A 288,358-nucleotide genomic window follows, 5' to 3' on the forward strand; every position below is an offset into this window, starting at 1 on the left:
ATCTTCTTCTTTTTCTTTTTTCTTAACATATGTTGCGTTATTTGTTTCAGAAGTACAGATCTGTGATTCAACAGTCTTACACAATTCACAGCGCTCACCGTAGCACATATCTTCCCCAATGTCCATCACCCAGCCACCCCATCCCTCCCACCCCCGACCACTCCAGCAACCCTCAGTTTGTTCCTGAGATTAAGAATTCCTCATATCAGTGAGGTCATATGATACATGTCTTTCTCTGGTTGACTTATTTCACTCAGCATAACACCCTCCAGTTCCATCCACGTCGTTGCAAATGGCAAGATCTCATTCCTTTTGATGGCTGCATAATATTCCATTGTGTATATATACCACCTCTTCTTTATCCATTCATCTGTCGATGGACATCTTGGCTCTTTCCACAGTTTGGCTATTGTGGACATTGCTGCTATAAACATTGGGGTGCACGTACCCCTTCGGATCCCTACATTTGTATCTTTGGGGTAAATACCCAGTAGTGCAATTGCTGGATCGAATGGTAGCTCTAATTTCAACTGTTTGTGAGGAACCTCCATACTGTTTTCCAGAGGGGTTGCACCAGCTTGCATTCCCACCAACAGTGTAGGAGGGTTCCCCTTTCTCCACATCCCCGCCAGCATCTGTCGTTCCCTGACTTGTTAATTTTAGCCATTCTGACGGGTGTGAGGTGGTATCTCATTGAGGTTTTGATTTGGATTTCCCTGATGCCGAGCGATGTTGAGCACTTTTTCATGGGTCTGTTGGCCATTTGGATATCTTCTTTGGAAAAATGTCTGTTCATGTCTTCTGCCCATTTCTTGATTGGATTATTTGTTCTTTGGGTGTTGAGTTTGATAAGTTCTTTATAGATTTTGGATACTAGCTCTTTATCTGATATGTCATTTGCAAATATTTTCTCCCATTCCGTCGGTTGTCTTTTGGTTTTGTGGACTGTTTCTTTTGCTCTGCAAAAGCTTTTTATCTTGATGAAATCCCAATAGTTCATTTTTGCCCTGGCTTCTTGTGCCTTTGGTGATGTTTCTAGGAAGAAGTTGCTGCGGCTGAGGTCGAAGAGGTTGCTACCTGTGTTCTCCTTTAGGATTTGGATGGACTCCTGTCTCACGTTTAGGTCTTTCAACCATTTGGAGTCTATTTTTGTGTGTGGTGTAAGGAAATGGTCCAGTTTCATTCTTCTGCATGTGGCTGTCCAATTTTCCCAACACCATTTGTTGAAAGATTTCATTGTTTTTATGTACTACCGTTTACTTATCCATTCATCCATTGATAGACTTATGGGCTGTTTCTACCTTTTGTCTATCGCAGATAGTTCTGCTATTATGAACATGTGTGTATTGCTTGAGGACCTGTTTTCAGTTCTTTTGTGTATATATCTACGAGTGGAATTTCATGGTCCTATGATAATTCTGTAGGTAACTTTTTTGAAGTCTAGTTGCATTTCTGTAGATTCCACAAAATTTTTGCATGGGTGATCATTTGGTCTTTGAATAAGTACGATTTTATTTTTCTTTCTAATCTAAATGCTTTTTTTCTTTCTTTCTTGTGTGATTGTTTTGGGTAGAGCTTCCAGTGCAGTGTTAAATGGAAAGAATAAGAGTGGACATCTTTGTTCTGTTACTGAAATTAGAAGGGAAATACAGTCTTTGCACATTAAGGACAGTGCTCACAGAAGGTGTTTGTAGATGCCCCTTATTATGTTGAGGAAGTTCCCTTTTATTCCTAGTTTGCTGAGAGTGTTAACTTTTAATTAGGAGTGTTTGTTGGGTTTTATCACATGCTTTGTCTGCATCTGTTGGGGTAATCATACGGATTTTTCTTTTTTAGTTTTTCCACTATTGTCAGTTATATTGGTTGATCTTGAAACATGAATCCAACTCTGTGTTCCTGGGGTAACCCCTTGGTCATGATGTGTCATCCTTTTAATATAGTTAGATTCTGTTTGCTAAAGTGTTGTTTAGAATTTTTGTATCTAATGTTTATGAGGGACAGTTTATAGTTCTCTTGTAATTATCGCCTAATTTTGGTATCAGGTTAATTAATGCTGGCTTCATAGAATGGATTGAGAATTATTCCCTCTTCAGTTTTTTGTTTGTTTGGGTCTTTTTGGAAGAGTTTCTGTAGAATTGATATTACTTCTCCCTTAAATGTTGAATAGAATTGACCGGTGAAACCATCTGGGCCTGGAATTTTCTTGATGGAAAGGTTTTTAAGTGCAAATTGAGTTTAACTGATAGAGGGCCTGTTTTGGTTATATATTTCATCCTGCTTTGAACATCTTTTTTGAGCTAAAATCCAAATACCATAATATTTACCCACTTAAAATGTATAATTCAAAGGCTTTTCATATCCTCCAAGTTGTGCAACCATCAATACAATTTTTGAGCATTTTCATTAACCCCCAAAAGAAGACCAGTGCCCATTAAGCAGTCACTCCTCACTCTCCCCTCCTCTTCCCCCTGCCCCTGGAACCACAGACCTCCTCTGGACATTTAATATAAATGATTTATAAAATATGTGGTCTTTTTTCTTAACATATGTTGCATTATTTGTTTCAGAAGTACAGATCTGTGATTCAACAGTCTTGCACAATTCACAGCGCTCACCATAGCACATACCCTCCCCAATGTCTATCACCCAGCCACCCCATCCCTCCCACCCCCCCACCACTCCAGCAACCCTCACTTTGTTTCCTGAGATTAAGAATTCCTCATATCAGTGAGGTCATATGATACATGTCTTTCTCTGATGGACTTATTTCACTCAGCATAACACCCTCCAGTTCCATCCACGTCATTGCAAATGGCAAGATCTCATTCCTTTTGATGGCTGCATAATATTCCATTGTGTATATATACCACCTCTTCTTTATCCATTCATCTGTCGATGGACATCTTGGCTCTTTCCACACTTTGGCTATTGTGGACATTGCTGCTATAAACATTGGGGTGCACGTACCCCTTCGGATCCCTACATTTGTATCTTTGTGGTAAATACGCAGTAGTGCAATTGTTGGATCGTATGGTAGCTCTATTTTCAACTGTTTGAGGAACCTCCATACTGTTTTCCAGAGGGGTTGCACCAGCTTGCATTCCCACCAACAGTGTAGGAGGGTTCCCCTTTCTCCACATCCCCACCAACATCTTTCGTTCCCTGACTTATTAATTTTAGCCATTCTGACTGGTGTGAGGTGGTATCTCATTGAGGTTTTGATTTGGATTTCCCTGATGCCGAGCGATGTTGAGCACTTTTTCATGGGTCTGTTGGCCATTTGGATGTCTTCTTTGGAAAAATGTCTGTTCATGTCTTCTGCCCATTTCTTGATTGGATCATTTGTTCTTTGGGTGTTGAGTTTGATAAGTTCTTTATAGATTTTGGATACTAGCCCTTTATCTGATATGTCATTTGCAAATATTTTCTCCCATTCTGTCGGTTGTCTTTTGGTTTTGTGGACTGTTTCTTTTGCTCTGCAAAAGCTTTTTATCTTGATGAAATCCCAATAGTTCATTTTTGCCCTTGCTTCCCTTGCCTTTGGCGATGTTTCTAGGAAGAAGTTGCTGTGGCTGAGGTCGAAGAGGTTGCTACCTGTGTTCTCCTTTAGGATTTGGATGGACTCCTGTCTCACGTTTAGGTCTTTCAACCATTTGGAGTCTATTTTTGTGTGTGGTGTAAGGAAATGGTCCAGTTTCATTCTTCTGCATGTGGCTGTCCAATTTTCCCATCACCATTTGTTGAAGAGACTGTCTTTTTTCCACTGGACATTCTTTCCTGCTTTGTCAAAGATAAGTTGACCATAGAGTTGAGGGTCCATTTCTGGGCTCTCGATTCTGTTCCATTGATCTATGTGTCTGTTTTTGTGCCAGTACCATACTGTCTTGATGATGACAACTCTGTAATAGAGCTGGAAGTCCGGAATTGTGATGCTGCCAGCCTTGCTTTTCTTTTTCAATATTCCTCTGGCTATTCGGGGTCTCTTCTGGTTCCATACAAATTTTAGGATTATTTGTTCCATTTCTTTGAAAAAAGTGGATGGTATTTTGATGGGGATTGCATTGAATGTGTAGATTGCCCTAGATAGCATTGACATCTTCACAATGTTGGTTCTCCCAGTCCATGAGCATGGGACGTTTTTCCATTTCTTTGTGTCTTCTTCAATTTCTTTCATGAGTATTTTATAGTTTTCTGATGGGGAGACGAACCATGAGAGACGATGGACTCTGAAAAACAAACTGAGGGTTCTAGAGGGGAGGAGGGTGGGAGATGGGTTAGCCTGGTGATGGGTATTAAAGAGGGCACATTCTGCATGGAGCACTGGGTGTTATGCACAAACAATGAATCATGGAACACTACATCAAAAACTAATGATGTAATATATGGTGATTAACATAACAATAAAAAATTAAAAAAAATGTGGTCTTTTGTGATTGGCTTCACTTAACATACTACTGTCAAAGCCTGTCTGTGTTGTATGCATGCCCCTGTAATTCCTTCCTTTCTCTTGCCAAATAATATTTCACTGTATAGATATACCACATTTTATTTATCCATTTATTAGTTGATGGACATTTAGATTGTTTCCACTTTTTGGTTTCTTATAAATAATGCTAATCTGAATATTTGCATGTAAGTTTTTATGTGGACATGTTTTCAGTTCTTTTGGGTATATTTAAAAAAAGATTTATAGTAGTGATTTTGAGCTCAGAATGTTCTCTATCTCATTAATGCCAATTAATGCAATTTAGTTCACATTTATATGCATCAGTTACAGGGAGAGCCTGGGGGAACTCTGCATGTGGGATAAAAGAGTAACAGGGTGGTTGCCTTTTTTTTGGGTTTTTTTTTTTTGTTTTTTTGGCAGTCTCCTTATTGACCAGGAAATATTCTGTATAAAAGCCCTCGATCAAATCTGTAACTTCGCCACTTCTCCTCTCATCTTAATTGCCTTGGCACTGCTCTTCTCTGTGAGATTCTCATTGGAAATGGAAGACCCTTTCTGAAAGAATGGTCCCTTCTTCTGGGGACCCTTGCCAAGGTCTGATAGTTGGGAATGTATGACATAATGAAAATGCAGGCCAGTATCCTAACAGTCTCCCCTAAACCTGTGTGTGAACTTTACCAGGGTATGTGAGGTTGAAAGTTTGTATACAGTCTTGGTGTTCACATCATTCTTTATCATTCACTTTTTCTGTGTACTTTTGGGAGAGCATTAGAAAAAACTCCCCTTTTAGATTTCCTTGAGGATTTAAAAACAGTTAACATGTCTTGAGCGCTTCTTGTGTGGTAAACACTGAGCTAAGCAGATTAAATACTGCATCTCACTTACTTCTCTCATTCCTTTAAGATGATGTTACTCCATTTTTCATGTGGAACTGGAGTGGTTATAGAACCTTCCCAAGGTCACAGATTGAGTTAAAGGATAGAAGTAAGACTTGATCCCAGATTTATTGCATTATAAAGTAGCTACCAAGGTCTTAGTTATTAACACTTAGTATTTGAGCCACAGATCCTTTGTATTTAAAATGAGCACATGTGTGCTCGTTTTGTGTTTACTTGACATGTTTGTGGTCGCTTTGCGCATGGTAGCCATCTCAGGGTGAGTACAACACAATCAATTAAATATTAGGGGAGTACATTCTTGACCATAAGTAAAATTACTATTGTGAAAAAAATATTAGGGGAAAATCTATTACTTACTAAGCCCTTGTTTGTGCTATTACTTTAATTGATCCTTTAACGCCCAGCACCATGAAAACCTCTTCTGTAGGCTTCTCAGAAAAACAGCTGCATCAGTCTTTATGTATTCAAAGTACTTCGTACTGGCTTCTGATGCAAATGGTGGCTATACATTTGCTTGTCTGCCTGTTATATATTTAAAAAAATACATTTCCTTAAAAATATAGATAACATACATACCACAAAGTATTTTTACTGTAAGTGTACAGTTGTATAGTTTTTATTAAGTTTACTGGGTTGTGCAACCATCAGTATAATCCAGTTTTAGAACATTTCCATCTCCCCATAAAATTCCCTCATACCTACTGTCACCCAAACCCCATTGCCATCCCCAAGCACAGGCAACCTTTGATCTGCTTCTGTATCTGTAGACACGCCTCTTCCAGACATCTCATATAAGTGAATCAAGTCACATGTGGTCTTTTTTACTCAGCATATTGGTTTTGAGGTTCACCCATGTTAGAGCATGCATTATGTCACTTTCTTATTGCTGTATAGTATTCTCTGGTATGGATATGCCACATTTTGTTTGTCTTCATCAGTTGATGGACATTGGGGTGTTTGCATTTCTGGGCTGTTATGAATACTGCTGTGAACATTTGCATGCCTGTCATTGTGTGCACATTTTCATTGCTTTTGAGTAGATACAGAGAAGTGGAATTGATAAGTGATGTGGCTACCATCTTTGATTCCTTGGGGGCAGAAACCTCACCTTGAAGTTTTAGTATTGCCTTTGTGGTCTTTAAATTCACTCATCTAGCATGCCCGACACATAATGGGTCCTGAAACTCATCGGGAGAGATTTATGGTGCATCTTGTATGAAAACCTTTGTTTGGTTTTTATGCACACTCTCCCCATTTCTCCATTTTGGAGAGTTTTATTCTTATCTCAGTTCCTCACAGTTCTAGCCAACAATCCTAACAGTATTGGATGGCCCTGATTCTTATTTCCAGCACAGCCGCACGTGTACTGAGACGGGACTCTAGGTGACAGTGACACGTGAAGGATCCTAGAAAAGCTTATGGCTATTTTATAGTGTGTACACGATTCCTGTGTTGACCTGCATCAGTTTTCCTTTGTAAGCAACTTTATTCTTCAGTGTGAATGTAGCCCATACACCCCATATCCCTTGGAGAAATGTTGGTTGATTTTCCTGTGGCTGTTGATGAGACAGGTTCCTTGTTGGATATTTGACAAAGTCAAGCATATTGTCTCTGGGCAGTTACTGTTTTTGACCAGCAACATCCCCAGGGGCTAGGACACATGCGTTTAGGAGAAGGAAATATCATTGTTCAGTGTCTAACTCATAATTGATATGGTAGCAGAAGGGATTAGATTAAAAGGAGATCATGTCACAAGGACTGACACAGAATGCTCAGTATGGGTTCTTCTAATCTAGTTAGGAGCTTCATATTAATAATTTCTCAGTAGTGCTTAAGAGCATGAACTCTGGAGCCAGATGCCCAATGTTTGTGTTTTTTTTAAAGGTTCTATTTAACCACTTCTGAGCTTTGTGACCCTAGGCAAGGAACTTAGTTCTGTAAGCCCGTTTCCTCATATAAATGCAACGAAGGTAATCATGGTAGTTGACAGCACTTGTGAGGAGCATTTTATAGCGCTGCTGTGGAGCTTTGCTAGCTTCAGTGAGATACTGTATTGAAATGTGACGCCTGGCACTTGGTTGAATGCTCAGTAAATGTAAAACATTAATCTAAGAACAGAAAAATAAAACCAGTTCCCCAGGAGGCTTGTGGACAAGAGGCATGTTCTTGGACATGGGATAAACGGCCTCATTACAGAGACTCCGTTCAAACCTCAATAAAACAGGCGTTAGCTGCTCTGAACCAGTTGCTTAAACTCTGAGCCTGTTGCCTTTTTTATAAATGGAGTTAGTATCTTCCTCCGAATTTTTCTCCTTTCATGCATGCACCGGGTGAGGACTCACTGGCGTGATGTGCGTGAAGGTGCCCTCCAGCTCTGCTCTTTGCCGGGAATACTGAGGCAGTGCTGTATGCGCACGCTGCTGCTGGACCTGGGCCTCTGCAGTGCTGAGCACTGCGGAACGGTTTGCTAGACACATTTCTCCAATCATGTATTGTGACTGACTGAGGCTACAGGGATAGTATTTTTCTCTCTCGTACTCTTTCTGCAGTATTTATCACCTAGCAAAGCGGGTACGTAGCAAATGCTTGGTATCCTTAGGATGGCTAAGGCAAACTTGGGTTTTAAATCATAATGTCTTTTTTCTTGGTAAAGGAAGTTAGTGGTGGAGAAAAGAGTATTTTTAGGAAAGTTTGTCTGTGACATCATCCAGTCCATGGATCTAACCTGACACAAGGTACTTTGGGGAAATACTCAAGAGGTTGGATAGAAGAGCTGGTTTACCAGGTGAGCCCCTTCTGAATTTATGGTTTATACTGTGCCTCTGTGCTGCCATATGTACTAAATATGTTCTTCTCTGGGAGAAAGAATTGATTTTAAATTAAGGCAAGAGTTTTGGCTAGATAACATCTGTTTACATAAAATGTCACTTTTCATGATCAAGACTGCTAGAGTGGGAGAATCCTTGGGCGTGGGTTCTTCCTTCCCTTTGTACCCTTTGCAGGAATTGGCATAGGACCATTCGAGGTGTGGACAGGATGGTCTGTGTCTCTGGCACCAGGGTGAAGCTCACTTGGGATTTCCACCCCATTAGCCTTCAAACATTGCCACATTGACGTGTCAGTGTCCACTTCAGTGTCTTAAAAGTTGCTGAAGTGATAACTCTGCCTTTGGTAGAAGGAGAAAAAAAAGGAAAATTGGAACTGCATGAGTTCTACAAAAGCATGTTGGAGTCACATAATGAAAAAGCAGATTTTTTTATTATGATGTTTCTCCATATTTGGCATTGCTGTAAATGGCTAACTAACATTTACTGCCAATTCAATACAAATGTGTGGTTTGGTAATACCAGAACAGCAAATTTAAATGAAAAATAAAAGTTAAACATTTCCACACAAGATTTTACAGTCTGACATTTCACTGTGTAGATAAAAAGACATTTTTTTACTACAGATTATTATTCAGCATGAATAAAAAACTACAACTTTTATTTTTAAACAGGAGTCACTGGTTTTAATTTTTACACATTTTTAAAATTACTGTGATAAAAAATAATGAAAAAGCTTCTTAATAATGCCATACACAGTATAATATAGATTTGTCCCCATTATATAGCATTTGTTTAATATACAAAATAGAATATTGACACACTTGAATCTATATGTAGTTAAGCAAGTTATCTGAGGAGGGTATTTTCATACAGCCTTTCATCAGAAAATAAAATCCTTCTTTTAGGCATTTTCTAGAGAGAAGACAATCCTTTTCCTGAAAACCTGGTCACTGATCCCTGGTGGACCAGGCTGACTGATCACAGTCTGGAAAATGATGCAACTTCCATTCAAAGTGGTTAAAGTGTCCTTACATTCCTCTCCTCCCATCCAGCTCTCAAACCAGGCACGTGAAAACACATTCATTTACAACTACAGTCTTGAGGGTGACCGGCCAACACTGAAATCTCACTGAGGGCTGCCAGGGTTCTGGAGTTTCGACAGACCAGAGTCTAATCTTATTGTTCATTCCACAGTGATGTCGCTTTAGGGTATTAAACACAAAACTAAGAATGATGGAGAAGAGGTGGTTTAGGTAAAAAACTGCCCCTGCCCCTCCCCCCCCCTCAGCCCAAGTTCTGAAGCGAGGTCCGCTTTCCTTTGCACGCACACCCAGAGCTCACCTGATGCTAACTAACTATCAAGCTCTTCAGACAGGAGTCATGTTAGCTTTCCTTTTGGGATGTCCTTTTCTTTTTCCCCTCTCCAGAAGGTAGATGCCCCTTCAGGTTCCCCTGCCAGAGTTTTAGACAAGCACTTGAACAGTGTCCCCGGCAAGGCCTAAAAACACCGAGGACACATTTTTCCACTAGTAATTAAAAATACTTTTCAGGATTTGCTGTAAGTCACCTCAGCATGTTGCCAACTCTCCCTGAAGTTGCTACAAACTTAGTTTGGGATGACAAGACACCACCTACGTAGAAAATGAAGCTGCTTTCCAATAGCACCGGATCTTTTCTCAGTTAAACTCTACTCAAACATAGCTAAGATAACCTTCTTCCTTCCCACTTATTTCACAAGGGCACAACTTCTTTTCCATGTAGGATACAGCCTCCTAGTTTCACGAATGTCAGTTGATTTTCTTTTGACCAAGTGCATGTGTCTCTTTTTTCACTGAACTCTATTTTCTTGAGAACCGAAGTTGGGACTAAAATAAGAGTAACATATGATGTGCTTTCTGGTTTTAACCATGTAACCTTCCATAATGAACAATAATTTACCTTCCAGAAGCTCTTTTTGAAACTTAACACTGTCATTGATAATAATATTCAAGCGGTATTTCTTAGGCACCAAAAATTTCATATCCAGCTGGGTTACAGACCATCTTAAAATACTTTGAGATCAATTTAAACCATTACAAAAGGAACATTCCCTTTTAGAGAGCATTCAAAAAGCAAATGATTACATTTTTTATTAAATAATTTCTCCAAATACTGAAAAATAACAAATAACATTCAAAAAAGCATTCAAAGAAAACAAACGTGTACTCATTTTGTTTGGAAATGAACTCTAGTAGGATAGAAAGAAATTAGTGTATTATTTGGCAACCTATGGGATTCTGCACTATTTACAGACTGCTGGTACCTCTACGCGTCTTATTGCCAAAGTCCTGAAGCCCCCGTGTTGACCACACGGCTGGAGGGGCTCTGTGGGAAGTAGCCCTGCTGTCAGGGAGTGCTGGGAGGGGGTGCGCCGGCAGGCACCACCTCTCTGTCCCCGCCCTCCCCACAACTGCGCACTTGAGCCAGGGGAGACTCCGCCCACATACCTGGGTGGACAGACTGTGGGAATGAGGAGGGCGGTCACCTGCTGTGGGAGGCAGAGGATGACTCGCTCTGTGACCTGAATGGGACTGAGCCTCGGCAGCCTTCACAGCATACGGGGGCCGGTCTCCACGTCCCTCTTTCCCTAGAGCAAACCTGTTGCGTTTCTGAGACCACTGCTGCCTGTATGAATGCTTGCACGCACTATAAATCATATGGGTTCTCCATCAACGTTTCTTTGACCCCTACAAAAAATATATAACATGTCGTGATAAAACAATCTCATCTAAAAATCATTCTTATTTTACACTATACAAGCTATTTTACAATCATTTTAATAAATTGCATGTAAAGCTGCAGTAGCCCTTCCCTTCCCAGATTAGTGAATACCAATATGATATATATCTGAAACTATAACTAAATATAAAAATATATTAGAAGTTTCATATTTTTTAATATTAGATTTTCAGTTTTCTATTACACAAATAATTTGGCCACCTTGAATAGAAATCAGATTTCTTGTGGCTTAGTAAATATAAGTTTTGAGTTTACAGAAAGTTGGTAAGGTGCACACAGAAAGGGCTACTACAGCTTCTATTTTGTTTAAAATGATCATTCTCAACAGTGAGGAGAAGTTCACAAGACTTTTGTTAAACTCTATGGCACACGGAGCGATGTGAGGCATGTGTAGTCTTACAAACATGGAAGTCTGACAGTTCGAAATCACAAAAATCAGTAGCTGAGCTTTCCTGCACCGCCAGGAAAGAGAGACCAATTGGTGACGGATGGGAATGTGAAAATGGGTGTCTGGCTACCTTTGCCATATTGGAAATTTATTAGGGGGGTCAAGTTGAGTGAGAGGAAATACTTGGTCTGATTCATATCTCTCAGCTGTGTCTCAGCTGGTTATCTGGAATCCTGACTTTTTCAAGAACTTACACAAACTACAACAAAAGGTCCTGAACGACCGTTGACCAACTTTCTTGCCATCTAGCCATAGCAGAGATAGGGCATTAAGTGCAAACAGGGCCTCTTGGTAGTTTTTGTTGGTGGTGGTGGTGTTTTTTTTGTTTTTAAATTAGTCATTTGCAACCATCATCCACAGTTTACCGAGCAGGTCACTGGACTAGGTGCTCTACCACCAGTTAGGACGGTTAATTTGCACAACCTAGAGAATTCTCCACTGAAGCAGATATATACAAAATATGAGCTTTTTTGACGAGAATACTGGAGATATGAGTCAATTTTTGTGGTCTTCTGATAGCTAAGTGCCATCAGGTTAGAAGCACCAACCCATTTTCACACAGAAGATTAATGTTTAGAGTTTGTTTAGGAAAGCTATGAACTAGCTGCCCATCTTAAACAGCTGTACAATAACTTGGATACAAAAATTATGTAAGAAAAAATGAGCAAGCATAGTTCGCTGAATATAAAGGAAATTGTTAAAATCAGACAGTAATAGCTATAAAAGGCACAACTTCCCTTTTCTGATATACACTTGTAAACTTTTTTTCAGGTTTCCATGCATAAATCAAAAAATGCTATCCTAACTATACAGGGGAAAATACACCAACAAAAAGTCTAGAAAATTTTGTCCAGCCAGCTGTGAAAAGTATGAGCAGAAAGTTTGTCACGCAGACTTCGGGCACTGGGGGTTTAGGTGCCATCCTTCCCTGACAGTGGAGATCACCCCCCATGACTGCGGCTCATTTCTGGGGTCCACCTACTATCGCTCTCTACTCTTCCCACCACTGAGAAGCGATGGCTCACCTGCTTCTGTTGCCAAGTCTTGGCCCTCTATAAACCACATGTAGTGCGTATTTAAAACAAAACGAAAACAAAGACCAGACAAAAACAGGAAAAAATAAAACAGCAAAACCGCTACAGGACAAATTGATAGTTTGTACAATAAAAGCTATAAGTTCAACTTTCTTTAAGGCAACCTTTCTTGTTAAGGCAGTCACTTTTGATGAAACAGAAGTTTTTTGATATTTCCACTTGAATATTTTGGTATCTGATTGGTGATGATTTCAGCCAACATCTCTGGGAATTCAATACTCATGGTCTTATCCAAAAATGTTTGGAAGCAAAAGTTAAGGAGATTTTCAACCACCTGCAAGAGAAAACATACAAACGATTATTCTTAAAAACTTACTGGTAGGAATATCTTATGCTTTTTGGCCTCTAATTTAGAAAATACATCTGACCTAGAATGTACCAATCTTTGCTGGAATCCACCAGATAAAGAAGTTCAGTTAGATAAAGTGGGCACTCAGGTTCCAGGCACATTTTGGATTCTTTAGAATTGTATACAGAATTACACAGTGAACTCTAATACAATAATATGTGAAGGACATATGCTAATTTAATTGATTAGTCATATAAAAATGGGGAATTTGATGTTTTTTAGTTAAACAGTGCTATTAAATTCTGTACTGGCATCAGGATGTTCTATGCACGTGACTAGACGAAATAACATTTCATAACTGGCCTTAGGAGAAATGTGTGCCAAACTGAGGTTGATAATGTGAGCTCCAACCATCACCAAAATCCGCCAACAGGAAAAAAAACAAAACAAAACCGAAACTATTGATGTATCATTATATATAATCAATAAATCAGGTTATATGTAATTATAATTAACCCAATGTCCCAGACAGTATTCCAGATATTGGGACTTAGGTCTGACACTTACATCATGCATAGAGTCCAAGAGTTTTGTCAGTTGGTAAAAGCGCTGCCAGTTCTGGCTGGAGTTCCCTTCCCTCTTCACAATGGCTTTTCCTAGCTCTTTGATGTAGGTCATGCGAATTTCATCAAATAGCTCTTGGCTCTTCAAACCTTCCTTAGGAACTAAAAGGTTAAGATGTTGTCAAGAAAAGAATTTTCTCATGGTAACACTGCCTATGAGCCCGTAGGGCATTTGTTATTAATAGCATGCTTCCTGACATATACTATATATACACTCTGAATACATTCTATGAAAACACAAGCATTTCATGGGCTCAGGAAAGTGCAAGAGAGATTAGGGGATAATAGAAAATTGGAGGATTTAACGTGGAGTCATGCCTTGCTGGGGAGCATGTATCTGCCTTCCCTTGTGTACTTAGAAAATACCTTATGGATTCTAGGTTGTAAAACTGGTATCAAGTCAATCGTTTTATATTACTTTTCAAAAACTGGTACCAGGGAGAAGGACTGTGAACAGAAGGTTAATCATGTTGTCCGTGAATCCTGGAAAGACTGACTTTTGTACACAGCCAGATTTCTCAAAGTGTGTTCCTAGGAACTCTGGTTCTGTGTTAAATGGTTAGGGAAAAAAGGATTTGGTCAAAATGTAAGCAAAACTAAAGGCTAATACAAATACAAAATACAAAACTAGATCACTAGTTTTCAGGATTTGTCAGAGCCAAAATCAGGCACTTTCTAGGGAGGGGAGCATATTGTTTCCCAAACTCCACTTCCTTGTTGCTGACATCTTAGAAAATGCTGGAATTCAGGAAAAGCACTGGCTTTAGGAACAAGAAGTTTTAATTGTACTTGCCCTGTGGATTTGAGAATAACCTGCCTGAGCTGTGTCTCCTACTCTTTCTCGAGGGTTTTGTTTTTTTTTTAATTTGTGTATATTGCAAAATGTTCACAATACATCTATACTTAACATCCATCACCATATACTAAACATATTTTTTCTTGCGATGAAAACGTTTAAAATTTACTCTCAGCAACTTTCACATATATAATATAGTGTACTAATAACGATAATCACCATGCTGCATATGACAGCCATGGCTTATTTATTTTATGCCTGGAAAGTTTGTCCTTTTTAACCCCCTTCCCCCCTTTCTCCCACCCTTCAATCTGCCCTCCTCTGGAGACCACCAGTCTGTTCTCTGTACAAACAAGCCTATCTCCTTGTTTGTTTTTAGAGTCCACATACAAGTGAGATTCTACACTTACTTGTATTTGTCTTCCTCTGACTGGCTTCCTTCACTTAGCCTAACGCCCTCAAGGTCCATCCATGTTGTTGCGAGTAGCAAGATGGCACTCTTTTTGATGGTGGAAAAATATTCCATCGAATATATGTTTACTGTATATACCATATATATCCCATCTTTATTCATTCATCCAGAGATGAACACTTCAGTTGTTTGTGTCTTGGTTATTGTAAATAGTTATGCCGTGAATATGAGGCTACATATATTTTTCAAGTTAGTGTTTTCATTTTGTGTGGACAAATGCCCAGAAGTGGAATTACTGGGTCATGCAGTAGTCCTATTTTTAACTTCTTGAGGAACATCCATGCTGTTTTCCACAGTGGCTGCACCAGTTTGCATTCCCACCAGAAGTGTGCAGAGTTCCCTCTTCTCCACACCTCCACCAACACTTATTTCTTGTCTTTTTGATAAGACATTCTAATAGATGTGAGATGAGATATGGCTTTGATTTGCATTTCCCTGTTAATCACTAGTAATGATGAGCACCTTTTCACGTGCCTGTTGGCCAGTCAGGATTTGCAAGTATTTTCTCCCATTCTGTAGGTTGCCTTTTCATTTTGTTGATCGTTTTCTTTGCTGTGCAGAAGCTTTATAGTTAGATGTGGTGCCAGATTTTTACTTTTTTTGGCCTTTGCTTTGGGTGCTGGATTCAGAAAGTCATTGCCAAGACTGATGTTAAGGAGCTACTGTCTCTGTTTTCTTCTAGGAGTTTTATAGTTTCAGGTCTTATGTTCAAGTCTTTGATTAATTTTTGAGTTAATTTTTGTGTATGGTGTAAGATAATCATCCACTTTCAGTCTTTTGCATATGGCTGTCCATTTTTCCCAGCATCATTTATTGAAGAGACTGTTCTTTCCCCACTGGACACTCTTGGCTACTTTGTTGTAAATTAATTGACCGTCTGTGTCTGGGTTTATGTCAGTGCTCTCTAATCTCTCCATTGAACTCTGTGCCTCTTGTCTCTTTTTATGCTGGCACTGTATTGTTTTTATGACTACAGCTTTGTAATATAGTTTGAAGCCAGGGAGTGTGATGCCTCTAGCTTTGTTCTTCATTATCTAGGTTTCTTTGGCTATTCTGGGTCTTATTTATAGTTCCATACGAATTTAGGATTATTTGTTCTGTGATAAATGCCATTGAAATTTTAAGAGGGATTGCATTTGGAAATATGGACAATATTGACAGTATTTTTCCAATCCATGAATGTGGAATATCTTTCCATTTATTTCTGTCATCTTCAATTTGTCTCATCAGTGTCTTAGAGTTTTCAGTGTACAGGTCTTTCACCTCCTTGGATACATTTTATTCCTAGATATTTTATTATTTTTGATGCAAATGTAAATGGAGTTCTATTCTTAATTTCTCTTTCTGCTAGTTCATTATTGGTGTATAGAACTGCAACAGATTTTTGCATATTGATTTTGTATACTGAATGGTTAGTAAATCTATTAGTTCTAACAGTCTTTTTGTGGAGTCTTTAAGATTATAATATCATGTCATCTGCCAAGAGAGTTTTATTTAGTCCTTTTAGAATTGAATGCTGTTTATTTCTTGTCTAATTGCTCTGGCTAGAACCTTAACACTGTGTTGAATAAAAGTCATGACAGGGGATATCCTTGTCTTAATTCCTGATCTTGGAAAGCTTTCAGCTTTTCACCATTGAGTATGATGTTAGCTGTGGGTTGTCATATATGGCCTTTATTATGCTGAGGTTATGTTCCCTCTATACTCATTTTGTTCAAAGTTTTTATCATAAATAGATGCTGAACTTTGTTAGATGCTTTTTCTGCACCTGTCGAGATGATTTTTACCTTTTATTTTGTTAGTGTAGTGTATCATGCTACCTGGATTTTGACTAGAGCTAGAACAAGGAAGACATTCTGATTCTATGAAACAATACTTGGTACTTGTAAGATGTATTACTGTGAAAATGAAGGCTACTTAATCAGAAGTGGTAAGAGCCTACCATGTTAAAAATGGGTTAATATATTACAGATAACCTAATTATTGTTAATATCTTAAATATTAAAATTTAATATTTTCACTGATAGTTTATCTGTAATTTTTTTTCTTGCATGTTACCCGATTTCTAAAAATAATGATGGGAGAAGCCCTATGCAGTGCTTACGTTTAAAAGAATTTCATCTATCCCAAATTACCCCTAATTATCCTTGGAGCTCCATGAATTTTTTGCTTCATGTGGTTAAGCCATATACTTAGAATTACTTTCCTGGTAGGAGAATGCTTTATGTAAGGAGTATCTTTAAATAAAGAGCTTCCCCCCCCCCACTTTAAAGTCTGTGCTAATAAATGTAGCTGCCATAGCTTTCTTTTGGTTTAAAACAGTGGTCAGGAAACCATGGCCAGTGGCCTAGTCCCACCAGGAGCCTGTGTTTGTAAATAAGGTTTTATTGGAACATAACCAGGCTTGTTCTTTCTGTTGTTGACTGTGTTCATTCTCCACGCAGCAGAGATGAGCAGGTGTGATAGTGTGTATACAAAACTGAAAACATTTACCATCTGACACCCTATAGTGCAAGTTTACCATCACTGGGTTACTGTATGGCCTTTTACATCAGTCATTCAGTAGCTTTATTTAGATATTCTCATGTCAGTAGCATAAAGTTGGATTTTTTTTTTTTTTTAAATACAGTCTTGGATTTTTTTTGTGGGTCTTTTTTACCTTGGAGCTTTTATCTCCTATTTAATGAAATTGCTGATAAACTTATTTATACACCATTTGTTACTTTCCCTTACCATGCATTTGTTTATGCTCTCCCCCCTCATTTCGTTTGGATTGCTTTTCCTTACCATGTTTGCTTCAGCTGCCACCCCCACCCCCACCCCCCAACTTGGTGGTTTGGTACTTTGTGTACTTCTCCTATCTTTAGCCATCATTACTGAAATTTTTTAAAAAAAGATTTTATTTGAGAGAGAGCACACAAGCAGGGGGAACTGCAGGCAGAGGGAGAAGCAGACTCCTTGCTGGGCAAGAAGCCCAATGTGGGACTCGATCTCAGGACCCTGAGATCATGACCTGAGCTGAAGGCAGATGCTTAACCGACCGAGCCACCCAGGTGCCCCTGAAATTTAAACTCATTCTTATCAAACTACCCTTCTTGCTTATGTGTAATTATTGTGTATTTCAATTGTTTTTTAGACCCTTCAAAACAAACACTATGGTTATTTTATACAATAAATATTAGTTTAAACGTATCTACATATTTACGATGCTCTGTTCTCTTTTCCTTTTTAGAGATGGGACTCCTTTCCCTTAGCCTAAGTATACCCTTTAATCTTATTTATTAAGGATCTCTGGTGGCAAACTTTCTTTTTACCCTCATTAAAAAAAAAATGGACTGGTACACTTAGACTATTCACATGTCAGGTAATCAATATATTTGGGTTAAGAGCTATCATGTTTGTCACTGTTTCTACTCATTGCACTGGTTCTTTTGTAATCCTTGCCTCTTTTCTACCTTCCATGGTTTTTGCTGAGCATTTTGTATGATTGTAGATTCTCTCCTCTCAGTCTATTATTACTTATCTCTAAAGCTGTTTTCAGTGCTTGCCCTGGAGATCCCCATATACACAGACAACTGATCTACAGCTCCTTTAAATAAGACCGCTCTACTTGATCTCTGGTGCAGGTGCCTACAAACAGTATGTGTGGGTCCTCTCTCCTGTCATGCATTTCCTTCACCTGCATGTTATGATCGATCATCTCATGCACTGCTGCTATAATTACTTTGCACAGTTGTGGTTCAGATCACATAAAAAGAAAAATGAATTTTCATCTTTATTGTTTCCTCCTCTCATGCTCTCCTTTCTGTAGATCCACGTTTCTGAACTATATCATTTTCATTACCTCTGAAGAACTTCCTTCAACATTTTATGCAAGGCAGGTCTTCTAGTGACTATTTCACCCTCACTTTTGAAGGATAATTTCACTGGATACATAATTGTAGACTGATTTTTATAACACTAAATATTTCACTCAACTCTCTTCTTGCATGTGTAGTTGCTGATGAGAATTCTGATGTCATTTTTATTCTTGTTCCTCTATGGGTAAGCTGTTTTTTCCCCCTCTGGCTTTTTTCAAGATTTTTTCTTTGGTTTTCTCCAGTTTGAGTAAAATATGCCCAGATGTAGATTTTTTGGTATTTATCTTTTTTGGAGTTTTTTGAGCTTCCTGGGTTGATGTTTTGGCATCTGTCATTAATTTTGGAAAATTCTCAACCATTATTATTGTCCTATATTTCTTCCATTCCTTTCTTCTACTTCTTATGTCCCCGTTACTTGTATGTGACACATTGTATAATGGCCCCCACAGTTCTTGAATATTCCATTCCATCTTGTTTTTATCCTTCTCTTTGCATTTGAGTTTGGGACTCTGCCATGTCTGATCTACTGATGAGCATTCTTCATTTCTATTACAGTATTTTTAGTCTGTAGCATTTCTTTTTGTTTCTTTCCTAGAGTTTTCCACCCTCTCTGCTTACATTACCCATGTGTTCTTCAATGTTGTTTTTTTCCATTAGAGCCCTTAACATAGTAATCATGGTTATGTTAAATTCCCTATCTGATAATTTTAACATCTGTGTCATAGTTGAGCTGGGTCCGATGCTTCTGTGTCTCTCTGGACTGTTTTTTGTTGCCTTTTAGCTTGCATACCGTACCTTTTTTTTTTCCCCCGAAAGCTGGATAGTGATAGATCAGAGCGGAGGTAATGATGCGTTTAGTATGAGGCTTTATGTTAATCTGGCCAGGAGCTGGACTGTCTCATGTTGGCCATAGAGGTGTTTAACAGAACCTGAAATCTGTTTCCCTGTTTTTATTGGTTTCCCTTGTTGTTTTGGGTTTCCCCGAGAACTCCTTCTTAAATGGCTGTGCTCTGCAGTTCTGGCAGTTGTAATCCAGTTACTTATCCTGGAGCCCTACAGGGTGGTTAGGTGTTGGGGATGTGGGTCTTATCCTTTTATGATGACATCTGTGTTGTCATGACCTTCAGGAGCGTTTCTGAGCCTCCTCCCCCACCTCTTACAGGAGACAGGAAGGAAGAGGGTGCTGCAATGATCTTTCTGCCCTTTCCCTCAGGTCCAATAAAGCTCTCTCACAGCGGTTTCCCTCATAGGGCAAAAACAGGGGGCTCTTTCTCTGATTTTCACAGTGAGAACCTGGTGTGGCTTCTGCAGGTAAACCCCAAGAAAGTGTGGGGAGACAACCCCCAGAGTTTTTAATTTTCAAGCTCTTCCTTCTCTCTCCAGCAATTCATCAGAATTACTGTGACTGTTCCAGCAGTTCCTGGCTCCGATGCTTCTGTCCGCCTATTTCTCTAGATTTTGATGTGGTCATTTGCCTTGTGACCTCAATTCTCTGATGCAGCCAAGAAAAGTTACTGATTTTCACTTCAGCTTCTTGTTGAGGATGGGAATGGCAGCATCCAAGCTGTTTACTTGTAAGAGCTGAAGCTGGAAGTCCACCTTCATTTTCCAGTGTTTTTTCCTTAGCATTATGAAAAAAATCATTCCATTTTCTTTGCTGCTATATGGTTATTAAATTGCTTCTCCTTTGAAGGTCTTTTTTCAGTCAGTTGGATTTTACTTGTATATTATGTGGAATTCACTGAGCTGCCTGGACAGGTAGGAGGGTTGGTGTCTTTCAACAACTCTGGGAAGTTTTCGGCTGTTCTTTGTATAATTCCTTTCCCTCTTCTTGTCCACCTTTCATTGTCAATCTCTGATGATTACCTTAGCCCAGAGATTTTTTTTCAATGGGTATACTGTGAATGGGTTATTAATGTGTTAGGATAATCATTCACTATGCTAGTCGCCAAGTGGGATCCCTTTTTAAAAGAGTTTTAAAGCACTGTTTCAGCCCTCCTCCCTCACTCATGCCTCTTATCCTGTTCATTTATGTACATGATTCACATGTACGTATATATACATGTAAAAAACTGTATTCTGGCTAAAATTTTAATAAGTTTAAAGACAGAGGTTGGAAACATATGTGAATTATACCCTCTGAGTACAGCTAACCTCTTTGGGTTCTTGCCGGCTGGTGGTCTAGCATATTTTAGTGGGAGATTAGGGTACCTATTCTAGTATTGTCAGACTAGAAATCTGATCATATCTAATGGTATTTTATTCCTTCTTGATTTTTTTTTTAAGGAACCAGTGATACTAGTTCAGTTTTTCGTATCCTCTGCAATGATAAAAGTACACGTAGTACTGTGAGTGTGGCATGTATAAAACGTAAATCACCTTTTTTTACAAATAAGATTGGTTAGTATTTGGCACTGATCTGTACCTAGATATGATCAGAATTTTAGCTGTTTAACTCAAATAACATCAAGCTCACATCCTTAACAAGTGTGCTGTGTTAGGTAACCTTAAGGTGTCTAGCAATGATCTTTTCCTTTAGGTTTTCTGAGAACAAAGGTAGTATGAAGGCATTAATGATATGTGTGCCTTGGAAAAGCTGAAACCGATACAGTTACATGTGCAACATCCATCCCTTCAAGTTATTTGGCAGCTTTGAAACCAGAGTTACTCATGGAAAGAACACTTTTTGAAACACTGCACATTTACTCATTTGTATACGAAAGAAGTATTCAGTCATCAACCTTGTAGTTTATAAACACTAACCTGGTATGTAATTTTTGTTGGAATAGCCTGTAAGTGTTTAACACCAACTGTTCACAGACCTTCTTTTACGAGTTGTTGAAAATGCCACCTTTTTACTAAAAAGAGACTTTGTATTTTTCAAAAGCTCTCTAGGTTCACTAAGTAACGCCTTTGCTGGCCGCAACTAGCCTCACTCAAGTTTATACACCACTTCCTTTAGATTGTTTGATAAATGCTTGCTGCTGTTTTTTAGATGGAATACCTCCGTCCCCCCAGGGCAGCAGCAGCACTGCATCAGCCAGTCTTCTAACAGCCAGCAGGTGCACCTTCTGTACATCCTGTTTTTCTACCATAATTTCTTAGGCATAGTCCTATTCCTTGTGTCACTAATTTTCGACCCAGTGGTGGTACCGAAGGTCACAGGGAGGAGGAGGTCTGTACACACTCCGGATGAACAGAGGCTCCTGCAGAGCTCCCATACCGCTCCCTTTCCCCGTGGCACCTAGCTGTCTGACTAATCTTGGTATCATTGGCTGTGCCTTTGTAAAGTTCGGCATTTATGAAAACCCTAAGTTATCTGACTAGCAGGGAATAAGGACAGACTTGGTGCGATGTATACGAACACACCTCTGTTTCTACACGTTTACATGTCATACTTCTGACACACTTAGAAGTGAATTTTAGAAGCCAAGAGGTGTTCTACCAACCTGAGGAGAGAAGCAATAAGGTTTTCATACAGAGATACTCTTCGTAAGAGACCTGAAGCCTCTGTAACTCGGAGGAAACATACAGCATGTGTTTACATTGGTCATACATGCAGGGGAGGGTCATTCTCTGCCTGTGAAAGACAAACACCAGCGTTTGAGTTAGTTTCCCCCCAAAGTACACTTGTTTTATTTTACACAACTATGAACTTACAAAGGAAATTCTAACTATTGCTATTAATGCTAATTCCCTATAGGTGAGAAAGGAAACTTGTTCCTGGGTCCACAGGACCTAAAAAGAGTACTGAATGATCTAAGTTCACACTGGAGAAATTAGTTTTCTGTTGTGCATGCCATAGACTGTTTTATGTACTTAATTTCCGCAGGAATCCATTGTAAACACTTTTTACCAGTTGCTCATTTAAACCAGAGTTCGATGGCAGCATTTGAATCTGGTCGTTATCTGGTAGAGTGTAAGTCATACCGGCCAGGAAGTTTGGCTCGATCCCTGCTACTCTGGACCAGGCTTACTAGGAATGTAATAAGTACACGCTGTTCCCTCTAATGCATGCTCCATGTTATCCTCTGTTTGAAAGCCTCCACTGGCTGCTTTTTGCTCCTGGAATACAATTTCAACTCCATTTCCTGGCCTACAAGCTTCTGCTTGATCCACTTCTCTCAAGCTCGTAAGGGAGTTCCAACCTTTGCTCTCGTTTCTTCTGCCAGCCCCTACTTTTCACACGACTCATTCTTCTGTACTGTTTGGTGCTCAGCTCCCTACCGAGGTCTTCTGTGGTCCCCAAATCTAAAGTAGAATGCACCCCCCCCCCGTCACACTATTGTATCATGGCTCCCCAAAATAATTTCGTTTATTTATTTCATTTCCCCACTGGAATGTTAGCAGGGGCCTCATCTGTTGTGCTCATGATTACAGCACAAGCTCCTAAAATAGTGTCTGGCACTCGATAGGGACTCACCTATCACCGAGAGGTATCACCAATAGAGAAAGAACACCAACTTTAACTCAGGATTCAGTTCAGCCAGGATTTCTGGACTAGGTTTTTATGCAGCTCACTTGCCTGATAGCAGAAAGGTGAAATTTCTGCTTTAGGTAGTTTGTATTTATCCTGCCAGATAAGTGGCCTTGGACTGACCTAGTAGCAGTATAAAGATGTGTTCTGAATCTAGAATTAACCCAATACTTGCAGCTTCTTTCACAATGCCTAAGAATGTCTAAAAATATCTGAAGCTAGTATCATCCAGTCTCTATTAAAACACTTAAAATAATGTGAGCTTACCACATGGTAAGGCAGGCCCTTCCATTTAACACTGCTCCAACAGATGCTTTTCTGGAACTTTTACCCATTGTTTTGGGGCCTAGCTCACCCAAAAGATAAAAAAGAGTATCTCTGGAGGTTCTCCTCCTTGCTCCCAACTGTGCCTTTCTCTTTCCTCCAAACATCCCGTTTGAGTGATAGAAATTTCCATACTCTTTGCCATTCTGGACATAATTAAAGTTGTCACTCTTCATACGGCATCCAGTTCTAAACACAAACTACTCAGAATGGATCGACTCATATCGGGTGCAAAGGGACTACTCTAATAATGGGCTTTAAGGTTTCATCGATTCTTCTGACCTCTGGTCAAAAGTACCCCAGCTCTCACAATTAAATCTTCATTTCGTACTCTGCTCTGACCATGGATATGTGTGTGAGAACTCTGTGGTTTCATTCTCATAAAGGAGGTAAGTTAGTAGGCACAGAAAACTGTAATATAAGGTAGAAAAGTGGTCAGAGCTAGGGGTATACAGCAGAGAGGTCTTAGAAGGTGCTGAGTTGAGAGCCTCTGAGTGGGAATGCTGTGAGAGAGACAGAGAGGCCAGGTTCTGGGAAGCCAGAAACCATGCTGAGTATGCACCCGGTGGGCAGGGTGGAGACTGCGAGGACATCTGCGTGTTGGGGAGGTATGTAATGGGATCAAACTGTATTTTTGTAAGAAAAAAATTGTCAACATGATGGAGGACACACAGGAGGCAGAAAACTAGTCAGGAAACAACTACAATGAGGTCCGGGGAAGGGATGCCTCAAATACTTCACAGAAGGAAGCAGAGGCCTAGTGGACACAAGAATAGCTCATGTATAAAATCTGAAAACTTGATTGGTTCCCTCCCAATTAAAAAAACTGTCCAAGTCCTAACAGGGAGTAGGCCTTGCCATGACGTAAGGATCCTTTTGCCTCCCCGTCAGCAAAGATGTCCTCATCTGTAGTTGTCCCCTTTCAAAGTGAGATCAACTGACCCCAGAGTTGACCCCAACTGTATTAAAAAGTACCCTCCATGGTGGCTCGGTAGGTTAAGTGTCTGACTCTTGATACCGGCTCAGGTCGTGATCTCTCATGATCTCAGAGTCCTGGGATGGAGTCCCTCGTTAGGCTCTGGGCTAGGCGGGGAGTCTGCTTGAGATGCTCTCTCTCCCTCTTCCTCTGACCCTCCTCCTGCTTACTCTCTAAAATGGATAAATAAATCTTAAAAAACGTACCTTTCAATATGTCCTGGACAGTAATAATAATGCCCCACATCCACATTTGGCCTGCCATTAAGCATTGATAAGCAACTCTATTTCAAGTTTGCCCAGTTTCAAGAAACCTGAGAGAATTGATTCAGTCCTGAATGATCACAATAGTAATCCATCAGGAAGACATCAGCTGGTTAAAAATACCCTATGAACACAGGGAAAATGACTCACAAATAACTTACTCATTAATAATCAGATCTGGAGCGAAACATAGCATGCTTCCACTTGATTGTCTATATGATCTCCACCCCAGGGCAAATGCCATGAGGAACATCCATGAATATTGCAGTAGGGTCATTTGGTCGTCCAGGTGTAAGTTCCTGAATCCTGAATTAAGAGAAGTAAAGGTAAGAGGAAACACTCTAGTCGCCAAAGAGAAGATTATCTCTCTGGGAACTGCCACAGATCAGATAGGACTTTAGCCTTGTTTGGGGGGACCCCTGACAGAGAAAGTGAAGCACCGAGGGGGCATAGTTCTCTCCTCTGTCATCTGACACATTCAGATCAAAGCCCACAAGGGCTTTTTAATAGCATCCAATGTAATAAAACTTACTGTCACTTTCTCCATATTTAAGCAAATTGAGTCCTGACTTGGTACATTACTCAATGAATTTAGTTTTAAAAATGTCCCCTGATAGTTACACCTCTTTCCCTCTTGACAGAGTAGGAATGACAGGAAGTCAGGGTACTTCATTCTTGCTCTGTCTCTACTCTATCAGAGTGAACAGAAGCTTGTCAAATCTGCAGCTGTAAAGTCTGGCTGACACCGACGTGGACCTCTGCTGTTCCACACCAAGTTCCAACAGGGAGACTTCAATATCATATGATCTTAAAAATGAGATGAGCTCAGTACACCCTGACAAAGTGTCACCGTACCGGGTTTTTACCAATTTTACCCTTAGTTTTAAAAGTGATACACTGAAGGAAAACCAATGGAGTTCTGAGAAGTATTCTACATGTTCTTGCCCTAGATTTGGGTGAAAAAGGAATTCTGAGTAGATCCTGTGACTCTAGTTCTGACAGGACCTTGTCTGACCTCAAATCACTCGGCTCTGAGCAACAATCTGAAAAGCAGGGAGCAGTGTACAAGTTTTATTATAAACTCTCCACTCCCATGCTTTCTGGCCTCTGCCCTGGTCAGGCCCCAGAACTGAGGAGGAGAAAACAGGGCAGGTTGTGGGACCTGGATGACAGAGCCAGAGCGCCCCTGCTGAAGACAATACAGAGCTCTGTACCTTCGCCAAGTCCCCTTCCGAGGCTTACCTGGTATCGCCTTGGCCCATTTCACTGCCGCAATCACTTGCCGCCCACCTAACATGTTGAGTGTGGTCATGATCCGCCAAGTCGAATCTGGGACAGAGCTGTCATACCCTGCGTATAACACCTCAGGCTCAATGACCTCCAGCAGGGACACCAGCGTAGGGGTGAGCTGTGGTAATGTTGCAGGAACTATTGTTTTGTTAGCAGGATTTTCAGAAGTTTCTTGTGACGTTCCTGGAGTGGCCTGCTGAATTCCTTTGATCTTTTTCTTTGTTTTTCGAGCTGTGGGTGTTAAAAAAAATACACAAGAAATGAGTTCTAATGGGAAGGTCTGGGTGGCAGAGTTTCTTCAGGAAGTATTTTAATTTCTGAAACTATCAATTATAAAGTGACATGGAAGAAGAGAAGGCAAAGAGTCAAGAGGAACCCATTTGTATATGAAGCCGGGTAATTCTTCATTGGTTAGCCTTTATATAAAATTAAGTGTCTTTCAATATCGTGCTAAAGCAATCTAAACAAAGCACTTCTAGATTCTTGCATGAATTAATTTCTATCTCACTTTCCCTCCAAAGTTGAAATTTTCATTGCTTCAGTAAGGCAGTACTTCACTAGCATTTGAAAGAAAGAATCCAAGCTTGTAATAGCAGACTAGATACTGGGGCTTTGGGTTAACCTAAATTATGGTACTAAGGAATAGAGCTATATTACTGATAACTTCACACAGGGTGCCCTTCTTCTCAAGAAACTATTATGATGACATTGCAGATCCTATGCTAGAAGCAGTAACTCCAACAGCAGAAATGTCCGGTTTTTATGTTTACATGAGAGTTGTTGAGTCTAGAAACATTTGGGGAGATGAAGAAAAAACTTTACATTTCTTCATATATTAGTGGGAAATTGCCCTTTTGTAAGAGATTTATATTGATGATTCCATAAACCTAAAGCATCCTTTTTCATATGTACAAAGTAAAGCTATCTTCTAACTCTTAGTATGGAATAGTGTAATCAGATTATAATACAGATTCATATTCTTGAAGTTACAAATGAGAATGTTTCTTTTTAACTCCATATGCTGCTGAAGGCAACAGAGAGTACTCTTAAATAGAAAGTACTCAGAGATCCAAGGAAGGGCAATGAACAGAATTTATATGAAAGAAGAAATGTATCTGCCTCACTAATCAGGAATACAACCCATTTTGCTAAGACAAAAGTAAATATTCCTCACCTTTAAAATTAATAATTGTTAGATTCTTTGTCCTTAAAATGACAGAATGGTCCCATTGTGTACTGTGTTGAATAAGATAGGGAGAAATTGAAGAATTCTCACGTAACATTTCAAAACACAAAAAAGGATCATGACAGAGCTATTTTTATTTTATCACACTCTACTGAAAACACAGTATGGTGTGGTAGTAATGACCATAAATCTGAAGCCAGCATGTTAGAATTTAAACCCTGGCTCTGTCACGCAGTTGGTGGGGTCTCCTAGTTATTCCCTGGGCCTTAGTTTCCCTCTCTCTACAGTGAGGGTAATATTGGTACCTCGCTCAGAGGGTGGCTGTGGATTAAATCAATTAAAATATGTAAAAGGTTTAGAACAGTTGGTGGCTCCCATTAAGTACTACAGAGGCATCATTACCTCCACTGGTGGTAGAATTGGCTTTAGAGTATTTTGAATGTAGATAGTACAGCTGGAGAGAGGAGTGATCAACTTTAAAAAAGAAAGTGCTGGGGGCCTGGGTGGCTCAGTTGGTTGGGCGACTGCCTTCAGCTCAGGTCATGATCCCGGAGTCCTGGGATCGAGTCCCACGTCAGGCTCCCGCCTCAGCGGGGAGCCTGCTTCTCCCTCTGACCTTCTCCCCTCTCATGCTGTTTCTCTCTCTCTCTCTCTCAAATAAATAAATAAAATCTTTAAAAAACAGAACAAAAAAAAAAGAAAGTGCTACTACACCTAACATAAGGCAACACTTTAAACAAACACCAAAGGTACATTTCAAAATCGTGGCAAGTACTTCATCCCAAATCAGTGCCCTGAGACAGTACTCTAAAGACCACCCCCCATTCCCCACACCTTAACCCCTACACTGCATATGAGAACAGGGTGAAGGACAGTGACAGGCTGGCGGATTTTCAAAAATCTTCTGTATTTAGTATAGAATTAGTTTCTTACAATTTATCTATAGCCCTGAGAGAACTAATGTTTTTGAATAAAGCTCAAAAATATTGACTAGAGCCAGAGTGCGTACTAGTATGTTTTCATATAACCTGAGTAAGAAGTTGTTAACTGAATTATTTCAGCAACCACTATTTTTAAGCACTTGACTAAGATTTTTACTTGATACCAAGTTCCTGACTCCTTGGAGCATAGAGACTGTCAGCATCTGATTTCTACAGAAGTGTTCTTGAGTCTGATAGTTCCCCTCCTTTTGTAATATAAAGAAAGAAATCTTAGTTTAAAATTTAGCTTAAAAATATTAGGTATGAAATCTGATCCATGTCAAAAACCTCCCTGTCTTTAAGTTCCACGTGATTCTTTATGCCAAAAATAAAGCTGTAATTTGGAATGATTACAACACACCCTAAAATGAAGTAAAACATTGAGGATTTATCTGTACTCAATTGCCAGCATCGAGAAGGGCCACCTTAAAATAAACCTGGAGAATTACGTGGTATGGGGGCAACAGCATCAAAATATACCATTTCTGATACTAAGGTACATTTATGGAGAGAATCAATCAGGCTCTGAGAAGAGCTGACTTGTTCTGCAGCGTTATTTTGGGGCGATCCTGAAAGGGAATGTTTCTAAAGATTATGGTAAAAAAAAAAAAATACTAACAAAATGAAACACTTGACCCCTCTCTCTTGTTCTTCAATATGGTTGATCCTTGAAAAACGAGGGAGTTAGGGGCGCCAAACCCCATGCAGTCAAAAATCTCCATATAACTGATTCTCCAAAAAGGTCACTGGTGGCCTACTGTTGACCAGAAGCCTTACCAAGAACATACCAGTTGATTTACACATATTTTGTACATTCTGTTTGTTATATACTGCATTCCTACAATAAAGGAACCAGAGAAAAGATTTCATTAGGAAAATCCTAAAGAAGAGAAAATACATTTAAAAAATCCATTTTAAGTGGACCCGCACAATTCAAACCTGCATTTGTTCACGGGTCCACTCTATTATGCTCTGCCAAACAATTCTGGCACAGACACATACCTACTCCAAATAAAGGTTTTATATATACAGGAATAATTAAAGACAAAAATGAGACTTTCACATTAAAACCACACAAGAAAACCTCTATGTATTTAGATTTTTAAAAAGCCTTCCAGTTTTTTATAATTAAAATTGTTATCATGTATTGTACGTTCTACCTAGTAACTGATACATTCTTAAGTAACAAACCAGAAATATGGAGAAGTGGACAGAGGTCAATCTGGTCCTGCTCCAAAGTGTTCTTAATAATGTAAGGATCTCAGGTAACGTCTGTGAGTAGAAGATAGGATAGAGACTAGCACAAAGTAGCTCTTAACAAATGCTGGTTTCCCCACTATTCTCATATCTTATATTGACATCTTATAAAAGCATACAATGTATTTTTTTTTAAATAGTATTTTGAGAAACTGCAGCTCCGTCTCAACTGTATGCTTACATTTAAAATAAATCTGATTGGAAAGGGCAGTGATGGTATTGTGATAACAGAAACTGAGATGTCCCCAGCTGCCCTGGTTGTCTTCTAGTGAGGGAGGGCACTGCAGTTGTTACAGAGTTGTAAGAGGGAGGTGAAGTTTTATATAAAGAAAATAAAATATATTTAAGTGGTCAGACAGCAGCAAATAGAAACTCGGTAAAATCAGGGCAGAAATAAAGAGAACAAAACAATTATCCCTGTGGCCCTTGAAAATGAACTACCTGAATGTGCCATTCATCTCTGCGGCTTCTGTAACACCTACAAGAAGATGGGCTGCTATCACTTTCTTTAAATCAATGCTTAATGTGTTGGCACTTTGCAGTCAAGTTTAAGCAACATAGTCACACTTAGAAAACATTGGGTTCAGTGACTGGTGCATCATGACTGTCTTCAACATGGCGCACTTCATCTGTCTGAAATTGGGGAATGAGACTCTTCATAGTCAGACCCAGCAATCTATTAGTTGAAAACAGGTGCATAGTGCGTGCTAGACGGCACCAGCACCCGTCTCCGTTCTGCTGGAACCACATGCTTGCTCTTCTCCCTCCCACATCACGATGTGTTCTCTGGATTACCTCTAGGGTCGTTCCGCTGATCTCCCTAGACAAGAGGAGTCTTTCTAAAGTACAAATCTGATGCTGTCTCTGCCTGCCCTCCCTCCTGCCCTCCCTCCCTTTCTTCCTTTCTACCTAACTTCTCCTCCTTAGCTTTTCTAGACTTCAGATTCATTGTTGCTTCTGCCCAGGGAGCTTTCCAGGACAGAATGAGGCACCCCACCTTGTGCTCCTGGGGCTCTGGCCCCTTCTGCAGCACGCCATGCTGTTCTGGGACAGACTCTGCAACCTCGGTAGACGGTTCACTCCTTCATTGCAGACAGTCAGGCTCAGTGCCTGCCTCTGGCCTGCCTCCTTGGGTGGCTTCTGGAGAAGGAAAGTACTAATATCCCAAGTACGAAGCCTGTGGGTTCCTCCAGAGCCACCGCTACCTTCATGGACCTCGCATTATCAACTACAGCAGAATTCCAAACTTCTTTCATAGCAAAGTTTTTTAAATGATGAGATCAATGTTAATTATACAACTTGTTATAGAAACAGGGATATGAAACTCAAAAGTTCTAACTAGTTTCAGGTTTCTTCTTTACTTGGAAAGGAAAACCAAACCCATCCCAGTACCTCCTTGAGGAGTTACTTCCCTGGGCAGATTTATCATCCATCTGCTTCTCTCCAGCTATAGAGCCAAGTAAAAGGTGAATGAGAGGAAAATGGACAGGTAAATACATCTGACAGGGAAGACTTTTAACTCTAGGGAAGAGTTTGGAGGCTGCAGAAAGGGAGGAGAAAAAACTACGAGTAACGTTGCTTCAGAGTCATTGTTACCTAGTTGACTTTCTTGGTATATATTCTGGCTATAATGAAGGCTGTACGCACCATAAGAGCTGGTGAAAAAACTTAAGCAGAATATGAAATATTCATAAATACTCCTAGTTTTTAAGGTAGTCAAATAAAATTGTTAGTCAAGCACATATATTGTAATGACTAAATTACTTTTGCTTACTTTTATTTTAAAAAGGAAAATAATGCATTTTTATATGCATGCAGAGACCATTTCTTTCAGGCATTTACATTACCTTCCAGGTTCATTCCAGCTTGAAGACATTTTCGATAGCGGCATGCTGGACAGTTTTTTCTTCGAATCTTATCAATGATACAATCATTTCTTCCAGCACAAAGATAATTGTGCTGTCCTAGATGGAAAACAAAGGCACTGTCAAAATTTCCCAGGTTTTAAAGGATATTTTTATGGGGAGACTTGCTGCGTTTCTCTTGTGGCTTGAACACAGCCTAGGACCATGGGCACCGATTAAGAAAGGTACAGTTGCACTTGCTAACATGGCCTTTACAGAGCTGTGAGCTCAGGTTAAAAAAGTCTCTTCCTCTGTTCAACAAATAATTGTAGTTCATGAAAGTCACCTGCAGTATATACATAGAGAAAAGGGCACCAATGCTCAGTGCAGCATCTGATACATTTTCCCAAACTGAACACCTCCCTGATGGAGAAGCACAGAACACGTGGCCACCCACCGTCCTCTTGCCTCTTCCCAGGCACCGCCCTCCAAGGCCACCTCGTTTGAGATACAAGCAGAAACTTTTTCAAGCACAGTTTAAAAGCTACGGAGGATGTCTGTAAGCCCTCCTTCATTATGACTTCTCACTTGGGTTACTGCTTTCCAAATACTCTGAGTCCCACATGGAAAATTACTCTCATTCAGCATTAGGCTACCACCTGCAAAATCCAGTGTGCTCCCCCTTCAGCTCTAAGTGACAGGTGCCACACACTTCATCTTGAAGGGGAAGGCTGCCAGCAACTAGTTAGGGAAATCACACCACTGGCCAACTAACTAGTACATGGATCTGATGGGTACTTGTTCATTCGTTTACATGCTTTTAGAATGTGAGAATATTTGAATTGACCACTGACCCCAAATATTTACATTTGTTGCTGTCTAAAATCTTCTGGCACCTAGGATTTAAGAATGCGCTAAGAGGCAGAAGTGCAGTTTTCACCTGGCAAAAAAATTTAACAGGAGAAGACCAAAAGTCTGTGTACCCTTACCCACTGCAAAATGCACAGTCTTGTACTTTTCTTTTAATCTGGTTATTTAATGTTGAAGGAAACTCTGAGGATCTGGCCTGCCAGAAACTCTGAAAGGACCCTCCTGCACAAGACCCATGCAGCTACACGAGCCCTGGGCAACTCAGAGTCCATGAATCTCACACTAGAGGGGATGGTATTCACAGAACTACAGAACATTTCTCAAGAAGAAACCACCTTTAGAGAAAAGAGAAAAATCATTATCAAGTCACTAGGTTGAATATACCTCGTTCTGATTTCTGCGTAAGGATCCTTCCTTCATGAGACAGTCTAAGACTTGGATGGAAACATACTCTGTTCACATCCCTAGGAAAAATCACCATGCTATTAAGCATGTATTTTGGGGACATGGTTAACTGTATCAGGTTCCAGTCTGTGTAAGGAGTAGGCCACCGAGGTGACTAGTGGCCTACAGTTGAGCTTTGTTCCAGAGCTGCCCTCCAAGGCCAAATGTCTGTACCAGCTGTTTCCATTCCTTTCGGTGTCATGCATGTTTCGTGGCTTCTCTGGGTGACAGGAAATGGAAGCACTAATCCAGCCATCCTCACCTCTTTAAAGCAAAAGTAGGAACAATGGATGCATCCATAGTTGGAGCAGTTAAAATATAAAGCAGTTCTACCCTGTAAGCATCCCCCAACATCACTGTCCTAAAGAATCTGAGCTACTGGATCAGGGGGACACCGATCAATAATTTAAATAAGTTAAAATTAGTCCTTTCTGGCTATTACTGTGAAGCTGGGCAAGTCTGTTTGTGTCTTATCTATAAAAGGAGGAGTTTCAACTAGTGGGCACTATTTTACAAGACATGGACATGCATCACTTATAGTCACTCCTGGTCAATCCTTCTGATAAGACAGTGAGTCATGTTAGTTTGGAGTTCCTGCGTCTCTTCTACCACTTTGTAAATTCCTCTTCTACCTAATAGGAGAAAAGACTTCAAGACGGCTGGAATTTTTTTTAACATTGTTTTGTTTGAGTTGTATTTATTTTTATGGTTACTACCTATTTCTGGCAAGTGATTCTGGTTTCCATTTATGGTTGGTGTGATAGCCAGCTTCCAAGATGGCCCCCAATGGTCTCTGCGTCCTTGTATTCACACTTTCGTGTAGTCCCTTCCCAGAATATAACAGAATTGGTCTGTGTGACCAATAAAATATGGCAGGAATCACAGTATGTCACATCTGAGATTAAGTCACAAGGACATGACTGCTTCCATAGTCTGCTCTCTCCTGTGGATCATTTGTTCTGGGGGAGGCCAGCCGCTAGAGCAGCCCTAGCTGAGTCCCACACAGCGAGGAACTGAGGCTTCCTGCCAAGCAGTATGACAGGTTTGGAAGTGGATCCTCCGGCCCCAGGCGGGATGACTGCATCCCCAGCCTACAAGTCTGAATATGATTCGTGAGGGGCCCAGGACTGCCCTGCTACTCACCTCCTTCCAAATTCCGGACTCAGAAACTGCAGGACATAATCAGTGCCTGCTCTTTTAAGCCACTAATTTTTGGCCTCATTTGTTACACAGCAATCGATAACTAACACAGTAGGGACAGTAAAGTAGTTGTTGTTAAGTTTAAAAAAAACAGTGGTCCAAGAAAAAGGGCATGTTCTGGGGTTTGTGCACTTGGTTTACCTTATTTGAAACATCCAGGTCTTAAATGTGCACTCTGTGAGCTTGAGCGTCTTTCTTTACCTGCTCTCAAAAATTGTGTGGTGTGGTAGAACATGCACTCATGGGCACCAGGAAGGCCCTGATATGAACTGCAGCTCTGTTTCCCAGCTGTGTGATCTCAGTAATGTTTATTACATTTTCTGAGCCCCTATTTCCCCATCTGCAAAGCTGGAACATTCGCACCTAGCTTGCTGGGCTTCTGCAAGGGTTGAAGGCAGTTATGTAGAATGCTCTTCCAAATGGCACCTACACATTGTGAGCACTCAGCACTTGCTGGTAAATAACTCCCTTGGGACTGCTTTCATCTCTGTATCTAACTCGGTTATATAAACTCTCAGACGGTCAGTGGGATCCCAGCGCTGCCACTCACCGTCTCAGCCTCAGTTTCCTGGATGATCACATGGGATCATTACAGCCTCTAAGAGCTCACAGAGCCCTTAATTCAGCGGTGTGACAAACCCAAAACGTAGTACTGGGTTCATGGTACACTGAGGGTAGTGGATGCTTATCGCCGTTAGGGCACCAACAAAGCTTACACGCACTTCTGTGCAAAGGGGGGACGTAAGTCAAAGGGACTCTGTGCGGGGGTGGGGGGGGGCATCACTGAACTAGCATACATGGAAGAAGTGGAGCTACCCAAAGTTTTCTTCTGTATGCAGAAAAGCGACTCCCAGAACTGAGTTAAAAACCTCAAAATAGCCATTCAACCCAGATCAAGGATTTAGATAATAAATAACTAAAACTTGTGCAAATTTCTTAAAAACAGTTGAATGTTTGGGTATTTATATTATGCCAATCTGAGGGCGGGGGTAACTACTATTTCCAGCAGGTGCTGAAAATGGAGTGCCAAGTGTAATGCAGACCTTACACACTGCATCTCTGTAATTGTGCTCCAAAGTGTGTGCTCCAAATATGTATCTGGGCTTTAAAACATTTCCATCATGTCTAGAAAGGAAAAGTAAAACTGCTATGAGTTAGGTTATCAAAAGATTACAGAATTTTAGAGCTGGAAAGGTCATTTGAGGAAATGAAAATCCAAATAGGATTTACTTAACAGTCCACAGTTTAAACCTTTTCCTACTAATTGTGTAATCGAGCCATCAGACTTAAACACTACATAACCATTTTGAAATGGTATGGCTAATAGTCTATGAAATTTGTACCTAAAAGCAAGTATAAGAATTTAATTCTGAAGCAGCGGTTAAGCCCAGAGGGCATGTGGCCTGCGGTGGTATTTTACTGGGGAGGTATGTTTAGCATTTGTTTGTTTGTTTACACTTTTTAAAGGACACTGGATGCTTTTAGGTAAGCTTGCTCTCTCCAACATCACTGCATGCCTTCCTTGCCCCAAATGTCTTCTCTTTGCCAGAATGACACACACTTGGTCCCTGTAGGCATTTGAATTTATAGCCCTGTTTTAAAGAATTGTTCATTCTCCTCCATTTTAACTAAAATAGTTCTTGAAATATCCATTCTTCTAAGGTTCCATGGTCTCATTCTGAATTTCACTTTCAGAAATCAATTTATCAACGTTACTATAATATTACTACTGCTGTCACTGTATTTATGTCATGGAAATAACTCATCAGTTAATGAAGTGCTGAAGTAGGTAAAGTGAGGACAAGAACAGGCTTCACTCTCTTGGGTCTGTGGTGGGTTCTGTAGCAGGAGGGCTGGGCGTTCCATGTGACCCCTCCATAGGACCCAGCAGCTGCTGACCTGGGCAAAGCCTGAATCCCTGTGCTCTGTGTGGGGTTAAAGGAGTAGTTTTATAATTGGCTCTTTACAAACTAATCCAAACAAAAGAAAATGACTCCTCTGACTCTTAAGGATATGCAAACAGTACTCTAGGCAAATAATAATAATCCTTCTCATACTGTGAATGGATAATTACACTTCTTTAAAAATTAATATAATCAGAGCTTTAGGTAATGCATTCAGGCAACACTACCTTCAACCTGCTTTACAAGTAACTAAAGTACATGATTTTTTCCCAAGATGATTCACTGGTAACATGAAATAAATAATTTGAGTAACTTCCAAAAATAATGGAATGAATTTCTCTTTCTTGCAGGAGTTGATGTTACTGCCCTTGTCAGTAGGCTGAATCCATAACAAGGGTAAAGTTCATAATATTCATATAGTGAAATCAGCTCCTCTGAAATACCTCTTTCTTGACCTCCTCAGGCAGTTTATCACTTGCTTCTCAGTATTTTAACCTCCGTACCTGGAAACTGTTACCTCATCCTTCACTTCAAGTAGACCGTGACCACCCATTGGACAGGGACTAGCTCTTATGCTGAATTAAGATGCCTGGCTCAGTGGAACAACAACAACAAAAAATCCCATCCAGAGACTTTCCCCTTCATAAGTTCTTACTGTCCCTCATTTCTTTTTTTTTTTTTAAGATTTTTTTTAATTTATTTGACAGAGACACAGCGAGAGAGGGAACACAAGCAGGGGGAGTGGAAGAGGGAGAAGCAAGCTTCCTGCGTAACAGGGAGCCCGATGCGGGGCTCGATCCCAGGACCCTGAGATCATGACCTGAGCAGGGCTCAATCCCAGGACCCTGGGATCATGACCCGAGCCGAAGGCAGAAGCTTAACAACTGAGCCAGCCAGGTGCCCCTTACTGTCCCTCATTTCTGTCACACTGGAATAGTTGGTAGTTTCAGAGCCAACTACCTGCTGGGAGTTAAAGCCCATGATTCTCGTACAATGAACATGATGTTACCGCCCAAACCTAACACCGCCATTTCACACGACACCCCTTTCTTACAGTTACCTTCTGTTCTCTGACCAAACTCCTGCCCCTGAATTCATACTTTTCTGTTTTATTCTAGTTCTGCTTGTGTTGCTTTTTAAAATCTCTTTCCCACTGGAAGGCCTAAGAGGCCACCTCCCCACCCCACCAGCCCTTCCTGACGTCCAACCTGAATGGGGTTTACATATAACAGAAACTTCAAAATCTACCTTGGGAGACAAGAACCCAATAGAGGAAAAATAAAACTCTTCAAAATACACACTACCTTCCACCGCTCTTTTGAAGAATACTTTGCAGCTCCCGCAAGTCAAGACCCCGTAATGACAGCCCGAGGCTTCGTCAGAGCACACAAGGCAGAGTTTGGGAGGTGGTCCCGTTGCTGCAGAGGAGCTGGATGGAGGAGAGCTGACATCTGGTCTCATCCCAGGGCTAAAGAAGGAAGAGGGCAGGGTTATGATGTAATTGTCATGACTGTCAAAGAAGTATCAAAATCCACTTCTCTTACCTTCTCACTCCCCAGCGAGCATGTTTCACACTGAACTCTGGCTTTATGGACTAGTAGGCATTCCAACTGCCCACCTAAATATATTCAAAGAATGTTGGATTCTTCTTTCAGACAAAATTAAGAGTGAGGTCATTTCTTTTTAAGTATTCCTTCAGAAGAATGGTGAAAATGAGATCCACTTAGAAACTGTAATTGTTAGTTGCTGAGGGCTTATTTATATTCATCGTCCCCTTTATGAAGGTGTCCTGTGCGTACGGTATCACTCACCGTTTCTAAGTGTGCAGCTGATGAGTCTGGCTTGCCGGATAGCCTGCATCTCCCACCGGGATTAAGACACAGTATGCATCCATCACTTCGAAAAGATGCCTCCTACCCCTTTAATTGCTTAGGACGTCAAGTTAATTTTTGATTTTTAAGATCTTGTACAGGCATCTTCTAAATTCATTCATGTCTCAGGACAGCTCTGCCTACGTCCTCCCCGGGAGCTACAGCTTTTTACAGTACGTGAGCCTGGGCCGACATGTCATTCCCAGGGTCGTCTGGGTGGACCCTGCGGCTTAGGGGGGATGCAGAAGCCAGACTGTCTCTCAGCCCCGCGGCTGGCTCGTGGTGAGGGTGGAAAAAGCACGGGGCTTCCGCAGGGGGACCCCTGTTCTGCCCTCCCCACTCAGGAAGGGATGGCCTCAAGAAAAGGGAGGAAGGGGGGAATCTGCTGCTCTGCCCAGTTCCCGTTTTTCCTTTTGCGGACTTCTCACCCCGCTGAGTGCTGTTCTGGTGTTGGGAGATCCTCTATTCCTCATTTGTTTTGGAGACTTTCTACAAGCCCAAAAGCTCCCCTCAGTTCTATCTGCAAATGAAGCTGCTGCCCCCGGCCGATCCTCTGTCTGTGGAAGAGGCTTCTGTCAAATGGACAGTCCCCCCCGCCCCCCAGTCCAGGGTTCCATGATGTTCTGTGCATGCTCTCAGGAACTTCTGGAGACTTCTCTCTCACAAGGTATTGATTCCCTGCTGAGTTTGGGAGAGTGGATGGAGCACATGCTGACAGCCTACAACGGGAGAGAGCCACCTGAAGTGACTCTGCTGTAGGTCTGGCGTGAGGCGCCCTGGATGGACGGAAGCTTGTAACTAATGCAGAGCTGCTGCTCTGGGCCAGAGTGTGACAGGAAAGTAGGAGGACCTTAGAGTGAGTGAACAGAGCGATGTGTTAGGGAAGCAAAAACTTCTTTGGCTTAAGTCCTGAAGATGCTCCTATTCTTGCTTGGCCCATCTCTGCCATCTGACAGCTATTTTTAGAGACCAACCAGTTGTTTATGGAAAATGAGTAGTAACATTTAAAGATTTCAAAGGTTGCTTCTGTAATTTTTCCTCACCCAATTATATGTGTTGACATACATTACAAACACATACGTGTATGTATTTAAATTTTTTTTTTTTTTTTAAATAGTGCTCTGTAGTAGAGGCATAGCTCAGTGACGCTGCAGGCTCAGTTCCAGATCACAGACAACAGTGAAGGGAGTATCGCAAGAAACCAAGTCAAATGACTTTTTTGATTTCCTAGTGCATATAAAAGTTATTTTGTAGTCTACTAAGGTGTGCAAGAGCTTTATGTCTACAAAAACAAGGTATAGGGACACCTGGGTGGCTCAGTCGGTTAAGCATCTGCCTTCGGCTCAGGTCATGATCCCAGGGTCCTGGGATTGAGCCCCGCATCAGGCTCCCTGCTCAGCGGAGAGCCTGCTTCTCCCTCTGCCCGCTGCAACCCCTGCTTGTGCACAGTCTAACAAAAAATAAAATCTTTAAAAAAAACCCCCAAAACAAAGTATATACCTTAATTTAAAAATACTTCATTGCTAAAAAATGCTAACCGTCATCTGAGTTTTCAGCGAGTCACCACCACAGATCACTATAACTATAGTAAACAAAAAAATCTGAAATAGAGAATTACCATAATGTGACACAGAGATACAAATGAACAAATGCTGTGGGAAAAATGGCACCGAAAGGCTTGCTCGACTTTGCATTTTTTACAAACTGCCGCTCTGTGCCAACCCTAAGTGCATAAAGCAGAGTGCCCTATGACGAGGTGTGCCTGTCCTCTAGCTGTAAAAGGCTTCATGAGTACAACCTCATCGAGCCTCTCAGCAGCCCTATGGAAGGATGGCGTCACCCTGAGATGAGGCTGCACAGGAGGAGGAGGGTGATCAGGGGGCCTGTTTGCAGTCAAACTGATAGGCTTCAGATTCCCGCCCTACCACTGAAAGGCCTGTGTGACCCTGGGCTGGTGGCTACTGCGTTGAGCCTCAGTTTCCACAAGCAGACTGGGAAGGAGGACATCACCTATGTGTGTGTGTGCGCGTGCACTGGGAAAACAGGAGAATACACACAACATCTAGCACATTGTTCCTGAACTGAGCAAGCACTCTGTAGATGTTCCTTCTTTGCTGTTTCAGGAAAACTGGAGATTTTAGGAAAAAAGCATTAAATTTAAGTATTATATAAGTGGAAAGTAGTATAAAGCCCCAAACCCAGGACAGTATTTCCCAAATTCTGTCTTATAAATTAGAGCATATGCTGAACCACGAGCGACCGACGGCAACAAGGAAAGGGCAAATGACATGAGCAAATGCACTGATGCAAGTGTAGCTCGGGGTCTGTAACTCCAGTCAGCCTCCTGGCCTCCCCTCAGTCCTTCCACGCTACCTCACGTCAGCACAGAGTGTGTGTAAAACTGGCAAGTGTACCACAGACAGCAGTGGAAGAAGTCCGTTTTGTCACACAGAAGTGAAGACACATGGCCCATGATGAACACCACTGGGAAACAGGGGTGAGGACAACACGGTACGCAGCTCCAAGTGCAACCCTGTGACACCGCCGAAGGACTCCAGTCCAGCCAAAGGGCCAGCACGACCCATGCGTGATTTCGTACTGTCATGAATTAGTCATTTGGAAAATATTGTTTCACTCAGTTAGGCAGATTTTCCAAATATTGACACAGTTCATTAAACAATATAAGAGTCACATCTGTCAAGCTCACAGTGGCAGACAGAAGTCAAAGTTCTAAATTTTGTTTGAAAGCTCAAATTTTTATAGACCGGCAACAAATACTGTCAGTTGTCTTCTGTGAAGTGATAACCTCACTTCAGTCATTTTTGAGAAAACCTTTGCCAAGCACCCAAGGCTAAACACCATAGTTTACTCATGGTAGGTCATGAAGAAGGGGGCTCTTCACCACATAACATAAACAATCTTACACCTACTCCTCTCTTTGACACAAGCCTAAGTGCTGCGTGCAGCCTAAGTGCATCATCAGCTTTACGCATCTTCCCATTTTGTCACACAGATGGATAGTAAAAGGACATTGTCAAAAGTGGAAGTTTAAGAAAATCAGTAATATTTTGCTTCCTCCAGGATATTCTTGAACTGTGAGCGCATAGCAGTGAAGACAATGACTACTGTACCCTCGGACGCCTGCAGTGTTACTCATCACTGCTTTTGGACCATCACTGCAAATGTCAACACAGTGAAAAAGGCAAACAGAGACTGTGTATTATCTTGAATGTATTTCTGAAAAGATCCTGGGGACTCCCAGGGGTCTGTGGCCTACATAGGGAGAACTGCTGTTACAGAGAATAGTCGGGATTCTAAGTCAGGCAGGCGAGAATTCATAACCTAACTGCAATGTAGTAGCTCGGTGACCTTTTAATCTCTCTCAATCTCAATTGCCCTATTTCTAAATGGGGACTGTAATGTGCCTGGCAGAATGATCCAGTATCGCTTACTCAGTTAGAGGCTTTCTCCCCAAAGACAAAGGAACAGGGATGATAAACATTACAAACCCAAATGGTGGTGTTGGTTAAATTGTGGTGTTGGTTTAGCCTTCAACTTAAGTGAATTAAATCAACATTTTTTATTTGGAGGAAAAAAAAGGCAAAAACAATATGACCTCAGAAAATGAGTATTAATTACCATGGGGGGAAAATCCTGAAAATAAAGCTACTATAATTGGATTAATTTTTACCAACTACACATGGAACAGGTGTCTTCTCATAGGCTTACCAGTTTTTGTCCAAATACTATAAACCAGTGGTTCTCATTTGGGAGCAGTTTTGCCCCCCCCCCCCGGGGGGGGGGCACTTGGCAATGGGTGGAGACATTTTTGATTGTCTCAACTGGGGAAATGCTACTGATATCTAGCGAGAAAAGATCAGAGTGCTGCTCAGCATCCCACAGTGCACAAGACAATCCTCCACAACAAAGAATTACCCAGCTTCACATGTCAATAATGCTGAGGTTAAGAGCCCTGTGCCATAAGCTTTCAGCAACATAGAGGAAAAACAAAAATTCAACAAGGACCAGAAACATTTTAAAACCTCTTAACTATGGTTAAGTGGAGCAAGCACCCTACTGAGGCAGCCTTAAATATTCTTTGATTCAAGATAAGTCCAAAGGGAGACTGAAAACAGAGCTGACACCAGGGACTATACAGATCTAGTGATTAATTTATTTGTCCCTCCAGCGCTAGCCCTAAAAGGTGGTTTTTACACACCAAAGTCACCTGCATTTTTCTTATCTTTTTTCATTAGGAAGAATGTAAATACTCCGCTGCACACACCAGGTGATTACATTTTCTGACTGCCCATTTATGCCTGCATTAGCTAAAGGATTACTGATTTGTTTGATAATAAGCTATGGACTAGTTTTCAAATCAAACAGAAAAATTGGTGGAAGGCTTTCACAATATTTCTGTTAAATGGTTTTAACTAGCACACATTTTGTTGTTTAGTGAGAAGAAACACTGATGATTCTCTTTGCTTTGCCTTTGTTGAGAGAGGGTTCTACTGGTTTTAACTTAAGGTACATATTAAGACAGTTTCCCCAAACTATGCATCATTTATGCGCACTCATCTTGGGGACAAGGTTAGAGCACCAAACACTATACTCTAAAGCCAGGAGCATTTTCAGTAAAGGATGCATGAAAAAGGTAATGCCTTTGTCACACCTTTGAGACGCCAATGGCCTGTCACTTAACATCTCTGGGCTTAGTTGCTGCCTGAAAAATGAAGGTCTTCCATCAGTAAACTCTAAGAGCTTGCCCATGTTTCCCAAGGTGGGGCTGGAGGTATAGGGAAGGAAGAATACATCTGGGTCTGCAAAAAGCTTCTCTGGTTCTGTGTATTTATTTATAGGGTCGTCTTGTCTACGTTTCTTTCTTCAAGTCTGATCTAACGTGTTTCACGGAAGAAATGTATTTCTTTGTCTTTGGAAGGATCAGTCCTCAGTCTGGTCACTGTGTTAGGTAACTTGAAACCATAGGCTGCATGTGTTCAGCTCTGTTCCCTGCATCGGCAGACATGAATTTTAACCAGTAATGACGTTGTGGAGTAAGGATGTGTGTTCCTCACTTCTTAAGAGCACACAGGGATAATGATGGCCTGGTACATACAGAGTTAGGAATGTGACCTCTTCAAAGAATTCAAGAACAGGTGTGACACAATGGGATGCTTACTACCTTCTCCTAATGTCTGTCACACTAGATACCAAAGGTTGAAACTGATGGCTGTGGTGTTTTGTTTTTTTTTAAAGATTTTATTTATTTATTCATGAGAGACAGACGGAGAGGGAGAGAGAGAGGGAGGGGGAGGGGGGGAGAGAGAGAGAGAGAGGGAGAAGCAGGCTCCCAAGGAGCAGGGAGCCCGATGCGGGACTCGATCCCAGGACCCCGGGATCATGACCTGAGCCGAAGGCAGACGCTTAACCATCTGAGCCACCCAGGCGCCCTGTGGAGTTGTGTTTTTGAGCTCACATCTCACCTGTAATGTTTTTTTCCCTATCTTTTCATGATTTGGTTTTTCTCATATACCAACGTATATATGTAGTTTGGATTTTATTTTTAGGGAGTCAGATGCCAATCAAGTTGGTTAAGCTACCGTGCTATTCAGTAGGTAAATTCATTATGGGGTCCAGAGCTGAAGGCCATTGTAATTATAATTATCTGCAATCACCCTGTAAGCTTGAATTTAGGCTGGTCCCAGCATCTGTGGGAGTCATCCTGGGTTTCAGTCATATACGTCCAGTTTGTAAGATTGAGTAGACTTTATCAGCTACGGTCTATTTCGGGTTTGTAGTTTAATTTAGAATTGTGTTAAACTGATGGTTTGTATTTGACTTCATTTTACATTAGTTTGAAGTGAACTGTTTTTGATTCTGGAATTTTGAACATTTATTGTAATTTGTAATACAATTGCTGTGAAACACTTGAATAAGATGTTAAGGAAACCAAACACTGCTCATTTCTGCCCCAACTGACAAAAGGAACTTATTTCTAAGTTACTATAGTTAGTAACTTGGGCTTAAATGCAGAAATTTTGCCAATTTCAACCCCCTTTCCAGTCTTTTTTATTACTCCGTGTGGCATGGTCATGTATCTTCTCCTTCTTGTCCACTGTGACTGCAGCCATCTCAACACACGCCTTCCCTCTCTTGCCTTAACCACAATGATGGTTTATACTAAAGAGTCCTCCTGACTTTCACTGCTTCTCCTTCCATTCCTTCCCCACACTGCTAAAACTGCTTTTGTCCATCATGGGTCTTTTAATAAACTCTCCAGGACTCCTCCACTATATATAGTTCAAGCCCAAAAGGGTCCACATTCTGGCTCTTGTTTCTTTCTCCAATTGTAGGTCTTCCCACCCCTCTACACAAACCATTTGGTTTATCACTTAGGGATCCTGGATTCTATAAATATTTATGAAGTGACTACTATGTGCTACATGTTTCCTGGGAATATTGTTATAAGAACTGTTCCCCAAGCCTGGAGTGTCCACCATGGCTTTTCGGTTCCATGACAACCTCTAGACTCCCTTAAACACTGCCATGTAGCACTTTACATAGCTGATTCTAGGATACCTTTTGATGGAGGTTTCTATCAATAATTCCTCTTAGGTAAGGGCCATGGCTTAGGCCTGTTTATATTACCATCATCTTGTACAGTGTCCAGTAGATGTTAATGTATTTAGTTTATTTATCATCTTTATCTGTTCTGCAAAAGAATGTAAGGCAGCTAACATGGTAGATGTTTGAGATTATAGCCAGAATATAGGTTATCACCTAACTACTACTATGAGCTACTGTGGAAACTCTTTCTTTATATACGTTACCCCCTTTAATGTGTTCCACAAACCTATGAGGTGAGTTCTGTTTTTGAGATTTAGAGAAGGTGGCTTGCCTAAGGTGACATAGTAACTAGCAAAGCCAGGATTCAAACCCAGGTCCTTCGGCCAACAAAAACAGTGTTCTTAACTGATACTCCACCTCTCTCACAAAGATAAAGTGGCAAAACTAAGAAACTGAGGTAGATCTAGGTCTTCAAATTGAGGTACGAAGGCCTTCTACTTTTGTAGCCAGAGGTCTGACTTCTTTAGTGATACACAACGAAAGGTAGCAAATTCCCTTCCAACCAGGATCTGCAAATCAAGATTTTTGCCCAAGTAACCATTGCCCCAAACAGGTCAAACAGATAAAAACAGCTGCCTTAAAATCGTGCAACAGTCTGTATTGTTGGACTAAATTTTCAAATGACCCACACACCAATGCTCATCTCATTCTGCACAATTAGCACAATTCCTAAATCCCTACAAAAACGTTTGTAAAATCAATTCAGAGCAGCTGTGTCCTTATTCATATTTATATTAGTATAAAGGAAGGAATGAAACTCTCAGAACCAACCCCAACTTGATCTATGGCCACATGCTTCCTCCCTCAGTCCAAAGCCAAGGATTGATCTTTCATTTCTCAGATTTTTATATTAGTGCGAAAATTTCTTGGTTTCTCTATCATGCCAGTCTACCAGATGAGAGGGTTTTGTCGTCGTTTTATTGTATGGTGTTTTTGTTTTTCTTTTTGCTGTATACATTTCCCTCGGGGTTTGGTGATGATGCTCTTACTTCACACCCTGGTTTCTAATATCCATTGGAACAATTTAAAGGAAGAATTCTAAGGATTGAATAAACAGTGAAAAGACTGGACAACTTGTCCCTCAAAGAGGACCGAAAAAAGAGGTAAAGAAGTCTTTAAAAGGATGTAAAAGTTACTTAGTGGGCATCTGCAATACAAGAAAGCAGATGAAGAATTTAAGACAAACGGTTTTTAGGAGGTGAAACAAAACACTCCCAATCATGGTAATACTCATATTTTAAGCCAGGTGATGGATATTTTAATTCTATATGCCAAGCTCCTCAAAGCTAGGTACTTTAATAAGTATAATACCTCAAATAATCGTTCCTACTAGTCCATTTTACTGACGACAGTTAAGCCATTTGTTTGCCCAAAGTCACATGAACACAACCTGGATCTGAATTCAGCACTGCCTTATTCCAAAATCTTTGCTCCTTACCTTCGTAACTGTGTTGTCTGGCAAGGACCTGCAGGGTAATATCCATTCAAGCTCGACAGAGTTTTTAAAATCTTGTGTGAGTCACCAAGTAGATAGTCTTGAGGTAAAGTTAAACATTAAAAATAATTTCTGCTTTTTCTCTCTTCTGTCATTAGTATCACAGAATAGAAATTGCCTATAATTAAGAGATTTGAGAGGTGGGAGGAAAAGGGGGATCCTGGGCTCACCTCCTTGCACGGACACATAAAAATCTGCAACTCTAAGTGGAACGGCTCTCGCAGAAAGCAGCAAAGATGAGCAGGAAAGATCATACGCAACGAAGGCTGTTAGAGAGCCCAACTGAGATGTGCAGGAAGGGCAGAGACACAGTTTGGCCAGGCCCCACACGCCTGCTGGGGAGGCCCACGAGTGGGAGGGAGAGCGCAACCACAGAGGCCGTCACTGAGGAAGGAGGGGCCTGAGCCCTGCATCAGGTGCCACTGCCCAGGTGAATGGCACCAATAATGACAGGCTTTGAAAAGCAATGGGGCTTATAGCCAGGAGAGCCAGAGGGCAGCAGGAAATGGGGACTGCACTCTTAAAGGGCGTGCACGCATTCTCACTTGTGTGGGGGCCCAGGGCAGAGGCAGCAGTTTGAAAAGCACCTGGCTGACACATGAAGGAAGTACATTCACTAACGGTGGGGTGTGTGCCAGAGGGGCAGGGATCACTTGGAGCACTCCCCGGGGACATGGCCCCGGCGGGCACCATTTTGTACTTGCCACTTCTACCTAGCTGGACTAGCACCGATGGACACCATTTCTAACACTTTCTCTCTATTGTGCTAGCACCATGCCTGGCCCCAGTGTTTCCCTGTGAACTCACCCCATCCAGCCAACCTGGAGCCCCTCACAAGTGGCTTACTGCCCGACCTCTCCTGCAGGGACCACAGCCCCTGCCAAGCACCCTGCCCTGGGTGCCAGCCCAGCAAGCGGGAACACGTACAACAGTTGCAGCCAGCTGTGCAGGAGGCCTGCCCTGCCCACCAGCCCGGCCATACTGCGGGTTAAGCCAGCCCCACACACGGCAATGAGTCCATATGAATCGGGACCCACTGCAACAGGAGGGGTGGACAGAGCCCACCCAGGGGTTACTCCTTGGGCACCTGGGTCGGCTACTGGACCCCACAGGACACCTTCTGCACAAAGCCACTCCTTCAAAATTAATAGATGTAACTGATCTACTACCACAGAGAAACAGGCAAAATAAGGAGACAGAAGTATGTTGCAAATTAAAAGAGTAAGACAGAAACTCCAGAAAAAAAAACTTAAACAGAGATAAGCGACCTACCAGATAAGGAATTCTAAGTAGTGCTTATGAAAATGCTAACTGAATTCAGGAGATAAATGGATAAACACAGTGAGAATTCAACAAAGAAATAGAAAAAAAATATATATATATATATAAAGAACCAGAGCTGAAGAATACAATAACTGAAGTGAAAAATATACTACAAGGAATCAAAAGCAGATGAGACGATGCACAAGAAGGGATCAGTGATCCTGGAAGAAAGGTTAGTAGAAATCACCCAATCGAAACAGCATAGAAAAAAATTTTAAAAACCTGAGCAAAGTTTAAGAAAATCCTCTGGGACAACACCAAGCATACTAACATTTGCATTGTAGGGGTCTTAGAAGGAGAAGAGAGAAAGAGAGGAAATAATGGCTGAAAACTTCCCTAACCTGGTGAAAGAAACACACAAGCCCATCCAAATAAGGTGGACCCAAAGAGATTCACACACATTACAGAGGATCTTCAAAGCAGCAAGAGAAAACTTGTTCCATAAAAGGGAAGAAGATTTTTCAGCAGAAACTTTACAGGCTGGAAGGGAGTGGTACTGAAAACACAAGTATACTCTTTCTACCTGGTAAGATTATCATTCCAAACTGAAGGGGAAATAAAGGAGTTTTCCAGACAAACAAAAATGAAAAACGCTCATCAACACCAAACCGGCCTTACAAAAAACGTTAAAGGGACTTTCTTAAATGAAAAAGAAAAGGCCATAACTAGAAATAAGGAAATTATGAAAAAAAAAAAAAAACCGACAAAACCACTCTGACTGCTAAAGGTAAACTTATAGTAGAGGTAGTGGATCAAGCACCTACATAGAGCTCGTATTATAAGGTTAAAACCCAAGAACAGTAAAATCACCTAGATCCATAGTACTTAGGGTACGCAAAATAGATCTAAAATAGGATATCAAAACCATCAAAGGGGATAAAAAGGTAGTGCTTTTTGAACACGCTTGAACTTAAGTGACCATCAACCTAAAAGAGACTGCTATATAGAGGTGCACAAAAAATAAAGAGGCAGGAAATCAGACATAACACTAAAGGAAGTCACCGAATCACAAGGAGAAGAGCAAGAGAAGAAGAAAGGAACAGAGAACTAACAAAACAACTAGAAACAATGAACAAAGTGGCAATAAATACCAATCTAGCAATAAATACCTTAAATGGACTAAATGCTCCAATTAAAAGATATATGGTAGCTGAATGGATTTTTAAAAAGACCCATCCATATGCAGCCTACAAGAGGCTAACTTCAGATATAAAGAGAGACACAGACTGAAAGGGAAGGGATGGAAAAAATATTCCATGCAAATGTAGAAGAAAGCCACGGAAGCAATTCTTGTATCAGACAAAAAGAAAGGGTGTAACAAGAGACAAGGAGATGACATAACGATAAAGGGATCAGTCCAACAAGCAGATGTAACACTTCTAAGGATCTATGCAAGGAACAGAGGGGAGCCTAAAGACACAAAGCAATTATTCACAGACATAAAGGGAGAAGTTGACAGTAATCCAGTAATAGTAAGGGAGTTTAACACCTCACTTACATCAATGAATAGATCATCCAGACTGAAAATCAATAAGGAAACATTGGCTTTCAATGACACATGAGACCAGATGGATTTAATAGATTTAATAGATGGATTATACAGAACACTCCATCCCTAAAGAGAAGAATACACAGTATTTTCAATTTCACATGGAATATCCTCCAGGATAGATAACCGGTTAGGCTACAAAACAAGCATCTTTTCATAGTGGTATGAAATTAGAAATCAATTATAAGATGAAAATTGGAAAAAAAAAAAAAACCCAGAAGCCCATGGAGGCTGAACAACATGCTACTACTCAAGAACCAATGGGTCAACAAAGCCAAGAGAAAATAAAAAATAGCTCGAGACACATGAAAATGGAAACAGAACAGTCCAAAATCTATGGTCACAGTAAAAGCAGATCTAAAAAGTTTATAGCAAGATAGGCCTACCTCAAGAAATAAGAAAAGTCTCAAATGAACACTCTAACTTTACACATAAAAGAACTAAGAAAAGAAGTCCAAAGTAAGTAGAAGGAAGAAAATAATAAAGATCAGAGTGGAAATAAATGAAATAGGGAAAAAAGGCAATAGAAGATATCGGTGAATCTAAGTCTTGGTTCTTTAAAAAGAAACACAAAATTGATAAACTTACAGCCAGAGTCATCGAGAGAGAGAGAGAGAGAGAGAGAAGTGTCCAAGTAAATAAAAATCAGAAATGAAAGAGGAAAAGTTACCACCAGTACATAAAAATATGAAGGATCCTATGAGACTTCTTACAAACAATTATTTGCCAACAAATGGGACAACCTAGAAGAAATGATAAATTCCTAGGAACAAACAATCTTCCAAGACTAAATCAAGAAGAAGTAAAAAACCTGAACAGACCAATTATTTAGTAACACAATTGTTGGGAGTTTTTTGATTATTGATTCAAACAAAAGTCGAGGAACAGATGGTGACCCAGGTGAATTCTACCAAATATTTAAAGTAGAGTTAATACTTATTCTCAAACTCATACAGAAAACTGAAAAGGAAGGAATGCTTCCAAACTTTTCTCTGAGGCCAGCATTATGCTGATACCAAAACCAGAGACACCACAAAAAAGGAAAATTACAGGCTAGTGTCCCAGATGAACACTGATGCAAAAATCCCCAATGAAATATTAGCAAACCAAATTCAACAATACAGTAAAAGAATCTTACACCATGACCAAGTGGGATTTACTCCAGGAATGCAAAGATGGTTTCAGTATCTGCAAGTCAATCAATGTGATATACCTCATGAACAACAAAAGGATAAAAATCATTTGAATATCTCAATAGCTGCCCAAAAACCATGATAAAATTCAACATCCATTTATGATAAAAACTCTCAAAGTAGATAGAGAGAAAACATACTTCAACATAAAAGGCTATACCTAACAAACCCACAGCTAACATCATACTCAATGGTGAAAAGCTGAAAGCTTTTCCTCTAAGATGAGGAACAAGACAAGGATGCCCACTCTTGCCACTTTTATTCAACGTAGTATTGGAGATTCTAGCAGCATAGCAATCAGATGAGAAAAAAATAAAAGGGATCCAAAGTGGAAAAGAAGTAAAACTGTAAAACTCTTTGCGGACAACATGATACTATATATAGAAAATCCTAAAGGGTACACCAAAAAGCTAGTTAGAACTTAAAATAAATGAATTCAGTAAGGTTGCAGAATGCAGAATTAATATACCTAAGCCTGTTGCATTTCTATACACTTCTCTTAAGAAAACAATCCAGGTGATGATTACATCAAAATGAATAGATTACCTAGGAATAAATTTAACCAAGGAAGTGAAAGACCTGTATGCTGAAAACTGTAAGACGTTGATGAAAGAAACTGAAGATGACACAAATGAATGGGAAGATATATCATGCTTATGGATTTAAAGAATGAATATTGCTAAAATATCCATACTACACAAGGCAATCTACAGATGCAGTGCAGTCCCTATCAAAATACCAACAGTATTTTTCACAGAACTAGAACCAAGTAATCCTAAAATTTGTATGGAACCACAGAAGACCCCAAATAGCTAAAGGAACCTTGAGAAAGAACAAAGCTGGAGGTATCCTGCTGCCTGATTTCAAAGTATACAAGGCTGTAGTAATTAAAACAATTTGGTCCTGCCAAAAAAACAGACACACAGATTAATGGAACAGAACAGAGAGCCCAGAAATAAACCCATGCTTATACAGTCAATTCGTTTATGACAAAGGCAAGGGAGAAAAGATAATCTCTTCAATAAATGGTATTGAGAAAACTAAACAGGCACAACAATGAAATTGGATCACTTTAAGAAACTCAAAATGGATTAAAAGACTTAAATATAAGACCAGAAACCATAAAATTCATAGAAGAAAACATAAGCAGTAAGCTCCTGGGCATCAGTCTGAGCAATATTTCTTTGGATTTGTCTCCTCAGGCATGCAGAACCAAAGCAAATATAAACAAATGGGAATACATGGAATTAAAATGCTTTTGCATAGTGAAGGAAACAAAAAGACAAAACAAAACAAAAAGGCAACTTCCTGAATGGGAGAAAGTATTTGTAAATGATACCCCTGATATGAGGCTAACATCCAAAATATATAAGGCACTGACACAACTAAACAAACAAAAAAACAAAACCCACAAACAATCCAATTTAAAATGGATTCCGAGGACATGAATAGGCATTTTTCCAAAGAAGAAATCCAGAAGGTCAACAGACACATAAAAAGATGATCAGCGTCACTCATCATCAGGGAAACACGTCAAAACCACAATGAGATATTGCCTTACACCTGTCAGTCTGGTGTTATTATTAAAAAGACAAGAAATAACAAGCGTCGGTGAGGATGTAGAGAAAAGAGAACCGCCATGCACTGTTGGCGGGAATGCAAACCAGTGCAGCCTCTGTGGAAAACAGAGGGTCCTCAAAAAATTAAAAATACAACTACCATACAATCAAGCCGTTTCCCTTCTGAGTATTTATCTAGAAAAAAGATGAAAACACTAATTCAAAAAGATATATATATATACACCATATTTACTGCAGCATTATTTCCAATAGCCAAGATATGGGAGCAACCTCAGTGTCCAGTGATAGATGAATGGATAAAGCAAGTGTGGTGTATGTATGTATGAGGGAATATTACTCAGCTATAAAAAAGGAATGGAATCTTGCCATTGGTGAGAGCATGAATGAACCTAGAGGGTATTATGCTAAATGAAAAAAGAAAAGAAAGACAAATACTGTGTGATTTCACTTATATATGGAATCTAAAAACCAGAATGAACTAACAAAACAGAAACAGACTCATATATACAGAGAACAATCTGATGGTTGCCAGAGGGGAGGGAAATGGGCAGATGGGCAAATACAGGAAGGCGATTAGAAGATACAAAATTCAAGTTATAAATAAGATAGGGAAATGCAATGTACAGCATAGGCAATATACTTACTAATATTGTAACAACTCTGTATGGTGACAGATGGTAGCTAGATTTATCTTGGTGATCAGTTCACAATGTTTATAAACATTCAATCAGTATGGTGTGTATCTGAAACTATAATAATATTGTATTCTAACTATAATTCAATTTTTTAAAAAGGTATGAAAGTATCCATGTCATCTCCATTTTCTTAAGATTCTAGTTGTGTTGGCTTAAATCTTAAATTAGCATATTCACATTATAAATGATTAAGATGATGTCACAGTAACCATTAAACACTAAATTACATGGCAGTCATGCACCAAAAATGAAAACACAAATCGGAGTGTTTTGTATATTTATAATACTATTCTTACCTTAGAGGAGTTTTGAAGAAATTATGTTTAACTAACATAATAGACTTTAGACTTTTTTGAGACACATTTCATTTTGTCAGAATATTGTTCCACCAAAGTATCCTACTGAGGATATGTAATGATATCAATAGTATTCTATTTTTTTAACAAATGCATAACAGTTTTAGTAAAATGAACTTTATATTACACAGCCTTAGCTAGAAAGGTGCTATCTAGCCACACTATCAGTTTTACAGATGGAAGGTTTAGATCTATTGACTAGAAAAAATTATGGGTGTAAATTAACACATCAACCAGTGTCAAAAAGACTGAGAAAGCCAAAAAAAAATTGTAGTTATTCAATATAAGAGCACTAAGGTATTGTAATTACACATTCAAATGGACTTATATAATAACAGCTACCCCTTATTTAGCATTTTTAGGTGCTAGGCACTTTTGATATACATGGTCTATAATCTTCAGCACCATCCTAAAAGATCTCACTAATCCCATTTTACAGATACAGAAATTAAGACTCAGAAATGTAGAGAACTAGTCCCAGGGCCCTATAAAAATACTACCGAAAGACAAAGTCTAATTGAATTCAAGATCCCAAGTCTAATACTTTTTAAATTTTTATCACATACCAATAATAAATTTTTGGCTAACTATATGGTAGATTAAATTAGAATAGGAAAATGGAAGAGCTCCTATTTCACAGAAAGTAAGGTACAATGAGGCCTGAAATAACAGTTATCCTTGATCTAGAATTAGTACTTTTCACCAATAGCCATTATCTATTTATCTTGCATTCTCCAGATACAAAGGGTATAACTACATTTAAAAAGACACATGTGAATTGCTTAAATTCAGTACCTTCCTTACTTTGGGAAGATCCCTTGGTTATATAATTAAATCAGTCAAAACACACTGGAAAAGATAATGTACTGTGGTACTGTCTATAATGTATATGTATACTGATTTAAATATGTAATATTAAAATATTTCTCCACATGTATTTTCTCAACAAAATTTTATAAAAACAGTGATAAGCAACATAACCTATCATGTAGTTCCACTTTTGCTAAATTTAGCAATAAAAAACAAGCAAGCTTTGGTTTTTCATAGTCCATCTCAGTGTAGATAACGCTAGCTCATTCTAGAATATTCGTTAGAAAAGTAACTTCTGTTTTCTTCTAAAATGCTATCTGCCAACATTTTAGAAACCATGTGGGAATGGAGAAGAAGCTCTGAAAGCAAGTTATGAGGTGATTTTTGTTTTAAAATTTTGGGGCTATTTGGAATGTAAAAATTTCAAGGGCACAAGCAGCACTTTTTGGAGAAGGGATAAATGGTAACACTTGTTGCAGGTGGGAAATTTGCAAGCTGGAAGCTTTGAAAGTGATAAACATTTATGATCAAATAATAGTAATTCCATTTATAAAATAATTTGCAGATTGAAAAATGAAACCTATATTCTCTCAAACTTGTCTTAAATGCTCTGTCAAAGTTTCTGCTTTCACAGAAGTGTTACAAAAATCGTTACTTTAACTAAACCAAATCCCTTACTTAAAAGAATAAGAATGTGAATAGTCATCCATTAAGAAAGCATTTTAAAGTTGAATTCTTATGTAAGCAGTTGGTTGTGTATGCAGGAAACAGGACCTGCTAAATACCAGATTTGGCATTACTGTCAAAGGATAGCTCCAAAGTCTAGGAGAAATGGAACTTCTGAAAATACAGTCCTTAAGTTAAAATACCAAAGTAGTTTTCAGACTTGGTACTTTCAACAAAACCATCACTTCAAACAACTTCACAATTCAACACAGTTCAACAAATAAAGCAACAAATACGTTGTAAGCTTTTGAGAATGGAAGGGACACAGGGAAGCAATACAACGATGACTTTGACAAAATTTTCATCCGTAGTTTAAAACAAAACACAAAACATCTATCTGCCAAAATAGGTCACAAAATTGATACTATAAGGACAAGTCATTAATTTATAGCATAAATATCTGACAAGTCTCGACTAAGTGTTTCACTGGTGATAAATGATTCTCCCACATTAATACTGAGAGCTGACATGTATTTCAGAGCAATAAACAGCACATCACAATGTGGACTGTTAACTGTTAGGGATAATCAGTGCATGAGCTGAGCTGTTCCAGGCTTATTTTAAGACACTTTGGACACCCTGAGTGTTCATTTTCGTTTCTGTACTTTCTATAAGAACCACAGGCTGAACCGTGACACCCGAACGGTAAGAATTAAAAGTACTGAGAGCAAGATGTTAGAGCCACTCTCTCAAAATTAAATGGAGATGGTTGGCAAAAGTCAGCCTAGTTAGCTGGAGGAAGAAATGTGCACCCCTCCCAAAAGAGGGGGACAAATGGGCGCACACATATAATAGCTGGAAAATCCCTGTTTAATTTCAAAGATTAGAGAGAGAGAGAGAGAGAGAGAGAGAACCCTAAAGCAGACTCCCCACTGAGCACAGAGCCTTACATAGGGCTGGATCTTAGGACTCCGAGATCACAACCTGAGCGGAAATCCAGAGTCAGCCACTTAACCAACTGAGCCGTCTGCCTGTTTAAAATTTTAATTTTTTTCACAATGCTCCAAGAGAGCAAAATAAAATACAGTAAAAATTTTGTGATTTCAAAAATGCAGTTTAAACCCTAAACCCGAAAAGAATGAGAAACAGTGACTAAGGGAAACTTACAAGACAGAGAACAAGGGCTTACACTCTGCTGCCTCTGGAGTGGGGTGCTGACTGTCCTCAAGCGCTGTACTTGGGGGCCCGAGGCTCTCATTTGGGACAGGAAGCCCTGTGTTTCTCTCCTTGCTAGGATGCTCCATGCTATGGCAGCTCTAGGTGTGGGCTGCCCCATTTTTCAGTCATGGGGAAAAGAAACCTGAAGAAACTCCATATAACTGTTATCACCACACTGAGGAAAGCTCATTATTATGTCCATAAAACCGCACCTGTTTTTGTCCCAGTTCACTTCTTCACACTGAATCCATCAACAACTCAAGATTATTGCTTTATAGTCATTTAGAAATATTCCACTAGACATAATAAATTGGGCAAATAAAACTGAATTACAAGGTATTTTTTAAAATTATAAATATTTAGTTAGAAAATTTAGAAAGTACCAAGAAGTTCAAATGAGAAAATAAAGCCATCATACATTTGTCAGAGAAAACCAGCAAACACTTTTATACATCTTTTATTTTTTTAAAAAATGTATGTATTTATTTTGTGGAGAATATTACAGATGACTGCTTTGTATCCAGCTTTTTATATGTGAGGCACTGCTTATTCGTTGTTCATTCCTTAACAACATTTTGAGAAAATGTCAATAGGTTATCTCATTACATGACTTTTTGATGGTTGCAAAGTACTTGGCAGTAACTTAGCTACTCCCTTATTACTGGCCATTCTTTGTTTCTCTTTTTCCACTGTAATAAATATCAATGCACAGACCTTTGCTAACATCTTCGACTATATAACTTAAGTTAAAATCCCACAAGGGCAAGGAAAGCCAATGGGCAGTTTTACATACATGCATTTTCATGCACACTGTTAAACTGCCCACCTTCCCTTGTTTCAGGAAAGCAGACCCATGCATTTCCCCACATGTGCTCCTAAGAGAAAAACCTATCTGGTCAACTGTCAATTGATGAACACTGCCCATTTCCCTATTGGGGTGTTTGGTCTTCTCTTGATTTAGAAGACTGTTTTGGACAGTATTTCAACATTTAAGTCCACTGAAGACATATCTACAAAGCCAATTTTAAATAAAATTTTAAAATACTCAAAGTCTGATGGAATAGCCCATTCAGAATCATTATTGCTCACGTGATACTTCTTTTAGCCACATTACCACTTCAAGTGTTGTGTGAGCTTGAAAATAAAATGACCAGCCACATGTAGTTCTGGTTAAACATGCTATCTCTAAAACATGCTTTAATTTCAGCTTCTTCTGCGACTCAGTAAAATGAGAGTAATGGGCATTTGTTTTTAACGGCATAAACCCTTCAGAGTAAACACAACAAGAGAACTGATATTTTGTCAATTATACGGCAATAATGGAAAAAAAGGAGATGATACCAGCAACATTTTACACTGGAATGGGCATTCTGGGGCCATTAAGTAACGGAGCGGGGGGGCAGGGAGAGTGAAGAAACAACCTAATATCACAGTTTTCAAAAGGCTCAGAAACTGGGGACAAAGGTAGGGGTTAGAATCAGGGAGACTGATTCGATGTCTGTTTAAGAACATTTACAGGTTTCTAGGGGCACCTGGGTGGCTCAGTCGGTTAAGCATCTGCCTTTGGCTCAGGTCGTGGTCCCAGGGTCCTGGGATCGAGCCCTGCATCAGGTTCCCTGCTCAGCGGGAAGCTTGCTTCTCCCTCTCCCACTACCCCCTGCTTGTGTTCCCTCTCCCGCTGTCTCTCTGTCAAATAAATAAAATCTTAAAAACAAAAACAAAACATCTACAGGTTTCTTTTTAAAGAAATGACAGGCCAGGTTATGGGGGCCAACATGACTGTCAAAATTTAAATGTTAGCTAAAAAATGGAACTGAAAAAATCTCCTTAAAAGCACCAATGCACTGACAAAATAAGGATTTAGGCTAAAATCTAAAGGAAAGCACCCTTGCCACGTGCTCTGATGATACTTACACATTTAGACAAATGTAGGTTTCAAATAATAGGAGAGAAAACCCACTAGGAAAATGGACAAAAAATTATACAGATGCTTTACAGACTGAGAACTCCAAATGGCCAATACACATATGAAAAGTTATTCAGCTTCATTAATATTCAGGGACATGCAAATTAAAACCACCATTACACACCTACACAGAAGACTGGCAAGAATTAACCGTGTGACACCACGAAGGGTCTGAGTTTGGAGAGTACATGGCTTTGGAAGACAGTGTGGCATCATGCAGTAAGAGGGGAGGCAAGACTATCCAGTGATCCAGCAACTCTGCCACTTGACATCTACTTCCAGAAATGCATACGCATGAAGAGATTCATGTGTGTGTAAGGTGAGATGTGGAAGAATGAGGATCGGCTTTTGTAGAATACCACAACCAGAAACGGGTCAAGTGCTCAAAACAATGGGAAGGATGTATGTGCAGTGGTACAACAGTATACAGCAATGAACTGCAGTTACATGTCCTAACGTGGATGAATTGTACGACACAAAATAACACACACAGTTTAAGTTCCAAACATGTGAACTAAGCTATGGTGTTGAAGGATGTACACACAGGGGGTAAGAGAAGACTGAATATAATTATTGTACCTGTCAGGCTAGTGGTCACCTATGAGGAGGGGGAGCCAAGCAGAACTGTGATCCTGGAAGGTCCCACGGGAGGCACCCAAGGCACAGGCCCTGTTCTAATTACACAAGTGCCCGCTTTTTAATTATCCATTACATTGTGTGTAGATGTATGTGTGTTTGTTCTCATGTATGCTTTGTTTCATAGTAAGAAAAATTCTTAATTCTAACAAAACCAATAGGAAAAGCAGCAGATAACTCAATCCCCGTGTTACCTCTCCCACTCCAGTCACTGATGGTTTCTTGTTGGCATTTTTTCTCAAAACTCCTAGACTGGTTCTCTTTCTTATTTTCTCTCTCATTTTTCCAGCTCTTTGTCTTTCTACTCTTATTTCTGGCTTATTTTCTTGCTTTTACCTCCCAACTCTTCTACTGGGCTTTTCATTTATGCTGTAACCTTTTTAAGTTTGGTTTTATTCCCTGAAAATTCCCTTTTTTAAACATTTTACTCTTATTTGATGAATGCAGTATTTTTCTTATCTCCAAGCATATAAACAGTAGGTTTTAGGAAAGTTCCTTCTCTGAATACTTTCTATTTCCTCCAAGGTGGATTCTTCTGTTGTTTGTTTTGATCTTTGTTTTTCAAACTAGAAGCTGTCCTTCCTTTCACCCTATCTGTCCCCTTCTTCAAGGCAGAAGACTGGAGACTTTTCTCTGTGAAGAGCAAAACAGAAGAGCTCTGGACAAGGATTCCAGACACAGTTTAGGATAGAGGTGTCTTTAAAAAACAAAACAAAACAAAAAAACCCAGGAAGATTAAGTGAGCTGTTATATATCCACTATCAATGGAATTCATGTGGTCTAAAGAACAGAGAGGAAGGAAGGATTGAAGAAACGTTTAGAGTGCCTTATGGAGGAGGAGCAAGATGGCGGAGGAGCAGGAGACCTAAATTTCGTCTGGTCCCAGGAATTCAGCTGGATAGGGATCAAACCATTCTGAACACCTACAAACTCAACAGGAGAGCGAAGAAAAGAATAGTAACAACTCTCTGAACAGAAAAGCGACCACTTTCTGGAAGGTAGGACCTGCGGAGAAGTGAATCCGAGGCGATATTCGGAAGGATAGACGGCGGGGGAGGGGGCCTCTGTCGGCCGCTTCTGGCAAGTGATAGAGACCGGAGCACAAAATCGGAACTCTTAGAAGTCGGCTCCGCTGAGGGACGTCGCTCCAGTGGCTAAGGGGCGGGTAGAACCCTTGCGGGACAGTGTGGTCTCAGGACCCTCGGGGTCACAGAAAGACCGGGGGTGCCTGAGTGCAACAGAGCTCCCAGGTATCGGAATGGGGAAGCCGGCTGCAGAGATGGAGCCGAGGTGCGGGCTCTCAGCTCAGGGTTGCCATAAACTGTGATCCGCGGCCCAATGGGACCACTGCTCCTCCAGCAGGGACCCAACAGGCGGCAGAGCCAAGGATACTCCCCTTCCTCCCCTGGGGGGAGCAGTGTGGGAGCGCACCGCAGGGATCTGCTGGGTTTGGAGACTCCACACGAGGTCGTGCACCAGAGATAGAAACGCTCAGTCACAGGCCGGGTGAGCACGGAGTGCGGCCGGAGACTGGGGAGACAGGAGTGACTGACTGCTTTTCTCTGGGGGCGCACTGAGGAGTGGGGCCCCGAGTTCTCCGCTCCTCTGGGGTGGAGATTGGGAGGCCGCCATTTTCACTCTCGTCCTCCAAAGCTGTAGGGAAAGCTTGCAGGGAACAAAAGCTCCCGAGAGCAAACCCAAGCAGATTACTTAGCCTGGGACAAGAGCGGGGCAATTCCGTCTCCGGCAAAGACATTTGGGAACCATGGCAACAGGCCCCTCCCCCAGAAGATCAGCAGGAACAGCCAGCCAAGACCAAGTTTACCGATCAATGAGAACGGCAGAACTCCAGCACTAGGGGAATACTGCACATAGAATTCATGGCTTTTTTCCCCGATTCTTTAGTCTTTCAAAGTTAATTTTTTTTATTTTCTTTTCTTTTCCTATTTTTTTTTAATTTTTCTTTTTCCCTTTTTCAGCCAACATCTTATCATCCCTTTTTTAAAAATCTTTTTTGTTTTTCATTTTTAGTCATATTCTATCCCTTCATAGTCGTTAACCTTATTTTTGGTATATATATAAGTTGTTCTCTCTTTAAAATTTTGGGATACAATTTCTTCTAAAAGACCAAAATATACCCTAAATCTCTAATGTATGGCTTTATTCTAGTCGACTGCCTGATCACATTCTCTCCCTTTTTTTAAATTTCTCTTCTTTTTTCAACCAACTTATCAATTCCTTTTATAAAATACTTATGATTTTCAACATTACAGTCATATTCTACCCCTTTATCGTATTTACCTTTATTTTTGTACATATATAAGTTTTTCTTTCTTTTAATTTTGGGAGGCACTTTCTTCTAACAGACTAAAATACGCCCAAAATCTAGTGTGTGGCACTGATCTATTCACCAGCCTGATCATATCTGATCATATTCTTTTTTTTTTTTAACTTTTTTTTCCTTTTATCTTTCTTTCCCTTTCTTTTCGCCAGGTTTCAGGTCTCTTCTGATTTGTTTAGTGAATATTTTTCTGGGGTCGTTCTAACCCTGTAAGCATTTTGTTCTCTCATTCATCTCTTCTCCTCTGGACAAAATGACAGGATGGAAAAAAATTACCTCAAAAAAAAGATCACCTCAAAAAAAGAACAGAAGGCAGTACCGACTGCCAGGGACCTAATCACAACAGACATTAGTAAGATGTCGGAACGAGAGTTCAGAATGACGATTATAAAGATACTAGCTGGTCTTGAAAAAAGCATGGAAGATACTAGAGAAATCCTTTCTGGAGAAATAAAAGAACTAAAATCAAACCAAGTCGAAATCAAAAAGGCTATTAATGAGGTGCAATAAAAAATGGAGGCTCTAACTGCTGAGATAAATGAGGCAGAAGAGAGAATTAGTGATATAGAAGACCAAATGATGGAGAATAAAGAAGCTGAGAAAAAGAGAGATAAACAACTATTGGATCATGAGGACAGAATTCGAGAGATAAGTGATACCATAAGACGAAACAATATTAGAATAATTGGGATCCCAGAAGAAGAAGGGAGAGGAGCAGAAGGTATATTGGAGCAAATTACAGCAGAGAACTTCCCTAATTTGGGGAAGGAAACAGGCATCAAAATCCAGGAGGCACAGAGAACCCCTCTCAAAATGAGTAAAAATAGGTCAACACCCTGACATCTAATAGTAAAACTTACGAGTCCCAGAGACAAAGAGAAAATCTTGAAAGCAGCTCGGGAGAAGAGGTCTGTAACCTACAGTGGTAGAAACATTAGACTGGCAACAGACCTATCCACAGAGACCTGGCAGGCCAGAAAGGACTGGCATGATATATTCAGAGCACTAAATGAGAAAAATATGCAGCCAAGAATACTATATCCAGCTAGGCTGTCACTGAAAATAGAAGGAGAGGGCGCCTGCGTGGCTCAGTTGGTTAAGCGACTGCCTTTGGCTCAGGCCATGATCCTGGAGTCCCGGGATCGAGTCCCACGTCGGGCTCCCTGCTCAGCGGGGAGTCTGCTTCTTCCTCTGACCCTCTTCCCTCTCGTGCTCTCTCTCTCTCATTCTCTCTAATAAATAAATAAAATCTTTAAAAAAAATTAAAAAAAAAAAGAAAATAGAAGGAGAGATAAAAAGCTTCCAGGACAAAAAAAAAAAAAAAAAAAAACTAAAGGAATTTGCAAACACAAAACCAGCCCTACAAGAAATACTGAAAGGGGTCCTCTAAGCAAAGAGAGAGCCTAAAAGTAACAAAGACCAGAAAGGAACAAAGACAATATACACTAACATTCACCTTACAGGCAATACAATAGTACTAAATTCATATCTTTCAATAGTTACCCTGAATGTAAATAGTCTAAATGCCCCAATCAAAAGACACAGGGTATCAGACTGGATAAAAAAACAAGACCCATCTATACGCTGTCTGCAAGAGACTCGTTTTAGACCCAAAGACACCTCCAGATTGAAAGTGAGGGGGTGGAAAACCATTTACCATGCTAATGGACACCAAAAGAAAGCTGGGGTGGCAATCCTTATATCAGACAAATTAGATTTTAAACCAAAGAGTATAAAAAAATGAGGAAGGACACTCTATCCTACTTAAAGGGTCTATCCAACAAGAAGATCTAACAATTGTAAATACCTATGCCCCTAACATGGGAGCAGCCAATTATATAAGGCAATTAAATAACAAAAGCAAAGAAACACATTGACAACAATACAATAATAGTGGGGGACGTTTATGAGCAAGTATATGGCAGCAAATTAGATAATCTGGAAGAAATGGATGCATTCCTAGAGATGTATCAACTACCAAAACTGAACCAGGAAGAAACAGAAAACCTGAACAGACCTATAACCACTAAGGAAACTGAAGGAGTAATCAAAAATCTCCCGACAAGAGCCCAGGGACAGACGGCTTCCCAGGGGAATTCTACCAAACATTTAAAGAAGAATTAATTATGAAACTGTTCCAAAAAATAGAATGGAAGGAAAACTTCCAAACTCATTTTATGAGGCCAGCATTACCTTGATCCCCAAATCAAACAAAGACCCCATCAAAAAGGAGAATTATAGACCAACATCCCTGATGGACATGGATGCAAACATTCTCACCAAAATACTAGCCAAAAGGACCCAACAGTATATTAAAAGGATTATTCACCACGACCAAGTGGGATTTATTCTTGGGCTGCAAGGCTGCCCCACTGATTTGAGTTCAACATCTGCAAATCAATCAATGTGATACAATACATTAATAAAAGAAAGAAGAAGAACCATATGATCCTCTCAATAGATGCAGAAAAAGCATTTGACAAAGTACAGCATCCTTTCTTGATGAAAACTCTTCAGAGTATAGGCATAGAGGGCACATACGCCAATATCATAAAAGCCATCTATGAAAAACCCACAGCTGATACCATTCTCAATGGGGAAAAACGGAGAGTTTTTCCCTAAGGTCAGGAACACGGCAGGGATGCCCACTATCACCACTGCTATTCAACATAGTATTAGAAGTCCTAGCCACAGCAATCAGACAACAAAAAGAAAAGGCATCCAAATTGGCAAAGAAGTCAAACTCTCACTCTTTGCAGATGTTATGATACTTTATGTGGAAAACCCAAAAGACTCCACCCCAAAACTGCTAGAACTCATACAGGAATTCAGTAAAGCGGCAGGATATAAAATCAATGCACAGAAATCAGTGGCATTCCGATACACCAACAACAAGACAGAAGAGAGACAAATTAAGGAGTCGATCCCATTTACAATTGCATGCAAAACCGTAAGGTATCTAGGAATAAATCTAACCAAAGATGCTAAGAATCTGTACTCAGAAAACTATAAAATACTCATGAAAGAAATTGAGGAAGACACAAAGAAATGGAAAAACGTTCCATGCTCATGGATTGAAAGAACATTGTGACGATGTCAATTCTACCTAGAGCAATCAACACATTTAATGCAATCCCTATCAAAATACCATCCACTTTTTTCAAAGAAATGGAACAAATAATCCTAAAATTTGTATGGAACCAGAAAAGACCTCGAATAGCCAGAGGAATGTTGAAAAAGCAAAGCAAAGCAAAGCTGGCGGCATCACAATTCCAGACTTCCAGCTCTATTACAATGCTGTCATCATGAAGACAGTATGGTACTGGCACAAAAACAGACACATAGATCAATGGAACAGAATCGAGAGCCCAGAAATGGACCCTCAACTCTATGGTCAACTAATCTTCAACAAAGCAGGAAAGAATGTCCAATGGAAAAAAAGACAGTCTCTTCAACAAATGGTGTTGGGAAAATTGGACAGCCACATGCAGAAGAATGAAACTGGACCATTTCCTTACACCCCACACACAAATAGACTCCAAATGGTTGAAAGACCTAAATGTGAGACAGGAGTCCATCAACATCCTAAAGAAGAACTCAGGCAGCAACCTCTTCGACCTCAGCTGCAGCAACTTCTTCCTAGAAACATCACCAAAGGCAAGGGAAGCGAGGGGAAAATGAACTATTGGGACCTCATCAAGATAAAAAGCTTTTGCACAGCAAGAGAAACAGTCCACAAAACCAAAAGACGACCGACAGAATGGGAGAAGATATTTGCAAATGACATATCAGATAAAGGGCTAGTATCCAAAATCTATAAAGAACTTATCAAACTCAACACCCAAAGAACAAATGATCCAATCAAGAAATGGGCAGAAGACATGAACAGACATTTTTCCAAAGAAGACATCCAAATGGCCAACAGACCCATGAAAAAGTGCTCAACATCGCTCGGCATCACGGAAATCCAAATCAAAACCTCAATGAGATACCACCTCACACCAGTCAGAATGGCTAAAATTAACAAGTTAGGAAATGACAGATGTTGGCGGGCATGCAGAGAAAGGGGAACCCTCCTACACTGTTGGTGGGAATGCAAGCTGGTGCAACCCCTCTGGAAAACAGTACGGAGGTTCCTCAAAAAGTTGAAAATAGAGCTACCGTATGACCCAGCAATTGCACTACTGGGTATTTACCCCAAAGATACAAATGTAGCTATCCAAAGGGGTATGTGCACTCCAATTTTTTTTCAAAGATTTTATTCATTTATTTGAGAGAGAGAATGAGAGAGAGAGAGAGTACATGAGAGGGGGGAAGGTCAGAGGGAGAAGCAGACTCCCTGCTGAGCAGGGAGCCCAATGCGGGACTTGATCCTGGGACTCCAGGATCATGACCTGAGCCGAAGGCAGCTGCCCAACTGAGCCACCCAGGCACCCCATGCACCCCAATGTTTATAGCAATGTCCACAATAGTCAAACTATGGAAAGAGCCAAGATGTCCACTGACAGATGAATGGATAAAGAAGATGTGGTGTACATTACATACATACACACACACACACAATGGAATATTATGCAGCCATCAAAAAATGCAATCTTGCCATTTGCAACAACGTGGATGAAACTAGAGGGTATTATTTTAAGCGAAATAAGTCAATCAGAGAAAGACATGTATCATATGACCTCATTGATATGAGGTATTCTTAATCTCAGGAAACAAACTGAGTGTTGCTGGAGTGGTGGGGGGGTGGGAGGGATGGGGTGGCTGGGTGATAGAAATTCGGGAGGGTATGTGCTATGGTGAGTGCTTGAATTGTGTAAGACTGATGAATCACAGACGTGTACCCCTGAAACAGATAATACATTACATGTTAAATAAAAAAAGAAGAAGAAGATAGTAGGAAGGGAAAAATGAAGGGGGGGAAATTGGAGGGGGAGAAGAACCATGAGAGACTATGGACTCTGAGAAACAAACTCTGGGTTCTAGAGGGGAGGGGGGTGGGGGATGGGTTGGCCTGGTGATGGGTATTAAAGAGGGCATGTATTGAATGGAGCACTGGGTGTTATATGCAAACAATGAATCATGGAACACTACATCAAAAACTAATGATGTAATGTATGGTGATTAACATAATAAAATAAAATTTTTAAAAAAGTGCCTTACGGACCTAAAAGACAGTATCAAATGGCCTAACATACACGTAAATGAGGTCCAAGAAGGAGAAGACCGTGAGAAAGGATCAGATACTATAAAAAAAAAAAAAAAAAGAAACCCACAAAAAACAATTAATTTAGCATGGTCACAGGGCACAATATTCAAAAATCTACCTTCTTTCTATATACTGCAACAAACAGTTCAAAAATGAAATTAATGTCATTTGTGATAGCAGCAAAACACAAACACATTTACAAATAAAACAGGAATGGGGCGCCTGGGTGGCTCAATCAGTTAAGTGTCTGCCTTTGGCTCAGGTCATGATCCTAGGGTCCTGGGATGGAGCCCCTTGTCCGTCTCCCTGCTCAGCAGGGAAACTGCTTCTCTCTGTGCCCCTCCCCTCATTCTCTCTCTCATAAATAAATAAAATCTATAAAAACAAAGCAAAACAGGAATAAATGGTGGGGGGATGGGGGTAACGTATGTAAAAGCTCTAAGGGAAAACCAGAAAACATTGCTGAAACTAAGTAAAGAAGCTCTAACTAAATGAAGAGATGGACAGTGTTATCTGACGGATTGGTCTGCAAATTCTATGCATTACCAATCATAATCCCACCAGGCTTTTTTCTGTGTACAGAAACTGACAAGCTGATTCTAAAAATTTACAAGAAATTGCAAAGACAGAGAAGATCCTAAGCTTTGGCTCTGCCCTCTGGGGGAGGGCTAAATATCTTGAAAGATACTATCATTCCTTTACCATATATTGAGTACCGTGCATTAAATATATATAATGAAGGCAGCTCATCCATTAAAACTGGAACAATTCTTCAGTCTGTGGGCATACACAAGCTCTTCTTTCAGATGTTTTTATAAGCTCTTGCAGTTTCAAAATAATAACCCGTATTACTCGGTCAAAAGCCTAAAATACATATATATGTATATATGTGTGTGTGTGTGTGTGTGTGTGTGTATGTGTGTATATATATATATATATATATATATATATATATATATATTACTTTATTTATTTGAGAGAGAGAGAGGGGATCTAAAGCAGACCCCACGCAGAGCACAGAGCCCAACATGGGGCTCGATCCCAGGACCCCAAGATCATGACCTGAGCCAAAATCAAGAGTCAAATGCTTAACCGACTGAGCCACCCAAGTGCCCCAAAAGCCTGAAATATATTAAACAAGTCACTGCTCCAAACAAAGAATCAGCAAGTGAATAATGAAGTGTTAAAGGAAAGCCAAACAACTTAAAGGATAATTCTTTTTGCCAAAGGCTTGGTTGGATGTGTTAACTCAGAATTACAGGTGTTCTTTGATTTATGAGGTTCTCATTTGAGCACTTACAAAAATTAAAAGTAAATATCCTGATGGCTTACAGCAAAAGGAGATGCTTTACTTAAGCAAAGTCATTAGAACAGCAGTGAGTCTGAGAAGAGGTGAACAGAGAAGTAAATCACTCAGCAATCAGAATGCTAGGAAAAAAAGACCGAAGGAGAAAGAACTGCATTCACCATCGGTCTTTCCAGAGTCATCGGTATACAGTGCTCACACCTGCCCTAAGGATCATGCCTTCCAGTGTGAGAGGACAAGTCTTCTAACTGCAAAACTCTTTTACACGAACACAGGCATCAGATCCCTTAGTTTTTGCCTCTAGTTGTTTTACCATCAGAATGTTCATAGTAAAAGGACATTAAATGTTTAATATGAGCCTGTTCTTAAATATTCTTAGATAATTATTATTCTTTCATTATTAAAGCAGAAAGAAAAGATCCATTTCAAATACACTGAGATGGAATACAGAATTATTCAGTGCCTACAACAGATAATATATGCAAATGCCCTCAATTTTTATTATGAATTGAACTGAAATGTTACTTCTGTGGGCTTGATGTGAATAGTTTGTGGCAAAGAAAATACAGAGCAGGAAGAGGGGAGAAATGAATGCCTTTCATTACACCGTGTCCTGGCTCACACCCATCTGCTGCCTGTCCAGGATGACGTGATTGTTGAGTCAGATGCTGTTCCACTGACGCCGTGTTCAAAATGACAAACTGGTCTCTCGGGCCTTTGACAAGAATCCAGAACAGCCACAGTCAAAACAGTATGAATAACAAAAAGGTGCCATGCAGGTGTTTCACGGGAAAAAAAAGAAGTCCTGAAACAGATTATGTTTCAAGAATAACAGAATTTCTTTCCTTTTCATTACCCCACTTGATCTGTTAATGTACCTAATTTAATTTACAATTAATTGTTGCTGATTTTCACTTAATATGTGTCAGACACTTAACCAAATGTTGTATAGGAATTATTTTGGTTATTTTCATCTTTGTGACATCTTTGAGATTGGGTTATTATCCCCACTTTAAGGACAAGATGGTCAACTGCCCCAGGCCACCAGAGTGGCAGCTCTATGAGAATGACAATCTAGATTCTCAGACCTCTTGCTGAGGAGTTTCTTCACTGGATTCTTTTGCTGCTCTTCACTTTGATGACATATGGGTAACATTTCTTATGGATACACATTTGAAGAAGCAACTTTTAGAAGTTGGAAAAGCCACCAAAAGGCTTCATGGCAGTAAGAGAAAATGTTAACAAAAACCACGAGAAGGAGATGCTCCAAAATGTCTGCAGATGGAATCTGAAAATCCTGAGCAAGGAAGGAAGATGGAGTTCTTAATCAGGACCTAGGAAATGCGCTGTGTACTTCGGATTGTAATTATAAGATAAACACAAATTATGTTTTCATAAGCCTTCTATGGTCCCTTATAGGAGACATACAAGGAAATGGGCAATTAGAATACACTGTGATTCATGCTACCACAGGAGAATATGGAATGGAAGGGTCTAGAGAGAGGAATCAGGGAAGTCTCCTTGGAGGAGATGGCACAAATGTGAAGAGCTGGAAAGGTAAGCATGAAAGGGAGGTTGAAGGAAACAAGGTAACATGTACAGAGGTCTCTTGGTACACAGAGTAAGCTCTTCTGGGAAACTCAAAGTAAAGGCAACAGAACACGACTGACAAAAATATTACAGAACATTAGAAAATTATGTCCAACCAAGGTTCCAACATAACCTCTAAATTATACATTAAATTTCATAAAGTGCAAATGCAAGATAGCATCTAGGGATGGGAAGATGGTAAGATAGAAATTTTAATAACACAGTGGTCCCCGTGCTATTTAGAATAGCACAGCATTCTAGTGCCAAGCTGACCACTCCCTGCCCCAGCGAGAAATGGGCAACCAGAGACACTTCAGATGTCCTACCACCAATTCACTGGGTAACCATCAACAACCCATTTAGTGTCCCTGAACTTCAAGCTCCCTCTTCTGTTATTCATAGATAAAGACACTTGCATTGCAGGGGGCAGGATACTTGACCTGATAATTCCTTAAGTTCTAATATCCATGATTCTGTCAGATACATGATGGTAAATAACCAGGGAGGACAGCAACAACATGATCTTAAGAGAACCGGTCGTAGTAGCAAATACAACATCAACAACAAGGGCCTGAACTGCACAGGGCCATTTATATGTGAAGTTTTTTCACTAAGGATGTGGAAAAGTTATTGGATAGCGGGAACAATTTGAAGACACTTGGAGATGAACTGCTTATCATATTACAACAAAGAATAGCGCATGTCCTGAATGCATAAAATATATGTAGATACTAGTCTTATTTTGCCACTTACTACCATAAAATACACAAATTGTAAAAAGTTCAAACTCATCAAAACCTATGTACACACAGACCTACAGACCATACATGGTACCATTAACAGTCAAGAGAAATGCAAACACATGTAAAGATGCAGTATTAAATCAGAACTGCATCAAATTAACTGTAGTCCACACTGTACTCCGGTAATAATTTCACAGCCACCTCCTGTTGCTAGTCTCTGCCTAAAACACCATGTGATGCTCACCATCTCCGTGAGCGGTCCATCTCTCCAGTGACCTGCATATCACGGTACAAAGTGATGTCTTGTGGTTCTCACCTATTTTTCACCGTGTTTTGTGCGATACTGTAGAGTGTGAATCACATCATGGAACCCATACAAAGTACTCCTAGTGCTGCGGGAAGTGCTCCCAGGAAGCAGAGAAAAGTCATGACATCGTAAGAAAAAGCTGAACTGCTTGGCAGGCACTGCAGATGGAGGGCCACAGCTGTGGGCGCCCAGCATTTCCATATACAGGAGGTCAGCATAAGGACCACAGTAAAAAAATAAATAATAAACAAATAAAAAAAAAAAGGAAAGGAAATTTGTGACATGGTCCCTGCAGCTACTTCAGCAGGCTTCCTTGTACTTTCTGTGAAATACCTTTTTATTTCATGTGGAATTGCAGCTTTTATGTGGATTCAGGATTGCTACAAGAAAGACACACCTAGAGACCCTAATAGGATTCCAGAAAAAGCAAAGTCATTATATAACTTAAAGCAAAAGGAAAGTGAAGGATTTAAAGCTAGAGAATTTAATGCCAGCAAAGGATGGTTTGATAATTTTAGAAAGAGGTTTGGCTTAAAAAATGTCAAGAGAACAGGCAAAAAGCAGCTTCTGCCAACCAAGAGGCAGCAGATGCATTCCCAGACGCCATTAAGAAAATCAATGAGGAGAAAGGGTATATGCCTGAATAGGTTTTTATCATAGACAAAGTATCCTATTCTGGAAAAAAATGCCAAAAAGGAAGTTTATTAGTAAGGAAGAGAAGCAAGCACAGGATTTAAGGCAGGAAGGGCCAGGCCAACTCTACCGTTTGGCACAAACACAGTGGGGTTTATGATCAGAGCAGCCCTTATCTGTAAGGCTGCTAAGCCCCAAGCGTTTGAAGGGAGAAGATAAAACACCAGCCACCAGACTTCTGGTTGTACAAAAAGAAGGCCCGGATGGGAACCCTTTTTCTGGCTTGGTTCCACTGATGCTTTGTCCCGGTAGTCAGAAAGTACCCTGCTAGTAAGGAACAGCCTTTGATGATGCCCCTGCTCACCCACAACCCCAAAGATGCCAAGGTGGGTACCTACCCCAAACACAGTGTCTCTAGCTCTGCCTCCAGGTCAGGGAGTCATAAGGACTTTGGCGAGTGATTACACAAGCTACTCTATGCAAAGAATCGTCAACATTATGGAAGAGAACCCTGACAGAGAGAGCACCATGCAAGTCTGGATGACCCCCCTGAAGATGGCATCGTTGTTACATCGAGCTTGAAACAATAAATTCCTGCTGGAGCAAACTGTGTCCAGACACTGTTGTGCAGGACTTCACAGTATTTATGAGAGAGCCCATCAAGGACAACATCATGAGAGACATAGTCAATATGGAAAAGAAAAAAAAAAGTGGGAATGAAGGGCTTCACGGTATGGATCCTGTAGGAGTTCAAGAGCTCACAGCCACCACAGCAGGGGAGCTAACAGACAACTCATCATCTTCTGAGTGCTTCCGAGTCAGGGCCAGACAGTGAGGAGGGAGACGCGGAACTAGCAGCACTGGAGAACCAACTGACAGACAATCTGGCTGAAGCGTTCTGATTATTCAAGACTGCTTTTGACCTCTCTTATGACACAGGCCTTTTTGTGATACAAGCACAGAAACTAAAGCAAATGATGGAAGATAGACTGGTATTACAGAGAGTCACTTTTGGAGAAAGGAGAAGTCAGGCAGAAATTACACGGTATTTCCATCACGTTACACTGAGTGTCTCTCCTGCCGCCTCTTCTCCATCCTCCACCTCTACCCCCCGAGACAGCAAGACCTACCCGTCTTCTCTCTCTGCCTCCGCGGCCTCCTGAACATAAAGGCAACAAGGACGAAGACCTTTATGATGATCCCCATCCACTTAACGAAGAGTGAATAATCACCATGCTGTACAGTTAATACACGTAGCTGCTGTGTCTGTGAGGGTCTTTGTGTGGAAATCTACTCACTGTACTGCAAGAACCGCAGCACACGCTTCTGTGTCCTCGTCACCGCCACCTAAGTATTCGGTGAGGGGGACACCAAGTGCAGGGCTTGGATGGAAGTGGATAGCCTGTCCGTACACAGGCAGAAGATGAGCAACATTCAATATAAAATTCATAATGTGTTACTTTTGTTACTGTTTTAGAACTTTGCTTTCAAAGAACATTACCATACGGTATGTGTCTCTCTCTCTCTCTCCTCATTGAAGGAACAGCATATGAGCTTATCATCACAATTTTTTTAATGTAACCATGTTTCCAGTACTGTGTTATGAATATGACTGTAATACTGAATGCCACTAAAATTGTATAACAAGTCATTCATGAGTATATAGGCTAGGCTACCATGAAGCAATACTATCAATTACACTAGGCTACCATAAAGCACCAGACTGTTGATTCTTAGCAATGCATGAAGTCTTATACATAAAGAAGTATGAATTTCTTTTTCACATTATCTTTTCATTTTTGATGTTCACTGTTACGAATACATAAAACATCTACATTGTTTTGTATCATGTAAGACAGTACTGATGTAGTGACAAACGAGTCATCTTGTAAACACATAATGTACACTTATAGTATTGATACAGTACAGTATTGTAAATACATTTTCTTTTTTTTGATTTTTAAGGATTTTATTTTTAAGTAATCTCTACACCCAATGTGGGGCTTGAACCTACAACCTCACGATCAAGACTCATACAGTGTACTGAATGAGCCAGCCAGGTGCCCCCAAATGTATTTTCTGTTATGGTTTTCTTAATACCATTTCTTTTCTCTAGCTTACTTTACTGTAAAAATACAGTATGTAGCACATACAAAATACATGTTAACTAACTTTACTGGTAAGGCCTGAGGTCAGTAGTAGGCTAATTAGTACATAGTTAAGTTTTTGAAGCATCAAAAGTTATACATGGATTTTTGACTGTGTGGGAGGTTGGCCCCCCTCACCCCATGTTGCTCAAGGGCCAACTGTACTATGTATTCAAGACTAAGCAGTGTGCTATCACTTGACATCCCTTACCTTACTCAATCTGCACCACAACCACATGAGGTAGGAACTATTATTATTCCTAAACAGGCGAGGAAAATGCAGACTCAGAGAGTTGCCCCTCCGAGGTCATATAACTAGCAATTGATGGAGCCATATTTCTCTCCTAGGCATTCCAGCTACAGAATCCAAGCCCTTAACCAGCACTGTGTGCTCTATGCTGCCTCTATTTTGTGCACTGTTAGGAGCAATAGCAGTACTGTTAGCCTGCGTACACGGATAGTATTTAGCTTTTTCACAGTATTTTCATAGTAGTTTATTTTATTTTTCATAATATTCTTGGAAGGTAGACTGAGTATTATCATCCTGACTTAGAAATGAAATAGCCAAAGTTCTCAAAGGTCCTGGGGGATTCAGGAATGGCCCTGCGACTAGAATCCAGGTTTTGTGACCACCCTTTCCGCACTCTTTGAAATATAGCACTTTACACACAGATTTAAAAATGCCAACATCATGGAGACAAAAGTGACAAATGTTTTCACTCGACTTCGTAATTAATTTATAAAAGGATGACTAATATTTTATTTGCCTTTTTAAATATTTTTTAAAGATTTTATTTATTTGACAGAGAGAGAGACAGCTAGAGAGGGAACACAAGCAGGGGGAGTGGGAGAGGGAGAAGCAGGCCTCCCACAGAGCAGGGAGCCCGATGCGGGGCTCGATCCCAGGACCCTGCGATCATGATCTGAGCCAAAGGCAAACGCTTAACCAACTGAGCCACTGAGGCGCCCACAGAGTTAGCATTCTTATTTCTCATATGTATTAGCCCCATCTTACGGATGAAGAAATTTAGGCTCAGAAAGGTCAGGTAATCTTATGCAAGAAAGTCACACAAGTAGGAAACAGCTGTTTCTGGATCCCGGATTAGGTAGACCACTCTGATGCCAAGCTCTTAACTGCTATGCTAAACATACAAACTTAGGCCTTTAATACAAGAGTAGATTATTAAGATTATTAAGATGCATGCACTACATGCTGTCAGAGTCCCGAGTCTAGGTTATCAGAGTAAGTTACTGCAAAGCTAGAGATAATTGGTAAGGGCTGAGCTATATGCATTTGGTTAAATGACCTACAGGCTGTGCTCAACCAAGGGGCTGGGTCAGGGTCATTACTTTGCTGTGTCCTTTCCCTTCCCCCTTACAACAAGCTTACAATTCCATGGCATCTGCAGCCCCATCTCTTCTATCAATTATTTTTACAGGGTTATCACTTTGTTAAAGAATTAAAGGCTGCTTCTTCACTTGAAACCTCATTTAAATTACATGACATTTCTTCTATCTATTATAGACATGAGAAGGCACAGACACTGGCTTTTTGGGAAATCCGTTTTACTGTACACAGGGCTGGAAACTGCCAAGAGCTTTATTAGATACGAACTTTTGCTACCTATGAATTTTGTCCTAAAAAGGCCACCTATTCCCTCTAATCAAGAATGTGTAAGGGGTGCCTGGGTGGCGGAGTGAGTTGAGGGTCCGACTCTTGGTTTTGGCCTGGGTCATGATCTTGGGGTCCTGGGATCGAGCCCTGTGTCAGGCTCCAGACTCAGCAGGGAGTCTGCTTGAGATTCTCTCTCCCTCTGCCCCCCTCACTTATGCTCTCCTCTAAAATAAATAAATCTTAAAAAAAAAAAAAGAATGAATGTGTAAAACATTCCCATTGTGGAGACTTGAGCCAAACTAGACAGGGAGGAATACCATTTGGTGAAATGACATTGATACACTCAGACAGGTAATCCCTCTATCAAACATATGGTACTAAAATGGTAGTTTTTTGCAACCCCTGAAAAATCAAGAGCTTAATTTGTAGAGGATAAAGCCTGAATTTCTTCACTTAGCAAACACAGCTTCCCACGGTCTGTGCCCAATCTGCCTTTTCAGGTTGAGCTCTTTCTCCAGGGTCAGCTTTCAATCTCTGTCTTCCAACCAGGGTATCTGAATTCCTGTGCAGACAGGTCTTTTTGGTCTGAGGCCTGAACCCTCAGAATACAGGTAGCCTGATTTACCCTGCACAAAGTTGTTCGGTGTTCATCTCTAATCTCAGGGCCTCCATGAAGGTTTAAAATTTGTAACTCCAAAATTAACACAGTGGGTAAGCACAGAGTGACAAAATTTGAGGCACCTGCTGCGTATGTTCGAAGCGGAGGTCAAGCAAAGTGACATTATGCCTCCTTGCTTCAGCTTTTATCCTGGCAACAGTTTCCTTTTTGTGGTATATTTAGTTCCCTGTTTTTTTGCATTTGTGTGCTTTTTGTTGGTGATTTCCCTATTTAAAATGGCTCCCGAGTATAATGCTGAAGCCCTCAGTATTCAGTATTCGTAAGCACAAGGAGGCTTAGGGAGCAGAAGTGTATCAGACAAGGTTTGATCAGGCGTGATTTATAGAGCTGTTGGCTGTACATTCACTATCAATGAATCAAGGATTTCATTAAATAAGGTGTCATTAAACAGAAACACATAAAACAAGATTACATAATGATGGGTTGGCAAAAATACTGTGACCAGAGGCTCCCAGGTACCTAACTTCCTATTTCCCCTAGGAACAACAGCTCAGTGTTAACTGATGCAACATTCACTGAGCCTATTTTACAACGTAATTAGAGTGAATATGAGAACTGACTCTATATCCATATGATGAACAGTATACACCCATTAAAAAGGATGGTGTAGATTAGGGGTCAGCAAATTTTTTCCGTAAAGGGCTAGGTAATATTTAAGGCCTTGCAGACCATATGTTACTTATATTTCTTTGTTTGTTTTTAACACCCTTTAAAAATGTAAAAGCCATTCTTAGCTCATGGCTTTTGAAGGGCTGGGTTTGGCTTGTGGGCTATAGCTTGCCAACCCCTGACGTGTATCTAGATGCATTATCTCTATCCATCATCTATATCCATTATGTATATCAGTCCACCTACTCATAAATATTATATACATATATTTCTTGTCAGAATATTAATTGCTTTTCCTTTTAAAAAAATCTAAGGGCTCAATTTAAAATTTTTATATAAGTATAGAAAGAGAATATATTTTCCTATATTTGTAAATATTTTTCCACAAATGCTCCTTGGCAAATATCCAGGTAATGACTTTTCTCTCCATATATGCCATCCTAGTGAGATTTTATACAAATTCTTAATGCCTGCTGAGCGAGTTGGGGGATGGGTCAGGGAAGAAGCCTCCTACATCGGTTTTTCTCAGCGCTCCCAAGTCCTTGAGAAAGGATGGGGAGAGACGAAGATGATCATACTGTCTTTTTGTGGCGGTGGTTCAAAAATAGTAGCGCAGTTTTCTCTGGCTGCTTCGCTTTACAAAAACCCGTTTTCCCACTGAAACCTTAAGTGTCCTCACGAGTGCGTCCGATGACGGCTGCCCCTCCTCTGTTTCCACCCGAGAGACTCACAGCCGAGAAGAGGGCTCAGGCATCTCCTCCAGCACGCCACCGTTGCTGTCACTCTCGTCCCATGGCTCCGTCGCCCTGCAGGTGTGGGGTCTACACAAGCGGTGGGCTCATCTTTCTATCCCCGAATCCTTCCAGCTGCCATGTATCACTTCAAGAACTCTGGAACCAGGCTGTCTCCAACTCCGTCCTGTCACCCGCGACTGTCCGTTCTCTGCTGACTGTACTCCCACCCAGGCCTCAGTTTTTTGCTTCAGGTATCATGGTCTGAAAACACAGTATCTCCTAAAACAGACTCAACTTCTTTTCCACCTCCTAACTTGTTCCTTTCCTGCATCGTCTTGTTTCCTTGCCTCCAAACTTCATCCCTCACCATTCCTTTTCTTCCTATGTTTAACCAGTATTTATGGAATGCCTAACACGTATGAGGCTCTGGGTTTCCCTCAGTAAGGAAGATAACCATGGTCATCTACTCTCACAGAACTTTTAGACTAGACTAGAGACAAGTACACGGGAAGTTGCAGTACAATGAGATAAATGCTAGGACAGGGGAAATGCCTGGTGCTGAGGAGGAGCCTCTAACCCCAGTGCGGTGGTGGTGGTGGGGGGGGCAGTCAAGGATGGGCTTGCTTGAGGCTATGATGTTTTAGCTACCCAGGAAGAAGAGCTGGCTCTACTGGTGGACAGGATATGGGGGTTAGACGTGGGGTGAAATATAGGGAAGAGCATCACGCAAAGGCACAGAGGTAAGAAAGGGGGAAGGAAAAGCAGTTTGGAAGGGCAACACAATAGAAAGCTTGCCAGGTCATCCTATAAGCCACGGTAAGCCATGAGGCTGTGCAGAGGCAGTGAGGACTCTGAGGTGTTATATACAGGGGGCTGATCGGATCATTATCTGTATGTCCGAAAGCTCTAGCTGCATGAGAGAGTAGAGATTGAAGGTGGCATCAAGATGACGCTGCACTTAGCCTTACAAGGTCACCGCAGCCTGGGCTAAAGGTAAGAGAAGGGAAGGAAGGAAGTAGATGGGTTTGTGAGGTATTGCTTAGTCACGTCTATGAGGTCTGACAACTGAAGTAAGTGGTTAGAAGAAAAAAGGGGCAAATGAGGATTATGTCCAGACTTCCATACTGAGGAATGGGACTGGTGAGGTACTGTATTCAGGAAGCATGGCTCGGAAGAAGCTGATGAATCATTCTGGACATGGAAGATTTTGGAAGATACTCAGTAGTTAGTTGGAACCAAGGGTCAGGAGGTCAAAACAATGTCTGACCTGGAGATACAGAAACTCTGGGTGTCTGCTGCACATGGAACAGACTGTAACTGAAGCATCAGAAGACAAGATTACTCAGGGAAAGGGAAAAAGTGAGGAGAGGGCTCCATCCTCAGACAGAGCTCTGAGAAACTCTGAAAGGAAGAGGAACTTGCAAAGAAGAGGCCGGAGTGCTTGGTGGAAGAACTCTCAAGAGTACTATGTTATAGGGCACCCGGGTGGTACAGTCAGTTAAGCTTCTGACTCATGGTTTTGGTTCAGGTCATGATCTTGGGGTCCTGGGATTGAGCCCTGGGTCGGGCTCCAGGCTCAGCGGGGAATGTGCTTAAGACTTTCTCCCTCTGGCCCTCCCCACCCATTCCCCCTGCCACACTCACTCACTCTCCCTCACAATCAATCAATCAATCTTTAAAAAAGAGTACTATGTTCCAAAAACCACTGGAAGAAGCCATTACAAACAGGATCCTGGTATCAAGCACAAAGCTGCTGCACAAGTCACTGGAAGTGTCCCCGAAGTTAACAAGAAGGTAATTGGTCACCTTGGAAAGATGTCAGTGGAGTGTAGCCAGAAGCCAGTGATTCTGCAAGGTCAAACAGCTGCCTTGTCACATCTTCCTGTACTTCCTTCTCCACTGCCACCATTCCAGTTCGTGCTCTTACTACTTCTTGCCTTCACCTTTGTCAGTGGCTCATGTAACTACCCTTCTATGTAGTCTTTTTCTCCAACTCCCCCTTCCTTAAATAAAACAAAGAAATATTTAACATGTTCTACACATGCCAGAGTAATTTTTCTAAGATACAGCTGAGAGCAAAGCAATCCTGGCTCAAAAACATAATGGTTCTCTATTGCCTTTAGGATAAAATCTGACTCCTTAGCATGACAAGACTTCCGTTATTTTGTCCCAATCTGTACGTCCAGGCATTTTGCCCACACACCAAACAGCCCATACTCCATACACATGACTTTGTAAAAAAAATGCTATTATTAAAAAAAAAGTATTTTTTAACATTTAAAAAGTCAACATTTTAATTATGGGCATGCAGGTGAAAGTAATTTCTTTATTAAAAAAAAAGAAAAGGTTCAGAGCTCTACTTTATTCCACCACAATAAACAAATAACATCTGACAAAGAATTGTCATATAACACAGAAACTCCCTGTTGTGTTATAGCACGAAGCACATGGCTTCAAGAGGGCAAAAATGAAGTTTTAACATTCAATAATGCATTGTGTAAATACTAATCTGTTATAGAAAACATATCCACCCTATTATCTTATCAGCTCACTCCTTCAACCAGATTCTCAGCTAAGTAAAATGATAAGAAAAAGAACAAAAGAAATGGCTTTTTTTTTTTTTAAGGATTCCCCTTACCAACCTTGCAGAAGCTGTCTAGTGATTTCTAACTGGAAAGGGTAGTTTGTACATACAGTCCCCCCTTTATCCACTGTTTCAGTTACCTGTGGTCAACCTCAGTCCATAAGCAGACGATCCGCCTTCTGACGTATCATCGGAAGGTCAACAGAGGCCTAACGCTACATCATGACACTTGTGTCATCACCTCATTTCATCTGTCACACAGGCATTTTGTCATCTCCCATGATCACAAGGAGGGTGTGTACAGCACAATTTAAGATATTTGGGGAGAGAGAGAAAGCACATTCACGTGACTTTTATTGTAATTTAGTGTCAAAACTGTTCTATCTTATTATTAGTTGCTGTTGTTCATTTCTTACTGTGCCTACCCTACAAATCAGACTTTATCATGGGTTTGTATCTTATAAAAAAAACAGTTTACTCAGGGTTGGGTGCTATCCACAGTTTCAGGCATCCCCTGGGAGTCTGAGAACGTGTATACATTGGGGATAAGGGGGGGCTACTGGGCTGTGCTAAACCAGCAAGTGTCACAACTTCCCAGTTATACACATGTCTATTAGGAAATAATTATATGGGTCAAAAGCTATTTAAGACTTTCAGGTCAGTTTTAATCTACACAGATCAGAAAGAACTGAGACACGTATGAGCAATGTGTGCAACATGACCTAATGCATCGAGCAGGTTTTGTCACTATTTAGGCAGAACTGCATCCCTCACAACATTCCCATTCCCTTAACTTTTTTTGTTCCGTCCTAAGGTGTTGCACAATCACACATGTGGACAAACACCCAAACAGTGCAGTGCAGTGATGATAAAATACGCATGCCAAAGATGTTGCTCTTTTGTAATTTACTCTGCTTGCCTTGGAACTCCATTATAATACATGGTGAATGAAATAAATTATATATAAAACATCAGTGTTTATTATATAAGGATATATAAATGATATATAAATGCAATGATCCTAAGATCATCAAAAGATTACCGTACACTTTATAAACCCTATACCAAAATAAATGATATTTATGAAGAATCTTACTGAGATTAATAAAGAAAAATTTACCATTGTGAACTTAAAATTTCAATTATAGTTAATCCTTGTATAACTTCTGACTCCCCAAAAACTAACAGCCTGTTGACCTGAGATTACTGGAACAGACCTTCCTCAGTTGACTGAAGAGAAGAGGCAATGTGGGAAAAAGGCTGGAGGGCTGGGAATATGGCTGGGAGCCACAGCCCTGGCAAGACTACCCACAGCTGGGAGGACTACCACAAGCATTGGAGAAGCAAGAGGTTCAGACCCCACAGCGGGCTCCCCAGTTACTAGGGACCTATACTGGAAGAAGAGTCCCTATAACATCTGGCTTTGAAAACCAGTGGGGCTTAGCTTCAGGAGCTTTTAAAATCATTAGGACTTAACTCTGTGTACTTTAAAAATCAGTGGGCTCAACAGAACAGAATAGAGAGCCCAGAAATAAACCCATACTTACATGGTTAATTAATCTATGACAAGTGGGGCAAGAATGTACAATGGAAAAAAAAAAACAGTCTCTTCAATAAATGGTGCTGGGAAAACTGCACAGCTACATGCAAAAGAATGAAGCTGGACTGCTTTCTCATACCATATATAAAAATAAACTCAAAATGGGTTAAAGACCTAAATGTAAGACTTGAAACCATAAAACTCCTAGAAGAAAACACAGGCAATAGTCTCTTTGACATAGGCCTTAGCAACATTTTTCTATATATATCTCCACAGGCAAGGGAAACAAAAGCAAAAGTAAACTATTGGGACTATGCCAAAATAAAATGCTTTTGCACAGAGAAGGAAACCATCAACAAAAGGAAAAGGCAACCTATTGAATGGGAGAAGATACTCGGAAATGATACAGCCCATATAAGGGGTTTATATCCAAAATATATAAATAACTTATACAACTTAACATACACACATATACACAAACTAAAACCAAACAGCTGGCTCAGTCGGTAGAACATGTAACTCCTGATCTCAGGATCATGAGTTCAAGCCCCATGTTGGGTGTGGAGCCTACTTAAAAAAAAAAAAAAAAAAAAATTAAAACTAAAAAACTTTTTAAAAAAATGGGCAGAGGACCTGAATAGACATTCTTCCAAAGAAGATGTACAGATTGCCAAAAGAAACATGAAAAGTGCTCCACATCACTAATCATCAGGGAAATATATACCCAAACCACAATGAGGTGGTAGCTTACACCAGTCAGAATGTCTAGTATCAAAAAGAAAATAAACAAGTATTGGTGAGGATGTAGAGAAAGGGGACACTTGTGCACGGTTGGTGGAAATGTAAATTGGACCAACCACTTTCCTCAAAAAATTAAAAACAGAATTACCATATGGTCCAATAATTCCACTACTGGATATTTACCCAAAGAAAGTAAAAACACTAGTTTGATAAGACAGATGCATCTCTAGGTTTACTACAGCATTATTTACAATAGCCAAATATGGAAGCAACCCATGTGCCCATCGACAGAAGAATAAAGAAGATGTGTATACCCATGCATGTGCACACACATGCGCCCTGGAATATTATTACTCAGCCATGAGAAAGAATGAGGTCTTGCCATTTGCAACAAAATGGCCAGACCTAGAGAATATTATGCTAAGTGAAATACGTCAGACAGAGAAGGACAAATATCTTATGATTTCACTTATGTGTGGCACCTAAAAAACAACAGCAATAAACAAAAAGCAGAAATAGACCCTTGACTACAGAGAATGAACAAATGGTTCCCAGAGAGGATGGGGTGGGGGATGGGCAAAATGGGTGAAGGGCTGTAGGAGGTAGAGGTGTCCAATTATGAAACGAATAAGTCATGGGGATGAAAGGTACAGCACAGGGAATGTGGTCAATGGTACTGTAACAGCATTATGTAGTGACAGCTGGTTGCTACACTTGTGGTGAGCATAATACAACTATGCTGCATACCCGAAATTAATGTAACATTGCATCAACCATACTTTAATTACCCCCCAAAAAAAGCATTTTCTCAATTAGAAAAAAAAAACATTTTCATTTGGATTGCTGAAATCTCAACATCTTCTATAATACATATTTTTTAAACATTTATTTATTCATTTTTAGAGAGAAAGAGAGTGCATGCACACATGCACTAGGTGGGGGAGGGGTGGCGGGAGAGGGAGAGACAGAATGTCTAGTAGACTCCCTGCTGAGCGTGGAACCTGATATGGGGCTCGATCCCATGACTCCCGAGATCATGACCCAGCTGAAACTAAGAGTCGGATGCCTAACTGACTGGGCCACCCAGGCGCCCCTATAATATGTACTTACCTTTTTTATGTGCTGTCTATTTTTCAACCACAAAATATTATTAATATCTAAATATGACACAGTACTCCTATAATGTCCACAGCTACAATGTTACCAATAGTTCTCAGATGTAGGTCTTTATCAAGATACAGATAACCAATTCCAAGCCTCCAAATTCTGATTTAGTAAGTCTGGGAGAAGCCTGAGAATTTCCCAGATGAGAATTCTGATTTGTTAATTAGCTTACAGGATCCATTTTTTACTCATCATAATCTTTGTAGCAATTCAAGGGGACAGAACATATAATTTACATGTTACATACTTGCGGTGTTTCCGTTTGGAGCCTCTATCATTGCTAATTGTTTAGTTTAATTCAAAGATGAATGTGTTGGCTTAAATTTTTTTTTGGTAAACTGTCATGGATACTTTTTAGAGATAAAAACCAATTTCTTAGTATTGTTTACATCAACTGTCCTAATTTTTAGCCCGTTGCTATAATTTAAATTAAGTAAAGCATCATTGTCTGAAATGGCAAATGCTAATCCCAGTGTTGACTTGTTTTCCTAGTTTTCAAGAAGGAGTTTCACATTATTTGAGTTCCTTAAACACTGGTAAAAACAGATGTTCAAACCTAAACTTTCTAGGTTTTATTCTGTCTGCAATGTAGACAGAACCACAGGACATACGAACTTGAACTACGTCCAAGGAGTTCCTCAATTATAACATTAAAATACTGCAAGTATGGTGTTTCGTGCATTTTTTTTTTTTTTTTTTGGAGGGGGCCTGGAATTCAACTACTTTCATGGCCCAAGAAAGCTTAAAAACACGATTCAGGGACCAAAACTGAAAGGGTGACTAAAATATACTGTACACACAAAAAATTATTTTCATATTTTAACAATGAAAGAAGCGAGGGCTATCGAAAATCAAACGTCCTTCTGTTTTTGGCTTGCTATTAGTTTTAAATTCACTGGAAGGACAGACAGGGATTTAAGTGATCTTACAAAGGGAAACATATATCAACTCAATAAGTGTCTTTTTCACCTGAAGGAAACTTACTGCTTTGTCTTAATAAAAATCAGATTTTGCATCATGCAGGTAAACCCTGCCCTGAAAGACTTTCAGATATTGAAAAACATTTAAAGGTCAAAGACAGACACTACTATATTACTGTATCCTCAAGTGATAGTATAAAAAGTTTAATTGTTAAGAAACAAAAATATTTTCTAGCCTTTTAGTGTTTTGTTTTTTAGAGAGAGAACATGCACAAGCATGTACGTGCACAGGGGGGAGGAGCAGAAGGAGAGGGAGAGAATCTTAAGCAGGATCTATGCCCAGCCCAGCACGAAGCCCAACTGGGGCTTGACCTCACGACCCTGAGATCATGACCTGAGCTGAAATAAAGAGTGGGACACTTAACCAACTGAGCCACCAAGGCACCCCTAGTGTTTTAATTTTTAAAATGAATTTTAATTTGTACAAACTTCTTCATACAATTTACAAGTAAATAAAATCTTCAAAAATCTTTTAAAAACCTTCCAATTAGTAATCGGATTCCACATAACTGCTCTAATCTTAATAAAAAACTAAGCACAGGCATTTGTGTTGTGAATACAATAGAATAGAATACCCAAGAAGACCATTAGGTCTTGGCCAGTTTTTCAATAAAAAATTGTACAGATTTTGGAAGCCTCTACTTGTCAGGACACTCAGCCAGCTTGGGTGGTTTAGTGATTCACCAGCTCCATACAAATGCTTCGGGCATAATACACTTTTAGAGACAAGATATTTTCTAAGATTTTTTTGTTGTTGTTTATCCTGTGTAAATACAAAAATAAAAAACAAAATAATTCAGTTTTCATATCATATAACATTTTCCCCCCAAATAGTACTGGACAGTAAATACTTTGAAAGCACGTCAGAGGAATTCCCAAATATAATCCCAGATAAATCAGACAAGGTGAGGGCAAACCGGTTTGAAAAATTCCTTTTGATATTAAAACTGTCTTTTAAAAACTGTCATTATTACAGGAGAGGGAGAGCAGAGCCAATGAAACAGTACTAGTAACTTCTGGGGGGCTGCTACGAGATTGTGTAAGCCCTAAAAGATCTTGTGCAGGAACCTAAGAAACAACTACAGTTGTGCCTTTTCTCCATGTTTAAAAGAAACGGAAATGAACGAGTTAAAAGGCATTTTCCTAACCCGGACTGCGAATCACAAGCCTCAGGTCACCTGCAGCCAGCTGGCATCCTGCCCATTTACAGTACCGTGTTTACTCGTCGGCCACCAGTCATGCCGCGGAGAAACAGGGCCTCCAGCCACAGGCCCCGTGTCTTCTCAAGATACAGCAACAGAGAAAGAGAAGTTCATAAGCTTTATTAAATTCTTAGAGGGATTACTTTTCATGCTACTCCGCAATAGCCCGCTCCAGTTTCCACAACCTCAGCATTTTAAACTCACATAATTGTCTCTCAACAGCCAATGTGAAAAATCACAGTTCATCAGTGAATGGGTAGTGTCTTCTGATCATTTTAAGCGCCGTCTTAATTTAACTTTTAAAGGCCACAATGTCTACCTTAAAATGGATTTTAACCTACTTAGACTGAAACCTTTAAATGAGCAATAATTAGCATAAAAACTGAGAACAGTAAAAGACGCGGAATGTCCAGAGGAAGAGAAAACAGAAAAAGTGAACTCTGATTATCATGAGAGAAACAGGTAAGAATGATTCAAGTGAGTGATTCCTGGACTGCCCCCAGAAATCGGGGAGCCTCTTCCCACCCACACAGGCCAGCTCAGGGAAGACAAGGTAAGAAAGAAACCTTCTTCTCATGGACCAAACTTATCTCCTATAGCTGTTCCCTCAACGACTTTCTAAGTGACATGCCATCACTGGGGTCAGTTGCTCTTTGGAAAGCTCAGAACCGATCTCTACTTGGTGTGTCCAAGGAGTGTTCAAGTGAGTAAGACATAAAAAGGGAATATCTCAGGCTTTCTCATCAACATCAACTTGATCCTAGAATCAAGTCAAGAAGCACTTTTTAAATATTTTTTACCCATACCAATTCCGATTTTATTGGAATATGGAATGTAAACAGATGTTTTCAAGCAAACAATCTAACCTTCTAAAAATACATGGCATTACTAAACAGTTAATAAAGAAATCCTCAAGTATGATGCGGGCAGACACGAGCTGTAGGCTAGCTTGCACACTCCCACAGCTGTGGCATGGCTCTGCAGCTGGGAGGAGGGGGACTGCTTGCAAACCACCTGGTGACAAGTCCCCAGAATGAAATCAGCCCTATTTTTTACTTTTTAAAACAGAATCTAGCTTCCTTCCCTAACATGAATTTTGAGCAGACCTCAGCTCAAAAGGCCCTAAGGAACCGTAACTACTCTTTAAGCCACGCATTTGGGTTGTTCCCCCCGCCCCTCTAAGTCCATTATGTCCAGTAATTTGCTTTAAGTTGCTGCAATGTGTGGTCCTATAATACTATTTCTTCTGTTATGTCTTTTACTTTTGTCTATTTCTCGTAATTCCTATTTCTTCAAAAAAAGATCATGTACAAATTCTATCAAATAATAAATTATATACTATGTTCTAAATTTTGGGGAGGGCGTACAAGTTCAGCGTTAGTTATCATCATACTGAGTTTAACTTTTTTTTTAGGTTTAATTTATTTATTTACCAGAGAGAGAGAGAGCATGAGTGCACGCAGAGCAGGGGAAGCGGCAGGCAGAGGGAGAAGCAGGCTCCCCACTGAGCAGGGAGCCGGATGTGGGACTCGATCCCAGGACCCTGGGATCATGACCTGAGCCGAAGGCAGACACTTAACCGACTGAACCACCCAGGTGCCCCTACTTAGTTTAACTTTCTTTTTCAGGAGCCCAAACAAAAAAGAATATACACAGAAAGTACTGGGAGTAGTTACAGATCAAAGGGCATGTTATTTCTAAGATCTTACTCGGGTGTGAGGTTTAAAATAGACTTCATCAGTAAGTAAATAAGAAAAATAAAATTCTATCTTTGTTATAATAGTTAATGGCTGGAGAGGTGCCACACTCATGGCCTTGGAAATTATATAGTTTGTAAACAGGATTTCAAAATAATGCTGAAACAGCAGTACTTCCTCACTTCCTTAGTCACTTCTGAATCCAAAGGGAAAAAATAATCAACTATTTATTAAATAAGTTAAAAGTTTTATTTGATACATGCCATGTATTCTGAGAGCATTCGCTATGGGAAAGCAGTTGATTTGTCAACACCATGACAAATAGCTTGAGAGTAAGATTATGCACAGTACTGACAAAGGAAATTCAAATTTAATAGGTTGATAATAATTGTCATAAATTATAACTATTCCTCTTTAATAATTATTATAGGAACAGTTTCATTTCTCAAATTTCTAACGTCCACTTTTCCTTTTGATTTTAACCAGTGAAAAATACAAAAACAAAAAACACCATTTTATTAAACAAAACTCTTCTACGCAAAACTGAAAAGCATAAGGAATGTGAACCTGAAGAAAATCAAAAGATGGCTCACTCTTCTTGTTAAATGAAAATTCTTCACTTAAAATATTTAAATTACAAACCAAATTCAACAATACAGTAAAAGGATCAAATACCATAATACAGTGGGATTTACACTAGGGGATACATGTTCAACACATGCACATCAATCAGTGTGACCCATCACGTTAATAAAACTAAGGATAAAAATCATACGATCATCTCAATAGATGGACAAAATGCATTTGACAAAATTCAACATCCATTTATGATAAAAACTCAACAAAATGGATATAGAAGGAACGTACCTCAATGTAATAAAGATCATATTTGACAATCAGCTAACATCTCACTCAACAATGAAAAGCTGAAAGTTTTCCTTCTAAGATCAGGAATGAGCCAAGGATGCCCACCCTCCCCACTTTTATTCAATATACTAATGGAAGTCCTAGTTATAGCAGTTAGGCAAGAAAAAGAAATAAGGCATCCAAATTGTAAAGGAAGAAGTAAAATGGTCAATATTTGCAGATGACATGATACTATATATAGACAACTCTAAAGACTCCACCAAAGAATCATCATGACTAATAAATGAACTCAGTAAAGTCCCAGGATACAAAATTAACAAATGGGAATTGGTTGTGTTTCTAAGCACTAATAAGAAGCTTTCAGAAAAAGAGATTAAGAAAACGCCATTTATAATTACATTAAAAAGAATAAAATACCTAGGAATAAATTTAACCAAGAAGGTAAAAGACCCGTACACTGAAAACTGAGTGATAAAAAATAATTGAAGATGACACAAATAAATAAAACAATATACTGTACTCATGGATTGGAAGAATTAATATTGTTAAAATGTCCATACTACCCAAAGCAATCTACAGATTCAATGCAATCACCACCAAAACACCAATGGCATTTTGCACATAACTCCCAACAAAGAATCATAAAATTTGTATGGAACCACAAAAGACCCCGAAAAGTGCAAGCAATTTTAAGAAGAACAAGGTGGAGGGGCACCTGGATGGCTCAGTTAAGTGTCTGACTCTTGATTTTGGCTCAGGTCATGATCTCAGGGTCATGAGCTCGAGCCCTGCTGCAGGATCTGTGCTCACTGGGGAGTCAGCTTGAGCTACTCTCTCTCCCTCTGCCTCTGTCCCTCCCACCTCCACACACTCTCTTTCTCTCTAAATAAATAAATCTTTAAAAAAAAACAAAAACCAAAAACAGTGTGCAGGTATAATGCTCCTGATTTCAAACTACACTACAAAGCTGTAGTGATCAAAGCAGTATGGTACTGGCACAGAAACAGACACATAAATCTATGAAACCAAACAGAGAGCCCCGAAATAAACTCAAACAAATATGGTCAATTAATTTATGACAAAGGAAACAAGAATATGCAGTGGAGAAAAGACAGTTTTGTCAATAAATGGTGTTGGGAAAACTAGACACATACATGAAAAAAGTGAAACTGGCCCACTATCTTATAACAGACACATGAAAAAATGTTCATGATCATTAGCCATCAGGGAAATTCAAATCAAAACCACACTGAGATGCCACCTCACACCAGTTAGAATGGCAAAAACGGACAGGGAAAGAAACAACAAATGTTGGGAGAGGTTGTGGAGAAAGGGGAACCCTCTTACACTGTTGGTGGGAATGCAAGTTGGTACAGCCACTTTGGAAAACAGTGTGGAGGTGCCTCAGAAAATTAAAAATAGAGCTACCCTATGACCCAGCAACTGCACTCCTGGGTATTTACCCCAAAGACACAGATGTAGTGAAAAGAAGGGCCACATGCACCCCAATGTTCATAGCAGCAATGTCCGCAATAGCCAAACTGTGGAGAGAGCCAAGATGCCCTTCAACAGATGAATGGATAAAGAAGATGTGGTCCATATATACAGTGGAATATTACTCAGCCATCAGGAAGGATGAATACCCAACTTCTGCATCAACATGGATGGGACTAGAGGAGATTCTGCTAAGTGAAGTAAGTCAAGCAGAGAAAGTCAATTATCATATGGTTTCACTTATTTGTGGAACATAAGGAACAGCATGGAGGACATTAGGAGAAGGAAGGGAAAAATGAAGGGGGGGAAATCAGAGGGAGAGACGAACCATGAGAAGCTATGGACTCTGAGAAACAAACATGGTTTTGGCGGGGGGTGGGGGGGATTGGTTAGCCCGGTGATGGGTATTAAGGAGGGCATGTACTGCATGGAGCACTGGGTGTTATACGAAAACAATGGATCATGGAACACTACATCAAAAATGATGTATTGTGTGGTGACTAACATAAAATTTAAAAAATTAAAAAAAAACATATACAAAAATGAATTCAAAATGATTTACCCCTGAACGTAAGACCTGAAACCTTTAAAAACCCCAGAAGAAAACATTGGCAGTAAGCTCTTTGACATTGGTCTTAGCAGTATTTTTTGGGTCAGTCTCTTCAGACGAGAGTTACAAAAGCATTTAAAATAAACAAACAGTATTACATCAAACTCAAAAGCTTCTGCACAGTGAAGGAAACTATTAACAAAACAAAAAGGCAACCTACTGAATGGGAGAATTTGCAAATCATACATCTAACAAGGGGTTAGTATCTAAAATATATAAAGAATATACATACTTACTATAAAAAGACCTGATTTAAAAATGGGCAGAAGACTTGAAAAGACATTTTTGTAAAGAAGATCTGTAGATAGCCAACAAACACATGAAAAGATGCACATCACTAATCACCAGGGAAACGCAAATAAAACTGCAGTGAAACATCACCTCACACCCGTCAAATTGGCTATCATCAAAATCACAAAAAATAACAAGGATGTACAGAAAATGGAACCATTGCACACTGGTGTTGGGAATGTAAATTGATGGAGCCACTATGGAAAGCAGTATAAAGATTCCTCAAAAAATTGAACACAGAGGCACGTGGGTGGCTCAGTCGGTTAAGTGACTGACTCTTGGTTTCAGTCCAGGTCATGATCTCATGGGTCGTGGAGATGGAGTCCCGCGCTGGGCTCTGCACTCAGTGGGGAGTCGCTTGAAGACTGTCTTGCTCTGCCCCTCCCCCCACTTATGCCAGTATGAAACTCTCTCTCTAAAATAAGTAAGTAAATCTTAAAAAAGAAATTGAACACAGAACTAGTATATGATCTAGTAATTCCACCTCTGGTATTTATCTGAAGGAATCAAAAACATCAGTTCAAAGAGATACATGCACCCCTATGTTCAGTGCAACATTATTTACAATAGTTAAGACAGTGAAACAAATTGTCCATCGACAGATGAATGGATGAAGGCAATGTGGTATATATACATATACATAATGGAATATTATTCAGTCATAAAAGCAAATGAAATCTTGCCATTTGTGACAATGGTGATGGACCTAGAGGCTATTAGGCCAATGACATAAGTCAGACGGAGAAAGACAAATATTATATGATTTTACTAATATGGGGAATCTAAAATACAAAACAGAAAGCAGAAAAAGATGCATAAATACACACAACTGATGGCTGCCAAAAGGGATGGGATAGGAGATGGGCAGAATGCATGAAGGGGAAATACAGGTTTACAGTTATGGAATGAATAAATCACAGACAGGGATAAAAGACACAGCAAAGGGGTATAGTCAATAACGTTATAATTTTACATGGTGACAAAGAGTAACTAGACTTACTATAGGGATCATTTTATAATGCTTAAAAATACTGAATCAGTATGATATACATCTGAAACTAACAGGATATTGTATGTCAACTATACCTCCAAAAAGAAAAGAAGAAAGAAAGAAAAAATTTTTAAAAGCAATCTGTAATCCTCAGCTTGTCGCTCAACTGAGGAAGGGCAATGTAGGCAGATTATCATGAACTACATATAAGGGAATGCCATGCTTTCTTTTCCCCCCTTTTTTTCACCTCCCCCAGTTTTTAAGTTTTCTGAGTAATAACTTCAAAATGGCATTTCTAGCACTCAATAAAAAAAGAAAATTCTATGGTAATACATTAGTTGCCCTCACTGAAAAATACACATCTTTATAATTTCACGGTCTTATTTTAATTTGGTACTTCTATTCTTAAAGAATCCTTTCGTCTTTCCCCCATTCCTGACCATCCCTTATATAGTTGTTAGGCTTCTAGCACTACAACTAGCTCTGAAATTTTGGTTAATAGTTAACTGAAAAGCCTGAGGCAAACAAGAAAAAACTTAAGCAGATATTTTCTTTTCTTTTCTTTTTTTTTTAAAGAGAGAGAGTGCACGGGACAGCATGCAAGCGGGTGGGGGTAGGCACAGAGGGAGAGGGAGAGAGAATCTTAAGCAGACTCCATGCCCAGTGTGGAGCCCACCACCAGGCTTGATCTCACGACCCTGAGATCATGACCTGAGCTGAAATCAGAGTGGGATGCTTAACCCACTGAGCCACCCAGGCACCACAAGCAGATATTTTCTTGAATAAACATGTGTTCAAGCCAAATGAACAGTTCTTCTTGGAAAACATCTCAGTTAAAAGATGTCTCGATCTTTAGGTTACTGCATGCTAATGAACAGAACATTTATTTTCCGTAAAGTATGTTGGGATTTGGCTACCTTGGGGGTATAAGGAAACGAAGGTAGGCATCTCCCCTCTTCATGTCCTCTTTTGCCATCATCTCTTCCATTCCCCACTTCAATAAACAAAACAGGTACATAACTGTTGTTTTGTTCTTTCTTCTTTATACATCCTTTCAAAACTTTTGCAGCCATTTTCCAAACCCATCATTATTTAACACTGACTATGTAGAGAACTCCCCACCAAAGATGTTTTTCTTTATCATATCAGCAAGACCCAGGTTAGCTCAGCAGTGAAAAGGGCCCAAGAGGATACAAGAAAGAAACAAAGGTTTGGGGATGCCGACATTAACAGCAAGTATTCCATACAAGTAAATCTTTTAATTCCGAGGAGGAAGAGCCTTAATGTCATCCTGATCATGCGTCATGAATAGGATACCGTCCTCTGAACACTTCAGCCATTACAACCATCTAATATCTGATACCGTTAAATATTTATGGAAGGAATTATATTGTATAAACGTTGGCAAAGAATTCTGAACACAAGAGTCTCCGAATAGTTCTCTTTGCCTCAAGTTTTAGTCAGCTCTAATGCATTCCTTTCAGGTGTTTTCAAGCCCTTAGCAGCAAAATCCTTTCTTTTAAAGGATTAAAGCTTATGCAGAAACCCCCTATCCATAAAACAGGTAACAGTGTTATACTGAGAAAACGCTATCTTATTTTTTTAATTAATTAATTTATTTATTTGAGAGAAAGAGAGAGAGAGAGAGAGAGAGAGAGCGAGCATGAGAGGGGGTTGGGTCAGAGGGAGAAGCAGACTCCCTGCAGAGCAGGGAGCCCGATGCGGGACTCGATCCCGGGACTCCAGGATCATGATCCGAGCCGAAGGCAGTCGCTTAACCAACTGAGCCACCCAGGCGCCCCGAGAAAACGCTATCTTATAAATTCATATTTACAAACGTTAATCGGTATAGGAAGCAATCAGTGAGATCAGTAAAGTTGTGATGAAACCAGTAAAACTGAAATTGGAGATGGGAGGCTTAACATCAACTTTGTATTTTATTTTTTTTTTAAGATTTTATTTATTTATTTGACAGAGAGAGACACCACGAGAAAGGGAACACAAGCAGGGGGCGTGTGAGAGGGAGAAGCAGGCTTCCCACGGAGCAGGGAGCCGGATGCAGGGCTCAATCCCAGGACCCTGGGATCATGACCTGAGCTGAAGGCAGATGCTTAACAACTGAGCCACCCAGGCACCCCTAAACTTTGCATTTTAAATAGAGGTCGGAAACCACTGCCCTAAAACCTCACTTTATCCCCATCATCAGGCCCAAGCCTCATTTCCAAACTTCTGTTAAATCTTAGAAAAATAAAGCCCAAACTTTAACAAGGGCCACCTAAATCTGGACTGTACCATTAGCTCTCACCAGTTTCTTGCAGGAACTGTCTTCCTGTTAGTGTGTTTTCTCAGTGTCCCTCAATATGCCAAGTTCATTCATTCATTAACAAATATGTTCTGTGTACCTAGAATGGGCCTCTAGATTTTTGTTTATTCTGCCCAGTACTGCTTTAGAATTTTCTTCAACCATCCTCAACAAAAGCTTTCTCCTCTTAATTTTCCAAAGTTCATGACGACTCCTGCCACTCAGAAATCCTGAAGTGATTGCCTTTAATAAGGAATGGGCAACACGGTCTATAGTCAAGACTGCTCAAGGAGAAATACACTAAAATACACAATTGTTTCCTCAGTTTGGATTTTTAATATTTTTTTAAAGATTTTATTTATTTATTTGAGAGAGAGAGAATGAGAGATAGAGAGCACAAGAGGGAAGAGGGTCAGAGGGAGAAGCAGACTCCCTGCTGAGCAGGGAGCCCGATGCGGGACTCAATCCTGGGACTCCAGGATCATGACCTGAGCCGAAGGCAGTTGCTCAACCAACTGAGCCACCCAGGCGCCCCTCAGTTTGGATTTTTAAAAAAAATCAAGCTTTTATTTCTTTTGAAGAAAACAAACCCATTTCTGACTTTCAAAACTGAAGAATCCTATGAATTTTATAGAAAAAGAATAAATGAATGCAGTTTGATTTAAGTTGTATTTGTGGTTTCAACTTACACTGTTTAATAATTAAAAATTTAAAAGCCACAGTTTGGCACACAGAGAAGTTCCTATGTTGGCGGGGGAAAAGGGGAAAAAAAACCCACACATGATTAAAGAATAATCATCTAAATTGTTTTTCACAGCACAATATTAGATCAGAATTTTGAGATTTACTAAATGCATGAGTTCTAATCTCTACCACTATCCATAAACTTAGTAAAACTACTTCTAGTGTCTTGTATATGATTCAGTTTTGAGAGATATTTAGTTCTTTCTTTGCAACTTTATGTACTATCAAGCTGAAAGAAAGAAAGAAAGAAAGAAAGAAAGAAAGAAAGAAAGAAAGAAAAAGGAAAGAAAAAAAAGTAGAGAGAAAGAAAGAAAAAAAGAAAGAAAGTAAATTAGTTCATGGGGGGCCTGGGTGGCACAGCTGGTTAAGCGTCCAACTCTTGGTTTTGGCTCAGGTTGTGATCTCAGGGTGATGAGATCGAGCCCAGCCTCAGGCTCAGAGCTCAGTGCAGAGGGTTTCTCTCTCCCTCTCCCTCTGCCCCCCACCCCACCCAGGTATGTAAGCATGCGCTTTCACTCTCTCTCAGATGAATAAATAAATCTTTAAAAAAATTAATAAATGATGCCTGTTTATGTTTCAGAAAGGAATTGAGTCAACTTTAAAAGACGTATAAAATTCACGATGGTAATTTAAAAGAGAAAGAAAATTTCAAGCTTATCAATTACATTACTATAGGAATACATTACTAGACAACTGTTAATTTAGAAACATAAAATATTTGGGATATCCTCAGACTTTTATCTTTCTTTACTGATTAACTACAGCCTAGTCTACAATTTTCTACTGCCACATAAAAGGAACAACATCAATATAAGAAAATGGAATATGGATGTTTCATCACACAGATGCCAAAATTGGTATGAAGCTTTGTCTTACTTATGACATTTAATGAAACATTAATGACACTGCTCCACCTACTGACGTTTCTATGGTTTCTGTTATCTCATTAAGGGACTCCTGTAAAGCAAATGATAAACAGTAAGCAGAGTGACTTCCAAGTTAGATACACGTAAGCACACAGCCCAGCTCTATTCTAAGTTGCCTTCACTATAAACTGACAGCTACTGTTGTAAGGAATCCTTAAAAGTTTTGTCTTGAGACTATCCAGTGAAAAAAAGAAGTAAAGAGAGCACACAAAAGTTACAACATACTAAATACAATTTAAACTGAATAAAAATATCCCACAAAGAATAGAGAGGAGGAAAAATAATCATGTTGCACAACGCTTCTGCATTGAGCAGAATTACAGCCATCGGAGAGCGTCTACTGAATATTAGTTTGAAAATAATTCAAGGCTGTTTTTCTAAACTTAGGCAATTTCCTTTTTGATCGTTAGGTTAAGCTAGTTTTAATTAATGTAAGTAGGAAGTACTGCTGAACGACAGAAGACCAAAGACGGAGCAGCAATACAGGAATTAACGTCACTGGATTAAAACCTGGCTCTGGATTACAACATAACTAAAAAGTGTTAAAATTTAATAGCATTATAAAAGGAAAGGAAATGAAAGATAGGTTAATTAGCAGAACTTTTTAATAAATTATTTCCTAGATAATGGACAGTCTTGATTCAGTGATAAATATAGGCATTCCCTACTGCTATACAGGACACATTCTTAAAATCATCTGCAGTAAGCGAGAAGACGTAGGTTTTACAAGGGGAGTAGTGGAATGTTCTATTCCAGGAGAGTTAAAATGTACTACAGAATCCCTATTTGTATTTCATTCTAAAGACTCAATATTCGGTGATGTACTTCTGTATTTCACAGATGTTTTCTGACTTTTTTCCCCTTTTATTACTGAACAAACATTCCACCTGACTGTACGGGAGCATATAGGTGAAACCAAAGATTGATTGTTTGGTGCATACTCACAGTTTCTGTTGATGTCCTAATTTTATTAAGTATAGAAACCCAAGATTGTTATCTCTAGATCAATACCATAATTTTCCTATTTTCAATTAATTTATCAGGGAAAAAAACATAAAAATGCAACACAATATAAGAAGTAGCATTTGAAATACTTCTTTAAACCCTACAACTCTTTCTTCATAGAACAGCATTGCTGGAAATACGATATTTACTAAGAGCCAGGTAGATTTCTCTGTGTTTGCCTCCACCCCCCCAGGTTACCATGGAAGTTCCTAACGGCTCTTCAGAGTTGTCGCAAATATGCTGTAATAAGATCATCAGTTGCTGAAATGCTAGCACCCACAGAAGGATGCGCTAGGACTGCGACTGTTGGCAGGCAGCTAAGTACTGCCACAGAGTGACTTGAAATGTCTGTCAGCCGCTTTAAGAAATTTCTAGATTTCCTATACAAAGTACTTTTGTGCATAGGGCATCAATATATACTTTGCAAAAAGCCCAACTTCTCCACAGAGAAACCTCATTTGTTCCAAAGTTGGACGTATGACAGTTCAAGACCACCTGCAACTGGACAGTATGTAAGATTCAACGGATTCTGAAGTTAAGACAAACAGTAAAATAGTGTTGGATCTTGGCCAATATGAATTCATGTTCCAAACCAAAGGGCCATAATACTATTTTTCATTATTCAGAATTGGAGAGACTTTAAAAAGAAAACATTTGGGTATTACAAAAAGTGCTATTAATATAAGACAGTAGAGTCAGCAAAAACAGTGGCGTAAGGAACTCCAGATTCTATCCCTCCATAGGAGTAAAAGCAAAAACGGTCACAATCAACTTCTTCTGCACTCAGAAAATTAAGCAAAGGCTGGCAGCAACCCAGACGGTGTCTATCCCATCCCCCACCCCCCACCCACCCCACACACATACATTGATTCTTGGTAAGAATAGTGAACTTTGTAGTATTTTGACTTTCCCAGTCCCAACCCCTGCTCCCCAGGCTCAGCGGTGGCTATGAAAATAACAGCCCACATTCTTGGTACCAGAGCTAGCAGAATGAGACTCACTTGCAAACAACTGTAATTAACTATGTGTCCCTGGAAGACCACCTCAGAAAGACTGCCTTTATTTTGCCTAACTCAGAACTGGCCTAGCGCTAAAAATGTTATATTTTGGGGGTAGGGGGAAGTAAGTTGTTGAAAACCTTCACGATAATGTCTTCGTTTGCTGCAGCCTGAGGTGATGGATAACGGTACAGTTGGGGGCAAACAACAGACTAATCAAAACGGCTGGAGGTTTGAAAAAGTCTCACCTATTCCTGGGAATCTAGAAGGCCACATGCATGAGTAGGAATGTGCATATGCTCTGGAAAGATCTAAGAAGGCACTAGGTTTTTACCTCCTATTGACACTGAAGTTCTAATTGAAGTTGAAAGTAAAGGCTTAGGCAGAGTTGCCAAATGCTGGGATGAGAGCTAAAGACCTGCCCTAATGCACACAGAGCCTCTGAGCAAAGACTGGTTGGTTTCTTGGCTTCCACCTATTTAATAAAAGCTCTGTGTAACCATTAGCTGACCACTAAGCCAATGAAACAGAGCCCTCAGGGTCCACATGGATAAAGAATACAAACTTTACAGAATTAATTCAGAAAAGTCACAAAACAAACAACATGCTGTAACACACAACAAACCCTTCAGAGAGGGGAGAAAATCTGATTTCCAGAGTTGCTATGTCGTAATATTCCAAATGTCCAGTTTTCAACAAAGAATATAAGATAAGATATGCAAAGAAATAAAAAAGTACGGAATATGCACAGGAAAAAAGAACAGAAGCTCCTGGGGGAAGCCCAGATGTTGGACTTTCTAGACAGACTTAAAATCAGGTATTTTAAATGTGTTCAGTGACATAAAGTAAACTATGTCTAAAGAATTAAAGCAAAGTTAAAAATAAAGTCTCATTAAGTTGAGATTAATAGATGGAACCACAAAGATGGAAAAGTACAATAAAAGAAATGAAAAATTCACTTGAGAGGTTCAACATGAGAGGTAAGCAGGCAGAAGAATCAGCAAACTTGAAGATAGGTCAACTGAGATTATTTAGTCTATAGAACTGAAAGAAAAAAACCAATGCCAAAAACCCAAACAGAGTATCAGAGACCTATGCAACACCATCAAATATACCAACATGTACATAATGGAGTCACAGAAGGAGGGGAGAAGGGAGGAAGCAAAAATATGTCAACAAATAATGGCCAAGAATATGCCCAATTTGATGAAGAACAGTCAAAAAACCCAACAAACCCCAATGGGGAGATTCAAAAAATTCCAAGCCTAGATATACCATAATCCAACTCCTGAAAGATGAAGAGAGGGAATCTTGAAAGCAGCAAGAGAGAAGCAACTCCTTCTGTACAGATGATTCTTAATAAGACTAAGAGACTAGTCATCTGAAACTACGCAGGGGCAGGCCAGAACACAGTAGAATGACACAGAGTGCCTAAAGAATTAGATGTCAACCAAGACTTCTTTATCTGGCAACACAATCCTTTAGAGATGAAGGAAAAATTAACCCATTGCCAGATAACAAAAGCTGAGGCAGGGGTACCTGGTTGGCTCAGTGGGCTAAGCAGCTGACCCTTGATCTCAGCTCAGGTCTTGATCTCAGGGTCATGAGTTCAAGCCCTGCATTAAGTAGTGAGCACTACTACTTTAAAAATAAAACAAAACAAAAAACTTGAGGCAATTCATCACTACCAGACCTCCCCTCCAACAAATGCTAGTGGGAGTCCTCCAGGCTGAAATGAAATGATACTAGACAGTAATTCGACTTCACATGAAGAAATAAAGAACACCAGGAAAGGTAACTACTTAAGTAAATACATGAGACACTATAAATGTATCTTTTGTTTTCAACTCCTTTTTTCCCCCCGTCTGATTCAAAAAGCAATTGCATAAGCAATAATTATATATCTAGATGGCTAGGCACACAATGTATAGGGAGGAAATCTGTAGCATAAAAGGAAGGGAACAGAGATGTATAGGGACATTTCTGTACACTACTGAAATTAAGTTGGTATTAACCCAGAGTATCCTTATTAACTAAGATGTTAATCTTCAGGGCAAACAGTAAAAAATAATTCAAGAAATATAGTAAAAGAAATGACAAGGGAATTACAATTGTCACATAGACAATATCTAGTTAATACAAAAGAAGGTAGTAATGGAGGAATTTAGCAACAAAAAAGACCCAACATAAAGAAAACAAATAGCAAAATGCCACAATTCCTCCTTATCAATAATTACATATCAATGGTTTAAACTCTCCAATTAAAAGGCAGAGATTCGGGGTGCCTGGGTGGCTCAGTCGGCTGACTGTCCAACTCTTGGTTTTAGCTCAGGTCATCATCTCAGGTCCTGGGATTGAGCCCTGTGTCAGGCTCTGCACTCAGAGAGGAGTCTGCTTGGGATTCTCTCTCTCATTCTCCTTCTGCTCCTCTCCCCACTCACACACGTGCTCTCTCTCTCAAATAAATAAATTTTTAAAAAAGGCAGAAACTGGCAGAATAAAGAAAACATGATCCAACTACATGCTATCTATGGAGACTTAACCTAGATTGAGACACAGACTGAAAGTAAAATGATGGAAAAAGATATTCCATGCAAATAGTACACAAAATAGGGTTAGAGTAGCTATACTAATAACAGATAAAACAGACAACACAAAAATTGTTCCCAGAGTCGAAAAGGACACCATATAATGATAAACATGTGAATACAGACACAAACACATATGCATCTAACAACAAAACCCCAAAATATATGAAGCAGAAACTAAGAGAATTAAAGAGAGAAATAAGCAACCCAATAATATTTGTTGGAGACTTTAATACTCCATTTTCAATAATAGAACTACAAAGAAAATCAGCAAGGAAACAGAAAACTTGACTATCACCATATACCAACTAGATCTAAGACACATCTACCAAACACTCTGCCTAACAAAATAAGAATACTCATTCTTCTCAAGTCACATGGCACATTCTCTGGGACAGACACTCTATTAGGCCATAAAACAAAAAAATTTTTAAAGGTGAAAATCATACAAATTATGTTCTCTGAGAAATGGAATGAAGTTAGAAATAACAGAAGAAGATTTGGAAAATTTACAAACACACTGAAATTAACACTCCTAATTAATCAATGGATTAAAGAAAAAAAAATCACAGAGAAATTAAATTAGCAAGTACCATAAGATAAATGAAAACAAATTTACCACATGCCAAAAGTTATGGCATCCAGTAGAAGCAGGGCTAATAGGGAAATTTATAGCTGTAGAGGTCTACCTTCTAAGGAGAAAAAGAACTCAAATCAATAACTTTATCTTCCATCTTAAAAAACCAGAAGAAGAGCAAGCCAAATCCAAAACAAGAATAAGGAAGGAAATAATAATAAAGACTAGAGTGGAAATAAATGAAATAGACAACAGAAAAACAATAGAGAAGATCAAGAAAATCCAAAGTTGCTTCATTAGAAATCAACAAGATTGACAAAAAAACAGAAAGGGGACTTAAATTACCAGAATCAGAAATGAAAGAGTGAACATTACTGCTGACCCTGTAGGAATAAAAAGGATTACAAAGAAAAACAAGGAGCAAATATGTACCAACCAATTAGATAACACTGATGAAATGGACACATTTCTAGAAAACACAGAAACTGCCAGAACGGTCTCAAAAATATAAAATATTTAAGAGACCTATAAAAAGTAAAGACATTAATTTAATAATCAAAAACATTCTAACAAAGCCCAGATGGCTTAGCTGGTAAATTCTACCAAATATTTAAGAAGAATTAACAATAATCCTTTACTACTAACTCTTCCAAAAAATAGGAGGGAACACTTTTAACACTTTCTAACTTAGTCTGAGGCCAGTTTTATTCTGATACCAAAGTCTGACAAAGGTATAACAATAAAACTACTGACCAATATCCCTTAGGAAGGTAAATGCAAAAATCCTCAACAAAATACTGGCAAACTGAGTCCTAGAAGCATACACAAATGATTAATAACCATGAGCAAGAGAGACTAATCCCAGGAATACAAGGTTTGTTCAAGGTAGGAAAATCAATTAACGTAATAAACTGTATCAACAGACCGAAAGACAAAAATGACATAATCGTGTCAATAGAGGGAGAAAAAGCATTTGACAAAATCCAACATCCTTTCATGATAAAAGCACTAACTAACAAGGAAAAGGGAACTTTTCCAATCTGATAAAGGACATCTATGAATAATCTACTGCTAACAACATACTTAAACTGAAAATTTTCCCCCTAAGAATAGGACCAGTAGAAGTATGCTCACTCTCATCACTGCTATTCAGCCTTATACTGGAGGTTCTAGCTAGGGAAATTAGACAGGAAACAGAAGTTAAAAAAAAAAAAATCGAGATTGAAAAGAAAAAAGTAAAACTCCCCGAGCAGGGAGCCTGATACAGGACTTGATCCCAGGACCCTGGGATCATGACCTGAGCCGAAGGCAGACATCCAACTGACTGAGCAACCCAGGCGTCCTGAGAAGATCTTATATGTGGAAAATCCTAAGGTATCTACTCAAAAACCTTATTTGGGTTAATAAATGAGTTCAGTAGTTGAAGGACAGAAAAGAAACACAAAAATCAGTTGCATTACTGTGTAGTAGCAGTGAACAAACTGAAAATGAAATTAAGAATACAAATTCTTAATAGCTTCAAAAATAACAAAATAAAATTAACATTTATTTAGGAATAAATTTAACTGAAAAAGTACAAAACTTTTCAGTATACACTGAAAACTACAAAACATTGTTAAATGAAATTAAAGATGTACACAAATGGGAAAGAAATCCTGTCTTCATAGACTGGAAGAGTTAATGTTAAGACTGCAATACTTCCCAAAATGATCTAAAGACTCAATCCAATCCCCATCAAAACTCCAACTGTCATTTTCCAGAAACAGATGAGCTGACCCTAGCATTCATATGGATTTGCAAGAAACACAGAATAGCTGAAATAATTTTGACAAAAAGAACAAAGTTGGAGGACAGACATTTCCCAATTTCAAAATACAGTACAAAAATACAGTAATCAAAACAGTGTGGTACTGACCTAAGATTAGACATATATACCAACAGAACAGAACTGGGAGTCCAGAAACAAACTCATACATTATGGTTAATTCATTTCAACGAAGGTACTGAAATCATTCAGTGGAGACAGAATAGTCTTTTCAACAAATGGGGCTCAGACAATGAACTATACATAAGCAAAAGAATAAAGTTTAATCCTTGCCTCTCACCACATACAAAAATTAACTCAAAATGGATCAAAAACTTAGACGAACCATGAGAGATGATGGACTCTGAAAAACAAACTGAGAGTTCTAGAGGGGAGGGGGGTGGGGGGATGGGTTAGCCTGGTGATGGGTATTGAGGAGGGCACGTTCTGCATGGAGCACTGGCTGTTATGAACAAACAATGAGTCATGGAACACTGCACCAAAAACTAATGATGTAATATATGGTGATTAACATAACAATAAAAAAATAAAAAAAATGGATCAAAAACTTAAGAACTAAAAGTTAAAAATTCGTCAGCACACGGGGTGCCTGGGTACTTAAGTCAGTTAAGCGTCCAACTCTTGATTTTGGCTAAGGTCATTATCTCAAGGTCCTGGAATGGAGACCTGTGTCAGGCTCTGCACTCAGTGCGGAGTCTGCTTGTCTCTCTCTCTCTGTCTCTCTCTCTCTGCCCTCCCCCCCCCCACATGCACACGCTTTCTCTCTCTCTAAAATAAATAAATAGATCTTTAAAAAAAGTTCTTAGATGGAAAAATAGGTGAAAATCTGTGACAATGGATCAGGCAGCCTTAAAAAAAAAAAAAAGATATGACACCAAAACCATAAGCAATCAAAGAAGAAAAAGATAAATTGGACTTCATTAAAATTAAAAACTTCTGGGGCGCCTGGGTGGCTCAGTTGGTTAAGCGACTGCCTTCGGCTCAGGTCATGATCCTGGAGTCCCAGGATCGAGTCCCACATCGGGCTCCCTGCTCAGCAGGGAGTCTGCTTCCCCCTCTGACCCTCTTCCCTCTCATGCTATCTCTCATTCTCTCTCTCTCAAATAAATAAATAAAATCTTTAAAAAAAATTAAAAACTTCTGTGAGTCAAATGACACTATCAAGAAAGTGGGAAGACAACAGAATGGGACAAAGCATCTTTAAATCTTATCTGGTAAGGGTCTAGTATCCAGAATATATTAAAAAACTCTTACAAACAATAGTGACAAAAGAAAGCCCCATTAAAAAATGAGCAAAGGATTTGAAAAGACATTTCTCCAAAGATATACCAAAGGCCAAGAAGCACATGAAAAGATTTTTAATATGATTAGTTCTTTGGGAAATGCAAATCAACACCATGAGATATCTACACTCACATGATGGCTATTATAAAAAAGACAGACAACAGCCAAGTATTGGCAAGGACATGGAGAAAATGAAATTCTCACACATTGCTGATGCGACTGAAAAATGGTACAAGCACTATGGAAAACAGTTTGGCAATTTCTTAAAAGGTTAAACGTAGGGTTTACCATATGACCCAGTAGTTTCCCTCCTAGCTATAACCGCATAAGCAATGGTACATCAATGTTCGTAACAGCATTATTCATAATAGCCAGGAAGTGGAAACAATCTAAATGTCCATCAGTTGATGAGTGGATTGAAAAATGTGGTATATTCATATAATGGAATATCAATGAGTCATAAAAAGGAATGAGGTACTGTAAAAGGCAACAACACAAATGAACCTTGAAAACACGTTAACTGAAAGAAGTCAGACACAAAGGCCACAAATTGTATACTATTTATATGAAATGTCCAGAATAAACAAATCTGTAGACAGAGAAAGATTAATGATTGCCAAGGATGTTGCTAAATATCCCACAATGAACAGAACATCCCAGAATTACTCAGTTCAGAATGTCAATAGTACTGAGGTTGAAAAACTGTTCTAAGGTGAAGTTTATCTATTAAATGGGAAAAAATAACCAAACGTGTAAAATCATAAGTACTCCAAACTTATTAGAGCTGCAATTCCTCATTTTGACAATATGAAATAGGATGATGAAGGAGTGTTCAAGAATCAGTCTCACGTTTAGGGCACCTGGGTGGCTCAGTCATCAAGCGTCTGCCTTCGGCTCAGGTCATGATCCCAGGGTCCTGAGATCGAGTCCCACATGGGGCTCCCTGCTTAGCGGGAAGCCTGCTTCTCCCTCTCCCACTCCCCCTGCTTGTGTTCCTGCTCTTGCTGTGTCTCTCTGTCAAATAAATAAATAAAATCTTAAAAAAAAAAAAATCAGTCTCACATTTAGAGTATACCTTAAATCTTGCCAATTTAAGACATCTTTAAGATGCTGCAATTCAAATACATTTCTTTTATGAAAAGATTTCAACCATGTTGGATATGAAGATTTGGGCAAATCCAGATGTCATCACAGTGTTTTTAAAACCCGTTTTAAGGATGTTTCTTTTGTAGGTATCTCCTTCCAGTTGTATATTTACATCTAGTCACTGGAGAGGATGAGATTATAGCTTCTGAGACTGGGATCCAGGACTTCAAAAGCGGCTGCCTGGAAACAGAGCCCTGTGTGCTGCTGCGGGTGCGCCGCACCATAATGTGAGCAACAGGAAGAAAGCCGTGAGCACACTGATACCCGCGCATCTTTTCTGATCTTTTCCCTAGAACCGGAACCTGACCAATCAATCACTAGTTCTTTTATTCTTCTTTGGAAGATGGTGTTCACAAAAGCTTTCAAAGGGAGCTCCTCATCGATGACGGTGTCTGAAAACCATGAACACCGGCAGAAATGTGTTAATTTACAAAACAGATGCACTTCTGAAAAGCAGGAGAAGTAAACATTCATGTGTATAAATCTGTAAGGCAGAAAGCATCTAAGTATACTGGGGAAAAGGCACAGAATCAGAAGTCATGACCTAGTTTCCAAATCCTGTCTCTGCTGAATTAACATCCAAGTCACTCAATCTCTCCGGACTTATTTCCTCATTCCAAAATACAGGGATAATTTTATATTTTCTCTAAGTATTTCACCAGGTTAGAGGATCAAACAATAATTTGTAATACAATTTGTATTTACCTAATAAAGAATGCATTTCAATGTAGGTTTTTTTTTTAATGAACAAAATTAAAAATTCATGGACGAGAACACGGAGATGGAACCCAGCTCGTTAGTGGATTACAATACTAAAGCGGCTCAATGGACCTTCCTAACAGAAGTCTCTTGAATCCTCTTCTCCCAATCTCGAAAAAGATGGTTTCCGGTATCTCTTAAAAAATAAGATTTCCAAATAGCTCTCAAATATGTTGAGAATACTGTCAACTTATTAAGCTCACTCTTTTTAGCTTACTTGATGTCATCTTGGGCTGGCAGCCAGGTGCCAAAGATAAGATGGTACCCCCCCTTGCACAGCCACCAGGCAGAGGGAGCCTGCTGAATTTTTGTTTTTTAAAGACCTGAAAATGTTAACTCTGAGGAAAAATGTCCATTATCATTTTCTCAAAATCCATTAATTATAAATATGCCATTATTATTTAGACAACTTTACTTAAAATGAGGGGATAAATTACTTTTGAGAATCTTTCTTCTGGGGCAGAATGATAACTTGAATTTCTTCAGCTGTATATTTACGGAAGAGTCTTGAGACGTGAAGACTCATTAAGAACACTGGCTACAGATCTGTGTATTACAACACACTACTCCTCCCAGGCTTTTAGCAATGCCTGACATTTCGCTGAGGTTGTACCGGTCTGGCTTTAGGCTATTACTGGGTCCACCCCTACTCTAACACCTAATTATCTCAACAGTTCCATGACAGATGCAGAAGCTCCAAAATTCCCACTTCGAAGTTCTTACTAACTCTCAAGAATTCAGTAAGAGAGTAACTGAAGAAAAGAAAACCTGAAGTTTAAAGAAGGTGACATTAGGTCTATACAAAAGCAAATCATCGGGAACCTAAAAATGCTTGGAAGCTTAGTATTTGAGAGTGAAGGCAATGTGACGCTAGAGGAGTAACAATTCAGAAGAGAACTATTAAAGTTTGGGGGCTCAGTCATTAAGCGTTTGCCTTCAGCTCAGGTCATGATTCCAGGGTCCTGGGATCGAGCCCCGCGTCGGGCTCCCTGCTCAGCGGGAAGCCTGCTTCTCCCTCTCCCACTCCCCCTGCTTGTGTTCCCTCTCTCACTGTGTCTCTCTCTGTCAAATGAATAAATAAAATCTTTAAAAAAAAAAAAAGAAAACTATTAAAGTTTGTCCACGGATTCTTTAGACCACAGCCAAATGAAAAGTCAAGTGCAAGGCATGGAAGGCTATTAACAAAAAGAGGAATATAAGATACTAAATTTTTCTATGAGCTCTATTCTGATAACTAAATGAGTCTTTCACTGACCAAAGGCCAAAAAAGATTTTGTAGTCGTCTTTAAAAATAACATGTTTGGATTTTTTTTTTTTCATTATGTGGACATCCTCCTTTACACTAGGTGGCTACCTGCAGTTACCAGACAAGTTAGTAATACCTTAAATACCAGAATGAAAAGGTGTTTTGTTTTGTTTTTTTAAAGAAAACTCAATTAGAATTTTGAAAATTACTTGTAATTTCAGTTCCCACATTTTTATTCCATTATGAGAAGTGCCCTTGCTTTCGACTGACATTGGTCTAGCATTCCATTAGAAACCATTTTGATCTTGTCTTATTTCATATCAGTCTTTTTCGTTGTTCCCTAAGCCTGTAAACTCCCGGGCAGAAATCCTGCTTTCTCTTCTAGTCCTCAGCAAGACCTAGGAGTGCTCCCATGTCAAAGCATCAGTGCTGGTCGACACTCATTCATCACGGCCGACACTGCAGCTGTGGGGCTCAGGAGGCAGAAAGGTATGAAGCAACAGAGCTGTGGGCTGGGCAAGAAGAGCCCCGAGGACATACTCCAACTGTGTCACTCACCAGAGGGGTGTCTCTGGTCCACCTGCTTCGCCTCTCTTACCCTGTGTCTCTTCGTCAACACAGCAGTGGAAAATGATACTCTTAGCCTTATCATTAAATGAGATCACAAATAGGAATGTTCTGTAAATGTTAAGAGTTCTAGGTGACTACAGCTATTACCTGTGCCACTGTTACTAAGATGGAATACCAACCCTATTTTTTGCTCTTTTCCCAAATAATTGTTTCCCTACCCCTAAAGTGAACTGATCGTCTCCAACACTTTCCCCACCTCTCTTCCTCAGCCTTCACTTAGCACTTAGTAGTAAATCTCAAAACTTCTTGCACAAGTTCCTTACGTTCAATCACAGCTGGTCAGCATCGTGCTTATCTGACATGAGTCTTTAAACTTTGGCACAACTATTGGCATACACAAGTTGGGGAGACTGAAACTGGCCCACAAGTAGCCATCGTACAATCATTCAGAAGCAGCTTCCTGCCATTCTGTTCAACAAGCAAGCACAATCACTGGTCTGACTTTTAAACCACACACGCAGAATTTAACACACCAGTTTTATTCGATGAGCCAGAGCAGCTCCAGGATACCAAGAAAGTTTTTTCTTTTAGGCACTTTTGTAACCAATGTTTATTCCAAGTCCTAATCTCAAATTCTGCATTAAAACAAAACAAAAAAACTGCTTTGATTTTTAATTATTTTTTTTTAATCTACTTAGAGGGTACTATGAAAAACCGAAATGTAAACACTTCACAGCCACCACACTGGCACAAAAGTTAAAAGTAGCACTACCACCTGTTGGTGAGGATGTGGGGCAAAAAGAACACTCAGAACACTGCCTGGAAACAATTTTGCATTACCTAGAAATTGTAGATGCATATACCTTATGACCCAGTTATTCCACGTAGATAAAATTCCCTAGAACACTCTTACAGTATATGTACCAAGAGACATTTTCAGAGCAGCACTGTTCAAAATAGCCAAAAAACCCAGGAACAACCCAAGTGTCCATTACCAGAAGAGATAAATGTGTGTACCTCTGTATTCATTCAGAGGCATTAACACGTATCTGCATTAATAAACTTCAGCTTCCATGGATGAATCTTACAACGTCGAGTTAAAAAAGGGAAAAAAACAGGTTGTAAAAGATTGCATTTAACACGAACTATTACATGAAGCTACAAAACATCTAAAACAAAGTGATGTGTTATTTATGGATATATAAATAGGTGGTAAAATCATAAAACTAGACAAAGGAAAGATAAGCACAAAATTTAATATTACAGTTCCCACAGTGGGGAGGGAGGAGATGGGGCCGATAGCTAACGTAATGGTAACAATCTCTTCCTTACATTAGGGGCTGAGTACAGAGAACTACTTGCTCTATTATAATTCTGTAAATCATACATGTAAATTATAGATATTTTCTTTGGTATGAAATAATTCACAAAACATATGGTGCCTATGGTAAAACAAGAAAATCTGTTTTCAAGAGAGTTCATAAATTTAGTTTCTCTGTCCTTCCAGCTCCTACAACAGTCTCATTCTGCCACTCTATTCACATGTAAAACATGCTACTGCCTTTATAGGATATTCCCTATTCAGTATTTATGTTGTTTAACTTCCCGTATTCTAAATTGTTAATAATTGGCCTGAGCCTCATACGAGCTTGTGGACTCTTCTGCGGAGCAGTAAGTGAAACCCAAAAGATGAAACACTTAAGGTCAATCACGAGGAAAGAGAATGGAGCTGAATTTAGGGCCTGGAATTCTCAAGTCACGTTTTACTGAGTATCTACATTATGCTTCTTCTCCGAAGCCCCTTGGGCCTTCATAGTCTACCCATTTTCAGAAGTGCTATCTAGTAATTGGGGACGGTTGGCATGAAGTGAGGAGAACCACACATCTCAGCCCTGAGATGCTGGCATGCAGGTAGTCGCTAGATTCAACACACCGCCTTGCCCGACTGCAGGCCGCCATCCTCACGTCAGCAGCTATATTTGCACACATTCTCCAAAATCCCTCCCAGGCCCTCAGGCTTTCAGGTAAGAAAGCCTAGTCATACCACCTATGCTTACATTGAAGACTTCAGGAATTTTAGGCAAAACAAACTAGTGAAAGCCAGTCCTATGGATGACACATTATTTTAAAAGAAAAACATAAGAAAGCTATTTAATGCTTCTGACGTTACTTAAGGCAAATTTCAAACTTTACCTTTTTAAGACTTCAACCTAAAGAAATACCTCAAAGAGGAGGATAAATATACGTGTGTACATACCTACACACATGTACACTACAACATTGTTTGTAACAGCAAAAAAAAAAATGTTATTCTAAATTCCCTTCAATGGAGGTCTAATTAGACATACTACAGCATATCCACTGAGCTATTAAAAGAATGAGATAGATTTGACAGGGAAACAGGATACAGACTTAGTTTATATACAAACACACGAACATACACATACATATTTTACAAATAACATTACTCAATTTTTTTAAAGATTTTATTTTATTTGAGAGAGAGAGAGAGAGTGTGTGAGCACGGGTGGTGAGGGTAGGCAGAGGTAGAGGGAGAGGCAGGCTCCCCGCTGAGCAGGGAGCCTGACGCGGGGCTTGATCCCAGGACCCTGGAATCATGACCTGAGCCGAAGGCAGCTGCTTAACCAACTGAGCCACCCAGGTGCACCAATATTTTTAAACATTTTAAAAAATTAAAAATCAAGCACTTTTATTTACAAGTAGATTGTCAACTTCTGGAGACTAGAAAAAATTATCAAAAGTTAGCACCCATCCTAACAACATATGGCCATTTACCAATTTCTGACAAGAATCTACGTCTCTGAGAACAGACTACCATATCAGTTTACACTATGTGCGGATTGATTAATGAAAGCAAGTGTAAAGTGCTTTGAGAAACTAAGAAAAAAGTCCTTATTTCAAAATAATCCTGTTAATTTCTTAATCGTCTCTGGATGAGTATTTGGGAGAATGTGAAACACAGGGCACAGTTTGGTATTTTGCAACATTTTGCTATTTCTTCCCTTTTAAAGTAGGCACAGTGCTCTACTCTATTTTCATAAACCCTCGCTGTTACTTGGCTTTCGTGGGAGGCTCCCTGAAATGAGGTCTGTGCCATTTAGAATTTTTCTAAGGCAAAACAGGAAAAATCATTATCCATCTGAAAGGTGTGGGGAAAAAACAAAGCCAGAGTAAACGTGGATAATCACAGGAAGCTGAAAAGGTTCTCGTGTTTGACACGCAAGGGCCGTGGGAGAAAATAAAGTGAAATGTTACGAAAGGGAGGAGGGGTAGAGCAGCGGACTGTGGGTGAGTGGCCAGGAGCCTCAGGCAAGTCCTCACAGCCAGACGGACACGGAGGGCCTTGCAGAGCTAGGGCCCGGGGGGGAGCCCCCTTCCTCCTAGCACAGGATCCTCTCCATCGCCCCTCGGCCATCTACAGCTGCCTCAGTAGCTGCGCCCGTGTTCCCCCACAGGCCGTGACATCTCAGGAGGAAAGTCGGGCCAGACACAGTGGGCACGAGGAGCCAGAGCCCACGGGCCCCGCCGCCGTTGGCTTTACTCTTATGGAACTGGGGATGCGGACTCTCGGACTGCGGCGGGTTTCCCGTCATGTCAGCGAGGGTCCGAAGCCCACGATCACCTCCTTGCCAAGAGAGTTTATTGGCATCTCTGGTGTCCTTAGACCAGGGGCTCCAAACGTGGGCCATCTCCCCAGTTTTGTGGAGCATCTGAAAACATTCAGATTCCTGGGCGTATCTACCTGAGAGGCACTGTACAGAAATCAGTCGTTTTCTTCTAGCGTCCCAGCAAGAGCTTGGTCCTACCAGTTCTTAACACCAGTCTTGAAGGATTCACGCTCTCGGACTTGAGGACAGCAGGGTTTAGAAGTGGTGCAGGGGAGACTGGAGATGAAGAATGACCAGGGGAGAAAGAAGAGCAACAAGGCACAGCCTGCCCCACGGGAAAGACAGGAGGGACCGGCTTCATGTATATGGGACTCAGGTACACCGGGAAGGCTCTTCTGCCACAAACTATCTCACTGGCTTTTTACTAAGAAAAGGAATAGGTCTGGGATTCCACCATTAGGATTTCACTCCTTCCTTAAAGCTGTGTCACACGTTAAAACAAAAACAGCCCTCAGTATTAAACTGTTACTTCTCACTGATGCAGCTAAAATTCATTTGCTTCTTTTTAAGAAGCCACTAAAACAAAGCAGGTTGGGGGGAGGTATCCCTCGTCCTGGAGGGAAAGGAAAGGGGTGCCTCCCCCAAAGGCCATGACTCAGGAGGGTGGATTTTGCCACTTGCCTCAGGCCAGCTTTACGGCTGTATCTAGGGAGCAGCTGTGTGTCCGGGACAAGACTCGGCCCACAGGAAATGTGGCTCTGCATGAGGAAGAGCCACCTGAGGATGTGTGACTCTGTCCCTTCTGCCACACTTGCTTGGCCATTCTCTGACCTCCTCCGCACGCCTCAGCACCTGTTACAGATAATTGTTTAATTACTTTACAAAGCTCGCACCATGTCTTCCCAGCCAGATGCAAGCTCCTCTGAGATCAGGAAGAACTTAGGAGTTCTTCTTCCTTCCCAGAGCCACAGAGTGCCACACTGAACAGGTGGGAGGTCCTCAGTAATACATTCACTGACCCACCGAAGCAGCAGGTGATACTGGGCAGAAACACTCTTCTCCTGCCATCTCTTTATGAACCCTACTTCTGAGTGCTGAACTTCACTTGCCCGTCAAATTTTCCTTCTCTCCAATAAACTGTCCCTCTCAACTAAAGTTCCTTCCTCAGCACAGTCTATTTCTGTTGGTTCTTGCAAACATGTACAAACATGAAATCACCACTGAACATTTTTGGGAAAATATCCCTGCCTCTCAAATATGTTTGCAGAAAATGAAGTTCACCTCCGTTTACGGTTCAAAGTGGTCTGTGTAAGGAATGAAATAGGGAAATGTTGATCAAAAGAAGCAGCAAAGACTGAAATCCATACAGACCAGTAGCTTAGTCTTAAAAACAACCAACCAACCAACCAACCAACCAACCAAGGGCTTCTAAGCCAAGGACTTTTACTGTCCACACTAAAATATTTTATCTATCATGAATCAAAAAAGTATACCCAACCTTTGAGTAAAGCGTAATTAGAAACATGAAAGGTAGCTCTGGTGCAAATAGCAACTGACTTGCTTGTATGCACGTGATTAGCTAATGCCAGAGGTGGTACAGTCTGTCTTCAGTTCTGGGACCTCTCCTGAGAGACGCAACAAAAACCCCAGTTAACATTTCTGATTATCTGGATTCTGAAATAATCTGGCTCTTTTTTTTTTTTTTTTTAAAGATTTTCTTTATTTATTCATGAGAGAGAGAGGGAGAGAGAGAGAGAGAGAAGCAGGCTCCCAAGGAGCAGGAGGCCCGATGCGGGACTCGATCCCAGGACCCTGGGATCATGACCTGAGCCGAAGGCAGATGCTTAACCATCTGAGCCACCCAGGCGCCCAATAATCTGGCTCTTTGTATGAGTTCTGTATGTGACCTTTTCCATTTCCTACTAGTAAGATGGAGAAAATGAAGTGATTTCTAGGTGTGACAAATCCCCAATCTAGTGTTAAGGCACCTGGTATGTCTAAGAGGGACCAGAATTCTTAAAAAAAAATAAAATCTAGATTTGGATTCTATCTTATGTTACAACTCTCATCCCATGAACCACAGTGAATCCTACCACACCCATGGGTTTTTTTGTTTGTTTTTTAGATTTTATTTATTTATTTGACAGAGAGAGCGAGAGAGCACAAGCAGGGGGGGGAACAGTAGAGGGAGAGGGAGAAGCAGGGAGCCCGATGCAGGGCTCGATCCCAGGACCCTGAGATCATGACCTGAGCTGAAGGCAGACGCTTAACCATCTGAGCCACCCAGGAGCCTCCAACCATGGCTTTTTATCTTAACTATGGGCCTCAGCCATTCTTTTCTTATAGGAAAATACCCCAGTGAGTAGTCACTTTATTATAAGGCCACAATTAGTCAATTAGTCCTCTTTCCTTACATACTTTCCCTTTGTTTTTATTCCAAGGAAGTGACTGAGTCTTGCACCCTGACTGGAGTGTGGGAAACAGAATAAAAGCAATTTTATTGTGCAGGAATAAAAGCAATTATTTAAGTACTTAGCAGATACCTAGCCCTTTCTTTTACATAAATTACACATGAAGAATCTGAAGTTCAGGTGCATCAACCATTACTGAGTGCCCAGCCGGGAGGTTAGGTGGCTTGTGCAGGATTTCAGAAGTAAGTGCTAAAGCTGGAACTTGAACCCTAGTTAGTCTCTAAATTCCACGCTTTTATCCTTTTGGTCACAATGACTCTGCTTTTCCATCCTGGGAAAGTTTCATAAGCAGTTAGAGTATCACCATCTGAAACATCAGAACTTTCAAATGCACCCAATTCCTATAACTACTGCGACAGATGGCAAAAACCCCCGACTCCCCCACTTCTCCCAATAGTCAAGCCTGGGCACTTTAACTCCAAAGCTCCTCCATCTCCTGAATACAGGCTGGTCTTGCGACTTGGTTTGACCAATACAACGTGGTGGAAGTCAGAGTCGTTCCAAACCTGGGTCTTAAGAAGCTTGGCCTGCTTCTCTGCTGGTTTTTCTGGATCCTTGCTGCTGCTACACTGTGAGCATGCTCTGGAGAGCCTGCTGAATAATGAGACGTGGCTGTCAGCCTTCACTGCCACGGTCAACCAGCCAGCTGCCACAGACACCCTGGGCCTCGCTGCCATCATTGAGCCCGGCCAGTTCAGGAGAACTGCCCAGCTGACCTGTAGACTCAAGAGGAATAATAAATGGTTCTTATTTAAAGATCCCGAATTTCGGGGTGGTTTGTTACAGAGCAAATACCTGACACAATTCACAAACAAATCCTTTTTGAACAGAGAAATTATTTCTAAAAGACAGGCCTCAATGTGGAAACTCTCGTTGATATAAAAATATGAGGTGTTCAATGAGTCCTTCATAATGTGATTTAATTTGCAAAATACGGTTGAAACTGTGACTTGATCAATTCAAGAACATGTATGGTGCTTCGGTAGAGGTAATAACTTTAGATGTGGACACAAACAAGAGTGTATGTGAAAATCGACATCCAGAAAGTGAAGTCCTTTTCACTGGGGGATATAATTCATACTGAATCACAAAAAGCTAATTTTTAAGTCCTTCTTTGAAGAGGTAGAAACTGCATTGTATTAGGACTCTCAGAGAGTTAATATTTTCTTTAAGAAAAAGCCAAAGATATATAAAGAGATCAAATAAGCGATGAACTTACTTATTATACCCCAAGAATTTGTCAAGAAATGAGAAGACTGCTCTTCCTCAGATAGTGATTCTAGTTTACCTTAATCAAGTTCCTAAGAGGTTCACGTAGTAGAAGAGCAATTCTAAAGGAGTACTGGCAAGGATGGGGGGTAGGCAGGGGTGGGAGAAAGCCAGACAGGAAGCACTCAGCACTCATTTCAACAAAACATCCATCACATATGCATTTTTCAGTTCCTCTTCTAACTTACAGCAAAAAAAAAAAAAAAAAAAAAAGTTAAAAGTCCCAGAGGTTCAAGTCTCCAGGACATAACTGTAATTCCTTAGTCTCAGAGTTAAGATCATAATGAAGCCAGTTTACCAACTATCAATTTATGAAAAAGAGCTTAAGAATAGGGTGGTATGGCACGAGGGACAGCGTTGTCAAGCATGAACCTGTGGCATTAAGGAGTGGTCTCATCTCAGCCACCCCACCAAAAGTAACGGTGACATTTTGTGAGTGCTTGCGAAGTACCAGACACTGTGCTAAGCGTCTGTATGCATTACCTCACTGTGCTCGTTTTAAAGGTGAGGGAAAGGAGGGTTCACAGGGTTATGAACTTGCTCAAGGTTCATACCCAGAGAATGTGACCAGAGTCCTCATTCTGACCCACAATACTGTACTGATTGTACTAGGCCTTAGTTTCCTCATGTGAAAAATAATGGATAATGGACTGGATATCAAGACTGGCTCCAGCTGGAATTCTAGGATTCTGTGACAGCAACAGGAACACCTTGTGGTGTGTGTTTTGGATAGGGATGGGGATTGGCACCTTCTCCTTGCCACTCTATCTACTCCTATGCTTCTATCCTCAGCAACAGAAATGGTGAAGCTGGTTTGGCAAACAAGTCTACTATCCACGAGCCGTCACCCTGGTCCGTTAGCCATCTCTCGGCAAAGGTCTGACTGCCCCTGGGCTTTCTGTGAAGTGCCTGGCAGGGCAGGCATTGAATGAATGGATAAATACTCCACAGCCTCTGTTGGAAAAAGCCTGAAATTGGTTGCCACTGCTTTCATGCTTCCTACAAATCTTCTAAATGTAACATCCAAGACCATAAGCTCCACAAGGACAGAGACTACTTGGCCTCACTTCCCGCTCCATCCTTTGTAACTTGAATTGTGCCTCACATATTCTAACAGCTTAACACAAGTGCTGTTCTTATTGTTGTTACTGGATTCTTAGTTCCAAACTGCCCTAAAATGGGTAAAATATACGCTTAAAAGCCAGGCCATGCTATTTGCTCCCTCTTCTAGATGATTCTTTGTTCAAACAGCCAGCCTGAATTGAGTATCTTAAGTGCTAGGTGCTGTAGTGAAAACAGTCCTCGTCCTTAAGAACGGATCTCGCAGAAGAGAAAAATCAGAAATATATAAGGAAGAGGCAAGGGAGAAATACATTTAGAAACCAGTATTAATTCAACAGCTATTTATTGGGTACCTACTATGTGCTAATCATGGAGTTGGGTATAAAGAACTGGATGCTAGGCAGCTGCCCAGGCTACCATCAGGAAGGATATCCAGAGCGAGAGGGATATGCAGGGCTACATAAAGGAAAAGTGTAGAAAGTAAATGGGCATTAAAGTGGTCTAGAAGGCTCCACAGTGTTAAAAGCAGAGAGAAGGAGCTTGATTTCAGAGCGCAACAATCCTCAGTTCCAGCATACGGCACACTGGGATGCTATGATCAATTTTGGGATTTGTGGCCAAAATGCTAGTAGTAATCATTTTTGTATTTTCATTGTAAAGAAAAAATATAAACACTGCCAGATTAGACTGGTTTGCTGTAATCCCTGTGAAAAGTAATTTGGAAGTACACATTAAAGATGTAAATATACATACCACTGCCTCAGCAGCCCAACTTTGGGAGTAATCTATCCTTAGAAACCAAGTTGCTACATGTTAAGTATTCATAGAAAAGGATGTTTATTGGAACCTTGTTTGTCATGGCAAAACTCTTCCAACAACTAGAATGGAGTATTCTACAACCACTAAAAAGAATGGGATGCACATGTGTTGATCTGGAAGGATGTTCAGGATGTACTGTAGGTGAGAAAATCAAGTTGCAGAGAAACTGGTGTACAATAGTCCTATTCTTATGTACAAGCAAACAACCCAGAAGGCCTTCTGTAAGTGTTTATGCTGACACAGTGACACAGACAGGTGCAGGATAAGGGGGGAGACAGGCAGGAATGGGAGGAAGAAAGAGGGAAAGAGAGGGCGATGTGAATAAATTTATTGATTAATGTTTTCTTGGTATAATCTTACTGAAGAGAATTCTGCCAGTGATTTTTTTTTTTTTTTTGCCAACTTTGAAAAGGCATTTGGAAAAACAATAATAAATAAAAACAATTTAAAAAGAACTGGTTCACAGACTTATCCCTATAAATTCACTTACACGCAGATCTTTCCTGGATTAAGATAGAAGAGCACAGAGTTGTACGAAACTGTGCAAAAACCAAATCCTCCAAGGGTTCTGGAGTATTCATGGGGCTCCGTGCCATGTGCCATGGTTGGCTTATGGGTCGTAGGGGAAAGAACATGGAGAACCACTAGCCCATGAGGAACAGAACCACAGACAGTTCTTGATCAGGGGAATAATATTGAAAGCAGTATCATAGGAAGATTAATCTGTCAGTACAGTGCAGAATGAATTGAAAAAGGAGAGGGGGAAATGAGGAAAACAGACTACTGAGGTGCTAAGAGTTCAAATTAAGGGATGGCCAAATTTTTTTCCCTTGTGTGCTGACTTCTTAGGGAACAGAAACTTAATTTCCTCCTGGTTTCCAGCCTTTGTCTCTTACTCCTAGCCCAGCCTCAGGGTCTCTGCGGTCTCAGAAGTGTGTTTCTTATTATTCACTTGAATATTTTAATCTAAATTTCAGAAACTGACTAAGCTCTCAAATTTAGGGTTTCTTCTTTAAAAAAATTATAAACTAATCACTAGTTATGTTGTTCCATTTAGGGTTTCACTGATTTCTCTTGACTTTGAGTTCTGAGAATGTTTCCATACTTGAAGGACTGGCTTCAACAACGATTTCCTCTTTTAAGGATACTCTGCCCAGTCTCTTCCACCCCAGCTGACTGGACAGCCCGAACCACTCTCTCTCTCCGCCCCGATTTAAACCTGCTGCCTCCCAATTCTCCAGCTATACATTCAGTATATCTTTTGTGGCTGCTGTCTCTGGATGCTTTCCAGAGCCCTGTCCTTGGTCCTCCCCTCTTTTTTTCCTAAACACTAAAGCAGTTCATTCTTAAATGACCTCATCTGATTTTCTTGCTTTAGTAGCTAACACCTACTTACCTTGCATTTTCTTTTTTCGGTAACTGTCTTGACCAAATTAGGCTTAACTCTCCTACAACTCTTAGAAGAGATAACTCTTCTTACTAACCTTTTGAATTGCTGCTATATACCATAGGTGCAATAAGTCAGAACTATACATAGAAGAAGGCAAATCTAAAATGTAACTAAGAGAAAGGTAATTTAGAATTCAGGGAAAAATAAGCTACCTCTCGGAGTACTAATTATACACACACATGAAAAATGGGCACATCAAATTCTTGCCTGATTTTCTAGGTAAGTCAACACAAATGCATATATTAGATATCTGCTAGAATCAACCCAAATCTTAAACAGCTGAAAAACATAATGATGACAGCTTCTGTTATGAAAGGTTACTGTCTTGAACAAGATAAATAAAAGAAAGCTGAACGTCAAACTTTATTTACAAGCTTTGGTTACCCCAATTTGTTCAATGGCAAATGTACCAGAGTTGTTTTAAGAAACTATGAAAAGTGGTCCATTTCTAAGTCATAAAGCAAATTTAAAGAATGACAATTAAAAACACATTTGCTTTATGTCTTCTATGGATACAGAAGCATTTGTGCATCTTGAAACCAAAAATCTGGAGGAGACAAACTGTGCTAATTCCTCTTAGTGAGGCTCACGGTCTGCTAACATTTCCATTTCTCCACAAAGACAGAAGTGTGATCCATCCCTATATATCTTTTGGTATGTATGTCAATTTTGTTTATTCTTATCTTCAACATGGATTTGCAGAGGTCTTACAATGTGCTAGGCAGACACTCTTCTACTTGCTGGGGTACAGAAGTACAACATCGTGGCAGACAGGATCACTGCCCCATGGAGCTGACAGTCTCGCAGGTGAACAGGTAAGGTGCACACAATCAGTCTAACATGGAAGGCAAGGGAACAGTGTGTGTGAAACATGCTATTTCACATACAGCAGTCTGAGAAGGTCTCTCTTATGGAGTTGGTCTTTAAGTGGAGACCTATATAAAGTGAGAGAATAAATGTGATAAATGAGAGAATTAATGTGGGTATCCGAGGAAAGAAGAATCCAGACAAAAATTCTTCAAGTTTGGGCTCAAGCACAGGAGTCCCAGAAAGAGGACTAGGCTTCTAGAGCATAAGGAGATATTCTGAAGTGACAATAAAAAAGGTGTCTAACACCAGGGGTGCATAACCTCAGGCTCTGCATTAGGGTGAAAATCATGTCTTCTCCCTGTCTTGTATCACATAATGTATGTAATGACGGTGTGTATGTATCAGGTTCCTCCGTAAGTGATGGAAATCTCCCGCTGGTTCATTCCTAACTACAGAGTCCTCATCTGATGAGCTCATCCGTTCCATCTTTTCATTCTTCTGTCTCAGACTCCCTGTTATCACCCACCCTCCCCTCCTCCTTTTATTTTTTCCAAATAGCAGACTCAACTCCAGTTTCCCATTCATCCACACATTTTCCCCTTTGAAGTCTCAGTCATGCCTTCCTGGGGAGAAGTTTAACCTCCTTCAAGTACACATTTCAGAAAGCCAATTGCACAAGGGTAGGGGGAGGGAGAGCGGAAGAGATACAAAGATCTGGGGATAGAACATCACCAGACTGCTGCGTGACGTTGGGGATGTTTATCTTCTTCGCCTCTGTATGCCCAATGCCTAGCTCCACAAACTGCTGCTGCTGGAGTAGTTGGAAGGATCTCAGAGATCCGCGTAAGTTAACCTCCCACTCCAGCGGTCTCAAGAATTCCTTTCCCAGAACATGCCTTTGTAGCTCTTCCTCCTATTAACACGGCGTAGCTAGGCTGCTTATATGTATTTCCCAGTGCTCATACAGGAACACTTAGGCACAGAAATATCAAATTTAACCGGATGCTGGAGTTGGAATGTAGAATTTTCCTTTTCCACAGATTTCTGAGTTCTGGCTTTTCCCTCCGGCTTCGTTGATGGTTTTCTCTTTCAAATATGTCTGTGGTGACTCCAAAGCACTGCAATTCTGCTAAATGACATTATGAATTAAAGGGCCACCAGTCCTTAATATGCTGAGTTAGAGACTGTTTCACCTATTTGTCTTACCTTCCCTTTAAGGATATTTCTTCTTATATTATATTTAAAATCTAGCACCTGTAGACTGCACCAACACCAGATCATTGTAAGTGCTTAGCAATGAGAAACATTTTCTACCTAATAGGAAAACAGAATGTAAGAGAATGGTTACAAAAGGTATATCCCATTATGCATGCCACTGCATGTATCTTTATGAATTCCAAGGCTGGGATCTATTTCAATCTTAGCATTTTGTAAATAATAAACATGACTAAATTTAGAAAATAGTGACAACCAAAATTTGCTTAATTTTTTTAAAGTACTTTCAACCATGAGCAGCGCATTTCTTTTCAGGTTATAAGGAATAAAAGAAAATGTGTGAATTAACATGTGAATTTTATATTGTAGCTTTAACTCTCTGTTAAACTATTTTATGGGTGTCAGTAATTTGAGTGTACTTTGAGTTCCTGCCACATTGATTGTCAAGTAGGTTAATTCCTTGATGCACTGAGGATTGAAATGGGAACTTAAACTCTTTGGGAGATGAGGAATTACATGTAGGAATTTACCTTTACTTTTTATAACTTATGGTCATATTTCCTTCAAGTCCAAAGGAAAGACAGGCACCTTATTTGAACATAAACATGAAAAAAATCAGGCTTAGCGGGGAATACTATCTCTTTTTTCTATACTATGTCAAGAAAAGAAAATACATCAGCTGTTAACATAAAGCTCCTGGATAGCTCATAGAGAACAAATCACACCTTAACCACTGAGCACCATCCATTTCAGACTGGTCACCTTGGGAACCTAGGCATTTATTCCAGGGAAATTTAACAGTTTTAAACATCTATAGAAACACCTACATGGTTTCTTTTAAATAACCTCAATGAAAACAAGTGTTATAATGTGTGAGAGGATTAAATTTCTAAATTTCTGGAAATACTGAAATTATTTGGAATCACATAAAAAGGTAAAAGGTAAACCATCAAGCTAAGGAAAAAATACATTTTCTGATTAAGCAAGAACATTCAGGTGTTCCTATAGTGTAATGAGTCCAGTTTCTTTTATGGCTTACAAGGTGGGTCCGAAGGCAATTTCAAAAGAGGGATAATATGTATACCCTTCCAAGGTGGAGGCTTAGAAATGCAACATCCATGTAGGGTTTCTGTTTAAAAAAAAAAAATCAATCTATTTTATAGATTGATTATAAATCTATAAACTATATTTATAGATCACACTTTGTCCTTAATAAACTCAGTTGGATTCCAGATGACAAATTTCACATAAAGTTCTAATTAAATTTTTTAGTATTTCCTTTTAAAAAAGCTGCCTACAAACTTAAGTTATATTTAACATTGGCATGTTTACCATTTTAAACTGCCACTTAACTGGTTTCTGTACTTGGTTCTTTGTGATATTAAAAAAAAAGATTTATAACTTTGGTTTCATCCATCAAATTTGTTTGTTTGTTTTGTTTTATCACTCGATCAATAAGGAAAGAAGTTATTAAATGTAGTCAAGTAAGTTACACAATCCTCCCCAATGTATGCACTTAGGACAAATTTTGGTATTCCATATAGTCAGAAACTCCTTTCACACAGCTTTGCTAAATATAATAAACATGAAAAAAAATTAAAGCTAATAACTTCATTCTCATTTTCAGACAAATTCTAGTTTCTTACTGAAACTTTAATGAATCTCTGCACAAATCGTTTTTTAAGAATACCAGACAATAAAACAAGGGGACCTTCTAGCATTTATTAATAAAAACCTAACAACATCGCTGACGTTATCAACGTGCAATTAAATTTAGATGACATCCCTAATAAACAGAATGCACTGAAAAGCTAACAAAAAAACAAAACTGAATAAAAAAATTAATGTAAATACAATTACCTTGGCGCTTGAAGGCTTTAAATACAGTCCTTATGGAACTGGAATCCATGACTGTTAATGATCGCACACATAGACCCAGGAAAAGTCTCGAGGAACAGGATATACCTAACACGGGCACAGATGTCCTCATGTACTTAGCCAATGAGGGTCATGCTGGTTTGAGCTCAGGAGACTTGGCAGAGCTTTAAAAATGCCATCCTGAATTTTTTTAGAGTACTTTTTAATTTTCAAAGTAAACATCCATGCACAAATCCTGTCAGGCAAAAATGCTGGGCGCTCTGTTTTACAGAAGCTGAAACTGTCACAGAAAGCTGGAAGTGACTATACAAACATACAGGGAGGACAGCAGAGGCTTCATCCCGTTTCTCCTACATATATTGTTTCAAGATTCACTGATGGCCAATAAAAACTCGCAAAGACCTAAGGAAATTTCTAACACAGTATTAAATATTCCCCTTCAGATCAGGGTTAAGTTTTTTCTGACTATTCTTTTCTCTTGAAATGTCTTGTTTTCCCACCTGTAAAATTAAGCTAATAACAGCTGTCTCCTGTACCACAGAGATAATGGCAGAACCAATAACCTGATGCAGAAACCACAGTTACGAACCCTCACGGGTTGCTAAGAAGTTTAAATGAGATGAATGCATACAAAGAAAGCCCTTAGCATGGTGCTGCCGCTTAATGCACACTCAACATTAGTGGGGGAGAAAAGGGTTAATTAAAAAAATACATAGGAAAGAATATGGATACTGTACATTTTTTAAATCCAAACTAGTTGATTTCATAGCAACTTTTATAAAACACCTGGTAATCTGTATTATGTTTCAAGTCTCTAGAGCAAGAGACCAGATGTTAAGAAAAGCCTGCTACGGAACTTTAGACAACAGAGAATGAGGCCAGTCCAACGCGGCAACACCACAGACTAATTCTGCAGTGTTTCTCTAGACATTTTCTATGGGTCTCATTTCCTCATCTGGAAACATGAGAATGGGGGAGCAGATGAGCTCTCAAGAGCCTTTAAGCTCTAATCTAAAGTCATTGTACCTAGCACATAAAACAAGCTCGGAGAACCCAAGAGCCCCACTTCTCCAGCTCCACCAGTAACAGTGTTTACCTATCATTTTCTATGTACCACCAATTACACTAATTCTTATGAAAATACCAAATCCCAGTTCGTTTTTTGTCTTGTACTTGATAATGAACAAAAAAGTCAAATAACCAACCTGTGTGCCATTCCCTATTCCACTGCCTCCTTCACTAGTGATAGGTTAAGAGGACTGTAGAATTTTAGAAAAAGAAACACACACATGTGTTAAGAAAATAATTCATCTATAATTGTCAAGAAAGTACTTTGATTCCACAGTTATCTAATCACTCGAGGTCAAAGACAGGCTCTGCTCAGCCTTAGAACTCAAGTCTTCTGATTTTGAGTCTAGTTCTTTCCTATTTCTATTACGGAATAACTAAATCAAATTGAAAGGAATTTGAAGGGGGGGGTTTCTTTTTTAAAGTAACAAAATTGCAATTTAAATCATCTTAAAATTAAAGAAGCCTTTATCCTCAATAATTACAAAATAAAACATTATAACAACAACAAGTCTATCCATAACAAACTGGTAGAGCTGTAATGTTCAACATGTGATGATCCTAAGGGTCACAAGTCACTGCGCTGCCCCAACAGCATGAAATAATAAATCAGGAACTAAACACTGGATGTCATTTCAAAATAGCTTTAAAAAATTGGCTATCAAACACACTTTCATAATAGCCACTGTTAAATATTATGGATAATTATGAAAACAACCAGAAGAAAGGCTCTTTTTATTATAAAAAGGAGTAAAAGTTAACATTTATTGCAGCACACTATATGTCATACAGCATACTCAAGATGAACACTCAAAATGTTACAAAAATAAAAATTCACGTTAAGACGGTGTGCTAAACATCTGCAACTCCTCACAGCATTAAACCTGTCTCTCCTTATCTATACACATGTATGTATATATGTATGTATATATGGGGTGCCTTACAGCAAGAATTTAAAAAATTCTAAAATAAGAAGTACTTTCACTAAATTTACTGCATTATTAGACACTATCAATCTTACAGTATCTTGAAACTGGCTCAAAAAGTATTCTAAAGCACTCAAAATTAATATTTGAATGACTGAAAAAGCATGTTTAAGCATACAGCTCTACCAAGATAAATGATTAATATTTAAATTGGCCCAGAAATAAAATTAGGGGATCACACGCTTCCATTCAAAATAATTGGCTTTAAGGACTATACTGCAATACAAATAGTTTTAATCAATTGCAGAACCCCCTAATTTATTCTATCTACCACTGAATAAGAATTTAATTTCCTCAATATTCCAGCAGCAAAATACACAGCCTCTGGAAATACATTACCAAAGAAAAAGGCTGCATTCCACAGTCAGATGACAGTGTATATAAAAGTGTAATAGTAAATATTTAAAGTGGTTCTATCAAGTGGATCATCATTATTTCAACTTCATTGCAGTAACCAGATTTTCATTGATTAAAGAGCAGATTAAGTAAAAAGGGACAAATATGAACTTGATCTTAGCTGGAATAATGTAAAAGGAATTAAAACATCCATTCCATACTTCTTGTAGTGACGAAGCACAGCAGAAGACAAGAACGTAACCCTCTATACAGTTAGGGCCATACAGCCACCAATTAGCTTTAGGTTTCCACCTCAAATGAAAGAAGCTAAATTGTAATACTGGTTAGTGCACTCCCTCATACACAAACACAGCCCCAAATTTCTCTTTAGTCCTCTGAATTTCTTGACAATTGATCCAAACTGCTGGTTTTGGGAAGCACTCTTGGTATTTTTAAACCTATCCTGCACCATTCCACACTTCTCGTGCTTCTCCTTCTCCCACCCCCTGCCCCCTTACTTAATTAACAAACTCCACGGGAAATCCTGCATTTAAGGGACATACGTAATGGCAGTAAGATAAAGACGACAGCCTGTTAAAATTAGGTCTTTGGAGGTTGAAATCACTGTCTACAACTAATTTTGAACTGCTCTAAAATTGCATATTTTCTAAAATATACACTTTAATGAACAAAATGAAGATAAAAATCTCCATTAACAATCATATTCTAATCCAGTTCGGCATAGCAATTCACAGGAAAAAGAACACTCAGTGGGATCTTTTCTTTATTTAAATGGTAGGAATATGTGTTCACTTCGGCAGCACTTATACTAAATGGTAGGAATATTTCTATTTACTTGAGAAATACAAAACGTAAGCAGAATAAACCAGAAGAAAATGAGAGCAGTTGGCTCTCTGAAACTACAGAAGTAAGGGCATGGGCTTTTAAATCCTTCTGAAGGGTCAATAATCAGGAATTGATTTTTTTTTCAGCTACAGCTTAATTCAACAATATTTCTTGAAAACTCTTGTGCAACAAAAGTCACCAACATGTATTCTGCATGACTCAGAAATATGGAAGCAGGTGCCTGTTAGTATGGCAAATACCTGTAAATACTACCATACACAATTACTACAATGCCTATTTAATTTGCTCACATAAGTAGTCGTACATAAACACAGCTCACTAAAACTAGATGTGATCTTTTAAAGTAAGAAAAAATATGTTTTAAGAAATATGCCCCAGACTTATTTTAAACCTAATGTAAATTAAGATTTCCTAACAACTAGGCTATTTCAATCACCTGCAGGCCAGAGTGGATTAAGACTTATATAACCAACCAATTAATACAGATGCTCTTTCACATTAGGTACTCATACTAAAATAAACCCTTTTGATCCAATCTCTCCTTCACTAAAATCTCAAAAGGCCCCTACAGTGATCTCCACCCACATATGAATTTCATTATTAATACAATTTGCACTTAACCTACATTTATGTGAGGTATGTTACAGAGCTTTTCATAAAATTTATAAACATTCAATGATATATTTAAAGTGGTCCAACTAAAGTATCTGTAACACCAAGAGACAAAACCATAAGAGCATCACAATACACATTATGTTATCAATTATACAAATATAATGGAATGACCAAATAAACATTTTAAGAAGTAATTTCAATAAAATCTGACCACATGCTAATCCCATATTTCTATATCGGAGTCATTCCACACTAAATTGACACACCTGAATACACACAGTATGTTTTATCTTTTTTCTTTTACTAAGACAGCCCTAATAAAGTACAAGTGTTAAAAATGAAAAAGATACTTATCATAAAGGTAAAAGTATGTAAATAACCTAAAGCAAATCTCCTTTAACATTAAACCCAAAAAAGACAATGAAATACTCACTGCCAGAACCTCTGAAAGGAGAGAAAAAACAAAAGGTAGGAAGTAAACCAACTATCCCTTAAAAAGGGGAGTAAATCATAATCAAAACAAAATCTCTTCCTTATGCCTCTTTTTGGAGAAAACATTTAGCACAGTGTTAATAGGAAAAAAAAGGGGGGTGGGGAGAATTTGCTTCACTTATCCTGTGTTTGTACAGGTCTTCAATTTCATTACATTAATAAAATTGGACATGGATGCAATTAATACTGACAGATGTTTAAAATCTACATAAATTTTCAGAGCTTTATAAATCAAAGCCCTCAACTCTCCCTAAGACAGAGTTTACAAATTCATCTTGCATCATTCCTTCTCTTCAACAATCTTACCCTTCACCAAATGGTCAACCTTTTAACACTTAAGTTTCAACATAATCCCAATAAAAGCTCTAATTCTACCTAAAACCACTTACTCCTCTGCCTCCTTTCAGCAGCTGCACCATTAATGCTTAAGTGCAAAAATGTGTTTTCACCGATGTTACTAGTTTATGCTAAATTTGCTGAATTTCAGTATTTAAAAAGCATATTCAGTTAGTATGGCTAGTTTGTTTTACTTTAAGAATGTATGTGAATATCACTATGTTTTCGCTTGTTTTAGTATCAATGAACTTAACCCTTAAAAAGAAAATATTTGACTATACTCAATCATGATAGTCGTAATTTTACAAATCAATGTGAACTGGATGTTAACCTATGTTGACAAATCAGCAGGAGTTGCCTTCCCTGGCAAAAGAGAGTGTAAAGTGTTTTGTTTTGTTTTTTAGCATTTTGAGAAAAAGCAATTTTAGGTGACAGCTTAAAAAGCCAAAGTACATTTTTTTTTTTAATTAAAAAAGGAATGCAAGTGAAGTTATTAGTGGCACAGAATATTCTCAAGTCAGAAAGTCAGTATTTACAGTTGTGGTCTCAACATGTTGATCACTTGGGTCATTGCTCATAGCTATTGTTTGACAAGAACCGTGTTAACATATAGAGAAGAGAAAGCAACCAATTTTAGTTATATCAGGGCTGTTGTGTGGAAACAATAGACTAATTCAATGCTGGTTAGAAAAGAAACATTGTTTCTATTTACTTGGAAGAAGCTTTGTACTGGGTAATCACAGTCCCCCACGTTAAGTTTAACGGCAGAAGGTATGAAATTTTCAAACATTAGCAAATTATCCTGTGTAAGATACTACACCTTTTCATTAGGACACAAACTACTGATTATAATTACAAATCACACATCAGCATTAAAATAATCATTTCATTGGATAGTAAATAATCTCGAAAGAGCCACATCATCACTGCTTTGCCTATCACCATAAGGTTGTTATGAGGCTCAAATTAAAAGTGAAGACACTTTATACACCCTAAACTCTTATGAAAAGCATTAAAATTCTCTTTAATGATGTAAGGGTATCTATGTTCATCTAAAGCTTACAGTCCAGATCCCAGATTTTAAAGGCTTAATCAAAGTTCACCATGGATGAAAAATGGTTAAGTCTTGATCTATGCCTTTTATTTTTTTTTACAGTAAGAAAAATGAAAACAGTACCATGGTGATTATTAGAACAAAATGCATTAATAATCCCCAAAGAGATTCCTAAGATGTATTATGTTTCTTTGTACAATTACATGCTTTATAAATTAGTGTAATAGTTTCCTACAGACAGCTCAGTCAAATCAACGGCACTTATTCTTTAGGACAACCAAGCACACTGAATCATTAACTCCATTGCCAAAACTTTGAGATTGAAAAATTTAAAACACAGCATGCCTTTTAACATTTAAACACAACAACTTACGCGATAAAAAAACACCTCAAATCTCCTTACTGAAAACATTTTAAGCCTTCCATTCAGAATGACAATAAAAAAATTGAAGTAGTGTTCTAAATAAAAGATTATTATTTAAATAATAGATTACTAGATAGTTTACACGAAGACACACAAGAACCAAGGTCTTTTCTATTGATAAGAAACAAGCAAGCCCTTTAAAGAATAGAACATAGCCTAAATCTGTCTGAATTTTTTCCCCTACCCAAAAACCTTCCTCCTTAAAGAGGATAGAAAAGAAACACGTCAGTGTTAGGATTTATCTTTAAAAGAAAAAGTATCTTAAAGAGAGTTTTAAATAAAATCTTCATTGACTAATTATTGGGAACAATGAATGCCACTAACAACAACAGCAACAAAAACCCTTGAAAAGCTCATGTACAGATAAATCACTGTCTACTACTATGCCTTTCAAAACAACAACAAACACCACCACCACACCCAATTAATCAATCCTGTTTCTCTACAATCACATTTTTGTATCTCCTTCACACCTAAAATGTGATCTACAACTCAGTATTTATCTGAATTGGGGACAGGGGCCATGGTAGAGAACTTAACTCCTATCAACAGATACATCTAAATTTAGCACCTTTTCCTGGTAATTCCATTTTAACAGACCTTTCTGAGGTCAAATGGAAATGTCAGTATACTTACAAAGGCCCGAGAAAAAAGAAGAGAAATCAAATGACAGCTGAGAGTCAAAGCTTCACAATGTTGGCCATCATGTATCTATTTGAGAACTTGCAGGAACTTTTCAAAATTAGATTCTGTTTTGTACCATGTTGCCACCAATTCCTTTCCTAACAAGACTGAACAGCAGACACAACTACGTACTTTAGAATCGGGAACCTATGGGCAAGTCCCACATCTAAGGCTATAGTCAGGTTCACTGCTCACTGCATTGCTTTAGCAATCTCAAAACTCAAATTCTGCCATAGATAGTTCACTGTGAAGAAAAGGCTCATTGTTAGATCTTTAATTGTTAACCCTCTGACCTCCTCAAGCTAACATTTCACAAGTGTATGAATATAGCACACACTTTTGCTTCTATAAAGTATGAAGGGTACTTTTCACTTTAACGTAAGAGCGTATTTTTAAAAATACATCAATGAACACACAATCAATGAAGTGTTAGATATCAAACTCCCTCTAATTTATATAATTTTTACTCAGGATACCTGTTAATGAGCAACATTATTTTGAATTTTTAAATAAACTATGGGCCAATGGGATCCTGAATGCCATTATTTCAGAGAAAACTTGAAATGCTTATGTACAGGTAAATCACTTAGGCTGTCTTTCAACCATGTCCACTTTCAAAAGGACCACTTAAACTTAGTCACACAAAAAAGCACAGGAGTCACTGGAAAACACATACAAATCACTGAAGATTTAAGTCTATCAATCCATTTCATATCCCTTCTTAAGAAATAGAAAAGCGTTCTTCTTACCTTGAATAGCCATTAGAAAAAACCGATCGACCCGAGAAGTTCAAAGTCCCCAAGGAAGCCAAGTTGTCATCTCCAGATCCTTGGCACCTATTCCAATTTTCTGAACCAACAGGAATTGGTGGAATGACATTAAAAATAGGCTTCTGATCCTGTTGTTGAGAAAGCGATGCTGTATTCATGTCATAGTGGTACATCTGTCCCCCAGAGGTACTCACACCATGAACAGAAATGGCAGACATTTTATTACCAATTATATTTGCCCCAGAAAAGCTTGCCTGACAGTAAACTGGGCCCAATTTCTCCTGCTTAATTACCCCAGGGGTGCAGAGTTCAATGAAATCTTCTTTTTCCGTTTTCACTTGGGGCAGTGGCACACTGTTGGGGCTTGATAGGATCAGATCTCCATTATCCTTAATTTTAGGTTTAGTGTCCGGTAAAACAAGAGGCTTACAGTCCTCATTTGAGTTTCCTTCCAAGAGGAATGGATCATCCTCTCCTGCCAAAGGAGAAAGCAAACAGTTTTCATCTATCAAGAGGTCAGATCTCCAAGGACTCTCACTCGCCTCTTTCTCCGGGGACCCAGAAGAAAACTCCAAATCCTGGAATTTTTTCCTCCAAATGTCAAAGGTGCTTTGGTCTGTGGTATACAACTTCACATTGCCCCCGTTGGTGCCAGTCTGGCCCTTCAAATTTTGCTGTTCTGAAGACACGTCCGAAAGAGTTTTTGAAAACTCCCTCTCTGTGGGGGCAGCAGAAACAGCAGCAGACGCTGAGCTCTTGGGCTTCTCTGCAACACTGGTCGACCTACTGAGGTTTGCGATGCTTTCTTCCAGAAGCCGAAAGTCTGTCTCCCCAGAGGAAAGGCTGATTTGGCCCTGCTGTGGGAATCCCAAGTCATTTCCCATCACTTTAGTTTCTGTCTCTCCCATATACAATCCCATGGAGAGTGAAACCGCCTTGGACAGATCTGGCTGCTGTGCATTGCTTCCTGAGCCTTTTGAAAAGTCAACCCCAAGTCTTGGATGCTTGGAGTCGGACTGAGAAGCAGCCGGGAGTGAGGGTGAAGAAGCAGAAACCTTCACAGTAGCTCCTCCCCTTAGGGTTTTATAGAAGTCCATCACATTTCCCCTCGCCCGACCAAGCACACTGCTAGAGACTTCTTTACTCGGGGGGCTTAGTGATTCCTTGGAGTCCATCAGATACTATCATCAGCTACCAGGCAGGTGAAAAAGAAAAAAAAAAAAAAAGGAAAGAAAAAAGAAGGGGGGGAACATAATAAGCTATAAAGTCACATCATCTCAGTGATCTGATTAGTAAGAGCCTGTTAAATGAGCCTTTTAGTTAACTCTGAATCTAATTCCTTGTTATCAGAAAAGTAGTTTCTGTCTCCCAGAATAAAAAAGCCATATCCCCTGCTCCCATTCAGCGTGCCACATTTAAAAGAACAATGCAGTTCAAGTGCACAGCTGAGGACAAAACTGTATCAAACTAAGCTTGGCTATTCATCCTGCCACTCACAGAACTGTAACTTTGTTAATCACAGACATTATAATTCATTACATCTAACTATTCCTAAGGTTCAAATTGATGTCAAAGTATTTAAAAAGAATATGATTATTAAAATTCCTACTTCCTTTCCATCAGTCAAGGCTGTTTTGCTCTTCTGAGAACCCATACACATAAAACTTGGTAAATACTATCATAGAATTCGCTCTCAAACTGCTCACAAACTGCCCTCTCACCTGCTAGTCACACAACCAAACCTCAGATTTATTGGTAACCATGCAAATTTTATTTGAAAAATAAACAATGATGATCTTCCACTATACTCAGAAAGGCTCTTATTTTTTAACCCCTATTTCTTACTGAATGTGTCTGTTTCAAATTTTGCCTTCAAATTTTGGACATACCAAATGAAATACGTTGTATATAGGCCAACTAAAATTTGGATTTTAACAAGCAAAGTAGAATGTGCAGTAGCTTCTCACTACAATTTTAGCTTATTTAAATACAACAAACAGCTCTCTCGAATCTTACATGATAAAATCTAAATGAAGCTACATTTATTTTTCAAATTGCTTAAGACCCTCAGTATGAGACACTATTATACCTCTAAATTAAGATTTTTTTCCTTTCCAAATAACCAGGTACTAAAAACAGGAAAACCCCACAACTGTAAAACCACGTTCATATAAACTCAGGTAAAAGAACAGCCAATAAAATGCTCAGAATAATTTTCTCTGTATTCTAAACCCTCACCAGTCCCCATTCAGAGGCTGTTCTCAAGAGTATTAGGTTGGTAGTATATTGTTTATAATCAGGATGTTGTAAGAGGCAGGAGAACACTTTGATAAGCACATTTGGGACATCATAGTCAAATCCCATCCAATGAAAGGAAACTTTTGCTCTACGGAGACCTTCCGAAGCAGAAACTTCACCGGCCCTCGTGGGAAGTGGAGTGGGATTAAGGTAGAGAGAGGGCTGGGACCTGCTTCTACACATCTTGAGGGTAAACTGCTCATCTCCCCGCCCCTCCGCCGAGTTTATCTGATATCGATCTCTAAACACAAGGTATCAAATGGAGCCTAATGAATTTCCACGCCGCCTTGACAGCTGCCCTCAAACTCGAAACCAAAACAGTATTTCATAAAACGAAACGATCCCTCCAACGACTTTAGCCCCCAGTTTAAATTGCAAGTAACTGTCACATTAATGGGCCTTAATGAACCGTACCAAGGCGTCTTAAGTGGTATTACAAGGCGGCAGTTACCCAGCCTGCGGCCCCAAACGTCAAACTAGCGCTGCACAAAAAACGCACCACAGAACTATTCCGGCTAGGGAACGTCTTTTTCCACAAGGGGCCACTTAGGAGCGTCAGGCACGCAATGATGCCAAGCGCTTAAGAACAAACCCTCTCCCCGGGGAGAAAAAAAGTGCAAGGGTAAAAAGAGAAATGTGTCCAGACCTGTTGAGTTCTTTCTCCGACACGCCCACTTCTACCAGATAACGCCAGCCCTGACCGAAGTCTCCAAGTTGCAGGCTGTCAGCCCCCTGCGTGTGTACACACACACACACACACACACACATATACACACACCCACCCACCCACCCCTGCGTGCCCGCCAGAAAAGAGACGCGCTGGAGCCTCGACAGAAACCCTGATCGCGCTCGGGCGCACTAGGGTGGAGTGGAAACATTCGGCCGAGTAGCATTCAAACGCGGCTCGGTGTTCACCATAAAACGGGTGTTTGGGAGGCCCCCCGGGAGGGCACTGACAGGGGACTTTGCGGGGGGAGGCTGCAGAAACCAGAATTCCGCGCCAGGAAGCAGAGGACCGAAAGCCGGGGCAGCTCGAAGACGCTCCACTCGCAGAGAGCTCAGGTTCCTCCCCCTCAGCCCGACCCGGGGACGGCGGCCGAGGGAGAGGAAGAGGCCAGCGCTGTCACCCGCGCGCTGCCCTTTCGTCACCATCACCCGGCCCTCGCCAGCCCCCACCCCCATTCCCCGAGGCTAATAAAAGTTTGCAGGCTCCCGCGGCAGCCCCCGAGCCGGCCTCAGGTCCCCGGCCCGCACCTCGGGGGAGCGAGCGCCCGCGCGGGCCCCGGGCCCCCGGCCCTCCCCACCTCTTACCTCTGGCAGGGGCGCCGATCACCCGCCACCGTCCGCAGCTCCCACCGCAGCCGAGATAAACAACTTAACATGTGAAAGCAGGAGGAGCAGTAGAGAGAGATTTTTTTTTTCTAAAAAAAGGAAGTAAACAGCCGCCCCCTTCTCCATGGGGGGGAGGGGAGAGCCCCTATTTGAGAAAGTCTCCCATTTCCCAGCTGACAAGCCAGCCCCCAGCCCCGCGCCGATCCCAGCGAGCCCGGGCTCTCAGGCGCGCGTCCTCCGTCCCGGCGCCCCGCCGCTTCGGCCGCTCCGGGTGCGGCGTCTCCTTCCACCCACTAGAATCCGTCCCCGACGGGCGGGCGGTGACTGGGGCTCCAGTCACAGACTCGAGCTCGCAAAATGGAGGAGGAGGAGGAAGAGGAGGAGGAGGAGGAGGAGGAGGGGAGGGAGCGCGGACACGCGAAAGGGCCGCCCGACCGCGGCGAGCGAGCGGGACCGATCGGGGGGCGGGCGGAGGCGGCGCCACGGCGCGCACACACTCGCACACACACGCGCTCCCACTCCACCCCCGGCCGCTCCCCGCCCGAGGGGCCGCGCGGCGGCGGGGAACGGTGCAACCTGTTGGCGACGCTCGGCAACTGCAGGGGAGGCTGCAGCCCCCGCCCCCACGCCCTCGGGGACCCAGCCACCAGGGTCCCGACGACGCCTACACGCCCCCGGCCCCCGGCACGGCCCGGGACGTAGCGGCCGGCCGCCGCCCCCCGGGCGCGCAGGACCTCTTCTAGTCCACCACCACCACCTCTTCTCCCCCCTACCCCCCGCCGGCAAGAAGGAGAGGCGGCGAGAGCCGACCTGGTCTCTCTGGGGCGGGCTTGGGAGGGAAGCCGAGTTTCTCTAGTTTGTCTTCTCGCTGCCTCCTTCCCGCCCCCGCCCAGCTCCGCGACTCCCGACCCACTCCAGAGCTGGCCGGGTACCTCGGCGGCAACCGCCGTCAGCGCCCCTGCGGGTGACAGCGGGTTGTCTGGGGGGGGGGCCGGGGCGCGGCCCGCAGCAGCGCCGCGGGGGTGGTCCGCGCCGCCGCCCTGGAGCCGAGTTGCACGAAGGGTGTCACTTAGCGCGGGCTACTAGGGTTGCACGGAAACGGTGCCGCAGCGTGTCGGCCGCTCTCGGGGCCGGACCGCCAGACACGCCCTCTGGGGAGGCATACGGAGGGGAGGGCAGAGGAGGGGGTCGACGCTTACGTACTCTTGGCCCGGGGGGAGTCGCGTGCCGGCTGGTCTCCCACCGCCGCATCGTCTGGGCGGCCCAGTCTACAGCCGCCGCCGCGCTCTCCCATCGGGAGAGAAGTTGCAAAGCAGAACCCACCCTCCCCCGCGCTCCGACCGTCCCCCACCCTTTTCCCCGAGTCTGCGAGGCGGCGGCGGCGGCAGAAGGAGGCGCCGCCTGCCAAGTTCAACCCCCACCGTCCCTCCCTGCTAGCGCGCTCACACTTGAAGGAAGTTGCACGCCAAATGCAAAACCTCCGGCGAGCTGAATTTCTTTGCACCTTTTTATTATTATTTTTAAGGAAAACAGGGGGTGGCAGGCCTAAAAGCAAGTTGCAGGCGAAACAGTAAGTTGCTTGCAAAGTACGCCCTCCCTCCCCCGCAAACTCCTGACCTCTCTCCTTCCACCCCCTCCAGGGCCCGCGTCCAAGTTTCCCGTGGAGGACCCTCACCCGAATCTTGACATTTGCTGCACTCCACTCAATGCGTCGCCCACCCTTTCGTGTACAGGGGACCCCTGTCCCTCCAAACAAAACAAAACACACGCAGTTTTAAAAATGTCAGCATTTAACTCCCTCCAGCTGTTCCCGTTACGCGCCTCCCCCTCAGTCCGAGGGAAACACGTGGCCTTTCCCCAAGGAGAGGGGCGTGGGGCTAGGGGAGTCCGCGCGGGAGACGCCCGCCCCTGCCCCCTAACCCAGCTTGCTGCGTCCGTTGGGCTTGGGCTTTGCCAGGACCGAGCCTCCTACCTTGTGCGACACTTAGTATGATTTTTGTGACTCGGGGAAAGGTTGTGCCGTGTGGCTTTAGGGTTTGGGGCGGTAACTTTTGCGCCCCCACCGGTGACAGCGCTTGCCAGCTCATGACGGGGGCGGAGGCTGCCGCAGCTCCACCTAGTCCCTGCCCGGGCGCTCGGCCCCAGCCACTCACTCCTCAGGCAGCGCTCAGACGCTAGCAGCGGCCGCCTCTGCTCTGACATCTTGAAGAGGATTGGGGGAAGCGCATGCCGGAAGCTGCTCGCCGCCATCTTGGTAAAGGACGGTGACGCCAGCCCGGCCGCGCGTCCACCATCTTGGCAAAGGTTCTCCATCTCAGGGAGCCGAAGTACCCCTTCTTCGGTTCTGAAGGGTGGACGCTGCCCCCATGTGCTATCCGATGTGAAAGGAGAAAACTAAGCATTTTAGTTACGCACATGTTCGGAGACGATCTATTCGGGCCGCCCCCAGACAATTGTAGGGCCGCCATCTTGGCAAAGGAAGAGCCACTCTCCGCCTCGGAAAAGAAAAGGGAACCAAAACGTTTGCCAACGTAGAACCCTCAGCCCATAGAATTTTTATGAAGGGTGCTGAGCAACCCAATTGTTAACACAACCTCTTTCTGGATCCAGAAGAGATGGTTCCCTTTTCCTTTCCCTTGGCGCTAGTCAACTAGAGGGAGGCCCTTGCCGTGGGTGCTCATAACGGACACTGAGGATTTACTTCAAGAACACTGTTTTGCCTACTTGCCAATTTTTCCACCTTAGGAGCCTCAGTTACCAAAATCAGATGTCTTGCGTGGATGGGTCCCCAAACTACCAATAGGTTGATGAGGGGAAAAAATCAAGACCCAAACTTAATGTAATATGTATGTTTTAAAAGTGTGTTAAATAACTCATGCCAATATGATTATCCTTCTATGTCTGCTTAAAAGTTATACTAGGAATTTATTATATGTATGGATACCTTATAAAAATATATAATTTGTATATGTTTAACATATGTAAAGGGACAGTAACAGTTATCTAATAGATGTGAAGGGACAGTAACAGTTATCTAATAGAATGCTCCTCCCCATACCATAAACCTATTTCATAATTGAATCTCTGCTGTAAGAATCCACCTCATCTCTTACCTCTTTAAATATGGGTTATATATTCCGTTTTTTAAATAACAACTGATTTTACAAGAGTTCTCCATTAACTTTCTTGCCACTCATTTTGTCTGCAAGTCCAGCAGATTGCCTTGAAATGGAAAAAGACTCACATTGTTTTCAATTAAAAATTGCTATTGAAAACACTTTCAATTGGGCAGAAGTGTAACATTTTCAGTGGTTTACATATGCCTATTAATTTTTTAATTTGATAGAAAAAAAACTCATTCTTCAGTCTGTCATATTCATCTGAATGCCGGCAAAGACTGTAGATTAACCCAGTGTCTGTTTTTCAGAGTTAGAATTGTTATGCTTTATGGCTAACATTTCTTGACCATTCTGTTCATCTGTTTTATCATTCCCATTCCCATTGAAATAACCCAAGCCTCACTGCAGATTATTCTTCCAAAACATTAATTAAATCGTGTTGTGCTCCTGCTCAAGTATCTATAATAATTCCCTTCCAGTGTAGAGAGATCCCAACTCCCATTCTGTTAAGACCAGCATCTTTCACCTGCTCATTTCTTTCTTTTTTTTTTTAAAGATTTTATTTATTTATTTGTCAGAGAGAGAGCACAAGCAGGGAGAGTGGCAGGCAGAGGGAGAAGCAGACTCCCTGCTGAGGAAGGAGCCCGATGCAGGAGTCCATCCCAGGACCCTGGGATCATGACCTGAGCGGAAGGCAGATGCTTAACCAACTGAGGCACCCAGGTGTCCCACACCTGCCCATTTCTTGAAGGCAAAGTCTTTTAGCTGTTGGAATTGGACTAGTATTTAATTAAACTGAAAAGTCAGTTAAAGTGAAGGAATTATTTTAAAAAAATCACTTGGAAATATGAAGTTTTAAACCTAAAACTTAACATGTATGTGCTACCTCTTTGGTGAAAGCTTTTGTGAGCCCACTAACTGGAGTTCATGTCTTCATTTGTGTATAAACTGTACCCACATTGCATCAGTACATCACAGCAGTTAAGAACAACACTGGCTGGCTGACTTGCACCACTATGAAGAATATAACCTTGGGTGACCTAATTTTTTGTGCCCCCGTTTCCATCATCTGTAAAATGGGGATGATAATAGTATTAACCCAAGTTACTAGAAAGATTAAATGAGTCATATATGTGAAGTGCTTAGACTAATTCCTGGGACTTATTAAGTGTTTAATCAGCAGCATCAATTATTATTAATATGTAGTATTATTATTTCCCTTGTTTTTTAATTGGAACAAAAAATTAAAAGTACTTACAAATATAAATGAGTGTCAGTTTCTGAATTTGTATGATTTATGCCTCCTGACTTCAGCCCAATCTGTTAAAATTGTCTTGCATCCACCTAATTTGACAGTGATTGTTTATATGGCATCTTTCCATTTAGATTTTATAGAACAACTATTACTTTTTTTAATCCTATTTCATCATTTAATTATTTAAGTAATTACAATAACAGGCACAAATGGAATTAAGATTTTTTTGGGGAAAAAACCCCTAAGGAACTGTTGGTAAACCTATAGCTTAACTTGGTGGGAGCAGAAATGTGTGGAACATAAGAATTAACCTTGGCTGCAGTGTTCAGCATTCCCTAAGCATCAGTCGATTGTTTTCCAGGGAGGATGGAGAACTTGAATTAGTTGAGATAAAGGCATTGAGTAGTGTCATTTAAGAGGAGTCCATCCTGCTGAAGAAAGGGCATATACAACATCCATTCCCACCTGTACCATTGTTTATCACATATATTTCCTTTTACATAAAGATACCTCTTTGTGACTTAGTTTCCTACAGCGCATAATTCTTAGTCATGGCTCTATTTTCTATCTGTTCTATTCCCGCACCCCCACCCCCAACACACACAATTTACATCTGTGATAGTAAATGTAAATTGGAATCAAATAAATACCTACCACGTTTTTATGTATTAAAAATTTTGAATAGGATGGTTCACTGCATATGCTAATTTATATTAAGCCAACCCAAACAACTTATTTAAAAAAATTATTTTTGCAGCTATCATAGCTATTAGATGACTCTTTACAATAAATAACTCAACTTTGGGAAACAGTACTATTCTTGTTTAACTTTGTAAGGTAAGAGGTTCAAGAGAACCCAGCTAAGCTTTAAATGTCCCATCTCTTTCTGCTTCAGTATTTGCATTTTACACCAGACATGCCTGTTATAAACAACTCACACTTAGTACAGCAAGTTCTTAATCATAATGAATTCCACTTTGGTACCTCTCTTTGTAATTGGAATTAACATTCCCACACGAACTGGGAAATGCTAAATTGTTACCAGCATCCCTGGTGTCTTGCTGCTTCTCATAATGCTTTCAATGATTTCATCATATGCAACCTAAAATATCACAATTTGTGCTCAAAGGCATGACATGCTCTATGGGTGTTCTGTTAAATCTATATTCCTTATGCTGGCAGAACTTGGTTTAAGCAGTGCCTGATTCAAGGATAAGGTAAATATGAGCAAATAAATGAGGGAGGTGTTGAAATAAGCCAGGAACCTCATGTTTTTAGAGTTTAGAGACATTAGAGCAAGTACACTGAATAATTGTAACAAATATTATGTACTTTGTTTTGCATTTGTGGCATTTGTGGCTGGCCATTATGTCATTAGCTTTCTTCCTCTTCTGATTTAATCTCCTTTTTCTGTCCCATGTTCCTTTGGTAGAGATTGTTTCAATCTGCTCCATTTTTAGGTGGAATCGGTCAGCGAATTTTTGAAAACCTACATTTCCATTTTGGTGCTTACAACTTATTTATTTATTAGGCCACACTGGGTTGTATTTTGTTTTTAAGCTAAGTCAGAAATAGTGGAGTTTAAAAGATCAAAACATCCTTGATGTAAGGATCCCGTCACAAGATATAAATATGCTTGATACCAGACTCTGGAGTGTTATAAGGACATTTGTTACATTTTTTTTTAAATGTGACCTCAGTATTAGTTAAATTTTCTCTAGCCTCCTGTTTACTTTTCAATGTAAGCCCTAGTTTTGAAATCCTGTTGGGCCGCCTAACTGAATGAGCTGGGGCCAGTCATTTACTCCTTCATAGCTTGTTTTTCTATCTGAAAAGGGAGGATAATGCTATCTACCCCGCCTATCATCTCATAGGAAATCTGTAAGGCTCAAATGGGATGATGTATGTAAAAGGAGTTGAGAAAACAGGGAGGGACTCATAGAATTTTTGCATCATCAATTCACCACAACAAAAGTGATTACTGATTTTATTGAAAATTGTCATGACCTCCCTTTGCCCATTCCCCAGATAATCTGTGCAATGGGCAGCTTTAAAGTTTAAGTAGAGGAGTGACAATTCAGGAGAGAGTTTGAGCCAGTTGTATCAGCTTGCAAGAGGTGACTGGTAAATTTTCAGGAATTTTGTCTGTCACTTGTTAATCATAGCCAATACTAAAAACTAAACTATTTACAAACTTACAATTAAATATTCTAAAAATGAAGGTAGTAATTGCTCAAAACCTCACTTCATAATTATTTTACAACATTTTACTAGTATCTATGATTTAAAGTTATCTCCATCTGTTCTTTATAATGTGTGTATTATATAGTGATATGATAGAGCCTATCTCTTCCAATTCTGCACTCAGAAATGTTATTTTGGTAGTTTGAAATCAACTGGTGGAGTAGTTACAGAATTGGAAAACTACAAATCAGAGCTTGATTTCTTTTGTTGATTGTCTAAACTTAAGAAAGTGATAGAAGAAATATTAGTAACGAAGGTTAAACTTAAAGCTGTTAGTTTATGAATAATGCAAAAATTTGAGGAAATATTTTTCTCATCGTTGAAAACTATTATCCGATCAGCAAAGAAGTTGCTCACATCACTAACGAATGAATGTCTTCTTAATATATATCTCTGTTGTTTCACTTTCATCTTGCTTGTTAATGTAAAAAAACATCAACCAACATTCATGTTTGAACTTCAGTGGCATGAGCGACTTCTTTGCTGAACTGGAATTTTTTCTCCCTGAACTGAATTTTCTTTTTTTCTGAACTGAATTTTAATAAAATATTTATTCATAGTCTGCTTTTGCCAAATATGGTTGCATTCCAACTGTACGTTGACAATGTCCATGAGTTTGCTGAAACCATCCTGGGAAAATCAGGTGGCTGTACAGAATTTACTATAAAGAGTTACTTTTTTTATAAATTGTGTGCTACGCATCCTTTATATCAGCAAAATGTGTAATAGACACATGGATACTCCTTCCCCTCCTTCCCTGGATAGCAGTGGTCAAACATTTATCAACACACTAATGGACATAACTTAATTTACTATTTGAAAAAAATCACTCCACCTGTAATGTGAAGCCGGGGTGGTAGGAGCTAAGAGGAAGAAGGGAGAGCAGTGAGGAGGTAGGTGCATAGGTCTAGGGAAAGATGGAGATTTGTACTGGGTGGTGGCAGTGGTGGTGGGAAGCTACGATTGGACAGGGGGAGCATTTTGGAGGCCAAAGGAAGGCAAACCAGTCATTCAGTAGCTCTATGGAAGACATGAAACTGTCTATGCTAAAGGAAGGCCATGTGGTAAAGACTAAGAAGGCTCAGTGGTTGAAGGAAGTGAGGGCATGGGAGGCTGGACCTAAGAAAAGGAGTCAGGAGCTGCACGTAGAGGAAGGAAAGGAAAGAGGCAGTTCTAGAGTTTAAGTAATTATCTCTGAAGCACACAGAGAAAGTTAGACTTGATTGCCTTACATTAGGAGGGGGAGGGGAAACCCCAAATACCAGTAACATGTCATAATTGGAACTCACATACTCAGGAGTTATCTTACTCATCTAGAAATTACAAAGATTTTTGCCTACATAGAGGGATTATTTGTTCATCCCAATGCCTTGATCCTATCCCAGTGTCTGGTAAATTTTTTTTAGCATTTGTCCATTTTAATTACAAAACTCTCACTCAGTTGCCCTGTGCTCACAGACAGTGCTGCCTCTTTTATGCTTCTCTTGTTCCCAGTTTTTCTTTGCTATGTCATCAATAAGGACACTACCAGAAGCCACCCTACCATATTGCCTACTAGGCAACAGTGAGTTTTTGACTACCACTGTTCTTCCTGCTTCCTCTCTTGCAATGTATACGGCCTATACTCCCCATTACAGGTTGTATGTTTTGGTTTTGCATCATATTATATATTGTTTTGGTCTTACATTATATCACATATTATATTTGTAATATTTTATAGGAGAGGTTATTACAGGGGCTCCTGGGTGGCTCAGTCAGTTGAGCATCTGCCTTTGGGTCAGGTTATGATCCCGTCCTGGGATCAAGCCCTGAGTCAGGCTCCCTGCTCTGTGGGGGGCCTGCTTTTCCCTCTCCCTCTGCCTGCCACTCCCCCTGCTTCTGCTCTCTCTCTCTCTGTCAAATAAAGATATAAAATCTTTAAAAAAGAGAGAGAGATTATTACATTTTATGGAATTTCTGAAATAGTAAATGTTTTGCAAAAGAAGGGACCATCTCTCCCCATTCATCATCCATATTGACCAGAAAAAGGAAAAATTCCCAACCAAACAGCTACCAATGACTGATACTTTGAGGGTTCAGTTTGGATATAGCAATTTGGTTTACTTTGGGTCTTCTGATATTAGTTGTTTTACTGATGGTTTCAATTAATCATGGAATCATTATTAATAGAAGGTACTTTCTGAACTAATTTTCTCTCCCATTCATTTATTTCTTCAGCAAAATACAATTCCTTCAACAAAATAGCAACTACTACATGTTAGGCCCCAGTGTAAGGCAGTAGGAATATAAAAATGATTAAGATACAATACCTATGTTGGAGGAAATGGAGACAGATACAGTAGTAAGTCATTATCAATGCAGACTCATGTGAACAATGGAGAACTGTGTGACAGATTCATAGGGTACTATATTTGCATCAAGAAGTCATTTGGGAGTGAAGGGTAGCAAGGTAGGTGTGGGTATGGAGATGGTAATATAATCAGGGAGTGCTTTTAGGAGGCTAGCATGACTGATTTGAAGTATGAAGGGTCTCCTCTAGGTAATTTGATTATTTCTGACAGAAACAATACTTATAAAGAAAGCTTGTCATTAATATTCTAGCAGGATGGTTTTTTGGTGCATTTAAAAGAAACCCCACTATTAATGCAAAAAGAAAGTTTATTGATTTACTTAAAATCTAGAGGATATTAGTTTCAGGTATGGCTGGATCCAGGGGCTAAATGATGTCAAAAATGTTTGGATGATCTGTTAGCTTTACTTTGTTTTGGCTTTTCTCCTGAGAAGGTTATCTCCACCTGGTGGCCCATAGCACCTGGAATTAAAATATCCTACCAGCTTAGTAATTTCAATGGAAAGAGAGTTCTTTTCTACTAATTTTAGTGCATGTCCCCGGGAGGGGCTTCATTGGTGTAGTTAGGTCACATGCTCATGTCTGAACCAATGACTCTGTCCAAGGGATGTAAGGGAAATACAGTCTGATTGGCAAAACCTAGGTTGAGTTCTTACCACTGACATCTAAGACTGGGGTAAAATGAGAGAGATGAGTGTGAGAAAAGATGCTCGCTACTATAGCTATTTATCAAAATATTCCCAGTGATATATAAACATCACATTTGACATTTTAAGGGAATTACTCGTGACCTAAAATGTTTGTCAGCAATGGAAAGAACCCCCAAAATTAAGCATAGCTGTTAGAGGTCTTAGTGATTTCCCTTCCTGACTTCAATAGAGAAAGAATGTGGATTTGTACTTTAAAATTTTTAAAGAGTACACACATGGATTGACTATTGCTTTGCAGAAATAGTACTTCTACTTAATTGGGCCCTTTTCAGGTGATACAGGGATGTTTATAACTTTTAGCCTAGTTTCATAGTCTTTCACAGAAGGAATTTGTCTTGCTTGACTATGATTCTAACAAACATGATGGGGTAGAGATAGAAGGCTGCTGTGAGCCTCTGCCTGCTTCTTTTGCTCCTTCTGTCTTGACAAGCTGAATGTCATGCAAATGTCTCCAGCCTGGGCACTGGGCAGGCAGGAAGCCAGAACCAGTAATAGAAGCAGGAGGTACTCTGTGAATACTTGCTGATTAATTTTAGCTCCATAGGCCTGATGGGTTTTCCATCCCTATAATTACCATCAGCAAATAGTTGTTGAATGATGTCCAGCATATTTTTATTCCTCTTTCCTTGGTCCTGATTTTCGTTTTCTATTTTACCTCTCTGTGATTTCATCCCATGTGTTTCTGTTCATCACACCAACAGAGACTCCTTGATCAGTCTCTAATCGCTTAATTGTATTCCATCTATGAGATATCTCTACCTCTCTGTCTAAATTTATTTTTATTTTAAATAGTCGAAGTCCTCTCTGGAACTAGTGAGGGATAAATTGTGAAAAAAATGGGTCACTAAATGGATATTCTGGTAGTACATTCCCCATATGCCTTATAAGTCAGGTTTTTAAAATTAGAAATAATGCTCAATAAGGCTCTATGTCCTGATCATGTCACTCAGTGGAGCAAAAGGAGAGCAGTGAGGACTGAGGGAAAGGTATTACAGAAGGAAAATCGTGGGCTTCCAAGAAGTATGGTTATCTGCGTGTAAATAGCACTAGAAGAACGAAACGTATTTTTAGATATTACTTGTGTCTTAAAAAAAAACCTTTTAAAATAATTCATGCTAAAAAATACACACTTATTTTAAAAATCCAAGCATTAAAAAGATAGAAATGTATAAAGTAAAAAGTGAACCCCCCCCACAATCCCATTTTGCAGATGTAACTATTTTTAAGAGTTGGTGTGCATTCTTTCAGAACCTTTTTGTCTATGCATGCATGTATATACATGCATAATTTTTTAAAGATTTCATTTTTTTTAAGATTTTGTTTATTCATTTGAGACAGAGAGATACAGAGAGAGAGAGAGAGAGAGAGAGAGAGGGAGAGCATGAGCAGGGGAGACGCAGAGGGAGACGGAGAAGCAGGCTCCCAGCCAAGCCAGGAGCCAGACGTGGGACTCGATCCCAGGACACTGGGATCATGACCTGAGCCAAAGGCAGATGCTTAACCATCTGAGCCACCCGGGTGCCCCAAGATTTCATTTATTTAAGCCATCTCTACACCCAACGTGGGGCTCCAACTCACAACCCCAAGATCGAGAGTCACATGCTCCACTGACTGAGGCAGCCAGGCGCCCCACACACACTTAATTTTTTTTTTTTTGCTTTTTAAATTTTTTATTGTTATGTTAATCACCATACATTACATCATTAGTTTTTGATGTAGTGTTCCATGATTCATTGTTTGTGCATAACACCCAGTGCTCCACGCAGAACGTGCCCTCTTTAATACCCATCACCGGGCTAACCCATCCCCCCAACCCTCTCCCCTCTAGAACCCTCAGTTTGTTTTTCAGAGTCCATCGTCTCTCATGGTTCATCTCCCCCTCCGATTTACTCCCCTTCATTCTTCCCCTCCTGCTATCTTCTTCTTTTTTTTTTCTTAACATATATTGCATTATTTGTTTCAGAGGTACAGATCTGTGATTCAACAGTCTTGCACAATTCACAGTGCTCACCATAGCACATACCCTACCCAATGTCTATCACCCAGCCACCCTATCCCTCCCACCCCCCCCCACCACTCCAGCAACCCTCAGTTTGTTTCCTGAGATTAAGAATTCCTCATATCAGTGAGGCCATATGATACATGTCTTTCTCTGATTGACTTATTTCACTCAGCATAACACCCTCCAGTTCCATCCACATCGTTGCAAATGGCAAGATCTCATTCCTTTTGATGGCTGCATAAAATTCCATTGTGTATATATACCACTTCTTCTTTATCCATTCATCTGTCGATGGACATCTAGGCTCTTTCCACAGTTTGGCTATTGTACACAATTTTTTTAAGTGGGATTTTACTATGCATATTTTTCAACTTTATTCTTCAAGTGTTCTTGGACATCTTTCCACATCAATATATTCAGATAATAGTAGCAGTTTTCCATTGTTTGGCTATATTATAATAAATTTAACCTTTCCCTTGTTGATGAAATATTTGTTTCCAATTTTTCACGATTGGAAGCCATGCTACAATGAGTACCCTTGTATCTATATCTGCACCACTGTGAAAGTATTTCTGTAGTATAGAATTAGAATTGCTCAGGCAAATGTAATTCATAACAATCATTAAGCACCTAAATGTGCCACATTAATGGGCTTATTAAAAATAGGCTTGTCCATTACCAGCTCATTTTCTACTTTCATCTTCCTTTAGGCATTCTAGAAAAGTTCAATTAGAGCAAGAGTCATGGATGGCTGTGCAGAACAGGCTTCTACCTGAAGATCCCTCATGTGTTGCTTATGGACCCAGTTTTGCTGAATCCATCCTTATGTTACCTGTATTATAAATTCAAGAGGATCAGTTTACATATGATCTGGGAAGAGTCACCTGCAAGGGATCATTTAGGGATACCACAATGATTGTGAGGACCAACCTCCTTCCTTTGTGGGCATCTGGTGTGTCCTCTACAATGACCAGATGGTGGAGATATATATATATATATAATATTTATATATATTATATATTTTATATTTTATATAAATATATAATATATTATATATATTATATATATTTATATAATATATATAAATTTATATAATAATAAATATATATATATTTTTTGGTCTGCCATGATTCCACTCTCCACATGTGGTACTAGAACTTCAATTTTCCTTTGGAAAACTCCTTTTGCCAAATGCAGTCCATGTATTTGTGGTGGGATTAACCCCATCCCAAACTCTATGGATGGGTCAGGCCTGTCCTCTCAGAGATAGGCACATAACAGGCACAAATAAGCTTTCTTTTTAGGCCTTCTGCTACTATTCAGAAACTTGCCCTTTTCAAGCTGATAAAATGCAAGCCTGGAGGAACTGTATTTTACCACTTAGAATCCCCATTGCAATGAAGGTGATTGAAAAATAAGAAAAACAGGGGCACCTGGGTGGCTCAGTCAGTTAAGCATCTGACTCTTGATTCTCAGCTCAGGTTTTAATCTCAGGGTTGTGAGTTCAAGCCCTGCATTGGGCTCCATGCTGGATGTGGAGCCTACTTGAAAAATAAATAAATAAGAAAAAAACAAAGAGATCTGGAGATAAACAGATTTCCAGTTATATAATTTGAATATCTAGATCCTGAGGCTAAGGCTACCCCTAGACTCCACTATTATAGACTCGATAAATTCCTCCTCCCTCTTCTTCTCTTTTCTCTTCTCCTCCTGCCACCCCCCTTCTTGACCTCAGCCAGTTGGAGTTAGCTCTTTAACATTTGCATCTGAAATGATCCTGACACAAAAAGTCAAGATCTAAAACATGGGTGCTCCTTCTTCTGGAAGTGAGACACAGGCTAAGGTTACTAGGCATCTAGGGTGGCCCTAAAAGAGAAGGGAAACCAGAGAGAGAAGCCAGTTGGATGCCTAAAAATAAACTTTAACTGCTTTAAGAGTTTGGCTAGAGTTTCCTGTTAATGATTAACCAGGTGAGATGGTCAAACTGTTTCTTTAAAATACATGTACATAAATGAGAATATCAACCACCATTCATTCTGCCTCAACTTTCCATTTTTAATTAATATAGAAATTACTTCTCTATTTTAGGATGTGCTTGAAAAGAAAAAAAAAAAACAAATAAATAAAACTCCAGTAATCCTCCAAAAGAAATAACTTACCTAGTTTCTCTTTAGGACTGCCTAAATTATTACTCTGCTTTCCATACTGATCCAGCCTTATATTTATTGCTTTTTTGTAGACTTGATAATATATTACCTTAAATACAGTATCTGTAACTATGGTCTAGTGAAGATATTTTAATATCTTATTGTTTTTGAAACCCAAACCAGATAGTGAAGAAAAAACTCTGCTAATTAAAAAATCACTTAGTTGAATTAAATCTGTAATTCTTATAGCAATATTGCTGTATATATATATATAAGTTTTATACTCCTCTTTCATCCATTGCAGGGAAATAAGACATGGTGGTGGATAGGGACATCATTAGTTGGATTCAGTAAACATTTATTTAGTCATTAATAGCTCCAGCTCACTCTGAAATAGACTTGAGACTCTACCTCTTAGTAGACATGTGCCTTCAGGCAAGTTACTGAACCTCTCTGAATCTTAGTTTCTTCATTTGAAAAATAAAGATAATGATAGTATTTTCTTTGTAACAATCACATATAGATTAAAGAAGCTACTCTAAATAAACCATAATCTCTGATATTTCATAAGTGCTGTTATATTATGTGATTATTGTTGTCACTAAACCCTGTGCTAGGGACTGGCAATGTAAAGAAACCAACAAATTACAATCTCCGCAGAAAGTGAGAGGAAACATCGGCATACCCCAATCAGAAAGGGGACACACACACACACACACACACACACACACACACACACACACACACACCAGTAGGTTCCTTTAAACTAAGCCACTGTCCTCCATACATGATGGATTGCAAAGTGAGCAATCTCACTGAGCACCTGCTGGGGATTCTGCAAAAGAAGTTCAGCCACTAGCTGGGCATATTCACTATGTGATTTATCAGACCCCGCACAGCTTTGGGGTCCTATAACTCTATAAACCACACAAGTTACATATCCCTGTGGGATCTGATCGTTATGAAACCTAAGAGAACCATAGATTTCCCACATCCGGCTGAGCATGCTCAAACAAGAAAGACATTTAAAAGCAAAGAACTTGATCTCATGCTCTTTAACCAACAAAAGTCTATAGCCAAAAGAAAGAAAAGCACAAAGAAAAGGAATGATTTGTCTGTAGTCTCACCAATTTGCCAAGGAACCAAAATGAACATGCAAGCTTTCCTAGGTCCTGGTCCAGTTCTCTACACACTAAACACAGTGATATATAATCTTCAGATGTCAATATTTATCTTCCATGAATTTATTGCTGGCGATGTGTCAACCTACAAATTCATTTGTTTACTTATGTCCACACCATTAAAACCCCTTTCACTTCATCATCAAAGTTTGTATAACACATTAGACAAAGCAATGAGTGAGGCAACAGACGACTGGGTTTTGGTTTTGGCTTTGGGACACTTTCCTGCTCCACATCCCCACTACCAGGGATACAAATGGCTAGCCACCTGAGGCTGGCTCCCGCAGCCTCTAGGGGGAGGGAACTAAGTGCCCTTGGAGTTCTCATAGTTTTCCTAATTACACTCCCGCTGGAGCTGGGCCAGCAACAGGCGGTTCAGAAAGGTTTGTGCATTCATTTTGCTCAAGTGAGAATTTGCTTCAGGTAGCATTTCCAAACTGCAACATTAATGGGCCTCATCCTTCATTCTGTCTTCTATCTTCCTTCTAGAAGCAGCATAGTGGTGGAGGGGACCAGCTCTGGGGCAAAACTGCCTGGCTTTGAATCCGGCTCCAGCACTTGTTACCTATGGGACCTTGATAAGCTTCTTACCCTCTGTGTGCCTCTGAGTCCTTACCTGTAACCTGAGGGAAGACAACAGTACCTGCCTCAGGAATGTTGTGAAGACTGAGTTCTGACGTGGAAAGCACTTAGAACATAGCCAGGCAGTGACAAGCAATAAATACACGTCAGCTGTTTCTCGTGCTTTTGCAGTTCATTCATTTGCTAGGATACTGTGAGGGAGACTGTAGGTGTGATATGGACTTGGTAGAAGGTATGTGCACTGCAGAGTATGCAGCATGGGCACAGACAGGGCCATCTGGGGGCCCATAGGTGAAGGGGTGTTCATTGCTTGGTCTGCTCTCCTTCTGGGTTAGACTACAAATAGCTTCTTTTTCTTCACCTGTTATCTTTACTAGTATCCATGCGTCTCTTACCATTCCTGGCTTTTCCCCCCAAGGATGACATCTCACCAAAGTCTTCCCTCCTTTGACCCTCCATGTGTTTTATTTGGCCATCCCTTGCAGTGCTGGTTGCCAACAGAGTTGTCCGTCAAATCACTGGGTCATTTGTCTGAAGTAAAGATACCTGGGCACCACCTCAAACCTGCTGAGCCAATCTGTAAGAGTAGAGCCCAGGGACATTTAGTTGAGTCTTTATTTGACAGGTAACGGTGTGTTATTTAAGACCACAACCGAGGAGCCAGGCTGCCTAGGCTACTTGCTAGTTGTATGACTTTGGGCAAATTATTTAACTCTTTGTTTTTCTGTCCTTATCTGTAAAATGGGCATTATAAGAGCACTCACAGGGCTGTTATGAACTTGTAAGGTACTCGTAAGAGTGCGAGATGGTGCCTTTTAAAACAACGTGTAGAACATCATACACATTTAGTAAATGTTAGCTGTTTCTTTTCTCTTTCTCTTTTCCTTTCCCTTCCCTCCTCACTCATCTTCCCTTCCTTCATTATTGCCTTCTTCCTTCCAACAAACACATATTAGTCATCCACTCAGGGCATGACTTTGGGGACGCAGAGATGAATTAGATGTCATTCTAGTCCTTTATGGGGGGTATAGTCTAATGGAGGAAGTAGACACATGAACAAAGAAACAGAATGAAGTGTTCCAGGTGCTCAAATAGATGTATTTACAGAATAGGAAAGAAAGAGTTATTTTCTTAGAAAGGAGATGGACTTGAGGAGAGGCTCCAAAGAAGTGACTTCGGTATTCAGAGTCTGAACAGAGATGAAATTAATCTAGTCCATGAAACAAGCATTTTCAAAAGAACCTGCTACATACACAGCAGAAGTTACAGTTCTTGAAATTGTCTTCCTTTAGAGACTTGCAGCTTCATTTTTAACTTGATGTTTTAAAAAGTTATTAAATCGGAATAACCAAATAGTCTCTAAAAAGAAGAGTAAGTTTGGAGGACTCACGGTTCCTTATTTCAAAACTTACTACAAAACTATGGTAATCAAGATAATGTGGTACTTGCATAAGGGTAGACATAGAGATCAGTCGAAAAGAAATGAGAGTCCAGAAACCACATGTCTGTTGTCAACTGATTTTTGTCAAGAATGTCAAGACTATTCAATGAAGAAAGAATAATCTTTTCAACAAACAGTGCTGGGACAACTGAATAGCCATATGCAGAAAAATGAAGTGGGACCTTACCTCATACCACATACAAAAATTAACTCAAAATGGATCAAAGGCTTAAATACAAGAGCTAAAACAATAATACACTAAGAAGAAAACAGGTGTAGATCTCTATAACCTTGGATTAGGCAATGGTTTCTTAGATATGACACCAAAAGCACAAAAACAAGGAAAAAATCGACAATCCGTGCTGCATCAAAATCAAAAGCTTTTAAAACTGCTTCAAAGGACATTACAAACAAAATGAAAAGACAACCCACAGAATGGAAGAAATATTTGCAAATCATAAGGATCTAGATCCAATATATGTAATGAATTTTTACTACTCAGTAATAAAAAGACAATACCTTATGTTTTAAAAAATAGGTAAATGACTTGAATAGATAATTTTCTAAAGAAGACATACAAATGATCGATAAACACATGAAAAGCTGCTCAACATCATTAGTCACTAGGGAAATGAAGATAAAACCACATGAGGTATCACTTCATACCCACTAGGGTAGCTATCTTAAAAAAAATGGGAAAATAAGTGTTGGTAAGAATGTGGAGAAATTGAAACTCTCATATATCGCTGATGAGATATAAAATGATGCAGCCACCATGAAAGTTCCTCAAAAAGCTAAACACAGAGCTACCCTCTGACCCAGAAATTCCACTCCTAAGTATCTATTCAGGAGAAACAAAGACATATATCCACCAAAAAACTAATACATGAATGTCCATAACAGCATTTTTTTTTAAGATTTTATTTACTTATTTGTCAGAGAGATAGAGAGAGACTGAGCACAAGCAGGGGGAGTGGCAGGCAGAGGGAGAAGCAGGCTCCCCACTGAGCAGGGAACCCAAGGCAGGACTCAATCCCAGGACCCTGGGATCATGACCTGAGCTGAAGGCAGACGCTTAACCGACTGAGCCACCTAGGCCTCTCAACAGCATTGTTCTTAATAGCCAAAAAGTAGAAATGACTAAATGTTCATCAACTGTTGAATGAATGAATGAACAAAAGTATATCTACACAAAAGAACATTATTCAGCCATAAAAAAGAATGAAGTACTGATTGATACATGTCGCAACATTATTTCAGTGAAATAAGACAGACACAAAAGGTCACATAAAATTCCATCTCTATTAAATGTCCAGAAGAGTCAAATCCATGAAAACGGAAAGTTGATCAGTGGTTGCCAGGGGGTTTGGGAAGAAGGGAATGGGGAGTGGCTGCTGACAGGTATAGAGTTTATTGCTGCGGTGATGGAAGAGCTCTGGGTGTAGGTAGTGAGGATATACAAAATTAAGAAGATATTAAAACCCAGTGAATTGTATTTTTTTAAAATGGTGAAGTTTATATCATATGAATTCTATGTCAATAGCAAAAAGAAAAAAGAAAAAAGTTATTAAAACCAGCATACACTTTCTATTTTCTTTGGAATGTTGATACATCGATACAAATCAGCTGAAATAATAAAGCACAGGAGTTATGCCATTACTGTTTGTTTTATAAAAACATATGTTCCGTTCGAGGTGACAAGTTAAGGTTGGTTCAGATTATGATCAAGAGGAGGCAGGGGCCAAGGGAAGGCCGAGTTGAAAGGACCTGGTTGTTGAGACTCCTTTGACTAACTTCTAAACTCCCATATAATAACTCCTGTGTTCATCAAAACAGCACTTTGAATAAACGTTTTTATTAAAAGTTTATGGTACACTAATTAGGGGGTCAAACCTTGTCTCAGAAGTACCAGTGAGTCACTTTGGGACTTGTCCGAGCTCTTGTGGCACACACTAAACAGCTGTTAATCTGGGGCTAACCCATGGGCCCTGGTGAGCTACTGCCTCCTCTCAGCACATCTGTCTGTAAGACCGTGCTAGCAGCACCTGCTCTGTTCCTTACACGTGCTTTTACCTTGCTTATTCTGTGGGCAGAGCATTCATGTGGCTAGCTGTTAAGATTCGGTATGTTCTTGGGAATATAATTCACAGATCATATGGACTTTGTCTTGTCCATTCAAGCAGATCTTTTCATTCATTTCTGCTCTCTTTTAAAAGAGTTCAGGGGGCACCTGGGTTGCTCAGTCGGTTAAGCATCCAACTCTCGGTTTCGGCTGAGGTCTTGATCACAGCGTCATGGGATTGAGCCCCACGTGGGGCTCCGTGCTCAGTGGGGAGTCTGCTTCCCCTCGCCCTCTGCCCTTCCCCCCACTCTTGTACACACACACACTCTCTCTCTCTCTCTCAAATAAATGAATAAATAAATCTTAAAAAAAAAGAGTTCAAATGTTGATTCACTCTCCTCAGTGAACTCCTGAGCCTATCTAGGCAAGTGTCATATTTCTAATCCTTGAGGAGGGATGCTGGTCTACACAGTAGGAGGTTAGGATTTCATTACTTAATGTGGCAAACTGTTCTTACTGATGATTGCACTCCAGATATGGCTCTCCCCGCCCCCCCGAAGATATAAATAAGGATTCTGAAGCATTTTGCAGTCTTACTAGGTGGGGAGATTAATCATGTTGGGGACTCCCTGATGGGGGGGGTAGGGCCGAGGGAATTACCCTCAGAGTTTAATTATGAAACTCACATAAAATGGTTGCAAAGTGATCCAAAGGCACAGAAAGATTAAGACGAGACACAGAGGGAGAAGAGAGTTGATAAACCCCAGCAGTACTTCCTCCAGGCCCATCCAGGAGATAAGAGGATTTGGGACTTCCTGTCCCAGCAGGAAGGCCACTTTGGCCTGGGATGGAGGCGGAGAAAGAGCGTTGGAACCACGGAACCACGGGACTGTGAGCTGAGGACCTACCTGCACGCAATGTGCTTCTTCAGTGAGATGAATGCCTGAGACCGTAAAATTGGATTTCCCTGCCTTCCTTTCCCCCAACCGATTTGATGTTCACTAGCAACTTTCTGAACAGGTTTGCCTGCCCTGGGACACCATGTTGTAGTGGTTAAGTGCCCAGACTCTGGTTCGCACCATGTGGGTTCAGCTCCCGTCGCTAACACTCACTCATTTCATCATCTTACAAGTTAGAGGACCTCTGACTTTCTCTGTGAGGGGGCTTAACCACAGTTTCTACCAGATAGGATTGTTGTGAGGATTAAACCAGGTAATCATAAAGTGCTTTCTACTGTGCCCGGCACATTGTTAATAAATGCTATCCATTAGGATTATTGTTATGTTGTTCAAATGTAGTTCTGTCTATGGGGAGTGAATAGGCTGCCTACATGGGGCAATTATGTTTTCCATGGACACTTAGCTGCACTTCTGATTTCATATGCTAATCACCTGAATTTAGTGACAAGCGAGCGATGGGGGGACTGAGATTCAGGGTTCTGATCCTACCTGAGGTTCAGTGATAAAGGCATGGCAACTTCATCTAGGTTATAAATGCCACCTTGTGAAGCCCCTTGGGGTCTGCCTGCTGGTCTTTCCTTGAAGATACCCTCTTGGTCAGGATCTCGCTTTGAATTTCCTTAGGAAATTCACAGAGGGATTCTTAAATGGGGCCAGTGGTTCCCATGGTGGTTGCAAACTGAAACACCAATCTACTGAGGACTGGGTTTATATATATCAGGCCATACCCCTTTCTAAAACCTTCTGAAGCCTTCCCTCCTGCTCTGAGGATAAAAGTTAACTTCACGCTAGGGTCCACGAGGTCCTTCCTATCTGGCAAGTTCTGCCCTTCCAACCACTCCCTGTAACTCTCCCTTGCTCACCATGCTCTAGTCCAGGGGTTGGCAAACGACAGCAAAGTTTGGTGAAGTTTTACTGGGATACAGCACACCCATTTGTTTACCTATTGTCTAAGGCTGCTTTCACACTGCAATGGTAGAGTTGGGGCTAGTTGAGACAGAGACCATATGGCCCACAGTGTCACATGGTAACGCCTAATTGCACGGGGCTTGGGACAGGAGGTCTAGTTGTGCATCCAAGATGAAGAAATGGTTTTGTTCGTCAGCTAACAATTCTTGCCATAAAAACAAATCTACATGCTTGGGGTTCCTGAAGACCCGGCTGCCCTTACCATTCGGATTACCACTCATCCCCCACCAAAGGTCCCTGGGCCACGCTCTACAGAACTTATAACTTCAGAGGGCACATATTTTGAAAAACACTGACTTTACTGATTTGATTTGACACTTTGAATATAGTTACTTTGGCATTTCGGTTACATTTTAACTACTCATACTATCCATGCTTTAAGAACCTTTAACAGGAAGTAAGTGGCAGTTTCACATTGAGTCTAACTAATAAGTAACAACAATAATAGGCATTAACACATGATGCACGCCTTAAATACCTGATTTTGCCTAATCCTTACCTGTCAGGTGAGTGCTATTATCATCCATTTTAAAGATGAGGAAAAGAGAAGTTAAGTGACTTGGCCAAGATACATAAGAATACAGAATAAATGATGGACTCAGGACTCAAAACCCATTACCTGACGCCAGGGCACCAAGTTCATTACTTCAGTTCTATAACCACATGATACAGTGAAACTAATACCTCAGCCTTGCAGAGTCGCTTACGGTTCACAAAATCGATGAGCTTATCCTCATTTTCCAGGTAAATAAGCAGAGGCAGAACAAAGTTCCATGATTTGACACTGTTGTGTATCTAGTCTCAGGCAGAGGAATATTAGAAGCTGCGGTCAAGCTTCCTCCCACCAGAAGCAAGAACCGGGGGCGCCTGGGTGGCTCAGTCGTTAAGCGTCTGCCTTCAGCTCAGGTCAGGATCCCAGGGTCCTGGGATCGAGCCCTGCATCGGGCTCCCTGCTCGGCGGGAAGCCTGCTTCTCCCTCTCCCACTCCCCCTGCTTGTGTTCCTGCTCTCGCTCTCTCTCTCTCTCTGTCAAATAAATAAATCAAATCTTTAAGAAAAAAAAATAAAAAGAAGCAAGAACCGAAGGTGCACTATAAGCCACTGCCTCTTTTTTGGCCCAGTCTCCCAGCTGGAACCTGCCGGACACTGAGTCAGAACCAACTATCTGGATGTATTTCAGCTCTCTCTCTCTCTCTATATATATATATTAGGAGATGCCAAATAAATACAACCCTTGAGAAAGAAGTTCTGCTCCTAAGAATATGTTCTCCCTCACTGGGAAGAGAGGCAGTGCTGTGATAATAAAAAATTGGAAACTACCCTACTACCAGCCAAAGGGAGAATGTTTAAATTTGTTGCATCCATAAGACAGAATGCTGCCCTCAAAGATCATGTTTTTCAAATTATCTGGGAAAATGCTCACAATAAGATATTCATAAACATATACATTTTCATTTATACTTACTAATATCTACTTATACTCAACAATATATAATTTTATATATACATACACATGTTTGTATAAATTGTATGTGTATAAGACTATCCCTGTTTCCAATAGATCTTTATGTATTTTATGCTTTATATAGACGTTTCCTAAAAGATACTAATTTATGCTAAATAATTTCACAGGAAATGCATTAAAATATTAACCATGGCTATCTGTGGAAAGTAGATGATAGTTGATTACTATTTTCTTCAACATATTTTTCCGTGCTTTTCTAACTTTATGCCATGAAGGTATTTAACTTTTATGGGGAGAAAATTTTCACGATGCATGTGATGTTAAGCAACGATGCTGGTGCCCCGTGTTTGACAGACTGCGTCCTCAGCAAGGTCCTGCCCTACTATTCGGGGGCACTAAGCACTAAAATGCAACCACTAAAAACATATCTCCACTCTGAATCAACTCTGAATCGCACTCAGAAACTCCCAGTTAACCATCAGTAGCAGCTAAGCGTGTTGTGAATTTAATCATCTGTACTGTTGCTTGCGCAGAGACACGAGCAGGAGGGGGGAGATTTGAATCTTTGCGGTTTCATGGGATGCACTGTTTGGGGTCCCTTCAGAGCAGAAGAGGGAAAAGGTGCAGACACGATGGAAGACTGCAGTGCGCCAGGACTGGGCAGGACCTGTGGCTCCGGAACTGCGGGAGCCCAGACAGGCCACACCCATCCCCTATGCATTCATTTCTATCTACTGATTTTCTTTTCTTTTTTTTTTTCCCCTAGGCAAAGAACTTTATTAACCTTGTTTCAAACTTTATTCCCAGGCTTCTTCAGCTTAAATAGCTGCAAAGAATGAATTGTGTATAAGCAAAAACTGAAAAGAGCTGCAGTGTCCAAGGGGCTTGGGCTTAAAAATATTAGAGATCTAGATTTTATCAGATCCATGAACAAAATTTTAAAAAGCAGTCATAATATAAAATAGCAGCTCCCAGTAACTTCTTCAGGTTTTATGTTCTTCAGAAGTTGACTCAATTCAGTTTGCTTCATTCTTGGAAGCCTCATCAAAATTCTCCACAAGATCTGGAACTTCATCATCATCATCCTCTCCGGTAGCAAGTGGTGCTTTTCCATCCACAGATTGTTTGGGCAGAGCTTCAGCCAGTCTTCTTAAACTAGTCAGACTGTCTGCACCAAGTTGGTTTAAGATACTGGGTAGCATTTCTGTCAGCTGCTTTGTCTCAGCATGGCCTGTAATGGTGAAAGTGTTCGCTGCCAGTGATGCCTGAACTTTGGGGTTGTTAAAATGGATCACTGTTCCTTGGTTTGTGAACATATTCACTTCTTCAATACCAGAGATTTTGTTTACCCCTAACTTCTTTAAGGAGAACTGAAGTTTTTTATCATCTGCTGCAGCCGTTCTATGAACCACCTTCTTTCGGCGAGCAGTTCCTTTCCCACCAATGCGCACTTGTGCTTGCAGTTTGGCGAGTTTCTCCTGGTTCATGATAGTTTCTTTCATCTTGTTGGAGCGGAAATGGGACCGCGCGGGGGAATAGGGTTGGCGCTCAGGGGGTCTCGGGCGGACCAGCTGAGATTAGGTGCACACACGCGGGGACGCAAGATGGCAGCTAAAGGGCTATCTACCGATTTTCAACAGGGCTTAGGAGCCTCCTGAGAAAAATCAAAATCTTGCCCACCAAGGTGCGGAAAGGAGGGCGCTCCCCCATGGAGGACAGTTACAGAAAGGAACAGGTGCCTCTAGGGAAGAACTAAACGGCTTCCCACGGGAAAGCGTGCCGTTAGTGCAGAGTGGAGTTACTGATAGTATCTCAGCTGACACCAGAACTTGCCCTCACCCAGACAGCCCACGGGCTCATCAGCAGCCTTGGAGAAAGGCACGGCGGCTGTGATGTGAAAGAATGATGACTCTATAACAGTATAACACAATGGGGCTCATATGGCTTTGCAGCAGCCCCTCCCCGCGGCCCCCCCCCCCGCCACCCCGTGTCCTATCGCCATGATACCGGCTTGAATCACAGTGACATTGGCTTAGGCAAGGAGTTGACCGTCCTCGAAGTGGGGATGGTAGCTGCAGCGATGACAGGAGCAGAGTTTATACCTTGGAGGGGCACTACTTCTGGGTAAGTCGCAGGGTGTGGGGTGATGACTTCTGTGCCTGGCCGCCACACCTCCAGGGAGAAGGCCCTGCCACAAACCGCCATCGCACCCGAGGTTGAACAAATTTAATGTGGGACACCTCAGCAAACCTTTGGCTGTCGCTTTGCTGCCTTCCCAGCTTGATGGGCAGGTATTCCAAATTTACCAACATTGGGGCCTGCAGGATTTCCAGGTGCTGGTCACCGTGACAGCAATGGCAACGGGGACAGACCTCTAGTCCTGAGGGACATCTTTGTGGAAGCAGCGGAGCCCAGGTCCCTGGGTTCCTGTCATGATGGGGACACTCGAAGGAATGATTTCTGATTACATGTCAGCACCCCTGGGCATTTTCAAAGGTATTTAGGGGAAAGGGACTCTTTAAAGGCTCAGGCAAAGCAGGGGCACCCATAATCGAAGAAGTGTGCAGTGAGGACCAGTTTGTTTAAACAAAGCAAGCTAAAGGGGCCATGAGAGCATATGACTCTCTGTGAATTCAATGTTTTTCTAGAGCAATTTGGCTTCTGTAGCCACTTGTTAAAATTATTTCAAGGAGGTGTGCTTCTAGGACATCATTTTTATTAGAGGAGAGAACCACCATGGTATCAGGCAAATCCGGACAACAGTGCACCATAGACACAGTTTATTTCTGGAGGCTCCTCCCCCAAGGGATCTTCTCAATCTGTCCACAGTATACTCAGCAGCTCCACAACTGTTGCATTCTCTGTCCCGTATTTATTCTGTCCTTTCTCCCATTGCAACTTCAGTTAGCTATGATGGCAGAAAAGCAATCTGATATGTATATTCATCCAAAATGACAAATGACTGACAGCAGGTCAGGTTAAAGTTTCTATTTTAAAGGAGGATGTCTGAGGTCCATAGTGCCTTAACAGAAAGGAATCAGGCTCACTGTGAAATTCTTTCACCATGACAAGCCGTTGGGGAGAGAATTTTGGGCAGGGGAACTTCCTAGAATCTATGGATGATACACCAAAGGCAACTCAATTGACTCATAAAGTTAACTCTGATGGTGCTGATGATGTAACTAATAAGCCCTAAGCTGGTGCTGCCTCATCTTTACATAGTTTTATTCAACATCCTTTTGAAGTAGGAACAGCAGAAATGATCATCCCTAATTCACCACTAAGACCCTGAGGAGTAGAGAGGGCTACTCATTTGCCCTAGCCTTTCAGCTAGGTGGAACCAGCACTGAATACACAGTGTTGTCTTATTTAGGCCAAAAGATGGAATGCCCAACAACAGGAATGTTTTCCTGGGCTCTGATGGGTATCCTGCAATGCTGAGTTGCTAAGGACTTACAGGTCAGCTAGATTATCTGATCTAAACCTCTCTTTCCCCATTTCCAATCCTTCAGCAAATCCCACTGACTTCACGTTCAGAACACAAGCTCAAATGACCGCTTCCCCCCGCCCCTTCCACTGCTGCCTGCCTCCTTGAGTCCTCACCCTGTCTCAGATGACAAGATCACAACAGTTCCCTGACTGCTCTCCCCGCTTCCACACTTGCCCCTCTAAAGTCTGTTCTCACACCAGCCAAAGGGATCCTGTGAAAAGTAAGCCATGTCCCGGCAGTCCTTGGCTCTAACCCTCGATAGCTTCCATCCCACTGAGTCAAAGCTAGCATCACCACCCTGGCCCCCGGCTGCCTTGCTGGCCAAATCTCCGCCTCTGCCCCAGCTTCTCTCTGGCCACATTGGTCTTTTTGCTGTTTCTTAAATTTACCAACTACTTTCCTCCATGACGGTCTTCCTCCTTGCTGGTCCCCCACCTGGAGTCCCTCAGATGTCCACATGACAAGTCTCCTTCACTTCACTCAGATCCCTGTTCAAATATTACCTCCTCAGAGAATCTCCCACCCCATTCCATCCAAAGCAGTGCCTCTCCTCACTACCCTCTCACCAGGCATTTATTTTCTTCATAGCACATTACATATTTTAAAAATGCATTGTCTGGCCCTCCTATCTAGATGTAAGCCCCCTGTGAGTTTTGTTTTGTTCACTGCTAGATTCTCTTTGCCTACAATAGCGCCCGGCTCTAACTTGCTGAATAAATGAAACTAAGAAACAGAGCAACCCATTTCTTTTTAGATAAGCCCACATACACAAAAACGTTTTCTTCCTTTTCAGTTTAAACTACTGAGCGTATGACACAGTCCTGTGATTTCTTTCTTTCTTTCTTTTCTGATGCTCTGACCTCTGGGTGACCTTTAGCAAGTAACTTGACTTCATTAGAACTCACTTTACCGAGCTGGAGAATGGGAATAAAAATACCACCTACCTTCCTTCCCTGACACTTCAATGAAGCAGCCTCTGAAAAGCCTTCTTTGTGTTTTAGAGGAGCCACACAAATGACAATTCTCATTATGAAGTTACAATTAAAGCCCCAGGAGGGTAGGAGCCTTGCTCTGTTTCATTCTCAGCTGGAGGAGGCATTCAGTAAGTGCTTATCAAAGTTAGTATCTGTGGGACGCAAACTGCACCTGCTCTTGTAGCAGTCATCACAGAAACTGGCTCCCTTTCTGGGCCAACACTCTGACAGCAAGAGAACGAAATCTAACTTCGAAGTGACGCAGATTCCTTTTTTCTAGAAGAAGCCAACTGAATGACACTTGGACAAAAGCTACTGCTGGTGTGTTCTCTGCTTTGAACGTGAAGTAGGGAATTTCACAAGAAGAGAAAAAGTCACATCAGAGGATTCTTTTTTTCGGTATAACTTGCTTCAAAGCGACCCTGATTAATACAGTGACTCTCCTAATTTTGGTGCATTTCCTGGTTCAGCTGAGAGCTACTGAGTCAGCAGATATTCCCCTGGTCAGACCCTAGTGAAAACTAGCATGTGCGGTCTGGTGCTGGGCTCCCCATGCCCAACGAGGATTTGTTGGATCCATGAGTGCATGCGTATTCACACTAAACAATGTGCTTCCATCTTTCCCTCTTGCTTTCCTCCCCTCTTCCCTTTCTAACTCCTTTTTATTCCTTCCCTATCCTGCCCCTGTGCTTTGCTCAGACACACAGCCTTTTCTGGTGTTGCTGGGCTTGAAAGTTTCCTGATCCTTTCAAGTCCAATAGTTCAGTGTCTGAAAATCTGAGTTCTCTCCCGGTCTCTGCCATTTAAAGAAGTGTGTTGTAATTTCCCCAGCAGAAGTGAAAGTGATCTGCATCTACACGAATATCTGCACAGGCCCAAGAATGAGTGGGAGAGGCCACTGGAGAGGAGGAAGAGGGGACTTCTGAAGGGGCTGAGGGCAAACCCTCCCAGGCATTCTGACCACCCCGTGGGAGGAAATGAAAACTTGCCTTCAAGGGCAATGTTGCCATTGATTATAATTCTCTGTCATCAAACAGGTGCCAGGAAAAAAAAATTTCATTTTTATTTTTATACATTAATTTGAACACTCATTTGCCTGAGGAGGAGCTATACAAGGATGCAAAATTTATAGTTAATTTAAAGATGAATAAAATATTAACGTACCTTTTGTTTCCCCTAACACATAACACCTAAATCAGCACAGCACCCTGATTACTATCCTACACATGCATTTAGATTATAAATTAGCTCAGTTTTAAGCACATTTGTTACAGTTGAGCAAGTTGAGAGATGCATTCTGTGGCCACATTAATACCGATGATGGTGACCTTCAGAACTCTGCTAACCCCAAGAACACTCACAGCAGAACCAATAATCTTGGCTTCTTTGGCCCCAATCAGAAGGTTTTCATCTAGTGCATTCAGCTCTAATCGCAGCAGAATCTTTCAAATAGATTTGTTTCCAGAAAGCTTGTTTGACACAGGTCAAATGGCAGAAGTTACAAAGGGTGTCATTATTTTACATAAAATATCTGTGGAAATTTCACCTAGAAACTGTTGCCTTTTTATCCTATTAGCTGGCGTAAAGAAAGTGACAGCTAGGTCAAATTGTTACCACGGTGGCAAGGATCATTTTATGGTACATTTCTAATAGTTCTAAAACATATTGATATGAAATAAAAGTTATCAGAATTAACTGGTGATGTTTCACTTAACAAGTGGAAAAGATGAATAATTTCTTAAGAACATTAGAAGACCTAAAAGTGAGACATGAAACCATAAAACTGCTAAAAGAAAACATGGGCTGTAATCTCTTGCCCATCGGCCTTAGCAGCACAGTTATGGATGTGTCTCCTCAGGCAAGAGAAACAAAGGCAAATATAAACTACTGGGACTGCACCAAAATTAAAAGCTTTTGCACAGCAAAAGGAAACCATCAACAAAACAAAAAGACAACCTACTGAATGGGAGAAGATATTTGCAAATGATAGATCCAATTAAGGGGCTAATATCCAAAATACAAAAACCATATACAACTCTACACGAAGAAACCAAATAATCCAATTAAAAAATGGGCAGAGGACCGAATAGACATTTTTCCAAAGCAGATATCCAGATGGCCAACAAACACATGAAAAGATGCTCAACATCACAAATCATCAGGGACATGCAAATCCAAATCACAGTGAGATAGTAGCTGTTCTGACTGCCTTGCACCAGTCAGAACAGCTACTATCAAAAAGACAAGAAGTAAGTTTTGGAGGGTATGGAGAAAAGGGAACCCTCGTGCACTGTCATTGCATTTGTTGAAAGAATATCGTCAAGGTCTTTATCTATATTTTGTGGTTCCACAGAACACAGTTTCTTTAGATTTTAGTCTTAGTTTCCACAATACCGCTGGTTTGTTTTAGTCTTATAGAACCTGTAGGTTTTTATTTAGGATCATATTGTTCTCTTTGCTTTGGTTGGTAGGAAGCTCAAAACCAAATTTACAGACTATCTCTAGTGACTCCACAGAACTTTATGTGTGCATATCGTTTTCTTTCTTTTCCCAAGGATGAGTGGGAGTACATTAATTTTATCCTTGCCTTTATTTTATTACCAGTATTTTCTCTTCACTCTTATTTTTGCAATTTTTTTCTTTTGTCCTTTTCTATTATATACATTCTTTAAAAAAATACCCAGATAGTAGATTCTTTTTTAAATTTAAAAAAAAAATTTTAAAGATTTTATTTATTTATTTGATACAGAGAGAGAGAGAGAGCACAAGCAGGGGGAGCAGCAGGGGGAGAGGGAGAAGCAGACTCGCTGCTGAGCATGGACCCGATATGGGGCTCGATCCCAGGACCCTGGGACCATAACCTGAGCAGAAGGCAGGTGCTTAACTGACTGAGCCCCCCAGCCCCCCCCAGTAGATTCTTTTTTTAAAGATTTTATTTATTCATTTTTAGAGAGAGAGAGAGCGAGGGGAGGAGCAGAGGGGGAGGGAGAGGGACAAGCAGACTCCTCCCTAAGCATGGAGCCTGCTGTGGGGCTCAATCTCAGGATTCTGAGATCAAGACCAGAGTGGAAATCAAGAGTCCAATGCTTAACTGACTGAGGTACCCAGGTGTCCCATCTATTATATACATTCTTAAAAGCTGTCATGCAAAGAGATGGAACATGGACATATAAATAAATGTGGTCTTAAGGCGATAAACTTAACACATCCAAAATCATCACCCTGGTGCTACTGTTTATCCCATCTCACTCTCTTTTTAGAACTAGAAATTTAGAATGTTGTCCTCCTTGAAGTTACAAAAAGTTTCTTTGAGTTTGCATATACTGAACTTAGGTTTTCTTCCTAGTCTTAAATCTTGTTCTCTGTTTTTTGAACTTTGCCACAGTAAATTAATATGACCTGTGACTGTAGGTTCTATTAGTCATCAGCTTGGGGAAGACGCTACTGCTACACTTTTCAGTGAGCATCTTATCTTTTGGAGATAGTTGCGTGGGAGTGGGGGGGGGGGAGGTGATGGCTCTATTCTGATCCATCACATTCTTTCATTCTGTCTGCCCAGTAACTGTGTTCTCCCATCTGTTCCTTCACTTTCGGACTCAACTCATCAATTTATTATTTGGCCATTTCGTATTCTCTGTCTCTCTCTCAACCCCTTCTTTCTTTGTCTCTTTCCATGTATCTCTTTCTCCTGTCCATCCATCCATTCCGCCCTCCTGCTATATGCTTCCCCAGAAGTTTCCAAATAACAACAAAGGCTCCCATATAATCAGGCCATTAAAACCATAATAAAATTCTAGAAACCACAGAAAAGAAAGAAGAAACAAGTATGGCAAAAAACTAGTTGTGATTGCAGTCTTAAACTCAGTGTAGACTCTGCTAATCCACATCAAGGGGAAAACCAGAGTCAATTCTGTAAGTCCTAGTGGCAGCCAACTTGTATTAACATATTGGCTGTCAGCACAGCTGGACCTGGGCTGGGTGGAGGATAGAAGAAGACGGTTGTGGGGGACATTGGAGATTTATTTGAATAGACAGTGGAATGAAGATAACCAGACCCATTTTGGAATCATCCAGAGAGAATCCTCTCTCTTTCACGCCTCACATCCAATCCATTAACAAGTTCTATTATTCCTAGTCTCAAGATGCATGTTTATGTCTTCATTTACCAGGGGGCATCTGCCATATCCTTCTTCCTCCACTGCTATTGGGCCATGCTGGTCATCATCATCTCTGGCCCAGGTTGGCATAGCCTCTTTTGGTGTTCACTCTGCCCCTGCCCTTGCCCTTGAATGCATTCTTCTCCACCCAGCCACCAGTGTAATCATGTGAAAATATGGATCACATCCCTCTGCTCAAGCATTGCCAGTGGTTTTTCTTTTCATCTCGCTCAGAGTTAGAGCCAAAGAGCTTCCCATTGCTAGTTGACTCTACGAGATCTGGACCCCCCACCTCTCTGAGGTCTGCCCACCCTTCACAGCGCTTCAGCCAAGCATCCTGAATGACTGTCCTCAGGCTGTTCCCTTTGCCTGCAAAGATCCCTCTGTTATACTCATGTCTCACTCCTCATCTCTTTCAGGTTCTTGCTCATCAGAGAGACATCTTACCTGAATTCTTTATCATCCCATCTAAAATTAAAGCTCCTCTACTACCCCTGCCCTCTCTATCCCTTTGTTTTATTGTTCTCCATAGCCCTTATTGCTACCTAACATACATGTATGATTGTATCAATTTATTTATTGTCTATCCTCCGCCACCCATTAGAGAACAAACTTTGTCAGGGCAGATGTTGTTGTTGTTGTTATTGTTTTAATCGGTATTGTTTATGCTGTATGCCCAACACCCAAAACAGCGCCAGGTGGTGAAGTAGCGCAATAAATATTTGTTGAATGAATGAATGGAAGTAAGTACTCTGGCCTCACTGGCACAAATCTACACAGCTAAGCTTATGCCACTGAATGCCATCCAGAAAAAATTAACAGAATGAAGCAAGTTCCCCATTGCCAAAGTAAAATAGGAAATTAAAGCAATAACCAGTTAATTAGGGCACAGGGATTGTGTAGTGTTATAGGATCATATAGAATCATGGGACTGAAAGGAAATGTGAGCTCTCTCAGCCCTGCCTCCTGACTAAAAGAAGGAGAGGGCACATTTACACCACGTTGAAGGTGATATTCTCTGTACGTAAGTGCATTTGGAGAAATACTTTGGTTTTCCAGTCATTCACAATTTTTCCTTTTGATGTTCAACAACTCACTCTCCACTTGCCTTCTTGGGAAACTCACAAATCTACCTTAAATCCCACTCACTGAATGAAAATTCAAGTGTAATGACATCAACCTCCTGCTTTTCTTTATCTTTGACTATCTGACCTCAAACAGCAATAGAAAAAAGTACAACGTTCCTCAAGTATCAATCAAAAAATCAAAATTCTACCAAACAGTATTGAAAACTGTAGCCTTTCCCTAAGTTTACTTCAGCAATTTCCTCTGAAATACATTTTTCTATTATAGATTATGAACAACTTTTTAATTTTTTTTTTTTTTTTAAGTAGGAAGGAACTGCTAGCTCAACTGTCTTTTAAAGTTTACACATTAAAGGTCAAATTCTGTTATGGCAATGTGCTGCAGTTAAAAAAAATCCCAGGGGGTAAGATTTTCTGGTCTAGCAGAAGGCCCATTTTTGGCTATGGTCTTATTTTCGTTAGATATTGCTTTAAGTCAGTTTAAGTCAATAGCAAGCTTCCAGTGAAATGAAAGAGCGTGAGAGAAGGCGGGTTAGACTGGGAATTGGAAGACCCGGCTGGAATCTGGTTCTCATTCTGGTATGAATGTGCTGTGGGAGTGTGAGGCAAGTTACTCAGCCTTTCTGGGCTTGAGTATTTCTTCCAGTAAAACAAGAGCTTTAGATATAAAGAAACCGTGTATTCTCTTTCATCCCTAGGATTTATGATTCTTCGTACAGTTAGAATGGATTTGGCCTTCCTTTTTTTTTTTCATTTTCTCCTCTCCCTCCCATCCGTCCATCCATCTTTACTTACATTTTGATTCTCTACTTTCTTTCCTTCTGCTCTTTCTCCTTTTTTTAACCTTTTCTTTTTCAAAAACTTTCTTTCCTACTTCTTTCTTCATCTTTTTCCTTCCTTTTCTTGTATCCATTTCCTTCCTTTTCTTGTATTCTTTCCTTTTCTCTTTGTTTGTGCCCCGCCTCCTTTCCAGCTTTCTTTCGCCCTCTTTCTTTCATTCTTTCTCTCGGCAGCAAATCACTTGACATTTCAACAAATCCATAAAGTAGCAGTAGTTTTATGGGCTGGTGTTAACACCTATTATGACCAGCCAGGCATTACAAACTGATGGGAGTGCTGATAGAGTGGCTGTAAGGCGTTGCGTGGAAAGTAGCCAAATCAGCACATGGCTATTATTTAATGATGCCCAGAGACTAACAGGAAGCTTTCGGCAAATTGCCTCACAAATTATACAGTGGCTCCCTGCCTTCTCGCTACTGGCATGAAATTGATTTGTGAAACTGGGTTTGACATCCAAATTCTTTTCTTGTCCCTGGAAGCCTCAAAGCTACCTTTTTAAACCTCAATATTAAAAGTAAATTTAAACAGAAAATGCCATAAACAAAGTAAGTGTAAACAACAAACTTGGGAAATATTTACAATATGATGACAACCAAAAGGCCTAATTTCCATAACATATAAAACATTCTTGCAAATTATTCATATATACACGTGGAGATTTCCATAGAAAATGGCAAATTTTATGAGTAGCTAATTTGCAGAGAAGAAGATAAAAATGGCCAACAGACATAGGATACTCAACCTCAACAATTAAAGAAATTCAGTTTTAAAAGATAATTTTTTTGAGGGGCACCTGGCTGACTCCGTAGGAAGAGCATGCGACTCTTGATCTCAGGGTCGTAAGTTTGAGCCCCTCCTTGGGTGTAAAGATTACTAAAAATAAATAAGGAAATAAATAAACTATAAAAAAATACATAAAAGGTAATTTTTGAAAGGAAATTTATTTTAACAAGATACAATGCTTTACACTGGCCTGAAGGCGAATATTCATGTACCTTTTCTCTTCCTTAACTTTTAATCTCACCATGCACGCCTTTAGAAGTGACTTTAACAATACCTTCTCCCAATAAATAATTTTGCCAAATAACATCCCTTTACTATTCTCTTAAAAGTCTAGCTTGTAAAGACACTGGGAGTATTTTTCCCTTTTTCTTTTTTTTTTTTTTTAAGATTTTATTTATTTATTTGAGAGAGAGTGCACAGAGGGAAAATGAGAGGGAGAAGCAGACTCCCCGCTGAGCAGAGAGCCCCACTCTGGGCTCAGTCCAGGACCTGAGACAAAGGCAGACACTTAACCGACTGAGCCACCCAGGCGCGCCTGGGGGGTGGGTGGTTGGGTATTCTTCCGAGTGATGCTTTATGTAAGCCCATTCTTCACACTGGATCACCAGTTATTTTCCTCTACTTCCCATCCCTTACTGAAATACTCAGAATTTTAGTTATCACTGCCATTTTTCAAATACATGTTGGAAAGAAACTGGGGCACCTTTGAGAGCCCCTTCACTTATATTTTTTCTTTAGTACAGCAGAAAACTAAGATCACAGGACTTGGAGTCAAACCAAACCCGGGTTCAATCTTAGCTCTGATATTTAGGACTGCATGTCCTTGGGTAAGTAACTTACTCTCTTGAGCCTCAATTTTCTCATCTGTAAAACAGGACTCCCACTAGCACCTCTTTCATAAGGTTGTGGTAAGGCTTAAGTGATAGGATGCATCTAAAGTGCTTAGTGGAGTCCCCAGCACAGGACCAAAGAAATACACTGCCGGGATACGGTGGGGATGCTGAAGAGGAGGAGGAAAGCTGAAGAGAGGGAGAGACCTGATCGTACCCGTGTGGGGAAACTCCACATGGTATCTACACGGTTAGAAGGAAGAGGCTGAGTCTCACCTAGAGATGAAGGAAAGAACTTGGCAACTTGTTCATGGCTGGAGTCTAAGTCCCTTGAAATCTCACTGAGTCAGTGGAATACAGAAGGATATCTCAATGAACAGCTGAGCTGTAAAACCTCTCGCACATCTACATGCAGTTGAATGAGGGAAGCAGATCAGGAAAGAGTGATAATAGTTGCGACAGTGGGGAAGACAAACACACATCCAGGTCTCTGTATAATTTTGACACAATATGGGTCAACATCTAATAATATTCCAAAGATGCTGAGAGGTAACCTTGACAACTCAGCAGATGCAGGCACTGAAAGAATAGGAGATTCACAGAGAGACGCAGGAGAAAATCTGGGCCATTTTCTTGGTGCACTGATGGCTCATAGCTTTCACTTTGGGAAAAAAAAAAATCTGCTGTAACTCATACAGCAAAGTCTTCTTTGACTTAATCAGCAAACCTTGATGCAACCTGTGTAATATGCAAAGGCACTGGGTTAGGTGTTGGGACCGTCGGGGTATTCCCTGCCCACAGGAAACACCTCTGGAAGGACATTCCCCTTTATAGCCAAATAGGACGCAACTTACCCCACACAATAGCTCTGCGAGCTTTGCCTTATCAGTGCCATTTTCTTGGCTGAGGAAACGGAGGCTCAGAGACAATACAACTAGAGAGGGTCATGGCTAATATTTAAACCTCACTCGGCCTGGGTTCATTACTCATGCTGACAGCAACAAAAATGGAGAGATTGATTTTGATGAGGATAACACGAATGAGAGCAAGAAGAACAGGCTAGGTTTTGCAGCAGTAGCAAACCATCACCAAATTTCAGGGGCTCGTCACAACAACAGTGTATTTCTTGATCTCGCTATAGGTGCAGGCAGGTCAGCAGGGGACCCTGCTTCGCGTGGATACCGAGCTCTACCACCTGCAACAAGCAACCTTGTCAGCTGCAGAGGAAGAGAATCACCGGGTGCTGGCTCTTCAGGGTCACTTCCAGGGGCAACTCACGGGCCAGACCTTGTAGCACGGCCTTCCCCGGGGCTGGGAGTAGGTGAGTGGAGGGAAGTGCCTAGACAGAAAGCTGGGAGGGCCCTGGCTCTCAGCGTCATGCAAGCACGGGGTTGGCACTTGTGTGGCCCTGGGGGCCAGTGACTCCTCAGATTTTTCACCTTAGATACCTGCTGGTCTCATTCACCCTAGTTCTGGCCCTGGCCCTTCCTAACTGAAGGGGGGCTAGGGAATGTAGTCCTTCTCATGATTAGAAGGGAGAGGTGGGGAGGACATTGGAGAGTACTAGAAATGTCTAGTTACCTGGGCTTGAAACCTCAACCTCACCTGTGACCCTGCCTCTGTTCCTTTTCCCACACCTTCTGAGCCAAGCAGTCACCAACCCTTAGACTCTAACCAGATGGAGCAAAGTGCTAATATGTCATCTGCTTGCTATGTGTCATGCATTGTACTATGCATGCTTATTCTCATCAGTTCATTTATTCATTACTCACAGTAGTTCTATGAAGAAGTTCCTACTACTAATCCATTTTTTTAATTTTTAAATTTTATTTATTTGGGAGAGAGAGAGAGAGAGAGAGAGAGTGGGAGAGGGAGAGAGAATCTGAAGCAGACTCCACGCTGAGAACAAAGCCCCAATGTCGGGCTCGATCCCACAACCACGAGATCATGACCTGAGTGGAAACCAAGAGCTGGACGCCTAACCGACTGAGCCACCCAGGCGCCCCACTAATCCAGCTTTTAAATGAGCAAACTGAGGCTTAGAGAAATTGAGAAACATGCCCCAGGTCATTGTTTATAAGAGGTAAAGTTGAGATTTGGACTCCTATCTAGCTACACAGCCTTAACTATATGCCACTGATCCTCATGGGAGCTCACACTCATTTTGCATTCCAAATTTATTAAATGAGAGTGTGGCTAGATCAGCTCACCCCACGAGATAGCTGGAACAAAAAAACTGACTTGCAAACGTTGGCAAGTATATACAGGCATCAACTTCAATGGTTTCAAGCTTATGTCATTGATAAAAACTGATGGTATTTTGTCATTTTGTTTTGGGTCTCCACAGGAAAAGTCAGCGCCATCCGTCAGCTGGTAGCAGATGTAAGATCTGGAATAAGACATCCGATGTCTTTACTAATCTAATCAGATGCATGATTAGGGCAATTACCTTCCTCTCAGTTTTGCCACCTCTCAAATAAAGGGGCTGAATCAGATCCCCTGAAGCCATCTCCGGTACTGACCTTCCAAAATTTTGTGCGGATGGTAGAGATCGATAAGGAAGGAAGGAAAGGAAGGAAGAAATATTTAAAGGAAACGTAAAAATGCTCTCTGGCAAAGTGGAAAACACTGCTATCTGAGACAAAACAAAGAGACAGTGCCTCACTGCTGATCCCGATGCAAGTTCATCATCATATTTCCACACAGAATCATCCCTGAAGCAGAGGAAAATGGAAAGTTAATTGGAGAGATAGCAGCTGCTTCACGTGTTCATTTGCAGTTACCGACTTTTCTTTTGTCAAATGTTAAAGTACTTACTTTGAGTTTGTGGTGCGGAACCTATAGAACGAGTGAGGCTGGAGCTGCAAGTCTGACCCCTCCTGAGGGCACAGGGGACAATGACCCGGCGGCTGGGACGCTGAGGGACTGTGGACACTGAGACAATAGGTGTTCTTTACAAAGGAACCCGGGGAGAACTAATTCGCTTAATTAAGGAGGAGGAGCCTTTTGAAGCAGTCATTAAGGATGAAGTCATATGCACCAGTGCACACAAAAAACTTTGCCTTTACATTTCTTTTGTGGAAACATCTGGCAAAAACATGTTGAAAAGAGAAAACTTTTCTGTGTTGTGCAGCAGGATCTTGATGAAAGATGAAAACTTGAGCTAATTACAGGATGTCTGCAAAAAGAAAGGGCTCGCTTTATAGTTTAGACCCATTTTTCTCCCTACAGGGTAGAGCGTCTAATGCAAAAGCAGTGGTATGCTGTGGAAAATAAATATGGGGTGGGACACAACGGATCGTAACTAATATATAACACTGTACCAGAAGGGTTATTAAAATAGCGTTCAATTTTACTTGCTTTTATAAGTGCTCCAAGAGAAAAACAGACAACTCTGAAACCCATAGGATAAACACACCACAGCAGCGTACCTTAGGTGTAAAATACTGCAGACCTTTTCTCAAAAATGTCCCAGCTGTTGTCCTATATAGTAGTAAATAATGCACATTTTGGACTTTTGTTTTGCATGTATTTTAAGACTATGACAGTCCCAAACTCTTTTCTCCTTTCTCAGTGTCCTTCGGCTCCACTGGCCTTTCCCTGTAACCCTACTTCATTTTGTTCCTTTCCCAGAGCTTTGTAGATTATTCCACCTGTAAAAGAAAAGTTGGGTGCAGCCTGGTTCTAATCTGTCTTGGAGCATCCCGCGTGACCCTGTCAAGACTCTAATCATAGGCATCCAGGAAGTTAAGACCATACCCAGCCCTGTAACAAATCCTATCGACAATGAACCGTTCTAAAAGGATTAAGTGAAGCTTAATCCCATTGGCTTCTTCCGGTAGGAATAAGATGCTTGAAATCACTCAAGAGGGGGATTTTCTGAAAGCCTTCTCAAGTTGATTGAATGCAAAAGTTTTTTTGCCCCCCATCTGTAGAATTTGGATGAATAGTTTTAAAGGTCCTGCCAGGTACCTGGCTGAGCCTTGGGGGTTCAGGGAAGGGAATTTGGCTCCTGTAACCCGGGCTCCGGAGGATGATGCTGTACCTCGCCCATATCTCTTGCAACTGTGCACCATCCTCTGTCCATTATAAACACCCCACTGTCAAAAAGCCATTCTCCTCAGAGCTCAAAATCTCAAAACCATGCAGAGAATGTGCCATCTTTATCATTCAGGAATGACATCCTCCTCTGTACCTTGCCATACCCCCACCACTCCCTAGGGTCTCAACCTGAGACCATGGCACCTTTTGCATCTTCCATTTACAAATATTCTTGCAATGTTGGTTTTCTCAAAGTTGAGAACGATTTCTCTGTAACTGAGCATCTATCATAAGTGAAAAAACGAAAGAGACCAAAAGGATTGTGTGGCTTTTTCTTACATCTGCCAATTTCCTGTGAGTTTTTTTTATTTGCAGTCTTTGCGATAGGACTGTAATCTCTGTGAGGGTCTGTGTCTGTTTGTGCTCATCCCGTTTCCTTCTCCTAGACCCTAGACCTGTTTCTGGAAACCTGTGGATGCTCAAGAACTTGTCAAGCATAGTTATGAATGTACTTACTTCAGCCATGGACTGTTCTAGGTGCTTTGAATATAGGTATGAATAAGATACAGTTCTTGTCACCTCAGCCTGAGAAAGGACTCATCTGTCCAACATGCCTTCCAACGCCGTTGGCTTTAAGCAAAGCAATTTAGATGGAAGTTGCCATGAAAGCTCTTGGTTCAGGGATCCTAAAGGAAATTCTGCTCCCAAATGTTTCTCCAACACATTAGCCAGACAGCACATGGTTTTTTCTGCATTTATTATGAATGGCAACAGCAATGGCAAGCATAATTGATGGGTGCTTACTCTAGGTTGGATGCTTGTCCCTGCATATATTCTATAATTCTGACAATCCCCCTTATACAGTGGATGTTAGGATCATTTTATTGATGACAGAAGACAAACTCAGAGAGGTTATGTGTCCTAGTTGGTAAACCACCTACATGGCTGTTAAGGGCACATGATTGCCTTCAGCCCTGGCTTGTTGGATTTCAAAGACCAGACCCGTCACCACGCTCTGTTCTGCCTCCCACTCCTTCATTAAGGCTAGAGTCATTTTATCCGGAAAAGGCAATATATTGAGAGGCATTGCCTGGTCTGACTATCTCTTAGGCAAAACAAAATCAGGTAGCTTCCTATTTGATTCTTCCAAACTTCTCTGATCTGGAGGCCAAGTATCATATTTGTACTGTACAAATACAGAATTTGGGGCTCTCTGGGGGGCACACAGGCAAGAAGCAGCAGACTGCTGGTCTGACTAGATCACCATAGAGTGCTATCTCCACTGGACGGGGAGGGAGGCCTCCAGGGATTTCAGAAAAACATTTTCTGTCCTGTGTTTTCACCAAGGGATGGGACATCATGAAGCATTTTTGCACCTGAAACAAAGTGGACTATGGAGAACAAATTGGTGATTGGAAAAATATATGACCAAAAAGCCCAATGATGGTCTTGCCCCATCTCTGTCTGCCTTTCCTGAAGGATAAGGAAACAGTCTCTGCCTGCTAGTCTTTACCATGCTGTAAAACAGTGGTGCCCAAAGGGGGTGATTTTGCCCCTCGTGGTATTTAGAACTGTCTGGAGACGATTTTTTAAAAAAGGATTTTATTTATCTATTTATGGGAGAGAGAGAGTGAGAGAGAGTGGGGGAAGGAGCAGAGGCAGGGGGACAAGCAGACACTGTACTGCGCGTGGAAGCCCGAGGTGGGGCTCTGTCTCAGGACCCTGAGACCGTGACCTGAGCTGAAACCAGGAGTCGGACTCTGAACTGATTGCTCCACCCGGGCACCCCTGGAGATGGTTTTGTTTGTTATAACCAGGGCTGGGTGGGTGCTCCTGGTGCCTAGTGGGCAGAGAGAGACCAGGGATCTGCCTCACATCCTACCACGCACAGGACAGCCCCCAACAACAAAGGACTTATCTGGTCCAAAAAATCCATTGGAACATTGCTTTGAAGCATGCATGTCCCATAAAATGAAATCCTTATTCTTCCAAAAAGTATAGACCGATAAGACAGCTCCACAGCAAGGATACCACAGTAGCCATATAAAATATGATGTGTAGGACCACTGAGGAGAAGGGAGATATTTTACTTATTTATTTGAACATGATTTTCTTAAAAAATATTTCTCCTACTCCCAAAAGACATGTGTAGTACCCTGAATAAGAAAAAAATCCAGTATTTTGAACCCAAGTTATTATACAAAAACTAACAAACTATCAATCGGGGTCCTTTTGCTTCCTGAATAGCAAGAAGAAAAGAGCATGATGAAGCTGAGCCCTAATACAGTCAGTGAAGTAAACATCAAGCAGATGGACACGGAAAATCAAAGCAGTTTTCTGTAAGCAAAAAGAAATAGGAATTTGTGAGTGAATATAAACCTTTGATTCACTGACTCTGTTCCGAGGCTTTGAGAAGCGTTCCGTTTAGAAATGGTTCCGCTTCCCTGGCACACGGTCTGCGCTTCTTTGCCTCTGCTGTCTGTTTGGGGGACATATGTGGGTAACCAAGAACTCACCGTGAAGCCTCCTGCAACAGGAACTGGGGCCCCAGCCAATTGCCTTTGCTGGCGGCCTGGGGCAACAGGGCTGAGGGCTCTCCACTCAGAGGCTGGGCCCTATCTCTCCAGGCCCTGCGACCTGCCTCCAGAAGCTGGACTCTCCACTTGAGGCTTCTCCAGGCTGTGTCCTCCGCCGAGTAAAGGCTTCTTCTTAAATCTCTTGAGGAAACTTTACTTATTTTTTGAAGCAAACCAGGCCCTGTGTGAAAACGGAGAGTACGTACAGTGATAGAAGGAGGGACAGGGTCCCTGCCATCATGGAGCTTACAGTCCAGCAGGGGAGAAAGGGAGGTAACTGATCATCTCATAAAGGACCGTTTAATTGCAACTGTGGTAAATACTGTATGTTAATTGTACTTGAATAAAAAAAAAAAACCCACCCTAAAAATAATTACAACTGTGGTCAATGTGACAGAGAAAATCACATAGGATTTGACGGGGGACTCTTTCCAAGTCTCTGCGTCTGGGGGAGGGTGAGGAATGGTTAGTTAGGTGGGTTTCCAGAAGGAGGTGATGTTTGAACGGAGACCCACAGGATTAATGAGTGAACCCGGGAAAACGGGTTCCAGGCCCATCGGCTGCTTCACAGCCTCCACTTGCTTATACTTTTGGCTCAAAGGTAAATTTCGCTTGCACATGGGTCTGTGACTTTTCAGCTCCTGCTCCTTCTGCCTATGGCCGATTCGCTGATAGTTCTGCCTTCGTATTCGTAAGGGAGGGGAGGGGATTAGGTCAGTTCATCTTTTTACCCCTGGCTTGTATGACTTTCGAGTTATTCCTGTTTCTGCAACTAGAGTCACATTTCTCCTTGGGCAGAAGCCAGGGTCCTCAGACAACCTTGCTTTGCATGCTCTGGAAGTCTTCTGGCTGTGGCCACATGGCAGTCCTTTTTCATATGGACAAAGATGGGATTTTGGACCACATGGCAATGTCACACTTGGCCTGTTCCATAGTCTTGTATAATTTACTTGAGTTACAGTGAGAGGCAAGAAGGAAAGCATAAGCTATTCTTTGACATCTTTATATTTTTCTTGACATAAAACATTTTGGGTCTGGGGCGCCTGGCTGGCTCAGGCAGTAGAGCCTGTGACTTTGATCTCAGGGTTGTGGGTTCAAGCCCCATGTGGGGTGTAGAGAGTACTTTTAAATCTTAAGAAAATTTTTGGGTACAAAAGAGAGAGACATGGTCTCTTGTCCCCCACCTTTATCCCTCCTGCCTGCCATTTCTACTGAACTGAGCATGGCTGGAAATGGACTTCTCTGTCTGTGCTTCCTGAAATAGGGTATGGTCTTGTTTGGACTTCTCAAACAATTTGAGAAAGAAACCTTTTAAGCAGAAGGCTGAGAAGTAACTTGAATAATATCTTGTTGTTACTTAATATTATCTAGAGTAGCAAATGAAAGGGTCTTTATTGAAAAACGCTTTTGGATGATTCCTGTCTTTTAGCATTCAGAATTTTTTCCCGTGTCTTTTATTTTCTCTTATTTTTTTTAAAGATTTAATTAATTATTTATTTGAGAGAGAGACAGACAGAGATAGTGAGAGAGAGCACGAGCAGGGAAGAGAGGGAGAAGCAGGCTCCCTGCTCAAGCCCGATGCGGGACTCAATCCCAGGACCCTGGGATCATGACCTGAGCAGAAGGCAGCCGCTTAACCATCTGAGCCACCCAGGTGCCCTCCCATGTCTTTAAAAGAATTACTTAAATTACTTTTGATTAATTACTAATTACTTAATTTATGATTAACAAAGAGAAGGGAATCCTTATTTCTTTTTAAAGATTTTATTTATTTATTTGAAAGAGAGAGAGCACAGAGGGAGAGGGAGAGGGAGAAGCAGACTCCCCACTGAGCAGAGAGCCCCATGTGGGGCTTGATCCCAGGACCCTGAGATCATGACCTGAGCCGAAGGCAGACGGCTTAACTGACCAAACCACCCAGGCGCCCCAAGAAAGGAATCCTTTAGGCCATGAATTACCCTAGAACAGGGAGGGATACCACCTGACACTTTTTTCGTATTTACCACAGTATACAGCAGAGGTGAACAGAGAGTGATACCTAGTAAGATAGCTCGATAAAAGTTTGTTTAATCAGTGAAGGAGGGAAAGCATGAAGTCTTAGCCCTGCCTAACTCTTTGGGATCTCATCACCATCCAGCCTGGGACTTTTTTTTCTCTCCATTCTTCTGTTGTAACACTGATCATATTACATCATCAAATTACTAGTGCATTCATCATCATTGCCAACACTCATTGTTATCAAGGGTGGTCTTGGCTAGCTTTTAGAAGCTTGATTGTCTTGGTCATTCATCTGTCTATCCACCCATTTGTCTGTCTACCCAACCATCTATCTGTCCATCCAACCATTCATGCATCCATTTTCCATCCATTCATCCAAATGTCTAACCATTGATCCAAACATCCAGCCCTCTAAATAAGAGAGTCGTAACCCCCAAGTTATTGATAGTCCAATAGCACCTTTTTGACCACGGACAACCACTTCTTACTGATCTGAGTCCCTAAGCTACATCAAGTTGGAGAAGAAGGTAGAGTGGGGAATAGGTGGCAGAATGTGTATGTTGTTTGGGTGAGCATGAATATGAGTGGACATAGTATACTGTGGTATAGTATAGAATCATTTGGTGGCTACTTTTGAAATAAGAGACCAATAAATAAATTAAAACTATTTTGGAGATTTATATGGCTTTCCCTGGGAAAAGCCCAATAAATAAATTAAAACTATTTTGGAGATTTATATGGCTTTCCCTGGGAAAGACCCTTTCCTCTGTCTTAAACAGAGACCTTTTATGAGAAGTCACAAATAATAAAAGCAACTCATTTAAAGAGAGAGGGGAGTCTAACTCAAGGGAAACATTGAGAAACAGGGAAACACAGAGAAATAAGGAAGAATCTTAATGAAGAGGAAGTGGAGTGGGGGGTGCAAGTAAATCCATCATGCTTTAAAAAATTAGGGGAGCTATCTTACATCTCTGCAAGCATAGTCTTAGACATTGAGGCAGCAAGGGGTAGTCCAGAAGGACAAGGGACCATGACTTTGGCCTAAAAAATTTCTTACAGTTCCCCTTTGACTCTCCCCACTCCTATACCACTACTCAATACTAAACCTGTTTTTGCTTCTCTGTGAAGCCCTCTTTGATATCCCAAAGGAGAATAAGGCGTGACCTCATTTCTGCACCCATAACTCCTACCCTATTCATTCTTTTACTAAGGATTAATTGTTTTATTACATGTTACTTGCTTGTCTAACCACAGCTAACCTGGCTGTAGACTTACGGGCAAGAATTTTGTCTAAGTCATCTGTTAATTTCTAGAGCCTAGTGCAGATGTCCTATTGATACTTAATAAATATCTAAGACGTGGAGGAAGAATAAAGGAAGAGTTAGGTGACTCTACTATAGTTACTAGATAGAAGACACACTCAGTGAGACTTTAGACATTCATCGATTCATTCATCCACTCATTCAACCAATCAACAAATACCGGTATTTACTACATGCCAATCACTGGAATAAGAAATGATCCTAGCCCTTGAAGGTAGTGACCCCATTGATAGGCAAATAAAATGCAGTGGGATACAAAGAGGTAGGTAGTGGTGATGATTGCACACGTTGTGAGCATAATTAACGCCACTGAATTGTATACTTAGTAATGATTAAAATGGCTAATTTTATGTTGTACACATTTTACCAAGATAAAATATATTTAAAAACACATACTGCATACTAAACTTACATGTAGTCCAATGACTGGCAAACTAAAAACTATAGTCCTGGAAATCAGAGTATGGGCTTGAGATGGTGGGATCTTTTTTGGAAAGGGGTGATGGTAAACTTTTCGGGCGTAAGAAAACTTCTTTTATGTTGTTTGAGTTGGTGATTACATGAGTGTACGCAATTGTTAAAACTCATCAAACTCAATATGTAATATCTGTGGCTTTAATGGTATGTTAGTTATTTCTCAATTATTAAGTAAGGTAAAACAGAGAAGGAGGTAGAAGAGGAGTTTGTAGGAGCCACAGGGTGTGCGGGCACCAGTTCCCAGGGAGGGACAGGAATCAGGGAAGGCTTCTTAAAGGTACTTAAGTATGTGCAACACCAAGGAGATATTTACACGTTTGAAGGAGGGGAAGAGACTCAGAGATGGGAAGTGACATGTCCAAGGTCACACTGCTAGCTGATGGCAGGGCTGGAAATAAAGCCCCATTTCATTGCTCATTCCTTAAACCTGTTTTTCTGATTGTCATCTAATGTCTTTTAGCCCCGTTGCTCCATGTTCTGCTCTGTGCTGCTGCATTTCCCAGATGCCCAAGCTTCAAATTCGGTTCTGTTAATGCTAGGCAGCAGTGGAAAACTGGAAGGAAGGCGGGAGGCAGGAAAAGTGGGCAGCATGCAGCTCTAAGCCCATTGTTTCCTGGTAGTATTGCAAGTTATCAGTGACAAACATCCACTAGAACACCAGCCTCGCAGTGTCCCCTGACAGGTTCAAGAACTAACTACCTGGCAGACCCACCGAGAGGTGCCAGGGCCAAGCCCCTAACTTCAGAGGTATGAGTCCAGGCAACGCAGTCCCCCTCAGAGGTCTGAACCAAAATGAAAACCTAAGTCACGGTCTGTTCCCCCAAACTGTCTTCTCCCAGTGCTCTCAAGCTTAGTGAATGACATCAGGTTATCCAAGGAGTGAGCCTTGACACCTCCCTCTCCCTCACCCCCTCTATCCCAAACCGACACCAAGTCCTGACCATTTTACTTCCTAGAAATCTCTTAGCTGTGCCCACTTCTTCTCCCCAGGCTTTGCTACCATCATCTCTTGCCTTCTATAATAAATGCCTAACTGATCTGGCGTTCACTCTGCCCACTCTTGTTGACTACCTATCTTCCTTTGTTTTAATGCAGCGTTCAGCAAATAAAATGCAGGAGACTTGATGTCTAGTCACAGCTCTGATAGTATCTGGGACAGTCACAAGCAAGTCAGTTCACGTCCCTAGTTTCTAGTTTCCCCGATTATAAAATATCAGGATCCCTACATACACCTGCACCTTACTGATCAAGCAAAGTTTTACAGATAGCACCATACCTGGACATTGAAGGAGAAGGATTTTGCCTTGTGTCTTGAGTGACAACCACAGCCCCTTTGTAACCTGCATGCCATCGGCCTCGGCCAGCACAGTCACCCACCATGTGCTTCTGGCAGGTGACTCTGCTGTGCCATGCTGTTTCTGGCCTCAGCGCCCAGACTCTTCTTATTTGTTCCTCTGTCTGGAAGTCTCTCTCTGGTCTTTGCCCTTCATAGTTCAGTTCAAAAGAGACTTCCCCAGGGAATTCATCCCCAATCCATCAGACCAGGGCAGGGGTCCCGCTTATAAATTCCCACAACACCTTCTACTTTTTCCTGGCACTTAGCACTTATCACATGTTTGTGAGCGATCTTTCCTGCTGGAATATAAGCTTCGGGAGGGGGGTGATTTTGTCTGCTTTTTTCCCACGTGTGCTTAGTACTGAGCAGACTGTCTTACGTTCAACAGATGCTGACTACATTGATTTGTTGAATGAGTGAATGATGGAACGATTTAATTCGTCGTCTTGTCCCTGTGTGATAGGCGGAAAAAGGCAGTAATGGGGGCCTCTGAGTCATTGCGGCTGACAACAGCTCGTTTTTCCTACTCATGAGAAAATGAAACAAAATAAAACAAACCAAAGCAACAACAACAAGAGAAACAAAAGCAGCAACTTAAACGGAAAAAGTCTCTGGACCACAGCCAGAATGAGCAGCCCAAGCTCCTGGTCACAGCGGCAGTCAGCTAAGGCTGACTGGTGAGCGTTTCAGCCAATGGGGTAATGAGAACATCATAACCTCGGGAGAGGAGAGCAAAATTCCTTCTCTGTGTCCAGTGTGGACTTAAGTGTGTCCCCAAACATGCACAGTGTGCCAATTAAAGGAGACTCAATTCAAGTCAAGAAGCGTGGTCTTTTCTTTCAACGTTCTTGAGGTTTCCATGTTTGTATTGTAATCGTTGATCTTTCTGGAATTTGATCTGGGTACAATGAAACAGCCAACTTAAAAACAAAGAACATATGAAGGCCCTTTAAACTATGACTCAACATCTAGAAGCCACAAAATAAAAGATTAATAAAGTATATAAACATTAAAACCATTTTGCATGGCAGGAAGCCCATAAAGCAGAGACCAATACAAATGACACACTGATAAAACATAACTGCAATTCACATTAGAAAATATTTATCCCTCTGGTATATAAGGAACGACTTGAAACTGATAAGAAAAAGACCAGCAACTGTGTAGAAGAATGGGCAAGGGATAGGTACAGATAATTCACAAAGAAAGCAAAACAAATGGCATCCGAACATGTAATAAGATTCTGTTTCACTATGAGAGAAAGCACACTGAGACACCATTTTCTACTCAGGACATTAGCAAAACTCCCAAGTATTTGATAGCTGATTCATTGGCAAGGGTGTTGGGAAGCAAACACTGTCATTTCTTCCTCATGGGTGTGTAAATTGGTAAACTCCTAGGGAGGCTGATTTAACAGTATCAATTAGCAATGCACACATCCTTTATCCCAGAAATTCCACTTTTAACAATTTATCCTATAGTGGTACTGGTACATATGTGAAGGGTCTATTGTAAAAAGTTCTCATTACAGCAGTGTTTGTAACAGCAAAAGATTAGAAGTCACCTAGAACACATCAATCAGTGGGACATTTATGATTGATTCCTCTAAGTAGTGATCTGCAAAGAGGTCCAAGATGTGTTGTTGGGTGAAAAAAAAAAAAAAAACCACAAAACGCACAAGTGTTACGGTAGCTACCTTTTATGTAACACAGAGGGAGAAATAAGAATATATATCTATTTTCTTAGAGAACTATGGAAGTAACAGGAGGTTTTTTTCCCCCAATAATCTTGGTGGTGGTGAGGGGTGGTGGGAACTAGGTAGAAGAGAAATTGGAGGGGGCTCGTCTCTGGATCTTTTACTACTTTTAATTTTTGAGCCATGTAACACTTACCCCTGAATATTTCTTGTTAAACATTGGTACTACCTATTCACAAATGAAATTATAACACAGAGAAACACCTCACGCTCTGCCAGGGCTAGAGATAGCGAAGATAGCTCTCTCATCTCAAAGAACTTGCAGATTACGGTGGAGATCATATTGAAACCCAGGACACAGCGGAGAGGATGAGAAAGATAATGACTATCCCAGAATGGCTAAAATTAACAAGTCAGGAAACGACAGATGTTGGCGGGGATGCGGAGAAAGGGGAACCCTCCTACACTGTTGGTGGGAATGCAAGCTGGTGCAACCACTCTGGAAAACAGTATGGAGGTTCCTCAAACAGTTGAAAATAGAGCTACCATACGATCCAGCAATTGCACTACTGGGTATTTACCACAAAGATACAAATGTAGGGATCCAAAGGGGTACGTGCACCCCAATGTTTATAGCAGCAATGTCCACAATAGCCAAACTGTGGAAAAAGTCAAGATGTCCATCGACAGCTGAATGGATCAAGAAGATGTGGTATATATACACAATGGAAAAGGAATGAGATCTTGCCATTTGCAACGATGTGGATGGAACTGGAGGGTGTTATGCTGAGTGAAACAAGTCAATCAGAGAAAGACATGTATCATATGACCTCACTGATATGAGGAATTCTTAATCTCAGGAAACAAACTGAGTGTTGCTGGAGTGGTGGGGGGGTGGGAGGGATGGGGTGGCTGGGCGATAGACATTGGGTAGGGTATGTGCTATGGTGAGCGCTGTGAATTGTGCAAGACTGTTGAATCACAGACCTGTACCTCTGAAACAAATAATGCAATATATGTTAAGAAAAAAGAAAAAGAAGAAGATAGCAGGAGGGGAAGAATGAAGGGGAGTAAGTCAGAGGGGGAGACGAACCATGAGAGAGATGGACTCTGAAAAACAAACTGAGGGTTCTAGAGGGGAGGAGGGTGGGGGGATGGGTTAGCCTGGTGATGGGTATTAAAGAGGGCACATTCTGCATGGAGCACTGGATGTTATGCACAAACAATTAATCATGGAACACTACATCAAAAACTAATGATGTAATATATGGTGATTAACATAACAATAAAAAATTAAAAAAAAAAGAAAGATAATGACTATCCAAATGTGAGGTGAAGAAACCAAGTGCTGAGCCAGAGAAGGACTAACAACAAAGCCAGGAGTGCTGGTTTCAGAGGCTGAATTCAGGGAAGGGAAAGGAACGAAGTCTTTAAGACCCAGCTGGTTTGGGAAAGCACAGGTCAAGCCAGGCACCGGGCTAAGTCCTCTCCAGGGGGCCACACTCTTAATTTTCCCCACAACCACCATGAGATCTGGGTTCTTACCATCTCCGTCACTTGATGGGAAATGTGAGTTACAGAGGTGGGGTTGCTTAGCTTGTAAGTAGTAGAGCTGGGATTCATATCCACATTTTCCTTCAACTGCACACCCACTTTTTAAAAAAGAGCATATTGTTTTTACGGAGGTAAAATTTACATACAGCGAAATGCAAAGATCCCAAATCTGTGTTCATTTTGGTGAGTTCTGACATATGCGCATACTTTTGTAACCCATACTCCAGTCAAGACACAGAACACTTTCCATCACCCTAGAAAGTTCTGCCATGCCTCCTTCCAGTCAATCTTCGAACTGCTGTAGAAAACCACTCCTCTGGTTTCTACCACAGTAGACTAGTTTTGTCTATGTTGTTGAACATATCGGGACTGTGTTCATTTTTATTGCTAAGTATTCCATATATTCTGCTATATGACACTCCACAACTTGCTTATCTGCTTCTGCTGATGGAGATTTGAGTTGTGGCCACATTTGGATATTAGGAATATAGCTGGTAGGAATATTCTTGTACAGGTCTTTTTGTGGATGTATGTTTTATGTCTCTTGAGTAAGCACCCAGGAATAGAACTGCTCGGTTATAGGAGTGTATTTTTTTTTAAAGATTTTATTTATTTATTTGAGAGAGAGAGAGAGAGAGAAACAGCATGAGAGGGGAGAAAGTCAGAGGGAGAAGCAGGCTCCCCACTGAGCCGGGAGCCCGATGTGGGACTCGATCCCAGGACTCCGGGATCATGACCCGAGCCAAAGGCAGTTGCTTAACCAACTGAGCCACCTAGGCGCCCATATAGGAGTGTATTTTTAACCATAAGAAATTGCCAGATTTAAAATGTGGCTATTTCATTGGCAATCCCGTCAGAACTGTGTGAGAATTTCAGCGGTTCCATGTGCTCACCAAAATCTAGTATTATCTTTTTGATGTTAGCTACTCTAGGGGATATAAAATGGTATCTCATGGTTTCAATGAAAGGTACTGAGCACTTTTTCATGTGCTATTAGCCACTGAGACAACTTCTCTGTAAAGTATCCATTCAAGTATTTTGCCCATTTTTGTTGGTTCTTTGTTGTTATTGATTTGCAAAAGTTCTTTGTATATTTGGATACAAATCTTTTTTTATATATATGCATTACAAATATTTTATCCCTATCTTTCAATGATCAGAAATGTCAGAAGTTTTAAATTTTCACGAAGTTTATTTTATCATTTATGATTAGTGCTTTTTTGTGTCCTATAAGAAATCTTTGTTTATCCCAAGCTCATGAATACATTATCCTTTTTTTTCCCTACAAGTTTTTGTGTTTACATCTATAGTTTAAGCTTTTGTGTTTAGTCCTAGGATCCATTTAAAATTAATTTCTGCATATGGTGTGAGGTAAATAGTAAGGTTCTTTCTTTTTTCCTATATGCTTATCCAGCTTTCCAGGACAAGTCATTGAAAAGATTTTATTTGCCCCAATACATTGCCTTGGGTTTGTTATTATAAATCAATTGAAAAATGTCTATAGGTCTGGGCCTGGACTCTGCGTTCTGAGTCAAGGATCTCTTTGTCTACCCACCTGCCAGGGTCACTCTGTCTTGATTCCTGTAGCTTCATAGTAAGTCTTGCAATCAGGTAATGTGAGTCTTTCCAATTTGCTCTTCTAGTTCCAACTTGTTTTAGCTGTTCTGGTTCTTTGCATTCCTATATATATACTTTTATAATCATCATCTCATTTTCCTCAAAAAATCTACTTGTTCTTATTAGGAATGTTTTGAATGACTTTCAAAGAAAGACAAATGACTTCCAAGGAATTTGTCCAATTAATCTAAGTTGTCAAGTTTTAGTGGCCTAAAGTTGTTCATAATGTTTCCTTATTGCCTTTTTAATGTCTTTGCGATCTGTAAGGACATTCCTGCCCTCTTTCATTCCTGATCATCATAGTTTGTGCTCTCATTCTTTCTTCCTTAATCAGTCTTGCTAGGGGTTTATCAATCTTATTAACATTTTCAAAGAACAAGCTTTTTGATTTGTTACATTTTTCTATTGATTGCTTTTCATTTTGTGTCATTGAATTTTGCTCTTATACTTATTTCTTTCTATTTATTTTGTAATTTGGCTTTCTTCTAGTTTCTTAAAATAGAAACAGAGATTACTGATTTTTGCCCTCTTTTCTTTTCTAATATAAGCATGTAATTTTATAAATTTCCTTCTACATGCTGCTTTAGCTATATCACACGACATTTTGACAAGCTGTGTTTTCTTTGACAACACTTTGAAATATTTTCTAATTTTCCTTGTAATTTCTTGATGCACACATTATTTAAAAATGTATTGTTTAGCTCTAAAATATTTGGGGATTTTCTAGGAATCTTGTTGCTATTAAGTTCTAACTTAATTTAATTGTTGTTAGAGAATATACTTCCATTTCAGTCTTTTATAATTGATTGAGACTTATTTCTTAGAGCTCCAGATATGGTGTATCCTGATGAATGTTCCCTGTGCACTTGAAAATAATGTATATTCTGCCGTGATTTCACATGGTTTATAAATATCATGTAGGTCTAGGTGATTGGTAGTGTTTGGATATTCTATGCACATCACTTGCTACTGTCTACTTGTTTACATGTCCTATCAATTACTGGAAGGAGGAGGTTAAGATCAACTATAATTGTAAATCTAATTCCCTCTTTAGTTTTGTCAGCTTTTGCTTTGTATATCTGGAATTTCTGTTTCTAAGTTAATATACATTTATAACTGCTATATCTTCCGGATGAAATGGCCCTTCTGTCATTATGAAACGTTTGTCTTTATCTCTGATATTATTCCTTATTAATTCATCCTTCATACTTTATAGCCACATTAGCTTTCTTAGGCTCGTAGTTTGCAGGGTCTCTTTTTCCCATCCTTTTGTTTTAAACCTAACTTCTTATTTAAAGCATGTGTCTTAGAGACAACAAATGGTTCGGTCATGCTTTTGTATCCAATGTGAAAATCTCTGCCTCTTAGCTGCAGGCTTAGTCGATTTGTTTCTAATGTAATTGTTGATAAGATTGGTTTTAAGTCTACTATCTTGCTATTTGTTTTCTATTTGTCTGTGTCCCTTCCTTCCTCTCTTTGTTCTTTCCTATTTCCTGTTACGCTAATCATATATTTTAAAAAAAATTTCCGCTTAATTCCTTTATTGACTTTTCCGTCTTTTTTCTAGGGATTACAGTAGGCAGTCTATATGTATCCCCTTATATAAAATACTTGGAAAACTGTTCCATTATCTTTATGCCCTTTGTGCTATTCTCATCATACATCTTCCATCTGGCACCTAGTAGGAACACGATAAATATACACTGAGTGTGTGGATGGCAGGTCGGAATAAAATATCTAAGAGAAGGGAAGTGTTGCATTGTAACTTTAACTAGAGTTAGTCTTGCTGTGTTTCCTAAGTCCAAGATTGGTGGTATTTTTATGGATTCACTGAGGTCATCGTTCTCAGTTAATGGCTTACTGAATATCTAGGGGGTACAGTTGTGACAGAATAGAAAGAACAGTAAACATGGAGTCAGGGCTCTTTGTTTTAAGTTATAGAAGACCAAGTTGAAATGGCTAAGCTAAAAAACAAAACAAAACAAGAACAGGTGTTTATCAGCTTTCAAAATTGAGTTGTTTAGTAATGCCACATCCAGGGGCTCAAAAAATGTTAAGCCTCTCTATATGTGTCTCTCTCTGCTCTTTGCCTCTGTTTCTCTTTCGTGCGCTGGCTTTGCGATCTGTAAGGACATGCCTGCCCTCTTTTCTTTTCTAATATAAGCATGTAATTTTATAAATTTCCTTCTACATGCTGCTTTAGCTGTTGGAGAGAGACTCTCCCCACACAGCAGGACAGCTAATTTCTGGGAATCCCAGGCCTGTATTTTTTTTCAGCTCAGCAAAGATTCTTATTGGCTCAGCTTAAGTCACATGATCTGCCCTAAACCAATCATCGTATGCCAAGGAATGTGGCGCTGTGATTGACAAAGACTGAGTCATGGGCTCTGCTGGTAGTTGGTCAGGGAATAATTGATATTCCCAACAGGGTCTGGCGGAATGAGGGATGAGATACTGAAAGGAATTTGGAGAAAACAAATGAGAAAGTGTGTTGGCCTGTCCACTGCAGATTACTAGAATGTCTTTTAAAGTCCTGTCTCCATGATTTTCTGTATGACTTTAGCCAAATCGCTTCCCTTCTTTAGCTGCATTTTCTCATCTGCACAGTGATTTCTGAGATTTCTTCTATCTCTAACATTAGAAGTGATATGTCTGTCCTTCAAAAGTGGAATGAATAAATTAAATAATATTCATATAATGAAATACAGTAACAAAATGAATTAACTAAAGTCACGTATTTCAATATGGGTAAATCTCAAAAACATAAGGTTGACCAAAAGTGTAACTTGAAAAAGGCTACCTCCAGTATTATACATGTAAATAAAATATTAGAACACAAGATAAAAATATAAAATTCACCCCAATTTGGGACTGTAGCCATGGCTGTGAAGGGAGGATGGGAATGGAAGGTGGGAGGAGTACAGAGGGGCCTTCAACTCTGTCATATTCATCATGTTTTGCTTCTTAAAAAAGACGCAAAAAAAAGTATGGCATCATATTATGTTTGATAACGTTGAGGGGCAGGGGCATGGGTATTTGTTACTTTATACACTAAACTTTCCTGTATGGTTAAAATATTTCAAAAAAATAACAATGATACCTATTGATACAATACGATTTACCATGGCCCAGGTCCTCACCTAACTTTCCATAAACCAACTCATTCAATCTATGTATCACTTACCTGTTGGACGGCACATAGCATGACTGGGAAACTTAGAATCACTGCACAGGCAACCAGTGGGAACCAGCTCCAGAACTATGGAATGTAGTGGAGTCAGGGAGGCTAGAATACTAGCCCAAGGCTGAGGGAAGTCTAGCGAGATTTCAGGGTGGAGAGAGACACCTCGGAGTTGGGCTTTGGGAAAGGCAAGGACAAAGTGGGAGATCAGAGGGAGAAGCCTAATAGGAGAGAACCAGTCAGAGGCTGTCTTGCAGCAGAGAGGGCTTTAGGGTGGTGGCTAAGAGGTGGATGGGTGGAGATGGACCAAGAATGGCCAAGAAATGTATCTCATTTATTCCTCACCAAGGCCCTGAAGGGTTAGTACTACAATGCCCATTTTGTTAATGAGGAAACTGGGTCCCTACTGTCTACTCTCTGAGACTTGGCTCCTGGTAGTGAATCCTGCTGTTCTGAAAGGGAAAAAGAATTTATGACCTCTACCCTCTGTTGGCTCTTCCCAACTTGCACAGTTTCTGAGAAGTTCCCTGCATGACCTAAAAAAAAACCTTCCTTGCTGCTAAATATAGACCAGTGAAATTACTCATTATTAGATAGTTCTTGCCTTAAAAATATGCAGATAGATTCCTGGAATGATGGCGTAGGGAAGAAAATAGACTTATTTAAAACAAAATAAATGGACTATTAGATGCAGCTAATGCATTCAAGTTTCACCAGGAGAGTTAATCCCCCAGGTAAGACTGTGTTGTCAGGAAGTTTGCTTTGGTGGTGCTCTGCCTCTCTGCCCAGGCACTCCTAGGAAGAGAGGTGGTACTTGCTAGAGGTTGCTCCTGGCCGTATCACCACCTTTTAGTGAGGACAGGCTAGAGCCAAGCCCTGCATGTGGGTGGGTGGGACGGGACCCTGTCCTCAACCTGCTGACGGCTTAGCAACAGGTAACAGCGGGGCACAGAAAGCCTTCACAATTCACACTCATAAAATTAACTTTCTGTCAGTTTGCCCGTTATCACATCACAGGAAACAGCGGGATGAATTTTTATGGAATCTGGAGGGTATGTTTGAGATAGTCTGATGTAAAAAGTAGGCTCTCTGGAGTGCACAAAAATTCACTTTAAGGAGCCTGAGGAGGGCATTTCCAGCAGATGAGCAATTGCCCTCCCGTGTACCTGAAACTGAATGGGACTGCAACTGGAAGAATAATGCACGGCATAATGACACTGTTAAGAATAGCTAATATTTGGGCGCCTGGGTGGCTCAGTTGGTTAAGCGACTGCCTTCGGCTCAGGTCATGATCCTGGAGTCCCGGGATCGAGTCCCGCGTCGGGCTCCCTGCTCAGCAGGGAGTCTGCTTCTCCCTCTCACCCTCCCCCCTCTCATGCTCTCTGTCTCTCATTCTCTCTCTCAAATAAATAAATAAAATCTTTAAAAAAAAAAGAATAGCTAATATTTGTTGAGTGCTTACTCTATATTAAGATGAGACAGACAGAGAATAAACCAGTGGTTTTATATATGAGCCTCCAGAGGAAAGTCACTGAGGGCAGATGTTCCCAATTGTCAACTCTCATTAGCAACGATCCAATTGCTTCTCACCAAGGCAAATATACAAACTGCTCCAGGATGAAGAGCAGCAGGAATTTATTTATTTCACTACATTTAATAATTCTCCTGGGCATGTCAGGGAGGCCAGTTACTTCCTCTGTTACCACCATTAATAATAGCTACCATTTGCCACGTGCCTGCTATGTGCTAGGCAATGGACTACAGGCTATGACAATGGTTCTCTCTCCATATTGTAGAGAAGGAAACCGAGGCTGAGTAATTAAGCACTCACATGGGCTAGGCTGCCATGATTGTGATAAAATCATCTCAAACCCAGGTCAGACACTGGGATGATGAAAGAGTTCTTTGTGATTTATGCATTTGTAAGAGTTTCATCGAGATATAAAAATTCACACATGCTTACTCAATAATGAATCCCTTTTATTGAAGATATGAAAATGGTATCACATCAACACTGTCCTTGGAAAGTTTGTTTTGGAGGATTATTGGTTTGGGGTACCAGAGGGGGAAATGATCCCTAACATAGGGGTCAGAGCTTGTCACTTGATTCCTCATGGTACCGGCTCTGCGCCCTCTTGAGCATCTCTGCCCAGACGAGTCCTGCCTCCTTCCATCGCCAGTCCTGACATTCAGATCTAATCATGCTCCTCTTCGGCTAAGAAACCTTTCACAGTTCAGCATCTTTAGAATTAAATCCAAACTCTTCCACGCAGCTTCTGGGGCTCTTCTAGTCTGGTCACAGCCTGCATCATCAACCTCTTGCCAAGAATAATTTCAATGAAAAAGAATTTTAAAAATAAAAAAAATTATTTAAATAAAATAATGCTTAAATATTTATATTCGTGGTGTGCATCAGAGTTTAGAAAGTATACTCACATTCTTCATGTCACTTGCTATTCCTAACAACGATACCAGGCAGGTAAGTAGGTGAGAGCATCCCTCGTTTTTAAAATACACTTTAGATTTTAGAATAGCTTTAGATATACTGAAATGTTCAAAGATAGTACAGTGAGTTCCCAATATGCCACATGCAGTTTCCCCCCATTACTTATATTCTGCATTAGTATGGGGGCATTTCACACCTTTATGAACCAGGATTGATACATTAGTATTCGCTGAAGTCCATACTTTCTCCAGAACTCCTTAGTTTTTACCCACTTTTGTCCTTTTTCTGTTCCAGGAACCCATCCAGAAAGGCACATCACATTTAGTTGTCACATCTTGTTAGGCTTCTCTTGGCTGTGACAGTTTTTCAGACTTCCCTTGTTTTTTATGACCTTTACAGTTTTGATGAGTACTGGTGGGGTATTTTGTAGAATGTTGCTCAATTGGGATTTTCTAATGTTTTTCTTACAGTTATCCTGAGTTTCTTAGGTACTCTTTCTTTCCTTCTTTCTTTCTTCTTCTTTTTTTCTTTCTTTTTTAAGATTTTATTTATTTGTTTGTCAGAGAAAGAGAGAGAGAGAGAGAGAGAGCACAAGCAGGGGGAGTGGCAGAGGGAGAGGGAGAAGCAGGCTCCCCGCTGAGCAAGGAGCCCGATGCAGGACTGGATCCCACAGATAATGTTTGAGCCAGAACAGAAAGAATGAGCAGAGATATCAAGAGGATGCCTTTTAGGATGTCTGAACTCTCCTTACCTCTGGCCTCCCTGCTTCCCATTTAGAGTTCTTCCTTTTGGTTAAGATTTATGGCATCATGTGCCGAAGACAGAGTCACAGAGTCCCTGAAGGTGATCTAGGCAAGGTTTTCTTGGTCTTAGACTTAGAGCAGTTGTTCCTAAACTTGACTGCACATTATAATCACCTGGGACCCTGTTAGTATATGGAATCCCTCCTTCAACCTCCACTTCAGAAATGTGATCTCAGAAAGTCTGGAACGGGGATTGGAGATCTGTATTTAACATCCTCCCTCTGAAAAAAGAAAGTCAGTAAAACCAAAGCAGGCAGTCTGCAATCTAATCATCTTGGCACTTCTGTGAAATACAGCCTCTCCAATCTAATCTGTAATATTGGAACTGTTAAAAAAAATTATACTAGAATCTGTATCTTCTCTCACAGCGGACATACGGAGGAACTAAAATATATAAACGTAAGTGAGGAGAGAGATACTGCTTCAGAGGAGCCTCTTGGAAACTTTTCAGTATTGTAACATTAAAATTCTCTTTACAAGGTTAAACTGGGCCAAACCAAGTATAAAAGTGACAGTTTATAGTTTGGTAACTGGGCAGCCCATTTCATCTTACTGCTCATGATTTATTTGAAGCTCCCTGATCTTGTGCTGTGGTTCTGAGAAATACCCTACTGAGAACGGGGAACTGAGTTACCAGGGTGTAACTTGTCTGTCATTCCAGCTTTTCCAAAGTTGCTTACTAATGAAGCCTGGCTCATTTTCCACAAGCAAAGTTTGTTTTCTAGTTTTCCTGTTTTCTAGCAAATATCTTTTTTTCACGTAAATTTATGAAGGCCTTTTTTTGCTTTTCTCCTTTCCCCCCTCCACTCCCTGCTCCTCCTCTCCCCTCCCCTCCCCCTCCCTCTCCCCCCTGCCCCCTCCCTCCCCTCCTCTCCCTTCCTTTTCCTCCTTCCCTCCTTCTACAGTCACAAAACTAATTTGTTTAAACTAATTGTATTGATTGAATAGGGTAAAATCTGAATTTCAGAATATATTAAAAAGAACTGTAGTTTATAGCTTTCAACTACTGTATATTTAGTGACAGAGATGAAGCTGAAAACCTATGGACAGAAATATTGATACAATGAGATTTTCCCAAGTTAAGGATTAGAGAACAGCAAACTTGTAAATAATTTGAATGCACAGTCTCTGGTTAATTGTTTTTACAAAAATTAATGTTGCTGATGTCTTAACTTTTTTTTATTATAGACATATATACTATAATATTTTATTATTTTCCTTAATAGGATGCTTTTTTTCGTACTCAGGAAAGGTCAACATTTTAGTGCTGCCCCAAATGACCACACCTCATACTAATTTTTGTGATGATGATGATGATGGTGACAATAAAGACAGTCACTGATTTTGAGTGCTTTCAATATGCCAGTCACTTCATATGCATTATTTTATCCAACCCTCATATCAACCCTCTGAGGTAGGTAGGTTATTATTCCCAACTCTAGAGAGGTCAGACAACCTGCCTAAGGTCAGACTAACAAAAGGAAGATTTAGCTTGACCATATAGCACGACAGACCATGATTTGACTATTACCCTATCTCCAATGCCTCATGGGTGCTAGAGTTATACACATACATGTGTGTAACTGATGATAACCTGATGATAGAAACATATTTATATTCTGGGAGGTTAGAGAAGGATCCTACACACAAAATGTCTAAAGTTTTCTCAAACTTTTACTGAAGAGTAACATCATCAAGATGCATGATGATTCCTATTCAGGAACTTCCAGCTCTCTGTCTCCCCATTGAACATAGATTTGACAACCCCAAGGATGAAAGTGGGCATCCAGGATTCCAGTGGAAAAGTTCCAGCACATCGCTGCAGCAAAAAACCCACGGATGGACACATCGAAGAGGGTCAGAACAATAGTTTCACTTTACCCACATAACCCCTCTCCTGAAGGGGCAGAGCTCAATGCCAGATGCCAGAAAAGATCTCCGTGTCCTGATTTCTTTCACAGGGGGAAGCAAGAGCATAGGGAGTAAGTACCCAGCTTCCCAAGATGCAGCCCACGAGGCCCACTTCCTTCTCGCTCATCCAGAACACTGAGGGGATCAGTATGGCTGAGTCTGAGGAGCTGGGAGCAGGGAAGAGAGGTGGGGATTCACAGCAACCAGGATTCAGAACTCAACAAGGGGACGTGGAACTTATTAACTGCTTCACACACTCCATCAGGAGGCCAGCACTGGGGATGCCCTGCTTGCAGGCCCCCTAAGTGGCCCGTACACACGGTTGGCCCATACACACAACGCTAATTCTCTGGGGCCTCCTCTGCACAATGGCTGGCTCCCTGCACCCTCCCCCACTGTCTGGTGAGTGGGAGCTTCTACACACAGCTCATGAGCACATGTGGAAAGCCAGCTCAACACTGTGGGACTGGGAGAAGGCACGCCAACTTGAGCATTTTAGGACACTGCCCTAGGGAAAACAAAGGGGAAGTCCCCTTGACATTGGTCTTGGCAATTTTTTGAATTTGACACCAAAAGCAAAGGCAACAAAAGCAGCAAAACAAAATAAGCCACGGAAATACAAAAAAGAAGTGGGGTTACAATCAAACTAAAAAGTTTCTGCATAGCAAAATCAACAATGAAAAGGCAGTCTATGGAAAGGGAGAAAATATTTGCAAATCATACCTCTGATAAGAGGTTAATATCTGAAATACCTAAGGAACTCATACAACTCAATAGCAAAAAGAAAAAAAAATAACCTAAATATAAAATAGGCAGAGGACTTGAATTGGCATTTTCCAAAGAAGATATACAAATGGTCAACAGTAAGGGCAATGCAAATCAAAACCACAATGAGCTATCACCTCACACGTATTAGAATGGCTGTTATCAAAAAGTCAAAAGATTCGAAACCGAGTATTAGAGAGGATATAGGAAAGAGGAATGCTTGTGCACCGTGATGGGAATGAAATCGAAGTGGCTATGAAAGAAAAGACCGTGGAGTTTTCAAAATAAAATAACATAAAACCACCATATGATCCAGCATTCTCACATCTAGGTATATATCCAAGAGAAGTAAAATCACAACCTTGAAGAGATAACTGAACCCCCAGCATTATTCACAGTAGCTAAGATATGGAAATAATCTGTGTCTGTTGATGGATGAATGGAGAAAGGAAATATGAGAGATACATATACACATATATAATTTACATATTATATATCTTTATGTATTATTTTATACATATATTTTATATTTCATAATATAAGAAAGGAATATTATATATATCATGGAATATTCTGTGTGTATATATATTATATATAAAAATATATATAAAATATAAATATATTTATATATTTATATTTAAATATATAAATATACATAAAATATATATACACACACACATGCACAATGGAGTATTATTCAGTCAAATACGGTCAATCATGCCATTTGCAACAACGTGGATAAACCTGGAGGACATTATGTTAAGTAAAGCAAGCCAGACACAAGGAGACAAATACTCATGATCTCACATGTATATGGAATCTACAGATGTCAAACTCAGAAATGGAGTGGATTGGTGGTTAGCAGGGACTGGGGAGTAGAAGAAATGGGGAGATGTTGGTCAGGGGATATTTATAACTTGCAGTTATAAATTGGGTAAATTCTGGAGACGTACTGTACAGCATGGTGATAGAGTTAATATAGTTAATATTGTAATCTTGAAATCTGCCAAGGGAGTGGATCCAAAGTGTTCTAGCCATACACATGCATGCAAGCACGTGCGCACGCGCGCACACACAAATGGTAACTATGTGAGGTGATGGATATGTTAATTAGTTTGATACTGGTAATCATTTCACAATGCATATGTATATCAGGACATCACAGTGTACACCTTAAAAAAATAAAGTTTTTTTCAGACTTTCAATGCTACTTTAGGGAACTTAAACAGTCTTTAGTTTGGGGACTCATACTTAAGTAAAATGTGTTTCTCCTATTTTTTTTTCTTCCATAGTAGGCTACCTGTAGGGTAATACCAGTAAGGGTTTAGTTAATTTTGACAAAAACTACTTTGGAAACTACTTTGCAAACCCACAATTTTTAACTCATAACTCTGGCACCAAGTCCCTTTAAGATGATAACTTTCCATTCTGTGAAACATACCACCCTACCCCCAAGTGCAGCTTTCGACATGCTTTTGAAAAGTTCAAATAACTCAGAAACTCAGAAACTTAGCACGTTTTCCCAGACTGTGTTGACTCCGTGGAAAGAGAAGGGGAAACCAGTCACATATAAGCAGCCACGGGTTGCTGTCTCCCAACTGGGACCATCTCCTTTTTCACCTAATGGACTCTTTGAAGACTCTCCAGGGTCACTTTGCAGAAATGTGTTTTTCCATGTTTTATTATCACTTCTGGAATGAATACAGTTTCCATCATTCATTTGGCTGCCTCTTGACATAGAGCATATCTCTCTTAATTTCACATTTAAGAATGAGGTGGGGGGAAAGCTGTAGTCTGACAATATCATTGCATAAACCTTCTTTTTACAGAAGAGAGAACATGTTTACCAAAACCACGCTGTTCTCAGCATCAAGTGGTTATGAGAGTAATTCGATAACATGCCCTTTCTGCCTCACAAGCAACTAACTGCCATTCTTTCATCCAGGTGAGCAAGAATATTTGTGGAGTACTTCCTTATGGGAGCAGTCCCTGTTTGGTAAACAAGATAGACTAGATCTTCACCCATGTGAGGATCACCATTTGCCACAAAAGGCATGCAAAGAGAAGAATAAAGTTGCTGGATTTTCTTTACTGACCTATCATGATTTGCTTAAAATTAAATAAATAAGGGGATGGATGTTTTTGTTTTGGGCTTTTATATGGATGCAATGGCCTCCATTTCAATTTGGGCTAGCTGATTTTACTGTTTCTCTATGGTCATGGAAATAGATCTCTCATCTCACCAAATCTTTTGCAAAATACATTTTATTGATCACAAAGGGCCTGCGTGACAGTATGTAGATGGATGAATCTGCACTTATCCTAATTCTAAGCCAAGAAGTGAAAGGGCATGTCCTATGGACTGATTGATAATGCATCAGACAGCTTCTCTATCATCAGAGGCCCCTGAATTGTCTTTATCGTGCCTCCTGAACACTTGCTAATAAAACAGAATTCAGCATAAATGAAACAAGGACAGACAGATAATCTCTGTATGTCTTTTGGAGTCAAACAAGTCTCATGCAGAGGCTTCAAAGTTCAAAAGGGAAGACACTCTACTTCAGCATTGGAGAATAACATAATATTGTAATTTGGTTGTTAAAATAATTCCAGTCTTTCATACTGAAACAAGAGAACAGAAGACTCATTTGTTCATTCATTCATTCGCTTGTTCTTTCCATAAGCGCTTCTTACCTGCCTACAATGAGCCAGAAATGATGCAGGCACAGCTGACAGAGACACGAATAGTATTTGGTCAACAGCTTGAAGCATCCTGCACACTGGAGAGGGCGACAAACACACTCAGGCCTCTTAGGGATGCGCCCTGAGGATGGGTCAGGGCCCTGAAGTTTGGGCCAGGCCTCGGAAAGAAAACCAGGTTGTAATGGAGTTTTGAAAGATAGGTAGATTTTTTTTTTTTCCCAGGTGGAGGGAGGGGGTGTTGAGGACAGAGAAAACAGCAGGGTGTGCTTGAGAAACAGCGGGTTAAGTGGCTGCACACAACGTGGATGAGGGGAGATTAGTAGGGAGGGTAGACAGAGAGGAATGCACCACGAGTAAGATAGAGCTCCTGATGGTTAGCAAGGCCAGAGGGCCCTACAGCACATATCTGATTAAAGAGTTTTGCAATCTGTTGTCTAAAAGACCTCTCCAAGAAGAGGAAGTTTGTGAAAGTAAATGGATTTTTTTTTTTCCTCTTCACATTAGTATCAGGCTGTTTGGGTTCTATTTTGCTTGCACTTGGACAGACTTTCTCCTCCATTATAATGCAATCTCACAGCTGCAGTTTTATGTTCCTGACTGTAACCTCTCCAAGCAGGTCACAAGTACTATAGCAGGAAGGAAAACTTACAGAGGCCCCAACTTTGTACCTCAGATCAGAGAAAAAATTCAGGATGGGGCTGCCAAACTGGCAGCTTTCTTGGTGCTGAAATTGGTGTGAATTTGTCGAAGTTTTTGCAAAGAAATTTAAAAACATCAGAAATTATGTAACTTGGCTTTGAGAAACATTTTTTTTTTTTTCTCCTTTTGGGGGTATTTGGCCTCTCCTCTCTGTCCAAAGAAATGTGCCCATCTGAATCTGGCCCAGAATGGGCCTCCCACCTTATTTCTGGCTCCTCACCCACGGTAGATTTTTCTCACTGCTCATGGGACTCTTACTCAATGTGTCCAGATAAGCTGCTGGAAGGATTTTGGCAGCCAATACCTATCAGTAGTAACCGAAACCTCTGTGCTGCTTGTGTCTAAATGTGAGTCCCAAACATAATTCAAAATTTTCCAGTATGCCCACTGAAGAAGTAAAAAGGGACAGGGGAAATTAACTTTAATAATAATGTTTTACTTAACCAAACATATCCAAAATATTATCATTTTAGAAGGGAATCACTATTAAAACATTAATAAGATATTTTACATTCATATTTCATACTCAGTCTTCAAAACTGGTGTGCATTTTTATACTTAAAACACATCTTATTTTGTACATCTCAAGTGTTCAAGAGCCACATGGGCACAGTAGCTACTGTGATAGACAGCCTGGTTCAATATTTTATCTCAGGACCCGGAAATACTTTTCTTCCTTTGGCAGCCAAACCCCTTAAGTGCTAGAAGGGGCTGAATCAGGGAGAGACTAGAGAAAGCCCACTCTCAGGCTGGCTCCCACAGAGAGCCTCAGGCAGCAGGAACTGCCCTTGACAAAGTGGGAATGTCTGTGAGCCAATAAATATTATCATATGTTGCCTATGAGCGTTGTAGAGGAAAAGTCTATGATCAAAGTGGAAAACATTCTTTTATTGCAGCTTTTGCTTTACGAATAAAGTTGGAGATCACAAGAGTCCTATGAACAGAATCCTGGCACTTAGAGAAGATTTCAGAAGAAATCAAAGACTCCAGAATATCAGAACCGGATGAAATTTTGAGGCCCCATTTACATGTTTGGAAACTAAGACCCACAGAATTTAAGGGGCTTTATGAGCCAGCAGCTGGATAGAAGCAATGTCATGTGTAAGACCTGGTTCTCCCAAATCCTCACCCTAGTAGTGACACCTTGGCCCTCTATCACGCAGTGACACAACATGAGGAATGCAACATCGGAGGAATATACAACTAATTTTAAGGTTGCCTTTGCATAGAATGAGTGGAGACCTAGGTATCACGTGGCTAACCTCATCCATGGAAACAAACAAATTCTTACCATAATTTTTTTTTTCCTTTGGAGGGTGAGGTGGAGGTAGGTATTGGTTTCCTTCCTCAAATGTGCTTATTTTTTAAAAAAATATTTTATTTATTTATTTGAGAGAGAGAGAGAATGAGAGGGGGCAGGGTCAGAGGGAGAAGCAGACTCCCTGCTGAGGGGGGAGCCCAATGAGGGACTTGATCTTGGGACTCCGGGATCATGACCTGAGCCAAAGGCAGATGCTTAGCCAACTGAGCCACCCAGGCGCCTGAACGTGCTTTTTTTTTTTTTATCCTGGTCAATTTATCCAAGCAACAGTCACTCTACACTATAGAGGAAAAATAAAAAAGAGAGGAAGAGAGATACACCGAGAAAGTAAAAGAAGGAATAAGGGCAAATCTTTGGGTAAATAAAACTGTTCCCGTGAGGGTTGGGCTGCCCTTTCCATTCACCCCATTTTGCTGGACTTCATGACCTTGAGGGTTTCCTTTAACCTCAAGAGCCCAGGAGTCTAAGATCTGTTTGACACCGCCTCCCAGAACTCGGGGCAGGAGGGAAGGTTTTGGGTTCTGAGCGATTTTTAAAGGGAAAAAACTATAAGCAGATGATTTAATTACCAACCCTTGAACCGATTTATTTTCGGCAGCAGCAGCAGAGTCGTACAAACCAGTGACATGAGTCAAGTGATTACTGTTTAAATGTGAGAGTTGAAGAGGAGAGAGAAAGGAAAAAAATAAAAAGCTCTGACTTCATATTATGGCTTCAGGCCAGACTGCAAAGAAGGAATCTGTGAAATTCAAGGTCCTTGAGTCTATTATTTCTCTTTGCTATTATTTCTGAAACAAGACCTGGGCGAAATCAATTCAGGTTCAGAAAGAATATTACTTTAATTTTCTACATAAAATTGTCAGGAAGTCTGAGTTAGAAAAGGGGAAAAGACAGATGACTATCACCCAAGCAGAAACTAAATGAATAAATTAAATGAAGCAAAGTACGTTTATATTACCAAAACTCTGGTCATGAGACAAAACACATCTTTTGGCATAAACTCCTAGGGGTTTAAAAAACAAACCATCAACACAAATGATGAGCTAATGCCCCTGAAAATAAACTCTCTTGGGTGTTAGAAGATCAGTTATAGATCAAACAGAATTAGTTTTATTTTGATGCAAATGTATCCTTAAATTTAAGCTTTAATTAGACTTCATCCTAGAATATGAGATTTTCATAAAAAAAGTAGCTTCTATTCCCCCTTCTCAAGTAACCGACACACAGTTTTTGAAAAACGGGAAAGCTCTTGGGAACATGATTCTGCCTAACAATGATGAAATACTAACTTTCTCGCTCTATTTTCAGAGTGGGTTTTCCACTAACCATAAATTCAATCTGCCTCTAATTCAATCTCTACCAGATGTTGAAAGAACGGCAAGGAATCTGAGGAAGTTGGTGATAACACTTATATGAGTCTTCCCTGCAGAGATATTCAAGCAGGCTGGTGGGACCGTTTCATTGCTATTAAGCTTTTGGCATTTTAAGGGACTTTAGTTTTTATGTTTTACATATTCCTCCTTCCCTCTTGGTTAGCAGAAACTTTTCTAGGGTTTGTTCAGCCTGAATTGCTGGCACGGTGAGATCAGTCAGGATAGTCTATGGTTGTTGGTATGATACAGACTGATGTTTCCACGGTTCTCTCCTTCCTGGGTAAATACCAGCCCATTCTCTGGGTGGAGAAGCAGGTAGAGTTGATTTTTGGCATTCAATTCAGTAAAAGTGTTGGGTGCTTACGTGGTGACCAGCCATGCTAGACGCTGTGTCTATGAGTGCCCACATGTTCTATGTGGTGAGCTTACAGTCTGGAGATCAAATGACTCTATTTCATATCGCCTTTCTTTCTTTCCTTTTTTTTTTTTGACAAACACACTAACCTTATTTCCTCTTAGGTATACAAAATTCACGGGCTGCCCAATTGGGGCAGGCATATCTCCTCTTGGTTAGGATTTATTCTGAATTTCTGTCCCTCAAATAAAAACTGACCTCCCCTACAACACTTTCTCTCCTGATTTTGCTCTCTAGTGACAAGAGTTAGTTTGATCCATGATCTCCCAGAGCTGGAAGGAATCATACAGCTCACACCATCCAACATTCTCATTTTAGATATGGGGAAATGGAATCCCCAAGTGTTTGGTTCAACAAATATTTAATAAGTATCTACTTGGGGCCAGTGAGTGTGCCAGTGTCAGAGTAAGACGAGATTCCTCTCATGATTATTTTGTTGGACTACAATTACAGATAGGTAATTGGAATACTTTAAGCGCAAAGAGGATGGTATGCTTTGGGTGTTATGGCGCTCATGGGGAGGGCATGGGCGGGGGCTCCTTGGATATGATGTCTAGGCCAAGGTGTAAAGGATGAGATGGTATTGGCAGGGTAAAGGCTGGGTGAGGAGAGGCAAAGGGATGCTGCAGGGAAAGGCATGAGCGAAGTCATGAACAGACTCAGCTTGGTATGTGTGAGTCTAGAACCCTGGTCTCTTCCTTGTGAGCCTAGCGTCCCACGGACCACCCCAGATCGCCTCCATGGACTCACGGGAAGCAAATGCCTGGAGAAGGTTCTAAATGATTTCCTTGATTTTGTGGACATCTGCTGCTTTTGCCCGATGGGCAGCCATTTCCAATGATAACAACAGTTCAATTTCTTTTTTTGGGGAACCATCTCTATCCCACAGTCCCTCCGAGATTTCAAAGGAGGCTGACCCCTGCCCCAAGGCTCCAGGGGTTAGTACCTGACCTGGCTCTAGCTAATCAATATATTCTATCCTCCTAGGAAAGTGACTAGCACAGCAATGTGCATACGAACCAGGCCAGGCCAATGAGATTCAGTTCTACCATGGATTTGTTTTCATTTATGTGAATCCCTTTTTTAGCTTGAGACTCTTTCATCAGCTATTTGAAGGTTCCTAACATGCACATCAAGAAACATTTCTGAAAGCTTTCTATGTCACAGGCATTGTTTTAGGATCGAATTTACATGGAGATTCCAGATGCTATGGCACAGGCATAGACCAGGACATTTGGGAGCTCAGATCTCATGGATGGCTTTTTCCAACTCTGGTCAATCCTTGAAAGCCAGCCCTGACCTCTAGATCCAACCTGCCCATGGCAAAATAAACTTATTAAAAGATGAGTCTTGTGAAATTTCCGGCTTCCTTGTTGGGTGGGATGGGTGGTAAAACATACAAGGGCGAGGCTTAGGGGACCTCAGCTCGGTCTCCTGTGGGTGGTGACCCATTTTTCTCTTCTTCTCTGAATCACAGGCCTTGGTACTGAGGATGCCACTCAATGATTACTGGCTCAGTGGAGAAGGACTGAGTGAGCCCTGTCCTTGGTCCCTCTACACTTGTTTGAGTTCTTAAGGAGCAGAGCGGTTGTCCTGAGAGAAAATGGGGGCAGTAGAGGCTGAGTTTTCCCTCTCAGATTACCCCAGGCAGCAGTGATGCTGGGCAAGGGGGTGTGGGGTGTGAAGACTGGGGAGGGGCGTAGGACCCAGCACCAACCAAGACCTCCAGGAAGGCAGTGAACGCTGTATTCCTGGCATTGCCTGACTGCCACTGAAGAAACATTTGGAAAACCCGGGAAGGCGTAAGGAAGAACAGAAATGTTGCCAGGGTCCCACTCTGCAGAGCTAACTTCTGTTAACGGTTTTGTGGCTTCTAGGCTTCTTTTCCACACGAATACATTCCTGCACACCTCTAAGCTCATGAACACACAGAGACACCCAGGGCCCTTGGGAACTGCCTCTGTTGCTTTATCCCTGGCTTTTTCTACTGCACAGGGTATCCTGGGCATTTCCCTCCCATGCAAAGTATTCTTAAGCCTGCTGGATTAACCTCCAAACAGTTCCAAGATGCCCTTATCTGACTCCCACGTTTCTAAGTCTGTGCCAGCCGCCTGAGAGCAGTTTTCTCTTGGCCACTATTTCAGGGGTGCAATCTGCCAGCTGCCACCTTCTCCTCCTCCTGCAGCAGCCAAGTGATTTATTGGCCCCAAGAAAAAGCCCAGGGCCAGGATCAGGGACCAGCCCTAGGGACAGGAGGATGGGAAGTGCCTTGCTAATTCCAGACAGGTATGGAAAACTGGTAGCCATACCGTTCACACCCTGGCTGATGATGACTCAAATGCAGATCTCATCTCACCATCTGCCCCCTGCTTCAAAATGCTCAGTGGCTGCCCATTGTTTTTAGAACGGCTACCTAAATCCTTATCACTGGGGGACTCTGAGCAGTTTGGCCCCTGGGGACCTCCTTGGCACCCTCTCTTCTGCCTGCCCTTGTGGCCCAGACTTTCTTTCTCATTCCTAGCACAGTTAGTCTCTTTCAGGCCTAAGGGGCTCTTCTCTACCCCTTCTGACTCTCCTCCTAATCCTGGACGACTATTTAAAGTCCTACTTACCCTTCAGCCCCATCCGGCGACATTTCTTCAGGGAAGGTGCCCTTAGGACTGGTGCGCTGGTTTGGTTCCGTGTATCTGCTCTTCGCTGCACTCACTGCACTGGGATCTGCAAATGCCTATCATCCTATGTGACCGCTTGCTTGAATCTCTTTGTCTCCTGCTGGACTGCAAATTTTATGAGGGCAGAGACGTTGTCTGTGCTGCTCCCTGGGTAATCCTTAGTGCCTGGGTCAGCACTGAGCATATATAGTAAGTTCTCAAGAAATCAGTGTAGGATGAATAATGTCATATTGTCATTTTGTGCCAGGATTTTGTGTCCCCTTAGTGCCTGTGGTTCTTGATCACGCCGCTTGGAGGAATGAAGAGGTAGACCAGACGAAGAGTGGTGGGCAGCAAAGCCAAGTGTATTGAGCAAGAGTACAGAGCTCCTAGGGAGGGAGGAGACCCGAGTGGGTTTCCCCCGGAGTTTCTAAGTTTAGGGGTTTTTATGAGCTCTTTTTGCGGAACTTTCTTAAGCAATCAGGGTGTGCTGAGTTGTACCAATCAGGGCTTTGGTCACATATCTGTCTACCTATTAGGTTAATGTCCACGTGCTGATGGTCTTTTGTTTGTTTGTTTGTTTTGCTGACATCTGGGGGCTTAGGTCTTAACTGCCCCTTGCCCATGGTATTGACAAATGTTTCTGTGGTTAATTGTCTTATTTTAGGACGTTTTGCAGAAGTCATTTCTGCAAAGGCTGCAAAGCAGAATGTCAGTGCACTCCTGTCTAAGCTACAAAACAGGATGTCAGTGCTATTTTATTTTAGCTGTCCTGACTCCATATTTTCTTGTTGGGGACCCTGGCCCTGACTACCTAACTGTCGAACTAACTCCTAACAGTTTGGGCGGGAGGGGAGGCAGGGAGGCACACAGAGAGGAGTGGGCTTCATTGCCGCCCCTCTTTCTTCTCACTTCTCCTCGCCTGCCACCAGCTCTGGTGATTTTTCCAGCATCCCCTTTTTCCCTTGCAAAACCCCAGAAAGGACTCCAAACTCCTTGATCTTGCTTCCCTTCTCTATTTGCCTGCCAGAAATAGGAAGCAGGAGGGAGAGGGGTCGGGACCACAGGGTTTTGTTTCTAAAACACAAAGATGACCCAAACTGTCCAGAGGACTCTGAGTGTACTGGAGCAAGCAGAAACCTCATACTCATCAAAATGAACCAAGGTCGTGAGGCAGAGTTGATGAAGGCTCTGCTGTGGGAACCAGGTCATCTCAATGCCTTGAACCCAGCACAGCCTATCCTTATATAACCCAGCAAGTCAGAAACTAGGGCGGGAAATAGTTACTATTTTCCTGTTTTTGGTCTGGAGCTCAGCTTTCCTCCACTTCCCTTTGGAGAGGTGATGGCCATTGGCTGTGACAATCACACCCTTCCCATCCATGAGCCCACAGGACGGTGTGACAAATCTGCCCACTTAAAGGCGTGTTTTTCTCCGCCGCTGCTGAGCTGTATTTCTGAAGTGTATCCCCACCCAGTTACCAAGAAGGAGAGCATCTCCCACAACCACAACCGCCGAGCCTCTATCGTGACTGTATGCAGTCACTTCTGGGCTCAGAAGCTACCAATGACTCTTTTTGGTTAGACAGGAAAATTCAAGTTCTTTGCCAGATGTGCAGGGCCCTTCCGATCCGGGTTTCTTCTGCTGTGTCCCCTTCTGGGAGGTTGCTGTGTAGGCAAGGTCTGCTTGGACACAGGTGGTTCCCCGACTGCTACTTTGTTGGTGGGGTTCCTCCTCCTGTGCATGTCTGACAGCCAGCCCCACCATCAGTTCCTTCAGGATCAGCACAAACCCTGCCCTCTCCCCTGCCCAAGTCTTTTCCGGCTACCTCAAACCAAAGCCAGCAGCCCCCTGTGTCCTTGCTCACTTGGCTCTCGGCAGCATTCACCTCTGCGGCTGACCTCTCTAGTCCCCTTCGTCTCTGTGATACCCACCGGTCCTTGTCTGCCTTTGCTGTGGTTATATCCTTTTCGACCCAGACATTAAAGGTGGCATTTCTCTAACCGTGGCTCCAGACTCTCTCCTCTCATTTCCCACCTACAGGCAACTGACTCACAAATCTCTATCTCCATCCTAGATATTTTGTCTGGGTTCTAAACGCTTATATCCAACTCTCAGATTCTCAACAGTGTCTCACCCCCAGGGTGCCCAAGACAAACTCATGATCTGCTCCCCACTTGCTCTGCCTTCAATCTTGCCCTTTCTAGGGTTCTTTTTCCTCAGTGAGTAGCATCACCATCCAACCAGTCACGCAAGCCAGGGTTCCGGGAGTCATCCTGGGCCCTCTTGTTACAGACACAATTATTCATGCCTACTGTGCGCCAGACTCTGGCTTTCACTCATGTGTGTCATACTGTCTTCGTTCTCTGTAGACATGTGAGCTCTTTGTGCAAAGACTGCAAGTTCCTGGAGAGAAGAGATTCTATCTCTTATGCATCATGCCAGGCCCTAACTTCAGCAGACTGCTACGTTCCTAGCAGGCACTCAGTAAAGGTTTACTGACCGGTTAAGCAGCCATAGAGCAATCAATGATGCACAACCAAGACAGACAGGCAGAGGCTAAAAAAGGACTATTTGGTGATTCTTTAGTGCCACCTGATACCAGATGTCCAATTTAAGAAAATGTAAAGGATTTTAGCATCTCTTTGTGCTTTTTAAACATGTGATTTAAACAGGGGAGTGTGTGCGTGTGTTTTCTAAGTCTTTATTTGAATTCGAGTTAGTTAACGTTTGAGTGTGTGTTTTTAAACCAATGGAGAGCCTAATTCCAAGTGTTAAGCTTCTGAGTTTTCAGATGCACACCAGGCAATGGAAGGGCTGCCTTCAGAACAACAATTCTGTTCCTTACAGAGCAGGGTTGGGACAGGAAGCAAGCATTTCTTCCTTGTTTTATCAAGTGTTGTGGTGCAACGCATCAGGTCATCGGCATGAAATAGAAGGTTGAGTCCATTCTGTCATAATGTGAAGGGTTATGTAAGGTGAAAAGACTAGAAGAGAGGTGACTTATGAAACTCCCTGAAGACATAAGAAAGGGCCAGATTTACTGCATGGGGTGAGCAATTACAGGCATTATTATTATTTCATTTTTAAAAAAGATTTTATTTATTTGAGAGAACGAGCATGAGCGGGGAGAGGGGCAGAGGGGGAGGGCAAGCGGACTCTGCACTGAGAGTGGAGCCCAATGCAGGGCTCATTGTGGGGCTCGATCCCAGGACCCCGAGATCCTGACCTGAGCCAAAGGCAGACGCTTAACTGACTGAGCCACCCAGGTGCCCCGATTGCAGGCAGTTTAATAGAAAATCATTAGATGGATAGGTGTGAATTTTACACATAATTATGAGGGAATTTTTTTTAAGTGGGATCTTAAGTTAATTAAAGTGATACACAGCATTTTATAAAATTTCAAGGAATAGAGGAGGAACCCACCTAGTCCAACCCCTCACCTAATGCTCTACTCCTTATACAACAGGTTTGCAAAGTAATCAGGCTGTACTTGAATGCCTCCAGTGATGGTGGGCTCACTACCCTATATTTGAATACATCTGATTATTACAAAGTTTTTGTTATGTTTCGGCCAACATGTTTCTATTCAGTCTTCCCTTTAGAGCTATGCAGAGTAAGTTTGAGGACTTGTCTACACGAAGCCAAGGACAGCTCCCAGATTCCTTAGAATTGCGCTTATTTGTTGTTCGTTCATTCAACAAATTTCTTTAAATTTCTATTAGCATAATCTGAGATTATGACCTGAGATGAAATCAAGAGTCAGATGCTCAATCGACAGAGCCACCCAGGTGCCCTTGCACAAAGGGCACCCAGGTGCCCTTGCATTCAGGGGATATTAACTGAATGGACGGTGGAAGTCCTGACTCTTAACTAGAGATGTTCACAGTCTAGTTTGAGATGCTTACAGTCACAGACATGGGATGAGGAAAAGACAATAAATCCATGAGAAAATGGGCAAATGATTTCAATAGGAAATGAATGGGAGATGAAAGTAAATGGACGGTGGAAGTCCTGACTCTTAACTAGAGATGTTCACAGTCTAGTTTGAGATGCTTACAGTCACAGACATGGGATGAGGAAAAGACAATAAATCCATGAGAAAATGGGCAAATGATTTCAATAGGAAATGAATGGGAGATGAAAGCCAAATGGCCAATAAACACCTGACATAATACTCAATCTCACTAGTAATCGGGGAAATGTAAATTGAAGTGACAACATATCATTCAATATGCATGAGACTGGCACAAACTGAAAAGTCTGACGACACCAAGTGTTGGTGTGAAAGTGGAGCAATTAGGACAATAATACCTTAACGCTGGTTGCATAATTGATAAACCAGCTTGTAGAGCCAGTCGGAACTATCTTGTAAAATTAAAAGTGCCGAAATTTGACCCAGAAATTTCCTCTCTGGGTATATGCCTTAGAGAAATGATTTCATGTAATCAGAAGGAGGTATGTGTAAGAAGTTCATTGTAGCCTTGTTGTAGTAGCAGAGAACTATAAATCACCTAAATGTCCATCAGTGACGGAATGGATAAACAGATTGTGCTATATCCACCAAAACACTACTTACCAGATAGCAGTAAATTTGAACAAACTAGATTACTTGTGAAAACATGAATGATTTTTAAATATTGCAACTTGCTAAAAAAGCAAGTTGAAGAGGGCTAAGTTACAGTATTTGCACAAAATTTTATTTTATTATTTTTTAGAAGATTTATTTATTTAAGGGAGAGAGAGAGATGGAGAGCATGAGTGGTAGAGACAGAGTGAGAGAGAGAATCATAAGCAGACTCCCTGATGAGCACAGAGCCCATTGCGGGGCTCCATCTCTCAATTCTGAGATTATGACCTGAGATGAAATCAAGAGTCAGATGCTCAATCGACAGAGCCACCCAGGTGCCCTTGCACAAAACAGATGAAGCAGTATTGTAAAAATAACCATATATGTTGAAAATACATGTGGGAGTGATAGATACCAAATTCGGTGTAGTACTTGGTTATGAGGCCAGGGTAAGGAACTCTAACTGAGAAGGAGTATACAGGAGGCTTCAGTTGGATTTGTGCATGTGTACTTTTGTCTGTGTTTAGCTGAGTGTGGTTGCATGGATAAACATGAAACTTCTTGTTCTTCTTCTTCTTCTTCTTTTTTTTTTAGATGAACACTTTACAGCCATGTTGGTATCCTCGCCATAACTGATCAGATCTGTTGGATACCTCACTGCTCTGAGCCAATCAGATTCTCTCTTTTACATACACCTGAAATATTTCTTTTTTTCAAAAAAGGATAAGGAGACAATGACAATGGTGACAGATAGTGGTGTTTGGCTGAACTATAGCTACTGATTAATTTCCTTCTTCCTTACCACCTTTTGCCAAATACCTTCCCAGTCTCTCTTAGTAAAGGTGGCCATGAGACAGAGTACTAATGAATGAGACATACACAAAACTCTTCTTGGACTCCTCAGAAAAATTTTGCTTTTCTGATAATACGGTCAAATCAAGATAGTGGCACTCCTCCTCTCCTTTCTCCTGTTTTGAACATGGATGAGCTGTCTGGAGCTCTGATGGCCATCTTGCAACCATGAGGAAAGGTCAAGAGAATCACAGAGACATTTTCTTTAACATCATTGAACCACTGACTCAATGCCAAGGTCTCTAACATCTTGCTATGTAAAAACAAACTGACAAACCAACAAAGACTGTTTAAGATCCTATAGACTAGTGTGTTTTAAATCCTTTCTAATTGTTATGACGGTATGCTATGAAGAAACATTATTAAGTTCCACCATATCCTGTTCCACTTTGCTAATATCTCTTTTAGTTAGGCACCTCAAACTGAAGGCTATCCTCCAAGGGAGTCACATTTTTTTCCAGTAAAGGAAGGATGTCACCTGCCTCATTTTAATGTATATATATTTATGTTATTATGATCCAAGACCAAGTGTGCTCTTTAGGTAGCCTCATAACACTGGAGATTCATCCTAACCTTATAGTCAACTCAGGCCCCAGCACCCTTAACTAGTAATTTAAGGTTTACAGAGCAGTGATCCTTACAATAGGAGGTAGAATTCATTTCACTGATGAGCAGAGGCTCACAGAGGCCCAGTTATTTTCCCCAAGGCCACGTAAGTCCCAGAATTCCCTGGATCCTTCCTTCCTCTGAGAACTTCTCTTCAGCCTGCTCCAGTAGATTCCCACTAACCCAAGCTTGCATTCTTGGTCTGAGCTGGTTGGCTCAGGGGTAGATACCTGCTTGAAGCTGGACCAGTCGAATTATCTCTTTGGGATATTTTCAGGATTGGAAACCACTCTCATTTCTAAGACTTCAGTACAATGGATGTGATGAGGGACTCAAAGCCCAAATATTATTTCAAGAACCTGTTAATCTGACGGAGCGGGCATGCACAGGTTATCGGAAATGAGAGTGGAAAATGCCTCCTGCAGAGATTGGTATGCCCCCTGGCACGGTGTTCACACCTTCCCTGACCCAGCCCTGGTGAGCACGGCATCCTGACTTGACACTACTGTGGCTTAGTACTTAGGCTTTTGTGTCTCTCTCCACGTACAACCTAATGTTCTTCTTCCTTCTTCCCTTGAAAGAATTATGTGCTATTGCATCTCTTGTCATGGACTGAGAAGCGAACATTTTCTCGTAGTTATGTACATTCATTCTGTCTATGTATCTATCTATGGTAAAAGCTACAGAAGGAGGGCAACAGAAAGAAAACACTGTTCATTCCAAGGTAGAGAAAGATTTAACGAACAAATAGACGACAAGCTATTAGGAACGGATGCTATTTTTCCTCCTGTGGTTACTGAGGGTTTTAAGGCAGTTTTCATGAAAGGCAGAATTCTAACATTAGAAGGAAAGTGGTTTTTGTGCGAGGGCCTTTTGGCATCAGAGGGACAGCACCTAGGGGTTGGCCTTCTTCACATGCGTGGGATTGATTGTCCTTGAGCATTTTTGGTTTATGCAATAACTTGGGTGGATCTTGTATTTTCATTCCTGAAGAGTGCAGTGAGCTTTTTCTTCTGAGAAAATCTACGGTTGAGTGACACGTTTTAGATCCTAAAAGCCCTCAAATTTCAACTTTAAGTAGTTGAAATAATCTGATATTTTCTCCCTCCCTTTCTTCCTTCCATCCTCCTTCCGTTTTTTTTTTTTTTTCTTTTTTCTTGCGGTACAGAAGCTTTGAAGAATAATGATGACTCCTGAAGAATAGTCTTCAGGAAGAACAAAATAGTTAGGGTAATTTCCATAAAGACCCCTGTTCAGGGTAGCAACCCCCATTGGTAATTGAACCCATTCAGAGAGATGGGTATGAAATTCAAATGACATCTTGTTTCTCTGCAGGAAATGTTTAAATATCTGCCATACTGCTGACTGTCACTTGGGACTAAGAAAATTTTAGAATGTGAGGGGAAGATAGAAGAGACTCCTTGGAAGCAAATAAATCAGCTTATTAGGTCAAAATGATCACACAGGGAGTCCCTGTGGGTTCTGCATGAAGCATCGCTTTATAGAAAATACAGATTGAGGCAATTAGTCCTTTCCAATTTTATGCAAGCAGTAGCAATGGGAAATATGCCAAGAGGGATGATTAAGGATTAAACAACAACATGGGAACTTGATCAGAAGCTCCAAAATCCTGTTGCCAGCATCTGATATTTTTATATCACCTCCTCCTTGATTGTGAAAGGCAGGGGCACTTCGCCTGGACCCCACCCCTTAGTCTACTCACTGCTCCAGGGAAAGTCGAAGAAGAGAAGGATCCCATCTCTGAAAGGGAGCTCAGCCAAGAGAGGCAGGAAGAAGCATGCTCATTTCCAACCTTTTTGGCAAGCTTGAATGGGAGCAAAAGCCACTGCCAATTCTATTTTTTAATACAGATTTAAAAAGGGTTTTGTCCATACATGTGAAGGGAAGTGCACAGTGCCCTGTGTTAATTTAAGCAGCACAGTAATTTTTTTTTTTAATTAAAGAAAAAAAAGGGGGCCTAAACCTTTGCCTCACTATCTAGGGACTTGTTTTCCATGTGGTCGATCCAAATTGGGGTGAGAGCCTAAAGTGCAGTGATTTCTTCGCTCTGTCACCAGCATGCGACTCAGCCCCACATTCATCACCTCACCTTTCCCCACGGGGTCAGAGACCACCCCTGGGACTTTGCAGTCTGAACCTAAGAGCGAAAAACTCTGTCCTTTTGGAAACAGTGTTGAGTTTCTAGATCTGGTGGACCCTGACCAGAGTGGCATTTCCATAGTTTGAGTTGGTAACCTCTCCAGATAGAGGCAGAGAATGCGAGAAAGTGAGCACCAGAGAATACAGGAAACCCAGTTCTGCCTCCCCCCGCTTGCAACTCTTCCCACAGCCTGCTTATTCCCCAACAATATTTCAAAAGTTGATTTGACATTTTCCATGAAAATCTGTGCTCAAGAGATCATATAGGGAGAAACATTCATTTACTTATTTCGTACCAAATGTCACAGCCTTTTTATATTCTAGGTTTTTTTCACTGAAACATTATCTTGGTCTTATGCCATCACAAATAATGCTGCAATGAATATCCTTCTACCTATGCCTTCATACACTTGTTCCAGTTTCGGTCAAGGTCTTAGAAGTGAAACTGTTGTCAAAGGGTGTTTTTGTCCTTTGGCGTATCCCACAGTGCCCAACCATGCTCACGGAGTCATGAGCACTTGGTATGAGCAATACAGCGTCGGGGCTGGAGCACCAGCTCTGCAATCAGCCAATCCCAGCTCGGCAACTTAGAGCTTGTGTGACCTTGGGTAAGTTACCTGACCTTTCAAAACCAGAGTATACCACCTGTGAAATGGATCAATAAATGGTGACATATTGAAGTATCTATGTGCCAGGTAGTGTTTTAAGCACTAGACTCAATGACTTTGCAAACAAACTTATAAGGCAGATACTATTAGTATCCCCCTTTTAGAGATGAGGAAACTAGGCACAGAGAGGTTACATACTTTGCCCAAGGTCACACAGCTAGTAAATAGTGGGGCCAGGTTTTACTCCCAGGAAGTTTGGCCGAAGAGCCCATTTTTTAAACACTTTTTCATAAGGGACTTCCACAGGATAAATGAGAACTGATGACGAAAAGACAGGTAGATATATAGTTAGGTGGATGCATAATGGAGAGAAAGAGAGGGAGAGAGGGAGAAAGAGAGGAGAGATAGAATTTAGTGTGGTATGTGGCCTTCAGTGAATTCACGGGGCTTGGCTACAGCAGAGATGCAATGCCAATCCTTCCTCCTGCAAGGCACATCCTCAAAGAATCCTCCAAGCTGGCCTGACAGATTTCTTTAAGATTTCATTTCTAGGGGTGCCTGGGTGGCTCAGATGGTTAAGCGTCTGCCTTCGGCTCAGGTCATGATCCTAGCGTCCTGGGATCGAGCCCCACATCGGGCTCCCTGCTCCGCGGGAGGCCTGCTTCTCCCCCTCCCTCTGCCACTCCCCTTGCTTGTGTTCCCTCTCTCGCTGTGTCTCTCTCTGTCAAATAGATAAATAAAATCTAAAAAAAAAAAAAAAAAAAGATTTAATTTCTATGAAGAGGAAGGCTGGGACCAAGAAGCATGTAATTCTGGAGAACTTTTGGAGTTAAATCTTTTAGCTCAAAAATCAACAGAATCATGGGAATATGTATATTTCTTAGACTGGGAATCAACTGGTACCGATTAAGAAAGTTGCAATAACTGTGAAAAATGAACCTTTCATCTGCACAAGCCAAAACAGGGGGATGGAGCTAGTTAGGAATGTGACCCCGGCAAGGAACAATGGCCAGACCATTTGGGAAAATTTTTTTCTGATCAAGTAAACTGTGATAATCCAGAGGGTTCAGTGGGGTTCCTAGAGGGTAAGGCCAGTTGTTTCTGGTTAAGTGCTTTTCATGCATCTTCTCATTTAAGCCTCATAGTAGCTGTCTGAGGTAAGCAGGATTTACTGTTCTTGTTTGACCAATGAAGAAGCTGAGGCACAAAGAGGTGATGTGACTTCCCTAGGAGTCTGTGCTTTTAACCCTCACAGTTAGCTTGAAGAGGGTGTAGAAATTCCTCCCACAGAGAGCAGTTAGGATGGCAGAGATCAGGGTTTGTGTCCTGTGTCTGCCATTAACCAGGTAAGGGACCTCAGGCAGCATACTTGGTAACTCCAAATCTCTGTGTTCTCACTTACAGATGGTGGAGTAGATGAGGCAACTCATACAGAACATTGAGCACATGGTTAGCACTCAAGACATACATTAAGAATCAGGAGATGAACACTGAATCATGTATAGAATTGTTGAATCACTGTCTTGTACACCTGAAACTTTGTATGCTAATTACACTGGCATTAAAAAAATAAATACATTTGAAAAGACTCAGGAAATACAGATTTATTATTATTATTTTACCGGTGTCAAAAATCACAATGTCTAAAATTAGGCCCCTTATATCTAGATTGTAACTATTTCATAAAGTACTGAGCATCAAAGTGTCTCTTGCTTAGGAAGGGGAATAAATACAGGGTAGGCCATATGTCAAGAGTTCTCATGAAGCCAAGACTACTGTTATGGATTACTTTTACCAGCAACTTGCCAGACTCCCTGTGGCTTCAGACTTGCCCTCTGTGGGACTGAACTGTGCCATCCATGGAGTCAGGATCCAGCTGTAATCTGTCAATGATTAACAAAACTGAGAAATCAAAGGAAAATTCACAAAAATAATCACCCTAGCATAAAGAATAAACCCTTGCCTGGTCTTAATCAATGGAAGAACTTGTCTTAGTGGTAAAAAGTCAGGTATAGATTTTTTTAAAAGAGAAATCATCTTTCATCATAAAATAATGATAATAGTCACGGTTTATAAGGTCTAACTGTGACGTAGCCTGGGCCACGAGGCTGACACACATTGGCGTCATCAGTCCTCACAACAGTCCTGTGAGGTCAACAGTGGTATTTATCTCCTTTTCATTAACGAAGCTAAGAATCTGAGAGAGAAGTGACTTGTTGGATTTATCACCTTCTCAGTTATCCCTCTGCCCCCAAACCTTGTTAATAAGAGGTAGAAATATTGTGAAGTCCCTGTGAGTCGCTGGACTAAACAGCCAAAATGCTTCTGTAATGGATTATTTAAAAATCGCTGTACATATACTTTTATTGTATGGCATAGTGACATGTGGTAAGTAGTTTCCTGGCTTCATTCAAATCACAGACTTTATCAATTATGTGCGATAATGAACTTTAAACATGTAGGGCCATGCTTATTTTGAAGTCCTGAGGAAAAAGGATGGGGAAAATAGATTTCCTGACTTCCTGGGCCCCTACCAAGAAGGTTCCCTCCAGGGCGGAGTTGGCCCAAGGCCATTCTCCCCTCCTACAAACTGAGGAAGACTCCTTCTGGAAGGTTTCCTTGCCCTCGCCTCCTGCTGTGGCAGTGGGTGATGATGAGGAAAACGGCTTTGTCGAGGTTGTTAAAAGGGAGAAACTTGGGGGAGGATGGGCTTGAAACGAAGGAGCTGAGTGGGACCCCCAAGTCAGGGTCAGCAAGTGTCAGAGCAGTGGACGTGGACAGGGCCTCAGGCATGACTCTTGTACCAGGACAGCCCTGCTGCACACAGGAAACAGAAGGCGTGAAGCTGAAGCTCCCCGAGGAAGTCTTCCTGTGGACCCCCCTTCAACCTGAGAGGACCAGCTGCTGTGGGGGTGATAGGCTGGCTCACCGTGGCACCAGCTACTCTGGCCTGAAATGGGCTTCCATCATGTAAAGCTTTGTACATCATTTCCAGTTCCTCTCTTACATTTCCTTGAGCACTCCTCACAAGCTTCCTGTGTCAGAACTCATGACCTATTGTTTCCCCTGTAAGGAAATTTCTTCCCTCAACAACTATTTCGGGCTTCACCTCCCCAGAGCTTTTCCCTGACCACCTTGGCTGAGGAAGGTCTTTCCTGGTATTCGCCCTTCACTCTGTTTGTTCCCTTCAGAGTGCATGGTATGAGTTTAATTCCAACTCTTGTGATTTGTTCATCTGTTTGGTGTCTGCTTCTGCCATCAGTCCGTAAACTCCAGAAAGGCATGTCTGACCGTTCAAGCACTGATTCCAGGGCCGAGCACAGAGCTGAGAACAGAGTAGGTGTTCAATAAATGTTTGCCAAATAAATAAAGGAAGGAATGAAGTGCCCAGCCACCCCTTGGGCAACAGATTTGGAAGAAAATTTCAATATACCTATGGAGCAAAGAATTATTAAAAGCCTTTGGAAAGAGGTTAATTCAAGTTTTAAAACATTCTCTTAGAAGAATCCCAGGAGAAAAAGAAACATAAATAAGTTGGATTGTGGAATTTCCTGGAAAAGTCTTGATGAGAGTGTCCATCTGACATCCAAGAGCTATGGGAATGCTGTGTCTTTCATATGCTGTCTCTTCCCCGTTGCATTTCCAGCAGGATTATGACAAAAGTATTAAAATATCAAAGAGTCTGGTTTCCAATTGTCCTGAAATTATACGTATGGCTTTGGAAGGACTGTCATGGCCATGTTGACATCTTGGCCACTTTGCTACTTCTCAGCATGAGAAATAAAAAGAGTATAAAATCTGGATATTTATTAACTGTTGTAATAAAGACGTGGGAGGAGAGGTTGTAAAAGTTATTGGCCAATGTTACATACCAATTTTACCTCAATAAAAAAAAAGTTATTGGCCAGACTGAGGTTTATATTACAACAGTAAATTTCATTTATTTAAGATAGCCCTCTGCCTCACAACCATAGAGTATCTGAATCAGAAAGCCCAAGTCCAGACTGACACAGTGGTGCTTGTAGCTGTGATTGGCTGGGATTAGGCCTAGACCTAGTGGAGTCAATTGCAAGTTGCTTCACTGACCTGCTGGTTGGGGAGCTTACCTTAAGCTTCAGGGATATTATTAGGGCTACAGAATTAATTTGAGCCCAGAAAGCAAATCTATTCCTTGGAATATGGGCCAAGCATCCAGATGGGGGAGAAACTATGACAAATCACACTGGCCAGGGAGGAAAAGAATATCCTCGTTCATCATAGTGTTTTAGATAAGTGAAGCCCAATTAGAATTCATTCATTCACTCATTCATTCACTCATTCAATCCAACTCAAAACTGTATCTGTGTGAGTGTGTGTGGTAACTAACTGCAATGTAGCACTTCTCACTTGGCACAGTATCACAGGACCATGAAAATTATCATGCATGCTGAAACGGTGCAAAGTGAGGGGAAAAATTATGGTTGTTCCATGACCTTTACGAAACCTCTGTCAGTTATAAATGTACAGGGAAATGAAAAAGACAGTAAAACTGTTATTTATCCACTACACTGAAATGTAAAACAGTAGAAACATTGAGAATTAGTGCAAAAACTTATCAAGAGTCAAGGGGTTACCTTCTCATCATGTAACAATACAGAGCAGACGTCCTTTCTATGTCTGGGGGCAAAGTATCAAACTCCTTTGTAAATTTGGATCAGTTTCTACCATCTTGTCCTCTGTTCTTTGTATGTCAATGTGAAGTATCGCCAAAAGTTCCTTTAATGTGAATTGGTTTGCCAGCACCCCTTCTTCTGGGACATTATCATCTTTTTGATCATGACCACTGTGCTCATTTATGTTGAAAATTTGCCTGCACTAAGTTCCTCTGGCCACATATGTAGATGACATCCAATGGGAATGATGTTAACATTCCACGGCCAGCTATTTCTTCTGTAACTCCGTTGACATTTTTTTTAAATTAACATATAATGTATTATTTGTTTCGGGGTACAGGTCTGTGATTCATCAGTCTTACACAATTCACAGTGCTCACCGTAGCACATACCCTCCCCACTGTCGATCACCCAGCCACCCCATCCCTCCCACCCCCCACCACTCCAGCAGCCCTCAGTTTGTTTCCTGAGATTAAGAGTCTCTTATGGTTTGTCTGCCTCTCTAGTTTCGTCTTGTGTCATTTTTCCCTCCCTTCCCCTATGATCCTCTATCTTGTTTCTCAAATTCCTCATATCAGTGAGATCATATGATAATTCTTTCTCTGATTGACTTATTTCACTTAGCATAAGACCCTCTAGTTCCATCCATGTCATTGCAAATGGCAAGATTTCATTTTTGATGGCTGCCTAATATTCCATTGTGTGTGTGTGTGTGTGTGTGTGTGTGTGTGTGTGTGTGTGTGTGTGTACACATATAAATATGTGTATCTTCTTTATCCATTCATCCATTGGTGGACATCTAGGCTCTTTCCATAGTTTGGCTATTGTGGATGTTGCGGCTATAAACACTGGGGTGCAGATGCCCCTTGAGATCACTACATTTTTATCCTTGGGGTAAATACCCAGTAGTGCAATTGCTGGGTCATAAGGTAGAATCTGAATTCCAGTGTAACCACTTTTCCGTTCTTTGCTGCACTTTCCTCTTTTCTGGCTAATTCCCCCTTTTGATTGTCTATAGTTGTAAAACGTCACATGGGTTAATCACTGGGAGACAAGGAGGCAACACAACTACTTAGCCTTTGCTGTCTGCACATGAACTGAGTAACAAACGCGCAGTGACCCAGCACTGATACCCTTGGGAAGGAATGACATAAAATGTCACTGGTCATGATGTGAAATCTGATTTTTATGAAGTGATTGGATAGACTGAAAGCAAGCAATGAAATGTATAGCTTATGCAATTACAGTGTACCTACTGTGGTCACTAAAGTTGGAACCACATCTTTGGAGGACTGATGTTATCTAACTAAATTGTGGTAAGCGAAGTTCATGTTTCCCGGAACTATGCAAAATAAGGACGGCCCATACACCATAGGGAGAACAAGAGAACATCACGGAGATACCCACCCAGTCTGTGGAGTCAGAGAAGGTTTCTTGAAGAAGGTGCTATGCAGGCTGAGACTTGATAAATGAACAGGAGTTAGTCTGATGAAGGAAGAGTGTAGGGAAGATTGTTCCAGGCAGAGGTGAGAGTATGTGTAAAGCCTCCAATGTAAGACAGTGCATGGGGCGTGGGATGGCAGCTGTGGTTGTTTCAGGTGGATTGTGGGAGGTAACCCCAGTCCACAGCTTGGCAGTCCCCAACCCCACACACTGTTGCTCTTGGTTACCAGGCAGCCCAGGCTGCTGTGGGTGGGAACCTCAGACGCTCTGTTTTGGGATGGTCACACTAGGGCAGACTGCTGCCTCCTCCACACGGAGAGGCCCACCTGTGGCAGCTGGACAAGTCACCGGGAAAATGGAACCAGACCAAGACAAAATGAATTTAGATACAGGTTTGTATATATGATATAGCAAACCCCAATAATTCAGATACAAATGCTCTAAGTACAGGGTGGTATAAAGCAGAAAGAAAGTCCCTTTCACAAATCAGAATTCAGAAGGTTGGTTCAAACCTTTAAATGATAAACTGTATTTCTAGTTAGGATAAATGCAGAGTACAGTATCTTTCGTATTGTGTGTGGCTAAAATCTAAACCCTTACTATGAGCCATCTAGCCCAGGCAATGCAATGAAAATAATCTCATCTGATTTCCACAACACTCTTAGGAAACAGCTATTACTATCCCCATTTTACAGATAAGGAAACAGAGATTGAGACACTATAAAGGCACGGAGCTTTGGATTCAAACCTAGGATTTATTCTAAAGCCGGTGCTTTTAGTTACTACGAGACCAGCATATTTAATCATTACTAATGAAAACAAACACAAATGTCAAATTGAGTGATATTTTCTGTAAGGCAAACAGATCAAGATAAATGCTAGAGAATAGAGCAAGAATGTTCCATCCTTGTAGAAATAGGGAGACACAAAGAATGCTTTAAGAGCAGCAGTTTTAAAGAAAAGATCAGTGAAAACGAGTGGAATCCCAGGCATGAGCAATGAATTCAAGATTCCATTAGGAAAGCAAAACAATGAGATTATCTCAAATACTGAGTTAACAATGAGATTTCACCATTTGCATTCTAGCCATGAGTAAGACATTTATTTGAATTAGATAAGAAGATATAGTGCCATGTGAAGGAGGCCCAGTAAATTTAATAAGAGCGATAAATGAAACTGACAATGATCTCACACTTTATAAATCTAAACATGGGACCAAGGTTAGACACAGAGACCTTAGTGGTTGATGAATGACCTTGGGTGCTGCTTTTTGCACTGTCTACTGCAGACTGGACCTGAGTTTTGTGTTTCCTTCTTCTAACCAAGGAGATTAAGAAAGAATTAATTCAATTCCCTTTAAACCAAAGCACAGGAGCAAGAAGCAACCTTGAACCTCCCTTACTCAAATAGCAGCTCTGTTGGTCATTTAATCACTAACCGAGTTGTGTAACTTGCCTATGACAAAACGGTAACATACTTCCAATGTGGAAATCTGCCAGAACGATTCCTCCGGAGGAAGGGGAGGGGATGCCCTAGCCGGCTCATGGGCACTTGCAGCCTTCTTGTCTCTTGCTCCCAGCCCTCACTTGCTGAAATTGCTTCTGTATTAGGCTAGAATATGGGAGCAGTTCTGGATCTAGCCAGAGTGCAGTCCCCGAAACATTTTAGGATGCTGGGCTTCCCGGCCCTCTCCTCCCCACCCCCACTTTGTACTTGCTGACATGTAGCCCCGTACCAGGCACATGGCTGGGGCTCCAATGAAGGACAATGTTAGCAAGGACAGACCTATACATAGGGAATACAAACTGATGGCTGCCGGAGAGGAGGGTGGGGGGATGGGCAAAATGGGTGAAGGGGAGTGGGAGAGACAGGCTTCCAGTTACAGAATGAATAACTCACAGGAATAAAAGGCACGGCATAGGGAATACGGTCATTGGTATGGGTCACAGCATTGTTTGGTGACAGATGGGAGCTACGCTGGAGGTGAGCACAGCACAATCTAGAGTTGTCGAGTCACTATGTTGTACGTCGGCAACTAATGTGTGTGTGCCATTGTGTGTCACTGTGTGTCAACTATTCTAAAAAAAAAAACCCCTCTTGGGGTTAGCACTGTAAAAGACTCCTGAATTCATAAGATATTCAGCACGTAATAAAATAATAAGAAGAAAATGTTAGCAAGGAGTGAAGGTGAGGTCCTGTCTGGTCTGGCTCCTACTCATTGTTCAGCCTTAGCTCGGGCCTCTTTCTCCCTCGCTTGACCTGATGCTTAGCTTTAGATACGGACATAAGTAGAATTGATGTGAGCTGTTCTTCCCTTCCCTAATACCCCAAACTTTTCATTCTTCATTTTCAGTTTAAGCTTCATTTTCTCTGGGAAGCCTTCTGAGGTCATCTCAACTATATTAATCTTCTTGTCATGAGCTCCCATACACGAACACGCTTCTGTCTCCTCTGCAGGATTGGAGGGTCTGAGGGCAGGTGGGGTACGCATCCCGTCCCCACTATATTCCAACATTGAGCACCGATGCCTGGCAGGCCACCTGCCTTCAGTCAAGGCTTGTGGGGTGAATGGTTGCTTTTTTCATTTTCATTTTGAAAAAGATATTATAAGATATTTAAGACCTGCATCAATGCATCAAGAATATATCACAATGCCCAGGTATTGACTACAGATACAAGCTGAAGAACGTGTTTACCACTCCCTGATCACACTCTGCTCTCTAGAGGCAATGCGTAGTGTGAATTTAGTGACTACTATTTCCATGCATTTCTTAATACTTTCCCTAGACATATATAGAAACTTACAGTATTTTGCATTTTCATACTTTAAGAGTTACGGTCTATATATCCTCCTGGAAATGGCATGTTTCTTTCAACTTTTTGTGATTCATCCCTACCCTGGCTAGAGGTCATTTATTTTCGCTGTTGTGTGCTAGTCCATTGCATGACTATTCTGCATTAATCTGTTTACTTGATGGAGTAGTTTCTAAATTTTTGCAGTTACAAAATGCCACAAATGTCCTTGTACTTGCGGTGTTTTTCTTCTCTTAGATAACACTATGGTATCCAATATAACGGAGCTTTTCGTTTTTTGTCTGTTAAAACTGACCTGTACTTGGTCTCTGAAAGCCATACAAGAGGCAGGTAACTGGATAACACAGTTTATGTTTGTGTGCAATGTCTATCCGTGGAACTCCGAGAAGCCATGTGGAATAGTGACAAGAACACTGATAATGGGAGTCAAGCTGAGGTGGATTCCACTACCCACTCATCAGGTTAGCAGCTGGGCTGCACTGGGAATACAAAGCCTCGGTTTTCATTCTGTAGAAATGGAATGAGTCTTCCATCTACCTATCTCATAAGGTTGTTAACAGTGATCAAATGAAATCATGTTGCTGAAAAGATTCTGGAAGACTGATATATTATGGAACACTGGAGTATCAAGAATCAAATTTCATTACCCAGGCCAAAGAGTTAAAATAAAACATTACAACAAGAATATAAAATAATTTAAAATAATTTATCACTTCCTATAGTGAAATTTGTTATCCTCTATAATTTATTATCCCCTATCTACATTAAATGGGGTGTTCTAGAAATAATACCTTATTCCCAGGGAACAGACTGGGGGAAAATCAGACTCTTGAGAGAAATCTGTTTGGATCCACGGTGTTCCACTGCTTATAACATCCTACTGAGTTAAGGTGGTTCCAGAAAGATATTTGTTGCAAAGGCTGTGTCTTCATGCTCAGATGTATGCCGAGGTAAGAGGGGAGGAATGGTAAAAACAAGGATTTTAGAATGCAAAAGACGGGAGTTCAAATCTTGGCTCTACTTCTCTTTAATTAGGACAGTACATAATCTTGTAGGGCTGCAGGGGAGATGAAATGAGCTCATGTATGTAAAGCAGGGCCCTCAGCCCTTCAGTGTGTGGCTCAAAACCAGGCTTTGTGGAAATTTCCCAATAGGTGAGGCAAGGTTGCTGGGCTTTTGTTCCCCTCACGTGATCTCAGTTACCTCAGTTTAACTCCCCTTCATTTTTTTTTTTTTCCAAGTGTGGGTGCAGGATTTCTGTCAGGACCTTCAGTTCTCATTTGCCTACTGACACTTTCCCCAAAATGACCAAGGTTTGTTCAGAGAAGCAAAGAATGCTAACATTTCCACAAAGTTATAGAGGTGCTGAATGCTTTTGACCTCCACGTATTGACTTCTGGCTTGGAAACTGAGAAAGAGCCGCCTTGTTCATGTGTCTGATTCATTAGCAAGGCATCAAAGAGGGTTTCACATGAGTTAATAAAGACTAATTTTAGTCATGCAACCTTAGTCTCCTGCAAATGCTAGGAATAGATGAAGTTAAAATCCAGTGTCATAACTCTGGGTTCCTACAGAATTTTTGCAATCCGTATTTGCTTCACCAGAATCCTTCTGTTTTATTCTTATGGTCAAAATGAGTCAAAGAATAGATTTGCTTTGTGCATTGCACACTGATGTCTGGGTTCCTGGGAACTGGCTTGCTTTGCAAGCATACTTTTCTCTCTATAAACACATCTCCTGTAAAGGTCTCTCCGTGAATAGGGAGGAGGTGAAAGAGCAGGGAGGAGGGAGGACAGAACAATGTCCTTTCTATTCTAGTAATCTGGGGAGGCTTCCTGGAGGGCATATGCCTGGAAAAGGTGGGTGGAGTGAGTCCATGGAATTTTGCTGTCAGAGTTTGCTTCTGTTGCTCTCTATCCTTCACTTGTTCACTCAAAGAGATTTATTAAGCTCCTGCTACCAGGCATAGGGGTTTGGGAGCCAGACTCCTGGGTTTGAATCCCAGTTCTGCCACTGACCAGGTGTGTGATCTAGGGCAAAGTTTTAACTTCTCTGTATCTCAATTCCCTTGTCAGCAACATAGGAATAATAATAGTACTTGCTCATAGGGTCACTACTGGGGTTAAATACATTAATTTTCTCTGTATCTATCTCTATATCTTTAAACGGTAGCTGGGCCATTGCAAGAGTTCAATAAATATTACCTGCTATTATTACTCTCTGCTAGAAACTGAATTGGTATTAAAAATAATTGTCCTGTAAAATTTAAAGACAGAGCTTTTCTGATGAGCTCATCAGTTCTTCAGGGTTATGAAGAGGCTTTTCTTTTTCTTTTTCTTTTTTTTTAAATAAAACAAAAGTACTAACGTTATAATCTTCTTGGCCATGACAAACAGCTCAAACTTGGAAGGCTGAAGCCTAGAACTGGTCTGGGAGGCAGACACCAAACTATGTTTAATGGTAAAGAAAATAAATGCTATTATGTATTTGCTAAATAAGCCATCCTTTCCAAATGGAAAACATCAGTCATTTCATTTTGCCACTGAGCTCGGCCAATGCCGTGGGAGCAGCACAAATGGAACGTAATATAAAAGTATACACATAATGTACTGTTCTAAATTCAAAAAGCGCATTTCTCTTACATGGCTATTCTCCGAAAATTTCAGAGAGATGATGCATGGAATGAGGTAGTTATTAAGCTAAATATGAACAACAGTAAAACAGGGGATGGATCGAGACCCTGAAAGAGTTGAAGGGAAACCATTAAATGCAGGTGATAGGGGATGGAGGGGGATTATCAGAAATCACGTTCGCCCGCTTACTTCAAGGAAAGACAAACCCTACCGTAGCCTGGAGTTCACAGACAGCAATCTTCAGAGAAACAAACAAACAAAGGATGGCCATAGATGGAGAACTGACATGTTTGCTCAATAGCCCATTGTTCAGAAATGTTTCTAAGAAAATGACTTTTGTGTAACCTGAATTCCTCATGTGGCAGCTGAAGTCTGCCTAAAAGTTGCTGTTGCGACTATAGGAAAAAAAAAATCCCACATAACTAGAATTCTTCAGAATGGGTTGGGTTTATTGTTGCTGTTTTTGCTGTTCTGCTTAGCTTGGCCTACAAAGAAAGTGAATGTATTTCAAGCTTTCTGTTCACAGACTTCTGGGGGCGGGGGGTGGAAGCCTTGGAAAAACAGTAGAGGGGAAAATATCTTAGCCTTTTTTGCAGAATTCAGGACTCTACAGGGCTTCAGGCCTCCTTGGGAGGAAGACGATTACGCCTGGGCAGGCCTGCAGACGCAGAGTTGCGAAGACCTGAGGTAACCTTCATGCAGACTCGGCCCTTTAGGACGCAGTGCTTTTTATGGAAGGGGGAGGGGCGGAAAGACAGTATCAGAGCCTTTCTTCTGGAGCTGAGAGTAAAAAGGGAAAAGCAAAAATGCTGTTCCAGTAAACTTGAGGGTTGTGACACTATTAGTTTATATAATTTTTTTTTTTTTTTTAAGAGGGGGTAGAGAGATGTGGGGGAGGGGCGGGGGAGAGAGTGAATCCTAAGCAGACTCCCTGATATGCGCAGAGCCTGCCCCGGGCTCGATCCCAGGACCTTGAGATCATGACCTGAGTTGAAATCAAGAGTCTGATGCTTAACCGACTGAGGCACCCAGTGCCTTCAGTGCCTTCAAAATACATATGAAATATAACTTACATACCATAAATTCACCCATTTAAAATATACAATTCAATGGTTTTTAATATATTCACAGTTGTGCAACTGTCACCACCATCAATTTTAGAACATTTTCATCACTCCAAAAAGAAACCCCATACTCATTAGCAGCCACTTCCCATCACTGTACCCTATCCTTGTCCCAACCTCAGGCAACCACTAATCCACTGTCTATCTCTCTAGGTTTGCCTCTTCTGGACGGTTCACATAAATAGAATCAAACAAAATGTGGTCATCAGTGATCTGCCTCTTTCATTTAGCATAATGTTTTTAAGATTCACGGGTGTTAAAGGATGTGTTGGTACTTCAATTCTTCTGCTGATGTATAATATGCCTTTATATAGATATAAGACATTTTATTTATCAGTTCATCAGCTGATGAACATTTAGGTTGTTTCCACTCCTTGGCTATTACATTCATAATGCTTATATGAATGTTTGTGTTTGAGTTTTTTATGTAGACATATGTTTTTATTTCTCTTAGGTAGATACCTTAGGATCTATACCCAGCTGAATTGCTGGGTCACATGGTAGCTCTTTGTTTACCATTTCGAGGAGGTGCCAAACCATTTTCCAAAGTGCCCGCACCATTTTAAATTCCCGCCACCAATGTGTATTACATTCCCGCCACTAATCTCCACATCTTTACCCAGCGTTTGTTACTTACTGTGTCTTTTTTATTAATGGCCACCAATTGAGAGGGAAGTGGTATCTCGTGGGAGTTTTCATTTTCTTGTCCCTAATGACTAATGATGTTGACTGAGCATTTTTCTTGTGCTTATTGGCCATTTGTTTATCTTCTTTGGAGATATATCTTTTTAAATCCTTTTCCCGGGGCACCTGGGTGGCATAGTTGGTTAAGCGTCTGACTCTTGTTTTCAGCTCAGGTCGTGATCTCAGGGTCCTGAGATCAAGCCCCGAGTTGGGCTCCATGCTCAGCAGGGAGTCTACTTGAGATTCTCTTTCCCTCTCCCTCTACTTCTCCTGCTCATGCTCTCTCTCTCTCCAAAGTAAATAAATAAGTCGGAAAAAAAAAGAGTTAAAAAAATCTTTTCCCATTTAAAAATTGGACTGTTCATCTATCATTGAGTTCTAAGAATTCTTTTTATATTCTGGATGTCCCTTGTCAGAGATATATGATTTACCAGTATTTTCTTCCATTTGAGGGTTGGTTTTTCAATTTCTCGAAAGTATCCTTTGAGATAACTCAAAGCATTTTTAATAAACCCTTTTCAGGGGCACCTGGGTGGCTCAGTTGGTTAAGCGACTGCCTTCTGCTCAGGTCATGATCCTGGAGTCCCAGGATCGAGTCCCGCCTGGGGCACCCTGCTCAGCAGGGAGTCTGCTTCTCCCTCTGACCCTACCCCCTCATGTGCTCTCTCTCTCTCTCCCATTCTCTCTCTCTCTTTCAAATAAACAAATAAATAAAATCTTTGTAAAAAAATAAACCCTTTTTAATCATCATTTTTAAATTTGATGAAGTTCCATTTGTTTATTTTCTTGATTGCTTGTGCTTTAGGTGTCATTTGTAAGAAACTGTTGTCTATTCTAATGTCACAAAGATTTACACTTAATTTTTCTTCTAAGAGTTCTATAGTTTTAGCTCTTACATTTAAGTCTATGGGCCAGTTTGAGTTAATTTTGTGTATAATGTAAAGGAGGGGTTCAACTTCATTCTTTTGCATGTGGATATCCAGTTTTTCTAGCATCATTTGTTGAAAAGACTAGTCTTTCCTCATTAGTTCATACACTTTTAGAAATTATAGCCAAATATTAGAAAAATCAGTTATAAAACTTATCTGTACACATTATATCTGATAAAAACAATTGATTTTATCGTTTTTTTTCTCCCTAGTACATTGTTTGACTTTGGACCAAACAGTTTTCATGCATTTGTCCACTTGCTTTATTCACTTATCAATCATCTGTTGAATGTCTATTGGGCAACACTGGGCACCCAGTGAGGAATTTGATAGTGGGTGGATTTAAGCTCCTCTTTTGGTGGAGTGAATGACACAGGGAGGTATGAGAGAAAGGACAAGGGCAGTGGATGTTGTTTTAATAGATTCTCGTATCTCCTGTTACTATTTCTCTCCAACATGCCAGTATTTCCTAATCAGGGTCTTCAAATATGCCATTCCACTCTATCTGAAATGCTTTTCCCTTTTCTCCTTTTCTGGTTAGCAACTACTCATTTCAACTCTAAAAGGAACCATCACTTTCTCAGGGAAGATTTCTTGATTCCCCAGGTCAGTTGCTCCTGTTATAACACACATGAAGCGCCCTCTGCTTCAACTATGGAGTACTTTCCATATTGGTAATGAAATAATTAGTTGGGTAATTAGTGGCTCACTGTAAATCTCCTCTATTGTTGGGATAGCTCATTCAGGGTGGGTACTGTGTCTACCTTTTCATGCTCACTAGTACACAGAGCTTGAGAGAGCAAGCTCCAGAGTCGACAGATGTGGTGAGAAGCCCAGCTGTAGTTAAACACTATGAATCTTTACTTCCCCACCTATAAAATGGGGATAATAATGGCACCTACCTCACAGGGCCTTTGGGAGAATTAATGAATAGCTCCTGGAGGCCCCAGCAAGGTGCTTGGCACATTGGCAGGCAGGTGCTTGGAATCTATTGAATCAATGAATACATTAGCCCTGTGGGGTAATCTGCCATACCCGATGGACCCAGGTGGGAAATGTGCACTTCCCATGGATACTGGGGAGAGAAGGCTGAACGACTGAGCAGCACAGTGACTCCTTGGTAATATTCTGGAGTAACATACATTCCCTCAGTGTCCTGGGTAGGGGTCAAATCACTCTGATAAGAAAGGTATGAAGTCTTTCAGAGGCATTGTCTGTAGAACCATTAAAAAACAATTAGACAAACTATATTTTTGTATTTCCACAGAACACCAAGCAACCAATTTGGCTAATTTAAAGAAAGATTTTTTTGTGCCAACATTATTGTAGCTTAGTGTTCAACACATTGCTTACGAAGGAAGGCTCTGGAGTACAATTGCCTGGGTACCCACTCCAGCTCCTCCACTTAGCATTTAGGCAAATTATACAACCCCACTGAGCCTCAGTTACCTTCTCTGTAGAATGGAATCGTTAATCATACCTTGATTGTAGGGTTGTCGAGAGGATTCAGGAGGATGTCCTTAGCTCAGTGCCTGGCACATCCCACAGGCTCGTAGAACTTGAGTTCCTTCCAGTTGTTAGTGTTGGAAAGGCTCTGGTTTCTGGTTCTGAGAGATCTAAATCCCAAAGTATTAGTTTCATTAAACTCTTGACAATCTTCCAAGGAGAATGAGAAACAAACAGCATATAAAACACCCATTTAGTGTTATTTTATTGTAAGCTACAGTTAATCGGATTGCCAAATTTTCCATTCGTTCCCAAGAAGTCATAATTAGGAAAACACTGTGTGCGCGTGCGCGCGTGTGTGTGCGCGTGCGCGTGCGTGTGCGCGCGCGTGCGTGCGCGTGTGCGCCTGTATTACTGGGGGTGGTTAAATTCCGTCAACTTATTTTTGCCTGAGTTTACAGAACATTAAACAAGTCAATCTCTGGAGGATTTCAATTGTTCCAGATTAAGGTAAAAAGTCAGTTTCCGTTTATACTATTCCTGATCCTCAGAGAAATTTCTTGGGCCTTAGGCCTCCCACGGTCCTTTTTTTTGAATCCCAGAAGGAAGAGCTCTGCCTGCTGTCCTCCTTTCCGCTTCCTTCCTTCTCTTCCCCCTTTTTATTTCCTTCTCTCTCTCACTTCCCATAAAGTGACAGCATTACCTCTCAATGTCAAATGGGGATAATTGAAACGACACCGACTTCACAGGGCTGTCGGGAGAATTCAGTGAGACGTGTTGATTCCTCAGCACAGTGTGTAAAAACGTCTCCACGTGGGACTTAGGATTTTTATTACTATTTGGATAAAAAGCAAGTTACCTATCTCGTTCCTTTCCTCTTGATTCTTCTGATTTTGTTTTTCCAACTCCATGTCTTGGGAACAACTTGCCCGTATTCCTTCCCCTAGGTCTTTCCATTCAGGGGTGGCTAGCAGTTTTCAGTAATGGCAGCACATTGCTCATCAGTGATTTGTGTATGAACTCCTTAGGAGCCAGGCATCGGGCCAGCATCTCGGATGGGAACTGGTTCCCAGCTGGGATGTGCTCATGGCATTGGTTAGTGTCTGCCTAGGACCTGGCGGCCACTGTCATGTTAGAACTGTCCCAAGGGTGCTGCGGCAATGGCCTTCAAGGTGCCACAGACCGGCAAAGGCAGGCTCAGAAGCAAGAAGTGTTTCCGTAGGGACGGGTCAATACCCCCAGGGCCAATTGCCAGTGCCTGCAGCTTTGTTCGCCACATTAACTAGCATCACGTGGTTCTCTGAGGTTCAGTGTTCTAAGTTAATGCACATGGAATCGTCAAATTCAGTTCCTCATTGGCCAGTTGTGCAACCTACTGGAGAGGTTTCTTGCAGTCTGCCTCTCTCACCCTAAGACTAGGGAGATAGGAAAAGTAGGAAAGATGCTGGTGTTCCCTTTTCTGATTCCAGCGCTGAGCCTCACCAGCGAGAGCAGTCACCCTTAAACTACAGAGAGCAAATGAATTGTCTTCTTAGATACAGATTTCTAAGACCCCCACCCCCCGAGACTTGGACTCAGTACGTGAGGGGAGACCAAGACCCTGCGTCTTGGCCAAGCCCCTCAGGTTTAGCACTTCTGTGACCCTTTCCTTGCTTGTGGTCCGGTTGGCCTCCCTCCAGCAGTGTGGAGGCGTTGGAAGGCAGGACCTTGTCTATACTGCTTACTGCTATATCCATGTGGCCTGCCTTCCAGGAAAGGGGTGAACTCAGTCCAGCACCCCTCAAGCTTCAATATGCACACCAGTCACCTGAGCTTGTTGAAATGTCCACTCAGTCTGGAGCCGGGCCCAGCAGTCTGCACATCTAACCATCTCCTGGTCAGGGCTGGAGGCTGCCTCTTTGAGGAGGCAGGGCGGAGTCTCTGAGAGCAACTGGGAACAGATCACCTGAATTTGAATCCTGGTTCCACCCCTTGCTAGTGGGGAGACCTAGGCTGTTCTCTTTTCCTACAAAATAGGGCCAATGAGAGGACATTCCTCAGAGGGTCACACATGAGAAGCCTTTGGCCCAGTTTATGGTGAGTGCTCAATTAAGATGAGCTCTTCTTATAATTGTGATGAGTAATACCAAGAAGTTAAATCTCAGATCACAGTTCAAGAAACTGGCATTGTTTCTTATGCCAGAAAACTGGCATTTCATTTGGCATTATGGTCAATGTACTGAGTCCAGCATGACACTGTGTTTGCATCCTTGCTCCACCGCTTATTAGTTGTATGACCTTGGGAAAGCTTCTTAACCTCTTTGGGCCACAGTTTGCTCATCTGTGAAATGGGCATAATAGTGGCACCTGCCTCCTATGGTTGCTGGGAAGACTGGGCAAGATAATGCATCCAGACTCCTCACTCGGGTACCAGGCATCTGGAAGCCCCTTTCATGTTGTTGTTGTTGTTGTTATTATTATCAATCACCTACAGCTGGAGAATTTTGGTACAAGGTTGTGAATTAGGGGAACCTCTGGCCTGGCTAATCCAAACTGTTGGTCAGGTGCATCAGGCATCTTTGACTAGCCATGAAGTGTCAAGACAGCTACCACCCATCAGCTACTCCTCTGGAGTAATCACAGCAGTATTTATCAGCTGTGTGCCTATGGGGGCATTATTTACCACCTGTGGACCTCAGTTTCCTAATCTGTAATTAGAAGAAAATAATAGCAGCTGCCTCATTGCATTATGATAAGCATACAAGCAAAGAAGAATTAAAACAAAGTTTGGCACATAGTGCTCAATAGACGTTAGCTATAATAGCAATTATTGTTACTGTTCGGTTATCATTACATTACAATATGGTGTGTAAAGTAGGCGTCAGCTATGATAATTACTATATTATAACACTGTTATATATTATATAAAATGTATGTTATATAATATAGTAATTAATACCATATGCTAATGCTTGTAATTATGCTGTAATAGTTTGCATTATTTTTTTTGTCTGAAAATGCCTTGATTTTGCCTTCAAAAATTTAAAACTTGTGGTAAAATGCACATAGCATAAAATTTAGCATTGTCGCCATTTCTAAGGGTACAGTTCAGTGGTACTGAGTACATTCTCATTGTGCCACTATCACTACCATCCACCTCCACGATGCTTTTCCTCTTGCAAAACTGAAACTGTACCCTTCATTTTTTAAAATTTTTATTTAAATTTTTTTAAAGATTCATTTATTTGAGAGAGAGAGAGAGGGAGAGAGAGCATGTACACAGGAGCAGGGGAGAGAGAATGGGAGAGGGAGAGAGAATCTCAAGCAGACCCTGCGCGGAGCCCAACACAGGGCTCGATCTCACGATGCTGAGATCATGACCTGAGCTGAAACCAAGAGTCATTCGCTTAACCAACTGAAGCACCCAGGTGCCCCAAAACTCTGTATCCTTTACACAATCACTCCACATTCTCTCCTTCCCCCAATGCCTGGCAACCACCATCCTACTTTCTGTCTCTGTGAATGTTTCTACAGCAGGTACCTCCTATAAGTGGAATCCTAGAGCGTTTGTCTTTTGGTGACTGATGGATGTCACTCAGCATAATGTCCTCAAGGTTCATCCTGTTGTAGCATGTGTCAGAATGTCCTTCCTTTTTAAGGCTGGATAATATTTTATTGTAGGTGCACACATATCTTGTTTTTCCATTCATATGTGGATGGACATTTGGGTGGCTTCCACCTTTCCATCATTGTGAGTAATGCTTCTGTAGATGTGGGTGTGCAAAAAAATCTCTTCAAGATGGTATTACTTCTGTGGTCATAGAGTAATATCTGTTCTTACACCTTCCGGCCCTAATCAGAAATACTTCTCCTTATACTATCACACCCCACGGTAAGGAGAAAGCCAAGAAACGCATAAGCAACAGACTTCTTTCATTTATTTATCCATGCTCTTATCTATTCACTAATTCTCACTATTTCTTCAAACATCGGCCAGGTGCAAGGCATTAGGCTAGGTGCTGTCAGACTTTGACAGGGACCAATATTCCATTTGGCTGTCGTGTGCAGAAAAGTTACAGTGTCTTTTATTCTTTCTCCAAAGGTGACCTCGGAACTTTCCCTGGTATTTGGATAGAATCCAGCCTCAGGCACTCTCAGAAAGTTTGCCCAAGTCCCAGACTGAACAGCCCTCTCAGATGAAGTCGTTTTTCTACCCAAAGGATTCTAAGAGTCTCAATCAAGACTGCAAGAATTGTGAGTCTGTAGAGGTCAAACCTGTTAAAAAAAATTGTGAGGAAGTAAAAACCTATGGTCATACTTTCTGTCACTGAGAAAGGTATTTGGGGATTCTTTTGGGGGGGGCAGATTATTTTGATTTAACTTGAGGCAAACCACATACGTAAACTTCTACACAAAAGCACTCTCCAATGCCCTATAGCTCAAACCCCGTGTGGTGAGCTGGTCAGCAGCGGCAGGACCTTGTTCCCGGGGGTGGGGGAAGGGTGGGGGTGGGGGAGGGGTGGGGGAGGGGGAGGAGTGGGGGTGGGGGAGGGGTGGGAGGTTGGGGGGGTGGGGCAGCAGGAAGCGTATGAATGCCCAAGCTGGGCTGCCCTGGGGAGAAAACCCAGCTCACTTACAGGATGTGAGGCCTTGGACTCCCGGTCTTAATATCTGAGTCCTAACCGCTCTCATTTGCAATTTCCCCATTAGTACAATGAGGTGAACCACAGTCCCTAGTTCACAGGATTGCTGTGCAGATTTAATGAGCTAATACTCATAATGGGTCTGCTTGTCACAGGGCCTGGCATGGAGTAAGTGCAAATTAATGTTGGATATCCATCACAAAAATGAATGTGCTCCGTGCTCCCTGCCTACAGCTGCAGACCATTTTTTAATCCCTCAAATATGCCACGCTCTCGCTCTTCCGCTGGACCTCTGCCCATGCTCGCCCCTCCTTTCCTTCTCTCCTACCCTGGCCCCTACTGCCTTTCTAACCCTTTTCATTCTTCACACCCCATTCTAGATATTTTCTCTCAGCAGACTCTCCACCCCGAGGCTAACTACTTGTTTCTTTCTTGAGCTCTACAAATATCCTGCATGTATCCCTGCCAGGGCGCCCATCACCCTGTCCTGTCATGCAGGCCGGTCACCCTCTCACTAAGCTGTGGGCTCCATGAGCTCTGGGCCTGGCCACCTGGTCTCTGGAGGATCTCAAGTGAAAGACATTAATGAAACGTAGACTTGTATGTGGCGTGAGCTTCCACTGCCAGGACCTCCAATGTGGACGCTGGACCTCAGGCACCACGGAGACCCCCTAGGGCAGCATACCTCGTGACCCTCCCTCACAGCATGTCCGAGAAAGCGTTTTAGTCAGTTTGCAAGTAAAATGTCTACCTCCTCGCGCCCCATGTTGTTGGCTACCAAAGGGCGGGCACGTGCATGATAGGACTGATTTGGCTTCTCAGGACTCTGATTCAGCTTTTGGGTGGAGTGGTGAAGATTTTCACAGTATGTTCTTGTGTGGGAGCACCGGCCAGAGGCTCCGTCCACAGCACACTAGACTGATTTGCCTTTTCTCTTCCTCAAACCACTGTCTCAATCCTCATTAGCAACTCTCTATCCTGGTTCTTACAATGGCATATTTGTCTCTGTTTCATCCCAAATGAATTGTAATTAGCGATTGGGCTTGCTGGGTAGCTTATTTCTCAGAAAGGCTATGTTCTCAGTGATAAGACACTTCTGTGCTATTTCTATTTTGTCCATCAACCTTCCTGCCAAATGAATTCCTCTTGGATTAATCTAAGAATTATGGCTATAATAATAAACATTTATTAAGTGTTTCTCTGTGCCAGGCACTTTGTGAGCATTTTACGTGGGTTATCTCATTTCATTTTTACAGCAACCCTGTGAAATAGAAACTGTGAGCATCCCCTTTATGGCTGAGGAAATTGAGGCACAGAGAGTTTAAATAATGTGTTCAAGGTGCCCAGAAAGAAAGTGACCAAACAGGAAGTGAAACTCAGGTCTGCATAACTTCAAAGGCTGTGCTCTTAGCCACGAAGCTCCATCACTGCCCTATAATTTTCAGTTATTATGATGTCCTGATTTGAAAGCTCCAGGTACACTCAAAAATATACACTTTGTACCCAAAGTGACTTAGCTACTGTGATCTTACCAAGCCCATGCTTTTCATATTACACCCTCGCTTACATTTTGTCTTTTGTTTGAAAGGTAAATGGGACAGACATATTTCATTTTCCCCTCTTCTTCCTTTTGGAATCAGGCACTGTTTTGTTTGTTTTAGATGAATGCAGAAGGTTATGAGATTGTGAATGGATGGTTAGCTGGACTGGTACCCGGCCAAGCAAGATTAATCTGATGATTGTGTTTTTATGGGAGACACTTTGCTCCTCTTTGATTCCAGAGCTGACTGACAGGCCTAACACACACCAGCCAGTTAGCAGAAAGTATCCTTGGATACAAGAGGGATGGAAGGGGCAGTGTAGATAGTCCTGTGTACAAATCCACTTCTATTACTGAAGAAAATATGCTCTTATGTTCTCTATACTGCATCTGTTATTCCAGTATAGTTCTCTATACTGCATCTGTGTGTGTGTGTGTGTATGTGTGTATGTATTATGTTTTAAGATTAAGAGTAGGGAGAGATGTGAGGGAGATAGGAAATCAGTAACTTCTACCTTTGCTTTCAAAGTCAATTCTTTTGATTTACCAAATTCAGAAAATAAAGTTCAATAAATATAGCAACTTGTTCATTCTTACTCAAATTGCTTTTATGTAAAAACTATGATAGAGGAAGAACTTAATACTTTTCAGGAACAAACAATAGGGAGTAATTGTTTAAATCTCAGATTCATTCATTCTTCAAATACTTATTGAGTATCTACTATATGCCAGGTACCATGCTCAGCACTGGTGTTGTGGAGGTGAATAAGTCAAAACCCCTGCCTTCACTAAATTTATGATCTGTATACAAACACTTAGAGGTGATGAATGAAATCAACTTGACATCAGAACATAAGAAAGAATCATTTCACAGGTATTATTGACACATTGTTAGATGAGACTCTTAGCTGGAATGCAAAACAGAAGGAGTACTCTGTTGCCTTTGGTGTATGTAATCTGTCATTAGGAATGTATTTTCCACATTTTCCGTTGGGTTTGGTATCAATAGCAACCATAGTTACTGTTCTATTGCCTTTGTTCCTCTGTATAAGTTGATAAATTATTGATTTATTTTGATTTTACCAGTCAAAATATGGGGAAAAATAAACCACAAGAGGCTACCATTGTTTTTCCTATGAGCAACAGACCACTGAGTGGTATTGTGCAAAGGATGAGAACCTGGCGAAGGTGACCCTCCCATTAACCAAGGAGATTCTAGGCACTCATATGTGTGTCCCAGGTCTTGGGAAGCTTTCAAATGACTTGGGTAGGCTTGTCATAGGCAGAACTTCTAAAATAGATCCAGCTCAAGAGATATATAGATATTAAAGACTGTAATTCTGACTGCCCACTGTGAATAATTCTAATGAAGAGAAAAGGGAACATCTAAAGCAGGCACAGTGAATAGATTTAATCTCAAATGCCAACTAGATTGATTGGTAGCAGGAGTTGGAACACTATTTGAGAAGGATTCTGAGCCTTATCTAGAATACCATTGATAGCAGACTAAACACTAAATACACTGACGTTAGACCCAAATCCCCTTGTATAATGTAACTCCACTGGAGCGTTTGACTGAATTAGGATTCAGAATAATCTTAAAATACTAAAGCATAAATTAAAGCCAACAAGATGAAGGCTCATGAAGATAACTATATATTCCTGCACTTAAATTCAGAATTCAGTGATGGGTTACATTTTGGGACTGGGCAAACTTGGCTTAATGGCAGTCCATGAAAGAAAGCTTGACTCTAGGTTCCACATGAATCGATAGGATGGTGTGGCTACAGAACATCCTAGAGCAATGGTGGGCTGCTAGAGTTGAATAGGGTAGCCCACCATTAGCCACTCCAATGGGACTGAATGTCAGCGTCTCTTTCTTCCAGCCTGCTGCTTTGCTTGTAGAGTTGAGGGTGTGGATACAGTCTGGGTTTTTGGACTTGGACATTTTCTCCCTCTGAGAATAGGAAGGAATATGCTTATATAAAACAAAGAGGGAAGGGGCCTAGAAAGACCAGGAACTCTTTGCCTTTGAAATAGGCCAGATTTGGAATCAGTTTAAAAAAAAAAGTACATCAAATGGTTTTTGCAAATATATGGGTTTTTGAGAAGCTTGAAATGCGTTTTGCCCCAAGTGCTCTACCCTTAAACACACCCACATGCACTTGAGGAAGAATTTCATCCATATGGTAATATACATTGGCAGTTAACTCATCAAGATCACTGTTGTGTCAGAACTATTTGATTTTCAACTTGCCATTTAAGTTGTTCCAAAAAACTCCTGAAAGCTTATTTTCTTGAGCTAGGATATGGAATTTAGTAAAAGGAATAAGGAGAGTGTGCATTTTTCAGTTTCAGTTTAACACAGAGGGGACTCTCAAAAATCTTAAGCTTGCTGGAATCTGTTCTTTTAAAACCACGCTGGTCTTTGCCACCCTCATATAAGGACAGTGATGATGATTGTGGTTATTTGGCTGATTGGGTTTGGGTTATTTTCTGATTGCTCCTGGAACAAACTTTTTCCTAATAATTATTGTGTAAAAACAGAGCAGGCAAAGAACTGGAAGGGAAAGTTAGAACATAATTGGGGATACTTGGGCTTTTAAAGAACATTAACTTTGAAGGCAGAAAATTTAGTCTGTGACTAGACTTTCTAGTAAAAGACATCTAATTAGCTCCCACTTAGTCTCCTTGTAGAGAGGCAAGTTCCAGGGTTGGGAAACCAACAGCTGGTTTGGTAGCTCCCACCCAGGGGCCATCAGTTTGACATCCAACTCACAAGACAACATGGAGACCTGGCCTAACCTAACATAGTAAATGCAGGTCAGAGCAGAACTTCCCAATGGCTGTGTAATGAATATTGCTGTTTTTTGACTAATTTTCATATTCTCATCATTTAATTGCCTTCCCATCAAGGGCATGAAGAAAGGCTAGAGGAGTATTCTGAGGCATCCTGCATAGTTAAGTAAGATGAACTTATGGGTAGACTTGACTCTGCTATTTGGGTCTTATTAAGACAATGCTCTAATGATCAGCCAAGTCCTGTTATCACATCAGTGTCCCAGCGGTCTTTTGACTTGATAGGTGATGACTGAGAGGGTAAGTACTTTTATTTTGTAGTCTTTGAATTCACTTCTTTCAACCTTACATTTAAGAAGAGGGCCAGGAAGAATCTTAGCTAAATTGAGATTCACAATAAAAATTACAAAATAGGTGCCAAATAAGAAGGAAAGGTGTAGGCAGTTGCAAGTATCAACTTGAATATTTTAAGTGGGCACATAATGAAGGGCCATGGAGTAATATTTAAGCATTGGAATGCGGGGAAGAGGAGAGGATTTAACATCTTTCATTTTAATTCTGCAGTCTCTGGAAAGACTTATTTGTTATGTATTATATTATTATTCCAGAGGAATAGTTAGCTTCAAACAGGCCATACCTCATCTCCTATGCTTTTTTTAGCCAAGAAACTTTGAACATTTTTTAATGACAAGAAGTCATCACTGTAAGCTGTAAGTTATAATAGGCACAAGCAAGTTTCAAGTTCATGGCTGTTAAGGTGTTCCTTTTCCCAAGGATGTCATAAAAATACATATCACCCTAGCAACTCTTTCTAATATTCTAGTTCTGTGCTCCTTTCTGAGATTCCAATACTTTCTTTAAAGGCCAATGGAACGGTTAAATTGGCTCCAACATTTTATAAAATAGCGAGGGTGGTTTTGATTTTGAAAACAAAAGTATAGGGGCGCCTGGGTGGCTCAGTTGTTAAGCGTCTGCCTTCTGCTCAGGTGAAGATCCCAGGGTCCTGGGCTCCCTGCTCAGCGGGAAGCCTGCTTCTCCCTCTCCCACTCCCCCTGCTTGTGTTCCCTCTCTTGCTGTGTCTCTCTCTGTCAAATAAATAAAATCTTTTAAACAACAACAACAACAACAACAACAACAAAACAAAACAAGAAACCCCAAAGTATAAATGTGCTGTCCAAGGGAGGAAATAAGACATTTGTAGATGCCCTCAAACTCACTGTCTCAGGAAGAAACTTTGCAAGTAACTGGCTAAACCAGACTGACTTCAGGAACAATTGCTAAGAGAAATTAGATTCAAGCTTTTAAAAAAGTCTGAATTCTATTTATAGATTATGGGTTCTTCCATACTTCCATCAGTTTTGTCACCGATTCTCACCCCTTTTGGGTCAAAGAGTGGTAAATAAGTGGGGGCAAGGGCAAGGTTTTCTGTTTAACATTCTATCCAATCATAAAAATCAGATTTCAAAGAGCTGGATTTTCCCACATCATCTCATGAATTCTCTGACCAACATGCTGGTATTCTTTGAGTAAACGAATCAGATAATCCTATAATCAGTATTATACTGTTTTTAAGAAATTATAAACCATATCACAACGGTGGAATTCAGTTGTGTATGTGGCTGATAACCATCACTTTCTTTGGCAAGCTCTTTTTCTTCCTTTTTCTATTTTAATTTTCAAAGAGTTCATCTTACATCCCTTTATTTTATTTTTCCCCTCTCTGTCTTTTATAAGCCCAGTGCAAAAAATCTCATATATATATCTCCTGGTTATTACTTATTTTTATTTCTGTTTGCCTTAAACTGCTCTTTGAAGTACACATAAAGTCACAGTAAAGGAAACTACAACATATGCTCTAAGAATAGAGGAAGTTCTCAGTAAAAGTTTGTTAAATTGAATAGCAACTGGAGGTCTAATGAAAGAATCTGACCAGGAACACTTGATTAATTCATTTATTAGTTTAGCAAATATTGTTGATCACCTAGACTGTGCCCGGCACTGCTGTAGGTGCTGAAGACTTGGAGGTGGACAAGAGTTTTAGGGCCTTTGTGCACGTGGAACTTACTTTCTCGTGGGGGGAGGCAGACACTAAGCAAACCAACCAAACAAATAAGGAAACCAGCAGGGCATGCTGTGCAGAGGACTAAAATTAAATAAGGTGATGCAATAAGCAGATCACAGCTTTAGTTTGGGAGGTTAGGGAAGACCTCTCTGAGGTCATTGAAGCTGATGTCTTATTCCAGTTACTATGCCTGCATAATGAATCACCCGTGAACTCGGTGGCTTGAACCAACAATTTATTATGCTCCTGGGATTCTCTGGATCAGGAATTCTGAGCGGGCATAGTGGAGACAGCTTGTCTCTGCCTCACAATGTCTGGAAGATCCAGAAGGTGGGGCTTGGAAGCACTTCGGGGTTTTTTCAAGCACATGTCTGGTGGTTGATGCTCACTGTCGGATGAGTACTTATTTGGGACTGCTCTGGGCACACCTTCAAGGGGTCTCTCCAGGTATCCTGGTCTCACAGTGTGGTGGCGGGGTTCTCAGGGCAATTGTCCCAAGTGAGAGTGAGCCGAGTGGAAGCAGTATTATTTTTTTAGTACCTAGCCTTGAAAGTCACATAGTGTCACTTCTGCTGTATTCTGTTGATTAAGATAATTACAAAGACTTGCCTAGTTTCAACAGGGAGCAACATAGACTCTACCTCCTGATGGAGGAATACCAGCCTCATATTGTAGGATATATATTGATGTGGCCGACTTTGGAAAATACAGTCTGCCATGGGTCTGAATGACAAGAGAAGTTAGGAATGTGAAAATCAAGGGGAAGAACATTCCAGGCAAAGGCCCTAGGTAAAAGCTAATTTGGCACATATTTGAATCACAGAAAGAAAGCTAGGGTTCAGGATACAGAGAACAGGGAGGAGAGTGGTGCAAGGTAAAAGTGGGAAGGTGGATGGGGGCAAGATCATGAAAAACTAAGAACTCTCCTCACTCCAGGCAGAGGGGGGAAGAAGACTGGGTAGGTTTTGGGACTCATTCATACCTTCTTTGGGAAATCTCTTACTCCTTCTTTGGGTCATTGTGTCAATTTGGCCCTCCATCTCTCTAGCTTCTCAGAGTATGCTTCTTAGGGGTGCCCTAATGTGAAATCCGCCCCCAGGTCTAAATTTCCCCTTTCTAGATACTGGACACTGTGGGCTGGGGAATGAAAAAGAACTCTTCTTTTCTCCAGGCTTTCACGATGCTTTTAATCTAGTAGGATGGATTAACATACATACACGCACACATACACATACCACACATGTTAGCTAACAAACGACTCAGTAGTTTAAGTGTCAAATATATGGTAAAAATCACATGTGTTCCAGAAGTCAGAAAAAGAAGAGATCATCAAACATCGAACTAGAGTGAATATATTCCAGCAGTTATTAAATAAAGCATTGTACATTCATCTACATAAATGAAATACTTCTATGTGGTAAGGACTGCCACAGGCAAAGTAAAAGGATAAATGATAAACTAGGAAAAAAATACACGCTGTATATGTGACAAAGACTATCTTTAGAGGCTGTACCATTCACTGTGCAAAAGAGAAAAATAAATAAGCAAAGATTACGAAGAGGAGAGTGGTGCAAGGTAAAAGTGGGAAGGTGGATGGGGGCAAGATCATGAAAAACTAAGAACTCTCCTCACTCCAGGCAGAGAGGGGAAGAAGAAGTATTTTTTTTGCAGAAAAAAAAATACAAGTGACTAATAATCATGAAAAGATGTTTAATCACATCATGATACAAGGGACACAAAGCAAAGCAATATGTTACTAAAATGACAAACATAATATAAAAATAAACCATTTTTAAATGAAATTAATAACACTACAAAGTTTGATAACACTTAGTGCTGGTGAGGATGTGGGAGATTAGTGGCATTCTTGTACACCATCGGCCTAAACTTCTTCGGGAGAAATTTGGTGGTGTTTTCAGAATTTAAAATATTTATGTTCTTTGCTGTAGCAATTCCACTGTTTGTGAAAAATTTTATGGGTATACTTTCTCCTATATGCAATGAGATATGTTTGAGGATGTTGAATTCTGTATTATTTAAAATAGCAAAAAATTAAAATTATTCAGATGCCCATCCTTTAGGGACCATATTTATAAACTATAGCACATTTAGAGGAGGAGGGACCTTTGAAATACCATACAGCTATTTAGAAGAATTTAGAAGATAAAAAAATGCTAATTGAGAAAGATGCCCAAAATGTATTAAGTAAAAAGGTAAGGTAGGGGCAGTATGTATAAGATATTATTTGTCTGAAGAACTTTTATGCACAATCATCTAAACATATATGTCATCTATCTAATGTACATTACTCAAATTCTGGAAGGGTATACAGCTCGTGAAAACTTAATTGTTTTTGAAGTATGGAATTCTAGGCTCAAGGAAGTGGAAAGAATTTAGTTTTCATTGTACACTTTCTGTAATGTTAGTTTTTTCTTTAAAATCTTGTGCATATATTAATTTTAAAATTAAAGAGTAATACTAAAAACGTCATAAGCATGTCTACGAGGCCCCGAGGCAGTGAAGTTAATGGTGGGAATTTCAGGAGCTGATACGTTGTCATATTTTAGGCCCTTTGGTGCCCCTCAAATTATACTGTTTGCCACCCTTGTTGGCTGGGTGTGAGTCATAAAGCATTGTTCCTGTCTCTTTGACTGCTATTACCAAATCTTAAAAGTTTCCACCCTCAAGGAAATTACACTCCAGGGTACAATTGCAAAAGTCCCCTGTTCTAATTTCAGTGGTGGACTTTTACCTCTCAATTCTTCTCTCTCATTTTAGTTTGGTATCAGAGACGTGGGCGTTTTGGAAGCATTAAGGGCTGGTATGGGGTGGACTGAAAGCACCATATTATTCAAGAAGACAGTAATCTTTTCGGGTCTACTTGGGTCTTCAACACTTGTAGATGTCTGTCTTTTGCTTTCCCATTCTTTAAAGTTCCACCACATAACACACCATCACAAGACCCCTGCGCCTAGATTTTGAAGGAAACATGCATCTAAAGTAGTGTGCTTACAATTTTTACATCTACATTTAAGTCTGGGGTTTCAAATGTTCTTGAGCTTGGAAAGACTGATTGGATGCAAACCAGTCACTATCTTGCTTATAAATATCCTATTGCTCTTTAGTGCAAATCTATCACCTTTTGGGAAAATTCATCATTGTGATGTGTATATTCTATTTTACAGTATGTGAACTGGCTGTCAATTGCCTAAGTCTTTCTTACTAAATAAAAGGGTTCTTTAGTTTTCCTATTAAAGAGAATTCAGTGCTAAAACATTCAATGGTAAACATTCAATGATGATATGTCTGTCTTCCTCCCCCATGTGTGTGAGCACACTCACATTCTAGAGCAGTTAAGATCAGAATACTAGCTTAAGCAGAATACCAAGGATAGTGTAGAAGGGGAAAAGAAAGCTCAGAAAGGCAGAAGGCAGTCTTTGGATTGAGAAAAAGCTACCATAACTTCAATCTTGAGAGGGGATGGGATTTGGGGGATGTTGGCATGTACACAAATGTTGGAGGCTTTTCAAAAGCGGCTAATGCATCCACCTCCTTCATCTCCTTTTGGACTTTTCTTGAGTCATTGTGGAGATACCCTTCCTACACACTCTTGCAGATGCATGTTCTTGCTCATGGCCCGGCAGCATGTTTGAAAATGAAAATGAGCCCTGGGAAGCAGGAGTAACATCACTAGGTATCTACCCTAGTGATCCCTTGTTTGTGCTCAAGGGACCATTGACAAGGATGTTTAGCACTGTATGGCTTAGAATAGCCCCACAGTAGAAATGACCTCTATAGGTCCAACAGAATGGAAATAAGTAAATTATGGTAGAATCATAAGATGAGATGCCACACGGCACTTAAAAGGAATGACTAGATATATATCAATATGGTAGATCTCCCACACACATTTTGCAATGAAAAAAACAAGTTGCAAACAGTACACTATTAATGTAAAAAAAAAACCCTTATTATATATTTTATATAAATTATGAATATCTGTGTGCGCACACATGTACGGAGGTGTGGTATATATATGTGTATATATATATATATATATATATATATACACACACACACACACACACACACACAAGTAGGGGGCAAAACACTCTCATTACCTCTGAGAACAGGGGGAAGGGGCTGGAATTGAGGATATTGGTTGAAGAGGACCTTAGCTTTATTTGCAATGTCCTAATTTTCTAAAAGGAGAATTGAGTCACGTGTATTACTTGTGGAACTACAAATAAGTTTCAAAATGAAGAGACTTCTTAGCATTCCGTCTCTAAAGAAGGCCTGGATAAGGTAAGATAACATTCCCCAAACTGGGTTCTGTGGAGCACTAGTGCTCTGTCAGGTGTGAGTGGATATTTGTTGAGTTCCAATGTTATTAATCATACAGAGGTCAGGGATGGAGAGAGAATTAGGAGTGACCTCAGAAGGAGCAGACAACTCTGAGCCTTTCTTCCCATCTTTAATCCCTTCCAGGATGGCTGTGAATGCCCCAGCAGTTTCTTTTCTTTTAGTTGTGTTAGACTGGTCCTGTTACACAAGTATGTCTTTAGACTTGAGGACTTTGTTTTAGGTTCCTGTAAGTAAGAGTGAGGGAAGTAAAGAATGTATGCTGCCATCTCGATGTAAATTCAGGATTCTGGAAGCTAGTAAAGATCCAAAGGAGTCTGGCCATGCCCATGTGCAATATTAACAAATGAGCTGAGACCTAAGAGGCCAGCCGTGGCCATCTCTCTTGACAAGCTCTTCTGCCTTCTCCCCAACTTTGTCATGATGCAGGAAGCCATGGTGTACGTTAGCAATAGTTTGGAACTGGTGGAAGAGATTTGGGGCGGTTTTCATTTTGGAGCTCTGTGAAAACTTTTCTGGGTCAGGACGTCCTATGACTCTCAAGAAGGGGGTGAGGCGCCCGCCATGAACTCTGTGGAATTCCTAAGATTCCACTGGTCTCTGCATGCTGCCTTCTTCATTTTCATCACCCCAGAATCCAGGGGCCACGGCCACTTGGGAGAATGTGGTCTTATAGCCATATGAACTCTCATCCTCAGAGAGGTGGGTACTCAAATAACACTGGGAAGCACTGGGTAAAAGAAGTCCATCTGTTGCCTACACAGCAGGACTCGTCAGAACCTTTAACAGTGCTAATCCCCCCATGACTCTCCAAGAGGGGTGGAGCAAGTGCAGTGAGTTTCCCCATGTATTTGACTTTTTTCTCCTCTTGCCCTGCCTGCCCCTGCCACAGACAGCCCCTCCAGAGCACAGGTTGGTAACATGCAGAATTAGGAAGAACTACCTCACCTCGGGGAAGGTACGGTTCACCAACTGCCAAGGGAAAGTGATGCTTTACGAGACTCGATAGCTGGCTCTCACACTGATTCTAGCAGGAAAAGGGTTGAGCCTGTGTGTAACTTTGCTAATAAGAACTCACAATTCCACTTGCATAAAAGCCTGCCAGCCGGTCAAGCAGAAACGCCATGCCATTGGTATGTGTTAGTGCTGCCAACCTGGCTGGTGCCCAGCAGGCCCACGGCACTACAATGATGACCTTTCAGAGTGAGGTGAGGAGCCTGGGGAACCAAGAGGGCAGCTCTGCTCTGGTCAAGGGGAGGTGAGGCAGGGGGCGGGGATCTAAACCTCAGGTTCTGGGAATCTGCAGGCCTTGGGCAGAGTTCATTTCTGCTCTGTTTCAACTTCTTGGAGGACACAGTGTCATCTTAGCCATGACTGACTTTTGTCTGAATTGTGTGGGAGCCCATGATGACGAATTACTGAAAAGACTTGAGGCAATTATCCCGTTAATTTAGGTCGAGCATCTGCCTATATTACCTTCGAGTCCACAGAAATGGCCTTCTGCTAGCAAGAGACCTCATCTATTAACCTTATGGCCGTATAGAAAGAAAATGATGTTGAGCAGAGGGAGATGGGTCCTGAAGTCTGCCGGTGCTTGCTGACAATGAACAGCGCAGATAAATGGTGACAGGTAATGATTAACCTGAAGTGTCTAAATATGTCTGAGCCTTGCAGAACGAAACACGTAAATCTCAGAATGGCCATCAGTGTGGGGGAAGCTTGTGGAGTATTTGCAGGGTCTGTTTTCTTGTACCAGTGCCCTGTGTCAGGCAAAGTGCAGGGACGTGATTGCAAGCACAGGCTCTGGAGTCCGGGGCCTGAGGCCAAATCTCAGGCCTGCTGGGTCGAGCTGCGTGCGCTTGGGCTGAATTTTTGTTGTGCCTTACGACACAACACACCTGGCTTGTCATAAGGACGGGAAGAGTCAGTGCAAGAATGCAAAGTGCCGAGCATATGGAGTGCTTGGCCCACGCTGAGCGCTCAACAACCAAAGACATCACTGCCACTGTCACCACCTTCGTGTCTTTGTCCCACTGACAACTAACTGCTTGATAGGAGTGTAAAGCGTAATTTGGCTTCTGATCAGAGAGGACTGTTAAATAGATTTGATACTCAAATTGCTTCGATCCTCGTCAACTACGGGACAGTGGCTTTTTCCTTATTACGTTTTAGTTATAGTTCTTTGGTTTTTGTAAAGATTGGGCTTCGATGGTTTAGCTGTGTGTGTAGTGGGGAGGACCCAGTGTTTTAGTCACATGGACTTGGGCTTGAAGTCCAGCTCTCCTGACCAGGTAAGTGACCACAGGCAACGTGCTCTACCTCTCTGAGTCTCGGTGGCCTTATCTGCAAAAAAGGGGATAACCGTCCTGGGTCTCAGGGAGGATTGAGTGTCAGATAACATTTGAACGGTGCCAGGCACATATAGGCTCATGAGCTGTTAATTCCCGTGTCCAGGGGCAGCTGAATGAGCTCACGGGTATTACAAGGGAGCATTTTAAACTGCCTCACAACACAAAACACCTGGCTCACAGGTGGCTGGATCTAGTATTTCAGCAAACAGCAAGAGCGCAACTAAATCACAGCCAAGCTGATCTGAGCCCTGAGGGATACTTAACTCAGCAGAAAAAACCCTTAACGACCTCACAGAGCCAAGAGGATCTTCTGAGAACGTGTAAGGCCCTCTGCCAATACAAGGTGTCAATATTGGTGGCTAATTCCTAAAACAGGCTAAATCTGTGGCTGCCAGAGTTGTTCTTGAGGCTGTGCATTAAACCATATAAGGTATATCCACAAATTAATGGCCTGAGTGTCTCTTGTTCCCACCTCACAGTCAAAATGGCTTCCCGGCATGCTTCTGCTGGTCTTGCCTGAATTCCCACTGTGGGAATCATGGCCGCAGCAGGACTTGGGGACGACAGCATCTTAGGCACTCTGGCTTCAGCATCTCAGCTGCTAGCCAGTCCTCTTTGGGTTTCCGAGGGGCTTCTAGTCCAGCTTGGCCAGTGACAGGGGAAGGACTGGGGAAGACAGTAGCCAGTGGAGGCGGCACATGGAGGAAATTCCTGTCTGAGGAGGGATCAGGGGCAAGGGGCAGTTTCTGCACAAAGGGGAAGGGCAGAACTGGATGCTTTGAAGCACTGAGGGGGCCAAGGAGTGCTTGCCCTTGCTGTTGCTGCAGCATTTGTAGTAGTAGTAAAACTCTGGAACCAACCAGAATGCCCATCACTAAGAGGAATTGCTCCCTAAATAGGGGGGGCGTCCATACTATCGTAAAAATTATCCAACTTTTAGAGAGCTAGAGCTCTATCTGACCTGGAGGGATTCAAGATACAAGGTCCAGAGAAATGTATGTAAAAATAAAGTCAGTATGTGCCCAATTATGGCTTACAGTTATTTTGATTGTATGCTAGGAACTGCGCTCAGTGTTTCTCCTATGTGAACTAATTTGAATCTCACATAACCTGACTGGAGGTACTGTTATTATCCTGATCCTACAGAAGAAAGATTCTAAGGCCTGGAGATGCATAGGGACATTGAGTTGCTAAGAGTCGAGTCAGAATTTTCATCTGGATCACAGCCAGAGCTCTTGACCGCTTCTCTATACTGTTTCTCGGGAATCATATGTTTATATGAGCACAGAGCACATGAGCACAGAGAAAGCTGTGAAAAGATTTATATCAGAACCTGGCCGTCAGTGGTTAGCTGAAGGGGATAAGGAGAACATATCCCCCAATAATATGGGAAAACTTTATGATTTTCCATACCCTTATCTATTATTACTGCAACACAAAAAAATGAATGTGCAGATGGACAAAGTTCAGAGTGGAATGGGAAAAAATGAACACTTTGACTTGAGAGGAAATGAGACTCTGGGCACTCTGGGCAATATAAACCTTCAATTTCATTTATGATTTTAGTTTCATTCTAGCAATAAAGTGATTTTTAAAAGGGAATAATCCATATGGCTGTGTTAGTGATATGCAAGCTGGTCATTCCCATTGTTCTCAAGTGGTCTCTGGATCATCAGCATCAGTAGCAACTGGAAACTTGTTAGAAATGCAAATTCACCTCAGATCTATAAGAAACTTCAGGGAGGGGCCCAGTAATCTGTGTTTTAGCAAGCTTTCCAGGTGATTCTGATGCATCAAAGTTTTGAAACCACTGGATTAAATAAACAAATGAACAAATTTTCCAAGGGAGAGGAGATGTTAATGAAGGTGGATCCTGACAAAAAGACGGTGCACCTCTTTGCTAGTTTATCCCCTTAGAAGAATGTATTTGATTTTTTTGGCCCTCTCTGAAGATGCTCCAATCATTTTGGCTCAGTCCAGCCTTTGACCATGCATGGTTCCACCATTATTTTAGGCGAGTCGTGGCACCTAATGCACTGGGACATTCTACCACACCCCCATCTGGGTCAGAGTAAAGACTGATGGTCACAAAAATGGTAACTACGTGGTTACTGGTTGTTAGCTGCTGCTGTTTTAGATCATAGAACTGACTCTGGAGTTAGAATTTTTAAATTTGGTTGACTTCAGTGATCAAATTAATCAGACACTTGATCAATTTCTTTTTTCTTCCATGTGGATCCAGCGTTTTGACTGCCTTCTCCCTCCCATTACAGAAGTAATAGATGCTTACTGTAACAATTCCAGAAGATACAATATAAAGAAGAAAATGAAAGTCATCTGTAATTCTCTAATCCAGAGGTAACCGCTGTTAAAACCTCTAAACTTTTGAGATATATCTTCATAGGATTTTATCAGTGTGTACACATACATACTTTTAAAATAAAATGTAATCACACATTGTCCTATAATAGGATTTCTTTTCACGTAACAACACAACACAATCATCTTTCCATGCCAACAAACATGGATCATTTGTGAAGACTGCAAGAATACTCCATTGCATGGATAACAAATATTACATTTACATTCTTGCCATATTGATGCAAATTCTAATGCTTAATATTACATGCAACATATGATTATAATTCAAGTGCGTGTATTATAAAATACTAGTCTGATTGTTCCTGTAGTCTAAATTATTAAAACTGGTATTTCTTGGACAAGGGGCTTTTAAAAATATTGATATATATTGCTAAATTGCCCAGAATTGTCCCAATTTATACTCTTACTAGTTATGTATAAAAGTGCCTGTTGTTCCAGTCCCTTGGTAATATTGGGTGTTACCAGTGTTTTCATGTTTGCCAATCTAATGGGTCAAATGTGTTTTTCATTGTTTTTATCACTATTCTTTGATTACTTGTTAGGTATACAATTTCTTATATTTACTTACTGGCCATTTAAAATTGCATCTTCCATTCTTTTGATGATTTTTCTTTCTTTTACAAAGTACCTTACTGATGAAGCAGTTTCCCTAAATGCCTTCCCTTAAAATTAAGTCCCTAAGAGCAGTTAATGACTAATTATGCAAGTAGTCGATGTGAGAGTAATAGCTAGCTCTGTTCTAAATATGCTCACAATATTAACTAATTTCATCCTCCAATAATCCTACACAGTAGATACTATTATTACACCCATCTTACAGATGGGGGAAGTGAGATCCAGGCCATAGTCCATACTAATGTTCCAGAAGTAAATGTATGCAGGCTGTTTCCCAGAGCCTTTGCAATTAACCCCTGCAGTCTTCTATCATCACCACCACCAGCCACATCATCACTGCCATTTCTACTGCCTATAATTACCATCGCTATAGTAATATTCATTAAACACCTACTAGAACATATCTAGAACATATCTGGTTCAAATTGCTAAAATAAATGCTTTTTCTTTTTATTCAGCATTCAATCAGCAAATGTAGCTTTTGTTGAGGACCTGCTATAATTTTGGCACTATATTAGCTGCTGGAGATATTATTGTAAACAAAGCCAACAAAGCTCCTTGCCCTGAGGAAGCTAACAGCTTAGTGGGGAAACAAACAAAGGTTATATACATAACTATATAAAATAGGATGGTTTACTTTGTTATCTCCCTTAATCCTTATTGCCACCACATGAATTAAGTGCTGTTATCAGCCCCATTTTTTATATTAGGAAAACGAAGTTGGAGAGGTTGAGCATCTTTCCCAAGATCATCCAGCTTTAAGTTGGCAGAGTCGGGATCTATGCCTTCAGTCTCTTTCTCCCTTAATATTCTTGTCCATCCATCTAATGATGAGGAGGGCATATCTGCCATGTGCCATGTTCTCAAACCATGTTCTCCTCTTTTTGAAGATGAGGGCAGAGAATTGTGTGAATGAGTTTTTTTTTTTTGGTGTGATTTCTGGTCCCTCTCAAATTAATCCACTGCTGGATCCTGTGGTCTCCTTTATTGATGTCAAGAAAAAGTACTGATGCCCCTAGAATTATTTCAGTATGAATGAAAGACAAAGATGGGGTGAAGAATCTATCATTCTGGGATATACATATAAACTGTAGACATTTCCCTAGAGAACTGAAGATATTTAATTGAAAGGAGAGGATAATAAAAATCCCTCCCTACACACACTCTCTCTACCTCTTTTTCATTTGTTTTAAAATGTATGTAAACTAGCCAAACCTGTTTGGCTGTGTCTATTCAATTACTGATTTAATTTGTGTTTTCTGACAGCTTTTCAAAAGAAAATAGCTTCATTGTATCCTTAGGACCCACACACAACACATATTAAAGACCAAACAGAAATAAGTCATCACTCGCCACAAAATACCAAGAAAAGCTTTTTCCTCAAAAAGTACATTTTCGAAGCCTTAAGTGAAATATACACTGCTTAATAAAACCCATACTTGAATGGAGAGTAAAGGCAGTAAAAAGGCAAGCAGAACAAACAACCGATGTTCCAAGAGGTCAATTGTAAATAGGGAAAAAAAGTGTACCCATGGCTGGCTATGTTAAAATGTCCTTTTATATAAAACAAATTGGTATAAACCCAAGAGGGCCAGATAGTGCCTCTTAATTATTATTACTTAGAAAACATTGGAAGTGTACAGGGAGATTCAGGGCCACATACAGGTTATGATTTTCCCCTGGAAATCCTTCCTCCTTGTTTAGAGATGAATTCAGTGCCTGAGAAAGCAAGTGTGCCCAAGATTCATCAAATACCTCCTTCTGATGGGGCATGGGTTGTCTGAAAATAACTCCTGAAATTAGGTAAGTTTTATGGATTAATTTCAACTCAAAAGAGAAACAGCCTGAGATGTTTCTGATTACATAAAAGCAAAATTTTAGTGTAAACCACTCAGACTATAACAACAAGAACATAGAACATATTGAAACACAGAAATTATCTTTAATCCTACTCTTGGTGAAAATTTCTAACATTTTGGTATATTTCTATATATCATAATAGAGAGTTTAATGATCAATGATAGCATAATAAATTTGAAGACCTAGATAAAATGGATAAATTCCTGGAAAAAAAGGTGAAATGCCACAATGACATAGAGAAAAAATACAGAATTTGACTATATCAGTGTGTATTAAATAACCTGAAGTGATAAAGATCTATTTTTCTCAAAAAGTTCCAAACCCAGATGGCTTTTTGGAAAGTTCTACCAATTTTTTAAGGACTATTAATCTCTACCTCACACATGTTTTTTGGAAAATAGAAAAAAGGCAAAATCTATACCTATCATTTTGCAAGGTTAGCATCGCCTCATTCAAAGTTAGGTGAAGACAACACATAAAAGAAAATAATTGGCCATTTTTACTTATTAACATGAATTCAGAAGTTGTAAATAATATATTAGCTAACTTCACTGTAGATTTAAAAATAATATGTCAAGATTTAGAGTTTATCTCAGACATACAGGTTGGCTCAACAGAGAAAATTTATTATATATGCTAGTGTATCAACAAACTAATGAGAAAAAAATGTGTGATGAAATCAATCAAGATAAAAATACATTTGATAAGATTCAACAAATTTATGATCAGAACTCCTACCATGAGGAGTAGCAGGAAATTTCCTTAACTTGACAAAGATTCCTTTTATTAAGTATTACATTTAATGGAAAAACTTGATTCATTCTCTTCAAGATGAAAGTAAGACAAAGATGCTCACTATTACCACTAGAGGTCTTGGCTGAAGCTAAAGAAAGGACAAAGAAATAATAAGAATGAGAGTTGGTGGGGTGGTAGATTATATTCTTGGTCACAATGATTCACTACCCCCTGCCCTATAAGAGAAAGCACACTGGCGGCCAAATGCCCTGTCATTTGTAGGGCTCTCTTCTGGGAGGAGGAAACTTTTAACTCTATTGTCGTCAGGTTTGACCATGGGATTTGTTTTATCCAGTGAATATGAATGGATTTGACAATGTGCCAGTTCTGAGCATACGCTTAACAACCATTGTGTGGATTAGCTGACACCCTTGAGCTTTTCCTCTGCTATAAGAATGATATGGTCCTGAATGGAGCTGCTTCCTCAGCTTGGATCTCAGAATAAGAAAACATACAGAGCAGAGCTGTAAACAATATGTATTCAGTGTGTTACATGAATGAGAAATTTTTGTTGTTATAAATCACTGAGATTTGGGGATTGTTTGTTATTGTAGCATTACTGAGTGAGAACTAACAGAGACGGTCAGAGATAACACTGTATTCATTTGCATATGATATAATCTTTTATCTAGAAAAACCAACAGATTCCAGAGACAGACTATTAGAACCAGTGAGAACTAATTAAGATCACTGAATATGGGGTCGGTCTTTTTTTTATAGCATTAGCAACAGCCAATCAGAAAATAGAATAAATAATAATATATCATTCCCACTCTCAAGAAATGTATTAAATATCTAAGAGTTAATTATATTAATAAAATAATGTATCTATAGAGAGAACAGAAAACTTTAAAATATTAATAAGGGATATAACAGATGATCTGAGTAAATGAAGAAAATCCTGTGCTTTTTATGATACAACTTAATATTATTCTATAAAGACATCAATTCTTTTATTTAATTGATAAATTCAGACAACCCTAATAAAAATTCTACTTAGATGTTTTTGAGGGACATGGTAACATCTTACTTTAAAGTTTATTTGGATAAGTCTGTTAGTGTACTAACAGACTGACAGAGACAAGTTCACAAAGTTTGTGAATGGCTAAGTCCAGCTTAAAAAGCATGAATAGAGAGGGAGCTTGCCATCTGTATGGAAACACACAACAAAGCCATAGTAACAAAAATAGTGGTGCACTGGTACAGAAAGCAGATGAATAGGCTAATAAAAGAGGACAGAGAGCTCAGACACTGACCCATATGTATATGTGGAAATTTAAATATGGTGAAAAGATACCATGAGTCAACAGCTTACATTGGGAAAACTGACTCACTACAGAGACAAATAAAATCGGATCCTTGCCTCACATACCATACAAATGTGGACTCCACATGCATTAGAGGCCTAAGGCGGAAAGGTGCCACCATAAAGGTTAATGGAGCCTAATGTGGGGAAATATCTTGGTGACCTAAGGGCAAGGAAAACCTTTCCAAACAAAAACCACAAATCATAAAGCAAAATACTGATGATTGTGAGTCCGTCAACATTAAGCCTTTCTGTTCCAAGACCCCCTGCACCCATTCGTTACACAGAAGGCATTATTGGAAAAATACTTAAAATGTCTAGCCCTCACTAAATGAATCCCATAAGTAACTTCTATAAATCAACAAGGGAAAGGCAGCGACACCAATAGAAAAACAGGCGAAGGATACAAAAAGGCACTCTACAGATGAGCAAACTTCAGTGAAGAACTAAACATATGAAGAGAAATAAAGCCTCAAATCCTTAGTAATCTAAGAAAAATAAATTAACAATGAGTTAACTCTTTATATTTATTGGACTGGTAAAAGTTATAAAAGTGGCTCAGGCTGAGTGTTGGTGGGGAAGTGGGGATACAAGGAACATCATCGTTCCTGGGGGACTACTGCAGCATTTCTGGAGAGCATCTGGCCCCACTCAGTCGATTTAAGAATACACATATGCCAAACCCAGCAATTATACCCCTAGGTATGTATGTCACAGGAGATCTTGCACAGATCCTTAAGATGCTGTTCTCCAGGAGATTTATTGCAATCTTATTTGTAGCAGTGGAGTGTCAGGAGCAAGCTGAGTCCAGTTGCTGAGAAGGTTTTGGATAAAATGCTGAGAACACACACTCTGCAGCACTAAACAGCATTGAGAAGGAATGAAGTAGAGGTAGGCATAGTAGCATGGATGGATCTTAAAGACGTAGTGCGTAGGGACAAAATTACTATTGATGAGACAGATGATAGTGTCACAGAATTAAAAATCACATTACAAAACAATCTCTATTGTGTTATATGCATATACAAAAATACATGTTGACACAGAACAGTTGGCTAAAATAGGGATGGGGCCTAAAGAAGTACATAAAAATCATTCTTAAGTCTATATCCAGAGATAATAGCTGTTGACATTTTTGTATCTCTTCGCCTATGATCATCATCATGGGTATCATTTATAGACTAATTATTGTGGGCCAGGCACTGTGCTAAATGTTTTACACACATCATGCACTTAATCTTCCTAATAACCTCAGAAAGCAAATTTCATTGCATTTCGTTTAAAGAAGGAAAAAAATGAGACTGAGAAAGTTTAAACAACCTGCCCAAGGTCATCCAGTCAAGCAGAGAATGGATTTGAACTCATGTCGACATGACTCTAAAGTCTAGGTACTTAATCATTACCTGAGTTTGCTTCCATCCAGACCTTTAGGTATGTGATAATACAAGTTCACATCTTCTGTTACAGGAATGAGATATACCATAGTACTGTTTCATAACATGCTTTTTTTTTTTTATATTTAACCATATAATGAGTCTCTTTACCTAAGTAAATATAGATCTGAAATCTCATTTTGAAAAGCTTCATAGTATTTCACTCTGTGAATGCATGATGGAGGTATATAATGGTAGGGAGATGAAGGATGACTTCTAGCTCCAAATGCTAGATATTTAACAGGCAATGAAAGAAAGATTCCACTATATCGGACATGTGTCAACTGAGGAGAGATTCTTGACAACAACTAGCAGATAGGGAACCTAGACCTATCATGTACTCTTCCAGTCTAATCAAACCCTGGAAATATGAAGATAATGTAATTCTGGTGATTTGTTACACTGGAAACAGTGCCACCAGATAATGAAACTAATAGTTATATATGTATATATTTTTTTTCTTTTAAAACTTAAGGCAATAGTTATCTTTTAAAAAACAGACTTTATTTCTTCTTTCTCAGGATTGGTTTAGCTATATGGGGGTCCTTTGTGGTTCCAGTTTTAGGATTGTTTTTTCTCTTTCTGTGGAAAATGTTATTAGAATTTAGATAGGGATTACACTGAATCTATAAATGACTTTGGGTGGTATGGGCATTTTAACAATATTAATTCTTCTGATCCATGGACATGGAATATTTATCCATTCGTCCCTCTCTTCTCAACTTCTTTCATCAAAGTCTTGTAGTTTTCATTGTACAAATCTTTCACTTCCTTGGTTAAATTTATTCCTAAGTCTTTTATTGATTTTGATGCTATTGTGAATGGTATTATTTTCTTTATTTCCTTTTCAGGTATTTCATTGTTAGTGTACATCAATGCAACTGATTTCTGTATGTTGGTTTTATGTCCCACAACTTTTACTGAATCTTTTTATAGTTACAACGGTTGTTTTGTTTTGTTTTTTTTTTTTTTTTTGGTTGAGTCTTCAGGATTTTCTATGTTTAAGATCATATCATCCACAAATAAAGACACCTTTATTTCTTCTTTTCTGATTTGAATGCTTTTTATTTCTTTTTCTTGACTGATTGCTCTAGCAGGACTTCCAGTAATATGTTGAATAAGAGAGGTGACGGTAGGCATGCTCATCTTCTTCCTGATCTTAGAGGAAAAGCTTTCAACCTTTCACCATTGAGTATAATGTTAGCTGTGGGTTTGTCATATATAGCCTTTATGATGTTGAGGTATGTTCCTCCTATGCCAAGTTTGTGGAAGAGAACAAAGCTGGATGCATCATACTTCCTGGTTTCAAACCATGCTACAAATCTGTAGTAATCAAAACAGTATGGTACTGGCAGAAAAACAGATGTACAGACCAAAAGAACAGAATAGAGAGCCCAGAAATAAATCCTCACATATGTGGTCTACTGTGGAGCCAAGAATACTCAATGTGGAAAGGATAGTCTTTTCAATAAATGGTGCCGGGAAACTGGATAACCACATGCAAAAAAATGAAAATGGACCCCTATTCTACACTCACAAAAATTAACTTAAAATGGATTAAAGCCTTAAACATAAGACCAGACGCTGTAAAACTCCTTGAAGTAAACATAAGGTAAAAGCTCCTTGACATTGATTTTGGCAATGCTTTTTTGGATATGATAAAGCAAGCACAGGCAACAAAAGCAAAAATCAACAAGAGGGACTACATCAAACTAAAAAGCTTCCGCACAGCAAAAGAAACAATCAGCAAAATGAATAGGCAACCTATGGAATGGAAGAAAATGCTTGAAAACCATATATCTGATAAAGGATTAATATGTAAAATGTAGAAAGGGCTCATATAATTCAGTAACAGAAAAACAACTTGATTAAAAAATGGGCAGAGGAACTGAATGGGCATTGTTCCAGAGAAGATATACAGATGGCCAACAGGTACATGAAAAAGTGTTCAACATCACTCATCCCCAGGGAAATGAAAATCAAAACCACAATGAACTATCACCTCATACCTGTTAGAATGATTGTCACGAAAAAGACAAGAGATGCAAGTGTTGGTGAAGGTGTGGAGAAAGGGGAACCCTTGTACACTGTTGGAGGGAATGTAAGCTGATTTAGCCACTATGGAAAATAGTATAGAGATGCCTCAACAAATTAAAAAAAATAGAATTATCATATGATCCAGCAATTCCAGTTCTGACTATATATCCAAATGAAATGAAAATAGGGTATGGAAAAGTCATCTGCACTCCCGTATCTAGTGCATCATTATTCATAGTAGCTAAGAAATGAATACTACCTAGGTGTCCATCAGTGGATAAATGGACAAAGAAGATGTGGTGTATATGTAACACACACACACACACACACACACACACACACACACACACACGGTGGAATATTATTCAATCACAGGAAAGAAGGAAATCCTGCCACTTGTAACAACATGGAGGGAACTTGAGAACATTATGCTAAGTGAGGGAAGTCAGACAAACAAAGAAAAATACTGTATGATATCACTTATATTTGCAATCTAAAAAAGATGAAGTTATAGCAACAGAGATGGGGAGGGTGGTTACCAGAGGCTTGGGGGTGGAGGAATTGGGAAATATCAGCCAAAGTGTACAAACCTGTGGTTAGAAGATGAATAACTTCTGGAAATATAATGCACCACATTGTGATTATTGTTAACAATCCTGTATTATATACTTCAAGGTTGCTAAGAGACTTGATCTTAAATGCTTCCATGACAAAAAAGAAATGATAATTATATGAAGTAATGGAAGTATTAGCTAATGCTACTGTTTTAATCATGTTGCAACATAAACATATCAAATTAATATGTTAAATACCTTAAACTTACATGATGTTATACGTCATTGTATCTCAAGTTTAAAAAAAGATAGACTCTGGAGATGCTGAAAGATGCTCAAGGGAGATGATAAATTTCACTCGTTGTATTAATCCTAGCAGTCTTAAAAATGGTGATGTCCCCAGTGAACTTTCTGGGCATGCCTCAACAGAGCTGATTCTTCTCAAGTAGATAACACTAGCTTCAAAGGATTTAAGTTCATGAGAAGGGAAATGCTTATCATCTTGTGCTGGATACTCTTCATAATAGTGATAGCACGTGACATTGGGAAGGAGCTTTACACTTCTCAAAATGCCAGCCCAGTCGCCTGGCCCCTTTGATCCTCACAGCAGCCAGATGAGATAGGTCAGAGAGTGACATTATCACCTCTTTGAAGATGAGGAAACCGAAGCCCTAAAAATTTAAGAGATTTAAGAGATTTAGAGATTTTACAAGACTTTCCCAAGTTCACAGCACTGTTTTCCTGGAACTGCAAATCCAGTGCTCTTCCTAATATTCCATACTTCCCTACGTCCTCTGAACCTAAAAAAGAACAGCATTCCCTACACTGAATTGTGCAAAATTATGAACTTAAATATGATGTAGTGATTGTACAGCAGCAGGAAATATCAAATGACTTCCGTGCGTGTCTCGATGAGGTGCTTTGTGGTGCACAGGTGTGAGCAAGCTGACAAGCAAATTATCATTTTAACCAGCAGAATGCAGCTCAATAGACAATAACTTGTCTGCATTCCCACATGGGGGATTTTGGTGAGACAGGAGAGAACAGTGAAAGGGTAGGAAATCCATACTGTTTTTCTTTTTTATTCCTGAAGACTTTATTATCCATTAATACATACATATAGGATCTTCAGTGAGATCTCTAGTTTTCATTCTCAATATCAGTAATTTGTGTCTTCTCTCTTGCTCTCTCTCTCTCCCTCTGTCTCGCAAATCCATACTGTTTTAAAGGACAGAGGGTGGAGTTTATCTGAGAGGCCAAGTGTTACATATTTTGTCTTTTGGTCTCCCTGTGAGTTAGACAGAGGTCATTCACTGTGATGTCATGTAATAAAAGAAAACCACCACCAGCAAAGACTTCCTTCAGATCACAATCTTCTGTGAAGAGCAACTCTATAGAAGTGAGCAATGAAGGTCCTTTTAAAACATGTATGTTTAGTGCCCACTCATTATCACCTTGATAATTTGCAAAGGTAGTAGAAATACTTCAGCTGCTATTTGGTGAACAGACGAATGCAACAGCTACTATCCATTACAGCTACTATCAGAACAGAGGAAAAGATGGATGGCACTGGGGTGGGGTGGGAGAGTCGGGAAAGTGATGTGAATTGGGTCTTGGGGTCCAGGAGATGGTTTAAGAGGCAGCAATGGAGGGAAGAGAGGTTGGATGGATAGGATAGCCCGAGAGGTCAGAGGTGAGGCAACGGATGACCTTTTCAGCAAACCCCTGTTGAGCTGGTGTGGCTGTGGAGAACAGGGTTCTTTGTCCCCTATCTTTTCCTATTCCCATCCTGTTTCCTCTGCTTTGCAAGCATTGCTTACTCCTTCTCTCTCCTTGTTCTCCTGGAAAATGCCTACTCATCCTTCAGAGTAAGTGTAAGTGTCTCCAACTTTGAATGCCCCCTTTCTTACCCTCCTAAACATGACTCATCCCTATTATCATATCTAAACCCACGTCCATTGCACTTGATCCAAGGTGTGACGTCCATTTGCTCGGGCACAGTTTCTCTCTCCAGCCTGTTGGCCCTGGAGAGTGGGAACAATACATTTGCTTTGTATTTCTACTAGCTAGGGGAGTGCCTGGCACACTGCCAGGACTTGATAAAGCTCCTTTAAATAGGTTTATAGTTTTCCACATAAAGCTTTACACATCTTTTGTAGGATTTGTTCTTCAATACCTTGTCTTTTGGTAGCTATTATAGTGGTATCTTTATAAAATTTGAATTTTCTACCTGCTTATGGCTGGTAACTAGATTTGCAACCGATTTTGGTATGTTGATCTTATATCCAGTGATATTGCTAAACCTGCTTGCTAATTTTAAGAATTTGTAGATTTTTTAAAAGATTTTATTTATTTATTTCTGAGAGAGAGAGAGAGAGAGAGAGAGCGGGCAAGTGGGGGGAAGGGGCAGAGGGAGAGAGAGAATCTCAGGCAGACTCCACGCTGAGCATGGAGCCTGAGTCCAGGCTCCATCCCACCACCTTGAGATCCTGATTGGAGCTGAAATCAAGAGTTGGATGCTTAACCAACTAAGCCACTTGGGCGTCCCTGTCTGTAGATATTTTGGGGCTATGTAGATAATTATTGTCAATTGTGAGTTTTATTTATTTTTCAAGGCTTTTCTCTGCTTCCTATTCTGCCTAGGATCTCCAATACATTATTGAAGACAAGTGGTGATGGAGGGCATCATTGTCTTGATCTTGATTTTAATAGGGATGCTTGCAGTGTTTCTCCCCCTGAATATGAGGGTGGCTCCAGGTTTTCTACAGTTACCATTTATCAGGTTAAGACTGCTCCTTTCCATTCCTAGTTTGCTAAGAGAGGTTTTATTATGATGGTTGTTGAATTTTACTGATTCCCTTTTCTGATCTATTGTACTGATCACATGGGTTTTTTTTTTCCCCTTTCACTAGATGATATGGTGAACTACATTAATAGGTTTTTGTAAATTTGAACTAAATTTGTGTTTTGGGGATAAGCTCAAAACCTAAGTAATGAGTTATTTTTTTTATACATTGCTTAATTTCTTTTGCTAACATATTGCTTAGGATTTTTTTTGTACCTATGTTCATAAATGAGATTGGAGTGTAATTTTCCTATCTCCAGTTTTTCTTGTCAGTTTCTCTATCAAGGTTATACAAGTCTTTAAAAGTAATTGGAGAGTGTTTCCCCTCCCACCTTTTCTTTTTCTTTTTCTTTTTCTGTTTTCTGGATAGTTTAAGATTAAAATGATCTATTTCTTGAATATTTGGTAAAACTCACCTGTAAAACTGTCTAGAGCCTATGTAATATTCAAGGAATATTTGTAACTGCTCTTTGATTTTTATTAAAGATCATACTACCATGTAAGTATTCTGTTTTTTTTTTTTCTAGGAGGTTTTGGCAATTTTCACCGTCCATTTTATATGTATTTTCGAATTTCTTGACATAGTGTTGTTTATAATATCCTCTCATCTTGTTTTATTATTAGCATCTTTCTAGCTTTTATGTGTAATTGAAATGCAATGAATTCATCCATTTTTAGTATAAATTCCAAAGAGTTTTGGTAAGCATGTTCAGTGATGCAAATAAGACTAAATGTGCTTTAGAATACACTGGTCACCTCAAAAATAATTCTTATACCTCCTTCTGTTCAATCCTTGCTCCTAGGCAATCATATATTTCTTTCCTGACTATATGGTTTTACCTTTTCCCGAATTAATATAAATGGAATCATGTGGCATTTAGTCTCTTGTATACTGCTTCATTTAGCATGATATTTTTGAAATTCATTCATGCTGTTGTGTTAGTAGTTTCTTTCTCTTTATTGTCGAGTAATATTCCATTGCATGGCTATACCACATTGTGTTAAATTCATTCCCTTGCTGAGGCACATTTAGATTGTTTCCACTTCTTGGTTATTTTGCATAATGGCTACTCTGAACATTGTGTACAAATCTTCATGTGAACATATGATTTCGTTTTTCTTGGGTAGATGCTGAGGAGTGAAACTCCTAGATCACATAGGAAGTATATGCTTAACTTTTTTTGAGAAACCGCTAAAGTGTTCTTCAAAGTAGCTGTATCATTTTGTATTCCCATTAGTGATATATGAAATTACAGTTGCTACACATACTTGTCACACTTGATATCATCAGATTTCTTTTTTCTTCCTTCCTTGCTTCCTTCCATTGGGAATGAATGGAAGGAAGGAAGGATCGTATTGTGGTTTTCATGACCAATGATGTTGGATATCATTTCCTATACTTGTTCTTTGGCAAAGTGTTTTTAAAATCTTTTTTTTTTGTATTTTATGCATATACCCATTTTAATTTTTATTGGGTTGTTTGGTTTTTTTATTATTGAATTGTAAGAGTTCTTTATATATTTCAGATACAAATTCTTTGTCAAACGCTCTTACCTTTTTAATGTCTATGCCATGTGTTATTTATGTTCTGGTTTGCATTTATAATACTATTTGTGCCTTCTTTCATTATTACCTTGATAAATCTTGTCAACTGTTGATTGTATTATAAATTTTATTAGTCCTTTCGAAGAGCCAACTTTTGGTTTTGTTGATCATTTCTGGTAAATGCATTTTATTAACTTCTACTCTATATTTATTATTTCTTTCCTTCTACTGTCCTTTAAAAAATTTCCCTAACACTCAAAGTAGATAGTGAAGTAATTTATAGCTTTTCATATTTTCTAATATAAGTATTACATTTGCCTTTAATTGCTGCTTCAGAAGTGGTGGCACTTTCATTATTAGTATAAAAGATTTTAGTTTCATCCTGACTTTTAAAAATTACACAATCAGATCTTTTCCCTTTGCTTTCAGTTATGTGGTATCCATTATATGTCTAAGCATGTGTTCTTTCTTTTCATTTGTTCATTGGTACTTTCTCCTCCCCCACCCTCCTCTTCTTCCTCTTTCTAAATCATGCTTGGGATCTTTGAATTTGAATATTTATTTCATCAATTCGGGAAAATTCTAAGTCAATTTCCTCTTAAAATATATCTATCCTATGATTGCCTTCCATAACTCTAATGAATGTATATCTAGAGTTTCTCACTGTTTTCTTTGTCACTTATGCTGTCTTATTTTTTTCCTCTTTTATTTTTATATCCTTTTTTTTTCTCTTTGTGCTTTTTTCTGGATATTTTCTTCTATCTCCCAGTTCATTAATTTTCTCCTTAGTTATGTCTAATTTGCTTTTAATCACTCCACTGAATTTCTTTTTTTAAAAGATTTATTTACTTGAGAGAGAGAGAGTGCACACCTGCACACTTGCACACATGGGGGGAGGGGCAGAGGGAGAGAATCTTCAAACAGAATCTCCGCTGAGTGCAGAACCTGACTTGGGGCTCTATCTCATGACCCATGAATAATGACTTGAGCCGAAACCAAGAGTTGGATGCTTAACTGACTGAGCCACCCAGGTGCCCCACTCCACTGAATTTCTAATTTTAATTTTTATATTTTCATTTCTGGGAAATATGTTTGGTTTTTTTCATATCTGCCTGGTCAATTTTGATAGTGTCTTATTTCTTTGTTACAACTTCAGTACCATTTAGACATTTATTCAAATGTTCTTATGTTCCTTAGCTGATACATTGTATATAACTAGACTTTTTGGTTTGTCTGATTCTGTGCTTTGTAGATTTATCATCTCTCATTCATCCTGGCTTATTTCCTCATGCATTTTTTTGATTTTTGATAGAGATCTCATATTATTTTGCAAACTTTATCTGTGAGGTGTGTCTTATTCCCAAAAGGATTTGTGTTGGTAGAAGCAGGCTTCTGGGGAAACTCCTAACCTCATACCAATTTAAATTTTGTTTTTCTTTTCTTTCTTTTTTTTTTGCCACAAAAGTTTTATAAATTATGGTCCTAAATCTACATGACTGCAGTATTATATTTAGGAATTTTCAGAGGGACTTAATTTTTTTTTTTTTTTTACATGCCACAGCTTCAGGCCTTAACTCAGACAGACATCTATCACCACCATCTCCTACTGTAGGATGGTTCTTCTCTTTTTTTAACAACTGAGGTGTCAACTATGAGTCTCATGATCTAGTGTACTGCCCTGCTTGTCTCTTAGGATTTGCTTTCATTCTCTAGATGAAAAGCCTTTTAAAATACAGATTTTACGTCACCAGGAATTAGCCGAAAAGCGCATGGCATTGCCATTCCGGTGCTTACTCAAGGCTTCCAGTGACTTTCTATCACACTTGGAATGATAGCTGGAGTCCTCAGCATGGCCTGGAAACCCTGGCAAAAGTTACTTCCTGCTACCTCTTCAACCTCATCTTTTATTTCCTCCTCACTCATCCAAATACCCTGGCTGGATTTTTTTTTTCTTTCTTTCTTTTCCCTCTTTTCTCTTTTCTTTCTTTCTTTCTTTCTTTCTTTCTTTCTTTCTTTCTTTCTTTCTTTCTTTTCTTTCTTTCTTTCTTTCTTTTTCTTCTTCTTTCTTTCTTTCTTTCTTTCTTTCTTTCTTTCTTTCTTCTTCCTTTCAAGATTTTATTTATTAAAAAACTAATGATGTACTGTATGGTGACTAACATAATAAAATAAAAAAAATAAATAAAATAAAAAAACACATTGTGTAAAAAAATATTTTGTTTATTCATTTGTCAGAGAGAGAGAGAGAGTGCAAGCAGGGGGAGGGCAAAGGGAGAAGCAGACTTACCCCCTGCTGAGCAAGGAGCCCAGTGTGGGACTCTATCCCAGGACCCTGAGATCATGACCCGAGCTGAATGCAGACTCTTAACCAACTGAGCCACCCAGGCGTCCCCACCCTGGCTTTCTTACAGTTCCTTGAGTATTGCCAAGGACGTCCCTAGCACATGGCCTTCACCCTTGTTCTCCTGTCTCCCTGAAACTCTCCCGATATTCATATGCCTTGAACTCTCATTCCATTTTGGTTTTCTCCTTGAGTGTCGCCTCTTCTGAGATGCCTTATACTCTGTAAAATGGCATCTCTTATCACTCTTTACCCCTTTCCCTACTTTCTTTTTCTTCACAGTACATGACATCATGTAGCTCTCTGTGTATTTACTTTTGCTTTGTAAAATGTAATCACCATGAAAGCTTGTCTGCCTTGCTCCCCACGGCATTCTCAGGGCCTAGAATAGAACTGGACACATAATAGGTGCTCAAATATTTGCTGAATGAACAGATGAATAATGCCATCATTTTAATAAAAAATTGAGTCATTCCTTCTTATTAAGAGAGCTATTTTCTGGGGCATGTGGCTTTGAAACTAACACTAAAAAAATATATCATGTAACACATGGATTCATTGTTTTTATTAACAAGTCAATTCAGTTTTTTAAAATGCACAATTCCCAAGCAGCTGCTTAAAAATGAGGCAATTCATTTTCAAGCTGTTCCCTGCAAGCACAGTTGATAGTGTTAAATATTTATTAAGTGCCAGGGTGCTAAATTAGGTGATGGTGGAGAGTGACCACATTTAAATCCAGCCAGTGTGGGTTCAGAGAGCCCAAGGAAGAGAGGTGTGGAGTTGGCCTGGCCCCCTTCCTCAGAGCCCTCAGGTTTCACTCCCTCGATGGGGAGAGGTAGTTGTACAGAAATGGAATTATTGTGTGTTGAATGTTAGTGACCCCAGATATTTCCCCCCAGGTCAGCATTTCTTGTTGCAAAAGTCACTTGGACAGGAAGGTAGGTTGGGATCTTCTCCTGGGACACCTTGCTGTTCCTGGAATGCCTAGGTGCTTCTAAGCAGCAGGAAACTCAGAATGCCATGGTGTGAGCATTCATGTATTTCTGCAAAGGGGACTTGTCTCAGTGTGTTCCTGGACTGTGCTTTAACAATCGCTCTCCGGTTTCTTCAATTCCTCTAAGTCCTGACTTACCTGGGGCCCTACTTGCTTCCAGCTGCAGGTGACTCTTGTCATCTACAGTGGCGTTTCCCAGGCTCTGGATACTGTTGCACAACTTCCCCAAATCCCCAATCATCTGCTGATTTCAGCCCTCTGTTTTGTCAACCATTTCCTATAAAACACACAGAGCTTCATAAAGCTGCCACTTTTACATCATTTTTTTTAACCCTTCCTTAGCTTCTTTGTTGTGAGTCCAGCTCCACTATTAGTCCACCTTTACCAGCCACTGTGGATCAGGACTGCACAGCGAAGCTAAAATGAATGGCAGGAAGAAGCCAGTCATGCAGGGTAACGACCCGCTCTGCCGAACCACACTCAGCTCAAGATGGTGCAGTGGAACCTCCCGTGCCTGAGAGCGAGTTTTGTGTGGTAGAGCGTACCTTAGTGGCTGAGGTGGGGTAGTACTATCTCCATTCTTGGATTGAGCTTAAAAGAATACATGAAGAAAGATCATTTAAAGCAATAATGACAAAAGAAAAAAAATAAAACATAATGATTATAAAGCATGAGCCACGTAAGCATCAGACGAAGCCAAACACTGTGGGGAGAACACTGAAACAGTAGACATGAGCTTCTCATGCTGACAGGACCTGCGGAGAAATGGTCAGTATACCCCACACCAGGACAGGGGAACGCAGGCTACCGCCCCCCGCCCCAGTGCCAGCGGAGGACCTGACACAGCACGCGTCAAACATGGCAAGCTCTATGCTATAAAGGGTCATTTCATCTTTTTTACTTAGGAAAATGTTTCAGAGACATTATTATAAAGAATTGGTTCTATACAGAGTGATTTTAACCAGAGTATGTACATACTATGTAGAATTCTGTAACATAACTGACTTTAGCTGTGATCACACGGCTAAGCCCTATGGGCTTTATATAGTTTGTGTATGAGAAGGTATGGGGCAGAGCCTGCCCTTTTAGGATATCCACCCACATAGGATATTTACACAATGTGTTGACACATATAAACATGTATTACAGATATGTATAGGTTTTGCAAAAATCCAATTTCATTTAGCAAAAAATTACTGAGTGCTCACTATGTGCCAATTTTTTTTTTATAAACAAAGATGGATCAAAAATAGACTCTGCCCTCAAGGAGTTCAGTGTGGTTAAGTCAAATAGACTTATTCCCTCCCTCCTTCTTGGCAAGGCTGGGTATAGTTTCTAAGACCCAAGAGGGGTTAAACCATTCACTTATTGTTTCAGCAACTAGAGTGCTTCGAAAGTTGTCATTTGGCTTGGGGTGGGTAGTAAGTCACAGTTGGCTTTTTCCTTTTTTTTTCATTCCAATAAGCTTTCAGCGAAAAATATCCAAATCCTGGAACTAATTTAAATAATTAAATTATTGCTTAAGGTTTCTTGTATTTTGGCATAGAACATGGAAAACATTTTTGATTATGTCAAGTAAAAGACTGCTTGGTGTTGAATGTTTAAATTAGACTCAATCCAGCTTGGTTCCACTTATCAAATATCACAGATAGCTAATAAAGGGGGGGTGGGGAGGAAGGAGAACAAAAAAAATGCTGGGAAAACAGGGTGATATGTCAACAAACTGGTGACACATTTTGTTTCCTAGAGATAATCTTTGAAGGCGTGACATGAACCGAGGAACACGTTTGGTAGAAGCTAGTCTCTTTAATCTCTGTGTAATGAACTTTCCTTAACTCAATAGACAATGAGTCCTGACTATGCCAGGTACTTGGCTAGGCACTGAGGAAATGTAAATAAATCAACTATAGCCCCTGTCTTCAAAGAATACATAATTTAATAGGGGGAACTAATTGTATAACAAAGAAGCACTAAGTGAGAAAGAGAAAGAGATTGAAAGAGATTGGGGGTGTGTGGGAGAAATACTATTCAAAATTTAATAATTTCCATACACAGGGGTAATCCTGATGACTGACTGGAACTTTTCAACTTGTTATGATGGACACTAGGATTTTTTTTTTAATTATGCTCATGGTGTTTTATATTAGTAATCCATTCCATTTGGCAAAACAGGGTATATGTTATAGACCTGGCTTCTGGTTGGAGTTCTTCCAGCTTCCAGCTGAGTGTCCTTGGGCTAGTCACATCATTTCTCTGAGCATATTGCCTTATTTGATGGAAATGGAGTCAGCTTCCTACAAGAGAACACCGATAGGAGGAAGCACTTTGCAAATGACAAGTATGATGTGGTAGTGACTATATCCCTCGCTACAGGACTTTTCCAGCTGGATGATTTCTATTTTCCTAGTTGCCCATCTTGCACTTCCACTAGACTAAGAGAGCTTAACCTAGGTCCATGCATTAATGGTTAGGTCCCCAGCTTGGTGTACTAGCTGAGATCATCTGTAGAGTTCTGGGTATACATGCATATGCACATTGTCCTAATTCCATGGTTTTATCAGGTCCTCAAAGGGGACCGTGGCTGCAAAAATGATTAAGAACTGCTGGTCTGGATAGAGTATTTTTGGGGGAGGCAGGCAGAGGGTTCCTTAGTTATCTTTGTATTCCAATTCCTATGTTATAGTGCCTAGCAGTAGCATGGGTTCCTAAATATGTCACATTAATACCTATCAAAATGGATTCCGTGTTGTGGAGGCAAATATTAACATTCAAAACAAGGCTGACTTCATGCTAGGGATAAAGTATTGAATTGTGATGAAGTCTGTCATTGGTTGGCAAACAGGAACTGGTGCCAAGTTTAGAAGGCCTGGCAAAGGCATGGTTTTAAGCAGCTGGTTTTGAGAAGTTCATTATTTCTTTGCCTGTGTCTTCAACCAGCTTGGGGAAACTCCTTCTCTCTTCTTTGTTGAACTTGCAGATGGCTTTGTTTGTTTGATTGTGTCAAGGTTGAAGCCTGCTCAGTCACGCAGGCCTCCTACCGACTGTCCTCTGGACACACGGGAAAGATCTGGTGTGCACGTGCCCCTCCAGGAGAAACCCTGGTGGAAAAATAAAGCCAACTTTGGGGTAGCAGACACAAACTTTTTCAGTAATTTGTTTATGTCTGCTCTGCCAAGATGTTTCTTATAAAAATGTGAATCTGCTAGTACAAAACCTTCCTAGACACAATTACCTGAGATTGTAAAGTTTAGATACGTGCTTATACAGAAGAACAGTTGAAAGAGGGGAGGTGCTTGGCCTGTGAAAGTGTATGACAACTAGAGGTAGAAGTACTAGGTTGTCCCCTGCATTGTTAGTGTAACACCAGAGGACTGGAAAACAACATAAATACCCATCAAAAGGAGACTAATTAAAAGAATTATTATAGGGGCGCCTGGGTGGCTCAGTCGTTAAACGTCTGCTTTCGGCTCAGGTCATGATCCCAGGGTCCTGGGATCGAGCCCTGCATCGGGCTCCCTGCTCCGCGGGAAGTCTGCTTCTCCCTCTCCCACTCCCCCTGCTTGTGTTTCCCCTCTCACTGTGTCTCTCTCTGTCAAATAAATAAATAAAATCTTTAAAAAAAATAAAAAATAAAATAAAAGAATTATTATATATCCAAACAATAAAATATTAGTAACCCAGTCAACAGAGTGAAGTAGTTATAATGTACCAAAGTGGCACCATAACCAAGATACATTTAAAAAAAAAATGAAAGGTTTCTTACTTTCTTAAAAACCATTTGATTCTGAAATATTAATGGACTCCCAAGAAGTTGCAAAAATAGTACAATGGGTACAAAAAGTCTTGTGTACCCCTCCTTCAGCTTCCTTCAATAGGACATTAAGATATATCCTAAAGATAAACAAAGTATGTTGCAGTACCGCATACAGGGTAGGATCCTATTTGTGTAAAAATAAAAGTAAATATGTCAGATTGTTAGCCCGGGTTTCTCTGGGAAACGGGATATGATATGCAGCAGGAAAAGGAGCGAATGAAAGGTACTTTTTAATTTATAAATATCTGTACTACTTAATGTAGATACCTATATCTACATATCTCTGTAGATGTCCCTATATTTATATGTAAATATAGATACATATTTCAATGAGTATGTATTGCTTTTATTTTTAGAAACACCCAAAACAATAAATTTAGGTGAATGATTTCTATGATGGCAAATCCGTGCATATTACTTCAAGTTTTAAAATATTAGTTTTTCTAAGTTTGAAAATTTTAAAAGAAATGGAAACTATAATTCAGTTTTGCATTATGGGCACTTGATGCCTGTCGCTCTAGAATTCACCACTACACTCTTCATGGAATAGGTCCTATAAAGGGCATTTTTCATGAATCATGCAGCAATGCCCTATAAAGGGCATTTTCATGAATCACACATTGTTCTATGATTCCGTTGATTGTTGGAGGCTTGAGGCAAGACTAGACTACATACTTGTAAACCAAAGTACAAGGTAATTCTAAAATGCCTTGGTTTCTATATTTAAAAGTAATTTTACTAGCAGAATGCTACCATGACCATTACTCCCTAAGCCAGCTTTTGGATGGGCACCAGCAGTTAGTAACCAGAATTCAACCCGGCCTTGGTATGCAATCTTGACTATTTTAAGCTCTCTGATTCCTGATGTGCTTTTTATCAACGTTTCTCCATTCTGCAACTATGTGAATTATCTGGTACACAATCACAATGCATTCCCAGCTGTATTGTACCAGTCAGTAGTGGGTGACGGGACCTTCCCATATCATTTCTCTGTAAGCATCAGCATATGTATTTGTACTCTTCATCCTTTCTGTTTGGAACTGTCCCAAATTCCACAGGCTGTTCTAACAGGGAGGTGGAGAGGGAAGGAGGCTGCTGCCGAGTGTCCAGGGTGTGTAACATAACACTCAGTTGCTCACTGCTGATGTACTTAAGCATGTGTTTACTGAGTAATTTATCTTGGGCACATTACGATTTGTTAATGGTGTTAAAGAGGAGAGATTGCTGTTTTGTGATTAGGTTGAAATGAACAAAGGTGCACAGTTAAGACATGGTATTTATATGATTTTCATAAGTCCTATAAATAGATTTTTCTTCCCTGAATGCTAACCAGAATCATTCATGGTGTTTATGTGACTGAATGAATGCTCATTCCATAAGTAGAATTAGCGAAGAAGTTGATTCACATGAAGAATAGTGTTACTTCTACTTTCTGCTTATCAGAGCAGTCCAAATTAAAGAAAACTAAATATATACTTGGTAAGTTACAGCAGCAATAGCCCCATTACCTGACAGACACACACATGCACTCGCACATATCCATCCGTTCATCCATCCATCCATCCATCCATCTGATATTCACTGTAAGTCAACTATGTGCCAGGCTCTATGCACAAGGCTGAGGATACAAAGGTGAACCAAAAATAGATCCAATGTATATTTGCACAGGATTTACAAAATCTTGGGTGGAGAATGCCATTGATAACGAAGTACCCAAATGGTTATATAATTGCCAGCTTAGTCAAGTGCTCTGAAGGAAAAGAATAGGTTCTATGACCGTATGTAAGATAAGAACCTAATCTAACCTGGGAGGGTCAGGGTAGGCTTTCCTGCAAAAGTGGTGCTTGAATTAAGATATGAAGGATGACTAGGTGTTAACTGGGTAGAAGAGGGTGTGTGGTGGATGAGTGAGTGTGGTTGGTGAGTGTAGGTAGGTGTGTGTGTGTCTGCATGTGTTTGTGGGCTGAGTTGTCCAGCACCAGAACTGAATGTATAAAGGCTCTGGGGGTGGGCCAGGGAGGACAAAGGTGTCTAGGAAGTGTAAAGATGACAGGTGGCCGAACCACAGAGAAACAGGGTCAAGTAATTGAGCCTGAAATGAGAAAAAGCAGGGCCCACAATATGCACGGCATTGTAAGCTACGGCAAGAGAAAGATGCAATGGGCAAACTTTGAAGAGTCTAAGCAACATCATATATGCTCCCCTTACCCAATACACATTAGACACAAGAAAGACAAAAAGGAAACCTATGTCCAAAAGCCACCAGGGCATTGTGTTATATTGTACATACCTGTCTATGAAAATTGTCTCAAATTCTTGTTCAGGGATCTGAGCAGAACCATGGTAGAATAATTCCCAGAGATTTTTAAAAAATGACACTTTTGTTTACTTTTGTGATCTGTCCATCACAGAGCTCTTTCACAGAGCCCTTTATGAAGCTGAGACATGTAAAAGTATATGGCCATTGTGCAGACATCAAGAAGGAACAAAATTCCCAGCTGGACCCATAAGGCTCTCCTAGTGAAGTGCCTGGTCTGGGCTTTCTTTATGTTTATAGAACAAATAGGACTTCACATTTAAAAAAACAAATGAGAAAATCAATAGAAATTGGCTGTGCTGCAAACTGAGAACAATGACAAAAAGCGTGGCATTTTCTGAGTCTTCTGCACACCTTTCGTGTCAGAGAGGCTGCGGTACTCTCACCCTGTTATTTAAGTCCCCAAGAATTTTGATGGTTCAGAGGTGGTTTATATGGCTACTGCCTTGCAGAGCATTTGGCCTGAGAAGATAGCACAGCCTCTCAGCTGTTTTCACAAGAATCATGCACCATCTACAGGTGCAACCCACCCCAGAAAAACCAACAGGCTACAGTCAGAGGAGGAAGGAGGAAGTGATTGAGTCCACAGGCTGTTTGTTTAGTCATCCAAGCTTTGCGACTTGGAAATATCGACACAGACATACATCCACCACTCACCAGGGCAGGGATTCAAAAGCCCACTGTGTTACAGAAGGACACACCTTGGATCTGGACAGTAGATGGGAAACTTGTGAATGAACTCTCTAAGCTCAGCCAAAATATTCATGTCAGAGAAACAGACCAACGGATGAATGGATAAAGAAATTGTTGGATATATGTACACACATACCCCACAGTGGAATATTATTCAGTCATCAGAAAGAAGGAAATTTTGCCATTTGTGACAAAACAGATCAACCTAAAGGGCATTATGCTAAGTGAAATAAGTCAAGTACGATATTTCTATGTGGAATCTAAAACAAAAACAGGCTCAGAGATACAGAGAAGAGATTGGTGGTTGCCAGAGGTGCAGGGAGGGGTGGAGGTGGAGGTGGGGGTGGGAGAAATGGGTGAAGGGAGTCAGAGGTTAAAAAAAAAAAAAAACAGAAATCTCAAAAGAAACCCATCACAGGGCAAGCTCAGGAGGGCTGTCCAGCCAACAAATTCTGAACGGAGGAATTGAGGAGAAAAGGAAAATCGATGCTTCCTACACATCTATGAAAATCATCTCCTCTGCTACTAGCTTTTGAAATCGAGATAATAAAATAACAGCAAGTCTTTGAGGATGATAAAATGAGAGGAATTTCATTTGTAATTTATAAAACAATAGCATCTGCCTTTAGCAACTAGTCTCAAGAGAATCACTTTCAGAGTCCAGAGTGGAAGAACACTTAACTTGGAAATTGCTCTTTATAAATATTAATCAGATGGTTTACAAAAGTCTTTAAGATGTGAAAGCTATTTTAACCTAAGTCGGAAAGGCAATTGATTGTTGTAAATATCTGTGTACCTAGCTCTGTGCTAGGAGCCCTGGTGTGTGTGTGTGCGCGTGCATGCGTGTGTACTTATGGGATGGAGAGACGGTACATTCACTTAGGTGCAGGAAAAGGCTTTTTTTCTTGACCGGTTATTATTTATTTATTTATTTTTGACAGAATGGATGAAACTGACTGTTGTGGTGTCATGGAAACCAAGCCATGGAAACCTTATAGAAATATCAGGGGATTAAGGGAGGGAGTATTGAAGAAAACATCATACAGAGACTGCTAACAACTGATTCCTGTAAATACGATAAAAATAACCACTCTTATCTTCCTATTTTCAGTGACAGCATCTCACTATTGGGAAAATCAGGCTTGCTATTCTGCAGCTTTTCTGTACAAATAGCTAATAAACAACTTAGAAAATACTCACTCTTTTCGAATTTAACTGGATGTCCAGTTTGGAGGGCTGAGCAAATGAAGCTCATCTTCATACCTAGGGCGTTCCCCCCCAGCCTTCATATCAAGTAAGTCCCATTAATTTTACGTCACCAATATGCCTTAAATCTGCTTCTCTTCATTTTTGCCTCCAGGCTATATCATCACCCTCCCATCCCCAGTCCAAATTTCCCTTTTATATGCTTTCCTGCCACTCTATCCTTTCTTTCATAGGGCTCAACATACCTTACGTTCATTCATGTGGTACTTGATTCATTTTCTTATTCTTGTATAAATTCATTCACTTATTCACTCAACCAACATTTATCAGGAGCCTAATCTGGATCAGATACTGTTCTAGCCACTGGTGACGCAGTAGTGAAAAAACAGACACAGTCTCTACTCTTCATGGAGCTGACTCTCTTGAGTGGGCACAGACAGGTGTAAATGAATCAAAAGCAAATAAGAATAGTGCCTCCTGTCCAGTCGGAAAGACAGACATTCAGGCCATTATCCCCTTGGCACCCAACATGAGATTTAAACACAAATCGGACCAGGTCAGTTCCCTCACAAAAGCCTTTCCGTGGCTTTCTGTGGCACTTAGAATAAAACAGAACTTCCCAACATAACCTGACTACACTGAGCCACAGAAGATAACATTTTGGTCTGAATATATCATTAGGGGAGCAAATAGGGTTTCAGGTCTACTTTATGAAAAGCAAATGAAGTCTCAGAAGAATGAGTCTCCTCCCCAATCTATTCACTTTCAACATCCACATGAATGAACTGATGATGCCTTTTGTTTTGTACCAACATTTTTCTTAGGTTTCTTCTTTTTCTTTTTAAAGATTTTATTTATTCATTTGTGAGAGAGACAGAGAGACAGAGAGAGCACAAACAGGGGAAGAGGGAGAAGCAGACTCCCCCGTGAGCGGGGAGCCCGATATGGGGCTTGATCCCAGGACCTGAAGATCATGACCTGAGCCGAAGGCAGACGTTTAACCATCTGAGCCACCCAGGCGCCCCTCTTTTTCTTTTTTTAAAGATTGGTTTTCCTTTGATGATCAGGTCATCTCCAGGAAAACTGCTATATGATGAGTATTTAGCCTCTCCAAATCTCAGTTTCCTCATCTGTCAAATGGGGATATTCAATCTTCTACTTTATACATTTGCTTTGGAGATTAAGTGACCTAAAGGGGAAAACACCTGTCAGTGCATGAACACTGCATTCTGTCTTTCTGCCTGTGAGCAAAGGAAGCAGCAGGCATCCTTCGCTCTTGCAAATAGACAGGCTGATAGGGGAATAAGGGAATGTCTCTGAAATAAGGATGACGTCATTGTTTACTTCCAGCAGGGCAGTAGGTGGGGCGAGGAGCATCTGCAGCCTGGGTCACCCGTGGCTTGTCATAGTGACTGAGCTGACACCAAGCCTTACTCCGGAGCAGGTATTTTTGTGCAGTTAACCTTCCCTGGGCCGGTGATTATGCAACATGTTTGTTCCCTGAGTACACATTGTTCTCAGGTGGCTGGCGTGGTCACTAAAAATCCTCCCTACTTTAGAATATTCCTATTTGCAAATCCCAGGCAATGTCACTAAAAAAAGCTTCCAGCCTAGGCAGGGGAGGTGAAAGAATCCCGAGGAGAACAGGCCTCCCCTTCTCGCGTGCCACTTCCTGAGGGAAAGGTGTCTTCACGCGCCGGACCTCGACCCGAAGCCAAGCTCCTGCCCAACCCCCCCCCCCCCCCCCCCCGCCGCCGCCGCCGCCGCCGCCGCCGCCGCCGCCTCTTCCCCCGCCTCACTCCTACAGATCCGCTCTTCAGATGCTTTTCTACCCTGATTGACTGTTTCTCATTGTACAAGTAAAATAGACTCAGGGGAGAGAAAGAGAGAGAGAGAAAGAGAGAAATGAGAGCGAGCGCGCACACGCATAATAGAGAATATAGAGCAAGAATAAAATACAAATCACCAGGTCATTCTACCCTCTCCCTCTCTCCAAAGAACCAAATGACTTCGATTGACATTTGGTTATAGCCTTCCAGATTTGTTCTCTATTCATCTATATATACATATTCAGTGGGTAGGTGCAGGGATTATGGAATCCGATTGCCTGGCTTAGATCCCAGCTGTATCTGTTATTAGCTGGGGGCCTCAGGGCAGTTATTTTTAGCTCCTCTGGCTCAATTTCCTCATCTACAAAACAGAAATTTCTCTTACTGTGAGGATGAGTGAGACCATAAATGTAAAAATAGTCAGAAGAGTGCCTAGCACATAGTAGGTGTAAAATCTATTTAAATGTATAATTATATATAAAAATTGAATTGGGAATGTGTAACTGTGTACCTTGGGGAAGAGAAGAACCATGTCCCTTACAGCTGATACTCCAGAGCACACAGTAGGTGGACAATAAACATATGTTAAATGAATGATGGATTAAGCCAGTTAATGAGTTAATACAAAATATATGAGTGGATACACCTGAAACTAATGGAACATTGTGTGTCGACTATACTCAAATAAAAAAAATAAAAAGAATTGCAATGAATTGAAACACTAGACGAAATATGAGTGGATAAACAATCAGAATGGGTCAGGGTGAATGGAACCCAAAGAAAATCACTGGCTAAAAGAACCCTGGGATATGGGTGATTTTTCTAGAAATATTGATAAAACTTACATTAGGCACTTAAAGCCTTCTTGGGAAAAATAAAATCTCATGGAATCACCCCGGAACACAGTGGGAGGAAGAGGGAACTGTTCAGCTAGGTCTGTAACTTTGAGTAGATGTTGGGATCTTCTGCTGTTCAAACATCATGCCCATTGTTCTGAGGGGAGCTGAAGGTCTCCATTTCTGAGTCTGGCCTCTGATCTGCAAACGCTACAACACTCTCCTAACCCCAGGCACCTCATTGTCTCCTGCTACTTGGGTTTCTTTATAGTCTTGAAAAAATGACAGAAATTGGTCACTCACCACTTGGTCTGTGAAAAACTTCTACAGAATTTCTCCAAGCGAAGTGCCCCGTCTTAACCTTCCAACTCAGACCAGGGCAACGCTTGTAGCTGATGAACAACTCCAAGTTCTCAGTGAAAGGCAGTGCTTGGGAATGGCCTACACATTAATATTTTCAGTCATGGGGTGCCGAGAAGACAGAGAGGGGGCTAGGAGTGGAGGTGTGAAGGGTACGTGTGCCAGAGATGCACAGTGGGGTGGGCTGAGGGCCTGAGGCCTGGTGTGACAGGGGATGGTTTACACAGTGCTTATGGTGAGGCCTGTTTTCTAGCCTCGTCCAGTACCATTACATCACTCCTCCAGTTCCAGGAAATCCAGCAAGTGCCTGCCACAGTAATTCCCTGAGATCCAACTCAAACACACCACCTCTCCTCAGCCCTGGAGGCTGACGACGTGTGAAGGAAAAGCCAATTCACAACATCCTTCTGTTGGGCCTGAGAGGTGGAGGGTGAATTCGCTGGGCCGGTGGACAGTGGGCAGCTTTCTGAGGGCACATACAACCAGGTATCTGTGACAACACCCTTTGTCTTTTTCTTTCTTTTTTAAGAAACATTATTTGAATTCCATTTTTCCGTTTGCAGACTACCAGGGCTGGAATCCCAGCTACGCTGCTTACTAACTGTAAGACCTCAGGCAAGTCCTATGATCTTGCTAAACCCCAGATTCTTCATCTGTAAAGTGGGAGGATATTACTAGGACCAATCCTCTTGGGACATATGAGAATAAAATGGGAGTATCCACATAAAGTACTTAGCACCGGGCCTGGCATGTTATTACCTGCTCAGTAAATGTTTTCTCTCTTTTTTTCAAAGATTTTGTTTATTTATTCATGAGAGAGAGAGAGAGGCAGAGGCAGAGGGAGAAGCAGGCTCCCCGCTGAGCAGGGAGTCTGATGTGGGGCTCCATCCCAGGACCCTGGGATCATGACCTGAGCCGAAGGCAGACGCTTAACCAACTGAGCCACCCAGGTGTCCCTAAATGTTTTCTCTTATTGTTACCACAAAGGACAATGGTCAGTCCATATACAGGGCTTTTACTGTCTTCTCTCCCTCAAATACAGAACTTTTTTTTTTTTTAAATGTAAGATTTACTGAGGCAAAAAATCTGCAGTGCAAGGGGCAGAAACCATGAGTAGCTTGATGAATGTTTGCAAAATGAAGGCCCCATGTAACCACCACCTATCAAGATATGTAGCTTCTTATATCATCACTAGCTCCCAGAATCTTCTGTGTGCCCCTTCAAACTCACTATTCCCGCTACTCTATCACTAGAGATTAGTTTTTAAAGTGAAATAATTGTCCTAAGCACCACCCAGATAAAAATAGAGAACACTTTCAGCAAGCCAAATGGATCCCCATCCTACCCAAAGAGAACGAGTCTTTTGATTTCTATTACAATAAATTTTGTTTTGGTTTTATGTGAATGGAATTATACAGATCATGTATAATGTATACAGAACAGTGTGTGCTGTTTTCTGTCTGGGTTCTTTTGCTCAACCGTGTGTTTCCTTGTGAGATTTGTCTATGATGCTGCATGAGCAGACATTCATTTCTTCTTGTTGCTATCTAGTATTGCACCGTATGAATATTCCACAATATACTGGTCCATTTTATGTTGATGAATATTTGTGTGGGTCCCAGTTTTTTGCTATTACAAATAATGCTGCTGTGAACATCCTTGTACATGTCTTTCAGTGCTCTTATATACACATTTCTGTTTTTTATATATCTAAGAAGGAAATTGGCAACATCATAGAGTGCTAATGTGTTTTTAGTAGACAATGCCAAGCAATTTTCAATGTTGTACCAATTTACATGCCAGCAATACAGGAAAGCTCTGGTTGCTGTACATTCTCACCAACACTTGTAATTACAAGTTGTTTTTTTTTTAATTTAGTGATTCTGGTGGGTATATAGTGTTATCTCATTGAGGTTGTAATTTGCATTTCCCTGAAAAATAAGATGTCGAGTCCTTATATTGGCCTCATATCCTCTTTTGTGAAATACCTACTTAAATCTTTTTGTCCATTTTTCTATTGTATTATCTTTTTCTTACTGATGTCTGAGAGTTTAAAAAAAACATAAACACATGTCTTTTGTTAGTTATGCAAATATCTGTTCCCACTCTGCTGCTTGCCTTTTCATGTTCTTGACAATGCCTTTTGATGAGCAGAAGTTTTTAATTTACTATAGTTCAATTTATCAATTATTTTCTCATAGTTGGTGCTTTTCATGTCCTGTTTAAGAAATCATTGCTTGGGACACCTGGGTGACTCAGTCGGTTAATCATCCAACATGCTGGTGTGGAGTCTGCTTAAGATTCACAGACCTGTACCTCTGAAACAAATGATACATTATATGTTAAAAAAAAAAGAAGAAGAAGAAGACAGCAGGAGGGGAAGAATGAAGGGGGGGGAATCGGAGGGGGAGATGAACCATGAGAGACAATGGACTCTGAAAAACAAACATGGTTCTGGAGGGGAGGGGGGTGGGAGGATGGGTTGGCCTGGTGATGGGTATTGAGGAGGGCACGTTCTGCATGGAGCACTGGGTGTTATACACAAACAATGAATCATGGAACACTACATCAAAAACTAATGATGTAATGTATGGTGATTAATATAATATAATAATAATAAAAAATTCTCTCTCTCCTTCTCCCTCTGCCCCTTCCCCACTACTTGTGCTCTCTCTTCTTTCTCTCTAAAAAAAAAATCATTGCTCATCCTAATGTGATGAAAATATTTTCCTATGTTATCTTCTAGAAGATGATTGTTTTTCCTTTTACATCTGAAGGTGATTTTTGTGAATAGTGTGAAGAAAGGGTCATGTTTCACTTATGCTCCCTCCCCATATGGAAATTCAAGTGACTCAACATCATTTGTTGTAAAGGTCATCCTTTCCTCACTGCAGAGTAATGACACTGTTGTCAGATATCTGGTAACCATATATGTAGACATTGTCTCTGGATTTTATTCCATTGATTCGTCTGCTTCTATGTTATTATTGCACTTTCTTAATTACTCTAGCTTTATACTAAATTTTAAGATCTGGTAATACAAGTTCCTGTTTTCTTCTTCTTAAAGCTTAAAACAACTTGGGAATTTTTTTTTTTTTTGCATGTACATGCACCACACACACACACACACACACACACGCACACACACACTGAGAGACAAATCTGTGATTTTGATTCAGATTGCATCTATAGACTAATTTGGGGATAAAAATATTGAATCTTTTAATCAATGAACATGGAAGAGCCCTTCATTTATTTAGGTTTCCTTTAATTTCTTTCAGTTATGTCTTGTTTTCAGTGTAGAAGTCTTATACATCCTTCACTATATTTGTCCTAACTTTATGTCATATTTGTTTGATGCAATTATATATGGTATTTTAAAAATTTCATTTCCTAATCACTGCTGGCATATACATAGAAATACAATTGGTTTTTTTGTTCACTGACTTTGTATCTACCAATTTTGCTAAATTCAGTTATTAATTTGAATCTGTAAATCTATAAATTATTAATTTGAATCTGGAAATTTAAAAAAATTCTGTGTACACGATCTTATCATCTGCAAATAATGACAGCTAAAAGTGTATTTTGGGGGGACTTAAATTGCCTGTGTTTCCAATTTCCAGAACAGACACATTTCCAATCACAACATTTAAAATAAAACATTAAGAGCTTTTTACACTCTTAAAATGTTTAAGTTACGTTTTGTGATTGTGTGGGATGAACAAACTCATGTCTCAAAAGCAGCATCTACTTCTGTCCACAAGAAAATTCAGCTCCAAAATGAACCCTCACATTTCTTATAGGGAAGCAAAGTTTTCTTTTTGTATTTTACCATGCTAAGGTGGAAACTAATCTCCGTGGACAAAAGTACTGAAAAGTTAATTCAAGTTTGCACCTATTATCAGCAAGTACCCTCCCGTATGCTTTCATACAATTTAAATATTTTTCAAGATATATTATTTTCTACCTAAATATAATTGGACACTGAATTCAATATAATTGTCAATATCAATTGAGATACTAGTACTGAGGGAATGGACGATAAAATATAAGACACATGGTCTCCCACATCAACCATCTGTGATCATGGCAGACATTGCTAATCAATCATGACATTCTCTACTATTCAGTCCAGAAGCAGTCTCAGAATCCTTCTTGATGCAGGGTTCCAGGCAATTACTACCACCGGTTGATTGGATCTGTTACTTAAAATAAAAGCTATTTGCTATCTTTAGAATTTCTGGCAGCTCTGAATTCTCCTATATCCTTAAAGCTCCTAGAAGCTTAATCCTTCCAACATAATCATTCTAAATTTTTCTCGGAATTGTCTAATATTAAACAGCTATGATTGAATTGTACTGCATTTAAGGTGGTATGAAAGAAAACTGGCTGGCTGGTTCGCTGCCTCCAGCAGGTCTGCTCAGGTAGGCAATTCCTTGGGAAGGTAATCTCAGGACAGGCCCTAACCCTCACCTTCGTATTTTTAGAAACCTTATTCAATCAGCTGTCCCTGAGTTTATCAAGCTTCCAGGCACTGACTCAGAAGGATACTAACTGGACAGATTTATAAATGAGAATGCCAGCTGACTGATTCATAATGGGAGTACAAAACTTTCCAAAGGGTAGAATGCTGCTTTCTCTTACTCGGCAGATTCACTCCTTCATATTGAGCTACCTGGATAAGTGTTTTAGGAATTTGAGGTTTAGTGGTTAAGAGTTCAGATTCTGGGGTGGAATGCCAAGTTTGAATCCAGGTCTTGGTGATGTCAGAAAAACTGGGTTTATGGGCGCCTGGGTGGCTCAGTTGGTTAAGCGACTGCCTTCGGCTCAGGTCATGATCCCAGGCTCCTGGGATCGAGTCCCGCATCGGGCTCCCTGCTCAGCAGGGAGTCTGCTTCTCCCTCTGACCCTACCCCCTCTCATGCTCTATCTCATTCTCTCTCTCAAATAAATAAATAATAATAAAAAGAAAAACTGGGTTTAGCTTCTAAATCTGTTTTCTCATCTGAAAATCTGGGGTGGGGGAAGTTAGAGTAATTACATCTGAGGGTTCAATGCACATGCATCATTTAATAGCTTAGGGTTGGTAACATAGAAAAAGTCAATACGCAATGAATTATCAGTGCAGACTCAGCATAAAGGGAAGAAGATATTTTTAAGGACCATTTTGCCCAGACTGTGGAAAAGTTTTGAACTGCCCCTCCTCCTTATTAGGAGCCCAAATCATTAGGGTTCCTCTGATAAAGTACCTGTCACTCTCTTTTCATTGGATACTTTTGGATGAATATTAATAAATTCTTTTTTTTTTCTTTTTTGGGGGAGAGGGGTAGTGGGAGAGGGAGAGAGAATCCCAAGCCGACTCCCTGCTGAGCGGGGAGCCCCATGCTGAACTCAACCTTACGACCCTGAGATCATGACCTAAGTCGAAATCAACAGTCAGACACTTAACCAACTGAGACTCCCAGATATCCCAATACTAATAAATTCTGAAACACCACAAATTTCCCTTCTCTAGATTTCATGCCTTACTTCCATCCTCCTCTGACGGCGGTCATCATACGATTAGATCAAATAAAAGGTCTAGGTTATAACTTTTTTTTTTCTACTGGCCACATTCTAACTCTGAGGAAAGAGGCTGGGCATCTCAATTAGACAACAGACTGAGACATACTTTGGTTTTTGCCTGGCCTTAGGAGATACCTTGACCTCCTTGATAGAGTTTCGGGAGAGGCAAGGAGGGAACACCAAAGAGCAGGTGTGTGCATTTCTACTGTGGTTGTACTGGAGGTGGGGAGAGAGGAAGAAGGGACTGTTTCCGGGGTGGTTGGTGTGTAATATATATTATATATTCACATGTGCTTATTCTTCCCAATGACCCTATGACTTTAGTCTTTTATCCACATTTTACGGACAATGTACAGAAGGTGTGAATAATTACACTAACACCCCAGTGCTAGCAGGTGCATTTGAACATCTGGTGGACTTGAACCTACAGCTGTCTGATATCACAGTCCATGCTATTTCCATCACACTTTACTGACTACTTTTAGCTGGATTTTCAGAGGTTGACATTTCTTCTGACATTATCTCAAAGGTTATAGTCTGAAGACTCCATATCAGTTAGTGTGATCACAAAATCTCTGTCCATTTATATAAATATTCGAAGACAAAGCTCTGAGGGTGAAGGCTACCATGTGGGAGGATGATACTCAGTGGGAAGAAGAAACGATTTAAACCGGTGGCTCTCTGACTTGGGCGTGCAGCAGACTCCCCCGCAGGGCCAGCTAGAATACGAGCTGCAGAGCCCCACCCAGAGAGGTTCAGAGGGTCTGGGGGAGGGGCTGAGAATTTGCATTTCTTTTTTTTTTTTAATTTTTAATTTTTTTATGAGAATTTGCATTTCTGATAACTTCACAGATGCTGTTGCTGCCCCTGGTCTAGTGATTTCACTTGGAGAAACACAGGCTGATTTAAACAAGGATGGAAAAGACTCTAGGCCGGAGGGTTAAATATGAAATAAGAGATGCCCTTCAGCAGGCGAATGGACTAAGAAGATGTGGTCCATACATACAATGGAACACTACTCAGCCATCCGAGAGGATGAATACCCACCATTTGCACCGACACGCACAGAACTGGAGGAGATTCTGCTAGGTGAAGTAAGTCAAGCAGGGAAAGTCAATTATCATACGGTTTCACTCATGTGTGGAACATAAGGAACAGCATGGAGGACCGTGGAGGAAGGGAGGGAAAACTGAAGGGGGAGAAATCAGAGAGGGAGATGAACCATGAGAGACTCTGGACTCCAGGAAGTAATCTGAGGGTTTCAGAGGGGAGGGGGTAAGTGGGTGATGGGTATTAAGGAGGGCACGTGTTGTGATGAGCACTGGGTGCTATATGCAGCTAATGAATCATTGAACACTACATCACAAACTAATGATGTTCCATACAGTGGCTAACTGAACATAATAAAAAAAAAATAAATTATCAAGGTTAAAAAAAAAGGAGTTTTATTCCCTACAGTTCCATATCCTTTATTTTCCAGGGTCCACACTCTTGCTGTCCATCATTTCCATGGCCAGTCCAATGTAGTAGCTATTAATTCTGGGAGTGGTGGAGAGAGGGCTGAAGGGGAGAAAAGCCAGATGGGCCAACTGGTGGAGAAGGGAGAGGAGGCGGTGAGCTTGGGAACGAGACAGCCGCTCTGTTACCTGTCAGCATCTAGGCTGCCCTTTCCAGAGGAGAACTGACTTTGGTCCCGCCTTCTGCAAGGAAGGGTGGACCAGTTTAGAGAGTGGTGCCAGGCAGCAGAGCCGCTTGGATCATCCCAAGGAGAATGGTATGGACAGCCAGGCCTCCAAGAGGAAGAGTTCACACCACAGAACTGGTTCTTGAATTGCTCACTCACGCTTCTGTACTGATGTATGAACCAAGCCAAACCCAAGGTTTCCTATCAACCTGCTCCCCACGTGTCTCCCACCCCGTTGCAAAAGAGAACAAAACCCAGCGAGGAGACTCTTGGGACCCTCCCACAGTAGATCTGGAAAGTCACCTAGGGAAAAGGAGCCTGAGAAGTTTAAGCAATTTGCTTTACTACTTATTATCCAATATTGGACTTCGAGTCTGGAATGTAGTTTGAAGTAGATAGGGAAAAATATTTTCTTCTTAACAGATTGTCCTTGGGCAAAGAAGAATGTCAACAAACCTAAGAAAAAGCTTTATCTGCAGTTATCTGCCACAGCTGAGGTGTTTGTTTTTCTCTCTAGGTTCATATGTTGCTTTAGGTGAAAATAATAGGATTAATTTCAGGCATTGTTGGCTTCTACTAAGGAATAGGTTTGTAAGATTCCTCACAGTCCTTATTTTCTTGGCCTTGAAGGAGAAATGTCAATGTTAGAGGTTCTTAGTCATTTTGAGAGGCATTGTGATCTTAATTTATGTTTCACAAATATTTCTTAAACACCTACTGTGTGCCAGGCACTATTAAGTGCTAATAGTATCAGTCATGGAAAGAGCATTGAGCCCAAAGTATTAAGACCTGGGTATGAGTTTCTGCTCTGTGGCTGACTAGCTGTATGTCATGTGGCTTTTCAGAGCCTAAATTCCATCCACAAAATAGGCACACTCAGCACATAGGGTTGCTGCGAACTGGCTTTAAAAATCATAAAAAGCCATAAAACCACGAAGTGGCCTTCTTAGAGCAGTGAAGCCATCTTCTCTTGGTATTATTCATCCTGACTTCATTGCCCAGCCTGGGATGATCTCAGGGCCTGGCACTGAGTGGGTGCTCCGGAGCCATTTGTGGAAGGAGGGGAAGAAGGAAAGAGGAGGAAGGATGGCGGAATGAGTAGATCCTTGGCCTTTGCATTTCAGCTTCAGTTCCCTCAGAGCAAAGGTCCATGATAAGGTGGTCAACTAACTGGTGAGGCAAGAGATGAGTTATGCCATGGAGATTCATTCCAGGTCAGGCCTGGGCACCAGTCCACATTTTCTCTCCTACTGACCACTGAGCCTTTCAGGGCACGTCACTTCTTTTAAATAATTTTTTTAAAAGATTTTATTTATTTATTCATGAGAGAGAGAGAGAGAGAGAGAGAGAGAGAGAGATTGAAGCAGAAGGAGAAGCAGTCTCCCCGCTGAGCAGGGAGCACGATGTGGGGCTCGATCCCAGGACCCTGGGATCATGACCTGAGCTGAAGGCAGACGCTTAACCATCTGAGCCACCCAGGCGCCCGCACATCACTTCTGAGCTGTAGTCTCTGAAAGATGGACACATTACTCCCACTCTCCTTACCCCACCGGACTATTCTGAGGATCATGCAAGAGAGGAGATGTGACTGTGTCTTGAAAATCAAAAAGTGCAATAGAGACAAGATGATTTCTTATTTCTACTTCTATTTATACCTGCCTCTTTTCAACAAAAGATTCAAAAGGAGGTTTTATATTGTCTCATTGGCTTGCTAGGGTCCTGCTCGCTCATGAACTTGGAAACTGTGGAAAGCTGAAGACAAGATATTTTTAAACAAGAAAACAATGACCTTCCCAAACAGTTTTAGGAAGAAGCCCACAGGAAAAACAAAGGGTAGCAGGAATTTTGTGAAAGGGACAGAAAGGAAGTAATGGTCAACAGCCAGCAAAGAGGGCAGGCAGAACAGGCACTGGGGGACCTTGGCAGATGGTAGAACTGATCAGAGCAAACTCCTGTTGTTGCAGCAACAGACTGATCTTCCTGCTGTGGAGATGGCCTCCTGATGGAGGTGACCCACAGGAAGTCTGGGCCCTCCCCACTTTCTTTAGGGTTGGCATTTACTGGGCAAGGACCTCTGCTCTGTTAACTGCAACCCGAACTGTGTTCTGGTCCCTATGTGACCTTCAAGAACAGGGCACTCTTCAAATAGCTACAGGGTCAGGCCGGGGGACAAAGAAACAAACTTGGCAGGCAAAAGAAAGAGGGAGTTCTGGGCACTGGGCCAACTGAAGAAAATACACCTGAGCTAAAGGTAGGAGCCCTCCAGTTAATTGAAGGCATTCTGGAATACGATCCAGTTTTTCTAGACCATCCCACTTTCAAAGAAAAGCAAAACATCTAGATTTTCAAAGGGAAACGTCCTGCTCTTAAATGCAGAAATACTAGGCAGGGCCAATAAGGTGTCTCTCTGATTTGCTTGTTTGCAGTCTCTAGCTTAAATCCTCATGTGTATCTCAAACACACTTCTACTGATGTGTGTGAACTTCTCCTAAGAGCCCTCAGCATCAGCCCTACGTACCCTCTACCATCTCAGAGTGCCCTGACCTCTTAGAATGGCTACTGCACATCTGGTCAGAACCCAGGCAATACGGTGCAGGGGTTAAGAGCTGCAGATATGGAATCAGATAACCCTGGCTTGACTTCCTGCTTTAGCTCTCCCCAGACCTTCAGTTCTTCTGTGTGACCTTGGATCAGACACTTAACATTTTGGAGCCTCAGGTTTCTATTCTGACATGAAGCTAATTATACTTTGTTCTTCAAAGGGCTATCTTGAGCAGTAAATGAAATACATATAAATTACTTGGTACCATGTCTGGCCCATGAGTGAACATTGAACTTGTTGTTAATAATAAACAGTAGTTTATGGAGTGGTGGGTTTTCAAGCATTTTAGTGAAACCTCACTAAACATTCTTCTTTAAAGCAGACATTCTCTCTCAGGCTTCCAGGTTGTATCCCACAGAGTTGTGGGTCCAGCCAGGCCTCTCCTATGCTGGATGATGATGATTACCATCACCACTGCCACCATTATCAGCATAACTACCACCATCAACACCATCACCATCATCATCATCATCACAAGAGCTACGGTACACCAAGCACCATGACGGCCCAGTTCCTGTGTTGACGCTTTCCCTGTCTGTTCTGTTATATTCTCACAGCAACTCCAAGCACTAAGAATTATTCTCCCTCTTTCCCTACTTTGTGAAGGAGAATGACAAGGTGCTGAGAAATTAAACACCTAGTCCAAAGTCCCCACCAGGGAACATCGGGGCTAGATTCAGCCCCAGGCCTGCCTGGTTCCGAAGCCCGAGCAGTTCCCCTCACACCACGCTCCTGATTACTTTCGGAAATGTAGGTTGAGGAAGTTACAGATAATGCCAATCGGTGTCGAACACGAACACCTTGCCCACACCAGCTGCTCTGTCATTGTGAAGTGACTGACGAAAGGTAGGTGATTCCGAACCTTGGCCTCTGACCGGAGTCAGGCACTTCATGATGCCGAGGGGAGACATGGCATCAACTCTGCAAACTGGAGCTGGCCATGGGGCGTGCTTGATATCTGGATGCTGTGATACTCAAGTGTGATTCTGCATTTTGAGTAACTGCATGGAAATGAAAGAACTTCATCAGCAGAGGCAGCGTAGCACTGAGAGAAGCTTATCAGACATCGTCTGCCACAAACTTGCTCTGGGCGCTGGGGCTGGCTGCTTCCACTGGAGTCAGACTGTCTGGGCCCGCTTCCAGCTTTGCCACATTCTAGCCGTGTGACTTCAGGGGACTGATGGAGTCGTAGTGCCTCGCTTTAGTTACAGGGAAAATGGGGATGATAGTAAACTTCTCACAGAGCCCTGAGGAAAATTAAATAAAGTACTCTATGTGGAATTCTGAACACCCTCCCTGGCATCTAGTGCTGACTGTTAATAATAATAATAATATTAATAATATTAATAATAGTGTGTTCCAGGCTCAGTGCTAAGTTTTGTTCTGTTTTATAGCTATACCTATTCTGTAGATGTCCTCACCTTCTCATGACTTTAAATACTATCTCCAAATTTATACAAGCCTCACCCCTGTCCTGAGCTTCATATTCACACCCACACACGTACATACGTCCATAGGAGTATACGTATATATGGGTTTTTTTTGCATAGACATCTAAACAAGCCTTTAAAGCCTTCCAAGCCCCTCACCTGACTCCTGTCTCTACCCCTGCTCCACCAAACTTCTCTCCCAGCTCAGCAATGTCAGCACCACCTTTCCTGATGCTCAAGCCAGAATGTTTGGAGTCATCCTTGATTCCTGTGTCCCACTACGTTATGGCTCCTCCAGCAGCAAATCCTGTTGGCTCTCTGTTCCAACACATCTGGAATCCGACCACTTGTCACCACCTCCCCCACGTCTACTCTGCTCCCAGCCATCCGCCCCTCTCCGCCAGAGGACAGCTACAGCCTCCTCACCGGCCTTGCCCCCTTCAGGCCCCTCTCCAAGCAGCCAGACAGAGCTTATTAAAACAGAAGCCCTGTCACTGATCTGTTCAATACCCTCCCATGGCTTCCCATCACAGTGGGAATGACACCAAGTTCCATAGAGCCTGCAAGGCTCCTCAGCCCTGGCTCACACCTGGCTCACCAGTTCCGTCTCCTATCACCTCCCCCAGACCCCTCTCTCACTGAGCTCTGCGCCAAGCGTGCTCCCACTCAGGGTCCTGACGCTTCCGACTCCCCCTGCCTGCCTGGCATGCTCTGGCCCTGGATGTGCACATGGCTCATTCTCTCCCTTCTTCAGATCCCAGCTCAAATGATGTCAACCAAAGAGGTTTTCCATGTCTACGGCATAAAGGAGAAAGCCCATCTCTTGTTCTTGTTGGCTCGTCCACCCTTTATCTCACCTGATTTGTCTTCATAGCACATATCCCCTTTGGACCTATTGTATATATTTTTTTCTTGTTATTGTTTATTGTCTCTCTCCCTCTGTTAGAACGTAAGCTCCATGAGAACAGGATTTTGTTCCATCCACTGTTGAATTCTCATCATGAGAACAGTACCTGGGACACAGTAGGCAATCAAATAAATATTTGTCTTGTTAGGAAGGGAGGACTGAAGGGAGGAACATTAAAAACTTCATTTTTCCTATTCCTAAAGAGCAGTGGTTGAGTAAGATGCTTCCTCAAAGGTCCCTTCTAGCTCAAACACTGTATCACTCTGGCAGGTCAGTAGAATTCTCATGGCTGGTTCTCGGCTCCTATGTCTCACCAAGGCCAGCTCATGTGGAAGACCGGAGTGCTTCTTCACAATAACTTAAGCCATCTGCAACCCCAAGTCTCATGAGCTAAGTCAGACTATCCTTAAAAAGACTGTCTTGAGCAAATTTCAAACCTGCTTACTCCTAACCCCAGTGCTGGTTACTTTCCATCTGCCCACTTCCAACCATCCCTTTCTTACCAGCCATTCCTCCACCCTTCTCTGTCCCAGGAAGCTGATCCACGGGGCTACCTATCCCAGCTCCCCAGCCTGCCAGCTTTGCCAGTTGGGTTTGGCCAACAGAAGCAGGAGAGGAGAGGCCAAGAGGGAGAAGGGCTGTGTTGCACCTGCTCCTTCTTTGTCTCCTCACTGCCATCTGGCCGCCCTGGTCTGTGACCCCGGCTCCTCCCAGGCAGTCCTGCCCTCCCGGCTCCCGCTCTCAATGGGCTCCGGAACACGCTTGCCTTCCCTTCCTTTTCAGCTCCAGGGCTGAAATGTCTCCTTGCTGTTCACTGGCAGTCCCTGAAGCTTCAACATCCTTTGTTGAATCCACTTACCCTATAAATCCTTCCTTTGTTAAAGACACTTTGATGAAAGCCTATGCATGGAATTCTGTTTCCTGTCTGCCCAGACCCTAACAGTAGTGAGCAAGTCCAGTTCCTTTGCACTCGGAAAGGTGTGTAAGTTGAGATCCATGATGTGTTGTGAGTAACCATGGGAGTCTGCATGTGTGTTGGCCCTAAAGTTGTTCAGGTCTTTCACAATCTGGCAAGAAATCTTTGTATCCTTTTTACTTGTTTCAATTTCCAGACCCATGGAACAAAGACCCCCTGGGGGGAAATGCCCACAGATTAACACACAGTGGAAGTCCCTCTGATGCATATTTAGGGCGCGGGTAGAAAAGTCTGGCTGAGTATGACTTAATACTAATGTTCTGACTGCTCAAAGGAAATGCTTGACTCAACCTCTTTACTATACAGGTATGAAAAATCACTCTGCATGCCTTTCTTGGGAGAAGAGTTTTGAATTCTTTACTTTATCTTTATTCAGAACAGTTCTGCACATTCCTGAAGAAGCAAGCCTTAAATCCACAGAGTGGGGGGACAGGGCAGTGGCAGAATGCCAGGAAACATATTATCATGTGTGCTAACTCTTTTTGAGAAAACAGATCATTTTAAATCTAAGCAGGTCACATAAAAAAAAAAATGAAGTGAAGCATAATCATGGAGCCCTAGCACAGACAATGTAAAATGAGACCATAATATAAACCAAAAAAAAAAAAAAAAAGGGAAAAATATAAATATGTGGAGAGGAGCAAGAGAATTAAAGAAGAAGCCAGGTTAATAATAAAGTAAAATGCTCTATTCTTTTGCTAGGGATAGAAACAGGTCTCTGATGACATGTATGTTTCAAAATAAGATATTCCAGCTACTAGGGGCTCTCCAGCCATCACCAACAATAAAGAATGAGCTAGATTTCCTTCCCCATGTGGTCACAGGAACAAAATGCACACATGTGGAGTTGCAGGTGGGAAAAATTTTACAAACTGGAAGGTTTGTAAGGTTTGCAGTGATTCGTGTTTGCGTATTTCACCTCTGTAGCTGCTGAACACACACATCATTCAAAACATTTGAGTTCATTAACTAGTAAGTCCTCTCAGGAGAAAGAGGAGAGCAGAGGCTGAAAACCGGGGTGGATGCCTGGTGAGGGGAGAATTGCTCTCTCAGCCAGACCCTTTGATTCACCAGATGCGAAGGCACCAATGTGCGCTCTTATGTGAAGCTCACGGCAGATCTGTGACTTGGGCCATGGCCAGAATACACATACTTTCTTGTTTCAGTAAAGCCCTGAAAGGACCCTGTATTCTGAGATGAACTCCTTGTCTCCTGCTAATTCCATAAGCAAGGCCATATGAGAATCTCTCTGAACCTTCTGAAAACTAGTATCTATGCTATTTCTATGTTCCTTGTTCACACCAGGCTCCACAGGACATGTCCCGCCTAGGACTTAGTGCTCCGAGCTTCCCTCTCTAAGCAAATTGGCCGTCCTCCTGTTCCCAGCACAAAGAACCTATATGGCACATTATATTCATTCTTTGTTTTCTCTTAGGAGTTCATGTCATTCACCTTCTTTCTGTTTTTATCTCGGTGGACAGGAATCTCTGAGCAAATTCAACAATATTCAAAGTTCTGATTTTTTTTTTTAAATAGCAAGACAACATCTTCAATGCTAATCTATGTAGGTATCCAAATATAAAACAGACATATGAGGTGCTATTCTGAGTGGAGCAGAGACAGAATAGCTTACAAATCTGGCCCCTTCTCACCTCCCTCCTTCCTTGGTGGCCCCAAAGTCAACTTCTAAGAACCCTCTCGGGGTAGGGAGGGTTCCACAAACAAGACCCAGAAAGCACACACCTCAAAGGAAAAGATTGATACATACAACTGTGTCAAGTCAGTGTCTGTATTAAAAAAAAAAAAAGGCACCCAAAATAAAATTAAATAAATAAGAAATCAACCAGGAGAAGATATTTCTAATTCTTTAAGTGAGCAAGGAATGTGTTTTGGGATTATATAATGAGTAACAAATGGACCAGAAAAAGACAAACCTTCCAATTAAAAAAAAACGGACACATGTATGAGAGCTCATGACAGCAGGTCCTGTAATGGCAAAAATGTGCAAACGGGCTAAATGTCTATCAATATGGCAACGAGTAAATAAACTGTGGGTAATTCATTCCATAGAATGCTATTCAAGCAATTAAAAGAAATAACTTAGATCTGCAGATATCGATGTAGATAAACACTGAGAACAATGTGAAGTAGAAAAGGCAAGTGGCAGAAGGCACAGCACAGCACATTACCATTTGTGTAAGGC

General features: G+C 40.7%; 1 protein-coding gene and 1 long non-coding RNA gene across 7 annotated transcripts; both read right to left on the minus strand.

Annotated features, from left to right (window-relative positions):
- Positions 1-8,585: 8,585 nt before the first annotated feature.
- On the minus strand, positions 8,586-133,435 carry NR3C1 (nuclear receptor subfamily 3 group C member 1). 6 transcript variants are annotated; one of them, XM_088023305.1, is made up of 10 exons: positions 131,423-131,884; positions 127,793-129,004; positions 36,851-37,017; positions 31,135-31,251; positions 25,817-26,095; positions 24,736-24,880; positions 21,984-22,114; positions 13,351-13,508; positions 12,599-12,768; positions 8,586-10,900 (listed from the first exon to the last, which is right to left on the minus strand). In XM_088023305.1, exons 2-9 carry the CDS (start codon positions 128,986-128,988, stop codon positions 12,616-12,618), a joined length of 2,346 nt encoding a protein of 781 aa, XP_087879431.1. In that variant the 5' UTR covers positions 128,989-129,004; positions 131,423-131,884; the 3' UTR covers positions 8,586-10,900; positions 12,599-12,615. The 6 variants fall into 6 exon arrangements, with proteins under 6 accessions (XP_087879431.1, XP_087879428.1, XP_087879429.1 ...); XM_088023302.1 differs by lacking the exon at positions 131,423-131,884 and adding an exon at positions 133,416-133,435 and having other exon boundaries at positions 8,586-12,768; XM_088023303.1 differs by lacking the exon at positions 131,423-131,884 and adding an exon at positions 133,119-133,388 and having other exon boundaries at positions 8,586-12,768.
- A 54,409-nt stretch (positions 133,436-187,844) lies between these two features.
- LOC148164341 (uncharacterized) lies at positions 187,845-201,379 on the minus strand. Its single transcript, XR_015768166.1, has 2 exons — positions 200,934-201,379; positions 187,845-188,203 (listed from the first exon to the last, which is right to left on the minus strand). It is a non-coding gene; the product is annotated as an uncharacterized LOC148164341 (long non-coding RNA).
- Between the last annotated feature and the right edge of the window lie 86,979 nt (positions 201,380-288,358).

This window comes from Eumetopias jubatus, unplaced genomic scaffold (genome assembly GCF_037043125.1).
Source record: "Eumetopias jubatus isolate StellerSeaLion01/CBP00866 unplaced genomic scaffold, mEumJub1_p1.0 scaffold_5, whole genome shotgun sequence".
NCBI classification, from domain to species: domain Eukaryota; kingdom Metazoa; phylum Chordata; class Mammalia; order Carnivora; family Otariidae; genus Eumetopias; species Eumetopias jubatus.

Excerpts from the sequence above, each read along its gene's own strand:
- NR3C1 (XM_088023302.1), bottom strand. The coding sequence starts at position 128,988 with ATGGACTCCAAGGAATCACTAAGCCCCCCGAGTAAAGAAGTCTCTAGC. Across the intron at positions 37,018-127,792 it reads TTTTCTAATGGCTATTCAAG|CCCTGGGATGAGACCAGATG; the intron begins GTAAGAAGAACG and ends TTCCTTCTTTAG. Across the intron at positions 12,769-13,350 it reads TCTTGGACTCTATGCATGAT|GTGGTTGAAAATCTCCTTAA; the intron begins GTAAGTGTCAGA and ends TTTCTCTTGCAG.